Consider the following 226,438-nt stretch of genomic DNA (forward strand, 5'->3'; position numbering starts at 1 on the left):
AGCTGGGAAACCCAACTATCCCCCATTCCCTCATTAACTGTTTTAACTCATTTAAGAAACTGCAGCTCTTGAGGGACAAAGCATTCATGCCTGAACAGAAAGGATAAATGTGGTGTTTCTAAATCCAGCTTCAATCTACTTGATTCAGCTCTTCCCATCTGAAATTGTCCTTCCCTGCATGACCTTGTTGCCAGCTACATACTGACGGTATTGGATGATACACGTTTGCTACCTTGAAGTTTTCTTGTCTTGATCAAATTCCTGATTACCCTGACTTTATGGTAAAGCAAACTGGCTCCAACAGAAAACATTCATACGTTCCTGAGAAGTCATGTGTGTACAGTGAAAGGTAGCACTGGCATTTCTGTGAACAGTGTCCTGAATTTCCATGTGTTTATGACTCAACTGTGAGGAATTTCTTATCCAACAAAGCTGGAATGCTTCCTGATCTCTTACTTGTTGGGGACACAGAGAGCGTCTGTCTTCTGCCTAACTGGCAATCTGGTGATTTTCCGGAAGAAAAAAAAAAAAAAAAAAAAAAGGACCCCCAAAACAAAACACTTTTTGGAACTTGCCCTCTGTCACACTTTGCATGTTCAGGTTGGCTGAAATGGACCAAATCGTTTCTGACTTCTTGGAAGGAAATACACAGACTCACACAGCGTGATTGCTTAAACTTAGTTTCTTTGGGGAACCAGACAGAAGAAAAAATACGTATGTGTGTATATATTATATTCATCTGTTTCTCCACAGGTTTAGACTACCTAAAAGCTTTATATCCCTTAGAAGAAATGAAAAGGAAAGTAACTGAGAAACCAGTTCCTTGAGTGGAAATGTGTGTTGTGGTTTTGTGTGTGGTTTTTTTTTTTTTTTTTTAGTCTCTTGACTATATTATTTTCGGGCATAAAAAAATGAGTGTCTTTTTCCCTTTGACTGTGATGTCTTGCCGAGTAAGCAACCAGGACATGCTCCAGCTGAAAGGAATTTTCCTTTTTATAAGGTATCTGATGTTCAGGAAGTTAACCAGACTAGGAAAAAAGCTGATATAACCCATTATGGCTCTAATCAGAGAACTGTCCTTGGGTTAGCAAGGAGAGAAAAGATCCTTTTTTCTTCCAGTCAGAATTAGCTGACAAAAGTGTATATGCTTTGCTCCAGTCCTGTGCCATTATTTTCTCTCTACCGTGTTTTCTCTTGATGCTCTTTGCTCGTGCAAGAGCAGGGCAGCAGCCTGTGAAGAAGTAACATCAGCTGCTCCTTGGAGAGTGTTTAGAAGGCTAATTACTGTTGTTACTTCAGTGATTCTAAGCAGCCTGTTCCTGTGCAAACCTACTTCCTTTTAAACCTAGCTTAATGGCTACCTGGGGAACAAAAGTACTTAAGAAGGATTGAAAAGTTTGCTTTGTGTAGGGAATGCTTTCCTTTATTAGGTATCCAGTGTTCTGCAGGAAGATCTTGAAAGATGGTAGATAAAGCCTTCATAATCTGCCTTAAGGAATGGCAGCAGGTTTGTTACTGAGGTGTAGGCTACTGTTTCCCTTAAAGCGCTTGTATGCCATTTTCTGATGGTGCAAGCTCGAAAATGGGCCCATTCTCCTATGTGTTCATGTAAAGCTGCAGCTGCAAGAGCTCGCCTCCCTGTATGGCGAGGTGGGACCCACAAGGAGGAGAAAAGCAGAAATGGGAGAAATCTTTCTACAGGGAGAACCGCACTGTAGTGAAGCTGTTCTGTCATGACTCTTCACGTGGGGCATAAGCCAGCCTAATATCCACCTTGCAAACCCCTTTCAGACAGGCACAGCAATGTAACAGTTGGGCCAGGATGGTGCATATAGTTACCGATGCAGAACAACATTGCAACCAGAGCTTAGGAGGCTGGAAAAAAAGAGGTGACTTTCAGGTAGTAAAATGCTTGTAAAGTGCATCTGTTGGTGCTTCTGACCTGCTCCGTGTTCAGGAAGAGGAGCAAAGACTTTAGCACTGCCGAAGTTGAGAATTTGTTCTGTGCTGACTTTCCAGTGCGGCTTATCTTGGCCTAATGAGGCTAAACTCAAGGATATGTCACTTGTCATATAAGCTGCTTTTGAGAGAACAGCTTAGCGATGGTTCTGAATGTTAGCGGCACAGTGAGTACTGTGGGGCTTCCGTGGTGCATTAGTTTGTTTTAGCTGCGATGCAAGTGTGTCTGGTTGAATCCATCAGTGGTTCTGGTGTGGTCTTGGAAAAGATCCTGTGTCTGTACATACCTTCTGATCAAAAGGCAGAAAAATGCAGTGAGGCGGAGGGAAAGCAGAAAAGCAGTTTATAACAGAGAAGCAAAAACAGAGAAATGCCTGATATACAGCTATGTACAATAAATCTTCACTACTGTATTTAGACCACCTTTTGTTTAGAAGTTAAAGCACCAAATCAATGCATTTGCCCCATAGCGTTTCCAAACCTAATTGGTAAAAAGGAAAAGATTGTAAACATTATCCCCCCCCCCCCCCAAATAAAGTTAGGCCTGCATTTGTCTGAAGGTAATTCAACGTTGGTGTCAAATCTAAGACCTGCAGAAAAAATGTGTCTGTCTTTTGATTTATGAATGGGGTCCCAGAAGCAGGTTTGAGTCCTCTTTAAGAATCCCAGAGCAGACATGGTGCAAAGCTCAAAGAGGGCCTGGCACCTGGTCCCCAACAGCAGCATGGTGGGCAGCTGGCTTGGAAAACTGGTTGGTGCGAGGAAGGTGGTGGGGGCTGAGTCTTGGAAATAGGTTATTTCCCTTGGAGGGAAGCGGTCTTTCTTGCAGGAGCAGTACAGTGCCCACTGCCTTCAGCTAGTTGTCCTTAGGAGGAGAAAAACAGCTACACCCTGCAAAGCAATAGCCCTTTTCCTCAGGGAGTGAGTGAGCGGTAAAGAAAGTTTGGGGAGGGGGTAAGGAACAGTGCTTCTTCATAAAACAGCTGAAGAATGCCTTATAAGCTAGCATTCAGGCCTGAATTTGCACCTCTTTTGTTGTGCTTTATTTCTTCTGATTTGTGTCTGCTAAACAAGCCTTTTCTCCTTTTAGTGTTACCGTCCTTTAAAAAATTTCCAGGTTATCTAGTTTTTATATACTGATTTTTCCACTTTTTAATGTGACAGTACACTTCTCAATATTTTTTGAAATAAACCCTTGAGTGACTTTCAGAGCCAATTTTATCCCTTTGCAAAATGTGTGTGGAGTCAGCTGTGCTTGGCCAGCTTTAGGGTCACTCAGTCTGAGATTCACTGCTGCTTTCATCTTCCTCAGATAGCATTGCTGTTCCCATTGAAATCTGCTGCTCTTCTGAAGCATTTGCCAAAATCGAGCAGCTTCATTTTGCTTCTCGTGTCAGGTGTATGTTGTTGCCTGTACAGCTATAAACTGTGCATAAAAGAATAGTATGATAGTGCCATATTTGGATTGTTTATACAGTAGTACTGTAGATAGCAATAGCAATGGTTGATGGTGGCTCAAACAAGAACTAGTTATTGATTTTGAAGATCTAGTGAAGAAATCATGGGATATTCATTTGGTTTCTGAAGCAAAGCTGTATGAGAACAGCGAAACAGCTTGAATTATTACAGACTGTAAGAATATTTCCACATGCTTCTGAAGAGACTTTTAGTATTAAGAATTAGGACAACATAACTTTTTTTCTCCCATTGTGATGAAGTTCTTCATATACACCTCATGCGAGTCTTAGGATGTAATGTGTATTGGGAGGATTAGGTGTGAGCTTCTTGAATGCAAGTCTAACTACAAACTGTGAGTAAATCTGTATGAGTCCACTCAGCACAGTGCCTGAACTCAGGAACAGGACTCCTGCATGGTGAGGTAAAAATGTGACTGTAAAGGCAAGATTTCCTTTCTCCCTTCATATTTTCTGTTTCTTAGGCTCCTGGTGTTAGTGTTGTCGTTTCTCACACAGTACCGTCATTCTAATGCATTTCGCTGTAACTGAAGTACTGTGCTGCAGGGAAGCTCTATGTTTTGGGTATCTGCTTCCTGCACCATGTGGTGAATGGAGACTTGGTTAAAGGAAATGTGCTGGAACGCTGGTGCTGGAGAATGAAGTCCCTTGTCCCTTATGAGACCTGGTGCAGTGTCTGCGCAGCTCTCACCTAAATTAGCGTATCTGAACTTTGGCTTGCTTGGATCACCTCTCGCCAGAATAGCCCTGTGTGTTGTGCCCGTGTGTTGCCATGTGACCATTTAAAAGCTCGGTGTTACATAGAGAACTGGCAGACTTTTTGTGTGTGCTTCTAAGTGTCTCTGACTAATACTGTGGTCCCAAATACCTGTGCTAGCAGTGTGCCCAAAGGCAGAAGACATTCACATTCCTCTCCATCCTGTTCTCTCTCTTTTCCTATTTCCTTTAGCCAGAAGTCTCCATTCCAACTCCTAGAACATTGCTTGTGCCTTTGATAATAAGTGAATCCCACAGTGCTGAGATTAGCCTTTGACTGGTCCAGCAGCTGTTTTTTCCAGAACTAGAAGATTATTTTGCAAACACAAAAGCTGGGTCTGAAGGTATGGCTAATACCAGCCTTAGTATATAGACTCAGTCATTGAAGGTACATTTGGAGTTCAGGCATTCTGCTTTCCCGTTTCCCCAGTAATGTATTTGTCTGTGATGGTAGCTGCAGTTCTGCCTCCAGCTGAGCATGCAGTAGTTTGCATTGCAAGGAGCAGATTGTTAATAACAACTGCAGAGCGTAATAATTGGCTTGCAAATAATTCTTTGAGGAGTTTGAAGCACTCTGTAATGGATAGCAGTGGAGTTAGAGAAAACACTTTTTTCAATGAAGACCAGTTGAAACTTGAAGCTAATGCTGTTGCCTTGAAATCTTGACCCAGGTTGAATGCAAAGCTTCAGTAAGAGTCTGAATTTGGTTCCAGCTCTGTGTTAGGCACTCATGCCAAGCCTGCCAAATCGGAACTGAGGCTTTCCAGCAGTTTGCTTAAAACAGAATTCTCTGTCTGTGTGGGGTGGCTTAGATGTGCTGAGCAAGCCTGCAGGAGTCTTTTGGGAGCCAGACCACTTAGAGAATAAAGCAGAAGAGCACATGCTTATCCGCTGTAGAATGGGCTCACTTTCTCCACAGCTATTTGGACACTTTCAAGCAAATAAATTGCTCATGTATCTGGTCTGTAATACCTAGTCAAACAGTTGTGGGTTTAAAAATATCCTGGCTATGAGTGGTCGAGAGTCAGGAGTCCAGCAGAACTGTAGCGACTGTAGTGTGAGCAGTGTGCATGTCCTTTCCTGAGTTAGAAGAGAGAGAACAACACTTCTTGGGTACTGCCACCACGGGACCTTCTGAAGCCACAGACTTTGCAAGCCCATTTGAAGTGGCCAGACTCTAAGAGTCAGCACAGGCAACCAGCTGCCTGTGAACTTGTTTGTCCCGTTATAGTTCACCCTACTCTGTTGCCACACACGCTGCTGGTACGTTCAGAATAAGGACTGTCAGTCTGATTGGTTTCCTGTGCTCTTCTGTCTGTCTGCTGTCATTTTGTTGCTTCTTATTTTATATATAGGTTGCAAGTTCCTAGAGGTGAACCTGTTCTTAAGTTGTGGCATTGTTCAGTGGAGCTTTAGTACGTGACGAGACTTTTTCAGCAAGAAGTTTTACAGTCATAACAAAAAATAATAATGTCTCAAAGGCCAGTGACCTCTGGCTTTACAATTAAAATAACCAATCCTAGTATTCTTGATGTATCCTTGAGGAAAAAATTCATGTACACTAAATGAAACCATAGAGTAAGGTCATGTCCATTTAATTCAGTGTTTTATCAAGCTGAATGTAGTCCCAGTGCTCTGAGACAGCTGTAATGCTGCCTGAGTTTGGCTGTTGGTATAGTGGCACAAAGGCATCTTTCCCAGTTCTGTTATGGAAAAGGTCATCACACCGACGCTACAGTTAAGATAGGAGGGAGTGGAACCATCAGAAGACTCAATGGTAGTGTGTCTAGAGTACTGCCAGTCTCCCCATCAGCACAATCTGATGATGTTACCAGTGCCCTAATGGAAATGATTCCTCAAGCACAGCTATCTGCTTTGCTTAGCTTTTCTCACTAAGTCCCAAAGCAATAGCAAGCAAGGGTAGAATTTTGTAGGAGCTATATGAGGCAGGCTTAAAAGTTAAACAACCAAGGTTGTCCATTTATATGATAATTATTAGGCAGTTGTTCTCTTCCTATAACCTGCTTTTTCATGCACAGGAATTTTTTCTGCCCAGCAGAGTCCCTTTTTTTTTACCTTTTGCATTCCTGGATTACTGTTAGCCCTCAGCAGTTCTCCTGTGCTGCTTCTCATGTGGTCCTTATCACAACTGTTTTGTGGTTCTAGCAGCCCAGATCACTTGCCCTGGGCCTTCTGGTCCATGGAGTTTGGATATGAACTACTTGTTTAGTGATGTGTAGCATTGGCATGGTCGTGGTTGCTTTATAAGTGACCATCACCTTAGAACAGAATTCACAGAAACTATTTACTTGAGTGAGATTTTGTGTGTCTAGCCACGTGGATATACTTGTAGGAGTGTTTACCTTCAGAATTGAACATACTTTCACCTTCTTTCCCCCTAAATCACCTTTCTGCTTTCTCTCTTTCCTATTAACATTCTCTTGTGAGAGGGAGACGTTATTAAAATGCCTGTTTTGTGACCAGTGAGTTCATGATTTACAGCACACAGGAATAATGCAGTTTTGAAAACAGTTTTCTGCTGTGTCCTCTGGATCTAGGCACGGTATCAGATGCCCCTGGAAATACAATAACCTTCCTCCATTACTCCAAGGCTATGGCACTCGGACAGAAAACAAGTATAATCAACAGAAGCATGTAGATACCTCATCACTCAAGGTCTCCTAGCCTCTTCAGCCCAAAATATTGTGTGGTCTGGCAGTGTCGTGTTGTCCAGTTGTCCCACATACTTATATTTAATGAGATTTGCCAGTGCTCTTAGAACTAGGCCCACTTGAGAACTTTAGCATCTTGTATGTAATTCAGATCATCTGATCTTGCACATGAAAACAGGAGAGAGTGATTATATTACTTTCCTGCCGGTTTCTGTTTGTAAAAATTCACTTTCAAGCCCAAAGGAGCTGTGGTATGAAAGCACAACTGAAGGGCAAGGAAGCTCCCTTTCCGCCTCTGTTAGTAAGTGCTGAGTGAGCATCACATTCATGGTAATTAATTGGAACTGTGGAAAGCAGACTCTTTATGGAAGTACCTTTGTATAGATGTTGGGGTCTGATTTTGGCAACTACTTTTTTTTAAATGTTGCCCAATAACTAATAAAAGAAATTGCTCCAGTAACACCTATCTCAAGGTACATCTTCTGACAACAAAATCATTGACTATCTTGGATGTCGAATCAGCCAGAGATGAGAAACTAGGTATAGCTTGGGCTGAATGCTGAAAGAGTGACCCTTTTTGTGAAAATATGGTCAATGGTTTTGGATGTTATTGGGCAAAAAAGATATTTTAAAAGTTAGCAGTAATAATTAGTGGTCAGTTTCCCTTACATCTAAGAGCAGGTATAGATACTGATCTATAGATATTGATGTATGTTTGGACACACAGTTCTCTGAGTCTGATTCAGATCTCTGAGACTTGAGCTGAAAAAGTTGATCTAATACCCAAGTACCACTCATGTCCTAAAAGTGTCTGCTAATATCAGCAGATAGTAAACAAAAATAAGATACCCATTTTAAGTCCATGCCTCCAGCCACTGAGTGGATAGTGATAGATATTTTAGCTGCAGCTCAGAAGCCCCATGACAAGAACAGCAGCAGCCTGACTGGGCTTCACGAGAAGCAGAGAGCCAGGATACGTGAAGTCAGAGACATCGCAGCCCACCATTGCAAACCAACCCCGTAGCAATCTCTCGCAGTCTTGTGAGGTGCCACTATTGCTGCTTCACCTCCACAGTGGAACTGCAGCAAAATAACATTATGTCCAATGTCACGGTCAGCGATACAGGCAAAACTGCCTCAAAGCTGCACTCTCTTTTCCCTTACCATTCCACTTGCCTCCTCTGTCATTGTTCACGCAAGAACATGAATGGCTAGAGCAGTCTGTGGTTTCTGTCTCTTTTTAATTCTTCCTTTGAAGCTGTTCTGGAAGTGAGAAGTCAAGAGAATGGCAGGTGCAGAGCTGACCGAGTCTCTGACACTACTTTCTGCTATGTTAGAAGAGGTGAAAAATGCTGAGTACGTAAGAGAGCTTACTGAAGAGAAGTGGACGGGATGCTTGTTGCTATTTGTTGCTACTATAACTTCTCCTAATCTGACCTAGCTGTTCTTTAGGCCCTGATAATTATAGTTGTAATATAAGGAAGTGGATAATGAGCTAAGGAAAATGCTGCTTCTTTCTGCCAGTAGTTTCATCTCAGCTCTTCATGTCATAAAAACAGAGGTATAAGGAAAGCATTCAAAATAGCACCATGGCAGCTGAATTGACTTCATAACTCATGAGCTTTAATTAATTCATAGGAAATAATAAAAATGTTTTGTACTTGAACTAATGTCAAAGAAGTATTTGGCTGAAGACCAAATCACTTCAGGAGGAAGTGATTTTCAGTAGGGAAGTGCTACTTGAAGTGAATGAGTTTGCTCATTTCATATGGGTGTAACTAAGAATGGAATGTGATTTTCATCTTTTTATGATAATTCTGTGACAAGTGAGGTTTTATAAAATTGTACGTTTCAAAAAAGGCCCAAACTTCAGCTAGGAATTGGCATGCCTGCAAGATTTAAGGACCTGGTTCACCTTTCCCCCTGTGACCTGTCAACAAGAGTTGAACCACCATCCAGGGCAGGAATCCTGTTCTGAATTGGCCACCAAAAAGATCAGTTTAAACCTTTTCTCCAAATCGAACTTTTCTTCTCAAGAGCTATACACTTGCCTCAGTTAATATGCATCATAAACAAAGACTGTGTGCAAACAGAATCATAACACTCTGGATTTTATGGCAAATTATTTGTCATAATTTGGAAAAGCTCATGAAGTGTGAGCTAAATGAGTGGACAGTGAGGTAGATTGAGAATTGGCTGAAGGTAGAGCTCAGAGGATTATGATCAGTGGCACAAAGTCTGGTTGGAGGCCTGTAGCTAGCAGTGTCCCCCACGGTTCAATACTGGGTCCAATATTGTTTAACTTTTTCATGAGTGACCTGGATGAAGGGACAGAGCGCACCCTCAGCAAGTTTCTGGTGATACAGAACTGGGAGGAGTGGCAGAGACACCAGAGGGCTGTGCTGCCATCCAGAGGGACCTGGACAGGCTGGAGAGATGGGCAGAGAGAAACCTCATGAAGGTCAACAAAGGCAAGTGCAGGGTCCTGCACCTAGGGAGGAATAACCCCATGCACCAGCACAGGCTGGGGACTGACCTGCTGGAAAGCAGCTCTGCGGAGAAGGACCTGGGAGACCTGGTGGACTGCAGGATGACCATGAGCCAGCACTGTGCCCTTGTGGCCAAGAAGGCCAAGGGTATCCTGGGCTGCATGAGGAAGAGGTGGAGGGAGGGGATCCTTCCCCTCTCCTCAGCCCTGGTGAGGCTGCATCTAGAGTGCTGTGTTCAGTACTGTGTCCACAAGAGAGATGTGGGGCTGCTGGAGCGAGTCCAGCGAAGGGCTACTAAGACAACGAAGGGACTGGAGCATCTCTGGTACGAGGAAAGGCTGAGTGAGCTGGGACTGTTCAGCCTGGAGAAGAGAAGGCTGAGGGGGGGGATCTTATCCATGTGTATAAATATCTGAAAGGAGGGCGTAAAGAGAATGGGGCCAGACCCTTGTCAGTGGTGCCCAGGGACAGGACGAGAGGCAACGAGCACAAACTGAAACACAGGAAGGTCCGTCTGAACATGAGGAAAACCTTCTTTACTGTGAGGGTGAGTGAGCACTGGAACAGGCTGCCCAGAGAGGTTGTGGAGTCTCCCTCCTTGGAGCTATTGAAAAGCCATCTGGACAGGATCCTGGGCAATGTGCTCTAGGTGACCCTGCTTGAGCAAGGGGATTGGACTAGATGATCTGCAGAGGTCCCTTCCAACTTCTACCCTTCTGTGTGCACATAAAGTTGCTTGATTTACCCTGTATTAATTTATTCTTCTAGGAGAAGAATCCGAGAGGTAAGTGTGCCAAGCAATCATACTAGAAACAAAATGCTTGTGAAGGGTCTGGTCTAACGGTAATGTTTATTTCTCACTAAAAGTTTCCTTTTCTGTCTAGCTCTTGCCTTAGTCTTTCAAGCAGCTGTGTGTGACAAGTGAGTGTTGTGTGAGAAGACATCAGGCAGTCAAGGTCTTAGGTTCAGATGTCCCCGTGCAGAACAGGAATATGCTGGATAGGAGTCTTGCCTAGCCAAAGTCTGTGCTACACTGGCGAGTATGGGAACCAGCAGGCGAGCTGGGGCCTGGCCTGGGTTAGAGGGCTCAGTGGGGCTGTGGTGTGGCTGGAGTGAGGACTTCAAGGGTTTAGGTTAAGCTTGTGCTCAGAGGGAGGCAGGGGTCGTCTTGCACCAATTGTTGTTCCTTGTAGATCAGATGCAGTTTGCTGTGCAAGCTCATTCTGGAATTCAATTTTAGCTAATCTTTTTAATTCAGAAATCTTTTCAGCTTCTATAGCTACAAGGAAAAAACAGAGAAAAAATAAATGTACTGAGACCTTTTCAGCACCCATACATAGTATACTGGATACAAACTGTGATGTTAGGGTTCTCACAGGCAAAGGAGAAGATTATTTCCAGTTACAGGTTTTTTTCATTGATTTACCAGAATTGAAAACTTGTTTGTGGCCTGATTTAGGAAGGCATTACCTACTGAAAATGTAAGATTGACAAGATCAATCCCCGCTCATTTCTGGTGAAGGAACATTCACAAGTAGTCTCTATATCTGCCAGGGGCTAACTCAGCCTTCAGGCAATCCCGAACTTTGAGTAGGTGAGAAGCTGAGATGTGCCTGCATTCTTTTTTGTCTGTAGCGTAAGCATGAGTTTGCGTGACTGGGAATCAAGCACATTAATTAAGGCAAGTGCAGATACTTGCATGCTTTTCAGGATCATATCCATGTTTCTGTTTTATTCTCCTACTGTATCTCTGTTTCCTACATGTGGCTTCTGGTGGGATTTGAGAAGACCCGCATCCTAATCTAATTTATAACAGGTCATATAATTATGTTGTGTTTCAGTTTCGCTATTGTAAAACGGCGATGACAAATAGATTTTGTTGATAGCACTCTGAGATTTTCTGATGGAAAGCCCTGCAGGAGCTCTGTTTTGCTGTTTCCATTTACAACATGTTTTATTTCAACATTAAGTAATTAGTTCTGAAGATACCACGTTAGCCAATTATTAGCATTCACATTTTACACCTGCAAAGTGACTGTTCCAAGATTAGAGAGGTCAATGTCGTAGGCCTGAGAGATCAGTGTGGCGTAATCTCTTCACATCAACAAGATTTGAAGGCACATCATTACTCATAAATAAAATACTATTTTTAACCTCAAAAGGAGTTGATTACCTGGTAGAGTGAGGATTTGGAATTCTGAACTTAATTCAGGTCTAAACGGATGAGCAGTGAAGTTTTTGAGTAGTTTGGGAAAAGGAGACCATGATTACTAAACAAATTTATACCGTTACTACATTAGGTGGTCAAAGTAGCAATTTATTCCTGGCTGTGCACAGTAATTTTTTTTTTTTAATTTTGAAAACGGGGTAGAGACTAGTTGCCTTCTCCTTTCTTGAATGTAAAACCTCAGTGAGATGCCTTGTGTGAAATTTAATCCATTACTGCATTAGCTCCTAGTCAGAATGGCACTGTGCTTCTTCAAGAAGCAGACAATACCTTCCTTTGGTGGTATCAGTCCCCTCTCAGCAGTTCTGGCTCTCTGCAACGTGAAAATGTGATTCATTAGGATGTCCGGACAAATGGTCCTTCCAGGCTTTCCCAGCTCATGGGGAAAATGCCGTGGCAGCAAAGCAAATTCCGTAGGGTCGTGCCTGTGACATTTCCAGTACAACAGAAAGAATAGAAATGAGGACATGAAAAATGTGGGGAGTCTTCACAGCCCATGAATAGAATTTTCAGCATCTTCCAGATTCACAGTGATTCCAGATGATGCACCGTTCTGGTTCATCTTGTCCATATGTGTTTTCTTGGCAGAAAGGAGCTCAGTAAGACCCATATAACAGTAAAATGAGCCCAAGTCTGATCCCTTCGTACCCAGATTAGTAGAAAACAGAACCTGAGACATACAGCTATAACTCAGACCTTAGAACCACTAACTTAGAACCACTGACTTAGAACGACTAAAGCCTGTTTTGTTGCTTTGTTGAGCTCTGAGAAGAGAAAGAATTTCCTTATTTGTCTTCTCTGTTATCTTTCTGGCTCCTTTTCCAGGAGCTCTAAGGCAAGATTTAGGGGAACCGAATTATTTATGTGCACAAGTGCCTGCACTTGCAACTCATTTACATGCTTTAGGGCTCAGAGAAAATAGGTTAATTTGCCTTAATAAACATCTTGGACACGGTTATGTTGCCTTTAGGGCCATTGTTAATTTAGATATTCCCTGAGCACAGCTGCTTGTTTGGCAGTGATTGTGGTGGACTGGCTCCAGTGATCCTGCCGTGGCCCCCTCCTACGATCCTTATTTTGTAACACAGGGAACTGAGGCATAGGGATCCTCAGTCCATGTTCTTAAGCTCGACTACTGTCTCCCAGTCACTTTGAGATTAGGCACCTATGTACCTTTTGAGGACAGGATTCAGCCTGATGATTAGGAAAGAGGTAGGTTTTGTCATGCTGAGTTATCTGTGCTACCCTTACAGTCAGTAGAGGTCCAGTTGCATCAGTGAACATATAAGAAAATTAAAACAATTACAAATGAGGCTTTATAATAAAAGCTTTAAGGTGGAGAAGTCATGCAGGTCACTCAGATAGTGCAGAACTGAATGGTTTTTTTTAATTCTACTTTTTATGTATGTCTCATCTACATATATATGTTTTTTAGCATTTACTCTTTCATATGATTTGCTGGGGCAGCTTACATATGTTGAAGCCTGTTTTAGCACTGTTAGCTAGCTTCCTGGCACTTGCAGGCCAAAATTTCCCCTTCCATTAATCTGACATCAGAGGAGTGCGAAGGGTCCTCAGGAACTGTGCGCAAGGAGCTGCATCGTTGGCATTCTTTTCCCAGTGGTATTGCTGTTTTTCCGCCCAAGCAAGGGAAAATCTCATCTCCCTCTCTTTTTCCAATTCTGTTTTGGGTGGACTTTATGTACATCTTGGGCAACTTGGCCCCTCTTTTATGATGTGTTTGGGTACCGCTCAACACATTTAGGTCACGGTCTCTTAGTAAATAGTGATTAATAGACTAGAGCAGTATGAAGAACCATACTGTGCTGCTCTGAGTGTAGGCACAGAGCACTTACACATGATAGTTGCTAGACTGCAAGACAGACTTGACTGTCCTCTTTCTGTGTAAACTGTATTCCATAGCCTGCACCTGATGAAGTTCACTTCTGTAGATGTGGCAAAAGCTGAAGTATCTTCTTTTTCACAGTGGCCACCTACAAAATGAGTTCCTATTAGCTAGGAAGACTGATTTGGCCTGCAATTTACTTAACTTCTGTTGATTGCGAAGAAGCCATCAAACGAAGAATGAACAAACTTTCAAATCCCTGCTTCAAGTGTGCTCTTATTTTCCATATGCAGAAAAGGAAAAGTGACCTTTGGGCCTGATGAAAGGCTAGGAGAATCAATTAAAATCCTTTCTCCTAAGTCCAGTGGGCTTGGGTCAGGCTCTTTTGATCTAGAATGCTTAGTTTAGATTGTGGAGAACAGAAAGAAATGGGAAAACTCACTGAAAGAGACCAAAAGAGAGTTTCCTGAGGCTCCTTAAGTTGAAATCCATTTGCTGCCCTGCCCTTTCCTGGCACTGGTCTCTAGAGCATTTGGAGAAATGTTCATAAATGAAAAAATAGTCCAGTTCTTTATATTGTTTTCCAAGTAATAAAATGGATCTATTTTTCACTTGTCACATGCATTTTTTTCTGCAGATGTCTGCTGTCCATTTTCATGTGGCAACTGTAGCTAGGGTAAATTAAATTCTTTGGTTAATTTTTATTTTAAAGAATCAGGAGATAATGATAGTTTAATGATTTTAAAGGATTCATTATTTAGAAAGTATAGTGCCTCCTGAGTACTTGGAATCTTTCTGACCAAAGGGGAAGTTGTCAATAAAAAGCCATCATGCTACAGAATAATACATGAAATGCAATGCATACTGTTGAGAACTGGAGCTGCATTAGGGGTGAATATTTTGATGTCATTACGCTAAATCTTTGATAACCCACATTTAGGAGAATTTGAATATATTCCGGCTTAAGTGGAATAATAAGCTGAGTGCAAATAATAAGTTAGAGTAAGCATTCTGGCTAAATTAAAGGTGAAGAGAAATCTGTAGAACACAACGCAGAGTTAATCCCAGCCCGTTAAACCACTTGACATCCAGTGATGTGCCTATGATGATTACTAAACAAGAGGCAAACAGTTCATAAAAGCTCTTCTAAATTGGCATTTGACCTTCTAACTGGGTAAACAACAAATGAATCAATACCTCATTCTAGCGCAGCTGGGTGATTCATCTGCTCACAATTAAATTTTTTGAACTTTCTGCTTCTTCCTACACTAGCAGATCATCATGCAGACGGTGTTTTCCTGTGCACCAAAAACATCATTCAGACAGCAGTGCTGGCTACGGATGCACTTATTTCCCTGTCTGGAATACATCTGATTGTATTGATTGTGGAGAAGCATAAAGCAACCTATATGTAGGTCCCCTTGCATGTGTCTCAGGAGCTGCTGACAACTGCTGAAAGAGGTCTTTGTGTTGCTTTACTAGGCAGTGCTCTCATGGAAACGGGAGAAAAATGATTGCTGATGGAGACCAACCTGAATGGTTGCTTTCTAACACCTGCCCCAGCTGCACGATGAAGGGAGAGAGAGAATGAGACCAGTGTTTTGCATGGTCAGACGCTCCGTGCTCTGGCAACGAGAGTCAGACAAATCTCAAGTCTTCTTGAGATTCCTTGCCAAAATTTCTCTGGTCACTGTACTGTCACTCAGGGGCTCCGATTGTCCCTGGATGCTTTCAGAAGGATGAGCTAGTTCTTAAGTCAGAATGTGGTAAGAGTGTTTTAAATGCTGGCATTTAAATGGTGACATTTTCCACTTACCACAAATCCTGTCTTTTTCCCGTAACAGGTGTCCTTAGCTTTATATGTACAGATGGCACAGAAAAGTTTACTTGAGATTTGACTGTGCCTAGTCTGGCTAATCTTGCTTAAGGGTAGCAGATCTCACGCTTGCCATGCTAGGGATTCACAGGTGAAGGATTAGCAGGTACATGGGTTAGCTATGCAGTTTTCATATTTGGCTCTTATTTTTGTGCTTTAGCTATTGTAAAGGGCTTTCTGTTGCATTTCAAGGTCTCTGTACTCACTGCAAACACTCTGGCTCCAAGCACTGCCTTGTCAGCTAATTGGGACGTGGAGAGAGGTATCTAATGTCATGTAAGTTTATGCTGAAACATGGGTTGCAACTTTGTGAAATGGCTGTGGTAATGCTAACAATAAATTGGGAAACAAATGGGACATCCCATCATCTCTACATTTGCACATTTCAGGACACAAAATAGATGCATCATTGTTACAGCTATTTGGTTTGCTTCAAAGCCCCTGCTGGGATGTAGCACGGCTCTAAGCACTGTAAACACACAGAAAGAAAGCTCTCTTTTCCAAAGACTTTGGATAGTATGTTGTGTGTGCGCTATGGACCTGCAAAAGTGCAGCTCAAGTGATCCCATTAGTATTGCAGAACCTGACGCAGCTTGGTGAATGGACGTTGTGAAACCAAATTCAATTAAGCAAAGGTAAATAAAAGTGATAGATATATATCACTATATATATCACTACACACACACACACACACATATATACATACACTACTTATATAGGAAAATGTAGTATCTGAAACCTCAGTGTACTATTGGCCAATGAACAAGAAATGAAAACATTACAGACATATGTGAAATTTTAAAAGCAGTGCTGGATATATATGTATACAGCTTTAATTGAGTTGTATGTGTGTATGAACATATTTATATGTAAAAGTGTGTTTAGGACAAGTTACATGACTATTCATGGAAAGATACACTATACAAGCACATGCACGTGTGCCCACATGCACATGTACGTGCTGTTGTCCCAAACTCACTTACTTTCCAAGAGACTCTCTCTACGCCCCAGTAGTTCTGAGTCACATTCATCTCGTCTAGGATTCAGCCGAATCCTAAACCGAATGACCAGAGTGCCTTGTTGCAGTGTATTGCTCTAAAGCATGTTCACAGGAGTCATCTAATTTGCTCTACTGCTCGCAAATAAAGCTCCCACCTGTACGTAGCGACTTTGCGCAGCCCTCACAGCTGTGAAGGTCTGTGTCTTCAGGCCCGGGCTGCAGCCTGGAAACGTGCCAGCCTTGGAGAGCGCTCCGTGGTGAAAGTCATCTCTGTTACCGAGTACCTGACTGGTAGAAGCAGTTCTCCAAATAAGTGTGTTTGCAAAAGGTCACGCAGATGAAGTGGAGTGTTTGTGTGACGAGGAGAGCAAAACCAGCGCTATAGCCAGAAGCGTTACTTCCCTCTGCTGGTATTTTGCATAACAGCAGGATTTACCCTGTAAGAAAGAAAGAAGGTAACATACTTTAATTTGGTAGCTATCATCAAAATGGCATAGTGCTCAAATTTTACTTGTACGTAAATTGCATAATGCAAGCCGTGTTTTTCTAAAGTAATTCCTTAGGATTATGTGAGGGGGAGAGACCGTGAAGCACAAGTGTGCAATGGCTGGTGGTAACTGGGAAATGGCAAGCTTGTTTTGTGAGAACTTTTGTGGAAAAATAAATGTGGAAGTTTTAAAATATACTACCACAGCAAAGGAAATATCTCTTTCTTTCTGCTTTTCACTCCATCGTTCAGCATGAGACGATGGAGAGCATGAAAAAGGTTGTGTCCTTCAAAAGAAAACAGCAAATTTAAAGCTAAAAAAAGTAGAAAATCTTACAACAGAATGAAACGATTTGAAATGAAAATCAATATCTGATTTTATTCCCAGGGATACCAGTGGCTGTAGAGGTTCAGGCTGTTAAACGGGGCTCGGTGGAAAGAGGCTGGGCAATAGGTATGATGTCTCTGATCCTGTAGGCAGCAAAAACGTTCCAGAGCACGGTCTCCTTGGGCGTTCGAGCTGGAAGCGGTTGCGCGGTTTTGCCTCTGCAGTCAGCATTGTGGGGTGGAACTCAGTCTCTTGTGGGACCAGGAATACTGAAGATCAACTGCTCCATCATTAACTATGTATTAAACTGCTCACAGAAAGGAAACTATTTGGGCTCTGCATTTTGGTTAAAGCATCTAGTGCTTGTTGCTCATTCAGAAAGTACACAGGAATGTCAAGTTCTGTGCAGCAGGAGTTTGGGCACGTTGCCTAAGCCAGACGTCTTACACTCATCTCCAGTGGAAAAGGCTGGAAGCCAGACTGTTCATTTTATTATGTATACAGTTTGTGAAAAGACAGACATAGAATATTCTATTAATTTATTTAAAGTAGACCGTTTTTATTACATCTAAGTGTTCCACTTCTGTTGGGTTCCAGAGCATTAAGCCAGTGTTCCTCTGGAGACCAGTTCAGCGCATAACACACCAAGAATTCTTCCAGCAAAGCAGCGTCATATGAGATCAAACTCTAAGTGCTGTTACTCTCATGTAATTGAAAGCCACCCTGGAGAGGAATTTGATACAGGATTCCCTTTTGCCATATAAACTTTCCGGAGATAAAGTTGCAGTGTAAACCTTGGATGTAAAAAAGATTGTGTAGCTGGCAGGTAACTTGAGCAGCTGAACTGCACAAGTCAACTCGCACAAAAATGCCCGATAAGTATTTGTCGCTATAGAGCTGAGCAATAATCTTGATTTATTCAGCGAGTTATGAATTCTCTGAATTGATGATTTCTACCTAATCAGAGCTGTATTCGTTTTGGATTTCTTAGATTAACTGTGTTTATTGCACCGAGACCATTTAATACTCTCTTCACAACCTGATGGGGTTGCTTCGTTGTGCCTTGTGAAGCGGCGTCCTCTCTGTTCTGTGATCAAGTATAATCAGCAGGCAGGTTTGCAGGAGCCTTTTCTAATCCTGAATCTTCCAAGAAGATGCTGTCGTTTAGGGAGAGTTAAAGAGCATCTGTGGATTATACAGACCTGCCCATCTACACTTTAAAAAAGTTGGGCTGCTGTGGTGTTTGTTGGCTGGCTACAGAATTTTGGTGGTGTTTTGTTTTTCTTATTCTGTTAAAAAAGGTTTATACATGAAATTCTTGTTGCAAAGGAACCAGTCTGGTAGTTGGCCTGTGTGCCACCCTTCTGGATGGGGAAACCCAGCCTCCTTGCCTTTCCATCAGTGCACTGTGCCCTGTAAGATAAGCAAGTTGCATTATTTCATTCAATTCTCTTGCCCTTTTTTCTTCCCCCCCCCTTTTTTTTTCCTATTTAATTATTCTTTCCTATAGCTCTGGGCTATACGGAGCACCTCTTCAGAGCACCATTAACCACGTGCCTTTGTCCTGCGGTTCAGCAGGGCTCAGCTCCCACCGCTTCGGCTGGAGACGGGGCACGGGTCCAGCCTCGCCGACTTGTCCCGGGGCTGCTGGACGCTTCGCTCCTGCCGGCAGCGGGAGCGGAGGGCGCGCGGTGTGACGCGGGGCGGCCTGCCCGACGCGCTGCCCCGGCTCCGGGCTCCGAGCACCTTTGTGACCTCGGGCTCCAGGCCGGCGCCACTTCTCTGGCTCCGGCAGCACTCGGAGATATGGTTGGCAGCCTCTCTCTCTTGTTAGGTCTTTGCCCAAATTTTTCGACGCACTCCTTGCTTGGAAAGCCTGTTTATGCCTCAGGAAATAAGGGGTCCAAGGGAATCATGCGCTTATCTGAAAGGAAAAAAATGGCTTGCGCTTGCCTCTGCCTTACACCAATACAAATCACCAGTAGCCCTGAAGATGGCAGTGCAGCTGAGGCAGCGTTTGCAAATACGAAGTCGGAGCCCATATTTGGGTACCGTCTGAACCTTCAGGAAAGACCAGCCACAGCCATCTATTGCCTTGGCTTGCTTTACCAGAGGATTAATTGCTAGGGGCAGCATGGTGGATATGATACCAGAGCATACGTAAGCAGCTGCTGCTGCCTGTGGGATTGAAGACTAGCAGGAGGAAGGAACCTGGGTTCCTTGGTCCTTGTATAAAAAAAGGAAAGGGAAGAAATTTGGTGTCGTGAGAGGAAGTGGGAAGAATCAGGTAACTGGAAAAGACACGATTTGAAAAGGTTCGGCCACCTTCTTGTGCCTGTGACACCATGTGAAGTACTGTTTGGCCAATATCCCTCTTAAAAATGATGTCATCCGCCTGCCCTCAAAATCATGAGGCTCACTTTCAAATTAAGACTTAAAAATCATAAATGTGGGGTTCTGTATATTTGCCTTCTCAAATTGTGTTTTGTGTTTCTTATAAATGTAGTAAAACAATGACCTGTCCCCAGAATACTTCAGCTTTAACTTCTGGAAGATTTCGGAGGTAATAAATGTAACATCTGGCTGTTTGTTTGTATCTATCCTCTTGAATGCTAGTTTTACAGGCAGCTTGGGAAATGGTCATAGGCTTACCTTTGCAGTGCTGTCCCCTAGTTTCCATTTACTGAAAATGTATGTAGCATCTTTGACCTGGATCATTATGAATATGTTAAAGAAGATAAGGGGCACTGAACCTGGTGACTTTGCTGTTATTTTAGGGGTTCTGAGTTTCTCTTATTTCTTGTCAGGAGAGAAAAACGCTACTGCAGCTTTAACTTCAGATTGTTACTTCTGTTCTCTGTGGGCTGGATGCCATGAATCGTTTCTCTGCAGGAAGTCCCCACGCCATGCAAATTGCGGGTAAGGCCATTTTAATGGATTTTTTTAACAGCCTGCAGTGTGTCAAATTAATTTTGAGTAGAGAGGGGATGGTTCCAGGAGGAATCACTGCTGATTCAGCTTTAAAAATGAGTCTCTTCACCAGTAGGATAGCCCTGTAATCCCTCTTGTTTTTGAGTGCTCTGTATTGATAGTTTTTGAACTGTAATTCTAGATCTCTGCCATGTAGCGAGCAGCCTGTCCAGGTACCAAATCTCTGTCGCATGCGTGATATTTCACCGTTAGGGGAAGGCCTGACAGAAGAGATGTTTTCAGGGATGCGGCTTTTGGCAGCAAGAGCATGTCTCCGCCATAAAACTGCCCCTTTCACTTGGGCTGCCAGAGCGGAGTCGTCTTTCCCTGGGACTGACAGAGCAGAGAGTTGTCTGGCTCGGAGGAGCAAGGTCGGCCAAGTTAAATACTTGATGGAGCGGCAGTGCATCAGAGCGCAAACCCAGGGCTAATGTGTAGTCAGGAAGCAGCGTTACTGCCAGGACAGTTATTGGCTCTAAAAATAGCTCTTTGAGGGTTTCTTGAAGTTTCCTCTGAATCAGCTGCCACTGGCAACTAATTGAATCAAGATCAAACAGCGGATTGACATGAGCTGATGCAGCGATTCCAGTGTGTCAGGCACAGCAAAGCAGCATGCAGACGTTGCAGGCAGCATTTCAGTGACACTGCTAGGAATAAAAGACATTTCGGAACATTTTGATTTGGAGGGCGCCCTTTCCTTTTCCATCTTTTCTCTAAGCATGAGAGATTTGATATTTGGGATTTTACTTTGAGTTAGGACAATTAAAATGTTGTTGCCAAAATTACACTCCTGTCTAACGCTCCTGTTAGACAACCTGCTAACACTTCAAATTCTGACTTAAAATGGAGGAAAGAAGAGGTTGTTTTACCTAATCAGCATTTAGGTAATGTTGACAAAAGCAGCTTTGAGACACCAGCTAGCACTGAATTCACATTTTTTACTCCCCTGAGTCTGAATTTTAACTGAATTTAGACATGAAAGTTCCTAGGATACACAGATAATACTAAATTCTGTGTTTTCCAGCTCTTCCGTATACTCTTACCTATTTAATAGCTGCCAATAAGGTAGTTTTACTGTTGCTAGGAAATAAATCCTGCTAAAGGACTATTTCTCTCCTTTAGACAGCTTTAAGAGGTGTCACGGCATCTGTCTGGGGACTGCATCTGTCATGGCAAAAGTCTGAAGAGTGAGCTGTTTTGATGAATTACCTTAATTTGTATTACATTGGCAGCATCAGGTGCCCATTGTTCAGAAAGCTGCCCTTAGTGATAGATCATTCCTGAAGTGCTTACTTGCTAAATAAGCAGACAAAAGGAGGGGGAGAAAAGGTTAGAGTTGACAACTAGGGACTGGAGAACTGGCACAGTAAGTGACCTGCATGCGTGCAATGGTAACCAAAGGGTTATTCCAGTGTTGCCAGCCAAGTGAGAAGTCAGACACGTGATTCATTTGTTGTTTCTTCCTAGGAAGGAAAACACTATTTCAGAGGCGGGCATCTCCTTAACTGGAGGGGAGGGCAGAATTCCTTAGGGAAAAGATACTTGAGTAGTTTTTCACAAACACCTATTTCAGTTATGCACACAAGTAGCAAAAGCAGAATGCCTGTCACTGCCAGCATCAGCATCTCTTCTAACTTGCACTTTAAATTAAAAAAAATATTAAAAATTAATTTGGGAAAAAGCAAAATGAGTAAATAACCCACGTGTGTTTCCAATACCTGTAACATGCAACAGCCAAAGACTACACTTGAGTTAATTAAGACATGACATTTCGTTTGAGCTAGTTTTGCTCATGGTGGTTAATTTATAAAAAAATATATAGGCTGGGTATGAAAAGGAGATCCAAGACATGGCATGCTCGGGACCCACTTTCAATACATGCAATGTCTAGATATAATGATCTGATTTTTTTCCTCACATTGTGGCCAGGCCTCTGCTGCTTTGCCGGTAGTGCAGTCTTCTCACAAGTTGAGTGGGTAACTTCTCTATTCCAAACACGTTTCTGTAGTTAGAAATGTCCAAATGAAAAATACACTCTAAGATCTAATCTTTCTCAGGCCTTACCGTGGTTTTGCTGTTCCTTCTAGTGTGCCAAACTCTGTTCTTCCCTGGGTGGGATGGATATGAGGGAGTTTTTTCCTTCATTCTTACTTTCTTTCACTGATGTTCTTGGCATTGGTCCTTCAAAGTCCTTCAAAGAACAGCAACAGGCAGGAGGTTTTGTATATTCCTTGTCCCTTTTTCTTGGCCTGTACTAATGCTGACCTTATGACTCCTGTAAGTTTGAGAAATTAGCCCGTTCAGAATGGCCTGTGTTTTTTGCAGTGATGGAAATTGAGTCCAGCGCTGGACTCACGCTTGCCCTTAGAAAACTGGCCTGCTCTGCTTTAAGAACCAAGGCCTGCCCTCTAGCACTGGTACAGACAAACATGAGCGAAAGATAATTTGTTAACTTTACAAAACCAAATGTTTGTAATCTGATGAAGTCATGAGGCATCATTCTTTTGACTTCAGTTATTTTTGGATCAGTTTCCTATATAGACAAGACAAATAATACTAGATTGACCAAAATTGAGTGAACAGAGCAACAAAATTTGTCCATGATTTGTTTTCTTCATCTTGATTTCTCGTGAATCATCCCTTCTTTGCCCTCTGTTTTAGCGAGTCCCTTGTGTAACGGCCACAGTCAGAAGCTTCACAAGGAGGTGCGTGGGCACGTGTGGAACAGGTAGCTGTGACAGAGGCGATTTCTTCTAGACCCAACTTCTTTCTCTGTTAACAGCTGCATGTTTTGTAGCCCTGTTAACTGCTGCTGCTTCACATCTAATATTTAATTATAGATGTTCTCATCCACACAACTATCTGATTCTCTTCTGAATCCTTGCAGGCTCTTCGTTACCATCTGCTGCTTTCTGCAGTAAAGAGAAGACCCCCAGTGTGCCCAGCTTTAGCTCTTTAACAGCTGTGTAGTCCCTTTCTCAAATGAGGTTTACTGTTTATCAGAGGCAGCTCTACTGTCTTGCTGTTTCCCAGAAAAAAAGCAATATTTAAATAAGTTAATTGGAATGGTGACCAGATAAAGCTGAGCCAAAACTGGTTGTTTTGTTAATAATTACATACAGGAGGGGAGAAATGAAGGTCAAGTAGAAGGGACCAAGGGTGAATGTTTATAACTGTGCTGATCCTTTTTGGGCCCAACTGTGTAGTTTATAGTAGGCAGAGCAACTGTTTTACCCCTTTTCTCTGAGCTTCAAAGTTGGTGTATGTGGTTATCATTGTAAGACCACCTGGTTTCAAAGCACAGATCCTTATTACCTAAAGTAAGGCTTAGGCATTAAATATGCTAAGGGACTTAGGAGCTGCAATACCTGAGTTTGAGGCCTAAGGGTCTCCCCTTCCTTCCCTCTCCTGCCCTGGTATCCAGAGCCCTCTTTTAGGTGTTAGCTTCTTGTTCGGTGCCTAAAGAGAGCTGGCGTCCATCATTAGTGGAGTAAAGAGCCAGTGAGGAGTGGAAAGTGCCTGAGAGTGTTTGAAATTTGCCCGCCCGTGACTCAGGTCCGCAGGCTGGCAGCCCCCGTTCGTATGCAGAAAAATCAGCCACGTCCCCAAACAGCACAGTGCTTTTGACAAAACCTGGCAGAGCCGGTGACACCATACTTCTCACATCTTAGACGCGTTTGGTTACAGCACGTCAGCTGGAGGGGAATTCAGGACAGCTGTGCGGTTGCCACCCCAGCTAGGGGCAGAGGCAGGTGTCCACCTGCTTTTCTGCCCAGCGAGGAAGTAGCTGCCGCATCCCCCCGCCCGGAGAGCTGCAGTGGGAGCACCGCCAGCCTGGAGTCCCTGCAGAAACCATGTTGATAGGAAAGTAACTCGTCCCAGCAGTCCGGGTCACCCATTAAAAGGGGCAGGCAGACCTTCGGCACACGGTGCCTGCTGCGTACAGCATCGTCTGCCAGGGTAGAGTCCAAAGGTCCCCCAAAACAGTCGGCCATAAGCTTAAGAGTTACTGGTCTAGGCTGTTTGCAGAACTAAACACTTCATGTATGTTTTACAGTTTGTTTTCCTAGCTGTAAGACCTCGTGGTGGTGATTTGCTTTTGTTATCTCCTGCATGTTGCTATCTGCACATATTACTTGACAATAGGAGCCACGAGCCTAGGCCCTGGTCAATGTGTTAATCTAATGTTTTTCTAGATAGAGGGGCCTTTGAGATTCCCTCGACTATGCAAAGGAGTCTGGAAAGGGGAATAAGGAAAGGAAGTAAATATTTGCTCTGTGACAGTCTGTGTATGTGAAAATTCAGGAATTTACCCACTTGCTAAAATTTCTAGGGATCCACAAATTAGAAGGATGAAAAATCACCTGTGAATTTCTATCTATTTCTGAAATAGATAGCATATGACTTTTTCAGATTAAAGTGAGTAAACAAATCTTACTTTTCTTTTTTTTCCTAAATGAAAACCTTTCAGGCCTTTTTTAAAAGACATATCGAAAGCGTAAGACCCCTTTTCCCAGAGTCTGTCACAGGATCTTAACTATACATGCTGGATTTACTGCAGGCTCTCTGGTGAGATACATTTCATATATTGTTTAGTTTATTGGCCTGTCCTGTTAAGTAAATCAAGAGCATCTACAGGAAGCTGTGGGAAGCAGAGGATATTGTGGAAATTGCTTCTCTGCATGCAATTTCTCTACCGTGTGCAGAAATTCTATATATCTAAAGATCTATCTGCAGGATCTGGCACAACTTTTAAGGAAAATCTCTCAGCATGCGTGTGTGTGTATGTGCGGGTGTGAACACTGAGGGAATTCTCTCATAGTCTGATGGGAGTCCTATTGAAAACACTTCTTCGCATATGAAGAAAGTAAAAGAAGAAAGCAAAAGAATACTTAGGGCAATCAGGCTTCGTAGAGTCAGTTCTTCCAGTATTTCTGTTGTTACTGTTTTGTTTCCATACTAATGAACTCCTTAGGAAAGCACAACATATTTGAAGATAAAATTCCTTTCATTTGCTTCCTGAGCTTGAGCAGAAATACTTGATAAAAATTTACAAGTCTTGCACGTGTACTTGTGTAATGGTGGGCAAGCACATCTTTTACTTTGATTAAGTAACTTTATTGCACCTTGCTTGTATGTATGAAAATTCAATAGCTAATTTGAACCAGCTGTTAGATAAACTTGGTATGCTTAAACCTTTAATGTAGTTATTAGGTAGCCTTTAAAGCAGAGAAGGATTAAGGCAACCAGCAGCCCTTGTACTCCCCACAAGATTCACCGATCACGGAGTACGCTTCCCCAGGAATGACAGCACGTTTTCCCTTCCCCTTTTTGTTTATTCCTGAACTAGGTAATACCTTTGTGAACTATAGCTTTCTTTTTATAGCCTGTTTAACAGCGTAGTAAAGAGGGATGATACTGGCAGTGAAAAGCACGCTTGTCTCTGTGCTGCCAAAAGAGTGCATTACTGAAAAAGAGATTGTTGAGAGAAGACAATCAGATCTGTGGGAAGAGCAACTCCCTTTGCACTGTCCTCTGTGATAAGAGCTGCAGCAGCTCCTCTGTGGTTTTACTCAAACAATGCCCTTAAGTAGGTTTACGGTTTATTAGGAGTCCTAGTAAACTGTAGACCTCCCTATGAGGCTGGTAAAACTGGCAGTTCCTTAGGGTTCACAGTCAATGGGAATTCAAGCTAAACAGTAGTTTGAAACACTAAACTAAACACTACAAACTGCTGACAAATGCTGTTGCAAAGCTGATTTTGCAGCTATAAAACAATTAACAAATGTCAATTTTGCATTTTTTTTGTGATGCGGCCATGCATCATAATTTGGAGGTGTCAGAAAATGAAGTTTGCTATTGGTAGATAAGGTAAACTATGGTCTCTTATTATCACACAGTCCTGCAGGTTTAAGGTTATTTTATTTCTTAGCAGGAGTAGTCACACAATTCATCAGTGTGCTTGAATACACACCCATTAATGTCCCGCATGTAGCTATTTGCCTTGTATATCCCTGAGATCAAAGTAGCTTTCTCCATTAAACTGGAGTATGTACATTTCTGTATGTACAATCCCAGTGGACGCACTCTGGCAACGTGATACTTAAGGGAGGGTCAGTAAAGCTGTATCAGAATGAGATGTGCCATTTGTCTAGAAAGTGTGGACCTGAGCAGAGCCAGAGGCTACCATCACACTGGAGGACGGCCAAGCATTGGAAGGGGCCCAGAGAAGCTCCACAGTCTCCGTTCTTGGAGGTTTTTGAGACCTGACTGGACGAGGCCCTGAGCAACCTGGTCTGATCTCACAGCTGGCCCTGCTGGGAGCCGGAGGTTGGACTGGAGATCTCCCAGGTGCTTCCAACCTGAACGATCCATGGTCATGCGATCCGTAGCAAGTAGGATACTCTGTGCGTCAGCATCTCCGGGAGCTTTGTGCCACAAGAACATACGTTAAGAGGCTTAGTGTGCAGCTAGGCATTCCCGGGCAGCGCACAGGCTACTTGTATCCCCTTTGCTCCTTACAGCGTGCTTTAAAGAACTCTTTGGGAGTAGCTGGGAGTTTTGTTTTACAGCTGTGAGATCGGCTCTGGGCTTTGACCTGTTTGCGCTTTTATCTTCCTGCACGTCTGCTTTGCTCCTGCGTTTGCAGCATTCCTCAGTGCTGCTGGTACACGCGTATGGGCGAGGAGCGTACGGCCTAGAGCGCTCTTTCCGTATGTCAGAAACACGCAACAAAATCCTGCCGACACGCCCTCACGGTATTCTTTGAGGCGCAAGATGAATTTTTTTTCAACAAGGTTTGTTTACTGGGAGCTTGTGATAAGGTTATGGCAGGCTATCCCTGAGTGCCGGTGGCCTCTTCTCACAAGTCAGCAAGTATTTTATTCACTTGCATTTCTTTGGCTGGAATACTTGGAGGGAACTGCTTCTTCAGGTAGCTCGACTGCTTTCCAGTTAACCTTTTCCTTTACTGCACTAACGTGGCCAGTTGTTCCTGTGGATAAATTCTGTAGAATCTGTGTATGGAAACATTATGTTATGTCACAGTAAGGCTGCTCCTGCGCTTCTCCAAAGATGGTGGTTAAGTTCTCCCGGGTTCCGAAAGCCATTTTGTGACGCACTGTATGGGCTGCGTTGCTACAGGATTGTCAGTCTGGGTCCGTCTCCTTTCGAAAATACACGTATTTTGGGGAAAACCGCAATGTCAAATTAGAAAAAGTTATTTGTTCATGATCTGAAGGGGAAAAAAAGATTATTAGTTACGAAGGAAACAGGGTTTCCTACTAATCTACTGTATGAATTTTCATTAGAAATTCAGTTGCATCTTTTCGCTAGCCTTCGTGTCCGGGGAATGCCGTTTCCTCTGTGTTTTGGGCCTTTTCTGTCTGTCAGACCTCATCCTCTGCCATCTCCGTACGTGCCTTCACGGCGTACGAGCTGGCTTTCAGGAAGGACGCAGGCAGCGGTAGCAAAATAGGGGTTGTTGGGTTTGTTTTCGGCCTTTTTACGATGATCGGAATCCCTCCGCGTGCGTCGCGGGGCCTGAGCAGGACCCCGGCAGCCTTCGCCGTCCCTAACCGTGTGGGGGGCTGCGGGGGGGCCGAGGCGCCTTCGGGCGTTTCCGGAAGCCCTCGGGGGCGGCGCGGCCCGGCCCGGCTCCGCTCACCTTGCGGCGCGCGGCGGGGCTGCAGCGGCGGGCGCGGAGGAGGCGGAGCCGCGGCGCCGCGCGCACCTGCCGGGGGGGTCGGCGGCGGCGGCGGTTCGGCAGAGGTGAGGCGCCGCGTCGCGTCGCGTCGCGTCCGCCTGGCAGCGGGGGAGGTGGGGGTCCGCGAAGGTGCCCTCGCCAGCGCAGCGGCGGCGGCGGCGGGGGCGCACGCTTTGCCGGCGGTCGAGGCAGAGCGGACCTGGGCCGGGTAAGGCGGCGGTGCCGCGGTGGCGGCCCGGTCCTGTCGCAGCGCTCGCTGCAGCCGGCGGGGTTTCCGCGCGCTGCGCCGCGCTCGGGAGGCGCCGCGCTGCTCTGCCTGGCAGCGCCGTCCGCCGCCCCCTCGGCTCGGCTCGGCTCGGCTCGGCCAGGGGAGGCTGGCTGCCCCGCGGCGGCTCCTTCAGCCCGTGGCGCTCCGGTGCTTGCAGCGTGCCCCACGAGTGCGGGACGCTTCCTCCGGCAGCAGAAGAGCAGGCTGGTCCCAGCCCTTCTGGTAGCGACAGTGTTAAAAACACCTCCGCAGGGGTTGCAGTGGTGCAGTGTAGCAGCAGGCTGTTCCTTTTCAGTTCTGGGATACCAACTAGTTGTTGAAAGCTGCTCTAGTATCATACGGAGGGGAGACTAGGTGCAGAATTGTTATTGGTTCCGGTTAACAGAAATCAGCTTGCTTATAGAAAGATATCTTAGGCTTTCTTATATCAGGCTTGTATTCAAGCTTCCTGATGATTTTCCTTGATTGCACAGTCATTTTTATTTGTTCTCTCCATCCCTCCCCAATTTGCTTTTTGGCCCAATGTGTAAATTGGAACTGATTAACTTGGGATCTACTTCTGTAAGTAGCTTATCTGGGTAGTTTTAATCAGGTGAGTAACACCACTGATCCCATTTGAGCCAAGTTACACGGCTATGCTGTAGTCAGGCTATAGCCCTACGTGGCACAGGGGAGGAAGGTAATGCTTGTGCAAAAAACCCAAATCGGGGAGATGAAGTCAAAACTGTGTATTGTTGTTGTAGGAGTAGTCTGAAGTGACTGTACACTGAGATAGTTCCTTCAAATAATTTTATATATACAAATATGTCAAGTCTGGCCCATAAAAATACTGTATTTGTATCAGTGTTAATAGTGTGGAAGGAAAGGGAAGCTCCTGATAGCGATGGGTAAGCTTTAGCCTTCCGAACGGGTCTGCGTTCCATCAGACCGGCCGTTTGGCTGTGACCTGACAGAGCAAGGCAGAGAGACGAGAAATAGAAGCATGTCCAGCTAAGAGAAGCAGAAATTAGTTTTGCTAAATACAGCATTGTAAGAAACTTGTAAGAATTCGTAACAGCACTATTTAGGTGCCTGTTCTTATTGCCACTGTATGCTGTGATTGTCTGTGATGGTAGCTCTTTAAAAATCGAAAGCAATGACTAGGAAGAGTTCAGCTTCTTTGTCAACAAGTAGCCTTGCACTTTCTTTGGGGATAAATGTGAAGCAGAAGCGAATATTTGGGAGTGGTAGGAAGTCGACAACTGGGAATAAGCCATCCAATGTGTAAAGCCAGTGAAACAAGCAACCTCCACACCTTGGAGAAGAGCTTGAGCCGTCTGGGCTACTGGGAGACCTCTTCGCTGCTTGTGTAACTCCTGGTAATACTTTTTACAGTTCCTGGGTACACAGCCAGAGTTTACCAGGCTCAGCTGTAAAAACTTTTCCTGTTCCTAAATACTACTTGCAGTGTTCAAATATGTTTTAGATGATAAGGTAGGTACATATGTGTCTTACCTGGGTTTTTATTAATAATAATTAAAGGGTTTAAGCAATGGTGCTCTCTGTATGTTTTAATTGGTTTGAGCCAGCTTGACTAGAAATACAAAATAACATTCAATGTATCTATATTTTCTGATAATAGGTGACTGGTAGAAAAAGACCTATTGTTAGTGAACTTAGACCTGTGTCTGACTAAGGATAACCTAATATCCACCTGTGTGTGCATGCTTGCTGTGCTTTCATACATTTTGCAGCTTGCACAACTACTTTGCTTTCATGAAAGTCGGAGCTCCTGCAGAGTTGGTTGGATTTCTGTAACCTTTTAGCACAGAAAATTACCTTCCTTAAACACATACATGTCCTTCCTACCTGATCAAGGCTCAGAAGGAAGACTTGGTATTTGCCCCTATGGGATTGTATCTTTAGCTTAGGCAGGCTTCTCTTTTTTTAAAGGCAACCTTAGTGTGGTAGCTGTTATTTAATGCTCCTGATCTAGCCAGTTGCTAACTAGTTTCACTTCTTCTTTGAGGTGTGATGAGACAACAATTCCCACATTTATAGGCTTCTGAATATCTTATTTTTTTATTGCTTTGGGTACAGGCTTGACTTTGGAGCAGAAACTGCTTGGCCTTGAGTTCCTGAGAGAGGTTTTGCCAAGGTATGCAGTGCAGGTGGTGACGTTTGAACTGATTAGTCCCCCAGCTGCCTTTGGTCCCATGGATTAGGAGATATCATTGGCTCACCTGGGGTTGGGGCAGGTGTGGGCAGTTTCCTCCCCCCAACAGCTTTCTGTTTCCTCACCTTTAATTAATCTTCTCCTGATGAAGCTGTACTCAATGCTTAAAGCAGAGCTGGCTCACCAGGGTACAGTGGAATATGGAGCTGTATCTCATGGTCAGCAGCCTGCGCACTGCCTCCTTGTGCGATATCACTGCAGAGGCAGAGTGGTTTTGTTTCATTCCCCCCCATCCTATGAGTCTGCTGCCCAGTGAAGCTGTTCAGACTCTTCAGACTGTGTTGCGATTTACTGTCATCCTTAATGATTGGACCTACTGTGATAGTGCCTTCAGGAGCCTGGGACCACGCTCGAGCGCTCTTGGGCTGTCTGGCAGTATCAGGGACTTAACTTTCTTCCCAAGAAGTCAGTGGCCAGGGGCTTATTTATAGTGTTTTTACATATGCTCAGATGTGTAGTGCTAACCTTTCCTTTTTCTCATAAGATTTGGAATGTATTCTAAACAGTATTAGAGTTTTATTTTTAAGACTTCAGTAAAGCAAATGATAAAATTGTGAGCTCTTTGCATACAGCAGACTAAGTCTCAGTCTGCTGTGGCATTGGCTAATTTTTGCCTGATTGCTAACAGCAATGTTTTTGGAGGACAAGTTAGCAGCTTGTATAAATACACACTGGTATTTAACTTATATTTTCAATCTGTTTTATATAGCCTTGATTCTTGAAAAATGAAACAAAGAGAAAGAGAAATACAGAAACAGACTTTACAAATATGATTAACATTTGTCGTCACTAAATGGCTAAAAGTGATTTCTGTCAGCCTTTTGAAAAATAGGGTGCTTCTTGACAGTGACTCTGAAGGAAACCCTTGGCATCCTAGAATTTCTAAAACATGCAGCTGGAGGTGGGCAGACATCACTGAAAATCCCTGGAGAAGGAAACTGTTTTAAAGTTTTGAGCAAAAAGCATTGCTTATAACATTATATTTGCTTTTAGGAAAAAAAAAGGCTTTCTAGCAAAATTACCCAGCTACGTTAGTTGACACTGAAGAGGAAAGGTTGTGTTTAAAACCATAGTTTGGTAGTAGAAAATGAAAACAAAAGTATTTGTAAATTGTCAAAGCATGTTAGATTAATAACGCCTCCACACCCAAAAGTTCGTGCTGTGTTAATATAACACATTGCTTGAAATCTTGACCCTATCAAAGACGTTTGCAAAACTTCTAAATGTTTTAGTGGAATCTAGATTTTATGGCTGGAAAATCCCATGCTTTGTAGCTATGTTAAGGGAAAGTTGGCAACAGGACAGGCTTCCCCAGCACCCTGCATAGTCAAACGTGTGAATGCATCCCTACATTACAAAACAAGATCCGTGCTCTGGCTAAGGAAACTCATCCGAATGCTTTAAGGCTAGGAACGCAGAATGAAATAAAGAAAAATTGAAAACCCGGTTGGAAGAGCTTTTTCCAGTACGTGCTTCCTACTTCTCCCAGCTTTGTTTGTTTTCAGCTCAAGTGGCCACTGTTACAGTGGGCTGCCTCTTCTATCACAGTGTCATCTAAGTTCTTTTAAGGTTGTTTATTGACCAGATAAGGTTACAGCATTCGTGACCCTTAGGAAGCAATGTGTATTCTTGAGCATTTTTTCACTTTCAGGTCTGTCCTCTAAACTTAACCATGCGTGTCTAATCCTTCGTCTTCTCAGCTGCAAGTTTAGGTGGTTGTCTGAAAGGATTCCCATCTTTAGCGGCCTATGTCTTTCTGTGCTCCCCAGAATGGTCATCTGATGGTGTCTGACCTGGGATTAAAACCGTGACCTAGGGGTCAGCCTCTTCATCTAATCATCAAAGCATCTGCTCCTATTTAATTTCAGCTGCTTTCAGCGAGCTTGCATGGCTTCACGTAACGCTACTGTAGCCTGCCCTCCAGCCATAAATTGTTTTGTTCCCTCGGGAGGTGGGCTGCTGCGAAGGCATGTCGCAAGCTGAAATGTAAACATTTGTAGTCTTATTTCTTCCTGTTGGAGTTTTCCCCTTCTGCGGGAATGTTCTTGTACTTTCAGTAATATAAGGTGGTTCCTCTAGCCTTTGTCTTTCCAGGTATGTTCACAATTTCCAGGTATGTTCACAGTTGCTCGTAGGCAATGTCTTAGGTGCAACATGGCACCCATGTAGCAAGTATCGCAAAACCTGTTTTGATGCTGTTATTTCTGCGCGTGCTTTACTTTGCAGTGCTGAGGAACTAAAGATGTGTTTGGGACAGACCAGAGAAGGTGAGAAGGAGGTGTTGGACAGAGTGAGACAAGAGCTGTGTGAGAAAGCATGCTCTGAGTTCATCCCTTTCCTGTGGGCTTGAGCAAGTTGAAGACTTATTTTGACTGGTTTTTTGTAATAAGACAGAATGACGATAGTTATCTAGTGGCTGAAATGTAGCTACTCTGAGTACTCTGCTGGGTGAAACTGTCGTTGCAATGACAGGAGGGGCTTTCTTGTCTTGCAGTGGTTGCTGCAACATCCCTCCCCTTCTGTTTTTTACTTCCTTCCTCACCACTGCTTCTTTGAATTTTTTTTCTAGTGTTATCTTTAATTCTCTAGCTATATTCTTAATCTGTTGTTTTTCCTGCTCACTTCTCTCTGTCCTGCCCAGACGTTTCCATTCATCAGAACGATATTTGGTTGTCCGAAGGGAGTGCTGTACTGGCATATTCCTCCTTAAATTGAGCAGAATGTCATGGGAGCCTATAGTAGTAGTCTGGATTGTCATGTGCTTGGCCTAGTTTAGCATTTTCTAAGAGCCCATCTGTGACATGCAGCATCACTGATGGAGCAAGGGGAAAATGGATGTCTTGGAGCTCTCCAGTTCTCGCCTGCGTTTGTGGATCATGTGTTTAGGAGCACTGGAGTGACGGCCACTGAGGCACTGCAGGCTCTGTACTTAGTGTGTTCCTCGAAAACTTCCCTGGGGCTGCCTGCTTCTGCCAGGTCCTCAGCCAGGTGCTCAGCTCCCTGGTTCGAGCTCAGCGCAGAGACCCACAGCTGCTGGCTGGGTAGAGGCTCACCCCTCGGAAGACCTGTCCATGTGAGCCCGTGTCACGTGCCTGCTCCCGCTGCCTTGCTGTGGGACACAGACAATTACTAAGCATATTTTGTTGTTCCTATACAGTTAAAGCCAATTTCTGCAAATGTTCATTACAGTTTGTCGTGTCTGTTGCTCTAAGAGGTCCCCATGAAACCAATGGGAGTATTTATAGGAGCAATCCTCAAGTTTATAAGCTTTTTCAGAACTCGGTCTCTTAAATTGTAAGCTTTTTCGATACGGCTCTTGTGCCTCAGCCTATGTGTTGGGATTGTGGAGGAAGCTGTCAACCTAGTCGGTGTTGGGGTGCAAAGTGGTTTTGGAAAGTTAATTTAAAATTGAGATTACAGATGTGACATCCAAACCTGTGTGCCACGTGCACGTGTGCACGCACAGGAAATAAACATTTAGATTTCATTTTCTGATCACGGTAACAAACATTTTAGACCTGACTTTACTATAATGATTTGCTTGCTTTGGATACAGCAGATATTTCAGGTTTGTTTATTTAACTTTCCCTTTTCTCTCCCTTCAGTCTCTGAGGAAGGATGTTCCTGAGTTGGTCTTTGACTGTTAAAGCAAAGCTTGGGTGGCACCTACTGAATACAGTGTGCCCTTCTTTTACAAAAGAGAGATATTAAATATCTGTTTTTTTTCTCTTCCAGATGAGCTGACTTAAATGGAAACATCGCAATGGCATCTACAGTCAACCAGAGCACCACCAACGGGTAGGAATTAATTTGATGTAATGCTGGCTTGCCAGGTTCTGTGACTTATTCTTAGATGCTTTTGAGAATCATGACTGAAGGGGGGGGGATTCAAATCTAATGTGCTGTCTCTTACAAAAGAACTGATGCCCTCTGTAACTTGCATCTGTTGTGGAATGAATGGTGTTTACACTGGGTCTTGATGGGACCCTGACTGGTGAAAATGGCCCCTTGTCCTGTGGAAACTGCAGGCATCAGATGAAGTTTGCGGACTGGCTTGCAGTAGTACGTTATGTTTTAATCTCTTCTTCTGACTGGCGAGCAGGCTTGGTTGCTCCACAGCCTTTTCCGTCCACAGCCTGCTAGCTGTAGCAGGGGGCAGTGTTGCCATCCCAGAGATCTGCATGAGACAAACCCCGTCGTTAGAAGAAGCGCTTTGCTTCTGCGCTCTAACGCATTTTGAGTTCAAAAAGGCAGTCCAGACCAGGGGTCTGTCCTGCAGGTATGCACCATGGGAAGTCCAGGAAACGAGAGAGTTTTCCCTTGGAGCAGTCTCATTTGCAGAACTGATTTTTTAATTTTTTTTTTCCTTTGGTCATTTCTCTGTATTTCCTATTACTGTCTCACGTGGCTCTCTGCAGCTGCCAGTGTGCTTTATCCTCATAGCACAGGTCAGTGTTCTTTCCAACCTGAGGCACAGAAGGACGATGATCTCTGCACAGTTACATAAGGGGAAGGAGCGGGTAGGCAGAGACTTAAACCTAGGTCTTCTAAAGGCGTCCAAACCACACTACTGCCCTTCGTCTGCTGTCATCTTCTAAAATAAATCCAACTTTATCATCATTATTATTATTATTATGTTGGCAGTATATCTGCAAGGAATTGGTCTTTGAAAAAAATCCATTTTCTGGATGGATCCTGGCTGGAATATAATATAGAGCAGCCTGATCGAGAAGCAAACCAAAATCATGGGGATTTACTTGCTCGCTGTCCTACATACCTCTCTGCCTCATCTAGGGATTGGATATCACTGCAAAATGAATCTGACAGCTGTAGTGAATCTGAAGGGTACATTGTGTTCTGTACATAGATGTTATCTTGATTCAATTGGAATATAAATCAGGATATTTAACACTCTTCACAGTGTGGTTTCTGACAGCTCCAGCGCCAAAGCCAACAAGAACTATAAACTCCTCTCTGTTGATTTTAACTGTTTGTGAAAGTTCATACTGGTTATGGAAAATTTTAAGGCATTAGGAGTGATAAGTGAGTAATGCCAAGGAAGATGATAGAAATTCCTGCTGACGGCTGCCAAAAGCTAGTAGGGTGCAGCATCCAGTGCAGTCTGGTTTGTGGGAGAAGGTGGTTTCTTTTTTAAATCTGTTTCCTTTAATATAAATATTGAAGGACGATGCGTTTTCTGTGTGTGTGGGTTTTTTTCCCTTTTCAGAATCATTTGATTCTTAATATCTGTAGAGCAGGGTGGTTTTTTTTTTTTTTTTTTTTTTTTTTCCCCGCCGTAACCAGCTGCATCCATTTTAGTCTTCTGTAATTAAAGTCAAAATGACCCTTTGGTTGGGTTTGTTTTTCCTTTTTTTTTTTTTTTTTTTTTCCTTCTCAGTGCAGTTCTCAATTTCCTTCCTTTGCCCAGCTGGTTCTGCGGCCTCGCCGTAGCCACGCAGTGTGGTTTAGACGTGGTGAAGCCTGAGGGCTTCTGAGGGTTTGCCCAGCAAAGATGTGCTGCTCGCAGTGCACTCGGGTTCTGGAGGGTGCGGTAAAGCAGGGCTGCTGAGAAGCTCTGTGCTGCACGGAGGTCAGTAATGAGTGGTGCTGCCTCAGCCTTCCCAAGACTGTTGCTGTTGCACGCAGCTTTATTTACCTTGTTAAACTGGTTTGTCATGTGTGCCTGCACGTATGGGTTTCTGTATTTTGCTTGTTTTCCAGCCGTACTTTGGCAACAGGACTTTGGGGACAAGACTGATCAATCTTCTAAACATGCGGATCCTGTGAGATGCCATGTTCTACGTTTGTAACTTGGGCTTTACAGTAGCAATGTTTATATTTGTTGTGCAGCTAGTCCCTTAGCTAGCTGTGGGGCAAACACAAGAATAACGAGCCCTAGACAGGCTTGCAAAGGGTTTGGGTCTGCCAGAACATTAGCAACTCCTTTAAGGATCAGTCTCTCTGGGGGTAGGTGGCCTCCGGTCTATTGGAGAGGTGGTGAGGGAGGTGCAAGGGAAAAGGGTGTTAACACCAGGGCAGACTTGTTGGGCTGAGAGTTTAGGAGTTGTTCTGCGAGCGTGGGGTAGTGGAGCCTTTAGAGAAGGCCACCCGGGCCTTATGAGCGGATGCAGAAGATCCCTTTGCAAATGCAGAGGCTCCCCTCTGCTGCTCCAGATGCCCGAAATCACAAGCCTGGTTTGACCCTTTTCACCTGCAAATGCAAAGGACTCATCAGTGGCAATAAATGGTGGTGGCAAGATGAATTTTTTGTCAGCAGAGCTAGGAGAGCACATTTAATTAAAAGACAGCAGTGACGCTGGAACTGAAAGTAAGGGTGTGTGTCTATTTAAAAAAAAAAAAAGCTCACACGGTACAGTTTAATGAGATGTTTTGAAAGGGCTGGTAGGGGCATAAATTTGACCCATTTATGAGTATAAACAAATCCATCGTTTCTTTTACAGCAAGTATGATACCTAAGGAAAGCTAACATCCCATGTATTTAACCTAATGATCATTTAATAAAACTTGGTATCTGTTCCTTCTTCATTTGTCCTCTATGCCCTCTTTTTTTTTTTTTTTTCCAAAATGGAAGCTTCTGGGATTTGTCCCACAAATTTAATGGATTGTCCTACTTCTATTTTTTTATCAGTGTAATGGCAGATTGCTTTTTTTTTTCGTGAGCAAGGGATGTTGTCTGCCCATTTGAACAAATAAACAGATTTACTGGATTTTTGCAATAAAAACTAGCTAGCAATTGCTAGCAGTCTAAGGGGTTTGGGAGATATTTTTTGTCTACCCTGCCCACTCCCAGTTATTCAGCATTTCTGAAAAACAAGAATGTGCAAAGATTTCTTTAACAATGTATAGAAGTACCCTCCAATTTGGTCTTATAATAGAGAAGGCCCAGGAGCTACTAAACTTCATAGCGGGTGAAAAATTAATAACTTAAGGAATGGCTTCCTGAAGTTCTTTGGAAAAATGTGTGGAAAAACTCCAGATGCTTCAGGAGGAAAAAGCTGAATGGATAACAAGGCTGAAGGTAAAATACCATCTGTGGATTTCAAAATCTGTGGACATGTAAACTGAGTAGTACTGAGCTGACACTTAGGAATTGGATGCGTTGTTGTTGGCGAGTCAAGAAATACTGTTCTGAGGCTTTTTTTTCCACAAATCTCATCTTCATTTTGGCCAACACCTGCAGATACAGTTAGGTAAATGGCCAGATGAGATGGTGCTGTTTGTATAAAATACACATAATGTACCCACGTCCTGTGTTTTAGCACTTATGCCTAAGGTCAGTAGTCTGGCGTGTTTAGGAATTCAGAATTAGGAAATGATGGATCTAGGCTGCCTGCACAGCCTCACTTGCTGTTCTGTTGGATTTGCATCTCTGTGCTATGTTTAATCACAAGCTCCCTCTCTGAAATCCATTCTCGTTCGATGCGTAGGTAGATAAGAATGGATCTTCTAAAATTAAAATTCTAATGTATAACCGAAATGTAGTTTGAATTATGATCACCTGTAGAAGACCTTTCCTCTCAAGTTTTTAGGAAGGATTGCTTTGGTAAGCCAGCCCACCCCAGGAGTATATTTCTGAACCTCTGCTGAACAGCAGTGTATGAAAAGCCTGTTTTATTGATGCGTTTTGTTTGCAGTTTACCTAATAGAGACTATTTCCTTCATTTGAAATATTTCTTTCAGAGACAAGGACCTGAAAAAGGGGGGAAAATTGTATCCCTGAGCAGTGAATAAAAAAACAGGTGGGAAAAGCTGTGGCCTGCTAATCTTGAAAACAGATGTAAGGGAGGGGTCTACAGCTCACAGGATATATTCTGACAGATAGTTTTTCTTTGGGGAAGCACTAATTTCTTAGAGTCAAAATGTTCCACAGGAACTTATCGGTTTTCATCAAATTGTCCAACAAAAATGGACATTTCTTTCGTTTTTTTCTTTTCTCCTTTAAAGGCAGCTGGTGAGCCAAAGGCCTGGGGCACTGAGCCTCTCGGCCATACCGTTGTTGCGTGTTGGAAAGTTGAAGCAAATGCCTTTTTTTAAGCCTAACTCCTGTGGCATAGGAATTCCGAGCCTTCGGTCTGGGTGGGATGTTCAATGCCCTGCACCTCTGCTTCATGTAAAATGGAAAGTGGACGCCGGCACAGTTCAGGAATTATTATTCATTTGGCTCCTTTGAGGACCCCACTAAGCATTTAATGTGATCGATGGGCTTTTTTGGAAAATCTAAAAGTAGTAAGAAAATGTTTCTTAGTGTATTATCTGCACTGCATGCTTTCTTGTTTCACTTGAAGTTTTGATATAGAGCATGTTTTCTTTTCTTTTGGTTTAAAAGATCCCTGTGACGTATTCAGCATGCTTGAGATGCAGTTTTCACCCCGATGCTGTGTTCTTTGCCCTTCTTTTTCCCCAAGAAACCCTAGGAAGGTAGAACAAAAAAGCCCTGCACTTCAGCAATGTGTTATATTCCCATGGGAGTAATATTATGGGAAGTCTTGTCCTAGTGTCCTGCCTCTTCCAGTTCTTTCCTGCTTTGATTCCTAATAGTGTTTTTCCTCTGTTCCAGGAGTTGGTCAGGCTTTGATACTCCCCACCTGTGCTTTTTTTTTTCTCCTCCCCTTTCCTAAGGTTTCAGATTACTTGAATACTGATTTTACTTAAAAGCTGTTTTCAGGGGTATGCGTTGCATGACATAATGGCATGTTAATCTTTTTAAAGCATGGTATTTGTACACTTTTTATTTGAATTCACTTCATCCAAATCCAGCGTGACACAAATGAGAGGAAGGGAGGAACACAAATTAGGGGAAGGGAGGAGAGCATTAGATAAAGAATACCATTATTCCAGCATTACAGAAATACATATTGATCTGTAAAGATGGTTGGTAGCAATAGTATATCTTCCGAATTGTCAGAGTGGTACTATTCTTGGCATACTTCTAAGCATGTTTTGAGGATTATAGGCACTACTGAGAATAAACCTGTTGTTGAAAAGTAAGGAGAAAGGAAGGAACGTCAGGTGGGTTTTTTATCTTAATTTCAGAGTTTCTCTCCTACTGAATATAAATTATAGCTGACATAACATACTCAGTAGCCATTGAGTTTTCTTGCATGTGACTTCCTACTGCAGTAAGTGCACACTTTTCAAACTCTGCAAAGAAAATTCTGTCCTCAAAGCACTTTCCTACAGTGCTGATCATAAAATATCTGTGTCTTCAGTGGTACTTGATACCTTTGGTCTCCATTTCCTTCTTGGGAGATGAGTAGCCCTAATGTGTAGGCATCAAGTTGAGATAGCATTGGTCAAAAGTGTGGACTAGCTTTAGGCGTCTGATTAGGGAGAAGTAAATATTTTTCTTTAAAAATACCCAGCACCGTATAGTATGTATTATGTTCAAAGTCTGTGGGTTTTTAGGTGCAGCTGCGAGTGGTCAGCACTCGAGCAAATCAGATTCTGATAGCTCAAGGATTGTCTTGTAAAACACAGGATTTATGTAGTTTAAGGAAGGTTCAGGTAAGAATTTAGTGACAAAAGCAGAATTTCCCAGAGTGCTTGCCTAAACCATCCCTTGATTTCCTTGCCAGCACCACCACTAAATGATATCCTGTAAACACAGCAGGGCTCCTAGAAGCCAGAAGTTCTCAAGCAACGAAGTGCACAGACTCAGAGATGGGGAATAGATGGCAATGACCTCAGCCGAGTTGGTTGCTTGGATGTTGCCCAGGAAATATTTGGCCTTTCTGCCAGGTACAGCCCCAGATATCAGGCTCTGTAGCATAGCACTGGTGCTGCAGGAGTCCTTTGGACCAGCCGTGTGACAGTGCTTTCCATTGCACTGGGGCTCCGGGGGGACGCATGGGGGCTGTGAGAAGGCTGGGTCCGGGACCCCCCTTGCTGCGACTGCTGCGAGGAGCCCAGCAGAGCTATGCACTGAAAGGAGTTGGGTAGAGGTTTTGGGAAGCAGGACTCTGAGCAAGGGAGGCTCAAGTTCTTAGAGCTGAAAAACGGCCTTGAGAGGGAGTCAGAAGAAACAGAAATTGTGGAAAATGAGGAGGAAGAGGAAACGAGGCCCAAAGAGCCTGTATGAACGGTAGCTCCCTTTCTCGTGCAAGCAGTGTTTCATTCTCAGGGTAGGTTTGTCCTGTGGACTCAGTGGGATCCAAAAGGTTCATGGTCATGTATTGAAGGACTGCGTCATGACTGCCTAGGTATCAGTGATGCTAACGTTTCTTAAATTTTAAGTGCTCATCTTTGCAAAAACAGTAGCGCCCTTTTCATCATGGCATGTGTGTAAGGGGTGTGTAAATTAGGTTAAAAAATGTAAAGCCAAATGGTATTGCTGTGCTACAGTATTATATGGTCATCTTGGTGATTTATCTGTAGGTTTGTTTGCTCTTCAGATCCTCAGCAGAGATCTTTGCTACGTGCTTTGAGGAAGTTGATGGTGGTCGGTTCTCGCCTGGCAGTGTAGAGGGCAATCAGACCTTTCTTTTCCTTTATCAGAGGGTTGCACAGACATTCATGAGATGGGAGGCATGCTGAAACTGAGAAGCTGTAGTGCGTTGGAAGGTTCTCCCCTTCTGCCCCGTCTCCTCGCTGACCTTGTTCTCCCTGAAAGCCTCTGCGCTGGTGCCTCGCCTTGGCACGGCCGCCTGTACCTTGGATCAACAAGGAAGGCCTTGCCGTAAAGTCCAACACCCTGTTAAACATCAATCCCTTTTCACAATACTGGAATCAAGAAACACTTGAACAAGTGCTTTTCAAGGGGGGGTGGGGGAACCAGCTAGAACCTTTCGGTGCAAACAAAACATACTGTTCTGATCTTTTTTTCCTGGAAAAAGCTCAGCTGTTGTGGCAAGTGAGTATATATGTTTTTTTAATCATCCATTGTTAGGCCTGAAAGAGCTGAAATGAACTTTATTTAATCTTCAGGTAGATGATACCTTCTGTGGAGAACTTCAGTCTGAACTATTTGGATTAAGAAAACTTGTGCAAAGTGTTGAAAAGGTCTTAAAAGAGAAAGCAGCTGTGCCTGTAACTTGTGTATCCCTTTCCCTTGACTTTTTTGCCACTGGACAAGAACAGTATCTATTGTACTATAATAAATAACAGTAATTAAGTTAATAGTAGGTCAAATGAATGTTTTAAGAGGGGGGGGGAATGCATTTAATGATCAAAAGTGACTGAATGTAGATTCATGGAAGGGAAAAGGATGGAAGGAAAGTGGATGGTTTCTGCTGGACTTTTCTTACCTTTGCTTCCACTTTGCAAATTCTTCCCAGCAGTGAAAGTGCTCATATGACCTAGAGAACCTGCTCCTCCCCACGATATAGGCATTCTTAAAACAGAAGAAAAGACAGAAGAAAAACCTAGCTATATTGCATAGGTAAGGTAGGGATTTTTTTGTTTTTTACTGTTCTCCCTTTCTCACATCCTGAGAAAGAATTAAGTCTTTTCTTACTGCTTATTGGCCTTGAAATTATCAAATAAAAAAATTAACTGTATTCAATACCTGTTTCAAAATGCTGGCTTTTCACATTACTACTTGATCGTGTATGCGGTGCAATATATTAAAACTGTGAGTTTCAAAAGTTTCTTGAACAAAGCAGGTGCCAGCCTGGTTCAGTGCAGGCAAGTGGCTGAAGATGTCCTGCAGCGCACTCTTAGATTCGCTTTGTACTGGCCTGAAGCATCCAGCCCGGTCTTCAGAAAACATGCAGCTGATTTCACGGGAAGGAAACAGATGATGTTACTTAATGATTTTCTTTCACAAACTTCTTAAAAGTCACACATCTGTGAACATACACTGGGCTGCAGGCTCTGGTCCTAATTCATTTTTATTCCAGTAGATGATCTGGCTTTTGGTCAAAGGCTTCATGTTTCCTTAACTGCTTTAAGGAGCCTAAAGTAGCTAGTCTTCCCTTCACTGAGGGGAAGAGCTGGTTGAAGTGCAAGTCTTGGAGGGAGAAGTGTTCAGTGTCGTCGCTATCACAGGATTTCCTTAGGGTGGACATGAAGTAATTCGACCGACTGTTTTCTGAATATACTTACCCATTCATACAATGGGAGTGTTTTGCTGTTTTCCAAATGTGCAGCAGCTTTGTTTCGAGCGCAAAACTTCTTGTAACGTTTGGAAAATAGTCAGAATTTGTGCGTTAAAGCAGCTGTGAGAAGCACCTGTTAGCAGGTTCTCTGAGAGGTGCCGATTCCAAGATTTGGAAACTGTGGGGTAGCCAGAAGTGTCATTCACTGGGTTCGTATTCTGTATTTAGAGCACAGGATGTGGACGTTGTTTGATTTAGTATAGCAGTAAGTTTTTGTTTCTTTGCTAAATACCAGAGTGGCGTGGTGCAAGGACCTTAAATTCACTGGCTTGGCGCAGCTTTTTTCCTATCGATAGCTTACTAATGTTCAAAGCACTGTAACCATCTAGATGCATCGAAGAAAGAAAACCTTGAAGGTGAAACTTAGACATAGAGGCATAGATTTCAACTTTTTCCTTTCTTTGTGCTGTATCCCTTCCTTCCAAAAGGATTCTGTGCTTGCTCACATGACAGATGCGTATGAAGAAAACTAAACGAATTCTTAATTATTTTACTTTAAAATAAGTAGGTACTCTGAAATAAGTAGATCACTTCCTTTCCTTTTTCCTAATCTCTTTGGCAGAAATTGCAGAAGATAATTATATCTCTAACTTGCTGGGGCACAGAGCATGTTTCCTTTTGTTTGGAAAGCCCCTCCAAAGTGTTGGCTGCGTATGCAATTTTGGTGTTGGTAATGGTATGTGTAATTATCAGTGCTTTTGGTTATATTTAGAAATAACTTCCTAGCAGCAGTTAAATATGTTCTCTTCTCTGAAGCTGTTAGACCCCCTGCATTCTTATTTTCCACAGACCTGAGAAGAAAGACGTATATTTTGAAAGCTGCATTTAGTCTGATTTACTTTTCCGTAACACATGTGGCACTGAACGTGAGCAGCATCCTGACTTTGCCGTGCGGGTGAGGCAGGCCAAACGTCCTGGTGGCCAAGACAAACAGGAGTCGGCAGGGTGCCCTTGCAGCAGATCCTCTCTTTTTGCCACTGGTGAGGCCATACTTGAAGTACTGGGTCCAGTAGATCTAGTTGGCTGGGCTTTGAATAGGGAGGATGGATTAAAGGTTTCTTCCTTTCAGCCTTTCTTCCTCCCTTTATCGCTCTCTAGCTACTTGGCGGAATGAGACACTTGAGTAGGAGAGAGACCAGCTGTAGTCCAGGGACTGAGGTACCCATCTGGGGTCTGAGCCCTGTTTTAGAATTGGTGGAAGGAGGCAATGAGAAGAGTTAGCCATTTGTGAGCCCAGTTCCAGCACTGAGAGTCTCTATAGCAGTATTTTTTCTGATGGTGAGCTGGTGAAATCTTCCCACTTGAGCTGTTCTCATAATAACAAGGGCTTGCTCATCTTGTACCTGCATAGTGTTCCTGCATCAGGGTCACTTTCTTTGCTGTTAATTTGGCCCTCTCCAGATAGAGTGATGGGTTTGGAGGTAGGGTGTGGTTCCTTGGGGCGGCCTTGTCCGAAACTGCTGCCGTTTCTTCCTTTGATTGGACAATCAGTTCAGCTTCAACACAGTAAAAACACCCCAAAAGCCCCCTCCAGACTATGACATAGCTGAAGACAACAGCAGGAACACATGGCCAGGAATTACCCAGCTTGTTTTTCTACAGTACCTTGCAGAAGAGTTTTAGTTCATACAAGAAAGCGAATGGCAGGTGTTTCCCTCTGCTGTTTTCTGGCCTCCGAGAGGTTCTCCTGGCATTACTAACTCCAGCCAGGTCTCCAGACTCAGGCCATTTACCGCATATTCTGAGCAGAGGGAGGCATGGAGCGATCTTCTGGTTGACTAGCAGCAGAACTGGGTGTTCATCACCCTTGTATTATGCCACTCCAGCTAGCTGGCATGAGCTGTGCCATGCGGACTGCCATCAGTTTGAGGGCTTTGGGCCCACCCCCAGGAGTGGGGATGAAGGTCCTACGTCAGCCCGGGGTAAAACTGATGTGAGGTACTGCTAGAGGAGGCTGGCAGAGAGCTTCTGCAAAGGCAGACTCCACAACCTGGACTGAAGACAAATAGATCCATTCTTCAAATAGAGCCAAGGGAAAAAAAGACAAAATCGTCCTTTTAACCATGTGGGTATACTATGTGTTGTATGAGAATTTCGTGTTAATCTTGTTACCTTCGTACCATATAACACAGGTGGTAGTCATCTCTCACTGCCTTCTGAAGTTAGTGTGTTATCTGCGTATGAAACTTCTACTAAATAGCAACTTTGAGCTTAGTTTTGAATTAAAAAATGCGTGTTTGGTGAGCATTTGCATAAGTGTGAAATTGCAATTGATCTTGCTTTGCAAGATCGTAATAGATATTCTCCATTAAAGTGTTGTCTGGCTGACACCTCAAATCCCCAGTCACTTCTGAGCAGTTGGGTCCACGATCCTGTGATATAATAATGATACTAAGAGCCAGTTGTTCTGTTCAGGTTTTCTATGTATGATCTTTCCTTTTTGGGCAGATACAAGGAATGGAAAAATTCTGTTTCGAGAAAGTCATAAGCAGAATGAAAGGAGTAGAATGGAAACCGTCCTAATCATCTGACAGGAGCATTTCCTGATGGTTTAGCTATAATATTTCAAAACTACCCTGCTGAAATTATAACCTGCTTGTAGAAGTTTTAATTAATGGTCTCTTTTTTGTTGTTGTTGTTCTAATTTATTGTTTCCCAGGGAAGCAATGTGGCCTCGATTCTTCCAGCATCTGCTGAGTCCTTTGACAGAAAAACACGAAGAAGGCGGCTTTGCCGTGTCGGCAGGAATCATACCTATGCCAAGCCTGCCGGGAAAGGCTGAAAGGATCTTGAGCAAATGGTTTTGCCTGCTGAATGCTTGGTTAATGACTGGCTGAGGAGAGCGGTAGGAGTAGTCTGTTTGTGCAATCGCGTCCAGGAACACCCAGAGCAAAGGGCAGGTATTGCTGCTTTCCGAATGAGTCTCTGCAAACCGAGGCTAGAACCCTCGGGCGGCTTTAGGACCCAGTTGCCGTTTTGTTTTTTGGGGTTTTTTTTGAAGTTTCTTAACTTCCCGTCTTAAGTATGGGCACCTGCAAGCTGGGCGTATATTCGGGTTTCCCTTCGCTGCACCCGCGTTTGCAGACGGGATATGTGCGGATATGTTCCCACCGCCTGCAAGCGGCTCGGCTCTGCGCGCTGCTCCGCGGCGGGGAGGGCAGCGGGGCGCCCGCCTGGCGCCGGCGGCTCCCGGCCGGGGCGGGGCGGCGCGGAGCGGAGCGGGGCGGCGGGCGGGGCCGGCGGCAGCGGCGGCTGCTCGGCGTTGCGGCCGCGATAGGCTGCGGCGGCAGCGCCGGGGCGTTGCTAATCCGATCCTTCAGTTTTCTCGCCTTGACAGAACAGCATGTCCATTTAAGGAGGTCGGGTTGTACCATGAAAAGTTGGCTAAAAAAGGGGTAGCGTGGGCAGTCCGGGCACCGCGGTCGGGGCTGCTCCGAGGCCGGCTCGCCGCAGAGGAGCAGGCGGGCAGCCAGCGGCAGGCCGCACGCTCGGGCTGCCCTGCGGCGGAGGAGCTTTCGGGGACGCTTCCGTTCCTCCCCGCAGCCGCTGCGTCTCCTTGAGCCGCAGCCGCAGCGCTGCCGCCACCTCCCTGCCGCGTTGGACGCAGCGGCCGGAGGAGGGACCGGTGCCCGGATGTCTGTCAACAGCGGCGTGAGCCCGGACCCGAGCGGCGGGTGCGGGCTGGGCAGAGGGGCTCCGCGCCGCTGAGGGGCTCCGCGCCCCCGCAGAGCGGCGGCTCCCCGGGAAGCGGGCGGGGAAGTGCCCGGCAGATGGAAAGGGAGGCTTTGGCAGGGGGGTAGAGCGCGGGCGGCTGGGGCGAGGAGCTCATGGAGAGGAGACCCTCGGCGGTGTGAGCTTCGCCATGGCTGCCCAGTCGAGGTACGGACCTAAATAACTTCTGTCGGTGCCTGCCGGTTTCATCAAGAACCCTTTCGTAGTCTTGTCGTACTAACGATGCCTGCTCTCCTTTTCTGGCACGGTTTTCTGTTGATATTAACACCGTATTATAGGGGGGGAAGAAAAAAGTACATAGATACGCATCCCGGATAGATTTGTTTGTATATTTTGTTCAGTGAAGCATCCACTGTCTCTTTCCAGCACCAACTTTTTTTTTAACTAGCAAAACCGAGTCTTAATTACTCCCTGTCAAATCTCTCCGTATCCAACAAGTTAATAGCTCTCTGAAACTGATTTTCTTCTCCCTCGTGGACATGGCTTATTATTTCTCTTTCTTTTTTCTCCTGTAACCAGCCTAACGTAAAGCAGGTTTGGTGGTTGCTCACAGCCTTATTTGAAGAGGCGAATGGTCTGTGTGTTGCTGGACTGGAAAACCAGCCGTAGAAAATGGAAGCAGGTTGCGTCCGCTTGCGCGCGGATCTGCCGAATAGGTGAAGGCTGGCGCTGGACTGCGGGGCTTGTAGGGAAGCGTATGAGAGAGAATGATCAACTGTAGCTGCTGTCACAGAGCAAATATCCCGACCTCGATGAAATACTTTCCAGCTAGCTGTGTTTTTAAAGAGTACAAGTACCTGCCTGCTCTCTGAGGGTGGGGGGGGCATCCTGTGTAAAGTACACTTCACACTCGGCGTGGGGGAGGTAGCTTTTCTTAAGTCCCAGTACTTCATGAAGCATTGCTATTTAAGGTACCCATTAAACGCCTTTTAGCTTTTATGATGTTTTAACGGGCATTTCAGAAACGGTGAAGAGAGGAACTTTCTGCTGTTAGGTCCCATACCGAGCGACCAGTCTGCTCCCCCCTCCTGCAGGAGGAAGAAATGGTGGCGTATCCCGAACCGAAGTTTGGCACTAGCCAAGTCTTTTCACAGTGGTGCTTGTCTGCAGCTTTGAAGCCACGAAATGGCTTTAAATTACAGACTGCAAAATGACAGAGCCCTGAGGTTTGGGGAGGAAGAGCTGGGAGATGGATTGCTTTGCTAACAGCTGGACTCGTCTCCAGCTCAAACTGCCGGCGCTCGCTGTGTGTGGGGAGAGAGGAGCCTGGGAGTGCTTAACAAAGAGGGGAAGGTTTAGTTTTCCAGCACCTTTTCTTCTTTGTATGGTCACTTATCCACGTGATTTACTGGTCTGCATTATCAGTGCATTGCTTTAATATGCCAATGTGCTGAGAGAGGATACAGCATAAATCTTAGTGCTGCTGACTGGCCTTGAGGCTTGGCTTAGATCCAAGGCCAGGGGCACGCTTGAAGTCTCCAAAGTCTCACAGCCGTTTTCTTGGGCGGCAGGAGGTCACGTGGGAGCTGGGTCCGAGCCGTAGTCCCCAGCCTCAGCGAACGGACCAAACAAGGGTACGGCCGGGGCCAGGCTGACGAAGCGCATCCGGTACGTTGGGAAGTGGACGAGAGATTCCTGGCGCTGAGAACAAAGTCTCGGACGTTCTGTGGTTCAAGCTGAAAACTAGGAAAATGGACCGAGTGTCAGGGCTGAGTGCTGTGGGATTGGTAAAAAGGCCATACCCTTGAGCTACTATTTGAGATGCACGTGGAGACAAAATTTGTGCTCGCCTTTCTGTGCCCTCGCTCTCCTCTGCTCTGTGTACTGGCGTTTGCCTTTGTCAGTTAGGATGCTGTGAGGCTCTTAGCTGTAGAACTGCGTCAGAGCATTTTGGCGTAGTCAATATGAAGGCAGCCTTTATATGCTTGAAGATCAGTGTTAAAAGTCTGATTATTGCTCATTTAAAAGGGAGTAGGAGTGAACATGAGCAGTAGAAGCGAGTCTCTTGCAGGAGACAGGCTGCATTTACCAGAAAGCTCAGTGCTTATGGTACTTCTGTTTTGGTGACACAGGTCAGTAGGGGTATCTGTCTCAGTCCAAGAGACTTGTGCTCTGTGAGCATGTAAAAATATGCTTTTATTCAACACCGAAGGATAAATTCATATTCCTGATAAAGAATTGGAGCTATGCTGCATGGGAATGAGAGGCCGTGTCTCCTGCAGAATTAGTTTGCTAAAATATGTCAGAGGCTTTACTCAGTTAAGTAGCTGACACAAGATGTGTTTTTTGTTATTGTTTTATTTTTTTAACAAAGGAAAAGCAGTTTGTGTAATCTCAGTGAATTCCTGATGAGGTGGGATGATACAGAACACTGCAGGGTTTAGGGTATTGCTTGGTATGAGGCCGCCTTCAATATGCTTGGGTTTGCTGTTTCTCATATGCTATATTTTTTAATACGCACAGCTAGCAAAAGGGATGTGAAATCGGGGAGGATGCTGGATAGGTAACAAAATCCTGCATCCTGATTTCAGCTTCGGTGCTGGCTAATGCTGTGATCCTGGGCAGCTAATACAGCACTTGGATTTCGTTGTTCTGAAGGGTGGATGGGTTGGGAAAACAAGGTGACAAAACATGACTGCTGCTGCTCATCAGCATTTTAAAAAAAAAGTAAGAGTGATGACTGAGAAACTAATGTGTCAATGGATGCCATAGCAATTTTTAAAATGTTCTGAAAGAAATGATTGTGCAATAAAGGGGGTATGCTTTTAGTTTTGCTGGAAGAAGCTATCACTCAGTGCGCGTTGTTTTGCGTATAACGTTGGTTTTCGTGTTCTTTTTCTAAGCTGCTAGCCGAGCTGCAGGCTTGCAGCTGTAGCCTCCCCTCGGCGCGTTTCTGGAATGTGCAGTTGATCCGATGCTTGTCGCGTCCCCGGGCAACAGGGCTCCTGTCAGCTCTAATGGCGTCCTCGGGAACCTGCGAACGGAAGCAGAACTGGTCAGAACGGAGGGCAAGTTCACTTTCGTGCTAGACGAAGCGTGATGTTTGTCTGGTGTGGTTCAGCTGTTGGGAGGTGCATGGAAAGCCACGCAGGAGGTGCGTGGAAGAGCCCGGGACCCTCCCTCTCGGACAGCTAGCGCCCAGCAAGCAGCGAGGCACGAGGCTGTTGCTCCTTAACTTAATGGCGGAGCCTCTCTCTCTTCTGCTTGTGACTTTGTCAGAAACGTACTCTGCTTAGGCAGTCGCAAGTGGAGGATCTTTAAATGAAAAGCTGCTTTTTGAAGATGCAGGCTGCTTTCTTCAGGCTGGTAGAGCTCTTACTAAATATCTGCAGATCCTGTTTTTTTTTTTGGGGGGGGGGGGACAGATAGATAATTTAGTACTCTCTTGATACAGATGCTAAGAATCCCTGACTGTTGTAAAACTCCCTTTTAGATATGGTTATTAGCAGCATGATTGCAGGAATGTTGATTGAAAACAGTTTCGTAATCTTCGTTAGTAGCCGATACATCAGTACAGTCAGAGCAACATGAAACCTGAGCGATGCGCTGTCTTCCCTGCCGGGCTCGCCTGGCTGCTTACTGAGGCAGCCCTGATGCTGACGGTGGACACCAGGCTGGGAATCCCTCTGTTTCTGCTCCCTGAAGCCTAATCAAACCAGCTGCACCCAGAGCAGTCTGGAAATGGGATTGCATCAGTATGAAAAGAGGGTGACCCTGTGCACAAGTGAAACGTGGCCGAAGTGTTGTTTTCTGTCTAGAGCAAGGTAAATTCAACGAAACAGTCTCTTCTGCAGAGAAGAGTGACGGGGCTGTTTCCCTGAGGGAAAACTACCTTGGGTGAATGGCGCTGCTTGGTTTTGTTCCACGTTGTTTCACAGCTTTCAAGGCCAGATCTGAAGACAAGCTTCCTAACTTGTTTCGTTGGTCCTGTTGATACAGGCAAATCCACGTGTTGTGGGTGCCGCGTTCCAGTCAACCGATGAAGGGGAAGAAGGGCCGAAACAATGTGCTGTTGGAGCTTACCTATTGAAAGCGAAAATATCCTCCAAACCCATATCACTTTTACCAATATGCTGCTACTAAGCGTGACTCTGCAAATATTCGCACCATGTTGTTTTGGAGGCTGCTGGGGAGTTTCAGTTCACAGTTCCTTACTTGCCTGGACTTTGAGTCCCGAGTCTGTTGCTCCAGGCAGCCCACAAGGGGAACTGGCCCAGAACTGAAGCTCCCACATGGAGAACAGATATTCGCAGAACATGTGACATTTTTGAGGGTTTTTTGGTTTGTTTTGGGGGATGGAGGTGGTGGAGGTGCTTTATAGTTCCAAGTTGTATTAAGACCAAGCATCTTGAAATCCCGGGAATACTGCTGTTGTGGGATACCTGACCTGGTACAGAAGGGAGCGTTTCCTCAGATGACTTAATTTTCCTGAATCTGAATCCATATTGTACAGAGAGGCATCCCCTCGCTGCTTTTTAGGAGAAAAACATTTGCTACTTCAAATGCAAGATGCAGCATGAAGAGCAGGAAACAAGCTGCTAATGAGTGGCATAAATTCTCCTCAGCGTTTTCTTTTCGTGCATAGTTATAGTGAATGACAGCATGAGGCTTTCTAATACCTTTAAAATATAGCATAAAAGGAACCTCAGTAAAGTACATAGGAGTGCAACTAAGACATTCTTCTTCTTTCCATAGTGGACTACTGCGAAGTGAGGAAGAGGTTTTTTTGTAATGTGTTGGGGTGTCTTTCTAGGGCCCTGGCTCAAATGCAGGGTGGTGGGGAAGTCAGGGTCTGCCATACTGCCTGCCTAAAGAGCGATGATGACAGAGGAGTGATTGTAACGTAGAGATGCCAGAGCCTCAGAAAAATGGGAAAATACCCATCCTGTTCAGGCTTGAACGCAACGTGCAGATTTTGCCCCCGTGATATGTCATAGTGAGAAAAGGACCTGTTTTGTTCCGTGTTGCAGTTTAGGCTACTGTAGTTGTTTGAGTCCATGATCAAAGGAGTACATAGCGCATGCTGAGGTGGAGCGACTGCCTGGGTACGGGCAGATAGCAGTCTGCGATGTGGTATTCTCACAGGCGGACTAAGATAGAGCTACACTGCTCCAGCAAAATGCGTTCATGGGCTAGAGCGTGGTGGAAGCAGATTTTCCAAAGTTGTCTGCTCATAGACAGTCTGGGGTGGAGAAGTCCCATTCTTGGTCTATGCAAAATTAGGCAGCTGTGGAAAACTGCGAGCGGCAGGATCCTTAAAGCCTGCCTTTCCTCCCGGCGGAGGCGGTTGGTTCGCGCAGAGCTGACGCCTAGCTCTGTTCTGCGCTGCTGGGAAGCCAAGCTGTTGATGACCGTGTTTTGCTGAACAGATGTTGCTGCCTGGCTGTTGCAGTGGAAGGGAGGTGGCAGCCAGGGAGAAGTATGTATGCGGGCATGCAGCTGTGTAGTTGAGGAGGTGCTCGGCTAGTTTTCATGCTGACTACCTTGCTTTTCTTCGGCTCTATCAAGCTGATGTGTCTAGCAGGGTTCAAGTCTGCCAGTTTTATCACAGGTGCCATATGCTCCGCAGAGGCATGTTTGTGTTGTGGATTAGTTTAGGCTTAGGCATTGTTTGGGGTTTGAAGTTGTCCTTTTTAGTTGTACTGAGTGTTTGTTCTAACAGCGACGTGAGGTTGTGTGTTCGTTGTTTCTGCGGTGTTACCCATCAGGTTAAGAGAAAATAATGTCCCTGCAGTAACTTTTAAAGAAAGCTAGACAAGCAAACTGTTAATGTTTAACCTCAGTGACAACAGTAAAACTCATTCTCAGAACTGTAAGAAATGCAGGCTTTTTTACATTCTGGTGTCATTTTTTGCTTCTAGGAAATACAGAAACCGGGAAGAGTACAATGGAAACTCTTATTGGAAAAAAAACAGACTCACAAGCATATGGTGGTGTTTATATTATATACATTTTTTGGCATAGAATATCACATACTGTGGCATCTATAAGCAGCAAACGAGGTGCTCCACAGTGTATGAACAGCTCGGCGCTGGTGCTGTCGTGTTAGCAGCTGGCGTGTGTCTGTGAGCTGCGTGAGAGGCTGCGAGGGAGCCCGAGTGCATGTGCCTCTTGTAAACGCAGAGGCCTTTTTTTTCCCTTCTTCCTTGAGCTGAGTTGTTACGGGCATTACAGGTGGAAATATTGATAGCTGTTAGCATCTGAGATTAGAAGGAGTTATTAAAAGGTGTAGTAGGATTGTGGCCATCCGATGAGAAATTGCTTTCAGTATTCTTATGCTGCTATGGTGTGCGAGGTTGTGTTTAGGGGGGGGGAAAAAAAGGCATTACAGAGGTAGTTTATCTTTGCAAGTACAGCCTAGAAACTCTCTCTCATACCTGGTCTGCAGCTATTTCTCAAGGATCCTCTCCCCAGCAGGGTGTTTTGGAAAAATCATCCTAATTTGGACACAGGCAATATACTGGCGGTTTAGAGGCACTTTGGTAAGACGTTCCTCTTTTTCGCTGTCCCCACTGCCCTTGGTGGAACAAGCTGTTCTAGTAAAAAGTTGTTTTCCTGGTGCCGGTAAGGCTGTGGCAGAGCTGCTGCTGAGAGCAGGATGTCAGCCGGGGACCGTCTCTCATCATACCTTTGCTAACCCAGCGCGTGCTCCTGGCGAGGCGGTGCGGGCTGGCCGCGCTCCGGAGCAGGGAGGCTTGTTTGGATTCGAGGCTCCCTTAACGCTGCCGGTGCCTGGAGGCACCCGTTCCTCATAGCTACCCTGTCTGTGTCCCACCGTAGCTTCTAGGCCTTGCTTACCGTGAAAAGCTTTGCTGGCGTAGCCAGAAGTACAGACAAGAAATACACTGTGGAGATGACGTTACTGTGCTGGCTAAAGCTGAGCATAAACTCCGTATTTGTGGAGAAGGCCCCTTCTCTGGCATAGTGGGGGGGAAGGGGGCAGGTGCTGCGTTGGTTGAAGAGCTCCTGCAGTGCTCTTAACAGCAGGGGCCAGGGTCCTGCTTCTTGGCCAAGACCTGGGGAACCTCCTGGAGCAGCGCGGTCTGCTTTGTCCAGCAGCTAATGCACTATTGAAAAAACCCCACCTCTCCGCTGGGGAAGGAAAGCACCCGTCTTTCTGTCCCATGGGACCACGCTTAGAAGTTATTTCCAGTAGTCCAGTCTGAAAGTGTCTTCAGTTTTACTGAATGTTAAACACTCTAATGTTGCTTTTAGAATTGCTTTTAGAATTGTCTATCTAAAGAAAAAGAAAAACACTAAAAACCTTGTGGTTTCTGTAGGCACGAAAATGAAGATGCCTTACACATGGATCATGGGCTTCATAGTAACGTCTCTTTTGGAGAAACTAGTTTTTTCCATTACTCGTGCGATGTAGTCTGACGTGATGACAGTTACTTCTCTGTTCTTGCCCGGTGTCTTTTGACAAAAATAAGTTGTACAGCTACAGTTTCTTATTTTAAGATGTTACATTGCATCTCCAGGGTCTGGTTGAAGTGGTTACGTTTGGTTCTGCTGTTTGTTTTGGGGGAGAATGGGGAGAAGGGAAAGTAGTAACTAGATGTAACACCTGGCTGTACTTTTCATTTTGTACCACGTGCCCCTTCGCTTTTTGTGTGAAAAAGTGATCTCCGCCTAAGTTTACACATGAAAAATGAAGTCTGTCATGATACTTGGAGAAGGGTGTTTTGGGGCCTGCCTCCACCAGTGCAAGACCTGCTCGGGTGGCTAGTTGTGGTTGGTCTGCTTGCAGTTTCCCCAGCTTTGCGTTTCTTAGGTATTTGATACCAGAATGCAAGCCCGCTTCTGAACTCTTTAGTCCCAGCTAAACCTACAGTTAGGTTTGGGTCTGAACTGCAAAATGCACTTGGCTGACGAACAGCGCAGGTTTGAGATGCATGCCCATCTGGAGAGGGAGCTTTGCTGCAGGATGCCTTCCCCACTGCTGTGTGGCTTGAGCAAGCTCATGGGAGGCTGGCGCATCTCCCTTCAAAACTAGTTATCTAGTTTTTAAGCTTTAAATCTTTCAGAATGTCAATTCAGAAGCGTGTGAGGTTTATATGCTTTATACGTGTGTGTGTGTTTTATACGTGTTTATTTTTGAAAGCTCATGATTTTCATTTTGTTTAAACACTGTGCATCTCTAAAATTTTTAAATATATAATGTTTTAGTTTTCAAAGTTTCTGGTTTAAGATATGATATTCTGTAACTTTCATTCTACAGATAAAAGATGCAAGAATCGCTTAGTATTTAACAGCAATGTTATCGCCATGGCAGGGTTTTGGAACACTGTTAGTCAACTGTATCCGTTTGCAAACCCCTATACATTTTGCATGGGCTGGCTTCAGCAACCTAATAGTAGGTTTGCTTTGCTTCGTTAGCTTTTGTGGACCTCCTAAGAGTAAATTCCTGGTTCCGTGGGTATTGTGTGCTACCGGTATACAAGACTATTAGTCTAGAGCCTAAGAAAGTTTTATGTAATTGCCCAAATCCTGATGGGAAAGAGGAGGAGGTAGAATTGCTTTCTGCTCTTTGTGAAAGGCTGGTCTGTGATCTGAGACGCTGTAATGATGTGATGTGGTATTCAAATGCATAGGGTTTTTTTCTGTTACATTCTGCATGAAAATCAGTTGACTCATACAATGAGGCGTTAAAAACAATAGGCTGAAAAACTTCCTGAACTGGCTGGCATGGAAAAACCTAACAATTTCATGTTTCACCTGTGGAAAAAAATACTTTTGGTCAATCAGTGAATCGAGTGCCATAGAGCTTTCATTTACAGTTCTCTACTTGTTTGTGACAAAAATGGCACCAGTTCTCCCAGCCTTTTCCGTGGAGCATGCTGATAAAGGAGTAGCCGTACGGCCGTTGCTCTTCCAGCTATAGGGAATTTTCACTGTTATCAAGCAATCAGGATAAAAATGATGTGACGTATGAAGCAGCTGGCTGAACGTCTTTCCTGCTGGGAAGATGAGGGATCCTTAAGTTAGATGGCATAATGTGATCAAAAAATAGTAAGCAAGAAAGCTGAAAGAGAAGAACATGAATGACACTATTAATGCTGTAGAAACATGTGCCAGCTAGCTGTAAAAGGTGTTGGGGTGTTTTTTCCCTAAGTTAGCTATGAAAAAAGCTTATGCTTTTTAGCATATTATTCAACAGGTCTCACTTGAAAAAAGAAAAGCTCTACTTCCTGGCCTTTCCTAGTAGGCTTCAGGTGTTTGAATCGAGCAGTTTTATAGCCTACTAGGAAATCATTAGGAACAAGGAGGAAGGGAAAGGTTACTAGTTTATGTAAACTCATTTCATGCGAAAATGAGTACTTCTGAGTACTCAGAAGTTTCACTGGAAATAGTCATACATTTCATCTACAGACTGCAGCTTTTTCTGCAAGAAAAAATTATGCTGAAACCTGGATTTTTGTCAAAGACTTCCTATGCAGATACAGGAAATTGTGCATGCAAGGCAGTGTAGCCTGTTTGGGATGAAGAATTTAAATTGGGAAAGGGGAAGAAAAAGTAAAGTTAACAGTTCTCTCCCCCCGCCGCCACCCCCCCCCCCCCCCCGGTCCTTCTAGACCAGCTTCAAACCCTTTGCGGGTAAGTGGGATGAGCTCAACCCTTGTTCTAAATGAGCTGGACATGAGACAGCCCCAAACTGGGAGCTTTGCACCTACCGTAGCACGTTGCCAAGCCAGCCTTATAGCATAGCCTTGCTAAGAGCAAACGTAGTTGTTGATTTTGGAGATGTAAACATTGCAGTATCAGTTTACATCATCTAGTTGTAGGATTTGCTCAGCGGCTTGGGCTTTTGCTTGTCTGATGTGCACTGGAAGGAAGGGGAAAGCAGCAGGGGGGGAAAGTGGTCTTGGCCCTTCTCCACCTATAAGTCACCACCTCTGCCGTTGGCCTGGTGCATCCCACCATGCACAGCTGCTTTAATATTTTAGTGAGGTGTATTTTGAGATGCTCAAGTGGAAGAAAATAGAGAGTATTAAGAATTGTGGTTTTGACTTTATTTTTTAATTTTTCCGATGCTGTTAAATTCAAGGGTGTGTTTTTATTTCTCGCTTTCTGAGGTCGTCGTCTTTGCTTGCAGGTACAAGATTTGGGAACTGAATCTTTTCCATTTTGAAATTATGCCTGTAAATAACTCGTAAATCTTCAGTCAGGTTGCAGTCACATGAAGACTTGTTTTTGTTTGCATGTGTGTAGATCTGTATGCTGCACAGTGGAAATTTTCACATGTTGTATGGACTGTGCAACACTGCCCAAGAGTGGGACCACAGGGGATGAAAAGATATAGGAGAAATTCTAAAGCTGCAGAAATTCTGAAACTAAAACTTGGCTTTTTGTACTACCTAAATTTGTGATTTAGTTTGGTCCTTAGCGATTTGGAAAGTGTGTGGTTTTTCTAAGTCAATTAAGCAAGCTGGACAAACTGGCATACAGTAGATATTTCTCTGAATCCAGGGAGCCTGTTGCTATTACTTTTTCATAGGATGTGGATGGCTGATCTAGTCTAGCACTGCATTTCATAGCCAGAACCTTCTTTCCTTAATTTTTAAATGGTTATGAAAACAGTTCGTAATTGCAATAATCTGATAATTGTAACCAAAACCTTCTCAGGCTCTGTTTTGGCAGCTGAAATGGTGTGTGTTGATTATGTTTTGCCACTTGAATAACTTGCAGGAGAATTTATCATAACAGCTTAGTAACCAATTAAATTCCATATTCACATGCTATTAAAAAAAAGTCTACCCTGTGTTGTTAATGCTGTAATGCTTGTAAAGCCAGACATGATCTGGATTAATTTTTAAACCTAATGAATATTTAGTTTGTGTTCAGCCCTTTGCTGCGGTGAATCTTGTGTCATTCTGTAGTCAAATGCAGTTATTTTAGTCCTTAATCTTAGAATTGACTTTGAATCTATGCTGTAGTTAATTTTGAAGGGTCATTTATGGAGACCATATTGTCTCAGTCCAGCATCTTGCATTTCACCTGTGGACAGGTGAACCAGGAAAATGAATTCTTTACTTCCCTGTTTCTTTTTACATCGATTAAATACCAAGTTAATGGTTTCCTTTGTTAAGATATCTTCCTTGAAAATGAACCATTCTCTCTCAGCCTAATGAAGGAAATTTACAGATGGTATTGATATAAACTATATTTATTCAAGTGTAACAGCTTTGAAGACCATTTGGTATAATAATTTGCCAAGCAAATAGTGATTTGTTTTTGTTTGTTGATGAACTGTTGAATGTTTCTTTCTTCCCCTCTAGAGAAGTCCCCGAATATACATTTACAAAACAGGGTATGAGGGCTGAAAGGGCTGAAAAACCAGGTAGCAGTCATTTGTGTTAATATGATTTTTTTAAAAGGTCTTTAATTAAGTAATGTAGTTTTCTTAGAAAGTCTTTGAACTCTCCTTTCACTCCTTCCCCTTCTCTGTCACTTTGGTGACTACATACAAATAAGAGTACAAGTGAGATGCAGGCGCTGACTAGATCCAGATCTCAAATCCTCATGACACACGGTGAGGTCTTGATGGAAACTAGGAAACCGGAGGAGGGTTGAAGCAGTTTGCGAGAGTTCAGCCTGCCAAGAGTGTGCTGGAAGCCGAGGCGGCGGTGCGATGCGCTGTGCCAGGTCTCAGCAGGGTATAAATGGAAGATGGCTTTCCAGCTGCTGCTCTGAGTTTCATGGCGTGCAGGTTTTTTTCTTCTTTGTCTCAATCAAGGCCAAATTCTAGCTTTCTGCTGCAATTCAGGTGATCTATCCACTCAGTATCGTTTGAGAGGCTTACAACATGCATATATTAGAAGGCAATGAACTACTTTAGAGAAGGGAAAGAGAAATTTTGATCAGTAGCTATTCTTAATGTTTCCTTTGGCTTTAAGCTTTCAAATCCAATTCAAGAAAGCAATCTCGTTCAAGAACGGTACTTAAGTTTGCATTCAAAATGAATTCTTGAATTGGATTTTTAGCATGGAGAATTGCTTTTGTACCTGTATGGGTACAAGCAGGTGCTTAAAATGTGTTCCCGAATCATGGCTTTAGATTGGAGAATGACTTCTCTGTGTGCGCACGACAGAGGAAGAGATGTAGGAGAGGGGATATTAATCTTCCCATTTCCTCTTTTTTTTGTTCTTTCTCTGTTGTGTGCATTTGCTGCAAGTGTCGTATTTCTAAGTAGTGCTGTGTTAAGTGAAAAAAAGAGTGAGACACAATATGCCCATTGGGGAGGATTCTAATAGTTTTTCTGGGCTGAGGTTGGATAAAAAGAAAGTTTTGGGTGGGATATGAAAACACAGGAATGGAGAGACTCTCTCTTCTTCCCCTCCTGGATTCCAGAAATATCTATGTATAACAAGTTTATTGTGTAAAACTGCTGTTATTTCCCAAGTGGATGCATGTTTAGTAACTATCACACGTAAATAACTGGATAATATTGAAAAGGTAGAGAATACATTGGGAAGTATTTGTAGAGAATTTGGGGAGATTTACTTCTGCACTAAAAAAGAAAAGAAAAAAAATACTTACTCCGAATCCTATCTAATGGTATATTTGTGTTTAGATGTCTGGCTTTCTACAGATGACTTCCCTGGACGTTACTTGGATTATTTTGGGTGTTAGCTGGTGTTGGAGTTCTCGTTGGTCATGTTTGTGGACATTTCATTAATGATTCTCAGGGACAGCGAGAGACTAAAGAGAGATGAAGCAATGCGGAGGAAGCCTGTCCACATGATGACGCAGAAAGCTGTCTGGCTCGAAGCAGGCTGTTCAAGAGGCTCACCCGGCTTGACGCCAAATATAGCACCAGACAAACGGTGTCAGGGGATGGGAAAGATCTGACAGCATATACAGAAGAATTTAAAACCCTCTACAGAAATTTGACAAGATCCTTTCTGTAGGGCATCTGCTCTGCCCTTGGAGTGCAAAGCGCAGGCCTCCTGCCTAGTGCTTCTGCTCAGGCCTCCTGCTCAGGGTGATGAGTAAAACCATAACTTGGAATTGCTTCCAGTCGAATTGCAATTAAATCGAGTTGGGGGACATACTTGGGAGGTCAGCGAGAGCTAGTGCGGATTCATTCTTGTCCTAAACTGTCTTTCACCGGCCTGAGATTGAGGACAGGGACTAAACGAGGCCATTTGATGCTACCATGAAAGTTGCAGTCAGGGCATCTGGTTTTATCAGAAAGCAGGACCTCCCTGGAGTGACCTCCCGAGTCAGGGCTGCATGGACAAAAGGTTGCGCAGGCCCAGTGAAACTCCTCCTCCTCCCTTGTGTTTCTGCAGCACCTTGGTGTAATTTTCGAGCCTTGGCCAGCAGCTTGGCACAAAACCACCACCATTATTGCCTGGGCAAACTCGACTTCCTTCGAGAGTAGTAGTCTCCCTGGGCAAAAGGATAGGCAGCTGAGAACAGTCTTGGAAGGTTATCCATCTCTTAGAAAGTTAGAAGTAGAAAAGAAACGATGCAAGTAGTGTTGAAGCCAATAAAGTAGAAGAGCGGTAATGTAATAACGAGTACTTGGACTAGTTGGCTTTTTAGCAGTTGGCCGTCAGGTTTTGCTTTGTTTAGAAAAAGGCAAGTGTGGTGTGACCATGTGTTGTGGTGGCTGGGGTGGGCATATTTTTAATACAATAAAGCTGAACTTCCTCTCCAGTTTCCCCTTGGAGGAGTTGCAGCGAACTCGTCTGTTCACTCCGGGAGCATCCTACCAAGGTTCAGGGAAAAGCATCTTCCTCCGTTGTCTCAGCCCTCCGACTTGGCCGGGGCTTCGCTGGCGCTGATCGTTTCTATGGGTTGGAATTTTGCGCGTGGCACAGATGGAGGGGGCTTTCCTTGGTGACCTCTGGTGCTCGTGGGCAGGAAACGGAGATGAGGCAGAGGACAGTGACTTGGGAAAGAGATGCAGAGCTATGCTGCAGAAAAAGAGGAAGAAACCCCTCCACACACCCCCCCCAAGAAGATAAACCTAGCCATGAATAAAGCTGGCTGCTTTGCAGTTTTGGTTTGGGGATGGGGTGGGGGGTGGAGGGAAAGTTTAAATGAACTTTAGCCTGTAAAATGGGGGGGGAAAAAAGAGCGACAAAAAACTCTCAAACAAATGGGGGGGAAAAAAGTGCGACCCGTCTATTCCGCGCGCAGGTGTCCGCTGCTGGCTCTTCCCCAGTTTCACCCCAATTCCTGGCAGGCAGAAAACTGCTCCTCTGTTAACTCCACACTGCCCAGTACGTAGCGGTGCCACCTCTCCCCTCCCGAAATCGTGGGACGCTACGTGGCAGGAGCGCGTCCCCGTTGCCCCCAGCCGCTGCCGCCCTTGGGGCTGCCTTCACGCCGCTCCTGCTTGACCGAGAGCCGCTCGCGAGGCTCTTGCGGGCCCGCGACGTTCTGCTGCTCGGTTGTTTAACGCAGCGCTTTTAGTGGGAATGTAAAACCCGATAGAAATACAAAACCGAATGGAGTAGTCTCTTAATAGCGGCGCTGTAAATGACTATCCAGCACACAGTTACTGTGCTTGGGGGGGCGGAGGGGAGGGAAGCGTATTTAATGAAACGTGCTAAACGCGTCGGTCGCCAAGAGCGGTGGTTTGTTGCCAGTGTGAGCGGCAGGCTAAGCAGGGCAAATAAAGTCTGGCGGCAGTGAGTGCTTTCGGAGGCAGAAATCACCCCGTTCTCCCGTGCCTTTGCTTTGGGCGGGACACCTCGCTTCGACCAGGACAAATACACAAAGAGCACTTAATAAGGGCAAGATACTCCTGAGGCGACCCAGGAAAAGTAGTAATCAGCCGATTTCCCAGGTATTGGCAGGTAACTGCTAGTACGAGCTAGTTTGCTGTTTCAGCGGGAAAAACACGTTGTCCCTCTGCCCCCCCTACAAAAATCACGGCTTTTGCTGTTACGTGGTTTGCAAAAACAAAAAAAAAATGCTGCCTGTTTTTAAACAGCAAAGGAGGTATGCTTAAAGGCGCCGACGTGACGGTTTTTGGCATTGCCGTAAGCCTTCCAAGGCACGTTCGTCTTTGGGAAACGGCGCCCAGGCTGGGCAGCAGCAGGTAAAAACAGATGGGCTCGGTGCTGGCCCGCGGGCAGAAACCTCGCTCGTACCCGGGGGCTGCGACAAGTTCGGTGCCCTGCGGTGCGCTCTCCTGCACGGAGCAGGGTTATCAGGAAACGTGTGCTCAGAAAGCACGCGCTGCTCGGGGAGGGAAGGTAAATATTTTGGCAGTTACCGTGCCGTTTCCCTGCGCTGCCTCAGAGCGGACGCGCCGGAGTTCATCGGGCTGCCGAGGCCCCGTTGTTGCGCCAACCTTTCTTTGAGCGCTTGGGACGGCCTGTGCTTCTGCGGGACGCCGTGTCCCGCGCCAGGCAAGCCCGTGAGGCCCGCGGGGCTCGGCGCTACCAAACCCACCGCGCTGCCCTGTGGGAGCAGGAACTAGCTTGTCACAGTGGATCTGAGCCAAAACGTCCCGTTCCCGGCGCCTGCCCACGAGTGTTGTTAGCGGTGGTGACGCCGACCGGGTCCCTGTCCCTCTGCTGGCTTCCAATGCCGAGCGAGAGACAGCAGCGTCTCTATTAGTTTCAGAAAACGTAGGGAAAATGGACTTTTTGAAATGAGAAGACTAGAAAGTTGATGAACAGGATATATTAAGAATGGAAGGAAAAAGGTACTGATAGCATTTTCTTTCAATTCTTGTCAAGAAATAGCTTTTTATTGTTGCCAATAGTGATAATAGCTTGCATAAAATGAACTGCATTTAATTTTTTTTTTTTTAAGCAGGAAATGGAGAAGATAAATGAGATACTTCAGAGCATTTTGGAGGGGCATATGCTTTGCAGGGTGCATTAGGCATGCATCAGTACCTGCCTAATGCACCCTGTCACGGATTATTGCTGTTGCAGAGTTTGAACGCTTTCCAAGCCCTTCTGAATGACAATGAGCGGCTTTGTTATATAGACATCAGGCTAATGCTTCCAACGCAGTCTGAAACTCCGACACGGAGAGGCACCCGGATGCGGAGTGCGTGCACCTCTTGATAAAATCCAACAAAAGTTGCAAGCCGTAAAAAAAATTAGCAAGTACTTCTGTGTGTAGATGGAAAGATTAGGAAATACTTCTGGAATAATTATAACCTGGCAGAGGCTACAGAAAAGCTTTTTAAGTAGGCTTTTCAGTGTACAAACAGACTTCTACAAACATCGTTAATCTCTTTCTGTTCCTACTTAGTCCTTGCTGCGCAGATAAGACTTGCCCAACCTGTTACTTGGTACATGCTGTTATATAAACGGAAAACTTAAAGAATAGGAGGCCTTTTCATTTGCTGTATGGTTTTTGGAGCCAGCTTCTTTGAAAGTATGTAATTTAGGCCTTTAATATCCCTTTAATTTTTTCTTAATCTCAAATTAGTTACAGTATTGATTTGTTCCTGTTTGAAATCAGAGCACGTTAGGATCGATGTAATCAGTTTTGATGATTTTACACCCAGACTGTGTTTCGCAAGAAATACTGTGTAAGTGCTCATGTGCCTGATGTATTGGGGAGGGGGACTGTGGGAAGTAATATATAACCGTATTTCAGAGGCAGAATGTAGTGCTTATATTTGTAAGTTTTGGGGTTTTTTTGTTTTTGGTTTTTTTTGCTTCACAGCAAATTGAACTACTGATAGCATTGGATGTGCTGTTTGTTCATCAAACAGCTTTAGATTTGCAGTCATAAGTGGAACAAATGTGAAGGCTGACGTTACATTTCTTATTAAGCTGGGCTTTATTTGTATTGAGGTCTTGGCTTTCAGTAGTACATGTTTACCCACAGCTGAGAGAGTAGCTGAGCGTAAAAAGGAGGACTCCTTAGGCTGTGTGTTAAAGTATGAGATTAAAAACTTCTAGGTTATGCAGCAGTCTCAGCGCGAGGCTAGCAAACTGTCTGGCAGCGTTTAGGAAGGGGTAAGTGAAATCAAGTTTCTGAAAAAATTGTTGTTGTTTGTTTTTTTCCAGTGATGTCTAAGGGAACAGGATTATATGCTTTGCAATGGCATGGATGCTTCCATTGTTTAGAGAGGAGAATTTTTAAAAAATAAATTGTGAGGTATGTGCACGCCTTTGTGTCGTGCAAAGTAAAATGAGGTAACGCTTACAAGTGATGTCCCCTGGGCGTGTAAAAGGTGTGGGTGTGCATCTAGGCTCTTGCGGAGGCAGGGAATGACGAGAAAGTTGAGCTGTACGTGAAATGAGGATGCTGTATCTTGTGAGTGAATATATGTGACACAACACCTGTGGACAGCCTGACAGCACAGCTGATGGACTTGTGAGCTGCCCGACAGCACAGGCAAACAAGGTCAGCGGAAAGCAAATTCCTGCAGAAACAGTGATGTATTTACTCAGCTGGATATACAGTGCTAACTGTGTGGCAAGGAGTATGGGGGAGAGATTTTAAATGCAGACACACAAAACAGCTGCTCAATAAATGTTTCGGTGTCTTTTTTTACTATCTATATATCGTGTTAGAGTTCTTATTTCGTGCAATGGAGAACAAGAGAATGTTTTTTTTAAAGTAGTATTTAGGGATGCAGTTCTGTGAAGTCAGTGAATAAAAAGCACATCAGCTTGAATAATTTTAATGGGGTCTTAAAGTAGAAAATTTATTGCATTGGACTTCCTGCACCTGTGGTAAGCATTTATGAATACTGGAAGAGCTGAGGGAGAATGACAGATTGTAAGACATGCCTCCTTGATTTACCTTCCAAGATTATTTCAAAAGGATAATTAAACATTTTTTTCTGAAATGTAACAGTCAATATCTTCTACGTATAATTTTCTTATTTTGCCGTAATCTGCTTTTTCCTTAAGACATTTCTTACTGGGACAGTTCTTTGAAAGGCTTGTCATTTTTATGGGTACCCTGGCGAAACAGTAAGCGGGTTGGGGGAACCATTGGGCTTTGCTTCATTGAGTACTTCTGTGCTAAGTAAGGAATAAAATGTTTGGACGGTTGAGTTGAAGACGTGGTAACTCTAAGCAATCATGGTTTCGTTTCCTGCAATCGGTAAGATCAAAACGTGCACATGAATGAAAATCTGGTAAGTGGTGTGAACAAATTAATGAAATATGTCTGGGAAATGAATACTTAAAAAAAAAAAAAAAAAATTCTACTTGATCTGTCTTTTTCTACCAGTACTACTTTGCAGTAGCGTTTTCACATAATCTCTAAGGTCTCCAGGATTAGCCTGTAAAAGACACTTATTTGGAGCCTATTGTCAGGAAATAGAAACCTGATTTCATTAAAGCTCTTGGTGGTTTGTCACTGCAACATCTGATTCTCTTGCTGCCTTTAAGCACGTTACCAATAAATCAATTGTACTAAACAAAAAAAGATTTTTCAAGGCAAATGCAAATGAAGAAATCAGCTAGGTCTTCCACGGGCTAGAATGTAAGTTTAATTTTCCCCTTTCCCAGATAAATGCAGAGTAGTTCATCAGAGCTGCTGAATTTCAACTGCTGAGAGGAAGAATTCACGGGGAGGTGGATGTGATGATAGGTTTCATGTAGTACATTATTGCAGAAAGCCTTCAAAATCACTAGGCAGCAGCTGACCACTTAGGTCTATTCAGATATGCTTGGTGAGGATGCAGAATTGGCAGGAGGGATGTCTTGATGAGGATGGGCACGTTCACATAACATCACACAAACGCGTTTGCGTTTCCGTTGGGGGACACCTTCTCATCGTGCCAGCGGTTGTGCACATAGTGCAAGACTATCCCTGCTCTAAAAGGCTTGCAGTTTACCGCATCGTAGCTGCCAGGTGTCTGGCCACGTATAACTGACTCGAGCAGCTCCAGAAAGACTTGGCGTGGAGATAGTGGCAGAGCTGAAGCAGTGCACTGAAAGTGCGGAGTGTCTGAGGATCTAGCGGCGCTTTACAAACCTTGAGTTTTGGCATTCTTCCACCTTTTTTACTTTGGTCTCGTCATTTTTGTGAGCTGGGTTTTGTAAGCAAACGCTTGAGTTTTATTTATCTTCGTCGCTCAGGTTGACTTAAGCAACTGCTAGAAGGGGATGATGGTTTTTATTCTGAGTGCAATATAGGTGATCAAGAGGAAAAAAAGTGGTGGGGGTGAGTGATACTGCAGCTAAGCCAGTTCCTGAGGGGGGGATTGTACCGGGTGCCATAATCCTTGTGGAGAACAGAAGCAGGTATAGACTAGGGCCTGTACTGGCTATCTTCACCTCAGGTTTTCATGTTTGTCCTGTCCTGTGTCCTCAGACAGACTAGATCAACCAGATTGCCCCCGTGCTGTTGTAGCACGGCCACGTTTGTTTGGATTCATTTGTATGTTCTTAATTCATGGCTGTCGCAAAGTACTTCTTGCTGCCGGTGTGCAGCAGGAGTAGCACAAGGTTGATTTTCGTTGATGGGAGACTGTACTGTGACCTTTGGCTTTTAAACCCATAAAAATGGGGAAAGGTCGCTTCTGATTGGGGTAAATGCAGAGCTCGATCTGTATTCGGGATGGCTTTGCACGTAAAAGGGGTAGCGTAAAAGCTGGATTTCTGCAACAGTAAAATTTATCTCAACTACAGTAAATATTTAACAAAAACAGACCATAGGTAGCATGCTTTAAGTATATTAGGAGACTGGTTACTTTTTCGGAAGGCTGTGTGCTATGACAGCAGTCCTTTTGCAACCTTGGGTTACTATGGTGCATCTGTGGTTACTTAAACACACACTTTCTCTAGTCGGATTTGATCCTAGCTCATTTCCTTTTACACTTACTTTGCATCTGTTGTGTTGTAATGTTTAGCCTGGGAGGAGCGAGATCAGCCCTAAAAGGTGACTGAGGCTCACGTAAACATGTATTTTTCAACTGTCTCTTTCTTCCTCCCCCTTATCTGAGGAGATCAAAATGAGAGTGTACATGAGAGATGATTTCTTCTGTGTATTTTGACACTTTTTGGGGCAGGTTTCACAACTTCTGGCATTCAAAAGTCACTGAAATAAGAAACCTTGGAGAAGTTTCTGTAATTTCTTTGTCTTCTCTTGTCTCCTTATTTTTTCCTTACCTCATTTTTTCATCACTTTCTATAGAGAAGCGTACGGCAGTCAGTGAGGGCTTTGTAACCTATTTCTTCAGATGCGATGTTTGGTAGAAGTCTTGGCTTTGATCTGAAGACTGGTCGCAGCTCTTGGCGAGGAGCTCTGCTGGCTTCGGGGAGGTGTGCGGACACGTGCTCCGCTTCGCAGGTGTCCGTGTGAGTAAGGCTGCTCTCCTAGCGCACGTGGCACTTTGTAAGTACACAAGCAAAGCGAAAAGGTATTAAGGAATAGCCATGTTTGTTGTAAAGGTAACTCCCAGGCTCTTAGGCGTATCTTTTCATAGCTGCTGATAATCTGTTATTCATTACCTGGGAAAGCTTGCTACTGGGGTTTAGCTCTTCATGTGAGAAGCCATCTCACGTGCATATGAAGACTTTGATCAGAAACAACCCACTCTGAGCAGTGCATTCAATGCAAAACGGACTGCCTTTTCAGTTTACAAATGCTTTCTTGCACTTGTTTTTCTTAGGACTCTCTTGGAAAAAATCTAAGCTTAGTTGTTATGTGTTGATTGTTTTACTGTGTTCTGCTGGAAAAAAGTGTTGCTTTGTTTTGTTTTTGTTATCTTAGAATGATTGAGCACATGCTATCCTGACTTTCTCAACAGAAAAGACAGCATGGTGCAAAGTAAACTCAAAATAAGCTCTTCAGGGTTGGGGGAAGGAGAGGAATGGGAGGATATAAAGCCATCTGCCAGGTGTCTACCTTCCAGTACACTGAAGAAACTTGTTTCAGTGATGTCTTTTAGCTGCTTGTCAAACTGCAACTTTCTTAGGCAGTCAAGGTGAGTTCCTAAACTAGATAATAGAAGTGGACAGTGGTGAGTTACTACAGTAAGTCCGAGCGCAGCGTTTTTTTACAGCTGGGAGGTACGTCAGGGAGAAGTTCTGTTCCCCTCTCATGCAAAGTGCTTGTCTTCACTGCCTTGACCCCACGCTGCCTGACTGGTTCTCCTCGGATGTCCTCAGTGGACAAGATGGTCCTTGGTGGATCTGTTGGGGTTTAGAGGCAGCTCTTGCTCTGTCATGGAGAGGAGACTAGATGGTGGTGTGAATGCAGGTGCTTGGCTGTTAATTCAGTGCCACATCACGTGTTTTGCAGTGTGGCTGTTCTCATTTGAGCTAAGCTAATGTGGAAAGAGTTTGCCTCAGCACAGATGAGCTGTCGGGGAGATAACATCTAAGGGTGGTCTGAATTGGCACTGAGATAATGCAAGGTGACACTGAGGCAAATTTGGAAGGAGGGTGAAGAGTTATAAATGAAAATTTGAGTGTGGTCCTCCAGTCACTGCAGTGATCAGTGGTGCTTAACGAAGGGTACGCAAGGAGGCTTCTAAAAACTGCTTCTAAATAGCTTATGGACTTGCATGCTGCGGTAGTTCTTGAAAAAGACCTTTAGAAATGGTCAGTGGATGTGGGACCTCTTGAAAGAAGACAGGATGGAGTGAGAAAAGAATGTGAATTAGCTACATAACTGGTGTGGGGAGAAGCGAGAGGCAAAGAGATGCTGTCTTTTGAAATCTGTTCTTCCTGTGCTTTGACGGTGGATGTTTTCTCTCAGAGCCTAACTTACAAGCATGCCCAAAGTTTACATTCTGGTGGAAAGGCTACACCCTCTATGTTTGTTGATAATGCCAAGGCTTTGTTTTTACTTCCAGCGGCCTTTGATCTAGGAAGGCAAGATGTAAATACCTTTGAAGGGTAAATGTCTTTTCTGTTTGTGTGATCTTTTCTACAGGCTTTTCTCCAGACGGGTCTTGGGGTGATGGTGGCTGACTCAAAGTCCCCTCCCTGTTAGAGCAGGATCTGCTCAGCAGGGAATCCCATTTCTCTGAGCAGCTGATTCACAGACAAAGCCAGGATGTAACACGCCGTCAGAGCGATCGTGGTGTGCGTTCCTCAAAATACCAGCTGAGCCGAGCCGCGTTGATGTTCTTCTGGGGAGCGCACTGTGGAGGAGCCTCTCGAGGCCCTTGCGTCCATGTGAAAATGTTTGCTCAGCTGCGTAGCAGAGGGGCGTTAATTGTGTTAGTGGCAGACTGAAGTCTCCAATTTTGGTACAAAGAGCAAAGTTTAGGAGAACTCATTCTTCACTGTTGCCTCAGTGCAAAATAACCCGAGTGATTTGTGCGTGCGTGTCTTTGTCCGGACTAGGCTAACGTTTTGATCCTTGCTGGTGAAGTGACAAGCGGCGTGGGCTCCTCTTGCTTACGCAAGCCGCTAACGTTGAAATGCAGTCTGTCGTGGTTAGGTCTGCAAAGCGGCCATCGGGCTGCTTGGTGTGCAGGTGCAGGGGGGCTGTAGGAGCCTGGCAGAGGCTCTTGCACTCGTGTGCCCTCCTAGGCTGTGAATCTGCTGGAGTTGCTCCATCAGTACTGCAGCCAAGGCACCAGCAGCTTTGTTTGAATCCTTCTTTGTAGGATGTCGAATTACTGCAATAGCACTTGAGTTTCAGATCTGTCCTCTCCTTTCCTCATTTGCCTGAAAGCACGTATGTGCCTGAAGGGCTCACAGGCAGCTGGACCACACACTTGACTGGAGGTGACGCTGCGATGTGTGCCTGATGAATGAGACTGCTGTGTACAGCATGCTTGTCTCTGAGAGAAGTGGTGGGGATTTTTCATTGCAGCTACCTGGTGATTTAAGTTTTGCACGCTTCCTCCTCTGCCTGCCACATCCAGATCAAACAAAGCCTGAAATTCATCATCCTTCCAAGGCCCTGTCTGTTCTCCTTGTAATTACACTTCGCACATCCACACCTTCTCAGAAGCCCTTCTGAGCGGATTTGCATTTAGATAGAGAATGACAACTTTCCGTGTTCCTTGCATAACTTATAATTAACACCTTTCCTGACAGCATTCTATTAACACTGGCATGCCTGCGGAGAGGGTGAAGGCTTCGATTTCTTTGGAGGCTTGATTTCTTCAGCATCCTGAGTGAGGAGACTGCCTCTTTTGGTTTGTTCAGATGCTTCAACTACAGCAACATAATTAAGTGCTGCTATTGAAGACAAATAATTAGGTGAGGATTGTATGAATTGGAACAATTTTCACATCTTTCTAAATTTCTGGAGTTGCAGCTGTATGCAGCTTTCAAGTGAAGCTGTCCCTGAGCATGAATTCCTGCTTTCTGTTTGGACTGTCCTTTCGCTGACAGCTTTTAAGTGTTTGTATGCTGTATTGTGGGCTCTCAGGGTTGCACAGGTTTGGGAGGGGCTTGTTTGGGTTATGCATTCGTAGTACTAGGCTTTTTTGCCTCTTGCAAAGAGTGCTTGTGGAAGGAGTTGCACATCTGTGGAGGCTTAGCAATGGCTGGCTTACATGTGAAAGCTCCGTTGAGAGCGGAGGGGAGGTGGAAGGAGATGTTCGGCTGCTTCAGGGAATACCAGAGCTTGGAGCGCTGGTGTTGGAAACGTTTTCGACCGAGGAGTGCCGCACCTTTTTTGAAAATACCCGAGGCCTATCTAGTGCGATATTGCTGTAACAGCCTTCCTTTGCAACTGAATAAAATTTAGATTTAAGCCTTTCAGTGATGTAGGGGAAATAAAGCATTTATTTGTTTGCTTTTTTTGAGTAGGCACAGGAAGGAAATTACTGTCGGTTTTTAAAAAAAAGATTTTTTGCAGATCATCTTTGTCCTCTTTTGAGCCATCAGTGGTTCATGGCTGACAAGCACTGCTCCAGATCCTGGGCTGTTTTTTAAGAATATAGCCATTGGGGGTTGGGGCTCAGTTCTGTGAAGTGCTTCTCATGTTTGAAGAACATCTCAGTGTTCCCAATTCCTGTTGAAGTTGCTGGGAGCTGCAGAGACTCAGCACTTCTCAGGAAGCATTAAGGCTTTCTCCTGGGAACTGCTTCATGAATAAAGTCCTATTGATGCTGAAAGGAAACTAAAACCTCATCATGGCTGGGTAATGAATATATTTTTTTAAACTTGATGACAGTGATAGGAAACAAACAAGTAGCAGGTTGAACCCAAAGGTTACTGTGGAAGAAGCAAGATGAGAGAGGATGCTTAATGTTAGGCAGGTAGAACTGAGTTTTTCTGGCAAAAACCAACTAAGCTTCTACTTGCAAAGCTGCCAGTTCCCTGCTGTCTGTCATAACACCCCAGCAATTCTCCACTTTCATTTTTTTGGTGTACCTTGAAGGGCTGTGTATTTGAACCATGAGAAGAGATGTGTTTGGCATCAGTTTTCCATATGCATTAATGAGGTTGAAGTGAAAACTGAAGCAATACTGGATGTCCTTTGAGCACTGTTTTCATTTGAAGATATTTGCCAGGAGGTTTATTTCGGTCCTCACTGGAGTGCAGATGGACTGTGAGGCTGTGGTCTCACGCTCGGCAGTCTAATGCTGCCGTCACGCAATTAGCAGGACGTGCTGGATACACTTGATGGGCTGAAAGCAAAAGCTTGAAAAACACGTCCAACTCTTACTTTTCCAATGGGAAAATACATATTTTTGGAAAGCGCATACCAAAGCTGGTTGATGAGGATGCAGAAAATAAGTCACTAACTGTACCATCTGCCGCGCTTCTGCCGTGTGCTTTCCTCCGATCATTTGTTTCTGTTCAAACTGTGTATGTTCTGTGAAATAGCGTTTGATGGTGTGAAACAGAACTTAAAAATATCCAGCAAGTCTCAACTTGATCATGGTACCATAAAGGAAAGGAGAGGTTGGGAAGAGGCATGTTTGATACCGTTTGCTGTTACCTTTCATGCCTGTGTCTCGTCTGCGTGCCTTACGGCCGCTTTGTAAGGCAAGCTGCTGGGGGAACGCGGTGTGAGAGTCGAGCGCGTCTGCGGTACGCGGGAGATTTCTGTGCCGTGCGTTTATCCAAGTTTCTTCCGAGGCTGGCGGGCTGATAACGGAATGAAACTCCATACCTCATCTTTGTAGATCTGAACCTTCCTTATGGATTGTTGGGAATTTTTCTACTGAGACTTTCAGGGCGGCAGAATTGGGGCCATGTGCAAGTAGGGAGGCTGTTACAGTGCATCCTGTGTAATTTTTGTTTAAACTTCTTTTTGGTAACGTGTCTTGACTTCGGATTAAACAAGAATGTGTGTCTTGATCTTGAGAAACGCCGATCAGCAGCTTCTCATGATAAAAAAAAGAGTCTGTTTTAATGACAAAATGGCTTTAATAAATCTGTGATTTCCTGCAGTTGTGCTAAAAGGAAATGTTCCCTCGTAATGTTTCGGAGGAAGAGGTTCTGTACGTCCCGAAGGAAGCGAAGGTTGTTTGTGCGTGTTCATTTAGCCTCCCTCCACCCCCTTCCCTGCTGCTGGAATAATTCCTTTAGACAGCCAGCAAGAGATCTCGTTACAATTAAAACTCCAGCACATTTTTATTTTCATTTCTTTCATACTTAGCATGCACGGGACAGGAGGAGAGGCTGCGTTTCTCTCCGCACCAGTCTATTTTTGAGATTGCTGTCATGGGCTGGATAGTCGCATATGAGCTTTTGCAGCTCTGCAGTAAAGATCGCAATGCCGCTGGGGGTGGCTTCAGAGCACGCTGGTATTTTGGTGGTTTCTGTTACAGACCCAAACCTGGATGATGTCGGGGTCTGGGTAGTTGCCTTGATGAACTATTTGAACCAAATTTTCTTTTACCTGGACCGGTAGGCTAGCTTCTCCAGGGCAGGTGGTTTGGAGCAAAAGTGTGTTTTACCACTTTGGTGTGCAGCAAAGCGTGATTTTTGTTTTAGGGGGTGTGCGTCTATGCGTGTACATGGTTGTCGTAGAGCTCAGAGGATCAGGAATTCATGCACTTTTGAAGATAGTCAAGACCGAAATAGTATTTCAGGACAGAAATCCCGTCTCATCTGGCTGTTTCTAGCTTGCTTGTTTGGACGTACAGGGTATGGGTTTGCCTGCTGAGACCCCCATGGAGCCCCGCAGCAGCGAGTACAGCACTCTCCACCTCTCAGTGTTGAGACTGTCGCCTGCCCCCCCGTCCTCCCCCTTTCAGGACACAGTTTCGTCAGGACCGACCCGCGCTCCGGGACTTTCTTGTTTCGGCCGGAGGGCAGTCGCCGAGCGGCAGGGCTCTCTGCCAGCTCAGCTCGTCCACTTGGTTTTCCAGCTCGCGGAGCGGGGCCCTGGGTCGCGAGCGCCGGGGGAAGTCGCCGGGCCAGGGCTCAGGGCGCGCGTGGAGGGCAGCCTCCGGGGGCCTCGCGGGCCTCGGGGCGGCAAGGCTTTCCCGCGACGGCGCCTGGCGGCCGCGGGGACCTCCTCTCCTCTTGGCACAGGCGCCCGGAGAGGCTGCCCTGACGGCAGCTCTCCCGTGGTTTCTGCCTGGCTTCCTGCTACCGAATTTGGGGAAGCGCGCGGTGTTGCGAACGGCAGTGTTTGTGTAGCCCGGCTTTTCGAGACCTTTAGAAAGCGTAAGGCCAAGCACCTCCAATCGCCAGGTTAACAGTGGACTAAAACATGGTCTCCACAGATGTTGGAGCAGCCCGTATTGAAAAACGTGGCAGTTTCAACAGACTGCAGCGACTTTTGTTCCGAGTTGAGAATGCCTCCTCGCACAGGAGAACGTAAGATCTTCTGAGATAAAACCCCTGCATGTGAGATGAAGCAGTGTGCACAGCAACTTGACACCGGAATGATAAAACACACAAATTCAAATCAGTTTATTTTTTTTGTCTTTAGCTAGTATAAGGGCCTGTGTTTAGTCCAAATTTAGAGAGAGGAGGGCTAGTTTTCGCAACCGCGTGACCAAGATGTGTAGCTACCAGGTATTTGTTCCATGATCCTTGTGCTTTTAAAAATACACTTCCTTTTGCGCCCTTGAATTGGAGAAAACCCGCTGATAATGTTGAATGGAAGTGGCTTTGGTATCTCCCAGAAAGTGAGTAAGAGAGTGGCTGGAGTTCCTTAGCAGTAAAATGGAGCGGAATGACCTCTTGACTTGATAAATGGGTAGTCAGCTGCGCATAGCCAACGGCCTGGGCCACTAGTTACCATGACAGCATTAAGTGGTCTGTAGTAATAATGCATGACTAACCTTGCAGAGCGGTGCCCGGTAGGCCTCGTACGTGTGGGAATACTCGTGGCAGCCAGCCTATTCCGGAGCAGGCCCGTTCGCCTTCTTTTAAACCGGCAGGAATTGGTCTTATGGCAGAAACTCCGTGTGCCTTCCCCTCCCCTCTGCCCCTCCTCTTTCTCCCTTCACACACTCTTTAAAAAGAATTTATTGCTGGGAAGAGAGCTTAGGGTCAAGGAAGGTTCAGGGAAAGAAAAGGTCTTTAGACGTATTACAGCTGCTGTTTTGCAGCAAGCAGCGTGCAAGATCTTTTGCGTTCGGTGCTGAGATACGTATAGGAAAGAGAGCTATTTTTATAAATATTATCGTTGCAAGAGAAATGAGTTACAGTTGTGTAGGGTTTCCCATTTGTTTTAATGTAATCACAACTTCTGAAGAAAAGAGCTCGATTGCTTTGAATTTGGATGATTGCCAGCCTAGAAATAGAAGGATATCCGTTATCCACATGGATGTAGCACAGTGTTTTAGGAGAAAGCAGTCTGCAGGGTCGTAATATGCGCCTTTAATTTTCTATTGTTGCTCTTAGTTTATAAACCGCTTCCAAGTTACGTGCCTCTCTCGTCCAAAACTGAGGTGTTGCGAGACGTTTGCAAGAAGACCTAGTGTAAGAGGAGAACGCTGTTCCATGAATACTGACAATAGATTTCATTCCAGGAGGACAAACGAGAGCAGCCCGCTAGGTTTTCCCTCGTGCTTTCAAAATGTCGGGCCGATGTCTTTTCTGCATCCTCTCTGGGAAATTTTTGCTTCTGTATGTGTATACACACGTTCTGTTTTTTCTTAATAGACTTAATATTAGTGGTAAAGGAGATGGTAGGGAGGATGAAATACACTCCTGTGGTACAAGTGGTAACATAGTATGAATGCTGGAGTTTACAGTTTCCGTTTGGATTTACAATTACCACTTGCCATTTATAAACCCTTTTATTGCCCTTTATAAATTAAATAAACTTTTTACACGAGAGGTATTTTTGAAGAGTACAGAACTTAAGCCGTACAAACCGATGCACAGCGTACAAATAAGGGTTTTCCTTTGTTTTGCAGGAGGTTCGCTCCTGTGCATCCAAGGTCAGGCCTATTTTGCGTGACTGAAGGATGCTCACTTGTTGCCCAACACAAAATCTGTTGAAACAGATAAGAGCGTTTTCATGTATTTCAGCGGGCTTTGGCTCACGCTGCTGCTCTTCCAAGTTGAAAAAAACTGAACGCAGCAAGAGCCCTCCTCTCTTGATCAGAATTTCCACTTGTTTGCTTCACAACAGAGCCTAACTACGACGTGATTCATAATCTCAGGGCTCTGCAAATCACTGAAAGGCACACGTTGCTATTCACATATTTGTGGATTATCACTGATGTTTTTCAATCTTGGTTTACTTTTGACAGTGGCCTGTTGGTGTATATTTTCCAAGAAAAATGGTAATCTGGCCGGTTTACAGCCTCCAACCCTTCTTACCCTGCAGCCATAGGAAAATATGTCAATACCAAGTTAGATTTTTGTATAGATTGACCATAAAAAAGGAGAACGCTGGTGAAAATGTGGACCCCGCACCCTGAGTGAGCCATTTGGCATATAGAAATGATACTCGGGATGTTAACTGGATCCCTCCAAAGTAGTGCATGCTTTTTTTGTTTGTTTTGAGTGATTTTGTTTGTTTTCTTTGTTTTTTGTTTTTTTGCTAAGGGAGTTGATCGATATTAGCTACCTGATAATAGAGCTAATGTGAAGGAGCGGGATAGGGGATCAGATTTTATGTTGTCGTTAAAAGCTAAACAAGCAAGAAGTAGCGAAGTCATTGCAGGATATGATGTGTTCAGTCCCTGCTTGTGATGTTGGGCTCCAACGGCATGCGGAGGCTGTTATTCTGGAAGTCCTCAGTGCTTTACAGGAATGGCCACGGCTACAGTAATGAACCTTAAAAGATCTTAAGTCTCCAGGTACTATTAGATATGCCTTAATACATAATTGGATTACAAAGCGATGTGGTATGCTGTAGTAGTGACATTAGAGTTTTTAAAAGGTAACCGAGGTTGTTACAGTGGTTGGGAGTGGATCTCTTCAGGGAAGAGAAGTCACTCTCCTGGTCTTGACAGCGTTCTCCGAGACTTGAGTTGGACCTCCTGGCTTTTGTGTCTTTCTCTGTCCTCTCCAAAACAGACAGACAATTGCCTATCTGGGAAGATGAAACAAGATTTAACAGATGGATCGGCTACTGCTTTTGTCCTTCGTATTGTTTAGATGAATATTTTAAACTGCTTTCATTTCTTAAGATCTTAAGCTTCAGCATAGAGCTCTGCCAGCTCAGCAGCTTGTCTCAGAGAGACCTAGATCTGAACCGTGCTGTAACAATCTGCGATTTGCATTAGCAAAATTTATTTTGGGGAAAGCTAGCACAATATCTGCGTGTGCTGTACTCCAGCCAACACTGTGAGTAATTTAATAAGTACTAGGGGGAAAACAAACAAAAGCAAGTACGTATACTGAGCTGATGCTTAAGGAAAGTGTGAAGCAATTTTTTTAGAAAACGAATTCCAGATTGAGATGGGATTATATCCAAACGGTGTGTCTCCTACTTTTCTTAAGTGTTGTCTTTATTATGAAACAAAAGGAAGTGTGCTGCGTGTGACTAAAATAAGTGAATATGCATTGTGGCTAAACAGCCTCGAGTTTGACTGTAATCTCAAATCCTGTCCCCTGGAATTGCCAGGAGAAGGGAGTTAAAATTAACTTAAAATGGTCTCATGTTACTTGCCAGTTTTGTGATCAGGAGTGAGGAGGGATTCAGGGGATGGCAAGAAGCTGAGTCTTCCGTATCTTTGACATTGCGTTGAATACTATAGTTAGGCTCAAAAGCGTGCTTGGTGCTAGCAGAGCTGCAAGGGCTGGGGCTGTTTCTTCGAAAGGAAAAAGATGGGGCGGGGGGCTTGGCGCTGAGCACCTGGTTGCAGTGAGAGTCTTGATTAGACCGAGCGGAGGTCCGAAGAGCTCTTTGCAGGAGAATTATATGATTTGTTAGTGGAAGATACTGACTGTAGGGGCAAGGAATCTGGAAAACGATAAAAAGGCAGGATTGTCTCCAAAGGCAGCAGTTCTGCACCTCTGGCCTCCCTGTTGGGTTGGCTTGAGTGCTTGTGCAGCCACGTGGGAGATGGACTGGGGATCGATGCGGGGCAAAGAGCTGATCCAGGTTAAATTAGCCCATCCAAAAAAAGGTTTGTTCGATGGGTGGCTTCAGCATTCCTGAACCTCGGCCGTAGTATCCCCGAGCTGTGACAGGGAGGCTTTCGAGGTCTCCGTCAGGACAAAGGCTGGCATTTCAGTGGTTAAAAAAATCGTTTGGGGCTTTTCCACACTTGTTCTTAAGGGAGTTAAAGAAAAAAAAAGTTTATATAAGAGATATTTACAGACTCATTTTTACTTCCTGGAATGTTTGGAAAATAATGTTTCATTCAGTAAAAATTTTCCAGATAACCCAAACAGAAAAGTTTAAAAAATGCTGTCAACTTGAAACACACTCCTTAAATAAAATCGCACACATGCAATTTCAAGTAATAGATATATCCAAGATTTCTTCTATTTTTTTCTTCTAGTTTTCTTTTTAATTCCTCATAATTTCTTGTCTTCTACGCTTGCCATCTCCTACATCTAGCTGCTCAAAACTTTCCCAGTACACACAGAGAAAGTGACTGACTGACTGCTTATAGATATGAAATCCTTTACATGCAAGATGACATCAAATGCGCAGAGGAAACGTTTCTCATATATGCTGCTCATGACCGAATGACTGAGTTTATCTACCTAATAAAGTGCTGATCTGTGATACCTTTTTTTTGGCTAGTTGGTTGCATCTTTTTCAAAAGTGGGGTTCGTAGTGCTTACTGGAAACTTCTTTTGCTGTGTTTGGAAACAGTTCAGCACTAACGAAGTTGGAAACTGGTTTAAAAGTGCATCAGCTAACCCCAGAATATGTTTTTAGTGTCTCTTAGTGACACAAGCACATCCTTGCTGCGTCCCTTGCCAGCAAAGGGCATCACAGTCCGAAGTTGGGTTGAGTCAGGAACCCCTCAGCAGTAGTCAGATCTCCTGGTTAACTGTTGTAACACAGTCAGTCCTCCGCCACTCCTTTAGGGATGATTAAACTTTCAGTAGATGACTGTTCGTGTGGCATCTGGGAAAGTGCCAGCGGTGGGGAAGACGTGACTCCCCGCCCCGCTTCCCCTCCAAACACTGCAGAAACTGAACGTGCTGCGAAGCCTAGAGTAGCTGTAGGTATGTGGTGGCCTGCACGGTAGAGGAGAATTAGGAGAGAAGAGGAATGCCTCGTGCTTTTTCTTCCCCCAACGTTCATAAATATTAAAGCAAAGGATTCCCTCGTTTTGCAGTAGTGCTTCGCAGAGGAGCCTTACTTTACAGGATCTGTTTTTTTCATCAAGTCTGCCTGCCGTGCGTGTGACACCGCTTTATTGCTCGTTTGACATACAGCTGATGGAGTTGAGGGTGTGTGTATGTGTTTCAGGAGGAACAGAGGGATTCTGGCCGGTGTTTTCCAGCTTCCAGAGGCCTTCTCTTTAGATAGCTTTACGTGATTGCTTTAAATGCAACTACGTGGTTTCCTAAGTAAGCAGCTTTCAAAATTTCCATTTCAATTTTTCAGTTTCCAAGCCTGTTTCTAAAGTAGGGAGAGCATCGTATGCAAGGCTGCAGCCTCTGAAAGTGGCTTTAAAATATTGGGGGGGGGGGGGGAGGTTATTGGGGTTTTTTTGGTTTTTTTCTTCATTCTTTTCACTCCCTTGTGAAGTGTTGGGGTAGAAATCAGGATGAGAAAGAGGACGGTAGTTTTCACATCTGTCATGGCAATTGGATTTGACAGCTCACGTACTTATTAACTGTGCTGACTTCTTCCCGACTTGTGCTTTGCCAATAAGTGGATGGATAGTTCCCCCTTTCCCCCTCTTCTTGATATGTGGCATCAGAAGTAAAATTCACCCAGAAAGAGTGCGTGTGAAGGTGTCTGCTGTACGTTACATTATTACGAAGCATGGCAAATACTTGGCATGACTCATTTGTCAGCTGTAACTAGCCAGGGGATTACAAAATGACTAACTTGCTGAATGTATGCTGTTGTCTGAAGAAGCAGCTTCTGCACAGCGCAGATATTTGTTTATAGTGTTTGTGTGAAATAATAACCATGCTTTCATTATCTTTTTCTTAAAGCTTGTACAATGAGGATAGAAACTTGCTCCGTATTCGAGAGAGAGAGAGACGGAATCAGGAGGCTCTGCAGGAGAGAGATACGTTCCCTGAAAATGCCCCCCTCTTTGCAGAACCTTACAAGGTAATGGGAGAGGGCCTCGCGGTCGAGGGAGAGGAGGGAAGAAAAAGCTGGGTGGAAGAACTGTGGCATCTCTGTACAGTATAATAGCCTTCAGCACGATGCATAGAAATACAACGTCGTCCTATCTGCTTAAGTTTAAATCATCAGAGTATGTGTTTAAAGCTCTGTAGATTGTGCAAGCACAGTACTGACTTTGGGTCAGGCAGATTGATTTGGGGGCCTCTTGTATTCTGAGAGATTGCGGGAGAGTGCGCGTGACCAGCTTGGCTACCTGTCTGCCTGTAGCTACAGTTGAAGCAAGTGGTCTGATGTTAGTGACCGTGCAGACTGCAGGCATAATGGCAGCCTTTGCTCAGGATTAACACTGGCAAGAGCAGTCGCGTTTGCTTTGGAGAGGCTGCCTGCAGGAGCAGGATGAGCTTGCATAACTTTGCTCATTGTGGTGAAGCGTGATTTATTAAAATGAGATCCTGAAGGGCCTCTCTTCTTGAGCTGGATCTCTGCTCGTCTTTCGCACGCTTTTTTAATATCCCCATCTCTGTTCTTCTGTTTCAGACTAATAAAGAGGATGAGTTGTCAAGCCGTATTCAGAACATGCTGGGCAATTACGAGGAGGTCAAGGAGCTCATCAGCACCAAATCCCATCAGGATCTCATTGGGATACCAAAAAGTGTTGTTTCTCTGATCCCACAAGGAAAGCCTGATCGCCCATTCTTCCCTGAAAAGACCAGCCATACATTACCATCTTCATTCCAGCACACAACCCGCCATCAGCCCATGGGACCTCCAGTTGTAGCACCTCCCCCTCCAAGCAACTCCATTCACTACCAAAAGACACAATCAAGGACACAACCAGCTTCAGGTTTGCACACCAAAACTCACAGCTTATCCAATAGTCGAAGCCAAGGTCAAGAACACAGTCGTGGTGGCCAGGAAAGTCACGTAGGTTCTCGCCACAAGAGAAATGACAGGCGTGTTGTTGGTGAAGATCGTACTGATGAACTGCAGGCCTCCCTTTTGGAGCTTTCTCCGTTGTTGTCATCTTTGTCTTCTCCAGTGGCACCCCTGTCACCTCTACATTCCAGCCAGCATATCAATTCCAGGTCACAGAACAGCAACAAAAGTCGTGGGCCGGCCTATAGTCAAACAAAATCACCTCAGGACCTAGTGGCGGGATCACAGGAGAATGAAAGTCGGGACAATTCAGCTGTTACCTTGACTAGTACCACTCAGCCTTCCTCTCAGAACTTTCCCCCATCTTTGCCATCAAAAACCAGTGCAATGCAGCAGAAACCTACTGCCTATGTCAGACCAATGGATGGCCAAGATCAGGCACCAGTTGAATCACCGGAGCTCAAACCTCTTGCGGAGGAATACCACGGAGAACCCTATGAAAAAATCTCAGATTTGAAGGCAAATGCCAAGGCCAAATTATCCAAACTGAAAATCCCTTCTGAGCCCATTGAGGTGAGTGAAATTGTTGGGGGGCTTGTCACCAGCAGTCAAAGTTCAGCCGCAGGAGAATAGATTTTTGGAAGACAGAGGCTACTAGTAGCACTGACGATCGTTGACACCTTATAACCTTGTGTAGAAGCTGCATTTTGAGGTTAGCTTTTGCTGACCTGGGTGAGATCTGTTTGTGTCACGAAAATGCAACACTCATCATGATTTTGTGGATTTTTCAGTGATGCTGCAGCAGGTTTTTATGGTTAGAGAGCTTCTATTGCTATCATTTTTTTTCCTGTGCAATACCACTGAAAAGGTGAAGGAGGAGAAGCAGTATGCTGAGAAGGTCAAGTGATGGTGCATCTGGAGTTAGTGCATTGAGTGTGTTAGTATTCAGGCTGAGAGCTGGTGGGTAGAGAGGTCCCCAGTCCTAACGGTGTATTGGACAAGTGACTGTCTGGTGAGTTTTGTGGTCACCTTGTTGGTTGAATTTTTTGGGACTCTGTGATAAATGACTGTGAACACTACAGAAGTCACTTAAGTCAGTTTAGAAAACCTCACTGTAGACCATCAGGAAAGCATTAATGTGAACAAGAAACTTCCTGAAGATTTCTGCCAATGGTTTTAGCGCAGCTTCCTAGGGAGACATGCAACCATTCTGTCTCCCCTTTCATCCCATTCCTTTTGAGCAAATTGTTACAGTTGAAGTGAATTTACCACAAAAGTGGAGCTCTCAATTAAGATCATGAAAGTTTTGTAAAATTTTGCATCTGAGTGATGGAAATAACCTTTCCTTTGTCCCAGCTCAGAGAATAATGGCAGAACTCTACTATAGTTTATTTGTTATTAATTGGCACAAACCAATCTGGCCAGTCAGCTCAAGCATATCTTCATTCTAGCTATAACACTCTGCCTTTTTCTGCCAAAGAAATGAAAGAGAGAGGGATGTCTTAAAAGATGTGGAATGGAAAGCTGCAGTTGTTGCAGTGAAAAGATGACAATTGGGCCAGAGACCAACATCTGTTGCACGTGAATCTTTTTTTATTTCTACTCATGCTGGAGCAACCTGTTCCTAAAATTTGTTGTTATTTTCTTGAGAAGCAAACACTTGCTTTTTCATCTGTCTTGCCTTTTGAAATGAGTAACTTTCTGGGGCGTAGAAAATCTGCAATTAGACTTCAATTTTCAGATGCTCTTTTGTCATTTACTCTGCCCTTTTGGTTGTTTCCATGGATTGCACTTTTCCAGATGGAAAAGTTTGTTGGTTGCAGCAGGTTGAGTGCAGGATACCCAAATAAAAAGATGCAACTCAGAACATAACATTGCTGCTCTTGTGCTACTCGCCGGGTCCTCTTGCCACAGGGAGGAACACTTAAGAATGCAGGTAGAGATTTTGTGTAGTTTTCTGTACAAGTTGAAGTGTTTAGAGATCATATGCAATGTGTGGTAGAGATAGGCATGGTTGAGCGGAATTGGATTAGTCCATTCTGAGCAGTTTAGAAGGCTTTTCCGAAGATCTCAGAAGGCATATCACACCTACTGCGAGGTCATTGGGGTGCATCATTTATGAAGCTATTAGGAAACTTAAAGGGAAGGGATGGACATAATTATAATTGTTTCTTAATCGGAGGGTGCTTCTCCCTTCCTTTGTAACTGTTGTTGCGGTACAGCAAGATTCCTTGTTCCGTTCCATCTGTTTCTGCTGACTACAAGACCGCCCGTCTGATCTGTCATGTATTACGGAGACAGAAGTCTTGGATTTCTCAGATGTGTTGCAGATAAAGGTGCTTGAAGCTCGCACTGACAAAGGAGTTTTAGAGGAGGAGGCGTGTTGTTGCACGTGTGTTTTGTTCAACGAATACTCTTTTTCATTACGTCTTTATAAAACCCATTGCATCGGCTTTGCAGCTCTGTCTCCCGTGCGCTCTTGGTTGCCAGGTATGTCTAGGAGTTTTACCATGCTCGTCCTTCAGCTCCGAAAGTATCCCAGTGCCCTACGGGATGTAGGATCCCACAGCGCTGACCTAAGGCAGTATGGCAAGCAGAGCTACAGAGATGCTTTCCAAATTGTATTTTGCCTTTGTAATAAAAAGGGAGAGGATGGGTGTGGTCTGGTTTTCATGGAAAAGGGTGTTGTAGGATGTTTTGAGCAGCTGCAAATAGCTTAAGGCAATTTCTAGTGAAAAATGGCAGGAAACTGGAAAAATTACTTTGAGAAGTTGTGAAAGTGCTTTCATGCTGAGAAGACTGTATTTGCTTCAAAGTAGATTTGGCGCTGCACGTTGTACCTTAAAATGGGAAGTGCAGTGTAGTCTGGATTCCATCATTTGCTTGACCAGATATTTTACTCCTGGGGGAGCAGTAAAGCAATACAGGATCTCAGCTTCTTCATTACCCGTTTTGAAAACTGAAGGGTTTTTTTTCTGTTTTTAAAACTAGCTTTTTAATGCCTGGTTGGTTTGTTTGCTTTAAATCGCTTACTTCTCAGAAATGAGACTCCTCTTTCACCTCTGGTCCCGTTTCTATTTTCGTCTTTCACATCCCCTTGGTTTTCCTGTCATCTCGTGTGTGCGTGTGTGTGTGTGTTAATCTGAAGTAAGGTGGGGCAGCATTAGCTGTGCTACTGTGCAGTGAATGGGACTTCTTCCTGCTCCCTTTCCATTGAGCACATGACCCTGAATCCAAATGCTCACAAAAATACTGTAGCTGCCAGAGCACAAGTAGCGTTATCCGTGCTCGTGTGGGAATGCTGTCGGACCTGTGGCAGAATAGGAACAAAATGAGGAGGGAATTGAAGCTGGTTCTGTGCAAGCCCAGACCCTAGTTTTCACTTTGTTTAGTCCATTAAAAAGCTGATAGATGAAACCTCTTGTGAACATGCTGTAGGGCCCTCATTTGGTGTAGGTATCTTCAGATTGTTGACCTTGTGTGCATAGGCATTTTGGATAAGGGCTCCATAAGTTCTGGTTTAAAAAAACAAAACAAAAAAAACCCCACACATGATTTCTAGATTACATTGTCCGCTTGTTTCAGCCTTGTCATTATCATACTGCTTTATTTCTGTTTGGTTTTGGCGATTAGCAAGGTGGTCTTTCACTGCTTAAGCCTGGAGACTGGTGGAGAAGGAACAGTAGGATTGCCCAGCTGGATGTATTCTCTGTGTACTGCATGTGCAGTTTGTGATAGGTGATTGGAGGACAGGTTTGCTTTTAGGAGAAATACAGTGGTGTATGTTGCATGCGGGTGAAAGACTTCCCCAAAGAAAGGATCCTGGGAAGGCCGATCGGGGGGGGGGGTCCTTTGGGAAGAGGTTAGCTGTCACATTTGGTTTAGGTGAAATGGAGCTGCAGGGTGGCTCCTGCCTTCCCGTGGCTGTGGCAGTGAATGGGTAGAGCCTAGCAAGAACTCTCTGCTCTTCTTTCCTCTTCCTCCCAGCAGCTCGAAGCATGGTTTTATGATTTTTATTTATGCTATTCGACCCCAGTTACACTGAACAGCCACATGCCAAACCCAGTTTTTCCCGTGGTCGTCTTTGACATCATTTAGGAAAGTGCTTTCTTCTACCACATGTTTTTTGACTAATTGAATTTCTAAGGCTTGTGTCACCTGCAGCTGTGAATTCATTATTGACAGCTTCTGTTCATGGCAACACTGACAAGTTAAGCCTTCCAGTCTGAATAGACAAGCAGATTCACTGCAGAGTGAATTAATCCACAGTGGATAACTGTGCAGTGACTCGCTTTGCATTCACATACAGAAACCAAACAGCTCTTTCCTTTCTTCCCCAAATAAAAGTCTTCCCTTTCAAAATTCCTCCCCTTCTCTCTAAGGCATCTTTCCAAATTTGTTGCGAGAAGACATTAAAACTACAGCATACACAAAGTTAGATGTATTCATCCTCTTAATGTGCCATGCTTTATCTTTTTCCCTAACCCTTAAACAAAGATGCTTTTAAAGCTGTTCTTTCTTTTCATTTCTTTAGGAGAGCCACAGCCCCAACAGTGACCCTCCTATTACCTCCCTTTACAGAATAAGACTACGATGCCTTAAAGGGAATTGACTTTACAGCAGGGCCAAGAAGCAGTGAGGCAGGTTTGAGAGAGAGCGCTTGTAAATCCTAAAGCATTATTAGAGCCGCGGCATCTAAAAATATATAGCTCTTGATGCTCAGCGGAGATTTGGCTTTCTTTTCATGCCAGAGTTTCATAAATGTTAGCGAGTGGCTCCTTTTATCTCCTGTAACAAGATACCATTGAACTGTCCTCTTTCACCTACAAGTCAGGAAGCAAACACTGATTTAAAAAAAAAAAAAATTTTCCCCCAAACAGAAAGTAAAGTCTTCCTGGTAATACTATATTATGCTTGAAGCACAGGATCCACACAAAAATCTCTGCGTTCAGACTGGGATTGCTATCTTCAGGCTTTGTTCCCCTCAGTAAACCTTTTTGAAGGCCACCGGTTAAAACATGACCATTGCATAGTATATAGTGACGGCTGAGTACCTGGAAAGACGTTTGGGTGACAGGAACAGATTTAAAAGTCCATTCTGTGTAAGGAATTTTTCGCTGACTTCTCTCAATGCTAAATGAGTCTTTTACTGACAGAAGTGACCAGACAGTTGAACCTGGTAAACTTGAGAAAAAATTATTGTTTTAATTCTGGGTCCTTTAAGAAAGAATATCTTTACAAATATATTTAGCCACTGCCATTTGGTCTTACCTAATGGACACAGAATATTTAGCATTAAGTTACTATCCTCTTCTTCCCACCAATCCTATATTTATTTTTCATTTATTATGTAGAAGGGAGATTGATTCTCCCCCCCCCCTTTTTTTTTCCTTTTATGGTTTCTTTATTTTGCTTTGCACCAAGGGAGAAGTAGCAGGGTGTGACTTCTGTCTCTGCTGCGCTGCCCTCTTTAGGGTCAGAAGCACTGAGTGTGATTTAAAAGGGTTTCCTTGCTGCACCAAAAGCCTTGGGTAAATTTCTCCTCGTGTTGGTTTGTGATTGCAAAACAAGCAAATGGAACATTACTTACAGTTGTTACTACTAGATTTTTAATGTTTGCTCTTGGCCCCGGGAACAAAGCTGCAGTTTTTGTTACGCTCTGGAAGAGCTGGAAGTAAGGGCATGGGGGGCAAGGAGCAGGTGTTTGGCCTAAAAGCGAAAAGGACCTCTTGTATCCTTACTTGGCTTTAACCAAAGGCTGGTATTCAGGGTTCACCTGTCAGGTTGCAGAAGTCATAAATTGGGTGTACTTTTGTTTATCCTATTCTTTGTAACGCTTGAAGAAGGTACACTCAGGTCCCTTGCTCAACTACTGGTTTCCAGCTGCAAGACATTTTTCTGCTATCCGACGTGAGGTTCCTGCTCCTTACTCGGTTTGAGATCTCGGCTTGGCTTTTAGGCAAAATACCAGCTTTTAGGAGGTTCGTTTTTTGAAGAAGTAGGAAGCTGTAGTGCTGCGTTCAGCCGTCGAGCCACCAGCAACGGGCAGCTTGTGCTCCCGCTGTTTGCGGGTCGGGCTAGGGATGCCCGTGCGCGGGCAGGATGGGCCTGCTTCCTCTTCAGATGTTTCAGCGGAGTTTCTGAGAGAGGCTGCCGCGTCCTCGCCGGTCCTCCTGGCGCGTTGGGGCTCCTGCCTGGTTCGAACCAAAGAACTACTTTGGCTCTGTAGTGCGTCTCTGAGCACCGTCATGGAGCAGTCGTCCAAATTTGGTTGCTAAACCGTTTGCTGTAGAGAGCAATGGGAGCTTGAGAAGAGTAGTTAGATGGGGGGTTCGTGGGTTCTGCACAGAGCAGTAGTAGGAAAGACAGGTCAGTCAAGAATTTTCCTAAACTGCATAACATCTTTCCAGGAGATTACTCAGAATTGGCACAGCTCAAAAAAGGATAAAACCATAATGCTAAGAGTTGCGTGCTGGATATTTTTCTTCCCCTGAAGGATTTTTTTGGCTCCTGCAGAAGCATCCCATCTTCTGCTTTGAAGATTTAACCATTGTCATCGTGACTTAAACCTGTAGTGCCAAGCCAGTGACGAAGGCGAAGTCCTCTGCAGGAGCTGCTTGACAAAGTTAAATTTGGGCAGGAAGACCCAATCCAGGGTCCAGCATGAACTGCTTGATCTTGAGCAGTGTTCTGGTTTTGAAACTGTTTCAAACTGCGCACTGCAAAATGTGTGCGCTATATCCAGTTCTATTTATTCCTGAACAGCAAAGATTCTAATTTTAGTTGTGACAGATCTGAATTCTTCTTTAGAACTGGTATGTGAGAAATGGGAACAATTATCTCCGTCTTTTGGGTTTTGGTTTTTCTGTGACTTACGACGCTTTCTGTACCAATCCTCCTTTAAAAGCAGAGGAAGCCTGTAGCTTTGCAAACAAAGAGTAGTTGCTTTTATAAGTGCTCATAGAAAGCAATAGTGCAGTGAAGGGCACAGATGTAGAAAAATACAAAAAAAAACCCCTACTTTGGAAACGAGAATGGCATTACTTGACTATCAGCTGCGTGCCGCAGTCGCGTTAGCGTTTTGAAAAGCAGCTGGTTTAGGGCAGTAAGCTTCCTGGAGAAAAGCTGAATTACCAGTTACTGAGGTTGGGGATGTCAGGGAGAGGTTTTCTGTTTGTCTGGGGTTTTCTTTAACTGTTTCTTATAAGCTGAAGTGGTTCTGTTTTCAGAAGTTGTGTGGTTAGTAAGAGTTCGTGGTAATTGCCTAACGCTCCTGCTAACCGTCTCTATGGAAAGGAGGAAACTTTCTGTAAACCTCAGCTTATTTTATGTTGTTGTTCATGTGCACCTCAGGTGGTGATTACTAGGATGCAAAGCTGTTGTCTGAATAGAAGGAATACCTACTAATGTTGTGGCATCTCCAGGGCAAATTACTGGTGAGAAGCAAGTAGCATGTGAAGATACGAGTTGGGCTTCCCGCTTGTGGGCACCCATCACCATGAATGAATGAAATTCAAGGAAGTGGTAATTAGCACCGTTTGCAGCAGAAACACGCTGCAGTCTCTAACGAGAGGCATTTCAGACTGCTAGTAGAACGACTGCTAATGCCCAATAGGACTAATAAAAAAGAGGCATCAGCCCAAGGAAGGCTAAGAGCAGATGACAGCCAAACCTTCCAGGCAGGCAGCTTCAAAGCAAGCGCTGCGGCAGGCAGAGGTGGCAGGCGACCTGCATGTTAATGAGCTCGCAACAAAACACAGCCGCTGACAGCTTATCGCTGCCCCTCTCTAAAGTGAGCCCCGCCATTTATCTTGCAGGAGGAGGTGACAGTGGTGGCCTCAACTGTTTCTCTGCCTGCTCTCTAGGCTCTATCGTCCTGCGGTTTTAAGGCCTTTGATTGCAAAAGGTATAAAGAGCTTCATTTCGCTTTAAATGTAATTCTTGGAAGCAAAAAAATTCACACCCTTTAGCAAATCCACATTGCACTCAATTTTAGACAGCCTACTGGCACACTTTTTTAACCCAGGAAAGGTTTGTTATCCTGAAAAGCTGAGGAGTAGCTTTGTTTCTGACCTGAAATATGTTTAAATGTAAATATGTCTCAAGTTTTTTTTTTTTTTTTTTTTTAATAATTTATGGTTTATTTAAGAATTCCTTCAGAATTGGAAGGAGAAAATTTTCCTGTCTTGGACATGGCTAGCTTCATCAGTCCACTGGCATCCAAACTGCTTTGGTTGGGGCGTTTTTCAGAAATCTTTATGGAAAACTTTGCGCTTCAGCGGAGTCTCAGAGTTGTGGTATCTCACCCTGTGTTAAACTAAAATGAAACGGGCAAAAAAAGAATAAAAGTGCTCGCTGGAAAGTGCAAGTCAGAATTCCTTCACCCCTTTCCCCCTTCTCCTCCCCAGAGACCACATGTAACTTGCATTAGTATTTTTTTAATTGCTCTTCTCTCTCTCCTGCGCCCCTTTCCTCCTTGACCAAACGCAATGGGGCAGTCGAAGGTATCCAGGAGGGCCCCGGATCCGGTGCGGGAAGGGGCAGCTCGCGAGTCCGCGGTGCCCTCGCATGCCAGCCAAGCTGCTAGTCCCAGGGAGCAGAAAGCACTACTCCCCAAAAGTTATTTTGCCATTGGTAGAAGTATATGTCAGCTTTTCACAGCGTAGCATTAGCTCGCCATGCCTCAGCGCCTCCATTCTCAGCATCTAATAACAACCAGGGTGGAATCTGTGTCATTAGGCTTTATAATGTGGCGTAAAATGTCTAAATCTGGAAGGGAACTCGTTATTACATGTATATATGCTTGCTGCGCCTAAACAGAGGCTTATTTTTAAGGCTAAACTTGGCAGAAAGCAAAGTTATTCACCTAGTTTTGCTAGGAGAAAACTGAAGTTGGATTCTGCTAGTATTTTATTGCTAGGCATAGTGGTTAGCACTGCTTGCAATCCTTGCAAGTTATTAGGGATATTCACCAGCACCTTTGTAAGATGATGGATTTTATTTCTTTCTAGGAGGATTGCTTTTTTATATTTTTTTAAGAATCATTTTACAAAAGCATTTATAGTTTCTTCACGTGTATGTATGATGATATTTTAATGCTCACGCTTGCTATAATAGCATTTAGTGCTCTTAACTTCATTTTATTTTTCTGATCCATCGTGTAAAAATACTCAACTAAACTGAGCTGAATCATTCCCAGAAAACATCCCTAATAACTTGCCCAGGAACACGGAAAGCAGTGCAGTCCAAGGCCTTTCTCGTAATCCTTAGGTAAGTGCGAGCTAAAATAAATTACGGTCAGATAAAGGTTAACCGTAGGATTCTCTGCTTTTTGTTGCAATACCAAGCGCACACCCTTTTAGTGAGTCGTCTTCCTGTCCCTTTTGGCTCTCGGAGAGGAAAGCGCTTGGTACTCTTTATGCTCTCACGTTAATTTTATTTCTTTTCCCCTCATTTGGTGAAGCGTTGCTGACTACGTTGCAGCCGTGTCGGGAGGCACTGGTGCTGCTCCGGGCGCCCCGGGGGCTTCAGAACCACAAATAATTTGGGGGGTTGCTAGAGGGCTGGCAGTTGCAGGCCAGCATTGCATATAGGCGGTAGCTGTGCGTTTTTAAATACATAAACAAATTTTGGACTCTCCTGTTTTCTCTTACCTGACATGTGCGGTATCTTATGAGGAACAGAAGCCAATCCCAGTGGGCATGGGAGAATTACAAGGCTTCTTTGCTTTTTGTTTTTTTTTTTTTTCCCTTTTTTAAATCAAGCCAAAGCATGCAGATGTAATTATGTAAACAGAAACAGCTACTTGTTGTATTTGATTTAATAGGTGATTCCCACTGGATGAGAGAGGCTTTTTTTCCCTTGTGTGCCTTTCCTTTGGAAGAAGCCACACATCTTATCCGGGCTGGAAATAAAATAGTAATAAAATGCCAAAGCAGCTCTGACGGCCCTCACAAAACATCTCCGGCCAACCTGTCTGTAGGTTTTAAAACTCTCCGCACGGTTTTTTGCGCGAGGCGCAACTGCCAAAGGGACAGATGTTGCCGACCGCGAGCGTACAGGGGCAAGGTGAGGATTGCTAAGCAACCGTGTACTCGGGAGCGCGTTTTTAGGAGAGGAGCCAAGGGAGTTATGCCTGGGAGCGCTCGCCGCTTCTCGTGGCGCGGCGCGAGGGGAGAGATGAAAAGTTCTTCCCCGTCGGGGCGGCCGCCGGCACAAAGGACGCTCACCCGCTGACACTGATGAGGGCCGACAAGGGGATGTACGGAAACAGGAAACCGCCCTTGCCATGTAGGAAGGCGGTAAGACATGTTCACGGAGGTAAGCGCCCCACACGCAACCACCGCCGGGCGGTCAGCCGCCTCCCGCCGAGCCGCGGCAGGATGAAGGACGGGCCGGTGGGGAGAGGGGGTGTTTTCAGTGCTCCTGTAATTGCAGGCTGCCTCGCTTAAATCAAGTTAGCTCCCGTAGTTATCCAAGGACAAAAGAGCCAGTAAACAAGTCTTAAGAGGTCTCTGTATGGCGGTGCCCCTCCCCGCCCAGGCAGCCCTCGATGGGCGAAGGGCGGCTTGCGGGGCGGCTCCTTCCCTCTGGGATGCTGCCGCCCGGGTCCAGCTGGCCCATTTCCAGCCTCCCAGTTAGGCTGGTACTCTACGTGTGGCATCTCCTCCAAGAGATGCGTTTTGAGGAGCAGAAATCAGCAGGGATTCCTCTTCCTACCTCGGGCATCACGCTACCGCTCTCTTTTCGCAAGGCTCTTCTGGGTACTCTGGCCACTCTGTCTCTTTGCTTTGTGCGGGCGGAGGGAAGTAGTTGAGCTTCGTGTTTCATTTCTTTCTCCCTGGGGTTTTCACCGGGTGCCAGTTAACCACAGTTTAAATGGCATTTTGCAGCTTCAGGATGCTTCACGCTTCTTCTGTGTCAACACAGCGACGCGTGTTATAACTAGTCTGGCGATAATGGCTTTTACTTCTTCTAATCTGTTGTGATTGCAGTGCTCTTGGCACATACAGGTACGGGAGCAATAAGCCGTGAAGCGTTTGTTAGTTTTCTGGGTTTCTATGAGCATATTTAGGAATTGAGGGGAGAAGAGAGAGAAGAACTTTTCCTGCTGTTTTGGTGATGAGTAGCTTCAGCGGGCAGCCCGTATAATCCCGAATCCCGCAACGGAGTTATCGTGCAGGGTTCAGGAGGGCGGGAGGTGGCTGAGCAGGACCCCGTGTAAGCACTGCCCCTCTGGGGGCGGCGGTGCTGACGGCACTGCTTTACCGCGAGGGACGGCTTGGGCTCGGCAAGCGAGGGCCCGCGTGGCCGGGTGGCTCTGGGCGAGCCGCGCTGCGCCGGCTGCGTGGTGGGAGCTCGCCCTCGGCAGGGCCTGAAGCCAGACAGGCAAAGCCGAGCCTGCGTTTCTGCCTCCGCGGCTGCCGTGCCGCGCTGCTGCTGCTGCTCGGCTGTCCCAACGCGTTCCTTTTTTGGAGCGACGTCCACAAAGCTAGCAGTTCGGCTTAGTCCGCTTCCCATCTATTACGCCTCCGAATTTGCCGGGTTGCGTAGTTACTCTGTGCTTCTGAGTTTCAGGTGTTAGGTTTCACTTTCACTGATGTCTAATGATGTTGCTGTGCGAGTCGTCTTCAACGTCCTCCCTTCAACGTCCTCCCTCGCTCGCAAGCTTTAGCTGCCGGTTTTTGTTAAAATAACGATGAATGTTTCTTATTTAGACAATAAGTTATCGTTTGATTGTTTTTAGCGGTCGGGTATTGTAACTCCCCGTTGGAAAAGGCGTTAGTCCTACCTTTTCGATCTTCTTTTTTCCCCCACGTGCCAACTTCTCTTTCTAAATGGCGTTGGCAGTGTTTCACTTCCCTGTGAAACTGCGAAAACCCGTCAGGAGCTCCCTTAGACGCTGGGGGGCTCTTTCTGCGTGCGGCCAGGTGCAGCAAACGCCGTGAGACGGGATCTTGGCGGCGCGTCCTGGCAGGTAGCGCGGGGCTTGGCAGGGGCTCGGCTCGGCGCGGGAGGCACTGGGGAGCGTCCCAGCCCCGAAACCGCTCGCAGCGCCTGGGCCGACGGCGTCTGCGGGCAGCCCGGCCTGACCGTGCCCCCTCCCAGCTATCTTGATAAAATAACCTGCTTTCCCCGAGTCTTGTGTCTCACAGCTGCTCGTATACAAGCAGTTTGGCCTTCTGGCCAAATCAGAGGAGGAGGGAACGACTGCGGTGTTTGCCTTGGCTGCTAAGGAAAGATGGATCCGTAGCTCTGGACTCCTGGACTGGTTTTTATCCCATTTGTCAGCTGCAGTGGTAGGAAATAAGGAAGCTTCACCTAAGCGTGGGGGGCCCTCGCCGTCACTAATAGCATTTCCAGGTTAGGTGGCTTATCCAGATGTGCAGTTTCAAGATAAATGGTACCTGTCACTGGTGCAGTTTGCAACAATCAGTTACTAGGGCTTGAAGTTAGAAACATGCTTCTTGCTCACGCTTCCTATTTTCCTTTACCTAAAACAGGCCTCCAAGTGGGATGCAGTAACTTAGTTGTTTCAGCTGTCACGTAGGCCGGCACAGACATGGTGGGGCGACAGTAGTGTCAGCTAATGCAGGCAGAGACCAGATGCTTGTTGGTGTGCCAGAAACTGTATAACCGCATAATAAGAGAAAGTCCATTCACATAGGTAAGACGAAAATTATGGAAAATAAATATGGCCATTCTTAAAGATGGTCAGTAAAGGCGTGAGGAAATTTCCTAAGACCAGACAGGGATCTGAACCAGAACTGATGGTTGCTCGCACATTTCCTGAATCTCGGGTTAGGATCTGAACCACAAAATCAAATGCACAGTCCCGAAAGGAGAACTTCCATTCCTGTTGTGTTTTCTTATTGTTGAAGAATATCGGTTTTCACTTTATTAAGAAATGATGATTTTGTCTTTGAGGTTGTAAAGAAGAGCTTCCATCTGATAAAGATGGATTGATTAAAAAATGTTCTCAAAAATAAATTTATCTGGGAGAAATGTGAATTTGAGCCCTCTGTAAAAACTGAATGTTAACTCTTAAACCCAGAGGTAACTCATTATTGCCAGTATTATTAAATATTTTGTTTTCAGTCATTTTAATAGGAAGATGGACTTCTCCATCTTTGTAAGGCGGAATGACAGAAGTTAAAAGATATGAAATGGGGAATCCAGATGCCTAGATTGAAGGCAACTTTTGTCTTCTCTCAGAACTGATGGAGGGGGAGAAGTTAGGGTCTGTTTTGATTTGCAAAATCCTTGGGTTGCCAAAAATCAAAGCATTTCCCAGGTGGTAAAGCCCTCATTGATCATTAAGTTTTCCAGTGACAACTATGATGATATAGTTGTTTCACTATTTGTTTTTTTTAAAAAAGCATTTAAAAACAGATGGAGGGATGCTTATAACATGAATGGAGTTTAAAGCGTTTTTCACGTATGTGTGTATGTTGCACATGCCTTATATAACTTGTATGTCAAATATTCAAAGGACTTGTCCTGTAGTCAAGGGTTATAGGTGGTGGTGCTGCATAAGTTAGGAACCCCCGCCGTATCGTTTTGGTCATTTGTCTGGTAAGCAGAATTGTAACCTTTTCTAAGCAAAGTACCTGGCTTTCATTGTTTTGAGCCCCTTTTCTAAGCAAAAGACCTAGCCTTTCCTTATTTGAGCCCCATTTTTGTAATTAGGTTTATGTGTACAAAGTTGTGACTGTTTCTGATGTACACAATTTTGAAGAAAATGCTGCTTTTTAAGTTTTATGTTTCTGTTTAAAGTATCGCTGCATGGCTTAGCTGCTGTCACAGATAGAAATATTATTTTGGCTTGCTTATTAAGCTTGATTAAGTCAGAAGGAAAATATTGTTGAATATTCAGTCTTTCTAAAGCTCTGATTATTTAAATTTTTCAGAAGATCTGTCTTTTCCTCTTGCACTGCTTGACTTTAGAATGAATAGTGAGAACTTAGCAAGACTTACTTTCTTCCTTTTCTTGAAAAACATTAAGAAAATTAAAATTCTTCATTCGCCGTCTTTATATGAGAACTTTTTCCTTTTGCAGCAGCGTCTCAATGCAAATACTTGTTTTGATGCACCACTGAGTTTGATGCACCAAACTTCCCCAAAAGGCAGGAATTCCTAAAGCTTGGAGGTGAAGCCCACAAAAATGCAAAACACTTTGAGGGAGCGCTTCCCCACAGTTTTTAAGCTCGATGCAGTGTCTGTTTGCAAGTGCTTTCGGTTTCTCACAGGATGAGAACACAGGCGTGTTGACTGCACGTTTGCAGTCTATTGTAAAATAAGCCACGTGTGGAAGGATTCTTTATTATTTCAATCCATTTTGTAAAGCTTGCAGTTCAAATCGCTCACTGCTTCAAGAGGAGTATTTTTTTCCGTCGCGCAGGAGCACAGGGTTTTTACAGCGTGCCTTTTGCATGGCCGTGGTTTATGAAGAATGTGTCAGATTTTGGAAGATGGAGGGTGAGTTCCTGTAACAGGAAACAAAGTCAAGTCGAATTTGGATCCCGCCAGCCTTCTCCTGCTCTTCAAAGGAAGCCTTGGCTTGCTCTAGCAGTCAGCCTGTCAGCTCGTTGCTGTTCAGAGCAAAACGATGATTGAACTGTACATGCCGGCGTGGTCGGATGGCATCTGTTCGCTAAAGGTGAAAGGGGCGGTGTTTCAGCTCGAAGGCTTTCACTCGAAGCAAGCGCCGTACCAGCGGCGCTCCGCTGTCACGCAGCTTGTGTGCTGTCGGTTTTGCTTTGCTCACGCCCGAGTGCAAGCGCAGAAGGAAGGGGACGTGTGCTTCCCCAACGCCGAGGACACGAGCGCTTCCCTCGCCGCCCCGGCTTGCTGTACCGCGGAGCCGGCGCAGCTCCCTCCTTTCCCTCTCTGCTAACACCGCGTTCGTGTTACCGCACTAATACTGGATGAGTTTCCGTAAGCAAAGCGAGAAGAGAAGCAGCGTGGTATTTATCTTCCTGCTGGCTATGGCAGCAGTAATCCCTTGGGCATGTCCTGCCCTTTCCGACGCGTTTCCTCCGAGCCCTGCAGCCCACAGCCTTTTGCGCTGTGCACGCGGGGAAACACTTGTTGTCCAGCTTGCTCGAGGTGGTTTGGGGGCTGTATCTGAAGCTAACCCGATGCAGATGCTTTTGCCTGGAAGGATGTAACGAATGAATTGTAGCATACAGAGGAGCCGAGCCTGATGCCTCGCAGGACTGCTGATTATTAGCCTGTCTCCTCAAATCCTTGACATCTTTCGAATGCGTTGTTGACTGTTTTGCCACCAGTGAGACGTTCTGAGGTGACTATCGCTGACATGTTAGCAATTATGTACGAAGGAAGCTACACACAGTGCGATAGTAATAGAGAAAACATGGGAATTAGCGCAGTGGGCTGGAGTCGCAAGTAATTAAGTCTCCTCCAGTGTTCTGGCTGCCAGAGCAGTGTCAGAGAAATGGACACAAAAAGCTTTTTGTTAGGCAGAGGTTGGCTGATGCCTGGGCAATTCATACTGTAACCATCTCCCCTTGGTTGCGTTTTAATTATGAGGCACGCAGACAGTATTTTGAATTAGTAAAAAAGCCACTTCTTGCCTCCATGTTAGACAGGCAAGGAAACAAAGAACCGCCTGTACCATCCACGCAGCATCGTTTTGTTTCCTGACGGCTACGTAAGCCGGGGAGGCTGATGGCCTGTAGCCTCGCTAATATACCTGACTTGCGGATCACTTCTCGGGGCGAGCTGGGTACCTAAGCTCAGAGCCTCCTACTTCATTTAGCTGCAGATAAAAATTGTACTTGGCAGCTCTGTAGAGCTTCAGCAGCAAAGAATTTCCAAACGTAGCCGTGAACGGACGGCTCCTTTGCAACGAGCTGTGCTGCTCGAACGTGTTTTGCCACCGCCAGACCGTGGTCGTGGCACGGTTGTGCTGGGAGCTGGAGCTCGGTCCTGCTGGGGCCAAGTCGGCAAGTGAAACGCCCGGCTCGAGCGGTGTGGGTTTGGGCTGTGCCCCGCGCGTGCTGGCTGAAGGGTGGCGGGGAGTGCTGGAACGATTTTTAGCAGCGACGGAGCTGCGGAGGCAGGTAGTGCAGCTCACGAGCATCGGCACGTGCCTGGAGTTCAGCTGTGTCTACAGCTGCCCCGGTGGGGCTCTGAGAAAGATCTCGTATGCAATCTATAAGGCTCAGTTTAGGGCGTAAAAATGTGTTTTAAGGAAGCTTACGCTTTGAATTATAACTAAGGTGAGTATCTTTTAAGCATAGACTTAAGATACTCATTTTAAACTGGTTGTTCTAGACACAGCACAGGCAAAGCAGACACTGGAAGGCTATGTACCAACCTGGCGAGCAGGCTGTGCGTGCTGTGGGGTTTAACCTGAGCAGGCAAAGCTGTTCGCTGAACCTTGAGCTTTATCTGTATCAGCTGCAGTGAGCCGCTTTTTTTCTGGAATAGGCCAGGAGTCTGTCTACTCAAAACATAATAAAAAAGTATGTCTAATAGCATAAATTGCAATGGGTGGTATTGGAAATGAAGAAAAAAAATACTTGAAATCCTTGCTTGGTGCCCTTAGGTTGTCATACCTTCGGCACTTACATTGAAGGGACGTGTGCTTGTTCCGAAGGGAACAAGAGGACGCCGGTTCAGCCTGCTAGGGGCATAGTACTTCTCGCTTCACATTAAGCAGTATTAAAAATTACTTCTTGGAAAGCGCTTGAGAAATGTTGCCAGGAGCAAGGCGTTAAACTTAGATTATTGTGAAGTAATGTAGAGATAGCAGTTGCAATGCATGTACTTCTCACATTTAGCGTATCTGGATTTCAGTTATGTTGTTGTTGTATGAAGGCTGACAAGGGACACAGCAATTACTTTCATCAACTCAGGATTTTTAAAGAATCCTTTATTAAAATGTATCGACAACCCATTTGCCCAGAACACAAAAAGCCTTTGCGCTTTCAGACAAAGGAAGACAAAATAGAGATTTTTTTCCCCTATGCTGTTTGAACACAAGAATGAGGCCCTTGCATTTATTTTTAGATTGAGCAAAATAATCCATCTCAGAGTTAGAAAAGCGTGTAAAATCTTTAAAGAATGTTTTATTTCCTCCAGGCACCCACGCATGAACACTACAGTACAGCCATTGTTTACGGAGCATTTTGATGTAAAATGCTTAAATCGCCAGGATCATTCAGTGTCAGCTGAAGAAAGCAAGAGTAGAAGTTCATGGAAATGCTTTGATTTGTTTCCCGACCTGCGACGAGGGCAGCGGCGAGCAGGAACCGCTGCCCTTTCTTGCGAGCCGGACTGCCGAGTTCACGCGGGCTCGGTCTTGGCAGAAGCGAGAGCGTTTGCAGCGCTGAGCCGTTGCATCGCTGGAGCGGGTTCAGACGCGCTCTGCCGCGCTGCCTCGGAAAGGAGGGGAGCGGAGGCAGAGGGGTTAGGTGGGCCTGGGAAACCTTCCGCGGGGGGGCTGCCGGCATGCACGCTGCGGGCTGAAGGACTCGAAACGGCGCCCCGAGGAACGATTTTCGAGGCTTCCCGTGGGCTTTGGGGCGGGTGGTTTGGTTTGGTGGCCTAACGTGCCGTCTCGTGTGTCAGAAGCAAACACGCGGCAGAAGCACAAATGTGAAAACAAGTATGTTTCTGAGGTGCTTTTGGAGGCCGTTTGCTTTGTTTGAGGAGGGAGAGCCCTTTTGTACGCTGCTGCGGCGCCTCGGCATTCCTTAGTGCACCGAAAGCAGAAAGTATAAAATATGTTCATTTTCCCAGCCTCTGGAGATGCAGAAGTGAAACTTGATGCTGTAAGCAATGACAAGCAGCTCTGCTTTAGCTTTGCTTTGCTTTGCTGGAATTAGTTCAGTCTCGCTCCATTATGTTCAAGCTTAAATCAGTGGGAGGGGAGGAATAGGATGTGTTGCCTGTTCTTTCTGCTCTGCTTCCTCCCCATCAGGAAAAGCTCTCAGCCGGCAACCCGAAATTAGGACAAAACTGCAACGGATGAATCCCCAAGCATGTATTTTATCAGTCTGGTTTTTTTTTTCTTTCCATCTCCCAGGCACTGTGTCGTGCCTCGGCAGTACTGCAGCAGACCCAAGTTTCCTCTCTTTCCACAAAGATAGCCTGATGATAAGGCTTTTATAAAATCGGTTTTCTATTTTAGTTTGCTTTCTCTATTTCACTTCCTCTTTCTGTCTCTCTCTCTCCTCCCTTCTCGTCCCCTTTTTGTTGTGGTTGTCAGGTTTTTGCTCAAGTGAGGCAAGCTGTATTCTTCTGTGCTAAAAACGATGAGCCTTGCGGTAATTTCAACCTCCTGTGAAAATTAATTTTAGACTTAGGCAGCCTGCTGAGAAAATCGTCTTCTCTTCTTCCAGGTTTATCTTTCTGTGGCAACAGTTTCCTGAATGCGCTAGAACAGCTCGAGCTGCTGTTTCAGAAACCCGGCTGCCAAGTAGCGTTAGTATGTTACCGGTTACTGTAGTAATGAAACCTGAGGCAATATTCTGCATAGCAAAATGGCCTTTAAAGTCCGTAGCATAATTTATGTAGCCAGTCATTAAGGATATCTTTAGCTCTGTAAAACTTGAGATTTTAAACAAATCGCATCAGCAGGGCTTTGACTGCTAGATAATAGAAGTTCCTCTGTGTTTCACAATTACGCAGTAGATGTATTTGGGCTTAATACAAAAATAGGAACAAGGAAAGCCTAAATTTACACAAGCATGCCTGCGTGGAAGTCGGGGAAGGGATGGTCACATCCTTAAAATGCAGCTTGTTTCAGAGTTTCGGCACGATCTTTATCTGATTTGTTACTGACTTAATCCAGAGCTCACAGGCAGCAGTGCGAAGGCTTATCCATGTCAGGGAGCCGTAGGTCAAATTCTGTGTTTTTCCTTTAAGAAACGCTAGTGCTTTAGTATGAACTTAAAAAAAAATCTACAAGTCCTGAAACTGAAAGAAATCAGAGGAAAATCTTGTTTTGACTACCTTCCTACAGCAATTTTGCTGGTTTTTATTTTTTCCTCATCAGTGTCACCGTTTCCCATGGGTGGTCAGCTCTCGCGTGGTTTGTAGGGGGGGTGGTCTTTTGGTTGGTTGTTTGGTTGGTTTTTTTTAACAGCAACGGCTGTGAGCGCGATGTTCTGCCCTCGCCTTTGCTTCCCCAAGCACGCCAGGTTTGCACACGCAGGTGACACGTCGGAGCCGCTTTGGCTCGTGCGTGCGCCTGCATTAGGTTCCCGGCGAAGGACGTGCCCTTTGATTGCGTCCCGCTTCGGAGGGCGCGGGAGCGCTGGGCGCGGGTGCCTTACGGCTCGGCTCTTGCCGGCGCAGCGCCCGGGGCCTGTCGTGGCGCGGTGGCAAACCGTAGCTGCTTGGCTCCTCTTTGAAGGGCAGCCGAAGGGCGGCGGGGATGCCAGAGCTTCACAAGCCGGGCTGCGTTAGACGGGGTAGGCGCTGGTAAAACTTGCGGGCTGGAAACAAAAGTGTGGTTTTATGCCCCGGAGAGCTGTTGTGGGTAGCAAGCTTCACCAGCGCATCCTGCGCTTCAAAACCAAGTTATCACCGTCTTTTTTTTCCTAAGCTGTTTAAGTGAAAACAAACGAGTGTGATTCGTAGCACTGGGGCAAAAGCAGTGCCTTGAACCTATGCGTGCAAGAGAAGAAGTGGAATCTCGTGACAAAACGCTACCCATTTAGCTGCATTTCAGGGAAAAGGAAATTTGCTGGTAGTAAAACACACATTGCATCAGAGGATATTCCTGTATCTTTTCAAAAATAAAGAGTAACCAGTTCATACAGTGTTTTTAATTGTTATTTTAAAGTAATGCAGTATCAGATGCAATGGAGCAGGCACTTCAGATCTGAGAAGTACCAAGAGCTGTAACACTTCTCCCACTGAAGATCGTGGGAGTTTCATCACTGTAGAAGCAGGGGAGGCTGTAAATTGGGCGCTTCTGGAAACGATTTTGACCTGAGATTTGGGTAGTTGTACGCACGTTGTGAGTTAATTAGTTGGCGCTGGATCCAGAGAGTTTACCAAGACCTGGAAGCTGAGTAAAAGGAAAACCCTGTTTCCCTCAAGGTAGGGTGAGCAGGAGGGGAGAAGGCGCTCGCCTTCCTCCTCGGTGGCCCCAGTTCTGGTGCTCATCTGATCCTGCAGTGAGATCACCAAAGGAGCTGAACCGCCAGGAAGATAATACTGCCAAAAAGCTGGAAAAGCAAAGAGTTGTCTGCCACTTGGCTCCCGAACGATCGCAGCGCGGGGTCGGGCCAGTGCCAGGGGAAGGGAAGGGAGGCGGAGGAGTGCGCGTGGCTGAGGACAGCGATCCTGCTCATCCTGGCAGCTGCGGAGGGCTGTGTTGTCTTCCCTGCCTTAGACCTCACCCTCGAGCTTGGGAGCGGTCTCCGCTTTGGACCGGTCTCTGCTTGAGCTTGGCTTCCCTTCCCTGGCTCCCGCTCAAGGCGGAGAACGGGCTCGGAGTTGGGCACAAGCAGAGTCCTGCTCGCGGGGTCTCTGCTGGCCAGCAGACCCGTTCACCTGCCTCCCTCAAAGGCTTTGAGAGGCAAATTTTTGTCTTAGGGTTACTGCTTTATATGGGGTTACTCTCCAGCACATCCTTTGGATCTTGTATCTGAGATTCGTTACTGGCAAAACGAATGTTGTTTACTGCAAGGCCTGTATTTAGTGCTGGCTGAGGTCATAGGAGACAAACTGTAAAGCCTGCAGGCAGGATGATGTTGTTGGCATTGCTGTGTGATTAGTCTTGTTTTGTATTTCTTTTTCCCCCGTTCCTAGTATATCTTAACAGTTGTTATTCACAGTGAGAAAATTGCACAGAATTAAGTGGCTGCTGCTTGAAGGATCGTTAAAGAACTTTGCCATCTGTAATATAAACCCTTAACTGGTACAGTTGGAAAAAAAATTTTTTTTTTTGACCTTTTGAGAAAGGGTTTCCAGTGCATCAGACAATGCTGGGAATCAGCGAGTGAAAGAAAGAAATCTGCTGAAAAAAATGCACTATCTGCAGCAAAATAAAAACATCTTTCAGCTGCACAACTAAAGGCCACCCATGCTGACAGTCTGCTCTCATGATGGTGCCTATTTAACTATAGCTGATTTTAATCACAAATGTATTGACACAATCTTCATATTCGTTGATACATGCAGTCAGGAAGAGATGGTAGGAATTGCTGCTTCAGCTTTCCCTTAAAGCAGCTTTGTCCGCGCGTCCTCCAGAGCGTGCGGCTGGAGTCGGCCGGGTTTCGGAGTCGTCGGAGCCGGGTTGGTACCATCGGTGTCTTTTGATCTATTTTGTGATTCAGAACATTTAAACATCCTTGGAAGAGAATCCGCTCGGTGTCTGGTATTCCTCAGGATGAGGAAACTGCTATGAGCTTGCATGTCTGGGTTTTGATCACCAAGAGAATTCAGGCTTCAAGTTTTGGCAGCTTTTTTCAGTATGCTGCAGGACATAATTGCATCCATAACCGAGATTAGTAGGAACTGGTTGATAATAGGCATTGCCTCTGTTGTTAACCAGGTTATTTCGGAGAGCTGCTCTGTGTGTGCATGTGTCTCATAGGTCTACAGCGTGAAGGGGAAGGGTTTTTAACTACACAAAAATGTAGGTAGTAAATTGCTCTTGAGAACAAGTTAGCGTGCTATGACTAGCATTGCTTATTTATGGGGAGGAGAGTTTATCTAATATGCAGGATCTCCTCCTGCTCTGAGCTGGTTGAGCACATACGGGTGAAGTGAGGACAGCACGATAGTTTTTGGGTTGATTTTGTCCTGCCCATTGTTTTCAAACAAATCTTTCGTGCGTAGGTGGTTTTGTGGTCTTCACTACAATCAAATGGCAAAAGCCTGTGCAGTGAACATTAAAACAACAACAAAAGTATGTAAATACATATATATGTGTGTATAAAACACATGGTATTGAATGGATAGCATCTGTAAATGTAAACCTTATTTTTTAGTTAACAAGTGACCTTTTCTGTTGATAGTTGCAGGGGCAAAGTTCTAATTAGGGAATAAAGAAAACTCCCGACGTAGTAAGTGGCGTGGGACATGGAATTGGCCTTCCTCGCCGTTGCTGCGCTCCTGGCTTGTGGTAGGAGGTTAGTCTGAGATCAAGCCAAGAGCAACAGCCGCTGTACTTCATCTATGCACAAACATCACAAATTGCTTTTCCAATTTAGAGAAAATACCAAGCAGCATAAAGAGAAGATATATTCTATACCAGCTGCTCGCCTCAGCTGCCTCTGCATCTTCAGGCAGCAGTTTCACCTGGGCTGAACAATGCGGAGAAAGATGCGGCTTGTTTACGTGCGAGACATCAGAGGGGGGGCTCAAAATGGACCGTGACAGCGGAGGCATCCAAATAAGCAGTCGGGTGGAAGTTACCGAGATGAGAATGAACAGAAAGGTCTGCAACACCTTAACGCTTGCCTGAAAGGCAGTCCGTATCCATCCCGGTTACTGTCTGCTTCCAGGCCGCCTGTCGTCATCTTTGCGCTAACTGTATGCTATTACTGCTGCTGGCCTTACTTGAGCCCGTGCATTTCTGCAGCGACACTCCGCGACTTCTGAAATGATGTACGGCCAGTCCTGGCTTGAAGAGATTTTTTTCGACAGCGCCTGCTTGGAGCTGTTCTGCCGCGGCCTCCTGATGAGGCTAGCTGTTGGAGAAAGCAGGAGACGGCTTCGCCCTCCCCGCGTGCCAACTGTGCTGTGCACGCAGTTCCTCGGCTGCCTTTAGCGCCTGCGGCAGACTGAGATTAAAAAAAGTGTGTTGTAATTTTTATCTAATACCTTAAAAAAAAAAAAAAAAACCTAAAATGTCTTCAACTCTGTCCCTATTAAAAACAAGCAAAAGAGCACTGCTCGTTCTGTTTAGTCTCTATGGCAAAACCTTATCTTTAAGAAGATGCCCAGTTTTCGAGCGTTCCTACTTCGGGAGCGTGCTGGTGGCATTGCGCTGGGGAGAAGCAAGCCTGGCTTTACTGGGCTCCTTTCTGCGTCTTGCCTGTTCTCCCCCCGTCCCTGTTGTCACCCCGAGGCGGAGGAGCAGGCTGCCGGTCCCCACTGCTGCCCCAGCCCGGCCAGCGTCGCTGCGTGCCGCGCCGTGGGCCTCGAGGCCGCCCCTCGTTGCGTTGCTCGCTGCCCTGGGTCCGGCCCCGGCTTTCAAGCGGTTCGGTCTGACGCCGGGTGATCCTCCTTCTGCTGATTTCTTTCGTCGTGCGCCTTCGGCATCTCTAGCAGCGTTGTGCAAGGTTGAGGGCGCGAGCAGAGCTTTGCGGCGGTGAAAGCGGGTGGTTTGGGGGGATGGCTGGCGGAGGGGGGGCCTGGCGCTGCGGGTTTCGTCACGCGGTGGCTGCGCGGTGCGACCGGAGAGCGTGCGCGGGTTTGCAAGCGCTCCTCGAGCAAGGAGCTCCCTCGCTCCTCCTGCAGACGTGGGCACCTGCGCTGGTTCGTAAGCCTGGCTTATGCAGAGACAGGCTCTGTTTCCTCACGTGACTGCCAGGGCTTCATATGTTGGTGTAAATGCTTGAAATTTTACCCGCCCCAATCCTGAAGTCTCTTTCAGCTCAGGACCAGAACAGACAGAATTTTGTGTATTCACGTCCTTCCGTAGCTGCTCTTGGTTTTTAGCGGGCAAGGCCAAATCCCATCCCGTCGCGAAAGCAGCCATGTCACGTGCTACTCTAGTACGTATGGGGAGGGGATCGCACCAAAAATCTCACCGTTAAATTCCTAATTAGCTGCTTCAACTGTCAGGTCATCTTTTCCTTCTTTAGCGGAAGGCAAGCTCCCTTTTTCGTGGTTGAATTATCATACAGGAGACAGCAGTTAACTGCATTACTAGAAGGAGGATGCTATAGAGGAAAGCAAAATACTCTTTATCTGGTCAGCTGCGTTAGGTCATAGTGTAAATGGTGATTCCTGCGCAAGTCCAGCGATTGATTTGCTTATGATCTGATGGAGTGGAAGGGGTATAAAGGTCTTTACTACTCTATTACTGTACTTAAAGTTCATTAAAATTTTTCACCCAATCTCATATTTTTATTTATATATATATATATATATATATATATATATTTGCTTTGTGTAAGTGCACGTTAGCTTTCTGGATGCAATATTTTTATTAGTATATACTGAGTGTGTTATATGCATGTAACTGAGCAGAAAGGGAGGTGCTGGAGTCGGTAGGAATTTATCGACAAATCTTACTGGAAATAACTTCCTCAACTGTCTTTTCCCAGAAGAAAACTATTATGGCAGCGCTGTCAGAGATGCCTCTAAATCGTATGTTCCTCCCTGCATCATTATCTGGGAAATGCACTTGCATATATCAGAGGTTTCCAAACTGTTGGACCTACAGTATGTGCTAAATGAACATGCACAACTTTTTGTCCCAAAAAAGCTTAAAAAATGTAGGGTACCTTTTTTTTATATATGCTTTTTTTTTTTTTTTTTAATAAATCTTCACAGATATCTGCATAGAGATTTCTTCTTTCTTCTTGGTTGCGGTCATTAGCAGTGAGGAAAAGAAAGTGGATGAGTTTATGGAGGCACAGAAGGGAGATGCTGGATGCAGGTTAAAACTTTAGGTCTTGCTCGTTTGGGCTATTATGTCTTTCAGTTCAACATAATTTTGACAGCTTTTCAGACAGCTTTTGCTCTACTTAACAGCACTTCAGGCGTATCATCCTGTAGCGTTATCTTTTGTTAACCTTGGGATGGTATGTCTTTGCAAAATATTATTCAGCCTGTGTAAGCCGCTTATGCAACTCGGCGAAATGGAAAATACATGTATTGCAAGAAGTATAAAAAGGAGAGAATGCGGTTGTGTCTCACCACTTTAAAAGCATGTTGGATGTTCTTTGGTAAATGAGAGAGGCTTAAAAATTATACTAACAGTAGTTTCTTTACTTTCCTTTACCTGAAATTTATTTAATGGCTTTGCTTTATTCTTATCCTCTTTTTCCCCAAACACCTTAAAAACTGACACATTCTGAAGCGTCTGTTATGTCCCTTATAAGGGCTGTGATCGTCCTCATCAAAGAGATGGTTGATGTTGTCTTGGTCAGCTTGTTAAGCCTTCCTCTCTGGTTTTTAAGCTTGCAAGTAAGGAAGTGGCCTAATAAATTAGCCTTGCAAAACTTACTATGCAAATTTGTCAGCCCAGTTTCTTCTCCCAGATATCGTATCGGTATGACTTTACATCTGTCACTCCAATTAAATTATTGGTCACGTAAGAGGTGTGAACCATGTTACGGACAGGTACCAGCGCTAGGCGCGCGAGCGTGAGCTCTGGCGTTGCGCTCGTGTGGGGAACACGGCGACCCAAGAGTGTGATGGCTGGGAGCTGGGCCTTGACTTGAGCAAAACCAGGCTCTTTTTGCTACATACGTTAGTGTTATGGAAGGGAGGGTTGTCATTTAGGTGCAGTGTGAGTTTGGATGGGAATGTTGGCGTTAAAAGAAACCCGAGAAACAGCAGTTCTGTACGTTGCATGATTGCACAAGACTCGATGTCAGACTTGAGCAAGATTTGTGAGGGGTAAAATGGCATTCGGAGGAGCCTGCGTCGTTCCCAGGCTGAAACCGAGTGTGCATGTGGCATGATCTCCTAGCTGGAGGTTGTACAAATGGCAGTGTCAGCCAGAAAATATGCACAGCGGTTAAATCTAGTTGTCTGTAGGGAGTACATTACAGTGTTCCCCGTAGAGGCTGTAAAACTGCTAGCAGGGATAGAAAACAACATGGAATATTTGATGTTCTAAACCCACAGTTGTTCAGGAGAGCTGATTTCCGTCAGTGCTTTCTCTGGCTTCGGGGCTTTTTAACTCTTCCTTGGGCAACGTTGCATTTCTGCGTTTCCCTAAATCCTCCTCCAAACTGGCAAGGGCAGCCCTTGCTGCTCGGTGGCGATTGTGGTTTAATGGTAGTTTAGAGGCGGCAACAAGGCTGCGAAGTGACTTGAGGGAAAGAGACCAGGCTAAAAATAATTGGGCTTGGGGAGGGCAGCGCCGTGTCTCCTCGCTTGGCTGCGGCTGTCGTGAAGCCTTGCAGATGCGCTGTGCCTCCTGAGCCCCCGCGCCCTGGGAAGGTTAATCCGCAAGGCGTTGCCGGCGTTAAGGCGGATGGCTGTGCTGCTGGAGCCCTTTCCTCGTAGCACCTCCACACACCATGGGTGATGCAGGGACCCCGCTTCTGCCCCTACACACCGTGAGGCTACCGGGGTCGCAGACCCCGAACCAGAGCCGCAAAGCTGGAACGGGGGTGTGAGTTCAGTCAAACAGCTCCGTCGGATTCCCTCGGCCTTCGGGCGCTGGAAATCAAACTCTTGTTTATGCCCGGAACAGTCTGTGATTTGAATCTGCAAAGCAAACATTTCACTGTGTGTTTGATACAGGCGTTGCGAGTCCATTTGTGGGCAGCAGTTTTGTTTGCCCTGTGCACGTTTTATTGCGGGTGGAAAGGTCCTTCAGTTTTTCAGTCTTAGGGTGCAGCAGCGTGGCAGAGCGCAGGTTAAGGCTGCCTAAAGAGCCTGGGCTCCTTAGAGGGAGTCCCCAGCAGGGGCAAAGATTTCTTAGAGTAACCTAATTAAATGACACTGGAAAGCAAACTTCTAACGCAAGATGGAAAACAGTCCTGAGCATCCCTCGTAACTTGCTCTGTATCTCCGGAGTGGCATATATTTTGGAGGCACGTACCAGCGTATCGTAAAAATAGAAGACCTTGTAGTGTTGGTGCAGGCTTCGGCAGTACTTGCTCACTGTGGGGCGTTTGCTTTCTCTGAAATTTTGTGCCACGTGGAAGAAAGCAGTTCCTGCTAAGCAACCAGGCCTGCTCACTGACCGTTGCCATCTGGGGTTGCCCCGAGTCCTCCTGATGATCTCGCTGTGGACATTGCACTGCCTGTGCCCCCAACTCCATTTCAAAGCCTCCTCAGCATTTCCAAAATACCTTAATGAAGGCGTGTGAAGTCTTGGGCAAGGATAAAAGAGATCCAAACCGGGCGCTGTAGATATTCTCGGATTCTAGCCTGAATTGAATTCCACTTTTGTCATCAGTTATCCCCTCACAAAGCTTAAATTTCTGGAATGGGAGAAGCAAACTGGGTTTGATTTTTTTTTTTTTTTTCAGTTGCTCTACTGTAGAGAGAATTTGAATGCTTCGTCTAGGCCAGGGACTTGGTTCCACGTCTCTTCTGTGGGAAAGGCTTTTCCCATGGTCCTGCCAGGGACCGTGTCAGACGGGAGCAGTTCTGAAGCACAGCGTTAGTTGAACGCTGCTTTTCTGTGCCTGCTGTTCACCAGTCATGAAATTGAGAAGTAAATTAGATGGTTGAAGTGCAGGGTAAAGCTTACTAAGGAAAAAACGAAAGGGGGGAACGAAAGGTCCCTCTTCTGCAATGTGAATTGTACCGATGTCTGTCACAGCGCTAGAAGACACCTGCCTTTCCCTGTCCCTCTGGCCGCTTCCTGCCCGCTTTGGGGACCTCCTGAGAGCTGTGCTGCAACCGAGCCTCTTGCTTTCATTCACGTGACTGATTTGGCCTGGTCTCAACTTCTGGTTTATCTTGGGGTGAGTGAGGTCAGAAGCAAATACGCATGCATTATTTTCTGAAGAAGAGTCAAATCCTTGTCAAATGAGTAGAGCCTCGATGAGAGCTTTATGCAGACACAGACAAATGAGGCTGGGAGGAAGAAGGCTGCCTCATCTGCGCTTCCCCCTCCAATGTAAATAGCGTGGCATATGGGAAGCAGCTGAGTGACCTTGCTGTGAGAGCGCGCCAAGCAGTTTTGGACTTCATTAAAGTGTTTGCTTGCTTTGCTGTTTACCTTGTCTGGGGCAGATCTTTCTGATCACGCGGTGTGGCTCACTGCCCTCTTCCTTTAATCTGGGGAGCATCCTCCTGCTCTTTCCCATTCAGCTGTTACACTGGTAGCTAAATGTTTCCGTTGACTTTCTTAGTTATAGGCAAGAGGTTGGTCTTAGTTGCTGGTAATAGCTGCTCAGCTACTTAGTTGTTTCTCTTTTTGATTTTTTTTTTTGATACACTGATTAGGAAAGGAAGCACCATGTATAAAAGACGCTTGTATTTTCAAAGCAGCGGGTAGCGTGGCTAGCAAAGGAGAAGCAAATCTGTAGCAGTAAAGCGGCGTTTTCTCCGTGGCCTGGGAGCAGCGCTGCGTCGCGTTGCCGCCCGGCCCCTCGCAGCGGTGCTGGGCTGGCCGTTTCCCGCGGAGCGCCCGGGCCCGAAGCGCTGCTGCCGGCGCTGCCCGGGCGCGCGCGACCCCCCGTCCCCAGGGGCTCGAGAAGCGCGAGGCGTTGGCTGCCGCTGCCCCAGGCCCCTGCGCGCCGTCGCTCTGTGCAGTGCTGGCTGCCGCAGGAGGGGGGGGGTTCTGCCAGGAGCTGCTAAGTGGTTTTGCTGCTATATTAAAAGCAGGTTCCTGTGTTTGCACAAGCCGTAATATCTGCTCTTTGTTATATAACTGGCAAATATTAGCAGTGCTTTTACTTTGGACTCTTCCCCAGCGCTTCATTGCGCTCGCGAGGCCGGTGCAAGGCAGCTGCGGGCGCTCCTGCGGCTGTCCCCCGTCCCGCGGGGGTGGCAGGCTGCCAGGCCCTGCGAGGGAGCGACCTGCCCTCCGGCTGCTCCTCAGAGGCCCCCGCGGCGCTTGGTCAGGGAGCCCCGACCCCTGCGAGGTGGCACAGGGACAGTCCCCGCTGCAGGCAGCCCCTGGGGCTCCAGAAGAGGCGGCTGGAGTTAGTGCCCTCTTGAGGCATAGGGGCAAGCCCAAGCTGGAGTTGTAGTGCTTTAAAAAACTTCTAATGGCAGTTGATGTTCACATGACCCCAGGAGCTGGGGCTCGAAGAACTGCTTCGTGGTGCCTCCGCTTCACAGCGCCCTTACCTTGCCTTCTCCAAGCTTTGCGTTTTAGCCTGGCTGCTTTTTCTGCCAAGTGCCCGGTGGTGGGTAGAAACAAGAAGGCAAGTCATGAAACGGGTGAAATCCTGTCGGTTGAATGAGTGTTGTTTAATGAGCTCTGGTTTTCTCCGTGTGATTTCTTCAAGAGATGTTATTTGGAGACACTTTCCTTCTTTCTCAAGTTTCTTAGACTGCACCTTCTCCTGAACACCTGAAAACACCAACATTGTAGAAATGCCTTATTAATACCTGCCGTTCCGATGGGGTTTTAATTCTAATTAGTGTTTCTTTATTAACTGACTTCTGCGAAGTGCACAGAGCCTTTGGAAAGCAAATGTTTGCTGAATACATGTTTGTCTCATATCAGTTGGTAAAAAGGAAACAAACTTATGCTGCTTCTCTCCTTTTTGTTGTAGCAAACCTTCCCCAGTGATGTCCATTGCGTTGAGGAAATTTTGAAGGTAAGTGTTCTTCTGAAATTAGAAGTCTCTGGGCTTTCGTGCATTAAAATAGCCTGTGGGGAAGAATTACAGCTCTGCTTCTGTCCTATCAGCCGGTGCTGCAGTCGTTAGAATTGGGTCTATGGGTACGCTGCAGCGGAGAAGTAAAGATAACAAACCATTTCAGAAGCAGCCGGCGTTGTAAGGCCAATCTCTCCATCAGATTGTAGATACTGAATCTGGTAAGTCCAAGAGCAAGAGTGACAAGCCACCTGAGGCAGCAGAAGCAGCTGGAGTCACTCCGTAGTCAAGTCAGTCAGTGGCGTTGCCGTTTTTGAATGCGAAGATTGCGCTTCCTCCAGAGAGGCTGGACTTACTGATCTTACTGATCTATCTTGCAAAATCCTGATGCCTTTTGCACTCTCGGACGCAGCTGTCATGGCAGCGTTTTAGCTGGAAGCTAGCTGCGCACGTGCGCTGCTCCGCAGGGGCCTGGCGGCTAGCGTGCGGCGGGAGTGCTCCAGCCGGAAGAACTGCAGCCTCGCGGGGCTTCGTGGGGCATCCTGTTTTCTTGCCTGTTAGGAACGCATCGCGCTATTCTTGTAGCATCCCAAAGGAAGCGCGTGCAACTACCTGAAGAGGCACAGTGCGGGGTGTTGAAGAGTTTATAGTCCGTTCGAGAGATTGCACAGCTGTTGACTGAACTGAAGGGTGGGAGGGGAGAAAGGGGAAGACTAGGGTAATGTGACCAAAGAGTTGCATGGCTTAGCTGTGATGGGAGGCTGTTGCTCATTCCTCCATATAGAAGTCCCTACAGATTGCTGTAATGCCTCCTTGCAGAGCCAAAGGTAGCAGTGCGGGGTTTTTTTCCCCTGTAAATCTTCCAGTTTTATTTTATTCCTAATTTCTTCCCTGAATTGCCAATCGATAGGGAAACTGGAGACACTTCTAGAGCTTTTCATAATTTTGCCCTGATGAAAAAAGAGCACTTGTAAATCGTGACACAGTAGAGATTTTCACACTTCAGTGTATTTGGTGCAAAAGGTACAAAAAGTGCACTTTGCACGGACAGGTTCTTTGTTAAGGTTTCTAAGCCCTCTACCAAGCCGTGCAGTGCGTGCTCATCGCGAGTTTTGTTCAACATCAGTGTAATTCCTAAGCAGGTGAGGTCAGCAAAGTCGCAGTATTATTTACTTAACCTGTTCCCTTTTTTCTGGGAATGGTTGTGGTGGCAGCCACTCCGGATGGTGGGTGCACGTGCTAAGTACAGAGGAGAGTCTGGGCTGGGGAGGAAATCTTGAGGAAGATATTCCTGAAAAGGGAGCGAAGGTGGCCGGTCCTGTGAATTCATTTAATCCTCGAAGTTAATAGGACGCTTTTCCGGATTTAAAATTTTGGGATTAAGAGCCAAGAAAAATCTATCTTGTCTGATTTTTACCAAGGCTCTTCTGACTTCCTTGGGAAAGTTGGGAAGCCCCAGCTTCCCTTAAGGCCTTGTCTAGATTAACCCTCATTAAAGTATTTTAACATACGTTCAAGACAAAGATCCTGGTCTGTGCTAGACTTTCAAGTACCTTCATTGCAGTGCAAGCCGAGGTTGAGCACACTCTTCTAGGCTGGGCCATAGTGCCGGAAGAGGCAAGTTCATCTCACCTGCTGAGCTCTGTCTCACGACTCTGGTACTTGTGCTCTGCTTTCACTTGGACCTGGTAGCGATGGTGGGTGAAAGTCACGGGAGGGGAATAAGGCAGAAGGATTCCTAAAAATAAAATAAAATAAAATAGTAGTTTGTCAGGCGGTCTCTTAGGTTCGAAAGTACGTGCTGGAGCTGTGTCAAAGACGTCTCCGTTGGTGACAGGAAAATCCTTGCAACTAGGCAATATTTTAGGCTGAATACTAGGGGGAATGGCACGTGGTCAGAGCTCTCTGGCTGACCTCCTCGAGTTATGAAAGGCCTTTCAGAATGTTATTACTGTAATGGGATATAAGAACTTCCATAACAGGAAAGTCCTGTGCCTTGAAAAACCCGAGAGCTACTCATATATGGGCTCTGTTTACTTTTCCCTGTATTAACCATGATAGCTGTAATTCTGAGGCCTAATCTTGCAAACTCTTAAAATAGATACTTAGCTTTATACAAGCTTCCTTTGCATTCCTGTTACTTGGGCAATGCGAGGATGCTTGCGGATGAGGGGCAAGCGGTTCTGTACTCAACGTGCTGCGACTGCTGTGCTCAAAGGAAGACTTTTCACGGCAGTACGGTCTTTTGTGTTTATTGCTGGGTCTGCGAGGTTTTTTTTGGTAGATGCATATTAATCTTTGAAGTGTAAAACTTCACCTGCATGTATCAGTAAAAATATTATATACCTCTTTTTTCAAATTCTTTCCAGGAAATGACCCACTCATGGCCGCCTCCTTTGACAGCTATTCATACACCTAGTACAGCCGAGCCCTCAAAATTTCCATTTCCATCAAAGGTAAAATAACCTCTTTGGGGCAAACCTTTTAAGATGTTAGAAGAGGGCTTTCCGGCTTTCGGATATATTTTCAGCTATCTTGTTCTTCTTTAATAAGATAAAGGCAGTTAGGAGAGATTATCTTTAGAAGCTGTCAGATAAATCAAAGCGCAAAGGATCTCAACTTGTGTAACTGCTGTTTGAAACCTATCCTTTTACTTAGAAATTAGATCAGATTGTGCTTCTGAGTAATTATTTCTTGAGGGGGCTATGTGACAGTGTAATAATAATTCACATTTTTTATTTTGTAAGTGGCGTTTAGATTTTTAGAGTTGTAACATGTTTGAGGCAAAGGATTATTTACATAGTTGTTAGAATTGTGGGCACCAAATTTAACTGCTTTTCCAAAACCTTCTAAGGAGCTCAGCTCTGCTGCAGCATGCAAAATGTTGCATCTTTCTTGTCAACACAAATATCTGCCAAATGTTTTAAACGGAAATGTTTGGCAGCACTTTTTAAAATTTTTTATTTCTTCAAAAATAAATGTGCCACTAACATGCTAACAGCATGCTTTTGATGGCAGCAGCATGCATCATTTGTATCCATGCTAAACTATATCAGGCCTTCTTAGACTCTGACATTTCAAAGTCAGACTTTGACAAGGTAGACTTTTATTACAGTAAGTGACACATTGAAAACAAATCATCATTATGCAACTATTAGAACAGGTTTCTTTTATTCTCCGTTTTCACTTTGTCCTTTTTCTTGTTTGTTTTTTTTTTGTGTGTGTGTGTGTGTGTGGTCTTTTTTTTTTCTAGGAGTCCCAGCATGTTGGATCTGTAGCACAGAATCAGAGTAAGTAGAAATCCAAAGAAAACCCACTGTTATGTAAGAGTTCACAGTTTTGTGTGTGTGTTGTGTATTGTATGTTGGGGAGAATATCAGATGCTTAAGTTGATTAAGGAGCCTGATTTTCTGTGCTTTATTGAAAAAGGATGAATTTAGACAGTGCTTGAAAGGTTGTATACATTCGTTAAATAGAAACTAAGGCAACAGTTCAGCAGAGAACAAACTGTATTTCGTTAAGAAACCCTATCTGGAATGATGAATAATCTCAATGGCAAATGATTATATCCTCGGAGAGTGACTTTCTAATCTGACACACACAGACAATAGAGTAAAATATGATACAAGCGAGGCAAATAAAACCAATTGACTCATTTTTGATTTACAGAACAGTATGATGCACCTTCAAAAACGTTGCCTAATTCTCAGCCGAAAACATCGTAAGTAACCAGACTGTTTTCATGCTTTATTGTGCAGTTACTTAAAGAAACTGGAATGAATTAAAAATTTTCCTTGATGTTTCCAAGCTTACAGGTACAAAAATTGTTAAAACTAGAGGTGAAATTTTGAAGCGATCCTATACGGTATTACCCCCTTGAATCATTTTCTTCATATTGTTTAAGGAAAATTTTCCTGAAAAGTGTTATTCTTTGTTTTACCTTTATTTCAAAAAAAAATCTTGATGTCTTTCTAAAAACCTCAATTTTATATTTTTCTCTCTAAAAATCAAGGTGAATATTTGTGTTAAAACTGAATTTTAAAACCTTGGTTCTCTAATAATTTTAGCCATGTGCAGAGTGGGTGAAATCAGATTTCTCTAGCTTCTCTGGCACTTTACGTATTTCTTCTTTTTCCTGTCGTTTTATGTTTTCTCTGAGAGGCAAGTGCCTTATAATTTGAGTCTCAGCATGAGACTGTTTATGGACTGCTTATACATGTTTATGTATAATCGGTACAACAGTTTTCTAAAGCACAATTTCACTTCACCAGTATAATCTTATTGGCCCATGAAACGATTATGGCTGGGCGGGAACTGTCAGTGAATGCAACTCAGAGAATGAAAGAAAAATGGCTATTTTCAGGTGGAAAGAGGAGGAGGAAATAGAAATTTCACCTTCACAAATAAATAGCAGTAAAAACCCCTCTTTGCTAGTATCTTTTTTTTTTTTTTTTTTTTTTTTTTGATTAGGGCACCCTTATTCTTCAGAGCGTGTAACCAAATGAGATGTGATTTCACAAGTGTCCTGTCATGCCACCGAAAAAGAGCTAGTTTGCAGACTGGAAAATGCTGTTTTCTAAGTTTTCCAAATTCTTGCTGCGATACGTTGGTTTAAAATAGCTAACACTTTATATTGCCTCTGGCTCTCGTCATCGTGTCGTGGATGTGATGAGGCCCGTTGATGGTGATGGAGCAGTTCGGAGTTACGTGGCTCCGGTCACGTGGAGCACGTTGTGAGACCGTGGTGTTGGGATCTGGGTGTGCAAAGGTTAATTCTGTAGTGGGCAAGTGCTGCAAACGGTTCTTTTTGGTCATTGTAGTAAGCGAAGTTGGGGGGGGGGGGACGGCAGCAAGTGGGGGGTCTTTGAGGTTTTCAAAAGCTCTTGCTGTAGATCTGACTCTTCCTACTGAAGGAATTTCGAGTGTAGACCGTGGCATAACATTTTGAAAATCATGTTCTTGATGCCTCAATATGTGAAGGATTGGCAAGAAAACACAGGAAAGCAATGCCAATTAATAAATGATTCACTCTAATAGAAAATTTGGAGTTGGTGGAAAGATTTGTGATGGCAGTAAAATGACTTGGTACCATCCTAGTAGGTGTAAGTGGTTATCTATTAATTAGGTTAATTACAGGAATTGCTTAAAAGTCGTTTTGTGGGGGCTGAATTTTAAGCTTTCAAGATTAACCTGACCAGATGGTTGCATTGATAGACTGTGAGCCTTGAATAACAAATATAAATCTTTCTGAGTATATAAGGCTAAGTGGTCTGTATGCAAGGTAATTGCTCAGTCATCAAACGCCTCTCAGTTAATGTGATATAAAAAGATCTCCTGTTACTTCATACGGTGATGTTGTTCCATGGAAGACTGCAGGCTACAGGCCGCCAAGATACACCACCTTTTTTTTTTTTTTTTTTTTTTTTTTTTCCTTTTCCACATCATGAATAATTTAATGAAAGAAAATTTGGACTAGGCGTAAGCAAGAGGGACAGAATCTGTCCATCTCAGTTGAGTTTGTAGGATTTTATGCTCAAGTTCTGTAATATTTGTTAAACAAGTTTCTTAATATTGTTGCAGCACCGTGCGAAGGCTCGCTGGCTGGCTGGGGTCCGGGCTTGCTGAGCGGTCACCGGCTCCCCTAACCCTTTCCTTTGCTCCTCTATCCCCCTGCAGTCTGCTCCTCTTGAATGATTTCTGGAGATTTGCATTTCACTGATAAAAAATAGTAGTTTCTCCTGCTCCCAGGCTCTGTCTTCCTCCTCCGTCACCCCGCACCCACGATCTTTACTTCAGCTCTTCTGCCGTGCATCTGCAACAGCTGAAATGTCTCCTCCGACCACCGCAAATGCGGACGAGTGCAGGGCGTCTGCGTCAAGGCAGGGGCCTGGTCGTGTTTTTAGATCAGCCAGAGGGGACCAGGCCTCTTCCCTCGTTCGATCAATACCGATTCGCTGCTGCGGGAAGGAGGGGTGCCACACGAGGTCGGGGAACCGGGGCCCACTAAAAGCCACCAGTGTCCTCACCTGACTTCTTGGCGGTGGGAACAACCTACTCCTTTAACCCTAACACCATTTTTCACAGGTACGGATTGTTCTTAACTGCTGCTTAAGCAAATGTTGTTGTTGCTCAAGCTTTTGTTTTCACTGGGAAGTTTTTCCTGTTCCCTGCCACTGCCACCCGAAAAAACCCTGCAGCACTTTCTTCAGGCGGCAGAGGCAGAAGAGACTTTGGCAAGAAGCTCCAAATACTCCTTTCCTAGCCCCAATGGCTGGAATCGTAAAATTGGCCTGCTACGTAGGACTGTGTCCTCCGCTAGTGTCCCCTCCGCCCTCGGCGTCCCCGCGGGTCACTGCCTGGGGAATTCCCTAGCGAAATCGCTTCTGACGTGCAGGGCGGGCACATCCTGACCAGGCGGGAGAAGCCCGGGCAGAGCTTTCCAGCACCTTGAGTTTTCTGTGGCATCTCACCAGGCCGCCCTAGGGGATTGCGTCGGAGCTAAAAACAAGCCGGATTCCTCTGGGGCTGAACCTGCGGAAGACGCAGCTCGAGCAAGGGAACGCTGGAGCGTGGGCCGCCCCGTCCCTTCCCGGAGTCCGGTCGGGAAAGCGGCGTCGCGGGGCCCGGGTGGGCGAGGGGAGAAGGTGGCCTCTGTGTGCGTGCTGAAGGCTGCCAGCCCCCGGAGTCACGGCCCCCGAGTCTCCGCTGCCTTCTCCTAACCGGCAGTGGGAAACGTCCCCGCACAAAGAAGTTCTGGGCGGCCGGCGCACGTGGCGTGAGCAGGAATAGCGATGGGAGGTTTAAGGTGGTGAAAATCGGCTGGCGACTGGTTACTTGCCCAGACCCGTTCTCCTCGGGGTGTAAAGGGAACCTGGGATGATCTTCTACCTTCTGCTATGTCCAGTGGTAAATGTCTTTCTCTTAATGATAATTTTGATCAGCATTTCAGAGCCAGTTCGCACCTACTAGGGACACATATACGCACAGTCAACAAAGGCAGTTTGAGCAAGAGGGACAGAGTGGTTTAGGTTTGTGTCCAAAGGAGTGAACCAAGGTTTGCCCAAACACTTCATTTGCATCGCTTCCTTGAACTGATGTATCTCTTTATTTCGTGTTTTGTTTTTGTTTTCATGCGTACAACAGGGCTGGCTTTCTTTGCTGTTCAAAGTGCACATGACTGTCTGAAAATTCAGCTGCCTAGAGTAGCTCGTGTTACAAAGTGTAGCTGACTGAAAACAAACAGCATTTGTGCTGGTTAATTAGAGGTTGAAATCCCTGTGCATCTGGGGGCCCAAATTAAGCATTCAGCTTTCGAGAACACGCAAGGATTTCCCAGATGGCTTTCATTCTTGAATACAGCCCCTCCGTTAGCACCTGGCTTGGCTGGAACGGCAGGAGCCTTGCCTTTACAGCGGGGAGATGCCAGGCTCCCCCTCGGTGATGCATCTTTAGCTCGGCTGGCAGAGAGAGACCAGCTTGCGCTTTCAGTGGAGCTGTTTGTCTGGCAAGCTGTATTAATTTCAGAATTGCTTCTCTCCCTAAAAGAGCTCCTTTTTCATAGATTTGCAGAGAGGTTGACGGTGTGTACGTAAGCTGTGAGTGCTGCAAATGAAAACTTGGCATCTCGTAACTCCTGAGCTAATTAAAGCATTAAAATTATTAAAGCAGGTTTATTTTCTGTAATCAGGCTGTTTAACAATTTGTTGAAGCCTTATGTTTGGGAAACTGGCTTTGTCTATCCATGCAAAAGTATGACTCATTTGAAGCTTTAGTGTTCGTTCTTGATCCTGAATTGAACAGCTTAAGAAGTTGCAATATTCTTGCACTCTGCTTTTTATCTACCAGCAGCTCAGGTGAAAAGGGCATTCCTCGTGCTTACAAACAGTTAAATCAGATTTAAAACAAAATCTACATAGTGTTTCCTTGCATCATCCTTGTACCTCTGAAGAAAGTGAATCTGTAGCCCAGAGTTTTTAAAGCAAGACAGAATGAAAGAAAATGCTCAGAACATTTTTAGGATTTTTTAGCATCACTAGAAGCTCGTTTAAATTAATGGGCAGACTGGGACCTGTGCCTTGCAGTCAGTAATGTGTTGTCAAGTGTTCTGCGTTTAGGTGACCGGTTCAAAGCTGGCCCCAGGGTTACAGTCATCACTACCTTGGAGCGAGTACCCTCCTCAGAGGGTTCGAGTCAAAGAATTCACTGGGATCCCAGTGGACGTTTGGCCGCGCTGCCGAGAAACATGCACAGCGGCTGTGTTGTTGCTATTCCTTTTTTGTCTGTCTCGGTGGAACGGCACTGAACGTCAGCTTTTGCCCACATGCAAAGGCAGCCTGTAAAGGATTGCTGCAGACTGTATGCTGTTTGCCTTCCATAGGCGATTCAGGGACTTCATTTTCCAAGGTGGTGTCTCTCAGCACCGCCCTTTACTGTGTACTTTAAAAGAAGAGGCAGAGGGTGATTTCCACCAGCGAAGGTGTGTGAGACAATGAGGCCGTGTAGGTTGGGAGATGGGAGACGATGGTCACAGGGGAATGGCAAAATCAAAACGCCAGAACAACGAGTGCACGTAGCTCGGCGAGTGCCTGGTCCAAGATGCCCGTGTGGCACGCAGAACGCTTTGCGCAGCAGCAGGGTTTAATCGAGGGCTGTGCGGCTGGTACCTTCACTGGAGGCAGCGCTTGTGCGAGGAGGATGGCTTCGTTCTGGTGGACAGGGCAGACCTTTGGGGGGTTTTATGCTGTCCTGCTCCATGTGCAAGAGCGCTGGTCCAAACCTTAATCTCCAGTAAACTCTGACTCATATGGGAATCTTGCAGAAACATATGCTTTTGAAGCCAAGGTTTTTTTCCCCCCTTGGACCATACTGTAGCTGCTGTGTGAACTTGTTTCAACAGAAGACTTAGTAATTGGAAAAATAACCGCAGTAGGGATTTATTAGGTTGCTGGTGGTAGAGTGCAAGTGGTCTGTCTGTCTCATTTGGAGGGAAGGGAGGACAGGGGGACTTGCATTTGGCTCCCAGTTATTGTTTTGGCACCCTGACATAAGTCACCTTTGCATTCTGTCCCCAGTTTTGAGGGGCTTATAATTTCAAAATAAAATGCATGCAAAAGAGCGTTGCTGTCTAGTCAGTCTCCTGGAAGTTTCCAGGCCAACCCTGTCATCTTTGGAAAGGAAATGTGCCAAAGTATACATCCTGCTGAAAAAAGGATGTAGCACAAAGCAAATTTTTATTAGATTTAAAGTTTTAAATAAAAAGATCAGATAAGATTTGTGCTTGAGTAGGTAGTAGTTCAAGTGCCGGATCCTGCTCGGAGATGTCTGCAGAGCGGGGCTAGTTGTCCAGCACCGGTGCGAAGGAGGAATGTTTCTCAAGGGTTTGTCTGCCTTCCTCAAAGAGATGGGTTTCACGGGCCACAAGCGTGTTCTGGTAGTCAACCAGTCCTGCTTAATTTCTGTCCTGTCATTTCTGGCGCGTGAGTGTAGGAGGGTGTTGAGTTCCCTGTGTGGCTCCGTTTTGATTTCATCATCTGGCTTGAGGGGAGGTGGAGGTGCCCTAGCAAGCAGGTGAGTTTACCTTCTGTGAAGAAGTGCTTCTGGAGGGTTTTCTATTTGCAGCTCTCAAGCGTCAGGAAATAACTAACTGTATTTTCCATTAATGTAAAGGGGTTGTGCTCTGTCATGAAATAGTGGAGGAAGAGGATTTGTTAGTGATTCTGAAAGGACTGAAAGGAAGTCAACATAAAACAGGCAACAACATCAACCTTCTGAATAACTGCTCGAGTCTAGTCTCTTCATTCTGTGTGTGTAATTGCCATTAGCCCTAATAGGAATGACGTAGCTTTCTGTTTTAAAGGGGAGATAGTCTGTCTTTTGAATTATAGCCCTGGTACTTGGAAAGGTACTGAGAGATACTGTTCAATCCCGAGCACCAATTACTGACTGCTAAAATAGACATTATCTATTGACCAACAAGCCAGTCGCTCTTACGGTTTAATTTGGCTTTGGGATTCATTGCTTCTGGTTTGTGGAGCTGTTGTTCACTGTGAGACCACGGCCAGCTTTGACTGCAGACTTGGTCATATTTCAATGAAAGCATCGCCTTGCACTTTAACTGCTTTGGTATGAGTGTAAAATCATTTGTCTAATTAGTGGGGATAGTGGCTAAATGGGGGAAACACTACCTTTTTATTCAAGGCTTTTACTGCTCTGTTGTCACAGAATCATAAAAGCGAATGGCTTGAATTCATTAGAGGTGACCTGCAGAGCTGTGAATCTTTTTTGCTTTTTTCACAACCTGAAATGAAGGCTTGAAAGAGTTTGAGCTTTTTTGGCTTGGTTGGTTTTTATTTTGCTAATAAGTGTCAGGAACCCTAACTCTCTCTCTCCCCACTTCTGCTAGGCAATGCAGTTTCTTTGGGGGTCTTTCATATTTGTTCTCTTGCAATAAAAGGTGTTGTTGTGAAAGGCTGGAGGCTGGTTTTTCTTTTTTTTGGACTTGAGAAGAATTTCTTGGAGAGTCATTAGTTTGAACTGAGGTTGAAATAAACTGAGTTTTGACCTGAATAGTTAAAAACCCTGTCTCAGTTGCCAAGCTTTTTGCCCCTTTTTTTGAAATGTCACTTGTATAGTTCTCTAGATTGAGTGGTCAATCTCAAGATAGTTTTGAAATTTGAATTGCTGGGCTTTTAAATTAGCAAGAGATATGCTTGTCTGCTTTCGGTCGTCTTTTGGGATACCTGAGTATTCCCTAAAGAGGAGGACAACAGTCCAGGTCTTTCCCCACGCATCCTTCCTCCTCCAGCCTTTTGAGGGCCCCAGTAATGCAGTGAAGTTGGAAGCAGTAAGTCTCACCTGCAGACCTTATGACTAAATTATGCCTTTGGAAACTTTTGCAGGCAGCCTGCTCTCTACTCCAGTGATATTAAAGCAGAGTTTGTGCCTCACCATCCTGAAACTGCATTGAATATTTGAAATGCTAGATGTTGTGGTTCACTGTCAGGTGTCCAGGAGCATGAAGTTCGTTGTGCAGAGCAGGAATAGGAGATTTTCTTCACCGTGGCATTTCCTTAGGCACATGTGAGTTGGGAACCTCTGTGCCAGCAGAAATATTTACAGCCCAGGACAAACAGGGAGCATGGAAATGCACGGCTCCTGGTGCAGGCACAGTGCTTTCCGTCCCTTGGGGAGCTCACAGACTGGACCTTTTCCAGCCAGCTCTGCTGCTGGCTCCCAAAATAACCTTGGTGGTGGAGAATTCCCCTCCTTGAACTTCATTTTCGTAGTCTGTAGAGGGCAGCCAGTGATACTGACCTCCTTTGCAAAGTGCCCTGAGATTAGGTGGAAAGCACAGTAAAAGGCCTAGGGTCCATTTTGTCATTTTATCATCCATTCAAGTAACGAGAGAGTTTCGTGATAAAGTATGCTGCATGTTCAAAAAGGATGTGGGAGGTCGGTTTGTTTTGGCACCAACCAAGCTTTTTTTTCCAGTGTCTGCCTTGGCTGATTTTTATCTTTTGGTTGTCTTTCAGAATGCTGCAGGACGACCTTCAGCTCAGTGATAGTGAAGACAGTGGTGATGACCAAGTCAGTTTTAGCTGTTTTATATACTACACACACAAACATCCCTTTAAATCATCCTGACCTATTCTGTTGTTCCAAGCTCCTTAAGCTAATCTTTCCTTCCCCTCTCCTCTTTGTTTTTGTGAACAAAACAGGTTGTTGAAAAGCCACCTTCTTCATTTGCTCCTCCAAGGTACAGGTTTGTTCCAAAGCTGCTAGCTAGACCAAATAAGAAGGGAAAACAAAACTGCCTTTTATACATAAGAGTAGATGGGAAAAAGGTGCCTTGTTTTTTGTAGTAGGTGCAAGCTTTGGTTTCTAGCTGCCTGAAGTTTTCGTTGAAAACTGGCTTTAGTTGTTTGGGGTTTTACTGAAAGCTTCAACTAGAAATAAATAGACCAGGCATGCTGGATTTTGCCTTTGAACCAGAAGTTATTGGTCCAGCCATTCCCTTCTTTTCCCCACTGCCTCCATCCTCACCCCAGTGTATATGCAGATCGCACTGGAGCTGATGGAGTACTTAGTTATAGTAGGGATGTCCAAGATGTGAGTCCAGTTTTAGATCAGAAGCAAGCCAGAAACAGTCATGTAGGTGAAGAACACAAAAAAGGATTAGCCAGAGTCATTCAGGCTTCTTCAACTTCTCCTGATATGTCAGGGGCTCGTATACAGTTTCTGCCGTGTATTGTTAGTCAGAAGCAATGTTCAAGGTTAGGCTGAAGAGGCACGTACCCGGATTAGAGGGAGAGGGGTGGAGAAGCCCAAAACTTTTTCTGAAGAAGAGCACTTAAATACAGAGCACGTTTTTGGCTTGATAACTGTATTCTTCAAGCACAGGGTAATGGTCTACAAAGCCAGACTTGCACAAGGGCATGCTGATTCTTGGTGGCATCCTTTGCCTCTGGGAAAGCTCTTGAAATAGATGTTCTCGCAGCGTGAGTCCACATCAGCAAGGAACATGCCTCCATATCTTGCAAACACAGTAACATGCAACATGGGAAACATTTTTCAAAATCAGAAATCAACATTTTGACTTAAGCCCATTACAAAAAAAAAAAGAAGGAAAAAAAAGAAAGAAATTATGCTTAAAAGTCATAGCTCTGTCTCGTTTTCATCCAGTCCAATTTGTCAGTGCATCAGGAAATACTTTTGAGTAAGGATGGGTGTTGCAAAAAGTGCTGCTGCTTGAGATGGCAGTTAATGTACAGTTACAGCACCCTTGCCAAGAAACATGGCTGAGGAAGTGAAAATTTAAAGGGGAAAGTGCAGTAAAGACAAATGTCTGTCTCCTGTTATAGCATTTATTTGGTAATTTTTCTGTTGAGGGTTGGGGCTTTCAGAAAAACACTTGTCACTTTTTTTTGTTTTTTTAAATTTTGTTGGCTAAATGAGGTTTCGTACTGGCAGTGACGTCCTGCTTGTGTATTCATCTGACTGGGTTGGAGGTGAAGGTCTTATTTCCAGGGCTTTTTTGTTACAGTGCTTTATCTTTGAATATGGCATTGTATTCCTTTGGCCTTCTCCGCTTTCTTCCCAGAGCCAAAACATGGGGTTTCGGTTTTATTTCTGAATGCTGCCATGTCAATATCATAAATAAGTAACCCTTGCCCATGCTGCTTTCTAATTTTATCTCGTGATGGCCTTGCAGTGCCCCGCAGTCCCAGCCTGAGAGTGTGGCATCAGCACATTCCAGCAGCCCGGCCTCAGGGAGCACCAGTGACTCAGACAGCTCGTCAGACTCGGAGACGGAGAGCAGCTCAAGTGACAGTGAAGCGAACGAGCCTCCGAGACCGCCAGCACCTGAGGTGAATGCAAATAAAATGTAGAGGCTGCTTAATGCAGCCTGTTGCCTCAGACTTCCCACTGGCTGAATGTGGTCAGGATGGGAGACCTGAAATACCGTTGTCATTCGGGTGTCCCCTTCAAGTTTTTGCTGCTTCTGCAAGCTTTTCTTGCCCTTTGTTTCACTTCCAGAGTGTGTCTATTAAATAACCCTCAGTAATGGTATAATTAGACTTTTAACTGCCTAACCTTGAAGTGTTCTCCCTTCTCTTGGCATCGTTGGCTAGCATTGCTGGAGGAAGTAGTGCCTTCACTGATAAGCCCCAGGCAAGGCACAGATGGGAAGCACAGCTTGTCTTGGGTGTTGAGGGCCCACCTGCAGTTTTCCTGGGTGCCAAGGCTGTGGGCTGCTTCAGGGTGGGACCGTTTTCCTGCTATCCTAAGTGAAGCTGCTGCCTCCCTGCAGCTCCTGTGTGTGAGTGACAAGTTAAGCTTCTCTCAGATCGCAGCTGAAGTGATCAGACCTGCAGCAAGGTCCGGAATGTGCTTAGGCTTGCATCTGTTGAGTTTGGCTCAGATACTGCTGTACTGGCATTTCTGAGGTTTTTACTGGGAAAAGCAGACAAACAGAACTTAGTGCTTCAAAGCTTCATAATTGAGACCACGCATCTTTTAAAAATCTGCTGCAGAAGTGTTCATGACCCATGGTGTGAAATAGATCCTCCAACTTGCAAAACATCCACAGGCCAGTACGAACTGCACAGCTGATGTAAACCGATCCACTGACAGTTTTGAGATATTCTCACAAAGCCCAGAAACCTCTTCATTTATTTTCCTTCCCCCAACCACCCTTCCTTTCTTTTAACTTAGAAGCATATGAGCAGAGAGACTTTTATGCGCAGAAAACATTGCGGAAGCTTTGAGCAAATATATCTTCACCTCACATCTAATACACTTTAACGTCCAGCAGTTCGGTTACAGACTGCCTTGTGCAATATGAGTGTCTTGGGAAGGGAACAGATGTTATACTTCTCTCCTTTTATCAAATAATGCCTGTTTTGTCCAGAAATTGGTAGGTTAGAAGATCCTTCTCACCTTCGTGAAGTCCTTGCTATTTTCCGTTGACCATTTTATCCCCTTTTATTCAGGAAATTGTTTGTTCATGTTGCACGAGGAATAAGCTAATGCACGTGGCCCGTTTGTATACAGATGGTTCTTCACAGACAATAGCAAAGACTTCAAGACCTACGGGCAGTAGTTCCTTTTTCTTTGTTAATACTGTCTCTTACTTTACTTTGTGTTCAGAAAACGTAATGAAAACCTGTATAAAAGTAGAGATCACAAGCAAGATAGATGATAATAGGAGAAATGTTAGGAAAGGATCAGGTATGCCACTGTCTGATAACTACTTATAATATAAACTGCAATTTATTAAGTCATTTGGATGCATTTATAGTGCTTAACAAAGAAAAAAAAAAAGAAAAGGTGTTCCTGAGTTGCTAACAAGTTAAAATTCTAATGAAAACAAGGGAGATTTTTCGTTTGAAAACAATAATGGAATTTGTGGGTTAATTTTACTTACAAACCCATGGTAAAACTAAACCCTGTTTTTTAAACCAGGTTCCCAGCTTAAGTCATCCAAACACATTGAAGCACATGCTTTTTTGGTCCTGAAGATGTACCTTGTTTACCAACGTATTCCACAGCACAGAATGGAGTTCAGTCTAGATGGAGAAGGAAATCAAGGCAGAAGGAATTAATAAGTCTTGAAAACCTTTAATGTCCTAGGCTTTCTCTTTTCTGGTGTTCAGAGTTGTGATTGGAGAGAATTGGTAAGGGCAGGAGTGTAACTGCGCTCCGATGATTCCCAGATAATGGGATAGACATTTGAGCGATGCTGGCAAATCTGCAAGATTTTCGGAATGGACCTGAGACAATAATGCCCCTAACTGCAGCTTCTGATGTCTGCTTTAGGGTTAGTTGGTTTTGTTTTTTTCCTAATTTGTGAGGCTACCGTTTCATTAGGCAGGGGTTCTAGCAACCGATTTCAGTCTCTCTGATTCCAGAGACCTTCAAAACTTGATCATGTCTCATGCCTTGCTTGACCCAGAGGCAAGCGAGTGTTGGATTGCTTGGGCAGAGAGCTCAGGAGGAGCATGGAGTTAGTGTGTTAGCCATATAATTTCTTTTGGTGACTGCTTAAGTCACAGGAGCCTGATAGCCTACCTGTAAGACTTGGACAGGACGTGACAGATGGGGCAGCTATTGCTCAATTTTGAGAGGAGTGCTCTGTGAAAACCACTTTCCAGAAGAATCATCAGGAGAGCAGCTAGTTCCATTTTTGTGCTTGCTGTGTTTTTTGTGTCTTTTCTGATTGTGCAAGGATGTTCATTTTTGGTGCAGAGCAAACCAGGACCGAGCTTTCATGTACGCTGATCTCTCACTGAGTTACAGGTAGGGCTAACAGAGAGCCAGGAATTCTGTGCGACATGTTTGACAGATCCTGTGCAAAAATGAAGTGTGTGTTTCTGAGTTAAGTCTTCATTTGTGCACACTAAAGTATCCCTAGTTTCTCATGGTCTTTCACTTTCGAGGCCTTTTAACAATAAGGGAAATGTTCCTGGGTTCTGATAACCTGTGCTAGGATCAAAATAGCCAAAATGTCACTCTTACACGCTTCCTTTCTCTTTTTGTCTGTAGCCTGATCCACCAACGTCTAATAAGTGGCAGCTTGACAACTGGCTGACTAAGGTGAACCCACCAGCAGTGCCAACTGAGAGTCTCAGAGAAATTGCCCACGCAGATGGACATGAGGAGAACAAGGAACAGGGAAAGAGTACCAGCAGCAGTTCCTCTCACGAGCGGCCCGAACCGAAGGAGCCTCATCCCAAGAACGCTAGCCGAGCAGCCAGGGCTCCTCAGGATGTTCATCTTCCGAGCAAACGAAACTGCCAGAAGTCTCCCGTGCGTACTGAGGAGCCCTCACAGAGGCAGACTGTTGGGATCAAAAGGCCCAGCAAGGTCCCTGTGCACGAGGGGCCCAAGGGAGGCCTGAAGGTGGAAAGCGAACCTGGTCCGTATGAGGTTAAAGACCAGTCTTCCAGAGACAAGCCAAAAGTAAAAACGAAAGGCAGGCCAAAATGCGGTGATAAAAAAGAATTGAAAGCAACATCGCAAGAGCCCTCTGAGAACAGAAAGCACAAGAGCTCGCATCAAGCCAACTCCAAGCCCCTACTGGACCCTAAGCCTGTGAGAGACATTTTGCCTGGCAGTGCCCAAGAGCATCTCGCTCTCAGTCCCCTCACCCAAAGCCAGGGCACAACCCCCACCAGGACTAGCGGCAATAAGTCCGCCGTTGTGGTTAGAGAGGATTTTCACAAAGACAAGTTTCCCTTGCCTATCAGGGAGAAGAAGTTGTTATCGCCTGTGAGGGACTTCCCAGTCCCTCACACCCTCGTGGTTAAAATTGAGCTCGCTCTCCTGTCAAGGATTCCTCAGCCCCCTGGGAAAGGCAGTCGCCAGAAAAAAGCAGAGGTGAAAGAGCTCCTGGGTGCAAGGAAGCAGGACTCGGAGAGGAAAAGCACGGACACTCCTGACAAGTCCTTCAAAAAGAGGAAGGTGAGAGGTGAACAGCGAGAAGTGGGGTTTTCGCAAGAGCCAAAGTGGTGTTTAGTGAGCATGGAGCTGTTTGAAAAACTAACATTTGGAATCTCTTTCTGCTTCTTAGGTTTGGAGTGGACCCATTATCTTCCTCGTGTAAAAGTGTTATCAAACTTTGAAATGAAATGTATCAAAACAGTGCATAGATGGTTTTTACTGATCAAAAATCCACTGCTGAGCAAAAGAAAAGTGCCGTGAGCTGTTTGACAAATGGTGTTTTCAATCAGTTTTTGCTGTGTTTTCTTGTAAAACCGGTGTCCTCGGACAACACAATCCCAGCCCTCCTTTGCTGGGGGAGCTTTCAGCAACCCCAGCCAGCACATGGCCTGTTGGCCCTGTGCGTAGTGTTCTTTGGCTTCTGCGTTCAACCCGAGCAGAGCTTTGTAGGGCTGCAGTGCCTCCTCCCCCTGCACCCTCTTCTAAAAACAGCACGGTACCTGCAGTGCCTCCTAAGCTTGTGTGTTCATCCGTAGTATCCATTTAACGTGTGCTGCAGGAGGGCACCTTGCTTGCTGTTGGAGGAGGTGCCCGGAGGGAGAGCGGTCCCAGGGCACCGCAGTCTGCTGCTTTCAGTTGTGTCCGTGTACCTGCATTCGGCCGCCTTTAGCTGCAGAAGCTCCATCTGAGTAGTGCAGTCTTTCCCTGCATGGAGTCACTTATTTCTGTTAAACAATTGTGAGCACTTATTTACACAGAGAAAGGAGAATGAATTATACAGGTGTGGACTGTAGGAGTGCTAGATGTGACGGTAGCAGCCTCATGCCTTTTGTTTTTCATTAAATGCAGACCTCTCACTGAACTGGGCTTACTAATGATGAAAACTATGGCTAAACCCTGCCTTGGATTTCAGTACTGGGATAAATTTTCACAAAGCTGCTTTGATTTTCGCTGCAGCTGCTGTGGAGCTAGCAGAGATGCTAGTGCTTAAAGATACGGCTGTCTCTAGTGGAGGGCTTTCCAGAGGTCCTTTCAGAGTCCTTCAGCTGTAGTAGTCGCCTTTCCTTGAATTATAAGACAGACCCTTCTGCGTTCAGCACAGTAGTTGTTCATGTGTCGTTTTCGAAAGCCGGCTCCCAAAAGGGCACAGTGAATGTACTCCCAGCCGGCTGGTTCACTCACGCAAGCAGTTTGTTGCAGTGCTCGTGATGAATAGTGAGGAGGCAGGTATTCGTCGTGGATATTTCAGGGCCTGTATGCCTTTTTGGCTCCCCTGCAAGGAGTAAGTGGTTTGCAATTAGTGGGATAACCTTGATTCTTGGGCTGGTTTCATTAAATCTTGTCACTGTCTAAGCTTCCCTTGGTTACGGGGGAGAATTGAGAAGAGCAGGGAAGTGGTGGAGGAACCGGAGAGACCCCAGCAGTCTCTCCGTCGTGTAGAGGAGCTGGAGAGAAGTAAACAGGCAGTAAATCTGCCGCTTCTCCTGGTGCTGTCTCAGAGACCAGAGAGAGGAGTGATTTGACGCTAGGCGTGTCTCGCCTTGCAGCCTGCGTGTCCGATCACAGGAGAACCCATCTCAGAGCCTCGCCGTCCGCGTCGTGGCAGTGTACTGCAGTGTCCTTGGAGGCTCAGGCTGGGTCAGGTACCGCTGTCACACTTCTCGCGGCAATGCGGAGCTGCACACGAGAAACCGCGTTAAGGGCTCGCGTGGGCTCCCGTGGCCGGAGGCGGGCTCGGCTCCGTACGTGCCGCTCAGTTCGATCGCGGCCACGTCGGCCTGGATGTGCTCTCGGGAGAGAGAGAGGGAGAGCCAGTCCTTGAATGCTTTTGGCCAGCAGCCAGATGTGTATGGGGAGAGCTGATTGAATAGCCCAGCTCCTTTTTACAATTTTTGTCTTGTAGTAAATGGTTTGGAAGTTTTTCGTTCAGGTGAGCCGATGGCTTGGCAATACACGCTTTGTATTGTAAGATCTATGAAACGTGCTAAAAAAGTATTATTTATTACCATTCTGCCTCGGTGGCTCTTGCTCTTCTGGAGGACAGTATATAGGCAGCAATTTTAACTGACTTTTTAAAATTTCGCCCTATATCTGGTTCTTGTTAATAAAAAACAAAAAACCACACGTCTCAGGAATCTGAGAGTGGTTTAAGTCTCCAGCAAATGCTGCTTTTTCCCTTCCTTTTGACAAACAAGGCATATCACAAAACGCGATTGCTTGCCATTTGTGACTTTGCCAGAAGGAATTTTAATACGTTTCAGCCTTCTATATTCATGCTCACTTGGGGGGGAACCACCACCAAGAGCAGATAATGAAATGTTTACTCTCAGGAACATAAGTACCATTATTTTGGACAGCACTTTGTTGGTTCCAATATCTTTTTGTTTCTTTCTTTTAACATGAATCAATCGCACTTATTTATGTTGGTCTGTACTTTACATGAACTTGCAGAGACTAAGTGATCCTTTCTTTTTTGTTTTTTGGTTTTTTTTTTTTTAGAGGGAAATGGAGAAGGAGATTGATAGGAAGAAAATGAAATCAGACAAAGAAACCAAATCATTGCAGTCTTCAACTCACAAAGACTCCAGTAAATTGAAGTGAGTATGCAGTGGTGGGATGCCAGAGAGATGCATAAGTGTGAGCCTTTGTTTAAAAGGTTAAGGAACTTTATCTCCTGTTCTTCTTATACTTGTGAGTTTGCTTAATGTAATGTGCTGTATCTGAAACTTAATCTGCTGGAAATTGATTTTTACATCGTGCAACCATGTGTCTAATGAGATGTAATTTATTTGCCATTTTTATTTGTTGCAGATGTGCAGTTATACATGGTATCACCTACCCTCCTCTCCCTTTTGAATGCTGAGGATTACTGTTTTAATCATTTGAGCATCGGCTGATGTTTTAGCGTCTAGTCCTCCTCCTATACTTGTTTTACACTTCTATAAAACTGCTGAATGTGGTGGCATTTATCCTTCTTTATAGTAGCTGACACCAGAATGAGGACTTTATCATTTTAAACACAAACTTGTCAATCCTGCAGGTTAGGTTGCTGCGTGCTCTCATCCATACATTACACGTAGCTCAAGAAATGCTTTTATGTTGCAAGAAATTTCATTGCCAATTCAGTGCACAGTGCTTTTCCTTTTAAGCTGGTACTAAACCAGTGTCACTGCCATCTTTAAGGTGAGATGCAGGAAAAGAAAGGCGTGCAAGAAGGTGGTTGCGTTAAGCATACTATTCTAGTTTTGCACAATAGTTTAGGGATTTAAGGGGATGGCAAGAGATCACTTTTTGTGTTTCTCCCTCCACGTTTTCCTCTTTCTGGGTTCTGCTGTCCTGATTGTTTTGTGGGATTTGCTCGCTTACTGCACAGGAACCAGCAGAGAGCTTTTCATCAGATTCATGGTATTTCACAAACATTTGAAGCTCTCAAAGTCTTTGTAAGGCGAGGAGGTATCGTGAACACATTTTGCATGTGGGGGAACCGAGGTGCAGACAAATTAAGTTGCTTGCTCAGAGTCCCGTTGCAAACAAGCGACAGAGCTGTAAGTGTAGCCCAGAAGCCCTTTCTCTCATTCCTGTCATGGAGCAATAGTATACACAGTAGGGGGAATTCTGGCAGCCTCTTCACTTTTCTGTGCGGAGAAAAATACCGTACTAAGCGCAACTAGATGTCTGTAAATTTTGGCTTGGTGATCATAGCTGTTTTGTTAATTGGAAAGGTCTTGCTGAAAGAAAAACGTTAGGTGTTAATGCCGATACTGTCTGCTGCTTTTGTATTTAACAGTACCAGGCTTTGAACAGCACTTAAAACCTGCCGACTCCCAGTAAAGAGACAGTGTCTGTGCTGGGTGGACGTGTCTTTTCCTATCTGAGGACACAGAGGTGGATATGATGGATATTGCAGAGCTCCATTTTGTCACGTGTTGCATCATGAAGCTGCTGAGGAGACCCAAACTGGGATGCCTCGGAAGCGTATGGCTATATGCAGCTCTCCCTTTCTCTAATCAAGCCCAGATGCTGCAGCACTAATTGGCTTTTCACTGTACTTGGTCCAGACATGTAGAAGGGCAAACCGTGCAAAGCCCAATCCAGAAAACAGATTTGTATCCATAGGTGCACAGGGCTAGGGAGCATTTCCCTCTTTCACTAAAATCAATGTATTGGCTTTTTTTGGTGACCAAGTGGACACACGTTCAGCATGCCTTTTGAATCTTGATTTTTGTCTGGAACTTCAGCTGGCCTTTATGGCCAGAAATTTCTCGTTTACTCCAGCATGATGTACGCAGTGCTTCTGGCAGATCTGCTGAGACTTCCCCCGTAATTTGCAGAGCAGCATACTGCCAGCATTCTGGCTAGTCTGAGCTAGAGCTGATGCTTCCAAGAGCATCCCTTGAGATGGGCAATGTTCCTCAGAGGGGGCATCTGCTACATGGGTCTGGGGCTGTTGCAGTCGTTTCCCATTCATTTGCAGATTGAAGTCAAGGTATTGACTTGCATCCACGATAATGATGGAAGGGTTTTGATTCTGGAGTTCATTCCTTCCTTTCTTCCAGTGAAAACAGGTGCACCCCTCTTAATCACCTTCTGGTTTTCACAGTGGGAAAAATGGGATGCATTTTAGGGGAAAGAGGGCGCTGGATCAGGTTGGGGGAACGCAGCTGAAAGGAGGAGGAAGGACTGGGGCCGCCGCTGTGCTCCATGCAGCATGTATCAGCTGTAAGAGGTGGTGAGGCTGGGGAGCGTGTGCACAGCACATAGGGACTGTACCATGGGGAAAACTGGCTTCTGCTCCAGCACGTCGCACAGCTGTAACTTTTTTCCCGAAGAAGGGATGGGACTGTTCTCCGTTCCCTTTGTCTTTTTCCTTTCCTTCTGCTTTCTTGGAATGTGTTGTTGTGCAGCCAGATGCGCTGTAAATACATCCTGCTCCCTGGTTGCTACTGCCCCACGGACAGCAGACCTAAGCAAGCTGTGCAGCATCATGCTTCAGTCTCTCCACGGGATTTAATTTAACTTCTTCCTCTCCTGATGTTACAGTCCATGAGTTGGGATTCACTGCTCCAGATATTTTGTGTTTTCTTGGAAACCTCAAGAAGCTAAAAAAGGTGGTGTAAATGACTACTGAAATAAGGCTTACAGTTGTTTGGTGCTCCGTATAGCTACCAGGGTGCCTCGGGAATCCTAACCTTAGATGATCAGAAATCTGGGAATGCCAAAGCATTACTAAATGTGGTCAGCTCTGCCATTTAGAAGCACAGCATTTTAAGTCTCTTTCCCTTGAATCCTCTGAACTTTTATGTGTGTTGGCTAATTTAGTTGACAAGTCTCAAAGCAACAAAGGAAAAAACTCAGTTTAATTCTCTCAAAACTTGGATCAAGTTTCAGGGTGAGCGTCTCTGAACATAGGAAAGTGCCTTCTACCAGAGAGGGGAGACAGAGGCAGTGCTGCAGTTAACTTGCCTTGAATAGCTGATTTGCACTGCTGGGAGATCTGTCCCAGAGATTCTGGTCACTGTAGTTACCTCTTTTTCAGTGAAAAGTGACTGTGTTGGAGGGGTATCTTTTTTGCAACATCTAAACATTCTAGTTGCAAGTCTTTGCTTTAATGATAAGGCTTAAGGCTTATTATTACTTCAAAAGCAACTTATTTATATGCCTCCGACAGCTGAAGATGTGTTATCTAACACACTACGAAGTCCCTGAAGTTTCATTTTGCCTTTGTTGGATTCCTTAAGTTAATAAGTCATCTCACATTTTCAGAGTCTCCAGCTGAGTAAACAGACTTGGTACATGATGTAATTAAGTTTTAAAAAACCCTACTGCATATATATATATGTACATCGTATTCATCCCAAACAATAAATTCACTTCCCATCTGCAGAGTATCAAAAGCTTCATTTGAGATCCAGAAGAAAGATCTCCTGCTACCCCCACCATTGCCACCCATGTCTCCTGCACATCCTGCACCGAAGCCAACCAAGACGGCCCAAAAGAGACACCGAAGTGAGAGCGGCCAGCTGCCTGCCACAAATAACACTGCCAAGAACAAGAGCAGCCACAAGGATCCTTTGTCCTCCAAGCACAAAAAAGTGGACAGAAAGCATCCTGAACAGCCGAAGAGCAACAAAGTAGGTATCAGTTACTACTGGCAGGATATTTCCTGTGACCCAAGGGTGCTGTGTGGTTCTCTTCAGAAACAAGTCCTGAGAATATTAAAAGGGAAGGAAGATAGCCAGCCACCTGAGAAGGCTCTTAGACGCTTCTTTGCCCCTTTAGTGGATATCCGTGACTATATTTTGCTAACCCAAAGGGGAGCATTCTTTCCCTAAAGGTGTACAGGGAGCAGAGGCTTCAAATAGGTCTGTGGTTACGGGGATTTCTGTGCTTGCGTTTGTGATACTACCTTGTTGGTAGAGTGTGATAAGCGATATGCTGTTAAGGTTCTGCTGGCAAAACCAACGAACCAAGAGATTGCACCGCTGCTGCAACACTAACATCTCCGCTCACTTTCCACGTTGCACGTGACATTAAGCAGGTCCTGGGTGTGACCTATCCCAGAAAGATTCCCTTCTGAGGGGAGAGGTCGGCTGGTGCAGACATAACTCTCTAACCATCTGCTGCCTCTCGGTAGGAATCTGATGTAAAGTCAGGATGTCTGTGGATTTTGTATGAAACACTTATTTTGAAATATTAACGGCAATTTTAACTTGATGACCTCTGTGATTCTTTTTTTTTTCTTACCAATTTTCATCTCACCAGTGAAAAACAGTGAGAAAGAGTAACCAGGTATAAATGAAAGGCAAGAGAATCATGTTTTTAGCAGTAACCATTTCTGACTGTATGCAACTGCAGGTATGACATGATGGCATCTTTACAAATAGTAAAGTAATAAAAACAAGTGTCTTTACAAAAAGAAAGAGTGGATCACTTAAAAGTAAGAAGCAACAGCCCTTACTTTTGACTATAACCTTAGTATGAGCTTATATAGCTTGCTTACCCAATTACTGTTAATGAGCCTTGCAGCTGGGTCTTTACATTATTGGGTTATAAAATTCAATTATATTGCCATTTGCTAGTTTCTGGATCTGTGTGGTCCAGGACTTTCACATGTGTTTCTTAAGGGAGACTGTGGATGCTGTATTAGCTGGCTTCCTACTACTATCCTTTTTCTGATATTGTAGTTGGTAACGCAGAATCAGCAATTGCTGTCTGCTTAAGCTAGAGAAAGGATGTTGCTAGTTCCTGGCTTGGCTAGTGGCCGTGAAAAAGGTGCTGTTAGCAGGCTTACTGTTACCTTAGTCATTGTGCAAGGAAATCAGCTACTTAATGTCTCCGTGCTTGGGAAAAGTTTGAGTTGTATTAAGCCTTGCTAGCAGTTAGATAAGAAGCCAAGTTCCCGCTTCTGTTACTGGAAGGGTTGGGGAAGAAGGAAAGAGGAGGAGGAGCATGGAGAAGGGGCAGTGCCTGGGGCAAATAGATGTTTTTTCTTAAAATTTAGGAAAGCCCGGCTTTAGACCTGTTCTTGATGGTGTCTCTGTAACCAGTTTCTTCTCTATACTGTGATTTTTCCAGGGATCTGCCGGGGATGTCACAAATCCTTTCCCAGTGCCTTCTTTGCCAAATGGTACCTCCAAGCCAAGGAGACCTCAAGTCAAGTTTGAAAAGTAAGTTCTCGTTTTATGCCCCTCTTCTGTCCCTTCGGAAGATACCAGGCCCGGCTGTGACAAGGTGCTGGGCAAGTGACTGGCTTCTTGGGCTGGACAGAGGGCAGGACTCTTAGCTCATCTTTTTTAGTGCGCAGGCAGCTGTGCACAGTCTGTACAGTGAATAATTTATCCCAGTGCACAGAAATGTGCGTGGTCCAGCTTTATCAGTTACATGTTGATTGAGAGAGAGATTTTTAGAAGCTTTTGCCTTGCTGACTGTATCTCTTGTAAGCAGATGACTTGAATGTAAGCCCTTTTGGTCTGATTTGTGTGTGTTGTACTGCTAAGTGTACTGTGTGATTCATTTCAATCCAAATTTATCTGTGGTATTGTATTTGAGGAATGATATGAGATCCCATAACTACTATCTTTCCATGAGAGTGAAGAAGTAAACGTGGCCTCATAGTAGCCTAGCATAGTTTCTTTTAATGTCCAAATGTAAGTTTTCAATGTTTTTCTAACACAGTATTTTTTGATTTGATTTATATTCATACCATCTTGTCTGTGCCTTCAGATGCTGTGTATTTCTGAACATGCTGACAACATTCAGTTAGTGATTATAATAATTTTTAATGCATGTATAAGTGAGAGTTTGTACAGGAATCACAGCATCCTCTAGATATGAAGGTAAAATTGGTACTTATCCTGCCCTGTTTTTGCCTGTCTTTTTCTTCTCCCTGTCCCAACTCAGACAGCATTCAATGGAATATCACATAGAAGAGGCCAAGAGGCTGAAGCACAAAGCTGATGCTATGGTGAGTCTTGGCCCTGTGCTAGAAATGTTAAGCATTTCTCGCGTTCAGATCTGGTACCAATGTGTGTGTGAACAAGATTTGGTGGCTAACATTATTTCCGCCTAGTGGATTTCGTTCAAATCGTGTGGGGGGCTGTTTTTATTTGCCTGTTTTTGAAACATTTCCCTTTGTATAAGCAGACCTAGAGAACGGGATTCAAAGTTGACGTTGTCCAAGATTAGCAGGTCTTTTTGTGTTGCAAAATGCTTGGAAGATGAATTGAACAAGTTCGTTTTAAGACAGTTTCCCCTGAAATGTCAGGATCCTGATGATAATTCTGTTGCTGGTAAACAAGATTTGAAAGTACTCTTTGCAGATGTAACTGGCTTTCTCAGATGCGTGCAGTTTAACAGCGTGCATAATTAAGTACACTTTTTGCTAACTGTGGCTCAGTCAGGTAATCTGCAGTTGCCAGTTGACATTTACCTGAAAAAATAAAGTGAGAAGTTTTACTTTTTTGTTGCTTTTGGCCTTTCACGCCAAAATATAGCATAGGTAAGTACAGACTGAGTTCCTTTTGTCTCTGGAAATAATTTTTAAACTCTTTTACACTGTAAGTGACAATTGCCTTATTTTCCTCCTAATTCTTTCCACTGAAAAAAATAATGCCAAGCCTTTAAAGGCTGTCCAGCTGTTGACTGTTAAGATCTAGTGGGAATCTACAGTCTAAATCTCCAGGGTGATTCTCTATGAAGTAGTTCCTAGAGAACTGATAATGTCATCCTGTCACTGAGAGGATTCCTGCAGGGGCTGTGAAAAGTTCCTTGGAGCTTTCCAGCTGCAAATTCAGTGGAAACAGGACAGGAAGGCAAGACAGGAGCTTCCCAGATGAGAACACCCGGGTTCACCTTTGGAAATCTCATTTTGTGGAAGCTGAGAGCAGGCGGATCAGGAAAGTACTGTAGAATGAAAAGCACTTGCCTGTGCGCACAGAGCTGTCGGGGAGAGAAAGAGCTTAGCGGAGAGAAAGTGTAGAGAGTCTGAAGGAGCAGAGTTTACTGACCTCTGAGGAGTGGGGAAAGTAGGCACGGGTATAGGCTTTCTGCTGGGTTTTAGGATACACTTTCTGTGAGAATTTTTTGTTCTAGTGAGGAAGGAACGTTTGATCATCTGTCATTCCTCTGAGGGCATAGAGATGTGGGGTCCGGATAAGCTGGGCTTGTCAGGGTTACCGTGGCTGCTCATAAAGAACAGCCTGAGTTTGGGCTAGGTCTTGGCGTGGAAGGATCATACCCTGAGACGGATGGCCGCGTGAGGCCAGTGACTCAAACGGGAGGATAAGAAGGCACCGTTGCATCAGTCCAGCCACTGCACAAGAGCACAGGAAGCAGAAAGAAACGATGGCATTTATTTCAGCTCTACCGCACTGTTCTAGACATGCAGGTTAGAGATGCAGAGCAACTGTGAAGCTACTGTGTTTACTGATCAGTATGCTCTGCCAGATCTGTACTTCCAGGAGTCAAACAGTTGACATTGTTACGAACATTTGCCATAAAATACTGATTTTTTTAAAAAATAGAAGATGGAAGTTTCTTCACATCATTGAAAATATCATGTGTTACTTTTTTTCTTAGGATCTCTTGCTGACAGTTGCTTGTATGAATTTAGTTGGCACTGTACAGAAGTTTGTGGGGACAACTGGGAATGAACTCCAGTGAGATAAATTTGTAGTCAAGGCATATAAGTAAATCAGAAGAAAACTAGTTTTGTGTGTGTAAAAATCATTTCAAGGTTCAGTACTCAGAGTTGCAGAGGGAGTTTTGGCTGTGAAGCCCTCATATTTGTAAGGCATCTTCATGTTCCTGCAAAAATATATAGCTATTCCGATGATAATATTAGTACACACTGGTACCACATCCAGCTCCCGTTGGAGGTCAGCGATACGATTTAACTGTGCTGCCATCTGTTTGCATACGAAGTCGTGGGATGTGCACGGGCAGATTGCGGAGGTGGTGACCTGTGAGGGTGTCTCAGTTTAAACAGCAGGTAAATCTTGTTCAAGCTCTCCAAGTTTTGTAAGAGTAAACGTCATTGCAGACTGAAGAAATGCACCAAAGTACTTCCTTTGAAACTTCATTGTTTAAGCACTCTGTTTTTTTAAGTAAAGGTAAATGCAGGAGTTTCTTCTCACAGCAGGACAGACTTCAAACCAAATGAAAGCTATCGTGAGTCTCTTCCAAATACTTAATTTGAATATAAAATGAGCTCTCAAGTTTTGAGAGAAGAGTCCTCTAGGAAGATTCCTGTAGCAGCCTCAAAGAGAGTGGGCAGGGAGGTTAAACAGGGAGATCTTTCCTCTCCTTATTTTATATGTCAAGGGAGGGTGCAAAGAGCCCTGAGATCGCGGTGAATATTGCAGTGGGAAGCCCCCATCTGCCTGTCACCAGGCAGGCCTCCAAGAGCAGGCAGTAATATCCAAAGATTGTGAGGATACTGGATTATCGGAAGAAAAGAATTGCTCCAGAAGAGACCCAGGCAGCCAGAGCACGTAAAGCTGATGGTTTGGGACCTCATTAGCAGCTCTGCCTGACCTCTCTGTAAATCTGGCATCACCTACGCTTTTACAGAATTGCTGGGTTGTGTTTCGACCCTTGTTGTGCTTTTTTCCGACTGTTTGGACAGATGGACTCGGAGGAGTCACTTTAGGACTCCTAAAGCACGTGCTGTTTAGAGGCACAGAGGGATGTCTGGTTGCTCCCATAACACCTATAATGGTAGCATGGATGAAAACAAGGCTTTTCTTGTCCAGGACCCAGACTGAGAGCTGGCGGAAGGAGAGTTAGCAGTTTTTGCTGCAGGGTACATTTTTGAGGAGTTGAGAAGTCAGTCCGCTCTACAGATGTAGCTTGGTGAGGACAAAGTATTGTGGGTCTGTCGTATTTCCTAAAGAGAAGCCTACAGGCTGAGACCTTGAAGGGTGGCAGCAAGAGAGGGCAGATGCCTTTCACTGTTAAGCAGTCATGGATGCTTTCCCTGCGACAAGAGTTGCTGAAAACCTTTTAAATACCATTTGGAGGCCTGACTTGCGTCTTTTTCTTTCTTCAAATTCTGCCTCTCTAGGGAGAGAAAAGGATTTCAAGTACCCTGAGAGAAATAGCTTTTCACATAGTCTAAAAATGAGACTTTTCTTCCCAACAGACCGACAAGACTGGAAAGGCCTTTCAGTACTTGGATGCTGCTCTTTCCTTCATTGAATATGGGATTGCCATGGAATCGGATGCACCAGCACCAAAATCAGCTTACAGCATATTCGCTGACACCATAGATCTCATCAAGTAAGCGGTTGCAAAGCCTGCCGGTTGCCTGGCACGTTGGGAGGGGAAGGGCTGGTTGTGCTCTTTGGCTGGGACTGGGGCAGCTCAGGATTCTCATCCGGGAGCAGAGTTGTGGTTGCTGTGCAAACACAGGGGACAGACGGACCACCCAAAGACACCAGAACCAAATCTTTTGTAGTGTTTCAGCGTTGCTTATCGCAAGAGTTAGGTACCATGTACTGCTCAGGATTTGAGCCTTGTAGCTGAAGTACACCAGTGAATGCTGGGCAAGACATTCATGGACACGAATGAGCTTTGTCTTTATTCAGTTTTGAAGTTGCTTTTGCATGTGAATCAACAGTGTTTCCGTTAAAAAAGCAAAACAGCAATGTAGTGTATGGAACACTGTGTACCTTTAAAGGCCTTGCAGTTTGATCGAAGGCAGATTTTACTGGTTTCTTCTATGTATGTCTCCACCAGTACCTTCAATTGGGGTTTTATAGCAGACTTCCCCATTGCGTTTCACAGCTATAGTACATGCCACTGTGATAGTTACGACATATACAGGTAACGCATACTGGAGAGAAAAGAAACAGGTGTCTTTTTATCTATATTGAAATTTGGGGTTATGTGAGTATTTCCAAGGGCTGACTCAACTTTTTGCCTAAGAGCTGGTTGAAACAGCTGAGAGTTACTTTTCCTGGTAGACTTCAAGCTTTCTTTTTTTTTTTAATTGCACTAAGTTTGTTGTCTGGTTTTGATGGACTGTATTTCCAAAAGGCTTTTGCTGCTTTGTTTTCAAAAAGAGATTTTACTACTTTGTTTTTTGCCAAAAGATTTCCACGAAGGTGTCTGTCTGGGCCAGAAACACTTGAATTAATAGTTTACTTGTAATAAGGTGGATATCTCTTCTGGGCTCCAGATCTGTAGCTGGCCCATGGCGGGGGGAGTGGGGGCATCTATTTGTAGGGATGTTGCCTGTTAATTAGTGTGTTACGAGAGTGAACAGCGTAAGGGGTCACCCCTTAGGACGGGTGGCGTGCACTACATTATAAACAGTGTGACTTCAGAGCCCTGGTAGCTGACAAGATTCTGTTGATTTTGTTTCCTTAGATTCATAATGACATTAAAATCCTTTACGGACTCCTCAGCATCTTCACATGAAAAAATCTTTGCCGTGTTATGGTGCGTAACTGCTTTTTTGTGCCTTCATATTCTGTTTTTGGACTTGTGGAGTGAAAGACTTTGACGGGTGAAGGAATGAGTTAAATGAGAATCCAAATTCTGCAAGGAAACAAAATGATATAAAAAACAGAGCAAACTGAAACATCTCTAAGCTCAGCTGGAATATCACAAGGGACTACACGTGGAAGGTGAAGGCTCTAAAATTTGATCTGCCGGTAACTTGAGAGCGCATAAGGGCTTTCACCTAAGGTGAAAGAATGCAATTTGGCTGTCCACGTCTGAGCTGTTTTTTTCTCTCATGCAGTCTTTTTATGATGAGCAGAAGGAGGAGAGATTGCGCTTTCTTGAATTTGAAATAAAATTGCTATGTATCTGCCCCTGTTCTGCAAGGTTAATTACTGCCAAGCAGGCAGCAGACGGGTGTGAGCACTGACTCTGGCGTTTCTGTTCACAGCATGCGCTGCCAGTCCATTCTGCACATGGCAATGTTTCGTTACAAAAAAGACACTGCAATAAAGTATTCCAGGATCCTCAATGACCACTTCAAGGTAGAGCATGTATATTATTAGACTGCCAGCTTTACAGATGGGATAGTTACTGATGTTGGTTGTCCAACCCAAATCTAACCATTCTGTTCTTTGCTGCAGAGTTCTTCCAGAGTAACACAAGCACCTTCTCCATGTGTTGCAAGGTAAGATTAAAAAATAGGTATGTTGTAGTATGCCCATAAAGCCGTGAGCAAAAGTAGTAGCCCGAGTATTTGAGTTGCAAGCTGTATTTGAGTGACTCACAGCTTGCTCTCTATCTCACAGCCAGAAATCATATTGTCAGGGGCATGAATATGTTTCAGCTCTCGCTTTGCTGTCATCTCGGTTTGCAAGTCGTTTTGGCTACCAGATGCAGAGATTTACTGCGTATCATGCAGAGCTGTTCTCCACCAAAGAAGCAGGCTCAGAGGAACAGGGAAGGTCTTGTCAATGTGCTGCTCTGAGAGCTCCTGTAGTTTTCATCCTTGTTCTGTCAGATGTCTCAGGTCCATGGAGACTTAATGGAATTCTGTCCCTGTGGGACTTGTAAGTGCGTCCCCATCTCCCTGGCTGCTGTCCTGTATGGATATGCCTTTACTCTGTGGTAGCATAACTTTAAGTCATACTTGAATATTTCTCTCGTTAGCTTATCCACTGACTTCTTAAAAAAGGTCACTTTCTAATTTAATTATTGAAAATTTTGTCATTTTTTGTGTGTCTGCAGCAGTGTTGCTGTAATTTGTGACAGCAAAAGTAAAAGGAATGATGTCACATAAAAAAGTGTTTGGCCTGATGCTTGACAGACTGGGCCTGCATTTCATGCAATACTTGCATGTGCTAATTGGAAATATCTTCAGGTGGCCAAGTGCGTTTTTGTGACAACATGTAAGAATTTATTTTCTGTGTGTTGTGGTAATTGCATTTGGCAGACAGATACCTAGCTTCACAGCTGTCCCTTTTTAACTTAATTGTTAACAGATGCTTATTTGGACTTTAATATTGCTGTTGAAATTCCAGTTGTTTTTCTGCCACTTTGCACAGTATAGTTCAGTGGTATCTAAATTGTCTCCCAGCGCCGTGGTGGAGCTCTCTCATTTGAGTAACTTAGAATTAGGAAAGTGATGTAAGGAAGCCAGCTTGTGTCCAGAGGGTGGGCGAGCTGACCACATCTAGCTTTCGCGGTTCTGTGAATAAATATGCCTAAGCTGACCCAACTGCTTTGACTGTCTGTCAGAAATCTCAAGGCCCCGTATCTGAGCAACCTGAGCATGCCTGAAATGGAATTCGTTAGGCAAACTATGTAGGGAACGCGGGTAAGACTTCCGCAAGCAGTTACAGATTTTGTAAGTTGGATGGATGGTGTTTTCTGAGGTCTAGTCCCTGTTTTTGTGGGTGTTTTTTTGTTGTTGTTGTTGCAAGAGGAGTCCTTAGAGTTGCAAATCACTTGGAAAATTGTGGCCTTGTGCTCCAAGGACAACGACGTGTTACGTAGCTGAACACACCTCAGTTTTCAACACTCCACGTCATAGCGCAGGTCTGGATGACACCAGGTATCTCCTGGCACGAGATTGTCTTGCAGCAAGATATTTAACTCCAAAGTTAAATGTTCATGCTGGTGTTTCTCTCTCCCGCAGAAGCACAGGCACGCCTTCTCCTCTTTCTCCAATGCCCTCTCCTGCCGGCTCTGTGAGTTCTCAGCCAGGATCAAACGCTAGCAACTGTGGTGGCAACAGCATTGGCTCTTCAGTCAGCGTCCCCTATAATATCCCGAACATCACCTCTTCCTATGTCAACATCACTTCCTATATCCTCTATGCGTATGATATTTGGGAACAGGCTGATGCCCTGGCCAGGAAGAATAAGGGTAAGGTTTTTCCCCATTGGCTTCTCTGTCTTAATGTGTTGTGCTTGCATGTATGTGCTTGCTGAAATCCTAATACTCAGGTAAGCAAACACCAGACTTAAAGATCGAAGTCTCGAATATGTGGAAGTAACGAAGACATCTAGGGCAGGTTATTAGCGGAGATATTTTATGGTGGTATTTCAGTAAGTGTTCCAACTAAAAGGTTGTCTTGGCCTGCTCAGACATCTAAGAGCTAAGGGACAAGGCTATCAAGTGGCGGAAAGCACCCAGCTCACTTGATGGTAACATGAGAAGTATAAAGGGTTTTTTTTAATGTTCGTTTTTTCCTTTTGGAGGAGCTTGTGTTTTCTGAGTTGGTTCCCTTTACAAAAGCTTTGCGGTTTGTGCTCTCGGCTTTCATTTTATTTGTTCATTTTATTTTGTATTGAAAGCTGTGAAGCTGGCTCCTCTCCTTAGGAGAGTCGGTGAGCAACACTTGACTTGGAGCGCCTGCTGGGCACGTGACAAGCATTTGCCAGTAGCGTTTCCTAGAATTGCTGCATTTTCTTTTCTTTTATGGTTTTGTTGTTAAAAAGGTGTTTTGGTTGTCATGTGACACACACAGCGGTGAATAAGCAAAAGCCCTCAGAATGGGTGCAGTTCAGACTGTAACGTGCCATCCCACATGAAGTTATAGTGTCATTTTTCATAAAAGGTGAAGTTTTTGGAGCTACTGAAGGTTCAGGGATGTCTTTCCATGACCAACTTGGAAAAGAAAATAAGTATGATATGCCTGCCTAAATTGTTGGAAGGCTGTAAAAACATGCCTGCTAATTGGGCAGCATGGGCTAAAACTCAAAAAGGTTTTGCGAGCCACCTTTGAATAAAGTATCGCCATTTGTTGGCTGTGCTCTGAGCAAACTTGTGCTCAGAGCACAGCAGCAATTCATGCGTAATATTTTGGCCTATATCCTCAAAAGGCTGATTAAAGACTGACGAATATAAGGAGCAGCATATGTTGCTGCTAAGCCAGCAAGTGAATGAGTCACCAAGGAAACCTGTGGGAGGGCAGGCTGAGAACAATCTTGCATCAATCAAGACTAGGCATAAAACCTGTTCTATGTTGTTGTTTTAATGTGGGTGAATGATTACTAGGGTAGTGCATATTCCCAGAGGAGTGTATCTGTGCAGGAAAACAGTAAATACTCATAGAGGTTTAGCAGTTGTTTTGACTGTTCGGGTTGGTGTAGGAGTTTCAGATCTGGAACTTTTAAGATATTCAGTGTAATGTACAGATGCCAAAAGATAGGGGGACTGAATACATAAAACTAAAAGACCACATCCTTGACGCTCTTATGCTATTTATAGCATATGAGAAGAACAGAAAAGCGACAGTGGCTTTCAGCCATCAGATTCCCTTAAAAAGGAAAGTCCCAAGTTAGCGGAAAACAGTTAGTTATAATTGGCTTCTGAGTCACTTTTGCGGAGTTAAAATGCTTTCTTCTGGGTCCGCAAGTAGATGGCTCCAGGACAGGACCCGGCTCAACCCAGTAATTCAGAATAGTGCTGTGGATGGTGACGCTCCAGCAGGTCGTCTTCTGGCCTCGAGTCTTCCTCAGAGAGGACAAGCTGAGGCTGTAAGTGTGAATGTGAAGTCACTCTAATTCCAGACTCTGCCATGGTCACAGATAAAATTATCTGCGGACTGCCCAGGCTGGTGGTTTTGAACCCTCTCTCTCTGCTTACAGCTCCCGCAAAGATCCTCTGTTCCTCGTGGACAGAATGGATACCCATTTTGTAAACAAAAGTGGGAAAATCAGAGGGAAGTGGAAAGCCTGAGCATGAAAATGTTATGCCCCCTGCTTCTGAAGAGGTCTTTGCACAGACAAGAAGAAATTCTCACCTAGGCTTATGCCCAAGGTTGGAGGAACTGAGGGGCTGGGAGAGGCCCATGTAACTGGAAGGCGGGTCCTGTAGTAACGTCTTGGAAAGATGGCTGAAAAAGAAAAAAAATGTGATAATTTCATGTAATTTACTATAACTTGCATAGATTAGTGGCAGTGCAGAGCAGGGTGTGCTTTGCTGTCTCGGCAGGACGTGCAGCAGGCGTCTGCCAGCGCTCAGCCCTGCCGCGTTGCCTGCATAGGAGCAGAAGTCCATCACCTCCTGCCAGGCTTCGACACTGCCTGAAGCGTCCGCTTCCCAGGCTGGAGCGGGAGCAGTTTGTTGGAAGTGGGCTGCAGGATAGTGACGCTGTTGTTTAAATTTGCCTGACGTGTCCAGTTACGAGCAACTGAAATCAGAGACTTGCAACCTGGGCATGCCTTCTCTGAGCTGTGCAAGCTATCTGCCTCGTGTGGGGTGAACTCTTCTCCAAAGTTTTCACATCGAGCGGGTCGATACTGCTTTGCGTGAGATTGAGGAGGGAGTGTGCTGTTTTGCCCCTGTAAAACAAAGCAGAAATTTTCAAACCTGTTCTGCTGAGAAGCTGCGATGGCTCCAAGGCCTGGGGAGATGAAGGATAGGGACTAGTGTGCTTCCAGGCATCACTCCGAAAAGCACTCAAATTTGGCTTATTTAAAATCTGTGGAAAAAATGTCTGATCATGCACACATAATTGAGGGCTGGCAGTTGGCAGCTGCACTGGGATAGGCAGCGTGCCCGGGCTTGCAGGCTTCCCTCCTGCCCCCACCCGTACGATTTGGGTAGGTCTGAGTCGAGCCCTGTAGGAAGCACGTGGGCAGGAGACCTGGGTAGGAACACCCAAATTTTTGAACTCTTATTGTGATATCTTAACTTTTTTTTTTTTAATGCAAAGAGGTTCAATTTGCGCGTGCGTGAGGCGGTTTTTCTCGTACACGCTGTGTCTTGCGTGTTTGACGCTTCTCAGCCTTCTAGGATTGATGCTCTTTCACGTTAACATGTTTAATCAGACTCGATCGCGGAAAGTGTGTTGCTGCTGTTTCTTTCTGTTGCGCTTCTGTCTTTCAGATGTGCCTGCTGCATAAAAACCAACCAAATGTTTTCTTTCTCCCTCCCCTTCTTCTAGAATTTTTTGCTGAACTCAGCGCAGCGGCGTGCACTCTGGCACTGAACAGTAGCATGACCGAACTGGTACACTACACTAGACAGGGTTTACAGTGGCTGAGACTGGAAACAAATACGCCTTAACTGGTGCTCAAGGTGGTGAAATACCTTGAACTCTTTTGCACTTTGGAAGCCTCAGAAACAGTCTGGCTTGTTGAATCATTGGATACAAAGCACCTGCAAGGGAAAATAAATCACGACGGAAGGGATCTGGTTACACTGGAAAAATTTTTGAACTGAGTTTTTAGGGTAGCACTTTGCTGCCTTGAAAAAGAAGAGATGGAGGAAGGCCTCAGAGTTGATGATGCCTTCCTTTAAAACGACGAAGTGCAATGAATTGTCTGAGTGGCTCAATGTATTGATGGTCTATAAACATTTCTATTACAAATAACCAGCAGGACAATAATCACACATGAAGAAGTGCCGACAAGAAGGAAATCTGCCTCCAGAAGTTATTATGCAACATCCCACAGTCTGCAATGGTTGTGTGCCCAGAAGGAATTTCAGAGAAGTGTTTTTGCAAACGCAGATGCAATCCATAATGCTGGTTCTTTGTTTCTCAGACGACAGAGCAGGGGGAGGACGAATCCTCATCAGCACCGAACAGCGTTATGTTAAAATAAAAGCAGCAGAGTGGTCTGCCTTGCCTGCTTTCCAACCTCACCCTCTTGCGTTTGTCAGCCAGCTGCTGCTCTACTGAGAAGCGAGTGAAGCCACTGCCTTCAGCGCTGCAAGTTCACTTCTGAAATCATCGTTGCTTTGATTTTCTTCCTTGCCATGCACTCGTGCACACACACGCCCTTAACACTCGAACGATTTCACTTATGGTCTTGCTTAGTTTAAGCCTTGTAAGCCAAACGCAGTTGCAGTGGAGGAATTACCAGGTGAGATTAGGGAAAGCTCCGTGTCTCTTCTGTGGTGGAGGAACATCACTCCCACTGAGGGCTGACTTCTCGTCTGATTGCTGTTTGCGGCTTTGGGGGGGGGGTTGGGGGGGGGACGGACAGCCATATGGGGTCACTGTGATAGTTTGGACATGATTCTGAGTCTTAGAGCTTAAACTGGGAGGAATTGCTTCTACTTAAGGTGGGACCGAGTTGCTGAATGTGGAACATAAGACAAATTTTGCCTTTGGATGTTTGCCCGCAACCATCACTGGTCTTGGTGAACATCTAAGAGCAGGATTTGGTACGAAAGTAGTACATCCTTCATGTGGGAGATAACTCGTGTGCTCTTTCTCAGCCGAGCTTTGGGTTGGGCCCAGCGACTTAGGAATCTATCTTCAAGGGAACATGAAAGGGAATCACTAGCTGTTTGCAAGCATTTCTTCCTTGTCAGGAGCTGCATTTTTGAAATGGTGGCTTTGCAGATGGCAGTAACAGCGAAGAACGTATCCTCAGCATTGCCGTGTTTGGTGAGATGGCACCCTTCTTTACCCAAAGATTTCCTGTTGCATTACAGCAGCGTTCTGCCACCCTCATGTCTAATAGTGTGCCTTAGCTCTCTGGTCCCCTCTTGCATCCCTCGCCCCGTTTCTGACAGACCGGTGGGAGTGGTGAAGAGAAGGATGGTGCCACAGAATAGTTGGGCTTACAGGAGAGAAGATATTTCCAATGAATTAGCTCCCTTTTCCACGTAATTTCAGGATGGAGGAACACGTGTGCTGCAGTACAGCAGTACCCCCTTTGTAAAATATTTGGTCACAGTTTTAAGGCTCATGAAAATTGGTAGCAAATATCACCAAAAGTTCCAGCCTTCTAAAAGTTGTTTCCTCTGGGAAGGCTTCGCTGGCGGGAGCGCGCCATGCGGGAGAGCCCTGCCGGAGCTCGCGAGCCCCAGCGCTTCCCGCGGGGTCGGCACCGCAAGCCCTTCTCTTTACCTCCTCTGGTGGCAAAGGGCCTTCAGGATCCCAGGTGTGTCTTCTCAGATCTTAAAGGAACTGTCCTTTTACGTTCACTTTATCAAAAGCCTTAGTGCATTTCAGGGATAAGCTATCCTAACCAGTGGAAGGAAGGTCCGTATTTCTCTCCCAGTTTTACGTATGAGACTTCACCCGCACGCCTCCTCTCGGGAGGAACACCTGCTTTGAGTGAGTGCATGGCCAGGGCTTCTGTATTAACTGTTTTATTCTCAGGAAGTGTGGGAACAGCAAGCAAAATTAAAGTTTCGATGTGCACTTTGGAGCCGCTGTTCTGACTGTAACGAGCTGGATTACAGACCAGCGGATTGATATCTTCTTCTGACTTAAATAAGGCTAGTTTTAGGATTGCCAGCTGAGGAGGAAGGTAGAAAGCTTTACCGAACTGGAAAATCAGTATGGGAGTCTGCAGGAAACGCAGCAGAGCACTAGGGGTAAGGTGAAATAGGTAAGGTGAAATAGGGACCCTTATCGTCCGGGTACTTCCATCCTTGCATCTGCCCCTCTGCCTCCGTGCTGTCGGCTCTGGTTCCCCGGGAACCTCTGCTCCCCTGCCTCTTGAGCACTTTGGTACCTGGGCAGCGCTCATCTACTGCTCTGCTCCTGGGAAAGCTTATTCAAGGGAGCTGGGCGAGCAAAGTCCGCCGGGAGAGACTCGCTTACTGCAGATGCACTACTGCCATTTGCTTTTCGACGGTTTGGGCGGCGGGGAAAGCGCAACGCGAGGCCTGTTGCCTTGCAGCTGTGCAAGCCCACGCCTGCTCCCAGGGCAGCCGTAAGCAAGGTCCCCGTGGCGTCGGTCGGAAACAAGGTCACAGGCAGCACAGCATGCGTAGGGGGTTTTGGTTTGGGGGGGTCTCATTTCAGAAGTGAGGAGTGGGCTCTGGAAGCGTCTGTGATAAGCTACAAACCACGAAGCTATGTTCTGTTTTAGTCTGTAGAAGAGACTGTGTAAATAATAGCTAATTTTTTAAAAGCCATCGTGTTTCATCGTCGAGCCAGGTCAGAGGCCCACGAAGGGTGAGGAAAGATGCCCATAGTTTTCGGTGGGGCCTGGTCAGGCCCCCCAAAAAGAGCGGGGGAAATACCATTTGCCATTAGGAAGCAAACCCAGGAATCGAAGGAAAAACAAAGGTGATGGTTGAGTCCCAGAAGGAGAGAAGCAGGCTACGGTAGCAAAGCAGCATCATTTCCATGCAATATTTATTTAGAAGAAATAATACGTGTGTTTAAATTGTCAAATGTTCTATTTTTAAGATGCCATTTATTTAATAGCTGAAAAGCCCCACTTAGGTGGAGATGTAGATCTCTTCTGTAATTGAAAGTCAAAGTCTGGCTGCAATGTCCTTGTTTCTGTTTTTGTCCTCTCCTCTCCCTCTTGGTTTCCCATTATAAATCTGTACATCTTAAATTTATTTCGGGGGGTGTATCTCCCTCTTGTAAATAACCTTTTCTGCCCTGTGTGTGATGGAATTTCCAAAATGATTGATTCATGCATATGGGGTAATAAAACAATAAATGAAGTAGCCTATTCATTAAGAGTTGTTGCAAGAGTCATGTTCTCAGCTTCTTGCAGAGAAATTGTGATTTGCCTCTTCTCTCTGAATGGTCTTAGTGTTTCATTTCCGCATTAGGTTTGAGTATAAATTTCTGTACAAGAAGTCACTGTTTGCATTTTCTCCGTATTTGTCGCTTCTCGCCCTTCCCTTTAGGAACAAGAATGGGTGCGAATCTAGATGTTCAGAGCGGCAGGAGAGTCGCAGCACAGAGGCGTCTGCCTTGTATCCTAGCGAAAGGGATTCGGGGGTATGTCGGGATCTCTTTTTCAGACTGACAAATCATGTCCCATGGAGACCGGCTTTGGGTGTCTTTTGGAGGAAAAATCTGCAGTTTTGTTTCACGTAGTCTAACGAGTCAAACACGGAACTAAGAATACAAGGCAGAAACTGTGATTCAGGTGTACTGTAATGCATGTGCCATAAAGGTGTTGCAAGGCTTGGTTGTAGGAGGAGGATCTGCTCACATACAGTTCGTGATCACATTTCTGAAATCTGGTGGGGAGGAGAGTACTGACCGTCTCGGGATTCTTGTCGGCTGGCCCGAGTGCCCCTGCGGGATTTTATTTCCTGTAGCGGCTCTACTTCTCATTGCTCGTGTAAGGTGATCTCTGGGCAATGGCCTTATACTTTTCGTCTGGGTATTTTTCTACTTTCTGTTTTGTCTTGAAAAATGTAACTGTTCCTTGGAAAAATGATTCTGCATATCTCTATGCACTATTGTGATATAATTCATGTGTATAATTCAGGTCCTTTTTGCAACACGCATTGCACCTAAGACTATTTGCTAATAATGGATGCATTTTTTTTATATAGTATGTAAATTGTAGAGGATACTGAAACCTGTTTTAATACTCACTAGACATGTTGCTGTTACAGATATTGTATATAGAAAGCTACGCTCTTTTTAGGTCAATGCACTTTTTCACTGCACGCTTAAAATCCCAATGGCAATATTGGTATTGAAGTAAGAATAAAAGAAAGAAAACATAGTTTTATCAAAAGTGAAATGTGAAACATCCCCAGGTGAGCATCTGCTGTGATTTTAGCTACCAAACAGACCGGAGGAGCCTGATGGCGCGTTTACTCACGCAAGGTGGACCTGGGACTAAAATCATTGAAATCGGTTATTGTTTCAAGTAGCATGAAACCACGTTGGCCCGAGGCTAGTTACAAGATTCACGTAGGGTAAGAAAAAGACCGTGTGAAGATTGCTTCTGGTTGCGGCTATGTATGCATAGGATGTGTGGGTTAAACGCCTGAGTTTGCTTCTGGTTTTGGTGGGTTGAGACAGGTAGCTGAAAACCAGCTGTGCTTCCTGCGGGCAGCCTTTTCTTCGGGGCTCGTTCGCGTGCTCGGGTGCACCGTTTCCTCCCCTCCTGGCTCCCGCTGTAGTCCCTGAAAGGTTTGTTTTCCGCACTACGTATCAGACTGCCCTGGGGGGACAGTGGCGGAGGTGGGGAGGGCAAGGAGACGCGGCGCGGCTGCAGGGAAAGGACCCAACAGCCACAGAGGGGTGAAGGCGACGTGGGAGGTCTCGGGGGTGGCAGCCAGCATCAGGTAAAATATTTTGGGGTGGTTTTCCAAGAACGTTTGTTTGTTTGTTTATTGACCTGTATTGACCAAACCTAACTTTGAAACCACGTCTAATTTATTTTGAGATTTGTTATACATTATAGATTAGGTTTCTTTCTCACTTTGACCTTGCTTACCCTTTTCAAAGACGAATATTGTTTCCAGCCAAACAGCTGCCTTAAAGTTGATTGCAGCTTCTCAGCCCTATCCTGGTCTCCAAACACTAAAATCTCTCTTTGGCAGCCTGTGCTTTTTTTGTAGTAATTGCACTTTTAGGAACCACTGTCACTACCCGACATCAACAGTATTCGTAGGCCATCATCAGCATTTCTGAATTTGTTTCCATAAACTCTGCGTTCCTGAAACAAGGACGTGTACGTGTTATAACCGCAGCACGTTGTCGCTTGTATTTGCCCGTGCGTTTTGTAAAGGTACACGGTTCCTGGAATTCCCGGTGGGATTTTCCTCTCCTGCTCGGTATTGCTGAGGTTTTCTTTGGGTCCAGTGTTTCATCGTACCAATACAGCAACATTGTCCACTTCTGTTAAGCAAAGCTGCAGCCCAGCTGGTATCTTTATTCTGTTATAATTTAATGTTTGCATGTGCGTGTCAGTCCGGACGTGAGCTCTTGCAGCTGAAAGGCATTTCTTCAGGTTCCCCAAACCTGTACGGCTTCCTGCTCGCTGTAGGGAGCGCGACCAGTTCTGAACTCTTACTCGTGAGCTGTCCTCGCTGCTCAGAAATGCCCGGAGAGCTAGTTAGCATTTTGCGTAAGGTTTTTGGTTGGTTTTGTCGTTCCAGAAAGCCCTGGGAGCTGGGGATCGGTGAGACGTAATCTGCGAGTGAGGGCAGAAGGTGGAGGCCTCCTGAATGGCGTTTTCTTTGTTAAGCGCGTGCTTATTATGGCGCTGTGGGCGCAGGCGAGGGTGACGTTGTCAGGTCTCCAGGCTGCACGCGGACCGTGGCATCCTGCTCAAACTGCTGCCCGTCTGCTCAGCCGTCGGCCGCGCCGTCCTGGGTCATTTCTGTGGGATTTGTGGTTTAAGTGTTACCATCCAAGGTTGGTTTTTTTCCTCCTTTGCTCATCAGTTTTGAGCATAAATAAAATACCGCAATTCTCAGTGAACATGGTCTTTAAAAAGCAATTGTCAGGTTGCCTGAATGGGGAATACTAAGTCTGTTAAGTTGTCCTCATCTCTTGCGGAACAACGTGCCAGTTCTCGCTCCCTCGGCGGTACTTCACCGTACTGGGACCCAGCTGTGGCCTGGGCGCTGTCATGTCCTCGAGCTTCAGGGAGCACTGAGGACGCTCGACATCTCGCGGAACAGAGTCTCCCATGGGAAAAGACGTGCAAATAAGCCAGGGGAGGGGACGGATATATTTTTAAGTACTTCAGCACTGAATCTGCACTCTGAGGCTTCTGTGAATAAGAATTAGCGGCCTTTTACAGTCCTTTAAAATGATGACACCCAGATCTGTGATACAGCTTAAAAAATGAAGGAAAAAAAAAAAAAACACCTCTCCAAAGAAATTGTGCCACAGATCTTTTGTTTGTTTGTCTTCTGTATTGAGGATGCATTGCTGCGTGTGTGTATAGAGATATATATATATAAATTAAAAAAAAATGAATTTTGACTTGCTTGTCCTCAGATTCTTCGGATGAAAAGGATATTGGTCAAAACTGTAAAGATGAAATCAAAAATAAGCTGCCGGGGGAGAGGGAATTGTTTTTGTGATCTGAAGCTGTGGTTTTTTTAACCTCCTCTGTTCCAGTTGTGCACAGCCACCCAAGCCCAGGCGCGGGGTGCAGGCTACCTCCGTAGCTGAGGCTTCGTGTGGTTGTGCCGTGCGCGATGGTGCCGAGCATCCTTCTCAGCGCAAGGGCTGGACTGGCTGAAGCGTTCAACGACGTGAACTTGCTACTGGCTTCATTTTATCACCATCTTTTGAGGGAAGGTGTCAAAATGGTACATTTTTAATTGCTTTAAACTTGAAGTTTGAAATCCAGGTGTTCATCTTGACACAGTGATACTAGGACTCTTAAGTACTGCTTTAGCAAAATATTGAAGTGTATTTCCAAGTCCCATTTATTTTGATGACACCTGGGCGTGTTTTACTGGGCCAAGGAGTCTCAGAAGCCCTGGACACCTGGTAGGTATGTGTTTTCCTTTTTTCCTCTCGTAATGACTTCATGCGTAGTGGTCAGATGCTGTCTCTTTTGGTTGATTGATAGCATTAAAAAAAGACAGAAATAGATGTCCATCTTACTGGTTCATTTTGTCTGACAACTGTGACCTTCTTTCAATGAGAAAAATGGTAAATAAGGGTGGTAACCAACCTTCTATTAGAAAGCAGTGGTGGTCAGTGGGTGTGAATCACCCCCACGGAGGTGCAGAGGAAATACCTTGCACTATTGGCAGAAGCAACACAGATCCCGCAGGGGCTTGGAGATAGCAGCAACGCTGGCTCCGAAGCTGAGACACCGTGAAGTCTGCTTCTCCAGGATAGCCGTGCCGGTTCAAGTGGCCATTACAGAGCAGGGCAAGTAAATGCCCACGCCAGGCTGCTTGGGTTCCTCTGACAGGCTCTGGTGGAGGGAGTGTTGGCACATACTGGAGCAACGTTAGTGCCAAAATTGAACAGGCCTCTACCCTGAAGGGCTTAGTCTGAAAGCCGAGGAGTGCACAGACGTTACAAGCAGCAAAAGCAGGTGCGTAGGGCGTCTCGCAGGAAAAGCTGGAGTCTTGGATCTTCGGTAAAGATGGAGAGTGCCGAATTACCAGCAAGGGTGTCAGAGGTAAAGTAAGTTATTGTTAGCTGACCTAGCAGTGGGCCAGCAACTCTGATTTGGTGGACAGTGATGAAGAGCATGGAAACCAGCTGGGGTGAGGCAGAGCCAAAGGTGACGGGCTAGGAAGAGGAGGAGGGAAGAGAAAGGGGCCTGGCAGTTTTTTGAAGGTAAAAGGAGGACAAAACAGAAATATAGCAACAGCAGTAGCATGCCCTCTGAGACCTGAAAGAAAGAAAGGCTGTTTGGCTCTGCTCTTTCATTCCTGTCCTTTCTGTCCTCTGTTGACCATGATTTTGGCTGGGGAGTTGACAACCGCTTGCACAACATACCAGTAAGAAGGGAGCAGAAAGCGGCTTTGTGGAGTAATGTGCAAGGACAGTTTATTTGACGGCTACATGCAGTCGTATCGGTGGCTGCATTGTGCTGTTTGTTTCCCCTGGCAGTTGTTTGGTGTAGATCTGGCTCAGACTGGGTCAGGTTGGTGCCTGGAGTTGCAACTGCCTCCTCCCGTCAGCCCATGCAGGGTTAGGTGTGCTGACTTGCACAGTCCTACTCTTCTTGGAAAATGCGTGTAGGGGAAGGTAGTTTACGTGTGATCCTTGGCCTGTGCTAAGTCTTACCCGTCAAGCAAATGAAGACACAAAAACTTTTCCTGCTGGCTGTGTAACCAGAGCCAAGCCTCACCGCCACTCCCAAGAACAGCTATAACTGCATAGTTTCCTGCTTAGCACATTCATTTTCGGGACCATTAATTTAATAAGCATCAGAGAAATTCTTCTGTGGGATGCTGCCAGGTAGCAGGGGCACTTAAAAGCAAGGCAGTTGGCCATAGGCGTGCGTGCATCCTCTTAGTCACGGCCCAGTGCACGTGTGCTTTATTATCCTCATCAGGACGCTGGCCTCACGCAGGTTGTGTGCGGTAATCAAAAGATCGAGTCACCACCTCAGTGGAAAAAAATCATCTAAAACCGGGCTAAACGAGTCCACGTCATAGCGCACGACAGGGCACGGCTTGGGGGAGGAAACAGCAGGTGATTGTGTGGGCTTTCTGCTCGAAGCGATGGAACATGACAAGCCCTGCAGACCCTTTTGACCAGACGAGTCTGATGACAGAAATTATATAGCTGCCTGTTGACTTTTTTTGTACTTGAGCGGCTTTAAAATGAAACTGTCTGGAAGCCAACAAATTGCTTTAAAATGCCTTGAAGTGACAGCGGCCCCAAACTTGTTGACAGGGCCAGGAAAGAATTACGAATAAAAGTTTGATCTCCTGGCTACGGGTGCTGTATTTTCTGCCAGTTCCAGTCAAGAGAATATGCAAAGGTTCAGAAAACAAATACAGATGTGATAAAAGCAGCCAGCAAAAAAATAGAGCAGAGCATCTGGAATAAAGTACTTAGATTTGCAAAACTCTACACCCCAGCGAGAGGATGTTGAAAATAGCTTTAAAAGGAATTTCAGCTTAAATGAAGGTAGAAAGTTGCATTTAAGTGTGAGAGTAATCTGGAGTTACTAACCTTTGAGGCATCGGTTCTCATTAGGCTTGAGCAGGTTAATTGGCTGAGTTTTCATGGCCTGATGATGACTCGTTTGTAAAGTGTGTCTCGGTGTCATTTTGTGCTGGAGCAGTGGTCCCAAGCTTTTACGGCTCTGAACATGCAGTAGCAGCCTCAGCAGAGAGGGAGCAGACACTCAACCGTGTGCGTTTCTCCGTGCAGCTCAGGGCAGTTGTGTCGTGTTGGAGTTTTTGGAAAGCTGTGTGATCGGCGTTGCATCTGAACACTGAATTTTTTTCTGTAACAAACCTTTATTTACTCCAGAGTTTCTGTGGGTTAGTGAAGTCTGTCATTCTTCTGTGTTTGCCATTTGTAAACGTGTTTTGCCCGTTGACGTGATTTTTCTCAAGCAGCTCATTTCCAACTCCCAGAAGAGAGAGAATCACTCCAGAAGGAGAATTTTGGTGCAAGTGGAGGTACACAAAGCTTGAGGTCATGCAGTCAGGACACAGGAAAACTATCTGATTTTAGGTAAGCACACCCAAAAGTTGTGAACAGCGAAGTAGGCTCATAAAAGTCCCTAGGATTCTGATACCTTTCTCTACTTGACTTTCTGCGTTTCTGATGCCGGAGCTTGCACGAAGTCCAAGTGAGCCCTGGTGAAGAGGCTGGTCAGCCCGAGTGTGCATTTCATAATCCGCTGCCAGTAACGCTGGCGCTAATTGCACTTTTGTGTATTTAACTACTTCCCTGCTGCTCCATAAATAAATATATGTGTTACCAGATTATGAACATGAGAAAATCCGTTTAAGATGGATAAATTGTTTCCAACTTGTAGTTCAGGCCGCTTTAGAAAACAGGTATGTTTTTTGCCCTAAACACACATATGTTGCAAGGGCTAACAAAACTGATGCTGCAGTAACTGCCCCAAATCCTGCTGCACCTGAAATAAGATGTGACAAGGAGGACACTCCGTCCACCAAACTGTGTGCTAATGATCCCTGTTTCTTGTGCATTTAGGGGGGTTGGAGGGTGTCAGATGCCACTTGCAGGCAGGAGCCTGAGACATTTGATTGATGGTGTGTTCGTTACGTTGCTTAAATGCGGTGTGCGGGCGCCCAGCTGCTGAAGGTCTCGGTGGCTGCAGGGCCGCACCTCCCTCTGCTGGTCAGCCGCTTCGGTGGAAGCATTTCCTCTCCACTTCTTTTCAAGCATGAGGAAAGTAACTCGTAATTTTTTTTTGACACGATTGACAGTGAATGTGGGTTTTTTTTTTTTTTTTTAACATTTGAAAAAAAAAAATCTTTCCATGTTTTGTCAATAAAAACTCTGGAACTCCTGAAAGGAGCTGAGGACGCGCTGGCAGTACAGCCCGGGAGGTCGGGTGAAGGGTGGTTGAGGCTCTGGTTTTGCTTGTTTCCAAAGCCCATGGCAGTGGGTGAGGTCAAGGCTTTTAGATGCAGAAACATTAACAAAAGCAGTAAAAATTCCAAATTGAGACTCAGGCAAGAATCATGCTTGCTGTTTAAATGGAATGAGAGTTCATCACCCCAAATGTTTGGAGGATTGCTACCACAAATCAAAAGTCTAATTTTAAAATAGAAGAGGTGGTAGGAATTAGGGACTGCTACCGGTAGAGGGCTATCTCATCACTAAAAGCCACAGTCTTAGGCTTGGATTATATTTTCTTGATCAATTTTGCATTGTCCTTTTGTCACTACTGGAAGAATGAAAACTGGAGTGGAGTTTTTTGGTCTTCAATTACCACAGCTTTATATGTGGGTAAGTTATTGCATTTTGTTACCGCAGTAGTCCCATTAAAAAAAAATTCTATGTCAATTTGAGACTGCTCTCACATTTTCAGCAACAGCATTTCTAAAACCCGTTCTGCACAAAATACCTGTAATTCCAGGGGTGGCTGAAATTCGGAATGTAGACACCGCTTTATCAGAAACAGGTCTGTTCCTCACCTGCCTCCAGAAACCTGAACACAAATGTTGTTTGGGGGGGGGGGGCTGAAATATCATGTTTAGTCTGTGCATTAGTGAGGCGGTGTTCAAACTCCACAGGTAGCACCAGTTTCACTTGACAGGTTGACAGCTATGCTCCCATCCAGTACAGCGTCTTGGTGCGTTAGCTATAACCTTATTTCCGTACTCAACACACACATCTTCCTTTGGTACCTTAAAGGGGGGCTGATGTCGGTGCGCTCCAGATGCGGTGTAAGGAGTTCACAGGCGGTGCCCAAGGGCACTAGCACTTTCCCACCACAAAGAGGGAGATATAGGCTGGAAAACAGCAGTGCTGGGCTACTTAGTTTCACAGGCGGTGTTACTTTAAGTTTCCTCACCAGGAGGAGAGCTGTAGAAGAGAACCTGCTTTGCTTCAGAGAGGGGATCTACACCTCTTCTTCTGCCCCGTCTAGCCAGAAGTACTGTGGGGTGACCAAAGCCTTACGCTGGGGCTATTGCTGTTCCTAGGCCAGTCTACCCACCACCGAGTGCTCTGGTCTCAGCGCTGCCTCCAGCTCGAGGGGGCTGGTCAGCAGTGGCGTAGGGCTCATTGCCCCTTGCTTCGTTAGGCCCTACAGACGGTCCCACCTTATGCCCAGGGTGTTCTGGCAAAACCACAGCAGCAGCGGTGCCATCCTAGTAAACCCTGCTTCACGCCCTCGTTGAGTTAGGGTGCGGGTTTGTAAACAGGGTGCACAAAAATGTTACGGTGCAGTCCTAATAATGCAGGATTTTCCCTGCTGACAAAAGTTTCCTGTCCAGAACTATAGCCAGCAGAAACCAAGAAATGCTCCCTTTAATGTTGCCTACAGTAGCATGCTCCGGTCACACAATATGCCTTGAAATGCAAATGTTTTATTGCAGTGTTTCATTATTTACAGTACCGTTCATTCATTTTTGTCCCTGGGTGCCACCAACATGCAAGCGGTTGGAAACAGAAAAGCTAAACGGTGGTAATGCAATAGTAAAACATTGCTGTGCTTTATGCTGGTACAGTCAACAGCTTTTCCCTAGTACTGAATGCAAAGAAGTTTTCTGCGCTCTCTCCAGTCACATGAGAAATATTGTAATGGGAAACTTTGGTCACAGAAGATTCTTGGTCAGTCGTTGGTCTGTTCAAGGTGATTCAGGAATAGTCATCTGTAGTCTTTGCAGCTGGACTTGCTCTTGAATTCAGGGTTTCATGTTAAGTTTTGGGTTTAATCTTTAATGTAAGTACTGTTTTGTTTCCAGTGCTTTTTTGCTGCAGATTCTCTTTGGTTTATTTAAGTTTTCAGACATTTAACTGTTTCGGGGATGGATTCTTTCTGTCTGAACTGTCTTTTTTTTTTTTTTTTTTTTTTTTTTTTTTTTTAAAGAAGCTAGTGCCCTACTGTTATCACTGCATTGCTGCTAGATACTGAAACTGGACATGTAAGCTCCTAGAGTTGCATTTAAAGGTGATTTTTTTTTTTGTTTGGTCATAATAGACTACTGCAACTTCTATGATGTGTTGCTACTTCATATAAAAATGGTATTAGCAGACTCAGCGACCACTGATCTCTGTACTTTGTCACACTATTATCTAAAAGTAGGACAAATTACACTGTATTACAAATTATGCTTCAGGAATGATATCTCAACAGAAACTTCCCTTTTGGAGGGAGTCATTACTATACATTTTATTGAAGACAGAAGAATTCCAGTATTCCAGTGGTTAAGTCCCACAAACAGGTCAAGTATCTTTTCAGCTTTGCAACAAGTGAGAAAGTACTTAAAAGACAGCTTCAGACTGTCTTCAGTCTGAAGAAAGTTTCCACTGCAGCCAGCAGCAGCTGTGGACACTCAGTCCCTTGGGAGGCGAGCAGCTAACCTCTCTGCTCTGGTTAGCTTAGTATGAAACAGGGACATTGTTACCTTCTAAAACTTGAAAGGCTTTGTGTGGCAAAGCTCTTCTAGAACTAGAAAATGTTTAAGACTACATTTCTGAAAAATAAGTTAAATTTAAATGGCACACCAGTCCTTCAGAAAACGCTTAGCAGGGCTGCTGGGTAAGGCTCAGCAGCACTGACTGCTGCTCTCTTCTCACCTAATGCCTGGTTCACAATTCAGTAATGAGTCCCTGCAACAGCTGCCTGAAATGATTTTGAAATTCTGACTTCTGAAAAGTGGAGTAAGCACAGCTCTAGTGGGTTTTCTCCTGTAAGACAGACTTCTATTCCATGTTTCCACAGGCTTTTCTGTCTCACAGTTGTCAGAATTCCACCAAAACCTTAATATTGCAGTAAGTAACATTTTCACAAAGAAAATGCTTTGTATTTATTTCATAACCTACCATACCAAACACTGTTTAAAAAGCTCTGCAGTGCCTCTGTACTGTTATTCCTCTGGAATTTGGAGGAGGCGACAGAGTTCACATGCAGTCGACGACGTTGCTGGATCCTTGGCCCACATCACGGATCTGGCTGCTGAGACAGGAGCACACGGCCACACCTGCCCCTGCCCTGCAGTGTGACACGGAGCCGACGAGTTCCCACCTAAAGACGATGACAAAGAAGGAAAGAGAGAAAAGTAAGTTCTCGCCCTTTCTGAATAGCTTTAAGTATTTCTTTCCTGTGGCTGAAACACTACTGTATAGGCTCACTGTTTCCTCTGAACAGAAATATACCCCACAAGTTTATTCTCACTATTTCTCTAGTAAGTTGATTGTTTAGTGTAAAATCAGATTGAAACTACCACAAGAACTTAGATTCTCACTGAATGAAGGGAAGACAAGGGATGGACAGGAAAAGAAGGACAAAAAGTGAGTGCTTAAAAACAGAGGAAAAAAGAATTAGAAAGTAATCATCTTTTAAAATAGTACTTATGCCATGCTTAAATATTTACAAGAAAAACCCAGTGGCATGAGCAGCACTCCCCCATCCCTAGAGTCATGAATATTAGTTGATTATCACCAGGAAAAACAAATATGCTCCTCCTGCACACTATTCCCATTATGTTGTGCTTTCAAATAGGCAGGTATCATTGTTTTATTATGCCAAATGAAAAATTTTAAATTACCTATTCACTATGGGATCAAATGCTTCCACTGTATTCAGGTATGCGTTGCCATTATGACCTCCAACTGCAAAAATTTTACCCATCAGTGTTGCTATGCCAACTCCACCCCTTGGAGTTGTAAGCTCTGCTACATACTCCCATTTGTTACTGCGTGGGTCAAACCGCTCCACAGAGCTCAGTGGAGAGTTGTCATCAAAACCACCTGCAAAGAATCATCATATATTGGTATTTAGCCTCTTTTAGTGGTGGTGATATCCAGGATGCACATTATCTGGGTATTCTCTGCATTCAGCGGGCTGATGTCCAGGACTATGTTTTTATATGAATCTTTTAAAAGTTCCTAAAAAAAATTAACAGCTCCCAGTCCTGTTTGAGTATGATAACTTCAAGGGAAGATTCACCTAGAAGAGTGACAATTTTCTTCTTCACCCCACTTTGCAAGGAGTATTCATATTATTTGCTCCCCGAGTTCATACTATATTTAGTTTTAATGAAGTCATTGCTAATTTGGAATTTAAAAAAAAAAAAAAGTAAGACCAGCAAAAGCACAGTCTTGATTTTATTTTGGCTGAAGCAAAACCAACTCTTGCACTGTTTTCAAACTGAAGTAGTGCTGAAAACTTTAACAGGGAAAAAAAGCCCTCAAGGAAGATAGGCTTCAATGAAACATCCTACTTGGTGGGGCAGCTGTAAAAGGAACAGCTATCTAACTCAGAAAAATCCCATGTTTTTGTTTTAATCATTTAAGATAATACACAAGTTTGACTGGTAGCTTAATGAGCTGAACTAATGATGTGCTGACCACCGTTATGACAAGTGCAATTATGGAAGTACATTCATATGTCAAACTTGATAGCAAAGAAAGCCACATGCACAGCCTGCTCCCTGTAATCATCACTGTGATAGACTTAGCTTCATCTCTCAGGAAAGCAGGTAAATGCAATGCACAGTTGTAGTTTGATAAGGCGGGCTTTGGTCAACAGGCAGTGGAGTAAGTGTAATCGCTCTGCCAGAAAGCTAATGATGTCTACACTCAAAATAGAACTGAATGCCTTAAAAGTATGTGGATTTATGGATAACTTTTGTAATAAGGAAACTAGTGATTAGTGAGTAGTCTCATGAGGATTTTCCACGTAGACATCTTGTTCTCGACAGTATAGCCCTCCTGAAATGTGAAATACTTCTTTTTATTTCCTCACTGTTATATCTGTAGGTGTGCCCTGGCTGTGCTTACTTTCTTCTCCCATCCAAGAACACAAAGTGTTCTGTCAGGTCTATCTTTTGTTCCCTTTAGCAACAACAACCTATTCCAAACTTATTCAAACAGAAGCAGCGTACAAAATGCCACATTCCTACTCACCGACAACGTACAAGCAGCCGTGGAGCTCACTAACACCATTGCCAGCTCTTCGCTGACCCATCTCTTTCACTTCTATCCACTTATCCAAATGGGGATCATATTTTTCCACACTGGAAAGAGATGCTACACCATCATTGCCACCCACAGCATAAACATGGTTCTGAAAAAGAGTTATTTAGAGAAAGATTTATATATTCATCTAGCTTTTCATAGAGAATGTTAAAATTTGAGGAAAGCTTGCCTGATGTATCCAACTGTCCTGTTTATTTTTAAGTATTCTGACAATAGACCAATTCTAACAGCTTGCAAATGCTATTTCCAGTAAAGCAAGTGGAAAAGTTGTATAGTGTTCCAGATACTTTGCAGAGCATACATGACAACATGAGGATTAAAATAATGATGAATGCAGTACATTAAACATAGTAACCATGATGAACCAGAGTCTTTGGAATGAGACCAGAAGCATTAGCTTCCCTCTTCCCTCTTATGCTAGTTTAATTAAAAGGCATCTTGATGACAAGCTTGCTCACAGTATCTGAAATATGGTTAAAACGGGGCGCACAGTTCACATTGAAATGTGATAAAGGCTCTAAATACCCTTATATTTTGCACAGTTCCATAGGATTTTGATGTCCAGAAATGATCAGACCCACTACTTGTATTTTATTCAAAATCTCGCCTTGTAAGATGCCTTTGTAAGATGAATTTTAAAAATAGTTCTAGAGGTAGGTTCCTCACGGTTCATCCCTAACTTGGGAGAAAACAGTAACTTACCACGAGGGCTACAGAGCCCACTCCTCCTCTGGGAGTGTTCATGGGGGCTATTCCGCTCCATCGATCAGATTCAATGTCATATCTTTCCACATCGCTGAAGCACGTGTTGTCATCTAAACCTCCTATTGCATAAATGGGGCCACCGAGGGAGGCAAGAGCAATTCCTCTCCTAATAAAATTGTAGGATCAATACTTCAATGTGAATCCTTAAGGGGAGCAGGAAAGACACATCAAGTGCAACTTTATCTGACTGGCAATGGTCCCAAAGTATGGGAAAAAAGTAATGAAAACCTAAAAGCAAATGAAGTTTAGAATAAACAATGATCAATAACCATCAAGTGAACGGGAGCTCAGCTCTTGCTGGCTCTCTGCATGCCTGTCAGTCTTGCAGCGTTATGCAGAATGTCTCTTATACACTCACAGCCTCCCTTTAGGGAGCTCTCGTGTTACCTTAACATCACCTCAGCTCTTCCAGCCCCTTCTGTGTTGATCTTGTGATCCAAAACTAGTAGAGAGGACTGCTGTGGCTAGAATTTTTTTAGACTGCAAAAAAGATAAGGGACCTGTAAATTGCCATGGGATACTGTTTTGACTGAAGGTCATCAAAGGCCCAAGTCTGTCTGTATTATTTGAGCATTAGATTCCTCTACCTCAGTCCTGAATTTTATGCCTCCTGTCTTACTTTATCATATCTGATGGAGATAAACCTGCTGATTTTAACCGTGTTAATATAACTGCTGCTGTCATTGGGGAATTACTTTTGGGGGTGATATTAGTACGCACTAAAAAAAACCCCCAAATGTGTACTAGATATTAGAAGACTGACCTCTAGAAAGATTTAATTGCAGTTTCTTTCATTCTGTTTCTTATTAAGTCTGCTGCAAGAGTTGACAGATTTAATCTATGAAATCTACCAATATGAGAGTACAATCAGTACTATAAAATGAACAGCATGCCATTAGAGAACTTAACACTTACCTTCTAGATACTTTAAGTTTCTATTTAAATTACAAAGATGCATGATTTAACATTCCAGGGAAAACATTCTTGTCTCACTACATAGAGAGTGGCTTTGCAGATATTTAGATAGGATAGAAGGAGGCTGAGTCTTTCTACAAAATCAACATTGTGGCAAGATCCCAGGCATATCTTAAATTGCCTCAACAGATGGTGTGTATTTGGCCCCATTAAGGGTAGCAGTCAAAACAACATTACATTTTACCTTCACCTCTGTAGTCAGTTGTGATACATTACATTTTACCTTCACCTCTGTAGTCAGTTGTGATAGCAACCATATTGAGCTAGGATCTGTCTGTCGACCAAGGAAAAAAAAGTCTACCTTAGAGTCTGATCTAAAGACATCCAAGCTAACGGTGCCGTTTGACATGACAGGTGACCTTCACAGCACATCATAATCTAAAGAAGTGACCTTGTTCCTTTCCTTCTCTTCCTGCCCTGCTTCCGGGCATCTGACTGCATGACCAGTCACGTCCTGCCTGGCTTCCTGTCCTGTTTGCCACTAGGCTCCATCAGCTCCCTCAGGGTCACATGAGGATGGGAGTGTGAGACTGTCCCTCTGCCCCCAGTCAAGCTGGGTCAGAAATTCAGGGAAATTAGTGTACCACAAAGCCTGACCAACAAGACCAGGTGATGTACGTGGCACACTGTAACCAGTAAGTTAGTAGTACACATAAGCAACTAGTTGGCCAGTAGGCCTATGTTAATCAGATCCAGAGTTTTGATCACGTTTCTCTGCTTTCAAAAGATTCTGTTCATTTTAGAGATTCACTACAAATAAAATAGTAAAGAACTTACAAGAAAAATCTCTTTTCTCAAATAAGTATTCTTACACCTTTGCCTTGGATTGGACCAGTGGAGCCTAGCCAGGGCACAGTAGCCATTCCACTCACTGACTGACTTAATAAGAAGTGTCACAAAAATCCAGAACTGAAGTTTGCCAAGAATATGCTCAGGGTGGGGGAGGCAGAAGGCATTTGGAGAAGCCTAGGTTTTCTGCTTTGATTACGTTACAGCCACAAATAGCTTTAGGACTTGGTCATGCCTACTATTTTACTCCCCCTTGTACGTGACACTGTTAGAAACAACAAGTAACAAAAATAAATACAGAATTAAGGAGACTGATTAAAATGATAGCTGAAAGAAAAAAATTAGGATCTACCAGTCCAGTAGCTCTTTAGAAGAATTTAAGTACTCAAAGGCAAAACAAATCCACTACATGACTTTCAATGTGTTAGTGCTTCTGGCTTTTTATGGCAAAAAACATGAGCTGCTATTGGTTCCCTGGGCATCAAGTATTTTACTACGCATATCCTGCTGGTAATGACCTTGATCATTCTTAAAAGAGTTTCCAGTTCCTTTATCTGGCTTAGCAGAAAATAAGATGAATGAAAGCACAAAAAAAAGCCGAAGAACAAATATAACCAATGTTACCAGCCAGGGCCTTCCCTTGGAGAAAGGGATTCTGCAGTCTTTCAGTGAAATTCCTAGTATGTTACTCACAGCTTGGTGTTGGTGCAAATATGTGATGTGTGCAAGTATGTGATGCAGACTTGTTTGCTCTATAGCTAGTAAATAAGAGAGTGTGTTGGCATTGAAACCCCAAAATAGAAAAAAAATCCTAAAAATAGCTGAGTTTGGGAACCCACATAAGGCCCAAGATAGACATGAGAATGTTTTCCAGCATCAACAACAAATGATGGATCAAGGACTAGGACTTAAATTTTTTGTCGCATGTTGGATCCTGAGACACGTACCTCTTTGTGTTCATTGATGCCTTCATCATCCACTTGTTTGTGAGAGGATCAAATACTTCCATGCTTCCTAAGTGTTCATTTCCATCATGTCCACCTACTGCATAGACTTTACCTGAAATGCATACACGTATTCAGGTACAGAGATTGCTTGGCAACATTTCAGTTTTCATTTATATAACATCCCTGCCTACATGGGGAAATACGCTCAAGTAAACATTAAAGTTTTAAAGTTTTTCAGTATCAAGTTCTTAAAAAGTTAGGACTTCATATTTTTATATGCTATTCTCAGCCAGAGATCTGTTTTAATGTAGACTGCTATACAAATCTTGAAACATGTATGCAGGAAATCTTCATATACCTTATTAGGGTATTGCAGTTCAAATCAGTTTTGGACATTTACACAGATATATCAGTCTCTCCAGATTTTCTAGGGGGAAAAAAAAAAGATCTTTGTTCTGCTTTAGCACAGAGGCCACCATGTATGAGGAAGAGTTGAGTCATGGATGCTAAGCTGCTCTGGACTGCATGGACCTGGTTTCAGAAGTTGAAGTCTCAAAAATAAAGGTAGGTCTGCTCTTAGAAGAGTTATGGTCTTAGTAACTTTGCCTAACAGAGAAGAGCCTGTATGGATTTAACTCTGAGGGAAGCTAGTATGAGTATTAACAAAGCCTGGGTTACTATCTTGTATAACAGCACTTCTTTAAAAATGGATAGATAAATGTTAAGTCACCTAGTAAGCTAGCAGCAGGCTATACACAGCATTAATGTCTTTTCAATAACCATACTCTCATATTGTTACAAAAGTAATAACCCCTTCACGGGGAAGGAGCTCTACAAAATTGAAGGATATCCACCAGTTAAGCCATTACAAGACAGATTAATTTCCTAAAAGCACCCATTCCAACAAAAGAAACAAAAAAGTGCCTTTGGAGTAGGGCTGCTTTGTTACTGACCTCCCACCGCGATCACACCCACATGTCTTCTCCTACTGTTCATTTCGGGGCCAAAGAACCAGTTGTTCTTACTTATAGAGTAACATTCAATGCTGCGAAATGGGTCACCTGATCCACCTCTACCACCAACACAGAATAGCACACCTGAAGAAGACAAAAGAGGTTTCTAGAGAACTAGTAGGAAAACATGGGATTAAATTTGTATAGCAGAGTGGATCAAAAACTATACAGTTTGAGATAGGTCACATTTCCCTTCAAGGGGCACATTCATTGTCCTGCATTTTGGACCCTCGGTTTTGGCCTTTGTTTGGCATGCTGTTCTGACAATTAATTATCAGTGTCCTTGCAAAAGTAATATATATTTTAAATATGCTTTTTCGTCATTTTCTTAGGGAGAGAAATATATTGTTTGTTAAATATAACTGAATGTAAAAAATGGGATTTGTAGTCTTATGTGCATCACTTGCTTTTGGTTAGCCAAAGAGTTTAAAAGTTAGCTCAAGCTTCTCATACCAAAACAAACAAAAAAACAAAACAAAAAAAAAAAACCCTGTTCATTATTTTCTGCACAGTTTCAAGCATACTGCCTGCACATAACTTACTTAAAAGTTCTAGCTTGAATACAGATACAGCTGATGAGGATAAATAAGTATTGTTCCAAACAAAGACTTTAAAATTCTGCTAAGAAAACGCAGCGCACAACCAAATTGCCAGAGAGGTGCACAATGGCTCTTCCAGTTGTGCATGAAGTCATTAACAACCATTTACACCAAGCTAACTAACCTTAAACAGGTGAGCTGCCCTTTTTCCACACCACTCAATACTGGATAATCAGACACACATTTAATTACCAGCAGTCTGCTTCCTTGGTGTTGTGCGAATGGAGTATTCAAAGTCTGGCACTGCCCTGCTGCTCAGGTGAAGGTGGTAGTTTCTTGCTTCATCCAGCAAATCCCTACATTTTAGATTCTGCTTGACAATCTCTTCCTTTGCCACAACACCCATAAGGAAACAAATGGGCAACAGAGGCAGTCGCACCTGACAGAAATGAACACAGTTGGAATGACTGGCTAAACTGACTGAATCTAACTATTAACAGTGACGTATACGTACCAGACTGCAACCTCAGAGCCCACCGTCAGCCCCATACTCTTCAGTAAAAAGAGTAACTATATTCCAGCTGGCTTTCATGTTTTTCTTCAAGAGTAATGCTGGCATGAACGGTTCCTTCTAGTGACAAACTCTTGCTATAACCATTTGCATTTAAGCAGCACTGGGAGAACTGTCACTTTGTCCAGGCCGAGCGCAGGCAAGAAAACGGCAGCTGCCTGCGCTGGCAGGGCCTTAGCTGCAACGCCAGCGGGCGCATCAAGCGCTGCATGGTATTCCTTCTGGATGTGATACAGGCAGAGGCTGTAATTTTACTGGAATAGCCTATTTTGGATTAGTCTGTTAGGGATATGAATTTTAATCTCATTTATATGCCAGCATAAGAGGACTTTTGTTAGAATAATTCCTTTTATTTGAGTGGCAAGTAAAATACATTCTGATACACTCTGTCAGCATGAACTAAGGGCGTATTAAGTAGTGCTAGTGCAATAACACCATTCTCTACTGTGGACTTGGCCTGACAGCCTGCAGGATAAGAAAAATGTTGAGAGCCAATTGTTAAAGTCACCAGAGAACACAGGGCAGACCAGGCAGCAGAGAGGACTAAAGAAAAAGTATAATGCAGCATAGTTCACTCAAATTAGACTATGAAATCTCGTTGCCAGATTAACATTAGAATATAACAACAAGAGCAGGTTCAAGATCATTAAACAGATTAATATTAAATAGTCTCATGAGGCAGAGAGACAGCTGATGGGAGCTAAGAGGACATGAGTGTACTGGCAGAGGTCTATGGGTATTGTGAAAACTTTTTTTATTGCACTAACAGACTTCAGTTTTTCCATTAGCCTTCATTACTAAGGTGTTTCTTTCCCAAATCCTTCCTGTGTTTCCCCAGAAGACCTGGTGATCAAGCTTAAGAACAGTGAGGCTCTGCATGGGATGAGACACTTCTACCCGGCCACCGGCAGTCAGTGCCTGCAGTAATCCCCAGTGACAAGGCAGATCTGAAATAAGGTAGGCTTCTGAAATACTTCCTTGAAATGTCCTCCTCCCCACAGCAGATTTTTGTAAATCTTTCACTTGCCTTTGTGAGAAAAACCACGAGGAATATGAAGTATAAGCAGATTGGAGTGACAAAAGGTGGGACTGCCTGACTTTCAAATAGTAGCTGGCTTGGGCCAACACTGTCAAAGAGTTTCCCAGTCAGATCAGCAGCAGTAGTGAAGCAGTAGTCCCGTAGATGTGTCTCCAGGCAGTAGGATGGTATTGTTATGCTGATGACAAGTGTCCCTGCCTTCAGGTCAGCAGGAGTCTCTCTCAGTTCTTCCTTACCCACTTGCTCCAAACCTATTTCTTTCTTTACTTAGGCCCTTGTTGATTTTAGGCTGATTCAAAGCATCACCAATAGCCCTTGTTCATTTTAGGCTGATTCAAAGCATCACCAATAGCCCTGCTAGTAGACTCATGAGGTTAATGATGCACTAAGAAATCAAGGCTGACAAAAGTTCAGAATCTAGTTATAACAAAGTTAACCCATAAGTCTGATTATGATGTGGGTAGCTTAGATTTTTAACAACTGAATCACAGTCTTGCTTTCAGCTAGCAACAATGTCCAATGCCCCTGGAAGCTCCATATACTGCTTGGTAAATAACCCATATTTAGAGTAAGAGTTTACTTTTTCATTGCTTTGTTTCAGACTTAGTTTCCATGAATAGGATAAAGCTGTTATCTGCATCTCCTAACATAATAGGACCATAAAAAAAATCAATCTATTTCTTAAAAAAAAAAAAAAAAAAAAGCTCAAATTAACATTGCCCTTAAATTTTATTAGTTGTATACTATACATGTGTGCAAGTATACAACAACTTCATGCTGGTCTAGAGGAAATGGAAGCTTTTTGGAAGCCAGTTCATGAAGAGTTGTGATCTTCCATCAGGAAAAGTGAAAAATTATGTAAGACAATGAAATCATCATGTTAGTGGACTTCTCGGTACTTATATAATGCAAACATTAGCAATGCTGCTGAAGTGCAGAACTTTGTGAAGCAAAATATATCATTTAGTGACAACTGAAAGAGCACAGGTGTTCCCTCCTGCTAAGATATACATGTGGATGGGAACTGTTTCTCCACTCAGTGCAGATTCTCCATACCTGTCTCAAGGCATGAGTAGCGCGGAGCTTGCGTAACTGAAGTATGTTTAAATAGCTTCAGTTGAGTGACCCTTTTGATGCATTTATGAATTTCTTTCAGAAACAATGAACTCTTAATGAGTCTAGAGGTTTACATGGAAAATTAATTTTGTGGATCCTGCAGGTAATGAATAGTTTGATAGTTTTCCTCGTCTGGTAAGCATTAAAGGGTCTGGCCCAATTTTTTTAGTCTATTGATATAGGTACAAAATCTTGGTCTTCTGTTAATGCATACGCAAAATATTCTAGAAGCAGCACAGCTTGGTAACATACCTTCCCATTACAGTGTTTTACTTTCCTAGCTGCGTAACAGAACTCCTAAATAGCTATACTTTGCTTTGTTAAGTAAAAATACTTACCAGCAAAGGAAGTGAGCATTTCAGGCTGTAGTAGTATCCAAACACGTGAAGCGATGGCTTTATGTTCTCCACTTCACTGTGTATAAATCTAGGAAATTTCTGCTCTGACATAGACAAAGCTTTTTGTTGGCTGCTAACCCCCTCCTCCCCCCACATGAGCATAAAGTGAGCACTCTTTCTTTATAGAGCCTGGAGAACATGACTTTGTCCTCCTATTCAGGTCTAACCTGCATCCACTCTTGACTAACAGTTATGAATAACAGATGGGGCACCAACTGGTAAAAACATCTTTCTTCATGAAAGCTACCTAACTGAAAACAGCTGATAGAGAAGTAAAGCAGTGATGGGCCATGCACCCAGTGCCTCAGTCTACCCTACCTGAGCAAGTATTTCATCCAGCCACATAGCATGATGCTGTGGATTGGCCAGAAGCCACTTGATAGCAGCATTGTAAACTTGCTTTTCATTTTCTATATTCAGATCACTGGAGGACAAGAGTTTATGGAGGTGCTGCGGTGACACGCTCACAAAGTCTTCGCATTCCACCACCTCGGCAAAATGTTCACAAGCGTATTGATCAGCCATGTCCATCAAGTCAATGCGGTTGTGACTCTCCGCAAAAGCCCTGACTGCCAGGCAGTTGGAGGGATGGAAGTGTAGCTTCATGTATTCACAGCAAGCTTTTGCTACAAGCTCCACCTGAAGAATGCAAGCAGCGTACAAGAGAGGCTGGACATTATCGACAGTCAGAGTAAGTCGGGAGGAGTACACAAACTTCACTAGATCTTCTATTGCGTCACCATCAAAGTCTCTAATCTCAATCAACGTCTGCTTGGCTTCAGCCATTTCTGAAAGAAACATGGCTCTAAAATAAGGTATAACACAAGCTAGCACCAGTTTGTGGCAGGAGATAAGCTTTGAACCAACCTGCAAAAAAAAAAAAGAAAGAAAAGACTATTTTACTGAAATGTTAGCTTTAATTTTCTTTAAGCTATAGAACAAGACAATTAACTTGAAATGGGAATTCTGGACTCAATATGCAGTGAGCTGCTTTATTTTACGGAAACAAATGAACTCCATTTGTCCCATATTTCTGGCATTAGATCAACATATCCCAGGCAAATTTCAGTTTTAACTTGTCTGCTAAAGTCAGGTAAAGCTGTAACACGAAAAGTCAGTATCATTAACTTACTGAACTTTTTTTTTTTCCCCCCAAGAGTCGGTTCCCATTTTTTAAATGAAATTTTAAGAACCTTTGATCCATGCTTTAGAAGACAGAAGGACACTGCTAGGTAGTTGTTTGTTTTACATTTATACAGAGACTTTAAGGGAAAAAAAAAAATTCTAAAGTGACATCTTGAGACTACTTAATTTAAACCTCTGTGTTTTTACTGTTGTTTTAGGAACTGATAATTCTATTTACAGAAGCAAAATCCTGTAAAACCACAGCAATAAAAGCATTTAGACAAAAGCACAGAGATTATTTAAAAAATTACCCTTCAGGCACAGCTTTACCAAAAGAGTGTATTCACCATGAGGTCAGCTCCCTTTTCAGCTAGCACTGTGTTTCCACGTGGTTTTTGGAAGTTTCTGAAACTTGTTCCATTTCTTTATAGTATGCCTATGTTAAAAATTCCGTCTTTATTCCTGAATAAACCACAGTCATGCTAAGTATGTGGAAAACAAAAAAAAAAGCAGAGTTGAGGGTTGTTTTTTTTTTTTTTTAGAAGTCAAGAAAGGGATTTCTGTACAAAATGTACAGACGTAACAGGAGAAAAATCTTACTGTGTGTGTTTGTGGCTTTTTTGTTTTTGTTCTTTTTTCTTGTAAAAGAAGCAATCTTTTTAAAACAACAATACTGACGAATTTATTAGATCTGCAAAGTTTCTTGGCCCAGATCTTCCCCTGGTGTGCAAGACAAAAAGTGGTACCACGAAGTCACATACGCAGCATATGCAGGTAAGACATGTAATCATTGCATCATTTTAGATGAGACTCAAGTAACCTAGGTTAAAACATATTTCTTTTAAACCGCAATAGCAAACTAAAGTCAGCCAGTCCCTGTATAACAATTTTTTGGAGTTTATAGGCACACAAACACACACTCGCTTACTCTAAAACCTATCTTTTGAACAACTGTGGTATTACCTGAACTTTTTCCATTGACTGAAATTAAACATGATGGCTTAAGGCAAATACAGTTATTCTTCAGGATTAAAGGTCACCTGCAATTTGGAGCAACTAAGATGAGGAAACAATTTTATACTGAAAATGTTCCACCAATACAAGCAAGCATTGTAAGAATTGCTCTTGACAAATAGATGTCAAGTCTGTCATAAATGCAATGCTCTGTTGTATACAGCCAACGCAATAGTACACAACAGCTGTTATTCAACTGAAAGAATTTCCACTTTGGCTGCAAAGAAAAAATCTCTTTTGAGCCAAAAGCAGAATGTCTTTTCCAAAGATAACTTCATTTAACTGACTTTCACTAGACACCTTAATTCCAGGGCAAAAAATTATTCTGTTATATCTGAATTGAATGTTTTAACTACGTGCAAGATTGTAAGATAGGGAAATGGCATGCTGCTTCCTTAAATGAAGGAACTCCATCCTTTTAAATTAATGAACCATAAAAAAGACATTTACCCACTTAAATAAAGTCATTGTATACCCTCAATGCTTTTAACACATTCAAAAGCTCTAAAGAGAACAAGGAATTAATTCACTTAAATAAGCAGTGCCGTTAACATTGCACTTGAGCGCCTCACCGGCTCATTGCTGCTGTAAAATGTAAGATTTACCAAGAAAAAAGTCATTCTTCATGTTTGTGTTTATGACCGACACTGTCAGCTAATTGGCCTCTCTTGCTTTCTAAACCTTTTCACATATAATACTGAAATAAGACAGGAGAGCTACATTAGTCAGATTATTACAAAACGTAAGTGAAGGATTCTTTTCGGTAGGGTTTTATTTCACTGATTTGACTTCCATCTTAAAAATTCTTAAAAATTATGTCCCAGGCTGATATTTGCATTCTGCAGCACAGTCTAGCACTACAACAGGCAAGACAAGGCTACAGGATTACTTCATCACTGGTAATGTTTTAGGCTTAAAACATGCATATTCATTCTCTAAGTGTCAAGCAATATATGAAAAAAGTATCCCATAAGAGATACTTTTTGACTCATCTAACAACATGTAGCATAAACATCAGCAAAAGTTCCTGTACAAATTGACTTAAAAGACTGCCAAAATGCATCAGAATATGATTCAGCAATGCTTATAAGGTGCTTATAAGGTATAAGGTATTTTGACAAGGGACCTTAAATATTGGCCATTGAGAATTGTACAATACCTCTATTTAACAGCGATAAATATTTTATGTGGAAAATCTGCCCTCTGAACAGTTTAGTTTGTTTACTATTAACATTTAAAATTTGTGTTGCCTTAAATTCAATAATGAGTAACTTCTCTGCAGTAAGAGTTGCAGTCAAATTAGCTTCAGTGGTGTCCAACTGGCATATTATTTGACATAAACCTAAATTAGAAGAATTAACCTAAAAATGCAGGATATGCTTAAAGGAAGCTTCTGAAAGTACTTAAAAACCTATCAGAAAAGTTATTGCTCATTCTGCAATGTGGTTTCAACTCTATTCAGTTCAAATGTTAAGTGTTTTGGTTTACTGATAAGCCTACAGTGGAAGGGATTAGCTGTATAATGCTTTAACGGCATATTGGTTTGAGAAATTGTCGCTGGTGCAATTAGTCAAGATCTTTGTAGTCCTGTTCTGATGTTTCTTACTTCCTTATCTTCTCTAAACTGAAATGAACAGGGATGTGATCTTAAGAGTCTCCTCAGCATTTTAAGCATCTCACCAGGGCTCAGTGTTAGTGCAGCAGCCAGATCACAACTGAACAGACAGTGCAGTACTTTCCCACCACTGTCTGAGCCCCACTCTGAATATCTGCTGAAGAGTAAATACTTTATACATAAAGTCTAATAGCAAATATAAAATGTCATGTTGGAAAGTGAACATGTAGCTCATGCTTTTCACCTGCAGCTATAAAGCCTAACCAAGAAGAGGCTTTAAAAATGTATCCCAGAAGATAACTGGAATCTAATACTAAAGACTGTCAACAAGAAGGATGCTGTGACAACACTCCTCAGGAAACCTTCTTCATAAAACAGAAGAAATACAGAGATGTTCCCGGGACAAAGCTTTATGCAGCTCTCAAACTGAAGCGCGGTGTTTCTTCTGAAGGTCATGGCCCCATCTCTGCATCCTCCTCTCAAGCCTAGCTGCTTCGCACGTAAGGTGTCAATTTTTCTGCTCTATTGTAGATTATTAGGCAAAACTGCTGAGTCTCAGAGCAAGTGAATGAGGGTTTCCAAACTCTTCCTAAACAAACTTACTTTTGTGCAAAGCAAAAGGAGTACAGAAGAGGCTGAGGGGGCTTGCGCAGGACATTTAGAGACTTGGGGATGTTAGAAGCTAAGACCTTATTATACAAGATGGAGATGCAGAGCTAAGCCAGAGAATAACTATGTAGAGATAAAATAAGATAGCAAATAATTTAGTCAAATCTCATTTAAAAGCATTTGTCAAACAGTGAAAATAAACACATCCAGGACAGATATAGCTTAGTTTTTATCTTGTTAAGCTGAAATTTCTCTTTTTCACCCTAGATAGAAGTTGCTGAATGAAATATTTCATTAGATAACTATACCTTGGCAGGCCTCTCATACTGCTATCAGAAGCGTAAACAGCATCTCGGGCAATTCTGCCCTAAAGAAAAAAATCTGTATTTTTCACTTTAGAGTTACACTGCATTGTTAATCCTTCCTCTTAACCTTTAAATGTTATGGTGTACATTTCTGGATACAATCCTTCCCACCAAGGAGGATGCTGTTACTAGTAGCCACACAAATAAATTAACAAGAGACTGTGCTTTGGAATTAAGAAGTTGCTTCTTGTGTGCTTCAAAGTTATATTTTTCAAAAAAGAATAGGTATATTACAAATTGCCTGAGCTTGATCTTCAATAACTGCCATTCAATAGCAACAGTGAATCAACGTATGTTTTTTGCAACTTAGAGTTTCAGTAGTACACATCTTTTTAAGGCAGAAGCTAGTTATGACCTTACTTCATCTAGCTGTAAGAACAGTCCACAGAGACCTCTGAGAGATGCTACAGAACCACTATTTATGCTCAGAATATATTTTGTTAAAGATCTATAAGACAGGGGACAGCACTACTGCTCTATGAATAAGTACATCTAATATCAAAAACTGTTAGTTGGCTTATTCATTTAAAGAAGTTACAAGCTTCCTGTACCTTGCTCAAAAATCATCTAGGAATATTGCCTGCTGGTTTAAAGTTTCAGGAAATGCCCTATCAGCTTTGAGGAACTAATTACAGTTAGGAGGCAAAGTATGCACTGAGATTAAATAGTGAAACAAGAATTAAAACTGAACTTTGGCATGACATACGTCATCAGACAATCGTGAAACAATTTCTCCTTTATGCAAGTGTTTATAATCAGCAAGAAGTCTGCTGCAGCTTAAATTCACCGAGTCACAGTAAAAAAGTTAAGCAACATTGCATAATTAGCTCTTTGCTTAAAATGTGCACTTGCTTTCTGCCAAACAAAAACCCTCCAAGACATTCTTAACTAAAAAAGCATGTCTTTGAGCAATTCTGCTATGAAAGGAATATGCCACAAAATAAAATGCAAAAAAAAAGTTTAAAGAATTTCCTAATGCATACGTTACTGAAGTTCTTCATAATATTGAAATCAGTCAGTTCTAGTCTGTCTACCAGTCTCCTCCTTGAGGCACGTTCCAATCACTAACACTTACTTTTGTTATAGCAGCGCTTTCTTTCGGCATTCATCATTTTTCAGTCTGCAGTAACGTAAAGGGATGGCAGTTATGAGACAAATTTCCTTGACAGACTGAAATTACATCTTCATTTTCAGATCAAAATGTTATAGTGGGCTGACTTGCAATTACAAAAAAAGATATTACATAGGATAATTGGAAGGGCTTTTTTTTTTTTTTTTTTTTTTAGCGCTGACTGAATATACAGAAGTGCCACTCAAATCACTTTCCTCTTTAAAATTGTGTATTATCAACACAAGTGTAACCTGCTTAGTGAACAGCAAGTTCAGTACAGAAAGCAAACACACTTTAAAAGACAGGAAAAGATGGAAGGTTCACTGTGAAGTCATTAAATCACTCCAGAAAAAATAATTCATAGACCAAGCAAACTAGAAAAAAATGGAGAAAAACAGTTGGCATGCATCTGCCACTCTCCTGCTTCCTAGGGAGCAGTACTGCAGGTGAAATTTCAGATGTTGACTCTTCAGAGCACAGACAGTCTTCCTCCTGCACTCTCAGGATTTATTAATGTCACAGTGCTAATACTGCAATTATTAATACTACTCATCCACATAGATGTTACCAGTTTGTCTGCTATATAAGATGAAGCTACTAGGCCATTCTTGCCTTTACAGATTTTTATTAAGCCTATCATCCCCCTCTTTAATTCAATCTGTCTTTTGAATTAAGTGACTACACTATTTTACCCACATCTGCTTAATTTTAAATATCTAGCTTACTGATATCTTGAAATTCTCCTCCAGTTATTTACTGCCACAGAATATACAATCATGTTTTGAAACCCAATAGTTAAAGGAATAATCAGTTCTGACAACGGTTATGTCAAAATTGCTCAATACCATAATTCATGCACAAAGGCAAGAAGTTCAGTCCAGACACAATTATTTGCAAAACATGAAAAATGCCTGAGCACTACAGAAAGGAAAGCAAGCCTTCCAGAAAATTCAAGTTCAATATATTGTTACCAGTTACTGAAAATCACTGATTTAGAAAGCCTTAGGACAAGATGTGCCTCTCTAGTCTCCATAGATTATATTCTTCACTTGAGGACTGGCAGTCAAGTCATATAAGATTGGCAGGCAAGTTATACAACGTAATATTCTTAATTCACCAAAATTGCTACACACAGATAATACAAACATAACTTACAGAAAATTGAACTGCAGCCTGAGAGAAGTACATTTTCAAAGCCAAGTTTCCCTAGCAGGAAGGAGAAAGAAGACCTTTTTCTTTTTTGGGAAGGTGGGCAGAAAGGGAGAAAGATGAAAGGGATGAGGTTCCCCAAAATGCTTTTTAATATGACAGGCAGCTTCCATTTCATGGCTGTCACATCAGGGGCGGCAAACTAAAGCAATCAGGTTCGGTATTGCCATTCAGCCTCCTAGGAGCATCAACTCAACCGTCATTAGCTATTCTGCTGCTGCACATAGCTTCTGCTCAGATGGTGAAAAGCAATTTCAACATGTAATATCTGTTGTGGAGCAGAGCAGAAAAACATTGTTTATTCTACTCCTTTTGTCCACAGGTGTGGAACGGAGAGAAACATGCCTCCTCACAGCTACTTCCATTGTCTCCCAGGATCAGTGACAGCAAGCTTATTTAAGGATGGGATGCCCACCAGGAGGCACCAGGGACTCGCATCTGTGGAAGATTTTCCTTGTTGATATGCAACAGTAAAGTGGCAGGGAAGCAATGTCTCCCAAGGGCATTTGTTATCTGTTCGTGCTACTGGAATCCTTCTCTTAGGTAACTATCTCCTGTAGCATTGCTAAGATGGCTAGCTAAGCATTACTTAATATTTTTAGGCACTGTTATGGATGTGAGATGCAAGTTTCTTGTGATCAGGATATAAGCAATATACAGCTAAGTTACGAAGAATGCATTAAAGGAAGCAGGCAAATGAGTAATGCTGACAAAAGTGCTGGCAAGTTTTCTCTTTTTCCTTTACTCTTTGATCAGCTGTAAAATGTAATTGTTTGGAGGGGGCGGTATCTTTGATTTTGAGAATCCTGTTTCTCAGAAGGATCTAGCAGAGCAGCACAGAATGCAGAAACAGGGATAAATTTGGGATGGAAGCGTATGAGAAGAAAGAGGGTATGAGGAGCTGCAGGTACACAGAGATCCTACAGTAATATACTGAACAACTGTAGGAGCTTGCTTAGTAGAAGGCAAGTTGGGTGAGGTCAAACTCATGTACCTCCTCTCTTGGACTGTCAGTATCTTACAGTGTTTACATTTAAGTTGTGAGTTTTCTAAATGAGGAAAAAACCATCACATCTAGCCATGCCTCAGATCCAATTGGTATTCTATGGCTTCTATACCCCCTCCTGCTGAAGCACAGCTATCGATAGCATGCTTTTTTGTTAAACACAATCGATTTGGATAGTGAGAACAAGACAATTTATGTCACCTTCAGTGTAACATCGCAGAGCTCTCCAGCTTCAAAGAAGTGAAGAAGAGAGCTGTGAAAATCCTTCCAAGCCTCATTTGCTTCAAATACAAAGATTTCATCTTCACCATCACTGTTGGAAGACCTAGTTTGCTGCTGCTGCTGCCGCCTTTTTCCCTTTATCAGATGCTGTTTTGCCTGCTCTGGGAGCATGGATTCTGAAGCCATTGGCTGTTTCTTCTTTCACAGCGTGAATCTTCAAATACTCCCACCAAGACAAAATCCAGCCCATCAGGAGTCAGTCCAAAAACGCAGTTAAGTTCTTTTCATTTTCCTGTTTATAATATTAAAATAAATGCAGATTAGACATATTAGGTACTACTAGTACCTAAGTCTTAGGATTACATGTTCTAAATACTACCCCTAATCTTACTCTGGGGAGTGGGAGTTGGAAAGGGGAAGAGACCCATGAATATAAGAATCTTATGCATACACTTTTAAGAAAACCCAGTCTTTATGAACCTGTTGTCCACACTCCTTGAAAAAGATACTAGAGAGAGTAGGCAAGGATGCATCCTCTATCACAATCTAACAATTGTGGATGGTAGAGGAGTAAAAGGGGCATGGACCACAGACAGCTAGGCTTGTGTGCTCCCTAAACAGCATCTCTGAGTGCCACTATCAGAGAAAGGCTATTGATCTGACCCAGATAGGTATGTTTTTACCTATGAGCATACCTGTTCATTTTTTCAAGGCCGGTTCAAAGGCTAAATCACTCTGAAAATGTGTTTTTTAGTCAAATGTAAACAAAATAGAAAAATTAAAATATTCTAATTTTTTTAAACAAGAACCAAGTTTTCTAAAGTACTGAAATTTATATTTCCAGAAAAGTTTTGAAATGAGAATGATTTCCTTTTATCTAAACAGCTTATTAATCCAACTGACTGACATTTAAGGCATGAAAGTACGTGTCATGCAAAAGTTTGTTCCTGCTTGCTGACATTTATTTTAAACTCAAAGTCTACCTAACTTTGTTTAAGAAGTTTAAGGTGTCTAAGATCTATATAGTTCTCACTAAAGGAATCTCAGTTACTGATACCACATCTTATCCAGGGTTGAAAGAGACATCTGGGATACCACACACAATGGAGAGAGGGCTTTTTTCTCCCTCCATCACTCTGATGTATTTTACGCTTTCTGCTGCTGCAAATTTCAGTTAGCTTAAGCCTGAAGTCCACCTTTTTATTTACAAATAGAAGTTAAGCAGTAGAGGAGGAGCAAAATTTTTCAAACTCCATAGCACGTTTGCAATTCCAACTGTGTGTCTAAGATCCTTGAAAACATGTATTCCATCAAGTTAATGAGATTTGGGCTACACATCCATGTTTTGTGGAGGACTACTGAAGGTTGTGTTTCTTAAAAAGATAGTAATTGTAGGCACTCTCTGGAAGCCTACAAGAAAAAGTGAAATACCGTTTGAAAGCATAGAGTTATTGATTCAATTTACAAGCTGGTGTTCTGTTAGATATTGGTAGGGGAAGCAAACAGATTTGTAAGATTTTAAGACTTGAAAAGACTCTTGAGAGCAGAGAAAATATTTAGTAGTATGTTTCTCTGTTATATTGGCTAGCTTTGGTTTTCATTTTTTCTGGTTAATTTACTATGCAGCTGTTTTTCATTCTGTCCCAAGAGTTGATCATTCCAGTAATTCAGTGATTTCTGCATATGGTCTGTGGTGTTGGAGGAAGTAGAATGATTGACGTAAGAGAAAATTCTTTTAAAACAAATATGTAAGTCATTTATCTGAAAAGGGAATTGATTTTCTTCTGTAATATTTTAAAAGTATCCATGTCCCTTCCTAGATTTACAACTCTTCATGCATCAATACTGGAAAAAGAGCGGGGACTGACTTACAGTGATCATATGTGCCCCTGCTGTAGCTTAGAACACTGTTGCCAGCTCCATACCCTGTGTGGTTCCAGTGTTGCTGGCTGCACTGGGCCAGCTAGGTTAAAGTGAGATTAAATGTGTCTAGATTATATGCAAAACTGATGTAAGTAAAATAAGTATCTTTACTTTAAAAGATATCAAAGAAAATACATTATTTCTTCAAAAATACAAACTAACACAAAGATATTATAGATTAAAGGGTATTTATATAGTTTCTTTATAGCAAGGATTACCTTTTTTGCTGAAAACTGTTTACTGTGCAACACACTTGACAAATTAGTATAGGAAGATGTTTTTCTTAGTTTCCTAGAAGAAAAAAACTAGATAATTTAGTTCTCTTTTGCTGTATTCTCAAATTAATCCTTCACAATTGGTACTCATCAACTTTGATTAACTTAAGACACCCTTCAAAGAAGTCACTACTGTTGAGATATGAAGCTAACACAACGCTTCAGAGACAAGTAAGAGGACAAAGAGACAGAAGTGAAAATGCTGTACAATGGTTTTGAAAACCATCATATATTATTCATTCACAAGTAAGATACAGCATCTTTAGCCTATATCTCTAGGGAACCCTTTCTTATTTTGGTCTTTGACTGACACTCACTTCCCTGCCCCCAGTCAATCCCACTTAAAATATTTGTACACCTTAATAGAAATATTGCTTTTGGACAGTCTCACCACTGATACTAAACAATAGTTCATAGTTCCTAAGTCATGAGACCTTTCCAGCTAGTCTATGTGCTAAATTTATCCTAACGCTTTAACTGCAGTGGTACACACTGCTTTCCAAAACTACACTGTGGCTCATCTAAAAACAGGCTGATGATACAAGTTTTACCTATACTGGCTATTCCTTTGTAAACAACAGCGCAAATCCAATGATTCTTAACATGAGTAAGTGCTGTTGGCTGGACCTTTTTTTTTTTTTTTTAAATAAACTGAGCAACAACTCAGAAGTCAAACACAGAAGATTTTAAACCGTGTTTTTTATCCTCATACGATGCTCAGACCAAACAAAGCTCTTGGAGGTCCTCAGAGTTCTCATCTGTAAGGAGAAAAGTTCAGCGTATATTTGGATTGATCTGCTTGCTATATACTAGTACTGCAGGGGCACAAACTAGAAATCATGCCAGGGAAGACCAAGCCCGTTACATAGGTACATAGTCTTAAAAGGCAATCACATGCACCAGGGAGCTCCCAGTACAAATCATGGCAATATAAAATAAGTGTACGGGAACAAGAAGAATGTAAGTTACTGCTCTTCATCTACGGAGTTTCTGCAAAACATATTGAAAACAAACATGTCTACTGTAACCTTATGGGAAAATTCAGACACCAAGGTGTTTGGCATTTTTCTGTTTCATTTTGATGAACCTTTATGACAGATATTAAAATCTTTGTAAATATACACACACACGTGCGCGCACACACACACATCCCCTTTTTCCTTTCCAAGTCACCAATTGAGGATCATGTTATTTCTGTGATGCATCTTGCTCCTCCAATTCATTTACATATTCTCTCCACAAATCCTCCACTTTTCTTAATTACAACAGCTCACATTTTGAGTCTTTAAACAAATCACTATCTACTATGGAAAATACCAGGTGTAAAGTTAACTTTCAAGGACACCTAGATCACTGTATGTACCTATTTGGCTTTTGTAATTAAGGTGTACCAGGCTGGAGATATATTATTGTCCTCACTTATATCTTCTATTTTAAAAATCAAGGATTTTCACAATCGTATTGACTTAAAATAAGTCAAGAGCCACTGTGGCGCTTAACTTTCTATAAAGTGTCTGTCATATCAAAATGATGCGCCAGTAGAGTTGAGCACAAACAGAAGTAATATTACAAGATGTAACATACAATATTAAGATCATATATTAGAGGCATGTGATACAGCTTATCAGGACTCAGGCACAAAGACACAGCAGATGTTTTGTTTGCAGAAAATACGGGTTTGGGTTGATTTGAATGCCCAGCTGTAGACCTTTCATTTTCTCAGATTTTAAACAGAACAGAATTGAGTTTTAGTACTGCTTTAACCAAGATATTAAACTATAAAAACCTGAAGGTCATGCATATTTTAAGTCAGTATACTTCATCAAACCAACTCCTTCTTCCAGTCTGACGTGGAACGATATTGTCACTGGACAGCCTTAAAGGGAGAGCATAGGGAAAGAGCAAGAAGTTTCGTTTCACGTTTTTCAATTATATAGAAATAGTAGTTCACTAGTTTCAAAATCACTGCTAGGAGGATTAGTAAGCATTTATGTTAGTATGCATGATATTCTGTCAACTACGTACTAAGAATCCACGAACTGAGACAGAAAAGCCATTTACAGATACTCCTACTATCAACAACAATGCAACAACAATGACCAACTCGTCTAAACATTAGTACTTGGTGAATACTGCATGCACGCGCGCACGCACACGTGCTGTCTTTCCTTTCTAGAACAAAATACTGTCATGGCCATTCAAAACTACCATTAAGATTTGCTCCCTTTTCATCTTGGCAATTAAGTCTTCAAGCCTGGGCACAATCTAGTATTTTGACTACACTAAGAGTAAAATTTCAAACAGAAAGTGACCAACACTAAGGAAACTAAAGGAAGTGCCCCATTCATAACATAGTCTGCTATTATTCCTTATAGACAGTTGCTTAACACATTCCATGAAAGAATAACTGTCTTATGAAAAATACCCCCCACGCTGTTTACATCTCACCATTGTTTGCTATCAGCCAGTCAGCAATTTTGCTGTTCAAGCTACAAACATTTAGAAATATTTATGATGTCAGCCATTTCCAGACTGCAGCTAGTTATATTTCTGGAGTTTTTATTCCAGTTCTCAGCGATGGTCCTGAGAAAATGGACTGAGTATCCCCATCCTAGCTATTTGTTATCAACTGTATAAAAATAAGCAGAGATTGCAGGTCAGAGCACAGGTACATTATCTTAGATCTGCTTCCATTCAGGTAACAGTAATATCTTAAAATGAACAGATTTTGATCAGACATTCCAGCCAAATCATCTGAAATTGAAATAAGCACAAAATTTCTTAAGTCTGATACAGTAGTTATGTTCCGTATAATTTCCCAATAATTTTGAAGCAAAAAGAAAAGACAGAGATTAGACAGGAGCAGGACATGAACATCACTCTGTTTCCCTTTGTCATGAAATTCAAAAACCAGGAATCCTGACTGACAGGCTAGTCTAGAAGTTGGAGTACCTGGCCTCCTCTCTGTCACGTAATTTGGGAGACAATTCACCAGAAAGAGGGGATCATCCTCTTTCTTCCACTGGCACAAAGGAGGAAGATACTTCAGTGATACAGAACAGAAGCAAAACCAAGGACTTCCATTATAATCAGAACCAGGAAATGTTCTGAGAGGAGTGTTATGGTATTAGTAGATGCAATGCTCATTAAGAGCCACTGTACTAAAGTCATGAGAAAAAGAAGACAAAATTCTAGGAGAAGTCAAGATATAGGTGAAGTTTTGCCTGAAATACTATATATAATTTTGGTCACCCACATGCAATAAAGACAAAAATAACATTATAATCTGTGCAGAGAAGGACAATTAGGCTGACTGGGGCCTGTTAAATGGAGGATACTAGAAGTCTGCCTTCTTGCAATTTAGCAAAACAAGGACTTAAAAGAGGATAGAATTGCCTTCTCTAAGCATAAGAGATAGAACAGCTGTTGCACTGATTCTCCTTAGCTTTAACAAAAAGCAGCTATCAACTGTTCAGCATAACTTCTCGTTATGTTTTTGTTCAACATAGCTATCAATGTAACTTTCTGATAGAAAGTTTGTAACCGTAAGAGCAGGAAGATTTTGCAAGTGGCTCCAACTGGAATGGAAAGTATGTATATAAACATATGCATGTTTACACATACAAAATTAATTAGTCTACTATGGAGTTTGATGAGTCTCTGCAGGGAACTACGTGGTGCAGCTAGCTGACCACGAGATTAGGCAGGCATATTCACTGACAAGATCCTTCCAGTTTAATCTAGCTAACAGAGTAAGTATAGCTGTTGTCCTGTGTTCTGATAAGAAAAATTTAGCATTTGAAACAGGGCAGTTGGCAGAGCTAAAGAAGTGACGGAGTGAGAAAAGTAGGAAGAGCAGGAGACAGCTGCAGTGCAAACTGCAGCCAAGCAGCAGCTTTGGCAGTGACTGCACAAGCAGCTGTTCACTATTTATTCTGATTACAACTGCATCATGAAGAAGGGAAATGGAGACAAAAATAAGGATTGATGGACAAAGTACTTGAGCAAAACCTCGATGCTTTTCTCTCCTCTATTCATCAGTTCCACTACTGGAGTTAAGGAAACTTCATGCCAAACTGTCTGCTCAGATGTCCATGCTAATTATGACAAAGCAGGCAAGGTAGGAAAATATAGGAAAGTTTAAGTTACACACCACATTCCAAGCCTAAGCCCAGTATACTCTTTAGTGGAAAAGAAAATCAGTTTAATAGAAAAACATCGAATATCACACATCTAACAGGTTCAGCTTGTTTCAAACTACCTGGCTTTCTGTAGTAGAAAAAAATAAAAACATAGCTTACAGAATACTGTTATAAAATGTCTACATTCTTTCAAGATTTGAAGGTTCTTTGTAGCAAAAGTTGACATGCTATTTTCTGTTATACATCACATGAGTCCTTCAGAAAACAGTGAAATAGGTAGGAAAAAAGCTTCCTTATATTTGGCAACATCAAAAGTCTTTCATCTACTTATATAACCAAACCCACATCATTGCTGTGGACACACAATGTATGAACGTTGCTTTTTCTTGGAAAAGCACAACAGGAAAAGGAAGGAAAAGGTCTTTTATAGAGCATGACAGGTATAGTCAGATAAAATCTCATTTTGGAAATAATTCTGCATCAAAATCCCTTAATCGTATTCTGAGACAGTTTTTTCACTTCCTTTGATCTAAAATATGAATATGCTAAACAAAATTCCACCGAGGTTTAACCCTAGTTTCCAGCCAGCACCACAAAGAACAACTATTTGTTAGGTTCTAAGGGATGACTGCTTGACAATTTTACATTAAAAAAAAAACTATTTTTTACTAAATTTAATTTACTAAATGTACCAGTATTTATCTATGCTTGATTTACTTCTGTTCACTTTTTCAGAACAAAATCCACCAGAACACCTAAAACAGTGATTAAGGATTCTGTTTTGCAGATATACAAAATGCATTTAGAAAATGATTTATCCAAGGAATCCTTGAGAATATTGGAAAAACAGAACACACAAGAAGAAACACTGCAAGCTGATGCAATGATAGATGCAGTAAATGCAACACGATTTGCCACCAGTATTTTGCACTTGTAAGAACACAGAACGGTCCTTTGCCAAAGGGAGTTGTCACAGCCTTCCCCGATGCGATCAGATTAAAAATAACAGTAGTCTGATGGTCTCTACAGCAGCGTTTAGACAAGGCCTTACTGGGAAGCGTAAACTGAGAAGAAAACTATTTCTAAGCTATTTGTCAGCTGCCCTTTATCCTGGATCTCTGAATCAAGGTATGATACCCAAGAGAGTACTCTTGGTGCTATAGTCAAATGCTGTTTCCTATACACCAGATAGTCCCATTTTTTCAGGCCTCTGCCTTACATGCCAATCATCATCTAGTCCATCCAAGTGACACTCTAAGTCAAACAGCTCAGACTATGTGGTAATACTTTCTTCCTTTTGTCCCACAGTTGAGAGGTTCATTCATGTTCTGTCTCTCATTCAAAAACATCTACTTGAAAGCGGAGAGGAAAAAAGTAATACGAGATAAAAGGCTTCTGAACCCAAGAACCTGTATCTATTGATGAGAGGAATTATTAGTATAACATCTGTTTGCTGAAGCCCACTGAGGGCTGGCTAACTGAAATACTGGCTCACATGGGAGTATTCTACACTGCTGCAAATTACTGGCAGTAATTACACAATATTGATGTCTTCTGTTATGACCAGAGTGATTAGACTTACTGTTCCAAATCAATGGCCAGCTAGAAAACCAGATGCCAGGCTACTGAACTCCATAGGGAACCACTAACAATTTATAAAATGAGCCAGGTCATGAGTGCACTGCAGATCACATGCTGCAGAGTAACTAGCACAAGTATAATCTTAGCATATAACCAAGCAGACTTGCTTCTGACATGGCATAAGAGTTTGAACACAGCTTATGGGGGAATGAGCCTAAACGAATTCAGAAGCCTCAGCCCAACTGCTTAATATGACAAGGCTGAATCTTGCACAGCTTTACCTCCTTACAACTAATCAAAGCAAGATATAAAACAGCTGTTGTTGTTTTAGCTTAACATTTAGTGAGTTATTTTACCTGCTGTAGCATCTTCCTATAATCACATATGTGGTACATTTCTTGATTATACTTCTGGAAGCCTTTGCAACAGGCACAGAGGGCTAGGTATTTTTGAGTTTTATAACTTTTATTACCACAGAATGCATTAGAACTATTACAGAAGGAAGGAAATACAGATTTATAAACAAGGAGGCCCTATCTGGCTTGTGAAATATTTCCATGTCTCTTTGAGGATAAGAACTTGTTTAACTGATGCTTCCCACAAACCACTAAGAAAGTGGCTTGAGTGGAGATGGAAAGGTGGAACCTATCAAAGCAGGAAGAAAGCTCAAGCAGGCAACATGAAGAGGAGAGCTGGTAGAAAAAGAGCTGGTGGAAGAAAAGCTGGTAGAGTAGTGGCATTCAAAATTCTCATTTATATGAGAAGGAAGTGAAGGCTAGGAATCCCTGATGCTCTCCCCCAGTAGCAACAGATAATATCTTGCACCGTTTTCTAATAAAATAAATTATTGTCTTGAGGTAATAGAAATGATTTTACTTGTTATGAATAATGGGATGTCAACAGTAAACCAGCTAGGCTACAGCACTAATTGTCTGGGCTGCAGTCTCCACAAAAGTGAGTGGCTAATACAGAGCAGTTTATAATCTACAGCCTTACAACTCAGTTTATTTATATGCTCTTGTAACTGTGCTTGAATCATACAGCAGCTGATGCTACCACAGCTAAGGGGCTCTATTGCTGCATCTCAACGAAAAAAATCTCCATGTTCTGACAAGAGACTAGTACATCTTAATTCTGTTTTGCTCAATAATTCTGCTCCTGTTAGTGGAATAATTCAGTCCTGCATTAATTCTATGTTAATCTTAAATAAAATAAAATAAATCCATATTCAGAGTCTGTTCTCTCTTTACCTGTCTCGGAGACTGGCCTTAGCTCCTTGAGACAGCTGCTTTTTTGAGGGGTTACAACCATTCACAACTCAAGTGAGCCTAACCTGACTTGTAACATTCCCCAATTTCCCAGGTTGACCAAGTGTGGCAAAACAAGCATGTACGGACCATTAGCTTCACTACCTTAAGGACAAAGTGGGGGCTACTCAGAGCATATTTTAAGATAGCTATCTATCTTCAAAGTTGCATTTGGGGGTAAGAAAATATCTGGTGGGAGGGAGCAATACACGGGGGAAGCAATGAGGGGGAAAAAAACAGCTTAATCGATTAAAAAAAAAAAAAAACCCTGCGCGTTCCCTCAGTTAAATGCTAGGTGAGGGGAAGGCGGGGGGCAAGTTACATAAACACACGCAAAGCACAAAACTGCATGCAGTCGGCTGGTTGCTTGACCAGCCAAGCGCCCACAAGGCTCCTGCTGGCGAGCGAGGCATGAAGGCAGTGCGAGCACCCCAGAGCAATCGTGGCCGCTTCTCTCGAGTATGTTAAAAAAAGGGGGGGGGGGGGGATAAAAGATCAGGAGGAAGAGTGCGAGCGCAGGGACCGTCGGGCGCAGCACCTGAAGCCCGGCTGCTTGGGGCGGGGGCACCGCAGGAGCTGCGAGCCTCGCGGCTGCCGGGGCAAGGGGAAGTGGCGAGGCGGCGGCGGAGGAGGGGAAGCCGCCTCCGGGTACAGAGCCTGCGGCTCATGTTGCGCTCCCCGTCCACCCCCGTTCCCCCACGCGCGTCCCTCCCGCCCCGCTCCGTCCCCTGCCCCCGCGCAGGCTGGCGGGGGCGGCGTGACAGGCACCACCGGCCGCTCCGTCGCTGCGAGTGACGGGCGGCCCCCGCCCCCAACGGCCGCCTGTGTCCCGCTCACCTGCCGTCCGCGCGCGCGGCCAACCGCCACAACGGACACTCGCGCCCGGGCGGGAGGCGGCTGCGCATGCGCCGCGCGGGCGCTGGCAGGGGAGGAAGGACGAGGCGGAGCGAGGGCGGGGCGGCGCGCACGCGCGGGGCGGCCGTGGCGGCGGGGGGCGGCCGTTGGGGCGCGGCCGCGGGGGGCTCGCGTAGGGGGTTCGCTGTGCGCAGGGAGGCGGCCGCGGGGCTGCGCCGGGGGCGGGCGGGAGGGCTGTGGCGCAGCAAAACGCCGCACCTGGGGGCATCCCCTGCAAACCAGTCCGAGAGCCTTTTTTTCTTTCTTTCTTTCTTTTTTTTAAACCGTGACTTTATTCAGGTTTCTCGTTGTTGATTTTCAGGTGCGGAAGTTACCTTCTTCTCAAAGATGTTGCTTTTCTTTCTGGGTTAGCTTTTAGAAACTGGGTGAGCCGTATTGCGCAGCCTTGCTCGCAGACTCTCGCTTAAGTGAACACGTTTGCTAGGGCAGGTGTTTTATACTGCTTGGATTCCTGGAAATCCCTGATAAATTTTTAACAGGTTCTGTTACCAGCTGCATTTGGAGCTGAGCAACATTTCCCAGCATAGTCTGTTGTTCTGCTAATTCTTAGGGCTACTGATACCGTGCCTGCGTGCGTAGCTCGTGTAACAGATGTTTGTATCTTTATGTTGTCTTACCTCAGCACCTCCTGCTCCACGAGGTCAACGGCATTCAGGACAAATCTATAAATTACAGATGAAGAATTTAATGAGTTCTGCTGGAATCCCTTCTGGCTAGTTGAAAAGTGGTACAGTGCATCAGAAATACTGCTTTTCTGGGAAAGCGTGACCCCTCTATTGAGGAAGAGGTGGCGGTTTCAGATACTTGTGTGGGATCGGGAGTCTTCTTGATCAGATGTCCTCTGAGACTTGGTTTCCTGTGTGTAATTTTAATGGGCCACTGTGAAGTTAATCAGGCCTGCTCAGAGCAGAGGCAGGTATGTATTACGAAGCCATTGCTGGTAAAGCCAAGCCAGAGACAGCAGGAATAGGCTTGGAAAAAGGAAAGACACTGTTTAGTAAGAGTTGCATAATTTACATCTTCCTAACAGATAGGGAAGCATATTGAAAGGAAGGATAGAGAAAGGAGAGTTTAGTAAATACAGGTTTGCAATAAGCATAAGGCATAAAGAGAGCAGGTGTTTACCTTGATGACCAAAACACAAGGAGCTTTTCCTCTTCATTGGAAGGGAAAATAAGGAGCCAGTGAAATATTGAAAGAACAGTCATTAAACAACAGAAAGGAACACAATTCTAGCAAGAGGGATGTGGGAAATCTGATTTTCATCTGCTGAATAAACATTTCTGTGCAACTAACACCTCTGTCCTGTGCCTTTACTCCCTTACACATTCTTGGAGTGAGCATGTGTGGTGTTCCGCATACCAGGTCGTTGTGCAGAAGGGGATGATGAATATAGTGCATCTTGTATGTGGTGTCCTCCTCCATACCAGCAGAACATGCAATCTGGGGCTTTGTGAAGCCTTAGCTTTTAGATTTTTTTTTCTTTTTTTTTTTCTTGAAACATGAAATCTGTACTGTGATGAAGGTAGTAACTCATAACCACTGCTGTCTTCACTCTGCACTCTACTTTTGCGAAGTATAAATGCTTCCTCCATCTTTAACTTACCACGTTACCAAAAAACAGCACTTACTTTTTCCAAAATTCAGTTATGAGAACAAATGGTTTAGTCTGTGCTTAAGCTGACATTTCATTTTTGAATTTTCTTGATATTTCATTGAAAGCAAACTATATGGGGCAGGATTTTTACGGTGCAATGGCTCGGCAAATCTCCTTTTTTGTGCTTTGGGGTGATGTGGAGTTTGCAATGGCCTGGAAATGAGCATGCCACATTAGCAGTAGTTCTGAGGCTGCAGTCTGGGAGATGGTCCAGACAATGAAACATTTTAAGAAGCACTGATGAAATGTTGTGAGAAGGGACAGCTGCATGTGAGCTTTCTGCTGATATGAAATGATCTGCTGAATGAGAGGAGAATGCAAGCTTTGCAGTAAAAGCAGGAATGTGCATTTGCCTCTGTAGCTATTTAACAATCGGCTAGTTGAGTTTATTTTAGCTCAGTTTAAGCTGACGGTGCAGAGCATGTACTGCATGCTGCCACTGTTGCTCCAACAGCAGGCTTTAACACAGTACTGTTGACATTAATTGCTCTGGCAGTGCTTTGCTTCTTAGAGAACCACAAAAGTTAGGAAGAACTGACAGTTCTGCATGAGAGAGGCTAATCTTTCTGTGCCGGCTCTGCTCTGCTATGGAATAGCAAGCGAGAAAAGTTACAGTTCTTTCTGTAGTTGGTCTCTTACTTTGACAATTTTTTTTCCAACAGAGATAGAGTGGTTTGCTGTTTCTTGTGGAAAAAGTATTACGCGGTTCAATTTAAAACACTTTTCTTGGCACATTAGCGAAGGTACGTGAGTGCTGCTGGAGCGTGTGTTAGGTGTCCCAGAGCGGGCAGGTTTTGCAGTGGAAATGAGTCTGTTTGCTTGCCACTCTCTCATAACCATGTTGCCCATTTCTGATTCCTTGACAGTCTGACATGTATCAAAGCTTATCTCCTTTCTTCTCAACATTTAAAAAAAGCTATCCCTTAATGAGCGGCAGAGGCAGATGCAGCAATTTTAACCCTGAAAAAATGCCACCGCCAAGGCTGCACTTGTCTAATTTCCCAAGTACTACGGACCACAGTGATCACACTACATTTTGGAGGAACTGCTCTCCATGAATGCAGGCAGAGGAGGAGAAGGCTGTAGCAGCTCCTGCTCTCCCTGCCTCTCCACCAGCTTAGGCTGTACATTATATGTATGTCACACGGTGCTGCCGTACACTACCCCGTCTCTGTTCAGTTTAGGAATATGTTTCCCATTATACAATTTTCCCTAGGTTTATTTCGGTCTCTTGGGTTGTGGAGTCTCTGTCCATGGAGCAGCAAGAGTAAGGCTTCACTTAGAAATCTGAAAAAAGTTGGCCAGGAATGTATTACAGGCGGTTAGAATCAAAGAAAGAGGGAAAGTTCACTGACTTTTTTTAAACAAATACCTGCCCTTTTAAGTACAAAAGAACCGTTCTTAGGTAACTCTCTTGTACGAAAGCAAACAAACATAACCAGCTAAAAATCCCCCCCTTCCAATCCTCCACCTAAATAACCAAACAGGTTTTCCAGTTGCATACTGCAAAGTAAAAAGTTGGACTGTACTGCTGCAGGCCAAATTCAGGTCTACAAATACGCATAATAATTCTAGGATTTCCTTTTTTCCTGATTACAGCACAGTTTGCTGAAAAGCAGGAAGGTGCTTTACAAGTCTAAGTTTATGTCAGAATGAGTGTCTGGAAGTTTACATTTTCACACTGAAAACGTATATACTACACTAAGGAGGAGGTGCATGTTTGTTTTAGAGCTGTAAAAGGCAAAAATTTCTAACTAAATAACATTGGTATTTCAGCTGGCATATTTCAGAGAGAATTAGAATAGTATCCAAGGGAAACTGGAATAGTCTTTATAATCTGAAATATAACCACATAATAGTTTTGATTTCTTTTTTCCCTTTATGTATTTTAAAGAAGCAAGAGGTGGTGAAAATTCAGTCGTAGTCAAACAACTGAAATGATTACATTATGTGCTGAACCATCCAGAGTGCACTACAGTTGAACAATCCAAGAATTTTATGTTTTGCGTAAATACATCTCAGAAAAGTCCAACACAGCAATGCCTTAACAGCTATTTTCTGAGTATGAAAACCAAGCAATCACCAAAAAAAAAAATCTGTGTGTTTGAAAGTTCCTAACCTTTGCCTATATGGTAGAGACACGGCTGGTCACGGGCTGCTTCATAAAGATTAGAACTAGCTCACAGCCCTGTTCTGTAAGGAGGCAGGAGGAATCGGTGGGCAGTCTGCTGTCTGAAATGCGACAGTCATGTTTTCATGCTCTTAATTCTGTTTGTTAGGACGTTGGTGCTGCTGCTTGTGATGTGTGCTGGCTGTCATCCAGCACCTCTGGAAAGCACCAGAAAGGCTCCCATGGACTTCAGGTAAGGTTAGAGCAGGCCTTAAACCCACAAAGATCGGTTAGTTCTGCTGTCATGGGAGGTTTTGGCATAGCGCTCCCCTCCTGCCCTCAAATACGCACATCTATAAAGCCCTTGAAAGTAACGATTTACATGTGTAACATATAATCTCTATTGATAGAAAGAGGTTACCATGTGTCATTTTCCTTTTCTAGTTATGGAAGCAACCTTTTTCTCTATGTGGAGAGACTTTGAGGCTGCACTCCTGGTAATCCCCTTTGACTGCAGTGTATTTTGGTAAGTGCTTTTCCTCTGTTCTGTTAGTGAATATAAAATAACTAATGTGATTGGTGTCTGTTAAAGACTTAAGTTTAAAACCATGCTGGCTCATTGGGCTAGGAATTGTAGAATCAGAAAATTTCCTTTAATAAATGCAGTTAACATTTACAAAATGATACTGGTCAGGAATAAGATTTTAGGAAATGGAAATCTGACTAGTCTCCTCATATATTTTATTAAGTGTATTGAACAGTCTCCTTAGCTCTGCAAGAATGATTTATGAACACAAAAGACCGGTCTTTGTATGCAATGCTGCACACTGTACATTTAGTAAGTAAAAGGGGCTTTACAGTCCTGAGCTTCAGACTGTATCTGAAGTTAGGCAACATAAAGCAAAATGGGAAGCTTCTTGGCAGGATTAACGATAACTTAAAATAATCTACAACAAAAGAAAAAGATAGGATGGTTGCTTAGCTGGATGGCTACTGGCTTGTTGGTTTCTTTTAAGAAATACATAAGCCTTTCACCCTTTATCTCTGTACTGTAAAGGCTAACTATTTCAAATGGAGAGAGACAACAAATTAAAATACAGATTCTTAAAACTGGGCTTTATTGTCATGTTTCTTTCTGCTGTCTATTTTTAAACACATCTTGTATCCATGATTAGTAATAATGAGCTAAGAAATAGTTTCCAACTGTGCCCAGTCAGGCAGAAGATACAGACCCTTAACCAAGCAGGGATACTTTGAGAACAGGAACATCCTCAGAATAACAAATTTAAAAATATGGCTACTCCCTGATAGTAGCTATTCTCAAAAAAAAAAAAATGAGAAGCAGATATATAAGTAAAGAACCAATTGTAAATGCTTAAATAACTGACCTTTCCTGCCTTACTTTTCAGGGGGAAAAATAAGGTTGACTTAGTCCATGACTTGGTAGCTCAGATTTAGGACATTAGGCTGCGTGAAAAGGATCTTTGGGTGTTGAGTGACTTCTGCATTGTGTGCCAAGCTCAGCTAAATTAGTATGTGGCACATATGCCTACTGGATTAGATGCTGCAGGGGCAGAAACACCTACCCTGAGGAGGATTCAGCTTGAGACTGAGCGCCAAATTGTTCTGTCTTGCCAAGAAAGCATCACGCACAGAGTGTAGGTTTGCGCTGTGTTGCTCAGCATCATCCAGAGATCCGTTTGTTAGCTGCAGAATGAAAAACAATCCCTTTTCCAACCATAATACTGCAGGGCGGCACAAGAACAGCTGTACCACTGCCAGGACGCAAGCCAGCAGACAGGCATTGGGTTATATGTGCAAAACAGCTCTTTCTGAATGCATTCAAGCTACTGCTGAGATAGCTCAGATATTGCACAGCAATCTAAAACTGCCTTTAAGGTAGTCAGAGAAGTTTTGAGGACTGTGCTTTAGAATATGGCTGTCTGGAACCCCTAATATCTATTTAAGACTTTTTGAAGATCCGTGCTTCAAATAACAGAGTATGGGGCAGCCAGAGTTTCTTGACTTCTGAGGCTGCAGATTTAAAGGCAATCTTGTTTGCAACAGGGCAAGATTGCAACAATCCATAGCTTTAAAAAGAATTGCACGAAAAATCTGTGTTGCTGCTTTCTCATACATAGGCCTGGGGTATACATGGACTTACATCATCCTGTCAAAGGAGAACACAGCCTCTGTCTTGTGTACGCTTCCACTCAGTCCTTTTATCTGCTCACTGCTGCTGAGGAGAGACGGCGTCAAGTGGGCTACGGCCACGCTTGCCACTAAGTTGGTTACTGGCTAAGCATTTGGATTAGGGACAAAAATAGTCCTTGTGAGTCAGAAATTCTTCCCCTGTAAAAGAAATACATAAACAGTGAGCATAAATTACTTTTACGAAATGTTGCATTTCAAATGATTCTCAGCCGCTCATTCCTGATGCGTGCGGCCATTGTAAGTAACAGATACAAAAGGCTTATCCTTAACAAAGTGTCTCCATAGGCCTGCGTGTAAGATGCTCACTTGAATCCCAGCAGCAACATAGCTGTGTTAGCTGGCACTCTGCCTGCGTTAATTGTTGTTGTTAATATCAGACTTTTTCTGCTGTTACATTCTTTGTTCTCATGAAGAAATATGTTTTGCTCATCTGCGGTAGAATGTTTTTACTCCACTTGTACTCTTTAAAAATTCCTAAAATGAGGTTTACAAAACTCCTCCTGCTATATAATGCTACATCAGTATTTGTTACTTGTGGTTCTTATCACAGTAAATGAGTTGTGATGATTAATTTGTATTTCAGTGGTATTCCCAATCAGTGTGTACGGTACAGACAGACAGGGAAATGGTGTACAAGGTTTCTGGAAAGGTGTACAAGGTTTAGCAATTCTGTTATGTAAGTCTTATTTTCATTTTGATTATTTAGGAAAGTAGGGATCCTGATGTGTCCCGTAGCCTGTTAGCTGTGTGCCCAGAATAGCTGAACTTCCTTGGCCAAGCCCAGGAAACCAGATTAGAGGTCTGTCGTAAAACAACAAGCCAGTATGTATAAGATGAAGAGTCTTTGTGTAGCAAGATGTGTGTTGTGATACTCAAAGATTTTTTTTTTTTCATGCCAGTGCTAGCATATTTTGTCTTGGTGGCTTAATTAAAAAAAAATTTATTTTAGATCAAACAAAATGTTTGGTTTTTTTTTTTTTTTTCCACCTACTAGTCCTTAAAATTAAACTTAGTTCAGGGGTTTTTTTTCCTACAAAATGCTCCCCACGCATTTTGGCTGAGAGTATTCATTGAACTCACAGGAACTGACATGCAGCTCTGCCCTAAAAGGGCACTTCTAAGGAAATAAACCATTTGTCTTAAACGTTTTCTCTTTTTTCGTCACATATTACTTTGCTTGCTGTGAATCATAACTTAGCCTCCTAGCAAACAAACTTATAAAAATCCACTTGGAATTGTTCACATGTTTAAAGGAGTCTTGCTATCATTTTATGTTGAAGAGAGAGGAAGGTGGAAGTGGAAATGTGCCACTAATAAAATGTTTAGCTGTGCAGATAAGACTGATAATTAGTCTGTGTAGCAGAAACTGGTGTTAACAGCCTGCCTATGCTATAAGTGCTTTGTGAGTTGAGCTCCAAATCAGTACTTTTTCCTCCTGCTTTTTATCATCAGAGGAACTTGAACTGTCTCTTCTGTCTATCAGGTCAGTATAATTTCAATGCACCTACACACATGCACCTCATTAGATAAGCGTAAAATGCAGACTGCAGTTTAGCTCAAATCTGTGTAATATTAAAAACAGTGCTTCTGTAGTATATTCCAGGCCAGATTTTTAAAAGAAAAGCAGCAGCATTTTATCATCAAAACTGAGTAGACATCAAAGGATTAAGGAAAGTTCCTATTCAGTGGGTTTTTTTTCCACTATAGATTCACTTGTGCTCAGCAAATTGACAGACACAGGTGAACATCAGTATCTGGAACACCTTTATATAAAAATGAAATCACTATTTTCAAAGTATTATTTCTGAGATATGGACGTATCTTCTTGTTGCAGCTTCTATTTAACTAGAATGTTTCTTGAAAGATTTTGATCGTGCTGTTCTGGAAAGTGATCAGCTACCAGCCGTGAACATTAAAAGGCTGAGAACCCAGAGGGGAAATGGTTTGCCTGATAGCATGTTTACATCTGGTAACACCTGGCTTGTTGGATAAATGTAAACTTGCTCATACCTTAGCAGAGGTTTTGCAGTGAGGCTGAGGTGCTCTTAGGGGCGAGCTCAAACTGTAGCAGAAGTACGAAAGGCAAGAGACACTCTTGGAAAAGAGCAAAGTGCATGGTCAAATGCTAGATGGAGAGTGAAGGAATCTGTGAGGGCTAGGGTACCAAAAATGAGCTTCAGAATGGAATTTCACTGACAGCTTTGCAACCCTGTGAACACCCAATGATCTCAGCTCCTTAATTTCAGTGGAATAGTTCACAATACCCTTTTACAGCTTTGGTTAGCTTCAGCCTAGATGCTGCAGTAGTGACTGCATAACTTCTCCCTGAATGCACATGACCTCTTGACCTGTAAATGCAGTTCACCAAAATTTTCATCTACTTGCAAGTGGAAATCTTGGCTTTTGTCAAGCGGCCTAGTTTTGTGACAAGAAACACAGTTTGTGATTTTTTTTTTAACATTCTGGGTAGGATTCAAGATCTTTGGAAAAATGCTGCAGAGCCTTTCTCCAAAGAAGTAACTGCAGGTTTTGCTTGTGAGACAGATCAGGTTGCAGTGCTGTGGGAAGATTTAATCTGTGCTGTTAAAAATTCAGCAAGGCTGGATATGACTGAGATGAGGTGAAACAACTTAGAGATTTCTGAAAATTTTACCTATGATTATGGAGATAGTAACTATTAATGGTAAAACTGGTTGCTCTTTCCTCTAATGATGAGCCTCTGAGACATTTAAGACAAATCAGGGCTGAATACATAGGGGGACAAGGGGAACCTATCACTGCTGCTTTTTTCTTTTATTTGGCTTTGATTCTGACACACTGTAGGCTTCCAGGTGAGCAGCAGACTAGCTGCACTCAGCTAAAGGCTGTACCAGTAGAAATGTGCTGTGATACCATGACTATTGCAGGGTTCATTTTGGATGGCCATATGGCAGTCCTAGTAGCTTTCATTAAATCTGTGCATCCAGAAATCACTGAGATGATCTCATAAGGGAAGCTTGGGATGGAAATGACAGTATTTTGACCTTCCAGTATTCTGACAACTGCTGAAAAGATATTTATTTCCTCCACCTGTAAATACCATGCCTTTTTTGTTTCCTCTGTCTTTCACTGCTCCTTTTCCTAAAGTAAAATACAACAAGGAATGTAATAGCAACTTGCAAAAATGTCCATCATATACTTCAATTTAGAGTGTAGAGACAAGTTTTTGAAGATGGAGTTTATCAGGCAGGAAGAAAGCAAGCTTCCATAGCTGTGTCTTACCTGTTTCAGTTTCGGTTTGGTTTTATTAACATCACCATTTCATTGTCTGGTCCGCTCAGTTCTTCAGTGTCCTAGTGGATGCATATTTTGTAGGTAATGTCTAGCTCCCACCTCTCACCTTGCGCTTTGGCATTGCAAGAGAGAACTGTTTTGTTTTTAAGGCTGAGAACTTCAGAGCTGTTTATTAAGTCATGATGGCTCTTAATAACCTTATTACTACCTTCTGTCTGAGTTACAATTAAGTCACCATTTTCATATGTAGAATAAAATGAGGAATCACAGAATGCTTGAGGTTGGAAGGAACCTCTGGAGATCGTCTAGTCCAACCCTCCCCCGCCGCCGGCTCAGAGCAGGGTCAACTAGAGCAGGTTGCTCAGGGCCATGTCCAGACAGGTTTTGAATATTTCCGAGGATGGAGACTCCACAACCTCACTGGGCAACCTGTACCAGTGTTAAGCCACCCTCACAGTAAAAAAAGTTTTTCTTAGGTTTAAACGTAATTTCCTGTATTTCAATGTGTAGCCTGTTGGATAGTTTGCCAAAACTACCTCTGACTTGTATGTGAGTGTTAGGAAGAAGTGAGGGGGCCCAGTCCTGCTATATTTAGTTTGTAGCAGGTCAGTAGAACCACTGGGTGCTTCACTGCAACAGCACTGTGGTTACTCTTGCTCCTTGTACATGGTGACTTCCATGTTGTTGTGTGGTGCCTGGGACTGCCCTATATCACAGGGCTTGTTCTGGGCTTGGGGATCTGGTGAAGGACTGAGGACTGGAAACAGGAATGATAAACCTTAGGGAATGGGCACATGAAAAAATGTTCTGGGGAAGGAGGGTGAGCTGATATTTGGCCTTACATGCATGATATGCTCCATAATAATCAGAGCTGTATGCTTGTTCTTCTCTTGTTGCCAGGCCAGGCAGCTTAGCTCTCTTTCATGGAGGCTAATGCTGCCTGCAGGGTATCCCAGTCTGAAGAAGCAAAAGGGCAGTTACAACAGAATATGTACTGTGCTGGAAGGCCCAGGTTTATGCCCTAGTAATCTGGTTGCGTGATCATACCTGTAATCTCTATTACTCATTTACTTATTAGATTCAAATTCAATGGGTTTTATTCCCCCCCCCCCCCACACACACACACAAAGTCCTAACAGAAGCACCTGGGAAAGGCTATGATTATAGATCTTGAGGGTGGCTTCTGGTCCAGTTAGTTCACAAAAATAGGTCTAGCCTTTGGTGTCAATACTTCTCTTCTTTTCTTCCCCTACTGGGGAGCAGCATCTCTGTCAGCTGGCAGGGTGGTTGCAGAGGCCACGCTGCATGGTGACTGCAGCAGCTCTGTGAATCCATCATGCACCTGGTACATAAAGTCTAGAAGGGTCCTCTCAAGCTTGTTCTGTCTTCAAGTGGAACAGCTGCAAAAGCTGGGGAGGGAGCTCCACAGGTTTCTAACACCCCAGTGCTTTGGCTGCATAGTTATTAATCTTGTCTGTGGGAGACTGAGTTGATTCCAGCAGAGAGATTCAAAGCTAGGCATTTCTTACTATTCTCTTGGAACTTCTTTCTATTCTTAATTAACACATCAGTGGTTCAGCCAGACTCTAATTCTACAGCTCAGCGGTGCTGTCATTTTTCTGGCACGTGGCTCCAGTCAGTGCTCTGGTTGAGACTGCGGAGGCAGGGAAAGCAGAGAGGCACCTACTCTAAAAGAAGAGTGACAGAGAGCAGGAGACCGGAGTGTCACTTATCTGACTCATAAGTTTCCTAATCAAGAATTTTAGATACCAGTCTTCAAGTTTTGGAGCTTGCTGCAAGAAGATACCCGAGTTCTGATCACATATACTTTGGCAAGGTACCCATAGCTACCGGATTTGGGGTTAAACTTCAATTGTATTGTCTCTTATGGCCAGGAAGAAAAACTAGGAGCCTGGAAGGCTTGATGGTTTGATTCTCTGATAACTGGGTGTTCAGGACACTGAGGTTTAAATCCTTGCTTTTATGTTTGTTCCTTTATGCCAAGCAGAACAGTTGCAGCTGTAGGTGACATGCAGAAGAACCATGGCTATATTTATAATAGCATGTAAATTTTGTTGCCTGGAAATTTCTCTTGGCCCAGAGAGACTGAACTAGATCCAGCAAAGCAGGACTGAACGTGGATCTCTCAAGTGTCCTAAGAAAGAGGCTCTGCAGAAGTGTGCACTCTCTCTCGCTGCCTAGATAGATTTGTTGTTATTTCATAATTCTACCATCAGAATCTGATTCACTCTAGGGCCTCTAAGGGAATAACTGGTACAAGAGAGACCAAATGTCTTACCTAATTTTTCCCCTTGGAGCTAAACCTTCCCCTATCTGAAAGGAGGGCCTACTCATCAAGATTTTGACTTGTCTGTCACAGGGATCTTTTTGAGCATCTTCCTTTAGAGTCATTTGACTGTATTGTACAAAAATGTCTTCCTTGCATTTCTCTTTCCATTAACAATCTGTTATCGTTGGTATCACAGAGTTTTGGATGACCAGGGGCCAAGATCCTGATCAGCCTTAAGCGTATAAGGCTGCCCTGTACAGCCCTTGTACAGCCCTATTTTTTCTTTCACTTTCTCAGCTACAGCAATTCTGCTTATGAAGCAAAAAGTCCCAAGCTGGGAACATATCCTTTACCACACTCTGAATGTCTTACTATATAGAAGTTATACAACCAGAAGAGAAACCCATTTTTTGTGCCAGTTAAACTAGCAGCACAAACTTCTACCTGTTAACCTGTTACCACCTAACAGCAAATGGAGCTGGATGGAAAGGGCCCTCCATTTTCTGGAGAACCTCAGTTTGCAGAACAATACCAAATGTTCAGGACAGCAGGATGGATTATGTTAGAAGCCACCAATTTCTATATGCTCATCATGTGGCAGCAGTTTCAAGCCTCACTCAGAAGTAAGGCTAGCCAGTAAATGCCTGCAAAGTCAGGGATTGCACAAGTAGACAAAAAGATAATCTGTGCTCTGAAGAGTTATTTGACCAGTGTTTCATCACACGTTGTTCTCTTGTACCACATGCCTAAAGGGAGTTTACAGAGGAACTGTACAGACTACCTGGCAGCACTTAAAATATCCTGTTTACTACAACATCTCAAACAGTAACACAAATTGCTGCTGGTGTGGGGGCCTTCAGTTTGCCAACAGGCTGTAATTGCCCTAACCAGCCTGCGATGGCCCGTAATAGCCATAACTGTCACTCCCAACTCTGCCAGGCTTGGCTGCCAGTGTTCAAAGTCAGCTCCTCAGCTGTGATACAGTGCAACTGTAACCTGGGATCAGCCTGCTGGGAAAACCGAATCAGAATTGTATAGGCTGGAAGGGACCTTTCGAAATTTAACCTCCTGCTCAGAGCAGGTCCTGTTACAGCAGGTAGCTCAGGACATTTAGGTTGTGAGAAAGAGCCTCCTCGGGGGCGTTCACCCATGCACCCTCTGCCCATTGGCCTGGGACCTGCATTCGGCTCCAGCCCCTGCCCTTGCCTGGGTTGTGCGGCAGACATGCCTGTGACTAGCCTTGTACCTTGCCGATCCTGTCCATGCCTTGCTGACGTAACTTCCTGGCTTGGCCTTGGCCCGGCCTTGTTATTACGGACCGGTGTGGCGATCGGTAGACTGGCTGACCCTGGTTACCACCACGGGACCTGCTCTGTTCTCCTTGTTTGGAAACTGTGGGGCAGTGCCCTGTCGGTGAGATGCCTGCCTTGCTGTAACCCTCAGCTCTTGGCTTGCCTTCTTGTGCAGTGCATCTCCAGTCCTGCTGCTCCCTGGCACCTGGAAGGGGAAGAACAGGTATGGGAAGGTAAAGACCAGAACCATACAAGAATGCTGTTGGTAAGGCATCTTGAAGATGATCTTGTTTCTTTCTGTCTTCTCCAAGTACAAATGAATGTGACTAGCTTTTCAGAGTAGAATACCTTCATTCTGGTGTATGCTTGTTTGCAGAGACAGAAGGAAAAGCTTTTTTTTTTAATGTTAGGAAAAGAACAAGGCAAGTCTTTGTGCTCTGAAGAAACCGAATTAATAACTGTGAACCACAAAATACATGGTCATCCACTGCCCCTTTTGATATCATTCAAAGCCCACACTGAGCTGTGAGCTATCATGTTTACAACAGATAGTACAGTCTCCCGACCCACCCACCCCCCCGGAAGGATTTGCTCTGCTGTTGTGTAATACCTAAAATATGGTGCAGCATCTCTCCCATAGGACTGTACTGTCATTTTCCCATTAATTTTGGAGGAGAAGTATCACTTATTGAAGCACAGGCAGCACTTGTCCTCATTAAGCAGGCAAAACAAAGAATTTAGCATTCAAAACAGTAGGATAAAACACGTGGAGCTTCCTAATACGCTTTGTATCAATTGCGAAAAACTTACACAGGTCTGTTGCGAAAAGTCTGTGAATTAAGATTAGCCCTCCAGAAATACCTTTCCTAAATTTGCAATTAAAAATTAGCACTCATATAAATTTAAAAAACACTGAGAATCAAAGATTATGCTAATCACAGCTGTGATAAACTGGCCCTATTTGTAGCTTCTCTCTGTCAGAGCTGCAGGATTTGGTCTAAGTGGCATGCCCTGTGTTTACTGGAGAAATCACTTTTTCTAAAGGGTAATAATGTCTTCTGTGGATTATTATTTACTTATTTGAGCAAAGATAAAGGATTTAGAAGCATGTGCTCTCTGACTGTAAGAGATTTCTTCATTCTGAAAAAGTGGTTTTCTGGATTGGGTGGAGAGGGTGGGGACAAAAATATACTTTGGTTGCTCTTTGCTTGAGCTATTTTCAGCTGCATCCTCTACAGTCTTTAATGGGAGCTCCTGGTAGATATGCTGATGCTGATACAAGGTAGGTATGTATTAGGTGACATCACACCTTTTGGTATACCTAGAACTATACTGAAATATACCTCTAGAACATGGTTAGGAGTTTAACTGATAAGAAAAACCATCGACTTTAAGAATTTTATTTATTCTGCATCAGTTGTGCCAACTGTACTAACGCATAATTGATAATTAATGTAATTTGATAACATCTGATTCAAAGACTACATTACTTCAGGTACTCACTATGAAAGCAAATGAAATTGTGAGTGTGAATTAGAGTTTTTTTGAAACTTAAAATGATAAATTCAGGTGAAATAGCATGCTTTTGCTCACAGATGAATCCTGATTAGCATATAGTCAGGCAATCCCCTCACACTCATGAGCTGTGCTGACAAAAATGGGCTTTGCTGGAATTTCTAATCTGTCTCAGTGCTTGGAGACAAAGGCAATATTAGGTACAGTCAAAACTGCGCTTTTGACCTCTTGAGCTGCATCTCTGCTCTGTTAACATGCCATATTATACAAATATGTTCCTACTGCAGATGCTGGCTACAGCTTTAGGTGTACTGGGAGATAGGGGCTGGGAAGTATTTGTCTTACATTTTGTTCTAAATCAGAATAACTGAACTAGAATCAGCACTTTTTCTGTTTTCACTCATGGAATTGTAAAAGGGGAACCAATTCATTTCTCACTGTTTGTTTCTAATAATTGCATCAAACTTAATAGAATCAATTTTTCTCAGAACTCCCAAGGCACGTTCTGGAAGCAACCTGAAAGAGATAATAACATTAAATTAAATCTGTGATAAAAATCTGAAATTATGGAAAAAGCTGCATCACAGCTGAGACGAGCTGATCTAGGAGCAGAACATATGCATACATACTGATTCACTTAAGACCTGAAACTAGGAATATTTCCAAAGACTATATATACACCTCAAATCTTTTTCTAGATTTACCTCTGATCTCTTCACAATCTTCCTTTTTTTTTTTTTTTTAAGATTCCAAGGACATTTTTGGGGTAGGATTTTGGCTGCAATGCTGCTGAAGGATGGTTTAATATCAAACAGAGACGTGCATAACGAGTGTTTTCCTGCTTTGACAAGCAGCAAGCTGATGAAATGATCTCATGGTAAATATATGAGCGACATGAGATGTAGTTTCTTCTCTGAGGATTTCTCCTCTTTTTGTGGTGAATTTTGCCTGTTTGCTCCCCCTGTCCCAAATTAGGATACATATTTTTAAAATTTGGTATCTAAAGGGTTTTGATAGCTTTAGGTTTGACTTCTCTATGCTTCTGTCAAACATTCAGTAAGTGTCCCTTGGAGATGCAAAAAAACCTTATTAAATAATACTTTTCCATTTATCTGATGTCCAGCAAACCTTGTAACTCAAACTGCCACCACAGTGAACATTTTAGTACACTGGCTCACTTGGTACCTTATATGGTATAGCCTTTATTCCTAAGCTTAAGAGTTTAAAAATGAGGTGGGAATTAATTTTGCTTTTTCTTTGCTTTCAAAGCTTTTCTGGTTAACTCAGAATAAAAAAATAATAACAAAACAAAACCCTACAAACCACCTCAACAAAAGAAATGGCATTATATTGAGACTATGTAGTATTTTTGGTGAAGTTAGACCCAGGTTTGTCAGCTTACATGAACAGGTTATTACCAAATGTTTCTTCAGACACTGTAGAAGTTAACTGAAATGTTAAATTAGCTGTTCTGATGTGAATTCTAGGTTTTGAACCTGAGCTCTGGTGAAAACACTGTCTCAGCAGAGTAGCTACACTGGCTGTTAAAAAGGTGTGTGAGAGGAGAAATCCTGCTTCACACGTCTGAGAAAAGCACTGGAGTCTTTCTAAAGGTACTGCCTCAGCCTCTGTGACCTAAGTCTTCTGATGTTAAAAAAGGGAGAGGAAAACTAATAAGCAGCAGTTCCATAACTCCTTCTGAAACTTCTCTGGGGCTGCTGGTTTAGAGAAACTGTTCTCTGAAGTGGATGGGAAATACCTATCTGTTAAGAAAAATGCATTCTCTTCTTCTCCCTCTCTTTCCCTGTCAGACCCTCAGCTGTATTGTTCACTACCGTACAATTACTTTGAAAAAGTGAACCACAAGGCACTAAGATGGGACTCAAAAAAATCTTTCTGTGTATAAAATCTACTGGTGTCATTGGAAAGAACCACTGTCCTATTTCATTGCCTTGGAACTTGTTCTTCTCATATACTACAATATTTCAGATGGTATGTTGTTTAAAAAATTAAAATCTCTCCTACAGATATACACTATCAAGTGAAGATAGGTATACTGATGTCAAACGTTGAATGGGTATAATAACAGAAAATAAATGAAACTAGGGTGAATATTTACTTCTGGGGCCTGGAAGTAAATCCCATAGAAGGGTATTCCTATGCTGCCAAACCCTATCTTTTACTACTATGAGAGCAAAATGCAGTCTCTCCTACTACAAAGCTTGAAATCAAAATTTAGAAGTTTGATGCTTGTTACACTTGAACGGAGTTATCTTGGATGTGTTTTTAGTCTTGGGTTTTTTTTTTTTTTGCTACTCACTTTTCAAAAAATAAGGCAATTTTTAGATTTGACGGAACAAAAATCATTTTCTGATTGGTCAGTATTCCCTCCATCAGTTTGTTTACAACTTCTTCAATTTCCAAAACATTTCCAAGCCTAAAATGAAAGGAAAACATACATTTAAGAGGCACAATAGTAAAACATGCTGTAGGGGCAGGGATGAGGGGCAGTGGAATGTGAAGCAGGATGTGTCAAAGGCTCATAAATACAGGTAGTTCAAATACAACTATTATGTGGATTAAGTGACACTGCAGATTTTCTTTAACCAATTGTGTATATGAATTTATCTCATTTTTTATATACTTGAGTACCAGATCTGAAGCAGGGACAAATATGTAATGCATAGATGCAAAGAAGGGAAGACAGAGATTTCAATTTTTTCTCCTACTACAACATTACCTTGTACTTGGATTTTTCACAAAGCCAGTATTTACAAAAACTGGACAAAGACAAGATGTTTTTATTCCATCCTTCCCCAGTGTAGACAGCTCTTCCGTTAGAGCTTTATGAAATCCAACTGCAGCAAACTTGCTTGAACTGTGGGGGGGAAAAAAAGCATAAATGCAAAGGCAGGAGTACTGTTTCTAACTTTATACCAACTAAAACTGACTGAAAGATCACTGCAATACTTATTGATTGCGCAAAAAAATGTAATCCACCTGAGGGACGTGGAAGGGACTAACTCTAACTTTGCAAATGCCACAGTAGGGTTCTGAGTTAGATATTGCTACTTAGGAAAGAAATCATGGAAATGGGGTGGATACCTTTCTCAAAAAGTCGGCTTAGTAGTAAACAGTCAGATGAATGTTAAGAATTCTTAGGAAAGAAAGAAACATATATAAGTCTATGGAGTTTGCCCTTCTCAAATGTCAGGTGCAGTTCCATTTAAAAGGTGCAGTTTCCATTTTACAAGGTGAGCCTGACGTGTCTATAAATTCTCACCATGGGAAAAAATCTGAAGATGGAATTCAGCATAAGTCTGTAAAATTAAGAAGGATGTGGACAGTAGAAATAGAGAACAACTATCTACTGTTTCTTGTAACACAAGGGAGCATCATGTGACATTCACACACAAGCTTTAAAATAATCATTACGCATACAGCATTCAGGAACTCATTGCCACAGAAATTTGTGGAGGCCAACAGAATAAATCAGCTCCAAAAGAAAGTAAAATCAGAGAGATGTTTATTCGATACCATTAAATTTGACTTCACGATCCAGGTAAAAGCCCTGGCTCAGGAGTTATCAAGTTGCCATTAATGACTATAAGGGGTGGAACATATCACAAGAAAGACTGCTCCACCTTGAACCACTATCACAGAGGGCTGGATGAACTTTTATTCTGATCCAGTATGTCTGTTCTTATAACACAATTTTCTTCAGTGTTTCGTGTGCTTCTAGTGGACACAGGCTATGCAGCAATCTCTGAGTTGGTCAGTTAGGTTGCTAACAGCACTAAATATTATCATGTTTTATCCTTTAAATGTTATTCTTGAGATTTTTTTTTAAGAGAAGTCTTTTTAGAAGGGAACTTAGAACTTGACCATGCATAGACAGAAGCTGTATGATAATACTGAAAGGTACAGTCTGCCTTCTGAAAGTCAAACATGTCTACTCTCTAAATCTTGAAGAAAAAATATAAATTTTCATTAGTTGATTTGTCACATCCTTATTCCTTCATTGAATGATTGCTCCTGATTCAATCAGCAAATCAGCTGCTACCTCTGTGCATGTTAACATGTGTTGTTGTTTTTTTTTCCTTAGCACCATCTTTTGGAAGCATATTTTTAAGTTGGAAGATTCTCTCTGTTATGCTATGTTTGTTGATGGGTAAGACGCATTTAAAAAAAATGAAGGGGACTGAATTTTAAAGTCACTTACCAGTAAGCCAGCATGAAAGAAGTTACAGCATGACCTGCTGCCGAAGCCACTGTGACAATATGACCATAGTTGTTGTTCATCATTGTTGGCAGAAAAGCTTTTGTTGTCTTGAAAGTACAAAAAAGGCAGAAATGGGAGGGAGAGAGAATAATGTTTTCTTAGGCATATTCCACACCAATTATTTATATATAAATGACTAATGTTATCTATAATGTCATGTATTCATTTAGAATTTCACAAATAAGATTTTATCTATCTATATCTTATCAAATAGGAAATTAGATTTTTCAGCTGCTGCACCCCAAGATAGGCACCGAAGATTGGCCTCATGTAAGATTTTGAGAAACTCAGATACTACCTTTTCGTAATTTCACTGGTACAATTTTCAAGCTATTTGTGAAAAAAAAACACATGTTTCAGGGGAGCAGGATATAAACATAATCTGATTCTCATGTTCTCATTTTTTCTATGCTGTTTTTTAGGTTTCAGTTGTCAGCAGAAATGCTGTCAGTGTCTCAAACAAGCATGAACAATAAAATTCTTGCAAATATGTAGCATCTCTTGTCTTCCATTGCAAACAAAAGGTCTTTACTACCTGTAACCCTCTCTTTCTGTAACCCCTGCTAAAATCTTCCCCCACCCCATCCCTGAGATCAGCTGCTGTTGTGCCAAGGACCCAAGCTGGCCCAGCTCTGATAGGGCTCAGCTGCATAACCTTGACTCAGACTGCTCAGAAAGAGCTGTGAGAAAATCTGCAAAGAGATAAGAAAGGTAAAAATAACAAATAGAGGCAGGACAGTAAAGTCTGTATCAGTTCAGGGATCCAAGAGGGAAAACATCGACACAGGAAGATATAAAGTCCTACAGGCAGACAGCCCGGGGACACTAGTCGGGCTGCTGGGCACAGTCAGGGATGAATCTGGCCTCATGAGCCGAGGGTCAAGCTGCTGGAGCCACGGGTGTCATTGGAGCAGGGGAGACACAGCTCAGCAACACCGCGGAGCTGTGCTCGGGAGCTGCAGGGCCAACCCCGTCCTGCCCAACCTGTGCCTGCCTGGCCAGCAATGACCCTTTCAGAGGTACCTATTGCCCAGCCATCATTTGTGCGCGTGAGCCAATAATGAACTGTTCTGTTTTCAAGCTGTGTAGATCCTGCTTACAGAGTCTCTGTGCCCAGCTAACGGTACAAATTGACCCTAAAGGGGACTTTAAATACACCTATAAAACAGACCAACCTGTGTCGCAGATAAGGCTGTCACCAGCTAGCTAACACACAGAAAAGAAAGAATGGAAAAACTGGACAAGTCTCAGAACAGCAAGAAGTTAATTAACAGTCTCCAAACAGTCAAATGAGATGGTTTTTTAATGTTTTTTCACATTATGCACAAGGAAGGAAGCAGGGAGTGCCAATTTTCAAAACTGTAATTAAACAAATAAGTCACGACCACTGCGTTCACAAGCATATGCAGCTCTGCACAATCAAATCTGATAACGACTAGGATAATACAACGTTAGGGAATAACTCTTATGAAGTAGCGCAAGAATTTAAGGTTCCTGTACTATTATCTCACACGTTTAAGAATTCTGAGTGTGTTAACTGTTTGACCTAACATGGGCACGGTGGTTCTGGATGGTAAGGGCACGTAAATAAACTGCACACACTTCTAAGTGTAGAATATAGAGCTCACCGGCTTCTCATTTATACCATACTTAGCAACTTGCTTCTTTATTTAGTACTTTACCTGTGCTGTGTACAACAGAAAGATAATTTCCTAGTACATCAATATTTAAAAATAATTGATAGTCTAAATTTATATCCTTAATAAAATACACACAAAAACTGAAGATACCAACACGCTAGTGACCCTTACCCAGAAATGAGCAAGAATGTTCACTTCAAACATTTTTTCAATTTCTTGATCCTGAGTTGAGAGCAGGTCTGCAGTTATAATCACACCAGCATTATTCACCAAGATGGAGACATCTCCAATGTCCTTTTTCACCTTTTTAATAGAGAGAACATAAAGGTGCTGTTCATTCACTATCAAAAAATGCAAAGATTATGAAAGTAGCTCTGTAATTAATTTTAGATTTAGAATTGTTCTGGGGGGAGAGAAAGATTGCACTAAAACTATCCAGATTTGGTAGGAATTACACAGCATAATGAAGTCTGTTGTCGATTTGATGTTCTGCTATTAATTAATCCCAGTGTTTATAGCCTTCTACACATTACTCACAGACAAAGTGTGCTCTGTGAAGTCACATTCAATACTCTGAACACACACACACAATGTTTTGAGCCATTTGACTCATATTCTCAACAGCAAAATTATTAAAAAGTCCTCAGTGCTCTCTATATGTTGCACAGGACAGTAGAAAGGAACAAGTTCTTTCAGGGTTTTTAAAGTCTGAAGAACAAACTCCGAAAAAGGCATGATACTTAGGAGACTTACAAAAGAGAATGAGCCTGGCTGCAGTATGTGAAGTGTTACATCACTCTTTGTACAGAAAGCAGCAAAAAGGGGTAAGATTTCAAGGACTTGAATGATTTGAGAGAGAGAGAGCGCTCATGTTTTGTTTTCCAGGCTGTTCTGAAAATCTAGCATGTTTGGGTAAACCTTACAACAGGCACCTGTTACCCTTACCTTTTCTGCAGTACTGTAGATTTCCTCCTTTTTCCTGCAGTCCACCACAAAGGTATGAACAGTGGCTCCCAGCCTTTTGCATTCTGCTGCTGTGCTCTCAATACCATGCTATAAGAGGAAAAAAAGAAAGATAGATTTGCTCAGCCACATTTTATCCTTTGGGCATCACTACGGACAAGTTAGAGGCTATAAATGCCTCCAGATCATGTAACTGTTTTTAATCCACTTAGCATTTAGGGTTACCCAGAGAAAGGAATGTAGCCTGGATCTCTAGGAGGACTAGTATTCGATAAACCTTAAATTTATGACTGACTTAGACTGACTGCTAGAAAGGGAATGTGGAGATACAAATGACTTTGCCTTGGTAAAGCCCATTTACTGAGACTATAGAAAGGGGGCGATGACTTTTAAAGCACAGCAGGCGGACAGCATGACTCTAAGTAGCGTTCTTAACGCACAAGCCCAGATCTGAGATATAAAAAAGACCGCCTACATTTTTCAATATTAATTGATTGGTTGTGAGGAGAGAGATGTGCTCGATGGTACACAGTTGTAGACAGACGTTTCTTACGAGAACAGCATTTGACAAATACGCAACAGATCTCTTAAGATGAGTTCGTGGACATTGCCTGTCCAGAACAAAGGACTGAAAGAGTGATTCCAGTGGAAGGTCAGAGCCCAAGGACTACTCCCTGGAAACAAGTATGAGTTTTTTCTTGCTCTGAATAAAAAGTATAAAAAGTCTGTCTTAGTTCTTTTTTATTATTTTATTTTAAACCCCGTTCTTTCTTTTCCTTTAAAAAACAACTCAGTTTCTGAGTGGATTTTCTCTGTAGTCTTGCCCCTGAAAAGAGAACGTCCGCTGGAGGAAAAAGAATTTAGGGTCAAAATTTCTCAGTCAAAAACATCTCAGACTCATTTTACTACAAAAGACAAGAGAAAAAAAGGTCATTACTGTTTTAGGCAAAATGCTTAATTTGAAGCCAGATGATGAATTTCTAAACTGAGGATACCGCTGAAGTAAATCCACTGCAAATAGAGCCATTGCTTAGAGGGACCTGAGAGATTTGGCTTTCTGTTCCAAGTGTCCCTTCCGTACATGGGAGCTCAGGTCATAGGTCTTAACCTAGATCACGCTAGATAAAACTGTTCACTGTAACGTACACAACACTATTTAAAGAGAGAGATCTTCCAGTTTCGGGTGTGCTTGTGCTTTTGAATTATGTTGTTTCCGGTATGCAAGAATCAACATATACCTGCTGTAACCGCCTAGCCACTGCTCCACTGCACAGCTTCAGTGATTTAAAGGTGTTGCATGAGAAATGAGTTAGAAGAGGGTATGGCTGAAAATAATATTTAGGTTGGCCATTTGTATGCATAGGCTCACAGCCCAAACATGTATGTTCCCACGGTTGTAATCTAGCAGTAAGAGTGACATGCAGATTGTAGTTCCTCTGCAGCTAGTGGGAATTCAGCCAAGAACTACTGGGCTAAATGCTATCAGATCAAAAGGCAGGTTTAAGAACATGAACGGTCGGTCTACTCTACTGTGTTTTATTTTTATGGAATCAGGTTTCTCTAAGAAACACCTATAAAACTGAGAAATGCAGGTTTAGGTGCCCGGTTATGAATTTAGAAAAATATTTGTGCAAACAGATATTATGGATTAGATAAGAAAACTGTGCTGACAGATTCTAATGGCTTTTATAAAGGAACAACAAAACTTCTGCATTCATAAGGAATGTTGGTTTTACAGGTTTTTAGCTGGGAGAACTTGTTATGCTGCATGTGGGGCAGGTTCCCCCTATCGCTGTGACTATACAATCCAAACTGCAGAGGAGCTATGACCTTGTACTTGGACACCTATGAGCATAGCAAACTACTGTAAATAATAGTTTTCTCAACACTGACAACCTTATGGTCATGATAACACAGCCATCATATCTCAGTAATACCATATAACATCTGCTCAGTTCACAAATAAATTTAAGATCTTTTATGTTTGAAGTTGTGGGATTTTTTTTTTTTTTTTTGACTGCCAGTGCAATTATACTCTAGGTTACACATAAATCGGAATAAATAATATTATGCCATTAGAACTATTCTTCCCTAATTCTGTCCAGAGTCACAAGCTGGAACAGAAGTTCATTTACAGAGCTAGGTTAGGAACAGGCACATATTTTGGTCTTGAACTTTTTCTTATTTCGACCTACAGGAATTTATTTCATCTGACTTACTGGTCCTTTGTCTAACTACTACAACTAAATACATGGATTTTTCTATTCATGTTTGCTCCTCATTTTGGCTGCAGTTAGGAATTTCAGAACTGCTAAAGAATTCTGAAAATCTGTTCCAAAAACAGAAGACTATCAAAATAAGAAGATAGTATTTTCATGTAGCTACATTTCTCTCCATCGGTGTGTCCTAATTCATCATTCAAACGAACATTTTGGAGATCAACTCGAGTGGAAATGGCTAAACAATTTTGTGTTACACTAAATGAAAGACTGAAATGATTCAAACAGACCAGAGGCACAATTACAATTCCCCCAAACAAATCAAGCATTTCATAAAGCCATTATAACAATGCAGCAAGTTGGGGCAGGAGTGAATTTGCTGTTGTCTTTGCTTGTCTTAAGGTGACGGAAAGCCACATGAATTGGGAATAGTGAAGTGACAAGACTCAAATCACAAATGACTTGAGAGATCTCCTTATTTGATGAAAGCTATATAGGATCCTAGGGTGGGTGTCTCTAACTGTTCCACCTCAGCACCCAGCTGCTGTTTAAGTTTCATAGCACTCAGAATGAAGGCTTTTCCAAGTAAGTTTCCTACTAGGCTTGATCAAGGAAGCAAGGCTCATAGCTACCTAGCTCATACAGAATAACACCCCTCACAAAATGCAGTTCTTGCTGCCTTTTATTCTTTTTAATCACTAGAGTGGAAAAAGAACTAGCGAAGATGCCCATCTTTTTCATTATAATAAATAATTAGTCCATATTTCAGCCTCAAAGCAAGATCAACAGGGTCATACTCTTCATGACCTTCCACATCATCTATTATTTACCTAAAATGTTGTAAAAACTTCCAGGATACACTGCCTACTTTGGCAATATATGTCACTGTCCACTTATCATCACCATTAGACTATTTTTCCTAGTACCAAAGCTAAATCTCCCTTGCTACAAATTTAAGCTTATTTTTCTTCTCCCAGTGAACACGGATAACATTCTATTGCAGCAAGCAATATGTTGGAAGACTGGTGTAATGCCTCTCCCCTCCCTGAGTCTTTATTTCTTGAGGCTTAAAAATGAAAGAATTCACAACCTTCAAGACTTCCATCATGGTTCAGGTTTTATTATGTTGTGTTGCTTCTCTTGCATCTTTTTTGAAGAACATGGACATGGTGCCTGAACATGGACACACTACTTTGAGTATGGTCTTATCTGTAATGGGTAGCATGAAGGGACACTGACGATTTTACATGGTATTCTTATTTACACATCCCACCATCATGTTTTCTTTTTTCTTCCCCTAGTGTCAGGATGACATCATGAACTCACCTTCAGTTTCTGATCCACCAAGTCAGAAGTCTTTTCTGTGCACCGCTGTCTGGCAACTCATTCCCTCTCTGTACAGTTGATTAGTACTACATATAGTACCTTGTCTTTAGTCTTACTGAACAACATTCAATGTATTTTTATCTATGCAGTCTCCATTTGTTAAGATAATTTTGATATCTCATCAAATAATCGAACATGAGAGTTTGGTCTAGCGTAAAAATTAGCAAGGACATGGCTACAACATACGGCAGCACAGACCAGCTTAGTTCAACACAAGGCTACACACTGGTGTGAATAAACAGACACTTCTCCCAGCAACATAGGCAAAATATACGGGGCTAGAGAAATGGCAGGCAGAACGTGTCCTACTTTCCTGTAGCAACATGCTCGGGTTTCAGTTTCTTTGCCTGCCAGCTTAAACAGCAGTTCTACCAGCGTCTTCCTGACCATTGTGCCTCCCAGCCGGAGGTATTCTTTGAAAAGTTGTACATGGAGCCATACTGATTAACACTGGGCTCGGGATTAAACCGTGGGAATCAGATACCCATGTCCTTTTGCGCAGCTGAGTCGAAACTTTGCTCACCCAGCGTCCCAGCTAGTGATTCGACTACAAGCGGATGTAAGCGTACATAGTAGGTGGAGATCCGTATGCAACGACTGAAAACTTTCCTGTCTGTTTACCAACAGTAGCTTCAGGGATTAGGGAATGAAGACATGAATTTCAATGTTACCTTGTTGATGTCCCACAGAACCAGTCTGCTTTGACGCTTGGCAAACTCACAGGCAGTAGCTCTCCCTATTCCATGGCCAGCACCAGTAATCAGAACAATCTCTCCACAGACAGATTTTCTCTTCACGGGAATAAAAAGCTTCAGAAAAGCTTCTAAGTAGGAATAGATTAGTATTGCTAAAAACAGCAGCAATTCCAGGAACAGATTCATTTTTCTTCTAAAAAAATATCTTTTTATTGCCTGGCTGAATTTTAATCTCTTTTGATACTGATGTGGGTTGTTGATTTACCAGCAGCCAGTAGAAGTCCTCCACTGAAAATAGCAGCAGCAAGTAAGCTATGACAAGTGCCAAAAAAAAAAAACAAAAAAAACAAAAAAACCTTTAGGTTTAAAGGCTTAACGAATTACTTTGTAACAAACCCCATCACCTTTTCATGGCAGAGAGGTGAAAAAGATAAAAGCCGGCCCTAAGAAGTAAAATGTAGTGAAGGAAGCACAGCTTCTGTGTGACTCCTAAGAGAGGGGAGCGGCCTGATCTTTTTTTTTTTTTTTTTAATATGCTTGGTAACACATTATACAAGCCGGTGGAGGCTGCCTTGGCCCTTCCCGCTGGGCGGGCAGCCGCCTGCTGCTGCCACCGCCCCGTGAGGGGAGCTCCCCGCCCCTCCCCCCCTCGCCGCCAGGGGGCGCGCGCGCCCTGCCCAATGACGCATCCCCTCTCCTTCGGACCTGTCAGTCACGCGCCTCTCCCGCCCCCGTGGGCACGTCCCCTGCCCCGGCATCTCCTTCTCGTTTTGGGACCCCGGGAAATGGAGGGGGGGGACGGACGCGATCGCCGAGGCCGAGCCCCGACGGGGCGCGCGGCGCCGCGGTCGCTAACGGCCAGAGCGGCACGCGCGCCCGGCCGCGCCTCCCGATGGACAGGTCAACGCACCAATCAGAGGGCAGAGCCGGGGGGCGGGGCGGAGGCGGAGAGGAGGAGGCGGGGCAAAGGGAAGGGCGAGCCAATGGGCACGAGCCACCCGGAGCGGCGCGTGATTGGGCGGCGGCTCCGCCCTATGAGAGGCGAGCTTGCAAAAAGGGGCGAGGCTGGCAGACTCGCAGACGTTGGGCGGGTGGGGCGGGAACCGGCCGCAACCGGCCTCATTTGGCCGCTCCCTGTCTCCGTGGGGGGCGGGGCGAAGCGCTGTGCCGCGCCGGCCCCTCGGCCCGCTGCCCGGCGGGGATGCGGCTGCTCGGCGGCGCCCTGCGCGCGGCGGCGGCGGCGGAGCGGTGTTTCGCTCGGGCCGTCGCCGTGGTTTCCTTCACGGTCACGCTGTCCTCCCTGGGCGCCCGGTGCTGCTGCCGGCGCCGCCCGCCCCTCAGGTACTGCGGCCCGTCGGCGCTGCGCTGGCGTACGTCGCCGGGCAGGGGCCTGTGCTCCGGGACCGTGTGCCGACCTCAGCGCACGCTCGTCGAGTGAGACCCGTGAGGCGTAGGCAAGGTACTGGTAGCCCAGGCTGTAATAACCCCTGGCGGAAAGCGAAGCAAACGCTCCCTCAGACCTGAGCGACCACAGTTCTTTAAAAAAATGAAAAAACCTCCAATTTCTAGTGTGCTAAATGAAGTTGCCACCATATGCGGAAGTATACCTTCCCCCTCCCCCTTCTATCGAAGAAAGCAGGATTTCGTGAACACGATGCGGTTCTCGAGGTGAATCGTGTTCTTCAGTACCTCACTGTGACAGCACACGAGTGTTGCTGCCAGCTGCGGAAATCTTGGTATATGTTTTACAGAAATGGTCATTTTTCTTACATGCTGGAGGTGACTCCTTACTGATTTAAAAGAAATGCCTCCCTCTAAGATCTGTCAAATATCTTGGTTTTAAAGTATGTTTGTAGATCATAGCCCCGTGCGGAACTTTGGACCTTTTATCTAGTGTGATTCCCCTTTATTTTTGGAATTGTTAAATCTTATTCTGAGTATAGAAAGGCCAATTTCTGTGCTGAAGGAAATCTGTGTAGAGTTCTTAGAAAGCTTGGATGTCAGACACTGTAACCCAGATAGCTTCTTTGTACTTTATTGATTGGTTGGTATTTGGTGTCTCATGGCAATGTAAAATTACTGGATGTCTCAAGGATTTTTCTCTTTTGCTGAAGAAATTGGCTTGTTCTAGCCTTATTTTAAGTAATTGAAATACAAAATGTATTGTATGTGGTGCTGTCCTACTGGGTATAGCACAAAATTATGGTTCAGTGCTCATAGCAACCTGTAGAGTTCGGCTGCTTAGGCTTTCCTCAGTGCTTCATACTTGCCCTTTATTGGGCTACCTTTCCCCGTGAGAGTAGGGAGCTTGTAAGGCTGTGTCAATGTGTTGATGAAATGCCTACATGGAAGATTAATGCTGAGGGAGGTCTTCAAACGGTATTTCATGGTAAATATCTTTGAACCTTAGCTTTTAAGCAATTGATAACTGTGATCATAGTACTAAACACAATACCGAATGACCATCTGAGTTCTTAGTTTCTCACTTGTTCACTTGTGCTAAATGTTCATGCCTGTCTAGTAGAACTTCACTCAGCTGCAGATGAAATTCAGAGTTTTTGGTCCTGTGTACATATTTGCATGCCTTCTAAAAGAAGCAATAATATATTTCTCTAGTGTTTTTTTGGAAATAGTCTGTTCTGCTTTTCATAATTTAGCATTCAGATTTTGAATTAAGTAATTTGGTTAATACTTAATGTATAAGTTGCTTTTTTCTTTGGTTTTTTTTCTTTCAGTAACTTGTCTCCAACCCACTGGTCCCATCTTCACTCTCTTAAAATGTCTAACAGTTGTGGTGTGAGTAAGTTCTACCACAGCAAAGCTCTCACCTCCCCGTATCCAGGATCAAATATTGAGCGTAGCCAAGTTGCTGAAGATAAAGTGGGCTGGTTGACTGAGTGGAAAGATTATAATCCTGTGGAGTACACTTCAGTCTCTGTTTTGGCTGGACCCAGGTGGGCAGATCCCCAGCTCAGGTGAGCAGAAATGGTGTCTCCTTTCTGTGTGTAAAGGGAAGAAGGAAATACTTAAAAGCTAAGTTCATAAGATCATCAGCTTGAATGACATGTCCTTCTACACTGATTTCTGAAAGTAAAGGCCTAGAAAGTTTGTAAGAGAACTGAATAGTTTGGGTCAGCTCTGGAAGTCTTGGAGATGTTGATTTAATGAACTGGTGATTTATTATTTAAAATACAGCAGTGTTATAGGAATAATGAACAGCTATTCATCCTAGGTAATGCTTTTGTTCATAAGTAAAATTCTCATAGTCCTTTCTGGTTTGGTTTTTCAAGCATTGTTAACACCAGAGCTGGAATAGTGCTGTGGTGTTAAAGTTGGGAGAAAACTTTCATAGTATATCTATATCTATATATATCTATTTCATAGATAGGTTGTTTAAAAAAAAAAAAGAAAAGAGAAAAAGTAAGTAATGCAGAACTGCAGTTCTTGAGTTGAGCAATCTGACTAAAGAAATGCAAAAGCTGCAAATGTCTGTCTGCTTCTATTAATTATGTGTATGTATTCTGTTTCTCAGGGAATGCTATATGCATCTTTCCTAGAAGGTTAGATGCATCTAATGGAACTTGTGATTATATTAAGTGGTAATTCATGTGTATGCACAGCTATATAAAAAAAAGTAAAGATGATGGCACTCTGTTTCAGTCTTACCTTCCTAATTGCCCATTGCTGTGTGAACAGATGTTTGCATTTACTGTTAATTGGGTTTAGTATTCTACTGATTGCAGGGCACCTATTCTCTGGGCTTTTCAGAGCTGGCTATCTTCTGCCAAGGCATGGTAGGGAAAGTGTCAATATCCTCTTACTAGACATGTTCATAATACTTCAAAATGCGGACTCAGTTTTTAGGTATTAGTGTAATTTCCCAAATGGTGTGGAAAAAACTAGTCAGTAGCTTGAAACCTGTGATGTTTTTGGAAATGATTTTGGGAAAAGAAAATATGCTTCCATTGACAGATGTCTGCCTCTCTGCAAGTGTGCTGTGTAGTTTTCAAATGTGCAGATGGGAGATGGGCACCAAACTCGTTTAAAAAGTCAGTGGTTCACTGGCAGCTTGTAACTTTGATAAATCATACCTAATAATACCAGTCTGCTCAGTAGAATTGTATTAATGAAGTTTTCAGAACCTCAACCATTTGTTTCTGTATACGTTTTCAAAAAATATTGTTAGTTTTTTTTAAATTAGCGACATTTTTAGTGTTGTCGGATAAAATCCTTTTAGTCTCTAATCTTAACACCTTTGAAACACTTGTGTAAATGAAAGTGTAGGAAAAAGATGTGTTGAAGACTTCAGAGTGGGCACACTTATATGTCTGCAGATTTAATTATCGAGGGAGACTAGTCAGTAAATGGGGAGACCTTATAGCCAAAGAGAAGGAGGGAGTGATGCTTAAACTCTGGGAAAAACTGGACATTTGCTAAATGGTGGTTGTTGCAGATCTGATTGGCCTTCAAGCTTTTGGGGGTCACGGGTGTTACATTTAATAACTTAACCTGTATTAAATTGTTCTTTTCCACACAGTGATAAAAACTTTTCTCCCAAATTTAATGAGAGAGATGGAGAAGTGGAGAGAAAGAGCCTGAATGGCTTGTATGTGGTTGAAAATGGGAGGCCTCGGTGAGTGATTTCACTTGCACATGGATTTCAGTGATGTAGTTCTAGAGCTGTCTGTTGCTGGTCTGTATCAGTTTTGGTAGATGCTACCTGCTGGAACAAAATCAAGGTGGTCTCCCATAGACACAGGAAAAATGATACCTCAATACTAGAAAAATCTTTCTGGAAGAAGTCTGCAGCACAGAGGCATTAAAAGGTTTCCAAGTAATACAACCTTGATGGTGGGTTGTGGTGAAACTCTTGAAGGAGGAGAGAGGTATAACCCTGTTGACAGTTGGTTAAGTTGTGCTTTGCCAGCCTGACTAGGTGTTGGGCCCAGCCCTTGTACCACCATTCATGCATACTATCCCAGAACAGAACAGAATTTCCTCCAGCTGGCAAATCCTGATGTAGCACAGATGCATACTCTTATCTAACTTTGATTTTTTTTTTCCTGTGATTTGTAAATAATGTTCTGTGGGTCTGTAGTCTTGTGACCTGAAAACTACATTACATTAATTCTCATATAAGCTTTTATATGAACAGTGAGAATAACGCATGATCAGGAGCATCACAAGACAGATCTGGGAATTTACAGAGCAGTTTTGCACTTGTTCTTTCATTGTACTGTCAAACATGGAGATTGTTAGAGGGGAAAAATGTCTTTTCTTTCTTGTTTGTTCTTGTTCTCGCACTCTTGCTCTTTAAAGTGTATGTTGGCACTACGTGTATGTTGCTATCCTTTGATACTTCAATTTGTGCTTCAGCAAAACTGCTTTTTCAGGATGTTTGGAAATGCATATGAGAAAATAGATAATTTAACAATATGGTATTTTTTTATTTCAGAAATCCTGCAGGAAGGACTGGTCTCATAGGCAGAGGATTGTTAGGGCGTTGGGGACCAAATCATGCTGCTGATCCTATTGTAACTAGGTAAGGGACAGATGACTGATGATAGGAAGCAGAACAGAAATATACACACCTGGTGTTTTCTACACATCTGTGAACAGGCTTGTCGCATAGTTTTTATGTTGTGTGTGTTTATGCATAAGCCTGTACGTATCTATGGAGAGATACATAGGTGGAAAATCATGAATTTTTATTTTTGTCTCTGGAAAAGAGTAAGAACTTAATTCACAACAAGCCATCACTTCTGAAATGTTGAGGAAGCTGATTTAAAAAAAAAAATCAGAAATTGTACCTTGACAGGAATACACTATACAAATAAAATCTTTAGTAATGAATATAAAAATTGGAAGAGGTACATGTTATTTTTACGGTGTATGCGTTACGTGCCAAAAGGCCTTACACGAGGTATCAAAAATATTTTATCCTAGATTACAGGAATTAGATTTTGTATCTATTAGTGACTCAATTTCAAAATAGTGTGCCTTGATTGCACTGTTGGGAATGCTGACTTGGCTTAGGATACCGGGGGAGGCTGGTTTTGGATCAACTATTTTTTGCTTGAATTGAAGTGTATGGTATTTTTGGATGATGCTTTTGCCTTAAAAATCCATGTGTGTGTACACACATGCTAAATATACTACACACAAAATACAATTGAAATTGCTTAGGTAGCAAAGGTGCAAGTTAGGAAATGCCATACTGAAGATGCAACCATGCTATTAAAAAAACCTTAATACATGTTAATTTCTGCTTCCTGAGTCTCCCAATGCTGCTGCTGTTTTATTTCCTTTAAAGGAAAATAAATGCTCAAATTATTTTTTCTTCATTCAGATATTTTTGCTTTAATTATAGCAGACCTTTTAAATCCTGTGCTGAATGCATTATGGCAGATAATTGTTGATTTCTACAGGTGCTGAGTGAATGGTTCAGAAATGTTGCATTCTAGACTTATATTTTCATATAGCAGAAGAGGGCACGATTATCCTCCTGTTATGGGTGGGCAAAATAAGTTAGTAGGTAAACCTTCACTGTAAGAGTTGCATTGATACAGAGGTGCTGGACCTAGTGATTAAAAATAGCTGCTGGTAACAATGTGGTGATGAAAATGCGGTGGCTGGGCAGTTCCTGCTGCTTTGGCTACAGTGCTGTCTTAGGTTTGTCTGTAGTAGTGGTAGGTATAGAACCATCTTGCCATTCAAATATAAGTTTAATCTTAGGCTCATCAGCAGAGGCTCCACCTCTTTCTCTTCACATGCAAACAAATGTTTGCTTCTCCACTCCGTGTTGCTTTGCTGCATGGTAGTTAGTCATAATTTCTGCTGACCTTTCAGTTGTGAACCTTTTGCATTTGACATAGCTGATCTAGGCATCAACAGCTTAGCACCTGGAAAAAGAGGAAAGCACTGTTAGTGGACTCATGTGAAAAATTAAGTTATTTGCTCTGGATTAAATCATCTGAGACAGCTATCATCTGTCTTCACCCTTGTCTTAGTTCTTGGCTTTGTTTCCCATATAACAAGTAGTGCAGGAGTCTTGCTGTTAATATTTCAGGTCACAATTTGACTTCAGTTTCAAGAAGTAGAAAATAATTTTCTTGTTTGTCATCTTCTGCAGGTGGAAGAGGGATAGAAGTGGCAGTAAAATAGCTCACCCAGTTACTGGCAAAAACATTCTACAGTTTGTAGCAATCAAGAGGAGAGATTGTGGGGAGTGGGCCATTCCAGGGGTAAGGACAAAAATATTAGAACTGTAGACTTCCTCCCCTTGTAAGCTGTGAGAATGTAACTGGTATGCACATGATAAAATTGTGCTCTTTATGAATGACATAATGTTGCAGAGGTGATGGGAAATGTTTTGTAAGCTATAATGTTTAACCAAAGCATCAGTTGTTACTTTCTCTTCTATTTCTTCATTGCAAGATGGTATTTTTATTTCTTTTTGACCATATTTTTATTTAATGTAGACATGATCCAGTCCGTTGCAGTTTCTGAATGATGTATATGCTTGCTCTTGACAAATTTTGAATTCTGAGTATAATGTAGATGGATATAATATAGTAAGGGCAAGTCAAAAGGAATATAAATGGAGTCTGAGGGATACTCTCCTTTTTTCTTTAAGGGGATGGTAGATCCAGGAGAGAAGATTAGTGCTACACTTAAGCGAGAATTTGGTGAAGAGGCCCTGAATTCCTTACAGAAATCACCTAAAGAAAAAGAAGAATTGGAAAAGCAACTACAGAGACTGTTCAGCCAGGAAGCCTTTGTGGTAAGCTTTTTGTCTTCTGTGATTGCCTTATGAGCTATCCATGTGGCTTTCAGCTATTAAGAGATTGGAGAAAACGTAGCTCTAGCTAAAAGAATAATCTGTGATGCTCAGGTTTTTGATAAGTGAAATTGAAGGAGATATTGAAAAATTTATATGGGCTACTGTATCTGAGGAAAAAGCTTCTTAATTGTTTCACCTTGTTCACTTCACGTGGTGACATTGAACTTGTTCTGTTTGCTCACTGCTTAGGTGTACAGAGGATACGTGGATGACCCTCGTAACACTGATAATGCCTGGATGGAGACAGAGGCGGTGAACTATCATGATGAATCTGGTGGGTGTCTCCACCTATACCTTTAGTTGCTCTTTACTAAAAATACTGTTTCAAAATTGGGACATACTTTAGGCTGAGATTGCCATTGAAAGTGGAGTAACGTGGAAGTCGGGTGTAAATTTTAGGAATAAGATCAATGGGCGTGATGAACTCTTCTCTCCTAAGATGCTCAGCCCTGACAGGTTGTTGTTACCATTCCATTTTGCTTAGTCTTGAAATAAAGAAAATAAGGGCTTGGCATAAAATGATTTATTTTTCCATAAGCTACTTGTAAATTGTTAAACATGTGCCTTTTTATGGAGACCAAATGTTTGACTAGATTTACTTCTTGTTACTGTATTTTGTTTAAGTTGGTTTAATATCCTTTTTCTAATGAATCTGGGGAGGAAGGATACACTGGGATTTTTCAGGAGCTAGTGCGTACTTCAGGAATATTGCCTCAGGCCTTTTTCAGATATTGACTACATTTTTGTGCTTTGTTTTATTTTTTTCTCAGAGAGACCTTTCGTCTTTGTTACTCTGCCTTACTTTTCTTTTGTAAATAAGTTGTAGGGGGCATATATACTTAGTTCTTAGATATATCTCTAATCTTGCATTCTCATCTCTAAGATCTTTAGATAAATCAACCTAGTTAGGTATCTCTTACTTCTACAAGTTGAACAGCGCATTCATACAAGGACATTTCCACTGTGCTTTGGATAGTTTAATAGATACCAGTGGCAATGCTGAAGATGGCACTTGATTTAACAGCCCCAAGAACTGATGAAGATTTTGTGCCTTGGGTTTTTGTTTCTAATACACATTTGTTTAACATTTTTTAAAGCACTTCTTTGGTTGCTGCCTATGGAAGACTTGGACTCTCTGGAAACCAAAGGTTGAAACCTTAGAGCAATTCAGAAGCCTTTGCTGCATCCCTTCTTAAGTGCTATTTTAACTTTTGGAGCTCTACTAGAGTTTTAATTATTATGGATTTGCATAAACCTATTTTAGCTTCAGAATTCAATGCTTCTCCTGAGAAAGGAAGCAGTCAGTTATTAGTTTAAAAAAAAAAAATCTGAGTTGGAGGGATTGGTTAAACTGATTGTGGTAGTGAGTGCCTGTTGCCATATTGGTCACTAGTAACTTGTCAGGCTACTTCTGTTACCACAGGAGTGGTGGCAAGGAGTTATGGCTCTGCTGTGCAAGCTTGCTTTAGAATAGTTAATGTAGGTATGGGAAAGGCTTCTGGTACAGTCTCAGTGAAAAACAATTAGTTTTTATGAGAAGTAGTTGAAGGTTGCCTTGCAAGAGCCTTGCAGAAAGGAGGAACTAGTGAGATGTGAGAAAGAAAAGCAGGAAAGAAGATGTAATAGTATGTCCTCTTTTATTTTGTGATCAGGTGAGACAATGGATAATTTGCCCCTGGAAGCAGGTGATGATGCTGGGAAAGTGAAGTGGGTTGACATCAGTGAAAAACTCAAGCTGTATGCAAATCATAGCTACTTCATTAAGCTTGTGACTGAGAAACGGGGAGCCCATTGGAGCGAAGATCCTGGTCCTGAGTGCCATGAATGATGTTTCTGAAAATAAAATACATACAAGAAACAGACACACATAAGGGAAATAGCAATTTTCCGGTATTTAAACTAACATGACTTTGTCCTGTTTGATGCTAAAAATGAACTGGCAAAATCTCTTCCGTCATTCAAGAGGCAGTGCTACAAGTGATATGTAATTATGAGTTTGTGTAAAATGCATACGCTGTACAGCTGTGGGCTTACATTCCAGATAAATATCTGGCAGAACTTCTGGCTGCAATGAGACATGATCTAATGGAAACTTTTAGAAGACTTAAGTCTCTTTTGATTTCAACTAGGATGAAATGAGACCAATGTTGAACTGTTATCTTGTTCTCCTTTGTTGTAATTATTTATAGCCAGTTCTTAATATCTCTAGATTTGCATGACAATGTTTGGATTCTGAACTGTTTTAGTTCAAAGGCTGGTCACTTTAGCTCTATCTCTGCATTGATTGCTTGTCAGGAGCATGACTCATTCAGGGATGTGAGACTTCTAGGATGATGATCTAAGCATGTACTGTAATTGAAATGTTACATAATAAAGTGTAGTTTCTTTTGAGTGGTTTCATGAGACTTCTGAGTGGTTTTCTAGTTTTAGAGATTAATTTTCACATTTAATTCTTTTCTAGTATATAGTATAGATATTCGTGTCTGAACGTGTCCTACAGTGAATTTTAATAGGAAAGAACCTTACACGGAAGGTCTCACTGGTTGCTGTCCTGCAGGTATCTCACCGTATCTTGTTTGTCCCGCTATGCAGTGAGATATATTTCCCAGAGCATAAACTGGGAGAATAAGGTTTTAAAGCATGTTACCTTTCAGCGAAAGTGAGGTGAAGTTATTGTTTTTAAGATTTTGAACGTTTAGTTACTGCAATAATCAGTCTTCAAACTCCCATCTTAACTCTGCATACAGTTTATGTAGGCACATGCATTAACTAAAATATGAGCCCATGACTGGATATCTTGTACTGGAATTTTACTTGGTTAGACACAAGCACCCTTGCTTGAGTTCACCAGCATTTTAGTGTAGGGAGAGACGAGGTGAATGGAATTATCACTCATCAGCTCAACTGTGTTAACTAACTGTGTGTGTGATGTGTGTCTGTTAACTTGGAAAGTAAAGCTGGCTCAAAGTGACTTGAGCTGTTTTACCTTGTATTGGAAGAGGCCATATATGAAATCTTTTAACTTATCTCTCTTAAGGAGGAGCAGCTCTCTTGCTTACTAATATTGACCTCAAAATGTATTGACCTTACCAATAATGACCTCAAACTTTTTCAGTTGTCCACTATAGCTAAAAATTATGAATGTTGGAAGCATTTTGACATGTGGTAGACTGAACTTGACTGAGTTTGCCTTTCATTGTCTTAATGGCAAAGATCCCTAGCCATAACTCCTGTTGCATGGTAGGATTCACTGTAGCTTTCTAAATACTTCACTGATCACCCTTAACTTCAGGGCACTGTTTCCTTTCAAAATGCAGTTTCAGCATACAGCATTTTGGCATATAGCTGTTGACCTGTCAGATTCTGTTGATATTCAACTTGAAAAATCCTTTTTAAGACTGTGCCTTTTTATTGTTTTCTCTTGTGATCTGCGTAGTGGTTGTGTATAGTGTACAGGAAGATGGCATGTGTGTGTTTCTCCCCTGTGTTTAAAAAGGTATTTTCTTTGCTTCTATTTAAAAATACAACTTTTGGAGAGTGTAACTTGATTACTGGCTTTGGGTGAGCCAGATCAAGAAGTTCATTTTGTTTGCTGCTCCATCCAGCTCTGTGCCACATTTTGCACGATGCTTATGGTAGTACAGCTGTTTGGGAGGCCGTGGCATAAATGGGATCATTGGAATGGACTGCCTTAAACTAATCTTCCAAAATGGAGTTTTAAGTTTAAGGAACTTGAGTGGCTTTTAGTCAAGAGGCACAGGAGTTTAAGCTATTTTTGCCATCAGAACCAGCATCTCTTTAAACCTCAAATATTCTACAGTGGAGAGCATGCAGACATGTCAGCTTCTTATTTGAGTAGCATGTTATTTCTTGCTTCGTCAGTGTTTTTAGGCATTTATGCTGACAATAGTTGCACAACATTTCTCCCTGTGTTGTTTTTAATCAAAATATAATTGCTGTTAATTGTGAGGTACAATGATGAAATTTTTATGTAGTATCTTCTGTGTAGTGTCTGAGTTGATTACAATAAACCAGAAGTTGTGACTGAAAATTTGGGGTGGAGGGTGGCTTACTGAATTTTGAGCAAGGTGATAATGTTAGCACACTCAAAACTGTCATTGCCTAGGGTCGTCTTGTATCAGACAGTACTGTGAATTTCTAAGCACTACTGAGATTGGCCGCATTCTGCTTAAATAATGATTTTAAGGCTTGCTCCTTTTCAATATCATCCCCCCTCCCAGTCAGATGATAAAATCTGGACAAGAATGGTAGGAGTCATGGGAATATTGTAATGTTAATAGCTTACTATGTGCAAAGAAAAATTTAAGTGTTAAGGCATTTTAATTTTGCTTTCATTCTTTGCTGATCTTTTCTTCCACGTTTAACTTCATCTAAACAGTGTAAACAGCTTATGTTGCTCTATAAGCTTCTATAGGCTCTCTTTATATAAACCGCTTCCTTCAACTTCACAGATAAGATTTGGTGGCTGCTTATGCAAACCCTTTTGTGATGTATCAGCCCTCAGAAACATAGAATGGAGACTTGATAATATCTGTTAGGGAAAGATAAAGACCTGACAGAGTATGCGTGCAACTCAGAATGGTCAAATCGTGTAAGAAATGACCTTCATTGTTCAGCTGAAAAAGTTCCCTTCCCTTTCTACTCCTGGTCATTGGAAACAGGACCACTGAAATGATTCAGGTATGTTTTTTTCTTAAGAAAAGTTTGAGAAGTAATTTAATGCTCAGTATTTATTTAAGCTTAAAAGGGATGAAGCAAGGTTTGAAGGAGTCGTGTACGGTTACCAACACACTCTAGAGGCATGTGTGTGAAATGGTTCATTGTTTATCTGCAGCTTCCAGTGCACTGGTGACACTGAAAGTGGGAATGAGTTGTAGAAAATTATTTAGAAGCGGCAGCATTCTGTAAGAGCCATCATTAACTTTCCAGGTATCTGCAGAAGGAGGAAAGAATTGCAAATTACAATTAATAGGTGGTGTTATTTTAATATATAATTAACACATCATATAAAGCATGCCACTAGCAGCATAATTGGCTGTTGAAAATGCGACTAGACAAGCAAACCCTCTTTATGTTCCTGGAAGATGATTATGCAGTTACTGATGGATGAATGTAAGAGGGACTATACTGTGGCATGTCAAGACAGCATGACTTTTTTCCTTCAGCATTACTGTTTCCAAAGAAGCACTTTACATAATGTGCAATAAGGATGAAAACATGAAAAGAAAGTATAATATAAATTCTGAAAGTAGCATACTTGCTGAGATGGAAAAACTGCACTGTTTCTATGGCCAATCTGTTATTCCTGGAAAGAAAAGTTTTTTAACTCACCAATTGTATATTAAAGCATTTTTTGGACAGAGTCAGTGCACTTGCATGTACATGTTTGGTTGTCCTCTGTTTTAAGTAAAGCTTTCTAGTTAGACCATTTTCCTTGCAGTTCAATGTCTGCTTAGATGGTATGCTTTACAGAATGCAATTTCTTCATGCAAATCACAGTGCTTACAATAATCCAGCCTTGATAGCTATTTGGGTCCTGAAGCTTTTTGCATAATCGTAATATTGTAAGTTAGAACAAGGCAAATGGAGCTGCATTTTTTTTGTTAGGCAAGTTCTCTGCAATGTGGATTTTTTCATTATGGATGATGTTAGCTTTTATACTAAATTGGTCAGATTTGTTAGAAAACTTTTGGTATGTATGGTGGTAGAGAACATCATTTTTCCCCCTTACTTCTCCCATCTGTTGTTGCTCTGATTTTTGTCTTAAACGTCCTTTCTTAAATATTTAGAAGATTCCTAGTCTTGCCTCAAGGACTGGGATACCCTAAAGACAAATGTTCAAAGAGTATCCACGGAGTTGCATCAGGAGTATGAGTTCTGAGAGAACTTTATCTTTTTCCTAACAGAAGAAATAGAAGTGTTCATATGAAAGCCATTGTTACGTCTTAGAACTGAAAATTTGACAGTAGGAAAGCAAAGAAGTGTACTCTGATTAATCTCTTGGTTAGGAGTAGTTGAAGAAGTAAATAGCACAACTAATGTCATTATGGTGTTAAAATATTCAGTAGTACAATCATAATTGTTTTAATGACATTAAGTGAAAAAAGGCTTTGCCAAAAGGCAGCATTTGGAATGATTTACTCAAATTGTTTTAACTCTTCCTAAGTCCTCACAGTTGTCTGAAATATATTGGTAATTAGGATGTTTCTTCAGAATGCACAGTATCTCATACATTTGGCTTGATAGGCCTGTGTCTTAGTAGTATCAATGCTTTGTTAATTTTTAAGCCTGGCATTTAATGCATTTGAGGAGTTGCCTTCTCAGTGATGTCTGGCTTTGGTATTGTTGTACACGCGTTGCATTAAAAAATGACTGGTGCCTTACTGGAAGTGGAATCAGTTCGTGTGGG

The 226,438-nt window shown here is 43.5% G+C and overlaps 4 protein-coding genes and 1 long non-coding RNA gene across 15 annotated transcripts; 3 read left to right on the top strand and 2 right to left on the bottom strand.

Annotated features, from left to right (window-relative positions):
* Window positions 1-20,015: 20,015 nt before the first annotated feature.
* On the top strand, window positions 20,016-185,632 carry AFF1 (ALF transcription elongation factor 1). Of its 6 annotated transcripts, XR_010388841.1 has the most exons (30): window positions 27,773-27,855; window positions 34,009-34,071; window positions 78,482-78,602; window positions 79,158-80,069; window positions 108,854-108,898; window positions 111,268-111,354; window positions 112,152-112,188; window positions 112,568-112,619; window positions 120,430-120,484; window positions 120,616-120,653; window positions 122,109-122,265; window positions 124,943-125,860; window positions 128,339-128,436; window positions 131,724-131,970; window positions 133,415-133,506; window positions 134,240-134,303; window positions 137,481-137,617; window positions 138,710-138,781; window positions 139,236-139,329; window positions 139,429-139,472; window positions 140,943-141,172; window positions 144,201-145,122; window positions 150,089-164,098; window positions 166,496-166,614; window positions 168,631-168,901; window positions 169,984-170,109; window positions 172,215-172,464; window positions 175,581-175,801; window positions 176,472-176,758; window positions 183,562-185,632. XR_010388841.1 is itself a non-coding variant. In XM_026102773.2 (22 exons), the coding sequence occupies exons 2-22, from the start codon at window positions 34,037-34,039 to the stop codon at window positions 144,320-144,322; spliced, it is 3,657 nt and encodes a 1,218-aa protein (XP_025958558.2). In that variant the 5' UTR covers window positions 20,016-20,034; window positions 34,009-34,036; the 3' UTR covers window positions 144,323-147,695. The 6 variants fall into 6 exon arrangements, 5 of the variants coding, with proteins under 5 accessions (XP_025958558.2, XP_064366444.1, XP_064366446.1 ...); XM_026102773.2 differs by lacking the exons at window positions 27,773-27,855; window positions 150,089-164,098; window positions 166,496-166,614; ... (4 more) ...; window positions 176,472-176,758; window positions 183,562-185,632 and adding an exon at window positions 20,016-20,034 and having other exon boundaries at window positions 144,201-147,695; XM_064510374.1 differs by lacking the exons at window positions 150,089-164,098; window positions 166,496-166,614; window positions 168,631-168,901; ... (3 more) ...; window positions 176,472-176,758; window positions 183,562-185,632 and having other exon boundaries at window positions 144,201-147,695.
* Window positions 156,423-176,672, bottom strand: KLHL8 (kelch like family member 8). Of its 2 annotated transcripts, XM_026102745.2 has the most exons (9): window positions 176,466-176,672; window positions 168,529-169,077; window positions 165,339-165,525; window positions 164,488-164,631; window positions 163,535-163,646; window positions 160,761-160,929; window positions 159,987-160,146; window positions 158,627-158,828; window positions 156,423-158,103 (listed from the first exon to the last, which is right to left on the bottom strand). In XM_026102745.2, exons 1-9 carry the CDS (start codon window positions 176,670-176,672, stop codon window positions 157,980-157,982), a joined length of 1,854 nt encoding a protein of 617 aa, XP_025958530.1. In that variant the 3' UTR covers window positions 156,423-157,979. The 2 variants fall into 2 exon arrangements, with proteins under 2 accessions (XP_025958530.1, XP_064366447.1); XM_064510377.1 differs by lacking the exon at window positions 158,627-158,828.
* Window positions 185,633-186,871: 1,239 nt separating the features above from the next.
* On the top strand, window positions 186,872-205,209 carry LOC112984702 (uncharacterized). The gene is made up of 7 exons (XR_010388842.1): window positions 186,872-187,545; window positions 190,566-190,649; window positions 190,841-190,922; window positions 201,727-201,857; window positions 202,468-202,593; window positions 202,792-202,972; window positions 205,086-205,209. It is a non-coding gene; the product is annotated as an uncharacterized LOC112984702 (long non-coding RNA).
* Window positions 200,850-212,662, bottom strand: HSD17B11 (hydroxysteroid 17-beta dehydrogenase 11). The gene is made up of 7 exons (XM_026102747.2): window positions 212,142-212,662; window positions 207,848-207,955; window positions 207,074-207,205; window positions 205,203-205,309; window positions 203,721-203,858; window positions 203,301-203,417; window positions 200,850-201,496 (listed from the first exon to the last, which is right to left on the bottom strand). Exons 1-7 carry the CDS (start codon window positions 212,349-212,351, stop codon window positions 201,415-201,417), a joined length of 894 nt encoding a protein of 297 aa, XP_025958532.1. The 5' UTR covers window positions 212,352-212,662; the 3' UTR covers window positions 200,850-201,414.
* A 624-nt stretch (window positions 212,663-213,286) lies between these two features.
* NUDT9 (nudix hydrolase 9) lies at window positions 213,287-222,406 on the top strand. 5 transcript variants are annotated; one of them, XM_026102797.2, is made up of 8 exons: window positions 213,287-213,506; window positions 214,901-215,140; window positions 216,703-216,798; window positions 217,621-217,707; window positions 219,298-219,409; window positions 219,802-219,948; window positions 220,198-220,282; window positions 221,661-222,406. In XM_026102797.2, exons 1-8 carry the CDS (start codon window positions 213,367-213,369, stop codon window positions 221,834-221,836), a joined length of 1,083 nt encoding a protein of 360 aa, XP_025958582.2. In that variant the 5' UTR covers window positions 213,287-213,366; the 3' UTR covers window positions 221,837-222,406. The 5 variants fall into 5 exon arrangements, with proteins under 5 accessions (XP_025958582.2, XP_064366454.1, XP_064366453.1 ...); XM_064510384.1 differs by having other exon boundaries at window positions 213,363-213,624; XM_064510381.1 differs by lacking the exon at window positions 213,287-213,506 and adding an exon at window positions 213,649-213,901.
* Window positions 222,407-226,438: the final 4,032 nt, after the last annotated feature.

This window comes from Dromaius novaehollandiae, chromosome 4, assembly GCF_036370855.1.
Source record: "Dromaius novaehollandiae isolate bDroNov1 chromosome 4, bDroNov1.hap1, whole genome shotgun sequence".
Lineage (NCBI taxonomy): Eukaryota > Metazoa > Chordata > Aves > Casuariiformes > Dromaiidae > Dromaius > Dromaius novaehollandiae.

Bases quoted from the DNA above. Each gene is read 5' to 3' on its own strand.
- AFF1 (XM_026102773.2), top strand. From the start codon at position 34,037: ATGGCATCTACAGTCAACCAGAGCACCACCAACGG. The intron at 133,507-134,239 runs GTAAGTTCTCGT...GTCCCAACTCAG, and splicing joins CCTCAAGTCAAGTTTGAAAA to ACAGCATTCAATGGAATATC. The intron at 139,330-139,428 runs GTAGAGCATGTA...TCTTTGCTGCAG, and splicing joins TCCTCAATGACCACTTCAAG to AGTTCTTCCAGAGTAACACA.
- HSD17B11 (XM_026102747.2), bottom strand. From the start codon at position 212,351: ATGAATCTGTTCCTGGAATTGCTGCTGTTTTTAGCAATACTAATCTAT. The intron at 207,206-207,847 runs GTAAGGGTAACA...TCTATTAAAAAG, and splicing joins TCTACAGTACTGCAGAAAAG to GTGAAAAAGGACATTGGAGA. The intron at 203,418-203,720 runs GTAATGTTGTAG...CTTTCATTTTAG, and splicing joins GTGAAAAATCCAAGTACAAG to GCTTGGAAATGTTTTGGAAA.
- NUDT9 (XM_064510381.1), top strand. From the start codon at position 213,759: ATGCGGAAGTATACCTTCCCCCTCCCCCTTCTATCGAAGAAAGCAGGA. The intron at 219,410-219,801 runs GTAAGGACAAAA...TTTTTCTTTAAG, and splicing joins GGGAGTGGGCCATTCCAGGG to GGGATGGTAGATCCAGGAGA. The intron at 219,949-220,197 runs GTAAGCTTTTTG...CTCACTGCTTAG, and splicing joins TCAGCCAGGAAGCCTTTGTG to GTGTACAGAGGATACGTGGA.
- KLHL8 (XM_026102745.2), bottom strand. From the start codon at position 176,672: ATGGCTTCAGAATCCATGCTCCCAGAGCAGGCAAAACAGCATCTGATA. The intron at 160,147-160,760 runs GTAAGTTACTGT...ACTCTTTTTCAG, and splicing joins TGGGCTCTGTAGCCCTCGTG to AACCATGTTTATGCTGTGGG. The intron at 158,829-159,986 runs GTGAGTAGGAAT...GATTCTTTGCAG, and splicing joins CGGCTGCTTGTACGTTGTCG to GTGGTTTTGATGACAACTCT.